Genomic DNA, 288,358 nt, shown 5'->3' on the forward strand with positions numbered 1-288,358 from the left:
CAGTGAATAGAATATCTTCTTCCCTGCTCTGATTTGAATATAAAATGGTCCTGGACAAGGTATTTTGTATGCCTAATCTATATTTAGTAGTACTGTTTTGAGAGGCTTGGGAAACTTTGAGAGGTGAAATTTAACTGGAGGAAATAGGGCATTGGAGGCATGATTTTGAAGGTTATAAAGGCCCCAACCCCCTCCTCATTCTCTGCATTCTATCCATCATAATGTGAAGAGCTTTTTTCACATGCTCACATTGCCATGATATTCCACAACAGGCCCAGAAACAAAAAGACAATTGACTGTGGACTGAACCCTGTGAACCTATAAGCCAAAATATGAACCAAAGCAAGTTTTCCTTTTCTTAAGTTATTTCCATCAGATATTTTGTCACAGCAACTACAAAACTAGTTAATATACCCTCTCAGTACCCCCCCCCCCCACACACCTTCATCTCTAGAACTTGTGAATATGATAATAAGATATTTGGCCAACATTGTTTTTGCCGGTGTAATTTAAGATCTCAAGATGAGATCACGCTGGATTATTCCAATGGGTCTTCAATTAAACATGAAATACCCTCATGGAAGACACATAGAAATGTATGGAGAAGATAAAGATGTGCAGATGGAGGGAGAGAACAGAGTTATGCAGCCACTAACCAAGGTACATTTGACACAGAAACTTGAAGAACATGATAGAATTCTTTTAGAATAAATAGAGAAAGTGTAGCCCTGCCAACACCTTGATTTGAAGTTCTGTCCTTCAGAACTTACAGTTTCTGTTGAATTAGTTTTCTGAGGTAGGATCTCACTCTACCCAGGTTGACCTGGAATTCACTATGTAGTCTCAGAGTGGCCTCGAACTCATGGCGGTCCTCCTACCTCTGTCTCCCCAGTGATGGGATTAAAGGTGTATGCCATTATGCCTGGCAAATAATAAACAATTTTTAAAAAGCAAACACAAGCTACAGATATAGCGTAATTGTTAGAATGCTTGCCTGGCATGCACAACATGCCAAGTTGAATCCCCAACAATACATATATCACAGGGGTGGTTGTGAATGCCTGCAATTCTAGACCAGAAGTTCAACATTATCCTTTGCTACATAGTGAAATCAAAGGCAGCCTGGATACATGCTGTTCTGGGTACAGCAATGTAAAAAACAATAATAAAGGGAAGTAATTATTTAGCCATGTAGTTCCAATATTGCATTCTCCTCTTAGTGGATCCTTTTAGGAATGACATTGATGAATAGGAGACTAGCCAGAAGACAGATGACCAAGATGGTGCTGGTTCTAGAAACTTTTCCATAAATCAATGAGTCAATTTGCATTGGAGATAGGGGACTTGAGATAGGAATAGCAAGATGAACATGATAGTAAATTTTGAGGTTTTAAATATGAAATGTCTCCCACAGGTTCATACATTGGGGACCTGGTTGCCAGCTAGTTAATGGGCTTTGGGGATGTGATTGGATTCTGTGGGCTCTGACTTAATTCATTGATAGATTCATTATTTGATGGTATTATTTGGAGGTGACAGAGGTTAGGAGGTAGGGCCTGATTATAATAGTTGACACTGGGGCATGACTTCGAAGGATATATCCTGCTTCCTCCTCCTTCCTCTTTTTATTCTGCTTCCTGTCTGCAATGAGGTGTGCAACTTTGTCCTACCACAAGGTCACCATTGCCCAGAAACAATGGAACTATTTGACCATGGACTGAAACCTCTAAAAATATGAGCCAAAATAAATCCTCCTTCTAAATTGTTTTTTTCAAGTATGTGTTACAGCAGTAAAGTCTAATGCACCTGGAATATATGAAAGGCTGTTTTGCCAATGATAAAATCATATTGCTTTATATTGCATTAGGAAGCAAAATTTGACCCTGTAGGAAGAAAGTTATGTGAGGAGAATATCTGACAATTCACTAATTATGGGAACTTAAATATTGGAAGTATTTGAGGAGGGAACATGTATTGGCTTCCTAAGACCAGAGACATAGTATTTGGTCTTGTCTCTATGGTTAACTGGTTATGTAACTAGACATATTTCATTTATCCTTCTACCAACTTCATTTTTATTCTGTGGAAAATTAAAGGGTTGAATTAGATCGTATGAGAAAGCATTGAATGTTTTTGCCTTTGGCTGCTTACCATTCTATGTCTTAATGAAAATGTTAAAATGATTTATAACTTCTCAGTGCTTGGTATTACTAAAGTTAGGCTTTGATTGATTTTTTGGGACAGTGTCTCATTATGTAGCACCAGCTTGCTTAGAACTTGCTATACAGCCAAGCTGTCCTCAAATTCACAATCCCTCGGTCACAGTCTTCAAACCCTGGGATTACTGGTGTGTTCCATAATGTCCAGCTATGCTAAGTGTTTCAACATGTGTGATTTCATATAAGCATCACCATGCTGCCAAATAGGTATGTGTTGTAGTTTGTCTTTAACTTGTTAGAATGCAAGTTCTTTTAAAGGTAGAGGGACTGATGGGAGAATGCTAAAGGGGTTCCCTGTCCCTGGAAAGCAACTGCCTAGGGAAGAGATTCCTCAGGTTCAGAACACAGGGATACTGCAACTGATGCACACAAGGCCACGTTTCATCCTGAGCTGGCAGCAAACTTGGTAGGTTTCTCCATGTGGTACTTGTTTTGCATACATGAAAAATGAAAGATTGAGGAGAGTTACTATGTCTGCTTCCTGGTTTTTGAGAATAGCTGAGTTCAGGCAATGTACATCAGGGCCAGATTCCCTGCATGGAGGCTGAAAGACCCTTATGTGAACCTGTGAAGGTTGAGATTTAGTTGCAATGGAGACACCTCAGGATGTTGGAGATGCCAGGTCCATGGGACATCAGCCAAGAAAACTTATAGGCTTGGGATGAATTCTACCCAAGAGAGGATATATATGTTATAGGCAACAAAGTTTGAAGGGTGGAGCTACTCTAACCTTTTGGAACCTGGCCAATTTTCTTAGGAGTCCCAGATACTGGACATGGGACAACAAAGGATTTGGTGTTTTCCCTGTATTGTTTAGGTTCAATCTTTCCTTCTTACACTCCCATTCCTTCCTTTTGGAATGGGAACATAATGTGCCATTATATGTTGAAAACATGTAATCTTTTTTTTGTTGTTCATTTTTTATTTAGTAGGTATTCCAGTTAAGAGATTGCCTTCGGAGAGTCTCAGAAGAGCTTTTAGGCTTTGAATGGTGTAGGGTATGTAAAACACAAACAAACAAAAATAGAGGACTTTTGAAGTTGGACAGAATGTATTTTGCATCCTGAAATGACCAGGAGTCTATGAGAGTCAGGCATGAAATATTATAGTTTCAGTGTAAAATGTCCCATATACACTCATGTATTTGAACAGGTGATATATACATATGGCAGGACTATCTGGGAAGGTTGTAAAAAGTTTAGCAATCAGAGCCTTGCTGGTAGAAATGGGTCTTTGGGCCTCAAGCTTCTATAGCTTGGCCTTACTTATCCATCCTCTGCTTCCTGACTCTAGCTGCAATGTGACCAGCTCAGCTTCCTGCTCCTGACACCATGCCTTCCCTACCTTGATGATGTATCCCCCTAGAATTATAAGTTCCAATATGCCATTTCCTTCCTTAAGTTGCTTATGGTCAGGTGTTAAATTTCAGCAACAAAAAGTAATGGATACAGTATGCTATCCTCATTTTACAGATTGGGACAGACAGGTTCATGGAGGCTGGGACTTATCCAATGTCATACAACCTCTACTTGACTGAATTAAAACTTGAACTCAGGCCGGGTGTGGTGGCACACGCCTTTAGTTAGTCCCCACACTCAGGAGACAGAGATCCCTCACTCTGTTGCCTATTACACATATATCCTCTCTCGGGTAGAATTCCTCCCACTTAGAAGGATCATGGTGAGTTTGAGGCCACACTGAGACTACATAGTGAATTCCATGTCAGCAGCCTGGACTAGAGTGAAACCATACCTCAAACAAACAAACAAACAAACAAACTTGAACTAAGATCCCCCTGCTTGTGGTACTCTTGTCAATACATCAAACTGACTTTTGCCATAACTGAATTTAGAAAATCATAAACTTCTTTGCAAATATTCTCCTTAGGAATAACATATCAGAAATGAACATGATGGTATATGTCTATTATCCCAGAATTGGGGAAGTGGAGGCCAGAAGATCACCATGTGGGTTATATAGCAATACCCTGTTTCTAAATGAATGAGTGAATGATTTACTACTGAATATTAACTATCTCTGTCACATTAAGAATTAAAGTATTTCTGAATTGAAATGTTTATGCTAGTGTATGCACTGGGGACTGTGATGGTTTGATTCAGTTGTCCCTCATAAGCTTATGTGTTCTGAATGCTAGGTTCCCAGCTGATGGAGATTTGGGAATTAAGGCATCCTGGAGGCAGTGTATTGTTGGGGGTGAGTTTATAGCCAGTTTCCCCTTGCCAGTGTTTGGCACACTCTCCTGTTGTTGTCTAACTTATGTTTGCCAGAGAGTGATGTCTACCCTCTGCTCATGCCATCATTTTCCTCTGCCATCATGGAGCTTCCCCTTGAGCCTATATGCCAAAATAAACCTCTTTTTCTCCATAAGTTTCTCTTGGTTGGGTGATTTCTGCCGGCAATATGAACTTGACTGCGACAGGGTCCATAAGCCTTATTTTTTTAATATTAATTTATTTTATGAGAGAGAGAGAGAGAGAGAGAGAGAAGAGCTGTAGAGGGAGAGAATGGGCACACTGGAGGATCTAGCCATTGAAAATGAAACTCCAGGCACATGCACCATCTTGTGTATCTGGCTTTATGTGGGTACTGGTGAACCAAACTGGGTCCTTAGGCTTTGCAGCCAAGCATCTCAACCACTGAGCCATCTCTCCTGATCACATAAACTTTATTTAAAAAAAAAAAATCCTCAGAAGTTCAAGTTGGAATACTGGAGTTTAATCCCCAGACTCCATATAAAAAGCCGGACGTAGTAGTGGACTTCTGTAATCCCAATATACTGATGCCAATGGAAAGATGGGAGGTAGAGACAGGAGACTTTCCCAAAAGTTTGTGGCAAGTACAGCAAAGATCATCAGAGCAAGAATTCAGAATGAAAAATCCTGCCTTAAATTAGATGGAAAGATGAAGACTGACCCATGCCTTCTGTACTCCACGTGTGCTGTGCTACACATGGATCTACACATACTATGCCCCACACATGCACGCAAACACACACACACACACAATTTCTTAAATTTTATAAGTTTTTATTGATTAGTTTTGTATTCAGCAAATACAGTCAGTTTGGTACCATTATTAGTTTCATCCGTGACCTATCCCCTCCCCTTGGCCTCTCCTTGTTGAGGTATATGGGTCATGCATTGTGGAGTTAGCCCACAGTTATGGGTAGGAGAAATGTCTGTGCATATCATGACCTAACATGTGGCTCTGACATTCTTTCAGACCCCCCCCTCTGCAAAATTTCCCTGAGCCATGTTGGGTTCATTTTTGGTCTGCTTCAGTGATGAGGTGTTGGGGCCTCTGGGTCTCTGATTTGGTAGGAGTTGATTTTTCTCTGCATACACACAAATTAAAAAAAAAAAAAAAGTTCGTTGAGCTGGGCATGATGGTGCATGCCTTTAATCCCAGGAATGACTTGGGAGGCAGAGGTAGGAGTATTGCTGTGAGTTTGAGGCCAGCCTGAGACTACATAGTAAATTCCAGGTCAGCCTGGGCTACAGTGAAACCCTACCTTGAAAAACCAAATCAAATCATAACTAAACAAAACAAAAATCTCCAGAATCTACCAAGGTACCACTTCATAAGGACCCCTTTTTTTTTTTAATCCCTGAGCAGCACTTGTCATAATTTTGGTAAAGGTCTTTATGACCATCTGTTCTCTGTCCCCCAGCCAGAAAAGCAATCCTTCTACACATAAGCTATAAACCCAGTTGGAAATACAGTACACATTTAGGAAAGGGTAGACTCCCAGCCTGCAAAGGCTGGAGTTAATGTTTGAACATACAGGGGGTTGTAACAACAATAGCCTATACAGCCTCCCTTGGTTAGACAGGCATTTGAAGAATAATTACAAATACAATTAGGGCATTACAATGAAATTCTAGACCTTCCTAGTAAGAATAATTTGTATTCACATACAGGAGCTATGAAAAGTTTTTTTTTCTTTTTAAAGTATCTTATTTTTATTTATTTGAGAAAGAGGCGGGGGGGGGAATAGATGAGCTATGAAATGCTGTTTTAAAAGTATCTTATTTTCATTTATTTGAGAGAGACAGAAATAAAGAATCAGGTAGAGTGAGAGCAAGAGACCGAATGAGTGGGCCAGGGCCTTCAGATGCTGCAAACAAACTCCAGATGTGTGTGCCACCTTGTGCATCTCGCTTATATGGTCCTGGGCAACTGAACCTAGGTCCTTTGGCTTTGAAGACAAACACCTTAACCAGGAAGCCCTTTCTCCAGCTTTTCTTAAAATGCTTTTTTTTTTTTTAAAAAAAATTGTTTTGTTTATTCTTATTTGAGAGCTACAGAGAGAGAAAGAGGCAGAGAGAGACAGAGTCAGAGAGAATGGGCGCGCCAGGGCTTCCAGCCACTGCAAATGAATTCCAGATGCGTGCGCCCCTTGTGCATCTGGTTAATGTGGGTCCTGGGGAATCAAGCCTCGAACCGGGGTCCTTAGGCTTCACAGGCAAGCGCTTACGCTAAGCCATCTCTCCAGCCCCTGAAATGCTTTTTAACAATATGTGATACCAAATGTCCTTTCAAAAGTACACAGAGACATGGCCTCCTCCCCATAACTGATGGCTAACTCCACAATGCACAACCCATATTCCACAAGGAGGGTCCCTGTGGAGGCAGGTGGTCAGGGAGGAGGCTAACAATGGTACCAACTTGATTGTATTCATTGAGTACAAAACTAAAAAAATAAAAATACACAGACTCACTGGACACTTTAAATGACAAAAAGTAATTCTTTGTCTTATTTTTTTCAATCTCATGCAAACTATAATTAAGGCACTAAATTTTATGAATTGTGTAAAACTGGTTCACAAAGCTTTCATCAGTAAGTAAAACAAATTCCATATCTCCCTTCTTACCTGTCCACACCCTTCCCATTCCCACCCTCTAATCAGTACTTTTTCTGCACTATTGTGGCCTCTTCAGGCTTATTCTGGGGCATGCCCCATTGCCAGTTAGGTCACCTCACTGGTTCTTCCACTGAACTTGGTAGGAGCTAAAAGCTCAGCCAGAGTGGGGACACATATAATCATTGCCTCTAGAAGCTTTCCATTGAAAACAGAAAAATAAATTCTATTGAGTTCGTAGGACACATTAATACTTCTATAATTTCCAATTTGTTCACTACATCTTCAGACACATCTTGAAATTCCTCAGTGTGGCACTGCCCTCCATCCCAGAGTCTGAGTGGGGTTACAAGAAAGCTGGCAAGAACTACCACTTAGTAAGACTTAGTGAGAACTGGATGTAAGGCTTTTCTGTATTTTTTTCAAGGTAGGGTCTTGCTCTAGCCCAGGCTGACCTGGTATTTACTATGTAGTCTCATGCTGATCTCAAATTCATAGTGATCCTCCTACCTCTGCCTCTTGAAAGCTGGGACTAAAGGTGTGGGCTACCATGCCTGGTGGGGAAGAAATAGAGAGGGATAGGAGAGAAAATAGGTGTGCCTGGGCCTGTAACCACTGAAAGGAAACTCCAGATGCATGCACCACTTTATGTGGGTACTAGGGAATCAAACCTGTGTCCCTAGGTTCTGCAGGCAAGTACTTTAACCACTCAGCCATCTCTCTAGCACATATTCCAAATATTTTTGCACTAGCATGGGTTCTTGTTTCAGAGGCAGCCACAAGTATGAGGGTTAAGACTGAGGTAAGACAAACTTTTTCTAATAGGATGGTATTATATATATTTAAGTAGTAAGGTCAGGGGAAGAGATTGAGTAACAGGAAGGTGGAGGGAGGACTAATCAAAATCTAAGAGGAGGGCTGGAGAGATGGCTTAGCGGTTGAGTGCTTGCCTGTGAAGCCTAAGGACCCCGGTTCGAGGCTCGGTTCCCCAGGTCCCACGTTAGCCAGATGCACAAGGGGGCGCATGCGTCTGGAGTTCGTTTGCAGTGGCTGGAAGCCCTGGCGTGCCCATTCTCTCTCTCTCCCTCTACCTGTCTTTCTCTCTGTGTCTGTCGCTCTCAAATAAATAAATAAAAAATTTAAAAAAAAATCTAAGAGGATATAAATAAATAATATGGAAATCTACTTTTTTGGACAATGGAATACTCAGGAGCCATAGATTGTTACTAGAAAATTTTTAGTGCCAGGAATGGGATACCTTCCAGTGAGTTGTTGGCCAGGGAGGTCACTGATACCCCCAAAACATTACAGGCCATTGCCAAGGCCCTTGGTTCCACCAGGAATAGATGGTAAGACCCTATTTCTGAAGATTCCACATACTTGGGCTGCAAGGCCACTGCGATATCCTGCTGGAACTGAGCTGATAACCTCCTCCATGTAGACCAGCTGACAGAAAACTGGAAGAAGACATTGTACATGCAGGTCATTGTGAGAAAGAGATAACACCAGTGAAGATACTCAACAGTGGACACTGCAAGCCTTGCATTTGGCCAGCCAGGCCAAATGAATCAACGGATGCAACAGTGGCACATCTATCATGGTGGAAACTAATTGCCCTCTAATTGTACTGGAGGCCCACTCCATGGGAGGGAATACATCCCTGATACTGAAAACTTAAAACAGGGGTAGTCATGAGCCCTAGGCGTATAACATCTGCTGCTGTCTGGCTAAATGTATATACTATGCTTATCAAACTGCCCAGTAAGCACTTCTCTTAATGTTCATACTCATATATTAATGCTATTCTCACTGTTGTTTAAAGAACCTTCTCTTTTCAGATGACAGTGACCTTGGGCTGACTCAGAAGGCATCATGGTGCTGGGAAGAAGTGACAGAGGAGTGCTCAGCACTGCAATATCTCTATCACACCTTCCAGGGCTCAATTGCGAAGAGGTGCCAGAAAGAATGTAAGAGCCAAAGGAAGGGTAGGACTCTTTACAACGTGCTCCTCCAGACACAAAATGGCCTGTATATCCATGACCTCACATTGCCTGACACTACCTACACAAGACCATCATAAAAGGAGGAAAATATCATGACATCAAAATAAGAGAGACTGATTGAGCGGGGCAGGGGATATGATGGATAATGGAGATTCAAAGGGGAAAGTAAGGGGGAAGGGCATTACCATGGGATATTGTTTACAATCATGGAAGTTGTTAATAAAAAATAAATTAAAAAGAAATACTTTTTGAGGGGTGGAGTGCATTCACCATGGCTGGCAATAGCAGCAAGTAAGCATCCCAGCCAACTATGAAGGGTTCCTGGAATGGGACTGTTAACTACTTGCCTGGGAGAGGAGCAGGCTCATAGGACTTAGTAAGAGATGTTGGGTTTGATTTGACAGCAAGTAGTCAACTTCTGTTTTAATTTTCTCTTTAGAATGTACAGTGTAACTGAGGCAGTCATTTACTTCCAATACAAGAAGCCACTTCCTTTATAGCAGACCTTATGCAATGGACAACTTTCAAGTAAAAATCTTTAACACTGAAAATAAATAAAAATTTCAGGACATCCTCATACCAAGCTTTTCCCTCAGAATTTCACATTCAGTTACTGGTCTGCCTACCTAAAGTTTAAGGACTAGTCAGCAGCATGCAGAAAGCCAGAGACCGTGGACTGGGTGAGGTCACTGAGTTACTGTGCAGTGTGGAGGTGAAGGCAAACACAACTGTAAGTGTTTCTGGGGAACACAAACAGGAAGGCAAGTGAGTCTAACTCCTTAGAACGAGAGGGTCAACAAAGGAAGCTGTGCAAGAGGTGTTGAGTAATGCCTTGAGGCAGAGCTATCAGTCAGCTACAGGGAATTTACATGAACAAAGAGGCCTCGGATCTTTAATTACCATCCACACACCTGACAACCCCATCACCTTGGTCTACAGCTTCTTTTAGGGCCAGAAGTTATGCTGTGTTCTTGCCTTTGCGGAGTATGGAAGGCTTTGCCTTGGAAGGGCTATACTGTCTCCCCTAAACACACCCTACTTTGTAATTACCCACGTTGAGATTCCCAGAATTCATGTAAAGCCATGAACAGCACGATAGTCTGCAATTCTGGAATGTGTGTGAAGCATGTGTTGTGTGGTGTTTGGTGTAGACACGTGTGTGGAGATGCATATGCACCACGAGCATGCATACAGAGGTCAGAAAAGAATGTTGGACATCCTCCTTTATTGCTCTTCCATGTTGATTTCCTTGAGAAGGGGTCTCTTACTGAACCCAGAGATATTTTTTAAACTTTTTATTGAAAACTTCCATAAATATATACAATAAGCCATGACCAAAATCCCCTCCCATGACCCCCATATTCCCTTCCAAATTCCCCCTCGACTGGAACTCTTCTTTCTACTTAGACTCTTTTCCATTTTAATGTCATTGTTATGCATGTCTTGTGTAGGTAGGTAGTGTCAAGTCACTGTGAGGTCCTTAATGTTACAGCCACTTTGTGTCTGGATCACTATACTGTTTCTGCCGTCTCTTCCACATGGTTCCTAAGCCTTGGTGGGTGTGACAGAAATATCTCACTTAATGCTGAACATTCCACTCTCTCTTCTTCTCAGCACTACACTGCTAAGTATAAAAATGTAACACAATTAACTTTAGTGGAGCAAATAGTGTCTCCAGTCAAGGACAACAGGTTTGATTTCCTCCCCAAAACTGTCTTTCACAGGGCCTTCAGTATAAACTTAAGGTAAGGAGGTAGGGGGAGGCATGTCTATGTATGCCTTTGGACTAACTTCCAAGTTATTATAGAATTGCTTCATCTCTGGCTGCTTAAGAATCAAATGATTTCAACAGTTTGAAGATACAGACCACAGAGAACATACACCACACTCCCTCTATTGGGTGGGCAGCAGCACACACATTGTAGAAATTTAATTGCATTTGTGGATGTGGCTAAATGTTTTTGTGAGCTAGGAATTAAATTTAAGACCTTGCACATTGTAAATGTATCATTGAGCTACATCATGGCTGGACCTTTCTTTACTTATGAAGTCAGAAGATATGATCTTATTCAAAATTCACAAACATCTTACCCTTCTGAAATTAGGCACTGCCATAAAATGTCAGCTGAACTCACGTAAAAGTAGTCAACTATTTGTGAATTGTATATGCTAAGAGGAAACCAGAAACCTATTTCCCATCACTAAATTATTTTTTTATCATATCAAATTTATTTTCTAACAAAGAGGCTAAAATATCAATCATATCATAACAAAGTTTATTGATTAAATCAAATGAAAATTTCAGTAATGAAAAAGGCAAGTTGCATTCATAAAAGATGGCATTCACATTCATTTTAGAAAGCAAAATAGTAGATGTAAAAAATTGCTTAAGTGAAAAATGTAATATTGCAGTTCTATTTATAAGCTGAAAAAATGATTTTGTCAACATCTGCATAAAATCTGCATTTATTTACTACATGTTATTAAAAAATTCCATCACTAAATTATGAATTTTGCAAATTCAGGCTTACATTTATATTGTTGCTGGTGTATATGTGGCAGATATGGAATGAATATTTTCAGTTTAATAGGCAACATCCTCAAACAATAGACATCCATTGATGAAATTACAAGGATATTTTGATAGATCAAAATTATTCAAATGATTGGAATATGGTCCTATTGTTACATTTCCTTCCCTCTTTTGTTTTAACAGTAGTTACACTGCAGTGCTAGGAATAGTGGGTGGCTCATTTCAAGTTACTTTATTTGCTAACCTCATGCCAGCCGTTTCTTAGACCATCGATAAAAATATCCTTCAAAAGACAAAGCTAGGCTCCTTTTGAAGATCCAAGCTGTGATAATTACACATTGCTGTCATTCTGATTTGAGGTGCACTGCACAGTGTACTGTGAAGCTGGGACATGACTCTACTCCTTATTTCGCATTCAGATTTCTCTCTGGCAGCAACATATGTCACATGCACCCACTTTTATTTCTATTATCTTAGATATGCTATGTCAACTCTTTCATAGTTCCACATTAATCAAGCCTCTCTATTTTGGCTCGATTATTTGTATTCACAGTCCCTATAGTTCTGATGTAAAACAGTAACAGTAACTATAACAATATAGCAACAACTATAATAATAACAGCAAAACAGGAAACCTTTCCTGGATTATACTTTTTAGCTCTTTGGAACAGGCAAAGAAAAGAAAGACTTTGCCATCAGCAGATCACCTCAAATACAGGATACCAGAGCACAGCAAACTTAGGTAAGCTGTGAATGACACCTAACAAAATACTCAAAAATAATACTGACAGACGAGAACAAGTTAAATTATTAAGTAATTATGGACTGGTTTCTGATGACTGAAATTATGACCTTTTGAATTCAAGAAAAATTACACCTAAATATTAACATAATATATACATATATATGAAAGAATCAAATGTGCCATACGGACTATATAAATACACTGGAATAGAATGAATCCAATACTTTCCGAAATCAAGGTACAATATAAACACTAAGTAGTACACACATGCTACAAAGACAAAAATGGAAACTAATAGAAAAATATTTCTTAAAGACCATTTTCGTCTAGCAGTCAAATATGGTTCTTTTATTAAATAAAGATATTTCACATTTTATTTTGTTTTAAGTGAACTCATTAGAAGGGTAAGACTTTCTAGTCAGGCAAATTGAGTATTTAATATGATCAATATCATGGTTTGGAATTAGACTACTCCACTCATCCAGTGAGCTTCAGGAGACAACATTCTTGTTTGCAGTCATGGCTCTTACAGACAGAACCACCTTGGGATGGATCTCTCCTCTTCCCAATTTGGCCACTTAAAAAAAGTGCAGCATATATGTACAAACACAACCTTCTTTTAAATAAACCGTTAGTAGTTTAAAATAAACTTTTCTTTTTCTTCTGCTATTTTCCACACAAAATTATGAAAGGCCAATGAATGGCCTTTAATTTGTATAATTTACCTAGCTTACCTCAGATACTAGTAAAAGAGACATTAGAAACATCTGCCTATTGCCTAACTATTTTGAGGGGCTATTAAATGACTGAAATGTTTTATTTTCAGCTCTATTAGTCTTATATCCATAAATGATGATTAAGAAAAATACAGACAAAATGACCTTTATAATATCCAGAGGGGATAGTTTGCACAGAAAGTGTTCAAAGTACTTTTTTTTGCAGGGATATTCTAACAAGGCAATTAGCCTGTGGTTGTACAGAAGATGAACTATTCTGTTTAATACATTGATATCATTTTCCTTCTGATTTTCAAGTATTCCTTTTGTTTGAAAAGCTAGTTAAAAATAATTATTTAGTAAGGAATGACAACTGTGACACAAACAGCTTATGCATTCTGCCAGGCAAAAAAGTAATACTGCATTAGCATAATCTCTTCATTCCCATTACATGACTTCTACTTCATACTACTGTATTTAAATCCATTCACAAAGTCAATGGGTTAAATGAGCACCCATTTGGTAGTTTTACATTATTTTATCTAAAGCCAGAATTCTAAGTATTCTTACTTTCAACTTTTATATTAATTCTTATTAACTTACAGCTTTTGCCATAATGGCTATTACAATTGCAAATGCTTAGCAGTCATTTGGTATTATAGTGTACATTTATTCTGAACCCTACACACAAGAATGATTTTGTTTTTGTTGCATATTGAGTATCCTGAGATGATAATTTTTGTCGTTGTTCCTTCATGCTTTTTAGCTGCAACCATGGTCAATATACTTGTAGGACAATAACATAGGCAGTTCAACATTCGGATTCTGCAAAGGTTAAAATATAGAGTTAAAAAGTTTATTTTAATAATAATATAAAACCATCTGCTTAACATTTTCAAAAATAAACCAAGTAGTAAATTCTGTTATGAGAGTAAAGCAACTATTTAAACAAAGGAGCCAAGTTTTATTCACATGCAAGAGGGGAAAGGAGCAACACAATCACCAGATTTCTAACCCCTTCTTCATTTGTCAGCTGAACAGATTCAGGATTGCTCTTTGCTTTTGGATTGCTCCAGGGTTCTCCTAATACTTTCTCCCCATGGGAGTTATCTATTACAGTCGAGGTTAAGCTTGCTATGGCTTCTTCCTGTAGGCCGGGAGCTGCTTCAAAGCAGACATTATCTTTATTGTAGTGTCTAGTACAGTTTCTGGTACATGGACACTCAGGAAACATTGAATGAATAGATAGTTTACATTTTTTTGATGTATCAATTTTGACAGAAGAATTTTGAAGACATTTAGTTTGGGAGATTACTGTAAAAATACTCCTTTACTAAAAGAAGCATGACTCCATCTCCATAATATTGAAGCTATCTTTCTTTCTGTGTGTTTGTGTGTGAGTGCACCAAAGTATATGCACATATGGAAGTCACAGGACAACAACAAATGTTGGTCCTTGCCTTCCATATTGTTTGAGGCACAGTCTCTTGTTCTCCACTGTGTAAAACAGGCCATCTGTCCTGAGAGCTTCTGAGGATTCTTCTTATGTGTCTCCCATCTCACTATAGGAGGACTGGGACTATAGATTTGTACTACAAATGTCCACTTTACACAAGTTTACAGGATCTGAACTCAGGCTCTCAAATTTTATGCAGCAAGCACTTTACCCATTGAGCCCTCTCCCCAGGCCCAATTTTCTTTTTGATAGATCATGTACTATGAGTCAACCAAATATTATATATATATTTTTTATTTACATCATATACTGGGAAGGGGAATGAAAGGAATTTCCCTAACAAATCAAATCTCTCCTCTAGTACAACCAATAAATGCTGCAATTAGGATGGGCAAGATAGACAACTGATTACTGAATATAAAAGTAGATGTTGTATGTCAAGAGAGGGGCCTACCTCTGATTTTCCACTCTAAAACTTAAACTTTTAAAATCAGAGTTGTGGAAGGCTGAGATAGGAGGGTAACTGAGTTTGAGGCCAAGTGAATTCCATGTCAGCCTGGGATAGAGCAAGACCCTCCCTCAAAAAAGGTGCTATTTTATTCAGCCTTTTGGACACTTTCCTTGCCATGATTGGACTTTTTAAATCAATTAGAAAAGCTTCCATTTCTATTCGTGTTCCCCAGTCTCCAGAACCACTATTAGGTCTTGAGGTCATAGTGACTTTAATCAAAAGAAGGTTGCTCTTTACACTGATAACATATAAAATGAGTTAGGAGTGGTCATACCAACAAAGGGAACAAATTCTGTGGCTAAATTGCTAAAGATTTTCCTTTCAGAAGAAATAAGAAATAATATAACATGCAAAACAATTCCTGGAAGAAATAACATTAAAAGTAAAATGCTTGCTTTTTGAACTTCCTCAGTTCCCTGAGATATTGTAGGAGTTGAGGCCCTGGAGAGGCCAAAAGCAGCAGCAGTTCTGCTACCCAGCACAGTTCCCAACAACAGACCAAGCTAAAGAAAGCAATCCAGGGGGATACAAAATTAACTGGAAACATTATAGCTAAAAGGTACCTTATAGTTTAGGACAAAATAATCTGGGACAAACGGTCAAGAACTTTGAAGGCTACTAAGATGTAGAATCATTATGGAGGAGAAACACATGCAGGTGTCATTAAAAAAATGTGTAAAATATGATGACTACAGCAAAACAGTCTGCTCCCAAAATAACATTGTGGATGCAGAATATGGGGAACTACAGGAGACAAAAATAAAGTTCCCAGTAGACTCAATCCACTACTTTAAATTCCATTTGTTTGCCAGAAGGTGGGAAAGTTGATAGCTGATTTAAAAAAAAAAAAAAGGCTATGAGGTAGACTAACAATTAGATTTAAAATAGGCTAAATCACAATTTTATTAATGATGATCATTAATTTCTATGTGCTATAAACTATACAGACATGCTTTCAAGTTAACATGCTCATAAGTCTTGTTCATGAATTACTCTAAATTCATGAGGATGGATAAAATATTTTTTTAAAGATATGGAGGGCAAGGGGCTTCTGCACTGGGAAATACAGAATGCACATTAAACAAGTAATTCTGAGTTCAAGAGTCCTTCCCATGGTATATCAATTCCTTACAAATCTATTCTGAGGTTAGTAATGCTATGAAATAAATTTATACAAGGCCAGAAACATGAATTATGAAGCAATTTATGTAATTTAAACTTGCATCCCCCTGAATGGCTAGGAAAGAGTTTACCTCTGAGAGTTGAAACATTTAGCTTGAATAAAACTTGACATTAAACAAGTTATGATTAGCATAGGCTAGCTCATTAACAAATATTTGGGGATCAGACATTTACAAGGACATTAAATATATACCTGCAAACACACAGACACAGCACATGAAGGTACAAACACATTTGATTATTTTCACATAGTTCTCCAAAGAACATGCAATGCTAATCTGACTTGATATTATACAGATGCAATTTTGGAATATTGATTTGCAATTTTCCAAATGATCTTTTTAAGTCAAAATTATATTTCCTGATAAGTATCAAGCATTTTCATATGGTGGCACCACCAAGGTAACTTCCCCTTATAAATTAATTATACTCTGTTAAAACAGCTCTGAAAAATGTGTAAAATTTCATTAGGTAGTTCAACAAATTTGAAATATATATTTTCCCATATTCCAAGTAATGCATCTTTATATGTTTTTGCAAAGAACAGTATAAAGTTCACCACACCAACAGCAGAGAAAATTTAGAGTGATATTTTCATTTTTTTCTTTATAATGCTGTTAATCTGTTTCTTTAAAGCCAGCCCACTTGTTGAACACTAGGTACCTGTTACAATATATTAGATTCGTCTGAGAATGTTCGTAAAAGAAGAGGTCTGACTGAAGGTCTGGCGGATAATGAGTCAGATGCCCTTCTACAGCTCAGATTTCTCTGTAATAAGTGAGGCAAAGATACTTAAAGGATTTGAATATTGGTTAACCTACCTGGTGATAAAAATATAGAAGAAAAAAATCATTTCCTATGGACTACTCTTCTGGCCAAAAAGTACACATGATTTTATTATATAGAAAATGCATAACATTCAAATGTATACACTTAAAGGCCTAAGAAAGTCTCCAACTCAAACTGGTTTTGTGGTAGAAGTAAATAGACAATAGTAGTATATGTGGCAAATTTGGATTTTTGAAATGGCACTGGTAGGTTATATGGTAAGATGAGTCAATATGTTTTGATTAGTAAGCTTTACCATCCTTTTGGTGAACACCTCTGAGAGTTGTGCCGGTGCTGTATGTCAAACAAAGAGAAATTCGTGCAAAACATTCTTGTTCTGGTGAACAGTCTAGCTCTAACACACCATAGCTATTACTGTGTATCCCAATCAATGAAACTACAAAGTTATTAATCCAAGCTTTTGTAAATTACTTCCTCTCCAGTGACACAATTTGGAAGGTGAACAAATGATTCAAAGAAAATGACAAATTAATTTAAGTATCAATAGAAGATATAAAAATGAGTCATGAAAAGTAATTTTTCATAAAGAATCAGAAAATGGTGTCAGGCAATGAGAATGCAAGCAAGTTGGTACATTAAGAAAGAAAATCACCTTATTCACTCCAAGAGAAACTGTGATTGCTGGAAGTTTGAGAAAGCATGAAGATAGTAGATGTTCCTGAGGAAGGGAGGCGTTTCGTTACCTTGTTCACAATTGCACAAAAGGTGGAAAATTGCAGTAGAAAGAGAGAAATGTAGAAACCAAAAAAAAAGGAAAGAAAAAAGTAAATATTCTTTTAGATGTAAGACATTTAAAAAGAAACCTTGAGAATTGAAGTAGAAATGACATGTTAGTTTTGAAGACGTTACTTCCTGAAGTAAAAGCATTAAAAATAGAGTCAGAATTAGGAACAGTCTGTTATATGTGCCAATGACTATTTATCCGCATCTCAATTTAAATTATTTTAGTAGGCATGTACTGACTTAACTATAGTAATTCTAACACATGTCTATTAAAATAATGTTAATCTCTAATCATGAATTCACTACTTTACATTTGTTCCAAATCTATTGGTCAGAAAGCCATATCCAACATCCATCACCCATCTTTCTTCTCCAACTGCACAAATCCATTATAAAGGGACTGAGTGCTTTTGGGCAGCTGTAGGTTAAAAATGAAAATTGACATAACGGGAAATTTTTAGTGATGCTAGATTCCTGCCAGTTGCCTCTGAACAATGTTTAAATTTCCTTCTTCTATCCTAATTTGATCAGTTTCCCTATTTTGCTTAGAGATCTCTTTAGGAAAGGTAGGTTATTTTTTTTCCCCAAGGTAAGGTACAAATTCTCAAAAATTAAAAAAAAAAAGAAATTTGAAAAAAATTAACTAAAATATCTTAGAGATATTCCCCTTTCCTTTGTGTCTGAATTTATAACATAATTTGCAGATTTGGCTTTGGTATTGCCTACACAAAACAGAAGATGTCTGATCAACTATGGGTAGGATGAGCTTAACAACTCTGGTAATCAAAAACTTTACCGTAATTTTGAGGCTAGCATGAGTTATATGGAAAGGCTCTGTCAAAAAACAAACAACAACAAAAAACCCACCCAAAACTATATTACCAATATTATCGTCTTGGTGACTTAGGAAAATAGGTTTAGGGGGGAAAAGCAGCTCAATGACATATGCATCAAGCATAGTTTAATGAGCAAACATTTAAATATAAGTACTTCTGTTTATTCATGTTTTGACATAGCTACATCTCCTGTTCACATTTTATCTTAAATGAAGAAAGTAGTGACATGTTGGCAGCATACATATGGCTAATTAATAAAGCTAAAGAAATATTTTAGTTGAGGAAAAATTTAGTTGAATTGTTTCCATCTTCTCTTTTGTGGGCAAAACCATTCAACAATATTAACATAATATAAAGCCCTTACCCACATGTTTAGTGTAGAAGCCTATCTATTGAAGGCTGCGACTATAAACACATTTTATTGTGCTCAAAAAAGTGTATCCAATAGTCAGGGATAAAAGTAATCTAAATAGCAGAAGTCTCAGAGACTAACAGATTAGTTATTAAAGCTATTTTATACAAGAAAAAAGCAAACATGAAAGCACAGAAAACAGCAGAAAGCATGAAAAAAAGAGTATCTGAAATAACAACAAAAAAAAAAAAACACCATATATAGCTAGCAATCAGTACTAGTAGGTGAGGAGAACAGGTGATAATGAACTAAAACAATATGAAATTTCCACATTCCTTTGCAGTCATCTAGAGAGCTTTGAAATCAGCTCAATCAGAAGTAGTTCAAAAAGGCCATGACATCAGGATTATATTTTTTTACAATGTTTGTATATTTAATTTAACTTTTGCTAATCTAATTTATAAACTATAGTCCTCTGAACCCATTGCTGTATAATGACACTAAGTATTACATGCAGCCCTAGTCATTGGCATTGCCAATTATTACAACCACAAGTTGTGGAGCTAAAGAGATGACTCAGAGGTAAAAGGTGCATGCTTGCAAAGCCTGCAGGCTCAGGTTCAATCCCCCAGTTCCCAAGTAAAGGTAGATGCATAAGGTTGTGTATGCATTGGGAGTTTGCAGTGGCAAGAGGCCTTGGCATGCTCATTCTCTGTTTCTCAATCTCTGTCTGCTCAAAGATCTCCATCATCTCTGTCCCGCTCCATAGTTCTTAAGAATGAGGTTTTAGGGGCTGGAGAAATAGTTTATTGGTTAAGGCGCTTGGCTGCAAAGCCAAAGGACCCAGGTTCAATTCCCCAGTACCCACGTAAAGCCAGATGCACAAAGTGGTGCATGCATCTAGAATCTGTAGTAGCTAGAGGCCCTGGTGAGCCCATTCTCTCTCTCTAATAAATAAATGAATGAAATATATATTTTTTAAAAAAGAATGAGGTTTTATCACAAAAACTGACCTCATTACTGAAAAGTAAGCTGAGAGATATGTTTGAATTATAACTCTTGTTTAAAAAAATACATATTTGAGAAGGTAGGTGTGGGAGGGGCAGGGGGATGGAGGGAGGGCGAGAGATAGAGGGAAGAAGGGAAGGAGAGGAAAAGGGAGGGAGGGAGGGAGAATGGATGGATGTTCTGCCACTGCAAATAAACTCCAGATGCATGTGCCACTTTGTGCATTTGGCTTTGCATGGGTACTGGCGAATTGAATTCAGGCTGCCATGCTTTGCAAGCAAGTGCCTTTAACCATTGAGCAATCTCTCCAGCCCCTGAACTACAACTTTTGAATTAAGTGATAAAGAGAGCTTATTTTCAAATAGTACTCTTTTTCTTTCTTTCCTTTTTTTTTTTTTTTTTTTGCTTTTTGAGGGAATGTCTCACTCTAGCTCAGGAGTCAGGTTTACATGGGTACTAGGGAATCAAATTCATAGTGGCAGGCTTTGCAGGCAAATGCCTTGTACTGCTGAGCCATCTCTCTAGTCCCTGGAACTCACTCTGCAGCCCCAGGCTGTCCTCCAACTCATGGCAATACTTCTACCTTAGCCTCTTAATTGCTGAGATTAAAGCCATGTACCACCACACCCTGCTTCAAAGAGAGTGTTATAGCATAAGCATCATGACTGAGGCAGCTGTATCAGCCTTTGTACGACAGGATTCAGGAGGTGGGGACTTGCACCTTGTTACCACAGTCACATCACTGATTTTACTATTATGTTTTAAATATGCTTACCGAAGGGTTCGAATTGAACACGACTAGAATAGGAGCTCCTTCTGAGCTAAGGCCATATTTGATTCATTCTTGAATTACTAGCACCTAACTCTCATGGGTCTTCATGCAACATATGCTAAAGTGAATAGAGTCCAAAATAAAACAGCTTCTATAATTCTTAAATACAAATAACTTAGCTTATTTGTCAAATTCCAGAGGTCTTTGCACTACTATTAGCTAACTGTGAGTACTTGTTTGTTGATGTCTACTCCTGCATCTTCTACTTTAGATAGTGACACACTTTTTACCTCATTAGACAGTCTGTCTGGCTATGAGTATGACCTCATGTAATCTTTTGCTTTTCTTTAAAAATGAGGCCATGATCTTACCAAGGAATACTGAACAAAGTAGGAACCCACTCCTGATGTCAGCCTATTAAGCATTGAGTATAAAGACTAATATATTTTAGGGAAATCAAGATATTCATTCTCCATTAGTTTTAAAAAGTTTGCCTCTGCTTTTTTCTTTTTTTTTGTTGATATGGCCTAATAGGACTCATGATGGAAACAAACGTGATCTAATATAATAATGGTAGCTTCCATGTTTCAGTTGACCTTAATTCACTCATATGCATTATTTTTCTCATGCATTTTCTCTTTCACACAGAAAAATGAAAGATTGTTGAGTGTCTGCAACTCTTTTGCCTCATTTGTAGCTCAAAATCCTATAGTCTGAAAAAAAAGTTTAGCCTTTCAGATATTGGATATAAAGAGAGATGTTCATCAGCAGGTGGTTCAACAAATGTTTACTGGTTCAGTGAAGGCAGGAATACATGAATGAATGAATGAATGACAATGATTATGGCAATTTCCTGCTTGTTCTAGCACATTAGCATGTCAAGCTACAGCAAAGACTTACATTACATTAGAATTCCTCCTATCATGGACATAATCCATGACAAATATCATATGAACCACTCTGGCAGCATTCTATGCTGCTAAGTAAAGAGTTCTAGTTTAAGAACTCCAGACTATCAATAAAATTTAGAATCTACTGTTTATATATAAAGTGCATTAAGTCTATAAACTTGTGACTTCCTAGTATCATCCCTTCATTTAATGGCCTATATGTGTACATATCAATAGACATTGTAGCTGGTATCTAATATTTAAAGCAAGTGCCTATGTAAGAATATTGGTATGATGAAGTTTGAAGATTTTGGTTTCTCAGAGTTTTGTATCATCTTTAGAGCATTAACGTGAATGTGAACCATTATTTAACATGAGCTCCATTGTCTCAAATAAGAAGTACTTCCAAAAACTGGGAGGTGGGAAAGAGCAACTTAGAGATCCCCCTTTGCAAATTCTATTATTAAAAAAATGAATTATTTCCCTTCTCTTCCTTGTCTATCCCTCTCTCTAACAGGATCTCATATAGTATAGGCTGGTCACAAAACTCACTGAAGCTGGCAGTGAACTTCTGATCCTCCTGCCTCCACTTCCAAAGTGCTGAAATTACAGATGCATATACCATCATACCCAATTCATATAGTGCTAAGGATCAAACCCAGGAGTTCATACATGGCATGTAAGTACTCTACCAACTGAGTTACACACCCCAGCCTTAAACAACTGCTTGCTGCAACAGTTTTTATTTGGTTCATGCATATTACTACTTGAGCTTGTCTTAGTAAACCTGTTATATCAATCTCTTTAAAAACAGGCTGGATGGAGGAGAGCCCCATTAGAAGGATACGAAAATGGACTAACACAGTGTTATCTATGCTAACATTATTGTGTCAAGTTCTATTCTTTAAGTCATATAAAAGTAGGGATTACAGGATAATTCTGATCATCTAGCTATACACTGATATTTTTGTAGCACTAAGGATTAAATCTATTCACATGGATGCTAGGTTAAGTTCTTTATATTGCAATTCCCATGTTATACTCCTTACCACTGAAAACTTTCCTAGTGTAAGATTTCTTGATCTTCATGTCTACATACTGTCAACCACTGGGTTCTATTAAATAGGCAAAAGGACCAGTAATATAGCAGCTTTATGGTTAAATTGCCTGCCAAATTTGATGACACACATCAGGTAGTCATAACTTAGAATTGTAGACTGCTTTCTGTTGATTAAGATCTGCCAGAAGTTGTATTTTCCAGGCAGTGCTACCCTTTTAAGAAACCTCTTAAAAAGATATCAAGATAATGTGAGAGAAAAATAATTTCTCCTCACAGGAAATACAATTTAATACTTAAAAATAAAGACACACTTATTAAACCAATATTGAATTTTTACAAGTGTGTTCAGAAGTAAAAGGATGTAAGAGAGTCCAAGGATTTCTCTTTAATTGAAATATACTGCTGGAAAGACAGGGCTAGAAGCAACACAGAGATTAAGCAGCACTATAATTAAAGGAAGGGGAAAGGTTTTAAAGAGGCAATTTGAGATTATCAACTGAAAAAGAATTGGCAAACAGACCACAGGGAAATTTCTAAAGTTAAAACTGAAATGTTGGTGTGGAAATACCTGGTATGAAAATTCTGGGCTAAATACAAAATAAAATCCTTTTTTTTCCTTTCAAAATTCCATATGGAGCACATTTGAGATGCTCCATATGGATTACTACAGGTCACACAGAACACTATTAAGGAATCTACTTACCACCTGCATTGGATAACGAAGTTTTTACTATACTTTTTATGCAGAAGAGGAAATTAAGTGATGAACCTGTAAGGAGGGGTTTAACATGCTGTAACTAATATAAATCTCTAAATAAGGTTTTTAGTTTATGGTAGATATTGAAGCCTCTTCCAAAATATTAGGTTATAATATAAACTTAGTTCTTACCCTAGCACTTCTTCTTTTTACATTCTTTATTACTATCAGAAGAATCTCAGGGAAAAGGCTGATAAATATTAGAAGAATTATAGCCAGCCATGTAGATACAGAAGACAACATTTGAGCAAATACAAAATACATTCTCTGTTGTTTCAAGAAAGGCCTGAAATAGAAAGAAAGAAAAAAGAAACATAATGGAAAACAAATCAGTCCCTGTCAAGTGAAAGAGAAGTATAATTTAAAACTTTTTTGTATTTAAAATGAATCTTCCTTAAATCCCTTAATAGAAGTAATTTCTATAGAATGTTCCAAACGTAGTAAAAAATTTACTTACCAAATGTTTAGAAAGAAAAGGAATTAGAAACAAAGGGGAAAATAAAATTCATGTGACTTTAAAACAATCAGACAATCAAATATAAAGCTGTCAGCTGGTGAATACTTATGTGCATTAGAAAATGCTAGAGCTTCACAGATACTCAAGAGAAACAAAGTTAATTTTCACTTTAATAGGCATTTTATTTTTTTTGCTGTCTTATTAAAATGAGGATGGATTTTGTCTATATTAAAAAATTTAAAAGACAGTTTAATAATGGCTCCCTCCTTAAAGATCCCAATATAAATATAAAAAAGAACTATGAAGTTTATAATTACTCACAAATGAGAGCAATCTACGATTTTCATCTGAAAACACATATTCAGTAACAGTGCATGCCAAGTAGGGTGATAGCAGATTACTGCTAATAGGACAATAACATGTAAAATCCACAAATCCAGGAGGATCCCTTAGCTGAGCTTGGATTTCATTCCAACTCATTCACAAAATCTTTAAGGGGTCAACTGAGAAACATAGTCCATCTCCCTTCTTGCTTCTGAGCTGTACAACAGAGTCTCACTAGGCTAATTCGCTGTTCTAAGCTGAGTTGAAGGATGTAGATGTTCAAGGTCAGGATGCATATTAGCCCATTGTAGGATTAGGGACTCTAGCTAGATGCAGTTACTGGTCCCATTTATTATATAACCGATCATGTATCATGTTTACTGAAGGTAAATTGGTTTCTTATGTAAATGTTTGTGTTCTGTAGCAGTTACCTCCTTCTTGCTTGGACAAACATCCAACCAAAGGCAGCTGGAAGGAAAGGGTTTATTTTAGGCCTACAGTCTTGAAGGGAGGTTTCATCATGACAGGGAAAGTATGGCACTGGTAGGATCTCATTAAATATCTGAGGGGAAGTACTCTAAGTTCTAGGATTGGAGCTGTGCTAATAAACCTCAAGGTCCATCCCCAATGACACATTTTCTCAAACAAGATTCCACCTCCCAAACACAACATGCTGGGGATTGAATATGAGGCTTAATCACTAACACATGAGGGGAACTTTAAATTTAACTACCACATGTTCACTCATAAAATACAATAAAATCAAACTTATTGCTCTAAATGAGTACTAGATTGTGGAATAAAAGTGAGCAGAACAGTGAGGTGAAGAAGCCAACAAAGCCTGAGCTAACCAAGCTTTCTAGAAAAAAGTCTCTACCATACATACAATAATTCTGCAGAAATGTACTTTAATTCTGAAAAAAAATTCCTTGAATTATTTCCCAATCAGTTATCTAAGCCACAGAAAAGATACAGCAGACAAGAGCAGCTAACAAGAGGTTGTTCCTTCACATTAAATTCACAATGTTTTCTAGGTATTATGCCCTCTAGGTAGTTTTTACTTTCATGGCATCGATGGGTCGGGTTTAGGGTTTAAAAATCATTGTCACTGTCTAAGCCATTAGTTCTAATTCAGACTAAAATTCTACATTGTTTCTAGTCACATTTTGTTGGTTGCTTTCTAAGTTTATACTCATCTAGTAGCTTCACTGGGACAGTTCTCCTTGAGGATAGAATATCAAGCAACAAAATGAAGCAAATATTTGTTCCCCCTTTATCCATAGGATATATACTAAGTTCCTCAGTGGATGCTTACAGCCATAATTGCTTCATATTCTTCCACACTGTTTCTTCCAATAATACATACTTATGATAAGCTTATTGTATAAAGTATGCAAAATAAAATATTGATAATAAAACAATTATAACAATAGGTATAATAAAGTTACAAACATCACTATTCATTAAAAGGCATTAAAAGGCAGCTCTTTATTTTATTAAATGTGTGGTGTATTTACTTGTTTCAAATTTTACCTTGGATTTGTAACATTCTAGTCATAAGAGACCTCTAGTTCATTAATATTAAAGATCTGTCATTTTATAAAATTAAAACCTTAGTACCAGACTTAGTGCACATAGGCTAGGTAAGAGGATCACTGTGATTTTAAGGCTGGCCAAGAGCTACAGATGGAGTTCCAGGACAACTTGGGGTACAGTGATATCTTGCCTTAGAAAAAATGAAAAACCTTAAGAAGTAGTTTTACATACATAATGTATGTATGTATTTGTTATTTACACAATGCTCACTCATATGAAGATTCTTACCAAATAATTCCTCCCCAGAAGAATGAGAAAAATACATAAAAGGCTAGAGAACCCCAAATCACAAAATGATTTATCCATGTCCAGAATCGAGTATCCAAGGCGAGCTGAAAAGGTACAACACAAGAAATTTCATGATGAGCACAGGTAATATGCAATAACATCTGATAACCTGTACAGATATAATACATATGGTAGAATCTAGTTTTTGCAATGCATCCAGAAGGGAATGGGACTAAAGAACAAAGGCTAGGCTTTTCAAAGGGCTAAGGTAAGAAAGCTGAGCTCTGCCTTATGGTCTCTAAATCATATAGTACAGGCTATAGATGCCCCAGTGACAGAAAATAAGTGAAGTAACACTAAAATATGGGAGGCCATAGCCCCAAATCCTGACATAGTAGTGGCCAGGGATGCAGAGGCAAAGGAGAAAACCTATCTGGCTGAGGCAGGTGTGCTGAAAAGCAGGAGAGCACAAGTGTAGCTAGAAAGGACAGGCTAGGCATTATAGAAGTTCAAACACAGAAGAGTCACTAAATATAAAGAAAACTAGCACTCTATATCTTACACCATGGGGTCAGGGATCACAGGGCTCAATAACTAGAAAGCTAATACCCATCCCATTAATAAAAAATATTCAGTTGCCTTACACTTTAATCTCTTCATGTCTATAAAAGGACTGATCATGCTATCTTTAGATTGTGGCACCTGAGGTTTTCAAATGTACTTTAAAAACAAAGCATGGGCTCATCTGCTTGCTTAAAACTTCTGGTTCACATGGGTATATAATTCATCCCACTTTAGCCACTTAATAACTATATGTCTTTGGGTGTGGGATTTCAGTTCCCTATGCTTCAATTTCTATATATCTTCTAGAGATAAAGGTAGGACTCAATTCTCAGAATGTAAACGATTAGAATGATGTCTGGCATATGGAATGTATTCATTTTAATAAATTTTAATTGTTATTACTTATTATTATGTTTCATAAAATCTTGATTTTAAAATGGAAGTTCCTTGCCTCCGCTACTGTATATAGCTGTCAGGCATCCAGGTGCCTTTCATAGTTCAAGGCAACCTTGTTTTGTAGCATCTGTTATGTGTGCCTCAAAAGACATCCACTCTCTTCTCTTTAAATGAGTACTATTTTGACATTTCCCTAGCATCATATAGGGTGGGATTTCAGGATTGGACTGCATTAACAATGTTATCAAGATCCTGTTTATGAGTGAGGAACTAATTCAGCTGATCGTAGTGCCACAGCTATTAACAGGGTGCTTGTATCTCCACATACTCATGCAAACACTACATCACATATAGTGTACACACACATGCACACACACAGTACCTAATAAAAATAAATAAATTAAAAAACAGTAGATAAGAAATGGATTTCCAACAAAGTATTATACCTGAATTTGTTAACAGTAGAAAATATTATAGGCTATATGCCAAGAAAAAAAAATCACGAACAGTATACCAATGCCAAAGTCCTTAATATCACATATTTTTAGTAAGCATTCAGTCAAATCCTTCAATAACAAACAGCAACAAAAGTAAACATCAGGGGCCAGGGAGATGGTTTGGTGGATAAAGCACTCACCACTCAAGAGTACCTGAGATTGATCCTCAGATCCCATGTAAGAAGCTGGAAGTAGTAGAAACCAGAAAGCTAGAAAGCGCCCATGAGAGAGGGAGGAAGAAGAGGGGAAGGTGTAGTAGATATGTTACACAGAGTGGCAATAATTATTGGGGGTGGAATTGACTAAGCAGGTCAGGAGAGGGGGTTTGGGAGAGGAGGTGGTGGGAGGAGAGCTAATCAAAATTAAAGATGCTGTTAATAAGGCATATGAAAAACTATTTCTTTAAAAAAATATATATAGTATTAACAACAACAACAAAAAAAGTTTGGCCAGAAGTATGCTGTGAGGATGGATAATACTGTGCCCAGAAGCCAGATACAGTTATAAGAACATTTGAGTGACACAGGCAGGATATGTTCCAATGAGATGTTGGATTAGAGAGGCCTCTGGTGCCCCTAAAACATTTACAGGCTATAGTTAAGACTCTTGTTGCCTACTAGAATAAACTGTAAGGACCTATTTGTGAAAACATCACATGCTTGAGCTACAGGACAATGGGAAAGCAAGCTGGAGCTAAACTGGAAGCTTCCTTCCAGTTGAATAGCTGTTAAGTAGCTGGAAAGTGCTATGCAACCTACTGGGGAGAGAAGTCATCAATGGTCTTAACCTGCAGTGGACCCAGAAGCAACAGGGCTGGCCAGCCAGGGCAAATATGCCACCTGGTACAATGGTAGTCTGTCTGTTTTGAGGAAACCAACTGTTCTCTGATTAGACTTGAGTCCCAATGAATCATAATCTAATCAAAAGCCTATTGCTGGGAATGTCTTAAATCCTAAGCGAGAAACTACTACTGATGTTTGGCTAAATGAATATTGTATCCTTACAAAATTGCCCTCCAAATATTTGTTTATGTAATATATTAGTGATACTCTCACTTTGGGTTAGAAAAGCTTCTTTTTTTAGATGGTAATGACTACTAGGGACACTCAAAACTCATCAAAGTGTTGCAAAGAAGTGACAGAGGACTGCTCAGCATTGAGACATCTATATCACATTCGACAAGGCTCAGGCACCACTGCCAAAGACAAGGCTCAAAGGATGTAAGAGCTTTAGGAAGGATAGGAGTGTTTTGGAATATTGCCTTATAGACAAGTAGCCGTTGTATTTATGACCTTACAGTGGGTGACACTATCTACACAAGACATGCATACTATGAGGAGGGGAAAAAAGGGATGACACAAAAATAGAAGAAGGGGGTACTGGGGAAATGGCATAGCAGTTATGGCATTTGCCCGCAAAGCCTAAGGACCCAGGTTTGATTCCCCAGGACCCACATAAGCCAGATGCACGAGGGGGCACATTTGTCTGGAGTTCCTATGCAATGGCTAGAGGCCCTGGCATGCCCATTCTCTCTTTCTCTCTCATAAAAAAATAAAATATTTAAAAAATAAAAAAATTAAAAAAATAGAAGAAGGACTAGTTGAAAAGAAGAGGGGGTTGAGTAGAAGGGGGATAGGGGAGAGGGGACAAAGCAGGTTGATGGGAGGGTTATGATCAGTGCACATGAATGGAAGTTATCCATAAAATGTTAAAAGCTAGGAGTCATTGTGGGCTTCTTTAATACTACCACTCCGACCACAAGATGGGAGGGAGAGACAGGAAAACTTCCAAGAAGCTCTTTGACAAGCCCAGCAAAATGAACAACAGTAAGAGAAAAAGAACAGAGACACTCTGCCTCAAAAGAGGTGGAATGGAAAGGACAAATCTAAAAGTCACATTCTGATCTCCATATACATGCTGTGGCAACAACACTCTCAACACATGTACACATGTACATACAAAGGAAATAAAAAATTCTAAAAGTAAAAGAAAAGATAACAGACAAAAGCCATATAAAATATATTTGAATAAATGAACATCTAACCTTCAGAGTTACAGTGAATACTAAGACTGTAAAAACAATGGTTCCAAAAGTCCAATTTCCATAAACCTGAAAAAAAATTAAGAGTTACATGTACCATGAATACACAATCCTTCATAAAAAATGAAAAGTCAAGTTTAATCCTGCATGTAACTGTGGAAAATGTTTGTATGGATTGTTTAGGAAAAACGATAGTCAATAAGATCAAGACAAAAAGCTGAATTTTCATGGCTGGTATGGGATTGGTGGTGTATATTTCCATTATTCCATGCAGCATCAAACACAGAGATCATTGGTTTAAAAAGGCAGGAAAAAAAAAGAAACTATTTCACTAGCAGCACTGTTCATCAAAACAAGTCATTTGGATGATTGATATCACTAAAGAGTTTGAAATTTTTTCCTAGATTATAACTACAGCTCTCACATAAGCACTAATTTGCAGACAAATGGAGTCACATTTTTAAAAAATGAATCTAATTCTTTGGCCGTAAATACTAGAGCTGTCAGCATGTGCACATCAAAGAAAAGCAGATACCATTTATATATCCAAATGATGGCAATGAATGGCACATATGCTTACCAAATGCTGTCAAGATCTGAATGCATAACATTAAAACAGAAAATGAGATGTAAAAGGGTTTCAAAAATGAAAACAAAATAAAGTTAACAGAAGCAAAATAAGATTCAACCAAATCATACATGGATATTATGTTTAGTTGCTGAAAGCAGTTCTTAATACTTATGTAATTTTAGCAAACCTTAAAGGATGGTGACAAATACAGCAAAATCTTAATAGTTTGGCCCTCATGAACTCAAAATGAATAGTGAATCAGAAAAAAAGATTGAGCTGATGCTTCTTTTGTACAACCTGAAATGTTGGTTGAGCCAATGAATCATGTCAATGACCACAGGCAATGTTCATCTACTTTGAAGTGAATTCTTATTAAGTAGTGCCTAGTTATATAAAATTTATGTGCCAAAATATAGAAAGGAAAGCAACAGAATCATTCATAGGCTGAAGGGACTGTTAAAATCACAACTTGAGATCTGGAGAGAAGGCTTAGTGGTTAAGGCATAGGCCTGCAAAGGCTGATGACCTGAGTTTGATTCCCCTGTGCCCATGTAAAGCCAGATGCAAGTATCTGGAGGTGATACATGCATCTGGAGTTAGTTTATAGTGGCTGAAGGCCCTGGTGCAATCATTTTATTTGTCTCTCTTCTCTCTCTGTTTGCAAATAAATAAATAAATATTTTTTTTTTTAAAGATGGCTTAGTGGTTAAGGTACTTTTTAGCAAAAACCAAAGAACCCAGGTTGGATTCTCCAGGACCAACATAAGCCAGATGCACAAGGCTTCACATCCATCTAGAGTTCATTTGCAGTGGCTGAAGGCATGCCCATTTTCTTTCTCTCCCTCTCTCCCTCTTTCTCTGTGAAATAAATAACATAAATATATATATATATATATATATATATATATATATTTTTAAAATTTTTATTAACATTTTCCATGATTATAAAATATATCCCATGGTAATTCCCTCCCTCCCCACCCCCACACTTTCCCGTTTGAAATTCCATTCTCCATCATATTACCTCCCCATTACAATCATTGTAATTACATATATACAATATCAACCTATTAAGTAGCCTCCTCCCTTCCTTTCTCCACCCTTTATGTCTCCTTTTCAACTTACTGGCCTCTGCTACTAAGTATTTTCATTCTCACGCAGAAGCCCAGTCATCTGTAGCTAGGATCCACATATGAGAGAGAACATGTGGCGCTTGGCTTTCTGGGCCTGGGTTACCTGACTTAGTATAATACTTTCCAGGTCCATCCATTTTTCTGTAAATTTCATAACTTCATTTTTCTTTACCGCTGAGTAGAACTCCATTGTATAAATGTACCACATCTTCATTATCCACTCATCTGTTGAGGGACATCTAGGCTGGTTCCATTTCCCAGCTATTATAAATTGAGCAGCAATAAACATGGTTGAGCATGTACTTCTAAGGAAATGAGATGAGTCCTTTGGATATATGCCTAGGAGCGCTATAGCTGGGTCATATGGTAGATCAATCTCTAGCTGCTTTAGGAACCTCCACACTGTTTTCCACAATGGCTGGACCAGATTGCATTCCCACCAGCAGTGCAGAAGGGTTCCTTTTTTTCCACATCCCCGCCAACATTTATGATCATTTGTTTTCATGATGGTGGCCAATCTGACAGGAGTGAGATGGAATCTCAATGTAGTTTTAATCTGCATTTCCCTGATGACTAGTGACGTAGAACATTTTTTTAGATGCTTATATGCCATTCGTATTTCTTCCTTTGAGAACTCTCTATTTAGCTCCATAGCCCATTTTTTGATTGGCTTCTTTGATTCCTTATTATTTAACTTTTTGAGTTCTTTGTATATCCTAGATATTAATCCTCTATCAGATATATAGCTGCCGAAGATTTTTTCCCATTCTGTAGGTTGCCTCTTTGCTTAAAATATATATTTTTAAAAAATCACAAATTGAATCATATCTTACAAAAGAGAAAAGTTGAGTTGGAAAGCTAATGTGATTTGTCCAAGGATAACCAAGACTTAGCAGGACATTGTGACAAATGCTACAAATATAATGTCAATTTGTACTTTCCCCAATAGTTAACTTAATTAATAATTTTAAAGATTCATACTAAACTTATTTAGTCCAAATTAGAGGATTTATTTAAAAATTATTTATATGCAAGCAGAGAGATGTGAGACAGACACACAGAGAGAATGGGCACACCAGGGCTTCTCGCTACTGCAAATGAACTCCAGATGCAGGCAATGCTTTGTGCTTCTGATTTTATGTGAGTTCTGGGGAATTCAAACCCAGGTGCTTTGGCTTTGCAAGCAAGTACCTTATATGCTGAGCCATCTATCCAGCCCTACAGAAGGTTTTGACTGTAATATCTAATTTGTTTTGACTGTAATATCTAATTTGAAAGTATTGTTCAACTTCACTAAGCTTATCACAATTGTAAGAACTACTGTTCTGAGTAAATTATTATGAACCTTAGCTTTTTGTGTCACATGATGAATAATGACTTTAAAGAGATGGCTAAGGAGATCATAGTGAAAGCAACATGCAAGGCAGTGTGTTCACTTTGCCAGTGTCTGGCTGAAAGAGACTTGCCTCCCCTGTTCTGAATCAGAAATTCTCTTCTAGAGTACAGGTAGGGCAAGTTTATCTCAATGCAGGTGCTCATTGAAACAGTCACTCAGAAGGCACCAGCAGAGCCAATGTAGCCTTTTTGGAGGACATTGTGCTCTCATTTAGAAGAGAAGGAATGAGAGAAGAGAATTCCTTTTGTGTACTTGTAGATGCAACTCTGTAAAGACACACTAACTACCATCCCTAAAGCAAAAACATTGAAAGCTATTACGAATTAGAAATGAGAGGGAATAAAATTTGCTTTAACACAGGAAAAAAAGCCTTTCTCATATCATAGCTCAGTGGTCAAAAGTCTGAAGTCCCAAGAACTCTGTCTGCCTCATAAAAACTACAGCCAAATTAAGCTTGCACTGTATTTGCAATTACTCTCTCACTAATCCAGCATACAACAAGTTATTTCTTAATTCAGAATTTCATTAAGAAACAAAACCTGTGAGAAATAAGTACTGTATCTTAAGAAAAGTTTGAACAATGATTACAGTAAGAGTATGTGTATGACAGACTGAACGCCTATGTAGGAAAAGAGAAAGAAAACCATGTCTATAAAAACAAAACAAAACAAAAAGAATGACAGGCTCTTTTTTACCTTTCCGTTTTCTTCAAGGGATGTAGTCTGAAAAAGAAAGTAAGTCCCAAAAAAGAATACTGTCCCTTCAAAGGCAGCAAGAAATGTCCAATATAAGAAGGGCCCCAACTGTAGCATAGCATTTCCTGAAATTTTCCTATTGGGAAATGAAGAAAAACAGGTTAATGAATCTCTGAAGGATGTTAAATTTGAAGATATAATGAAATAGCAAAAGAGGTATTAAGTATGACCCTCATATAATGAAGAGGGCTACCCTCATGGGCTGTGTGGTTTTTGGCAAATGACTAGACTGGCTCAAAGGTGGATTTTTATCCAATCACTTCCTGACTAAAACACTGGAGTAGACTGCCAAAACACTTCTAGAACCAGGTGTAGTGGCACATACCTTTAATCCCAGAATTGGAATGTAGAGGTAGGAGGATTGCATTAAGTCTGAGGCCAGTCTGAGGCCACCCTGAGAATACATAGTGAATTCCAGGTCAGCTTGGGTTAGAGTGAGACCCTACCAAAAAAAAAAAAAAAAAAAAAAAAAAAAAAAAAAAAAAGAAGCCACTTCTAAAATTCTTCCACTGGCAACAATGATATCATAAGCCATAGTTACTTCCATCTTTATGATAAGTTCTTATATGTTAGGAATGGATTTAAGATATATACCAATATTATAAATACATATATATTCACCTATATCCACACATACATGGTTATCCAAAAAACCATGTGAAGTAGGTATTATTATTGTTCCCATTAGCAAAGCTGTGGAATACTGTTTCTCTACCTGTAAACCTAATTGCCCAGAGTCTTTACAACACACTGATGCCTGGAAAGAAAGTATCACATGCTCTAACCCACTTGAAGAAGCTATGTAAGTTGACCACATAACTGCTAGAGTAGAATAATGGTTGCTAGAGGAAAGGTATGGAGGAGGACATTGTGAAGGCAGACAATGGGTACCAAAACACCGTTAGAGAGGAGTAGTTCTAATGAGTTATAACCCAGTAGGGTTACAGTTACAATACAATACAATAATTATTTAGACATGTCTAGGTAATTAGAGGAGAAGAGTTGGAAGGTTCTCAGCACAGAGAAATGATAATAACTAAGTAAATGGAAATGTTAATTACCTTAATTTTATCATCATTCTCTGTATACATATTTCAAACTTCAAACTATAATATTATATCCTCAAATAAGTATATATGTTAATATATAGCATATACATGCTAATTAAAATATAAATAATTATGGCTGGTTCCTATCCTATTCTGATTTAAATGGTATAAGATGTAGCCTGAGCATAAAGATATTTTTAAAGCTCCCTAGGTGACTCTAATGTATAGTAATTCACTATGTTACCAGGAAAAATAAATATATATACTACTGTACTGAATTGACTTCACACACATGTTCTCAATAATGCCACCAAGTTTTCCATTTGCTGTTCTTGAAATATTTCTTTCAATTAAGAAATTGAAAATTTCATCTTTCTTAGGTATTAGCTTTTCATTAAGGCAAACTGCATATTGAATCACTGCAATGATGCTCTGATAAATGGTAGATAGAGAGATTAAATTTTCAATGTCAAACAGTACAATCTTCTCAGTACAAGTCAGAATGTGAAATGTAATAATGCAAGCACTTCTAATGAACTAGTATTACCCAAAGAAGACAGGTTTGTATATGTATTTCTTTTGGTTTCTAATTCAAATTTCTCTTAACATGTATCAACAGGCATCTAATCACTCAAATAGCACACCTGTTGATAACACTACTGAAAATGTCACTAGGCTGTATTACCATAATTGTAATGTAAATGCAATGGATGTTTATTCAGTTGGTACTGAATATGGGCAGAGTATGAAAACACGGTAAGTACAACTTTTACCTTCTAAGATTTCTGGGTATATACAGGAATCTGAAATTTTGAGGATGCTACTTATCCTAGAAAAATGGCTGTTTCCCAGAATGTAGCACTTCACATTGACAGTAAGTCATGTTGTCAAGGCAACTAGGAACTACAGGGAAGTCACTTCCCTAAAGATCTTTGCAGGAAGTACCCGTCAACTGCTAGCCAATGTGGCTTTTCACAGTCATTGACCAGGGCAGGAGTACCATGGTACATTAAATTACAGGTCAGACTTTCTAGCTGCATTTGTGTGACTGAAGAAACCACTGGAAACTCACAATGAGAGACCCCAAGAGCAGGAATAAAAATGAATATCTGAGCAGGGTGTGGTGGCGCATATCTTTAATTTCAATACCTAGGAGGCAGAGGTAAGAGGATCACTAAGAATTTCGGGCCACCCTGAGACTACATAGTGAATTCCAGGTCAGCCTGGGCTAGAGTGAGACTCTACCTCAAAAAAAAAAAAAAAAATTAGAGCTAGAGAGATGGCTTTGCAGGTAAGGCCCTTGCCTACAAAACCAAAGGACCCAGCTTCAACTCCCCAGGACCCACGCAAGCTAAATGCACAAGGTGGCACATGCAGCTGGAGTTCCTTTGCAGTGGATAGAGGCCCTGATGTGCCCATTCTTTCTATATATGTCTCTTTATCTCACCCTCCTTTTTTTCTCTTTCTCAAATAAATAAATAAAAATATTTGTTTTTAAAAAATGAAGATCTGGAAGAAGGTAAACTATCAATATAGTTTAACCACTTCCATGTAATGCAGATGTACCAGATACAACACATGTACTGGAATTCTTTCTTTTTATCTTTAAAGTAGATGAAACAAGTTGCCCCTGGTTCTTTCCTCAAAAGAACTAGTTAACCTTTCAAATTTCTCTTCAAAATACCCAAATGTCTTGTTTCACATCAACATTTTTTCAAGATATAAAAGTCATTAAATCCCAGAGGTAAAGTCTGTGATGTGTTAACTATGCTAAAATTCAGTGGAACACTGTAGATTAGCAGGACAATAGAATGGTGCTTCATGTTTACAAAAAAGTAACAGAGTAACAGCAATCTACAAACCAATAGCAAACTGAGAGTAGTGTTTGTTTTTATAATGTTAGGAAGAAAAGCACCTCTTTGGTCTGGGGCAATAGGTATGTCATGGCTTTTTTGTATCAGATAAGATTAAGTACATCCTCTACACAAGATTGTTCAATTATTTGTGACCTGTATCTGCAGTGCAGTAACTAATCTTCTATGGAAATTCTTAGGGAATTTTGCATTCAAATAGTTTTCAGGTACGTATGTGTGTTTTCATATGTGTGAGCTCAGATGCAGGTACCATAGTGCATATGTGGAGGTCAGAGAACAATCACAGGTGTCAGTTCTCACTTTCTACCTTGTTTGAAGTAGGGTGTCCTGTTTACTGCTATATCTTCCAGGCTAGCTGGACTGTGAGTTTCCTGGCAATTGTCCTATCTTAAATACCCATCTCATGGTAGGCTCACTGGAATGACAGTTACCCAGTATAGCTTTCAGCTTTACACGAGTTCTGTGGATCTAAACTCAGGTACTCACATTTGTATGGCAAGTGCTATATCCAGAGCAATCACCCCAGCCCTTGGCACTTGTGTGTGTGTGTTTGTGTGTTATGTGTGTAATTTTTTTTAATATATATGCAGTGATTCATTCAATCCTTACCATTGAATTCAATCATTGTTAGGTAGCACTGTGACCATATTTTACTGAAGATGAAATTGAGGCACATAACAGTCAAGCAATCTACACTAGGTCACAGTTAAGAGATTAAAGCATGAATTTAATACAAGTGGCTAGCCTGTGTGTATCACATTTTCAGTATTCATGTATCTGTTGATGCACATCTGGGGTGATTCCAATTCTTAGGTATTATAAATAAAGCACTGGGATGGAGAGATAGCTCAGTAGTTAAGGCATTTGACTGCAAATCCTAACGACCCAGGTTCGATTCCTCAGTACCTATGTAAAGCCAGATGCACAAAGTGGCACATACACCTGGAAATCGCATGTAGTGGCTAGAGACCCCAGTGCACTCATATTCATTCTCTCTCTTTCTCTCCCCCTCCTTGTAAATAAATAAATAAATGTTTTAAAAATAGTGCCAATAAACATGATGTGTAAGTATCTTTGTAGGAGAGTGCAGAATCCTTAAGTTATATGTCTAGCAGTGGCATAGCTGGGTTGCATGGCAGTTCTAGTTTGATTTTTTTCATTATATATATGGCATGTTCACAGCCATGGTGGTACCATCATTAGCATTCTCCCTGTCGTCACCCTTCTATTTTAAAAAGTATTTTATTTATTTATTAGGGGGAGAGAGGCATATATAAATGTGTGTGTGTGTGTGTGTATATATATACATATATATGTACATATATATACATAAACAAATATATATTCATATGTATATATGAATACACACACACACACACACACACACACACACACGAAAGAGAGAGAGAGAGAGAGAGACAGAATGGTCACGACAGGGCCACTAGCCACTGCAAACAAACTGTAGATGCATGTACCACTTTGTGCATCTGGCTTCCATGGGGAATCAAATCTGGGTTCTTAGTTCTTTACACTAACCACTAAACCATTTCTCCAGCCCCTAGCCCCTAGTTCTTATTTTTAAGATACCTCCATATGTATTTCCATAATGGCTGTACTAGTTTGCACTCACACCAACAGTGAATAAGGGTTCCTTTTCCAGGGCCTGGGAGATTTCTCAGTGGTTAAAGGTATTTGCTTGCAAAGCCCATTAGCTGAGATTCATTTCCTCAGTACCTATGTAAGGCCAGATGCACACAGTGTTCCATGTGTCTAGAGTTCATCTGAAGTAGCAAATGAACCCAATGCACTCATATTTACTCACCCATTCATTCGTCCATTTATTCATTCTCTCTCAAATAAATAAATTAAATTAAAAAATAAGAGTTCTTCTTTCCCCACATCCTAGCCAGCATTTGTTCTCAGTTTTCTTGATCACACCATTGTGAGTGGGGTAAGGTGTTATCTCAGTGTGACTTTAATTTGCAATTCCCTGACAGCTAGGGATATTAAACATTTTTAAAGCACTTATTGGCTATTTGTGTTTCTTCTTTTGTGGACTGTGCTCTTTTTGTTAGCCCATATGATTAGAAGCTTTATTTTTTTGGTGTTTAATTTTTGCAGTTCTTTGTAAATTTTGATTATTAGCTTCCTATCTGATGTATGACTGTAAGGTTTTTTTTTCCCATTCTGTAGAATGTCTATTCATTTTACTGATGGTATCTTTTGCTGTGTAGAAACCTTTTTAATTTCATGCAGTTCCTCCCCCCAGCTATTTAACATTTTGGACTATTTCCTGTGCTATTGGAATTCTGGTCAGAAAGTTCTTGCCTATATCTTGAAGGGTGTTCCCTATTTTTTCCCTTAGCAGTTTCAGTGTTTTAAGTTTTAGATTAAGGTCTTTGATCCCCTTTGAATTGCTATTTATTTTTACAAGGTGACAGATACAGATCTAATTTTATTTTTCTGTGGGTGAATATCCAGTTTTGCCAGCAATACTTGCTGAATAGATAGGGAAATTTCATAACTCAAATAATCTGATTTAGTCAACAAACAGTTTACAAAATTAACCAACATTCCTAAGCATTTAAACCAATTGTAATGCATGGATCCTATTTGGATCCTGGTTTACACAAACATGATATATAAAAAAATCAGCCAACTGGAGAAATTTGAGTACTTACTGGCTATTTGATATTAAGCACTGGTTAAGTGATAAGTGTTATTTTCAAGTCCTTATTTTTAAGTGATACTGAAATAACTTTTACATATTTGTTTGATATTTATTTCAAAATAAATATACTATAGATTTTATGTAGTCATTAATGGAATAAATATATCATCAAATTAATAGTTTTTGCAACTGATCAGTAAGAATAGAAAGCAGCTCATTATAGAAATAACGTTCCTATAGGAAAATTTTTTAGAATACTAGAATAGACTTGGATTTTGGGGACATTACCCCAAAAGGTACAGGAAACAAAAGCAAAAATAGACAAATATTTTACATAAAAGTAAAATAGGTAAAAATAAAAAAAAATCCTTGCCAGGCATGGTGGCACACACTTTTAATCCAAGCACTCAGGAGGCAGAGATGGGAGGATCACTGTGAGTTTGAGTCCAGCCTAAGACTATACAGTGTTCCATGTCAGCCTGGGCTAGCGTGAGACCCTACCTTGAAAAAAATAATTAAAATAAGGAAAAAAAAAACTTTATGTGAAGCAAACATTTAGCAGAGTGCAAAGATTACCTACAAAATTGGAGAAAATATTTTCAAAGTGTTAATCTGACAAGTGGTTGGTATTCAGAATCTGAGGAACTCCTAAAAGTAAATAGCAAAAACCCATACAAGAATAAAACAAATAGACCTTAATAGAAAGTTTTCAAAATAAAACAATTTTATGAAAATGTGTTAAGCATTACTTATCACCACAGTGAGATTTATAATGGCTGTTATAAAAAAGACTAGAGATAACAAGTACTGGCAAAATGTGGAGGAAATGAAGTCCTTGTACACTTTTAGTTGAGCTGGAAAATATTATGGAATATATTGGAAATATATTATGGAAAAAGGACTTTTTCAAAAAAATATTAAATAGAACTACCATATGTTCTAGCAATCCCCTCCTGTGCATGTCTAGTGAAAGGAAATCAATATTGTTTACTGGCACAATTCAGAATAATCAAGGTAGGAAATAAACCAAAGTATCATCAACAAATGAATGGGCAAAGAAAATGTGATACAGCTGGGTGTGGTAGTGCACATCTTTAATTCCAGCTCTCAGGAGGCTGAGGTAGGAAGATCATTGTGAGTTGAGACCAGCCTGGGACTACATAGTGAATTTGAGGTCAGTTTGGGCTAGAATGAGACCCTACCTCGAAAAAAAAGATGGTACAGACATAGCATAGAATACTGTTCTTCTATGAAAAGACAAAAATCTTGTATTATTTATTACTGCATAGGTGTCACTGAAGATCATTCTGTTATGTGAGATAAGCCAGGCACAGAAATAGAAGTGAGTGCATGATGTCATTCATGTAGAACATAAATTAGCTGCTCTCATAGTTGAGAATAGAATGTTGCTTAGTTGGGAAGAATAGAGAAGAGGGAGGGATTGGGAGAGACTGATTATTATGCACTGTTACAGTTATCTAGAGTAGAAAGCACCACTGTGCTTTTATACAGTAAGGGACTACAAGTAGCAGTTATATACCAGAGGAAAAGAATGAAAAACGCTTTTACAAGGAAATTATGGTTAACTGAGGCAACTGGTATGCTTAAGCTAATTTGAGCATTATAAAATATATACATGTAAGAATTATGTTACCTGGTTATTATGTCTGTTTTTAATATATCAGTTAGAAACTGTTTGCTATATTTTCATGCGTATTGAAATAGTTCCTTAAAACTTTAAATGACAATAAATCATAAAGATCAGTAATTCCAACAATTATAAAAGTAAATTTTATGTAACATATTAAATACTGCATTTCCAAGCAAGAGTGCTGTTTTCTTGGTGAACCTGGTACCAGCCCAAGGGTGAAGGAGAAAAACCCAGAGAACACTCAACTCCTACCAAACCAGACATCCAGAGACAGAGGGTCCAAAGACCTCATCACTGAAGCAGACCTAAAATGAACCCAACATGGCTCAGGGAAATTTGTGGAGGGGGGGCGGAAAGAATGCCAGAGCCACACGTTTGGTCATGATACATAGAGACGTGTCCCCCTACCCTTAACTGATGGCTAACCCCACTATGTACAACCCATATTCCCCAAAGAGAGGGTCCCTGCTGAGGGGGGAAGAAAAGCAGGAGGCCAATGATGGTACCAACATGACTGTATACACTGTGTACATAACTAATAAAAAAATTTAAAAAACTGCATTTTCATTTCATTCCCCTCCCCCAAGAAAAAAAACAGAAACAAAAATAACCACTTATGGAGGCGAGATGGCTCAGTGATTAAAAGCACTTCTCCACAAGCCTGCCAGCCAAAGTTCATATTTCTAGCACCCATGTAAAGCCAGGCACAAGTGCACCTAAGGCAAAGGGAAGTGGAGTTAGGAAAGGCAAAAATAACAAGATCCCCTGTTTCAAACAAGGTGGAAGAAGAGCACCAAATCCCTGAGGTTATTCTCTGACCTCCACAAGCATGCTGTGGCATGAATGCATGCACACCCACAGAAACATACACCCAAGAGCCTCTAAAATGCACTTGGTTTCCACTACTTAGCAATGTTTACAAACTGCTGTAAAGTAACATTTTATCTTTAGTTTTATGCTTAATTTCTAAAAACACAATTAAATCATGTCAAGGAAATTGGACTAGTGTCAAGTCCTCCACTGATGGAAAACAAGATCAATTTTCAACTGACACAAAATAAATATAATGGCTTGATAAGTCATCTATTTTTTCAGCTAAACAGTTTTAGAATGAAGCTACCAAAGGGGGTAATTAATGTTCAGGGGGAGTTTACGAGAGAAAAATAGCATAACCTTATCATTTACTTCACTAAAGGTTGAAGTTAATATTCTAAACTACCAAATTATTTGTTTGTACTTTTTATTTTTGTCAGTTAAATACTTTATCTTTTCTAAGATACTAGAACACTATGGACTTAAAGGTTTATGTTGTAAAAATTAGTAGTTCTAAAATAAAACTTTTTTTCCCTGTTGACTAATTTGTTAGTAGCTGAAAATTCAGAACTGAACTATATAATAAAACCAAGCTAGCAGTTCTAAGTCCTTCCTACCAGCAGATGAAATAAAACCCACTACTTACTATGAGGGAAATGCTGGGCATTGTGGCTTATGTCTGTAATCTCAGCATTTGTGAGGCTGAGGAAGAAGGACTGCTTCATGAGTGAGGCCAGTCTGACCTACATAGTGAGTTCTAGGTGCCTGGGATACAGAGTAATACCATGTCTTGAAAGAAAGTCTCATAGGGTTTGAACCACATCTTCAACTTACATATACAATCGAGGGTCTGAGGTTAGAGCGTCGATGTTGATGTGCTGTTCCAGTAGACTATAGGCCAAAATGGGCAGGGATGTGAAGCAGATATTATACATTGTGAGATAAGCAGCATCATAGAGGGGCTGAAATGACAAACAAAATGTAAAAATATCTATGATCTATAAAATATTTATCTATAAAAATCACCAGCTAAAATCAGACAGTTTCTTTGTTTTGGTAAATATAAAAAAGAAACTAATATTTTCTGATTTTTCATATTAATGTGCCATCCCCTTCAACAGAATCTTACTCAAAATGGTTATATGCTATGAGATCTATTTCTAGAAGATACTAAGTATTAGCTTTTCAAAGATTTTTCAGTTGCTAAAAATCTAGCTATCTAGTAGTCATTTTTGCAATCAGCAAATAAGTAGAAGCCAGAAGCAAACACAGGGAGTAGTCAGTCTATGTTGCAGTTTTATTTTATTTTGTTTTTTCTAATTAATATTGTTGGCTACTATTTTAAACGTTCAAATCTTATAGTAAAGCCATGCCTAGTACCCTCTCTCTAACAGTTTCTCTAGTATGGGTTTTTATTCCTTGAAAATTAATAAATCCAATGTGGTCAACTACGAGTATGTTCCTAGTGATCTTTGGCTTGAGGGTTTTGATAATCTAGAGCTACCAAAATAAAATGTGACATACAGAAAGCATTCTATAAATATTGGATAAGTGCATAAAGATTAGAAGCTACAATACATTTGTCAAGGATTTATCAGGTATCAGAATTGTTTGTGGAAAGAAATAAGGAATTTTATAAATTTCATTCTGGTCAAAGTACTTTTTGAGTTCAGCATATCTACATAGTACTAGATATTATTACTTTCTGTTGTTTAAATAAAAGCTTCTCATATGTATTTTTCACACAGTAAATGTTTTCTGATAGAAATCATTTAAATATAACATCAATTAACACAACTAAGTACTTTAAATCAATTTAAGATATAATTATCATAATGAAGAGTGGCTTGAATAGGCTGGAAACTGAAACAGCATTAGCTTACTCACTAGTTGATTTCAGAATATTTACTGAGTACCGACTAAGTGCCAATCACTGGGGACATAGATGATTCATGACAAGGAGGCAGATTTAGGGATGTACTAGAAGCCAATGGGAAGAAATTATAATATTCTCTGACTTGCAGTAGAGAAATAGCACAAGATAAAATGCATTCAACATTCTCAATGAAATTAACATGGCTCTGCATAGAATTTGGAGGTACTTGCTGCATAATTAAAAAATGGTTTACTCAGAAAAAAATATTTTATTGAATTAAAAAGTCCAGGAAAAAAAAAGGTGCCACATCCCTTTTAATTTTCAAGTGAGAGTATTAGTCCATGGCATCAAATACAAATTTGCTTTGGAAACGACCCATTTTCACTAATGAGTAAATTAAAACAACTCAGATTGCCTGGTGTGTAATTTAGCACTGAATTTTATTTAAACAAAGGAAACATCAATCTACTTTTGTTTCACTAAGGAACTTTAGGGTTACATGAGAGATAATTGTAATTCTTAGATGCGTAATTAGAGGAGACAAAATGTCCCCAAAACAATCAGGTTTAGTTGATAATATTGTCTTCTTGTTAAACATGTTGTAAATGTTTCTTTTCATCGGAAAAACAAGAGACAAATATTATCATAGTTTTACTAAAGAAAAAAGGGTTTTTGTTTTAAGAATTTGATCCGGCCTCCATTTCTACATTTTTAACAGCCCACTTTCCAAATTCCCAAGAGCCCCTAATGTGGCGCTGGATTGAAAATGACCATTTCCAAAAAGATAAAAAAAAAAAAAAAAAAAAGAATGTTCCCACAGTAACACAAAGCCAAAGTAAAATAAAAGATTTTTCATTTCATGATACATCCTCATAGATTCTTTCTTTTTACCTGGAACAATTTTTAAATGCCTGCAGTTCATCCTCTAGACTACTTAAGTTTATGCTCAAATGTTACCTCAGGAGACATATAATTTCAGGTATCTTTTTTGTTTGTTTGTTTGTTTTTTGTTTTAAGGTAGGATCTTGCTGTAGCCCAGGCTGACCTAGAATTCCCTATGTAGTCTCAGGCTGGCCTTGAACTCATGGCAATCCTCCTAGCCTCTGCCTACTGAGTGCTGGAATTTAAAGCATGTAACACTATGCCTGGCTCTCATTTCAGGTATCTTCTCTTAAATAGTACTCTTTTTTTTTTTTTTCCTGAGACACACTATATCCTTTTATTATGCTTTATATTTTTTTCTTTCAAAGTAGATATCAATATCCAACATCATATATTTGACTATTGTCTACATATTCCCCATTAATATAACTGCAAGTTTCATAAGATACTTGATTTGATGATTGCTACATTCTCAGAATATCACTTCCTACCATAAAGTATCAAGAGAAATAAAAGGCTGCTTTTGAAATATAGAAATTCAGTCACAAATATTTGTAACAATTTGATAACCCTGCTTGGCCAAATCACTGAACTGATCATAGATTAACATTTCAGAAACATTTATCATTATATATTTCCTGTACTGACTATGCTTCAACTAAGAAGCAATATAAAATCCATTTCAGTTGTTAAAATAAGTATGTCTTCCAAGCTCACCACTAATGTTCTCTGTTAATATATAGCATCTTAACTATGGAAATATTCAGAAAGCAAAAGAAAGTAAAATATTTATAGTTGCATTCAGTTATTTAAGACTTTATCTAGAAATCATAGCTTTCTAACTAGCTTCAAAAATGACATTCCTCAATATTAGCCTGAAAATCTGAAAAGGTGTGGGATTTCACGTGATAAAAGATGTTGACATTTAGGACTACTGAGACAAATATCATACATTAATGAAAGTAAAAAATGTAAAATGTTAATGTTATCCCAACTTTAACAAGATACACTAAAAAGCATTCAGAAAAAAAGAACAAGAGAAATAGCAAAGTAAAGATCAAAACATATGCTACTATCAAAAACTATGCCAAGTTGGATTTGGTGGTACATGGCTGTAATCCTAGTAGATGGAAGGCAAAGATACTTGTTTATTATGTGCAATGTCTTAGGTTTGATCCTCAGTTCTGTAAAAGAAACAAACAGCCAAGCAAAACAAAACAAAACAGGCTAAGGAGATCAACTATGGAAGCAAAGAAGAAATCTACTTTTGACATACTTCTCTAATCCCTCTAATTTAATACCTTAAAAAGTACTATATTAATAGCAAGTGTAAATTATATTATTACACACACACACACACATACTACATATACATATACATATACATATATATATATATATATATATATATATATATATACACACACAAACCTGTTGTGAGAATCCACAGAAGAATTGGTACAAAAACTGTGGCAAAATGAAACAAAGGTTCTGAAAAGAAAAATAAGGGAAGAGTTAATATATCCACTTCATCAAGTTTTTAAACTAATATTGGAGACTATACTCTGTTATTCATAAATCCTTCTAATGTCACAATGCAATAAATATGTTCCAGAGATGTAAGAAATTTTTAAAAATGACTAATTTATATTAAGTCAATTTTGACTTAGATAGGCAAAAGAGGACCTCATTTTATGACAAGCTCTTGCTATTTTTTATTTTTATTACTTTACTTGAGGCAGAGTCTCACACTAGGCCAGATGGACCTCTAACTATATAGCCCAGGCTGGCTATAGAGTTCAGCAATCCTAATTCAGCCTCCTGGGTACTGGCTTTTATCATTATTATTTTATTATTATTATTTAAAGATTTTTGGAAAAAAAATATTTGTGAGTAAAATGGTGTGAGGTGGGCACAACATCAAGTCCTCTAGCTATCTAAATGAACACAAGATGCATGTGCCACTTTGTGCATCTGGCTTACATAGGTACTGAAGAACTGAACCTGGGCTGACAGGCTTTTCAAACAAGGCTTCTTTAACCATTGCACAATCTCACCAACCCTGTTATTTTTATTTATTTCTGAGACAGGATCTTACACTATAGCTTGGCCTTAAACTCATAGTAACCTTCCTGATTCAGTTTCCTAAATTCTGGGATTATAAGCACGAGTAATGGTTTAGCTTGTTATTCTTCCTTCATAGAAGAACTGAATTAATCTTACATGAACACTATTCCTTAAATATCAATTGCATTTGTAACACCACCATAGATTTATATAATTCCATAAACATGTGAGCACCATGGTACATGTGTGGAGGTCAGAAATTAACCTCAGTTGTCAGTCTTTGCATTCCACCTTGTTTGAGGTAAGGTCCTTTTATTGTTTGTGGCCACATATGCCAAGTTAGATGGACATGAGCTTCTGGAAATTTTCCTTTTTCTGTCTTCCATTTTGCCATAGGAACAGTAGGAACAAATGCTTCTATATCTAGTTTTATATGCATTGTGAGGATCTTAACTTAGGTTCTCACACTTATGAGGCAAGTGTTTTGCCCAGCAAGCCATCTCCTAAGGCCATATTTTATGAGTATATTTTAAAGTTAAATAATACCTACATGCAGTCAGGAAATCATTATACATTTTATTGACACTGAACAGTTATTAGCTGATGCTTCAATGCCTTTGTTACTGCTTCATCAAACAATAAGCAAATTAAACAATTTCAAAAAACACAGATGGTACTAATAATGATGTTAAGAAAAGATAAAACGTCTTTCTCTTATGAAACTCTTATCAAACACATAAAAGAATGCACACAAAAAATTCACATAACAATTGAAAACCACTTAGTGTGACTATAAAGTAGTAAGATCAATGCCTTCATACAAATCTATCAGAATTAGGATTTTCAAACAAGTGCCATCCTTCAAAGTAGGCTGTCAGTTTATTGCAGTACTTCTGTCACATAAGTGTTCACAATGTTTCTGGACATCTCTTCAGGAAGCACTTTTAAGTACCATTTTTTCCAATGGCCCTCCCCCACAAAAAGAAATAAAACCAGCTTTCTTCCTACTATCACATATTCTCACAGGATGATCATCTGCCATGTTGAAGATGTTGTAGATATATGTACTACAGGCTCTGGAGAATGTTCCTGCACAAGTATGATCTAAATAGTTTGAACTGTCCTTATAGCGTGAAAATATGTCACAGCCCTCAAAGTTATCACCTCAAAGAACAATACAGAACAGATTGCTGTTGGCAGCATTTCTAGTCTTGTTTTATTAAAAAAAAAAATGTTTTCTGAGGTTGGCAAAGGCAGTGCTCAGTGAGGATCATGGGGTATTCCCATGACACGGTAGGAAGATATCTACCTCTTTTATTAACATCAAAGTTCCACAATCACAGATTCATGATCTTACTCCATACTGAATCCTTAATGTCTAAACAGTGCTATGTGAATGGTTATACATTAAAAACCTATTTGTTGACTAATTGCACAAAGAAATTAGAGCTTGATCTGGGTCTTAAAGATGGATAAGACAACAAGAATCAAAGCAAAGCAGTTTGAATTTTAAACATATGTGGTAAGGCAAGGCATGACATACATACCTGTAATCCTATCAACCAGGAGACTGAGGCAGAAAGGTGGATAATTCAAGACCAGCCTGTGTTACACAGTGAGTCAGTCTCTCATCTCTCCCCCCCCCACTCTCTCTCTCTCTCTTTCTCTTTCTCTCTCTCTCTCTCTCTCTCTCTCTCTCTCTCACACACACACACACACACACACACACACACACACACACACACACACACACGCACGCACACACTCAATGATAAGGCAGGGTTAGATTGCCAGACTAACTTGGAAAACAGAATAATGCTTAAGACAACGGAAAGTAAGGTAGTAAATTTTCTTCATTGTACCTTCTCTAGGACCTTGTGACTCAGGTGTTCCCTCTAAGGGCTTGGTGAAGATTCAACCATTTGGTCTGTCTTTTAGGATGTAGAATTATATGGTACCATTGCTGTTTCAGTGACCTTAATCTTCTCCTGTTTCTTTCTTTCTCTCTCTCTCATCTCTCTATCTCTTTTATAATACTTATACCTTTCTTTCTCTCCCTCCCTCCCTCCCTCTCTCTCTCTCTCTCTCTCTCTCTCTCTCTCTCTCTCTCTCTCTCTCTCTCTCTCTCCTCTCTCTTTTATAATACTTATACTTTTCTTTCCTCTCTTCTTGGGCACTGACCTATAACACCTAGTACCAGCAGGTGGCTATCATCCACAATGACCTTTTGATCAGAAAGATCTACGAGGTTTCCCCAAAGAAGACAGATTTCTGTCACAATATTTTATGACCCAGCAAAAGATAGTCGTAAGACCCTAGTGCTGATGACACCATATGCTGTTGGTACATAATATGGAGTGATCTGGCTAGAATCTGGAAGAGAGTCAGTCCCCATATAGTCAGCACATCTAGTGCCAGAAGGTGCTACATGGTCTAACCTACTTGGCAGCAAACAACCAGACATGATGCTCACACAAGTCCAATAGTGGTGCACAGCCATGGTGGGAAACCAACTGCTCTTGATTTGGCTAACTGATCTGCTCAGTGGAATGGAATTCATAGCTGGAGCTGGGAAACAAGTCAGAACCATATTAAAAACTGAGCCCAGGGCTGGAGAGATGGCTTAGCGGTTAAGCGCTTGCCTGTGAAGCCTAAGGACCCTGGTTCGAGGCTCGGTTCCCCAGGTCCCACGTTAGCCAGATGCACAAGGGGGCGCACGCGTCTGGAGTTCGTTTGCAGAGGCTGGAAGCCCTGGCGCGCCCATTCTCTCTCTCTCCCTCTATCTGTCTTTCTCTCTGTGTCTGTCGCTTTCAAATAAATAAATTAAAAATATTTAAAAAAAATATTAAAAACTGAGCCCACTCTCCATTATCAAGATCCCAATTTCTCTCTAAAAAATAATGGTTATCCCGTTTATCTTGTGCTAACCTTACTCTCTGTCAGAGAATCTGCTTCTCTTTTTTCAGGTACACGCAAATCCTAAGGAGAGAACTACCCCATCATACCTCAAAAGGGCCACAGCTGATACTAAGAATAATTGGGAAACAAGCAAGGGTACTGTTTTCTTGGTGAACCTGGTACCAGCACAAGGGTGAAGGAGATCAACACAGAGAACAATCAATTCCTACCATCACTGAAGCAGGCCTAAAATGAACCCAACATGGCTCAGGGAAATTTGTGGAAGAGGGGGCAGAAAGGATCATCACAGCCACAGGCTAACCTCACAATGCATGACCCATGTTCCCCAACAAGGAGGGTTCCTGTGGAGGGAGGAGGACAGGAAGGAGGCTAACAATGGTACCAACTTGACTGTATGCACTGAGTACAAAACTAATTAAAAAAACAGACTAAATTTTATAAGGGATAACATGAAGAGTGACATAATCTAAGATACCTTAATTGGATTATGCAGGGAAGACTGAATGGAGAAACAAGACAGAAAGACCTGCTACTGAACTATTCTAATGAATGGAAAGATAAAACAATTTCAAAAACCAATGATAACAAAGGACTGTAGCATAGCCAAAAAGGGGGTTAAAATATTAGACATCTTTTTAGGACAAAAGACAGCTATGTAAGGGCTAGAGGGATGGCTTAGTGGTTAAGGCATTTGCCTGCAAAGCCAAAGGACCCAGGTTCGATTCCCCAGGACCCATATTAGCCAGATGCACAAGAAGGCACATATGTCTGGAGTTCATCTGCAGCATCTGTAGGCCCTGGTGTGCCCATTCTCTCTCTCTCTCAAATAACTAAATAAGTAGATAAATAAATAATATTAAAGAAAAACAGCTATGTAAAATGAGAAATATAAATAACAAAGATGATAATGAATGGACACAGAGGTAATAGTGACTACAAAAGGTATCTTCTACAAAAATAATACCTAATATCTGTTATTGAGAACAGGGTTATATATTAATTTCTAACACAGGTCAACATTTGCCACGTTGATTATTTTTCCTTTTTATTAATTGATTAAATTTATTTTGGGGGGTTGAGGTTGGGTCTCACTATAGCGCAGGCTGACTTGGAATTCACTATGTATTCTCAGGTTGGCCTAGAACTCACAGTGATCCTACCTCCACCTCCCGAGTGATGAGATTAAAGACATGTGCCACCATGCCCAGCAGACAGAGGGAAAAGGAGAGAAAATGGACATAGCAGGCCCATAGCTGCTGTAAGCAAATTCCAGATGTATAAGCCACTTTATGCATCTGATTAATGTGGGTACTGAGGAATTGAACTCCAGCGCTGGACTTTGCATGCAAGTGACTTAGCCATTGAGCCAACTCTTTAGCACAATTAATATTTTTTGTGGTGGTGGGTTTCAAGGTAGCATCTCACTCTGGCCCAGGCTGACCTGGAACTCACTATGCAGTCTCAGGGTGGCCTTGTACTCATAATGATCCTCTTACCTTTCCCTCCCAAGTGCTAGTATTAAAGGCATGCGCCACCATGCCTGGCTTTTAATTATTTTTAAAATATTTTATTTACTTGTTTGAAAGAGAGAGAGAAAGAAAGAGAGAGAGAGAGAGGGAGAATGGCCCTGCCAAGGTCTACAGACACATGTGCCACCATGAGTAGCTGGCTTGTGTGGGTACTAGTAATCGAAACTGGATCATTAGGCTTTGCAGGCAAGCGCCTTAACTGCTAAGTCATTTCTCTTGTCCCATCAATTAATTTTTTAACATAGGTTGTAGTATGAGCCCTCTCCCCCCCATCCTATTTCCCTGCAGGACCTCCTCAGTAGGTTATTCTTGTTCAATGTGGAGTAATTAGGACCTCTGTCTTTGGGGGGAACTGTGCATCAGGGTATTTCTAACCACAATGTGGCTCTTACAATCTTCCTACCTCTTCTTTTGCAACAGTTCCTGATCCTTGGTGAGTGTGTCATCAGTTACATTGACTTCTTGGTAGTCTATGTATTTCTGTTATAAGTTTCTATTCTATTATGTCTGTTTTGTTCTCTTAATAGGGCCTTCCTTCCATCTGGTGGCAGGAGCTTGAATTGCAGGCCAAAATCTAATAAGCAACCCAAGCTTTTTATTTTTATTTTATTTGTATCTTTATTTACTCTTGTTTTTAGTAACCCCCCGCCCCACCATGTAGGGTCACATTCTAGCCCAGACTGACCTATACTTCACCCTGTAGCCACAGACTGGCCTCAAACTCATGGCAATCCTCCTACCTCAGCCTTCTCAGTGCTGGGACTAAAGGTGTATGTTTAACCCAAGCTTTTAAAATACATCAAATTACCAGAAGCAAGATCAGTCTTCATGGTTCTCTCCTACCAGTAGGAAGTAAAAAGAAAATAACCAGTTATACAAAGTCCAATAGACCCTAAGTATGATGTACACATATTCCTGGACTTAAGTTAAAAAAAAAAGCAAAACAAAACTATCATAGAAATATTATTCTCACCTCCAAGCTATGTGTCCAAAACAAGTTGTAACATTTCTCTGAGATTTACTTTCCATATAAAATTGAGATACTGCTACAATGCAGAGAAAAATCAACTCCTACCAAATCAGAGAGCCAGAGCCTCAGAGGCCCCCAACACCTCACACTGAAGCAGACCAAAAATGAACCCAACATGGCTCAGGGAAATCTTGCGGAAGAGGGGGTGGAAAGAATGTCAGAGTTACATGTTGGGTCATGATTTTCAGAGACATTTATCATACTAATAACTGGGGGCTAACTCCACAATGCACGACCCATTTTCAATAACAAGGAGGGTCTAATGGGAGGGGGTAGATCACAGATGAGCCTAAACAATGGTACCAAACTGCCTGTATTTACTGAAAAGAAAACTAATAAATTAAATTAAAAAAAATAAATAAAAAAAAATAAAATTGAGATATTGCTACTTGCCTCACAGGAGGCTTTTTAGGATAAATAAATTTAAAAATTACATCTGTTAAACAAATACCTTACACATATTTACATATTAGGTTAATTATAATTATGTTTCTCCTTAACTTCAACATTTGGCCAGTTGTACAGGCTGACAGGATTTTAGCAAATCTGGGACCCTGGGGCCAGTGATATACAAATACAACAATATATATAACACTCAAATATATATGAAAGAAGTAGAATTCTCAGTAGATGACACCACATCAAGAGTGGCCATGGTTGTTGACACAAATGATGGGACATGGATGAGATAATAAGTAGAGAATGAAATAGAAGAGATTCAAGATGGTGGAAGATAAACAGACACACAAGGAATGAGGAGCTAGGGAAAGCCAAATATCTGCTATCAGAAAAAGTAGGTGATATTTGATGACAAAATGAAACAGGAAACTTTAAAAAAAAGAACAGAAAAAAAGAGTTTGTCCTGGAAGGATTGGCACCATCTGGCAAGCATCCTACTCCTAGTGAGAGGGAGTGACCTGAGCAACAATTAAGATAGCACATCAAGAAAATTGGCACTGTACTCTCAATAAGACATTTAAAAGAGAAAAAAGAAGGAGGGTGAGAGACTGAGGGTATGTAACTTGAATCAATTCCTCAGGAATTTTTTTAACCTAGCCGACTTATTTAGCTTCGCATAAGCTTTCATATTGTTAGATATTTATTTGTGTAATTGCTTTGCTACTATCTGGTCATCGCTATTCAAATGACCCTGTACAAGGGATAAGAAACCGTGTGGCTAATTTCTGGAATGATACCTTGGGCACTACTCCAGAATACTCTAGAATACCAATGATATCTTGTAAACATTTAGTGCACTATGAATATCAACTGAATGTCGAATCAGATATACCTGACCTAAGCTAACCAGACTCAATGAAATGTCTAAAAAACTCAACAATGTCAACTTATTTGTTTATAAATAAGTTGAAATTACCAAGGGCAAGAGAACTTATATGCTGGTGGGTGTGTCTGTTCATTCTTTCTATAAGGAAACATAAGTGGAAAACCAAGCTCCATAGTAGGTTCTAGCCTAGCCTGGAGTATATAAAAAGACCTTGACTCAAAAATGAAGGACAGGTAAGAGGGAGGAAGGGAGGGAAGGTGAGAAGAAGGATGAGAGGGAGGAAGGGAGGGAGGAAAGGAAAAAAGGAAGGAAGGAAGGAAGGAAGGAAGGAAGGAAGGAAGGAAGGAAGGAAGGAAGGAAGGAAGGAAGTTAGTTGAAGAATCCCAGCACAGGAGAAGTGAAGGCCAAGGATCAGAAGTTCAAGGTCATCCTCAGCTACACAAGATCAAGGCAAGATGAGTCTATGTGAGACCTTGTCTTATCAAACAACACACACACACACACGTATGTACTTATGTTTCTATTTAATTTTGATCTCAAGACAGTGTCAGGGTGTCAACCATCAGTGAATGATAAGGTTTATGAATGGTAGTTGACAAAACAGAAGGAAAAATGCCCTGAGAAGATCCCTGAATGATCTTCTATAATTTTGATCTTGCTTAAAAGAAACTAAAGAAAAGTATAGAGTCGGAGAAAAATCAAACTGGGAAGGTTCTAGTCCTTGAGAAAGTCCTCCATATGCCAATTTCATAAGACCTTGCTAAATCTGAATTCTTGGGAATGAAATAAAGTTTCGGCCTGGGCTGTAGTTTAATGGTAAACACTCATGAAAAAATGTTGGGACTTATTGGGACTAGATGAAGATTCAATCCTAAATTGCAATGATTCAATAGATACAATGCCACTGAGGATGACAGGGAAGACCCTGGCTACCCTATCTCATCATTCTACAATATCATTTAGTATTTTGCCTTTTTCTTTCTCTCTGTGTGCATCTATTAGTCTTCTCTCAAGATTCAACATGCCTTGTCTATTCTTAATGAAAGCTATTAAGGGCTGCTGATGATTAAGATACGTTCTGACACCATGGCACTTGTGCCTCATATCCTTAGCTCTGTTAGGACACTGGTCAATATCTCAGAGAACTGAAACAACTTAGATGGCAATAATATGCAAATACGTACAGCCATGCCATTAGAAGTCAATAAGTAATGGCTTTATCAATATATAAATTTTAACACAAGTTATTTATTAAAAATACAAAAAGATGTGACCAGCAAAGAGGAGAGACATCCAAAAATCTTCTTTCCTCAAAACTCAACTGCTGAAGCCTTGGAAAACCATTTTATAAAAGACTCCCGATGACAGTGGCTGTCATACCCTATGAGTCACACTCTAAGGAAACTCAGAGCAAGTGTCATGAGTATATGTTGAAACCTGGTCAAAGAATACCTCTAGACTATGGTGAAAAAACTTTGTATCAGAACCCTGCAGAGTAGAAACCTTGTTGGAGATACTCTGTCAGAGAACATAGAGGTTCCAAGTAGCACACCCAACATTGGGAAGGAAAGTGGTGCTAGTACTCCAACCAGTCTGCTGAAGGACTTCTCAGAGATGGGACAACCATCTGTGACCCAAGCAACAAAAGCCTTCTCAGGAGTGTGACAAACATATGGGAGTCCAGGAAAGAATGCTGAGAGAGTTGAGGCTGCAACTAGCAATCAAGCAAGACTGCATTCAGACTGTACACCCTCACCCAGTTCATGTTCTTTCACATTTAATCTTCCTTTATTTTGTACTCAGTTTCAAGTTAGCAGACCAACTGTGACCTGCTCTTCTCACCACCCCATCTCTTATTTCTCTCTTTTTTGTCTTTTCTCTATTTGGTTTTCTTTCATTTTCCTTTAGAAAAATTATGCAAAGAACATGTATTACCATGTTTTGTAGGATCTCTGCATCTCAGCTTCCTGAAACCTGATACTCTTTTAAGTTATATGCTTGATTATGATTCCTTACCCCTTTCTTTCTATTCTATCTTTATTCAAAACTGTTTCATCTCCAACACTTTGTCCCTACTTTTCCCTCCTTCTGCCTTTTCTTCCTCTACATTTTCTCTATCACTGAAAATAATCACTAATCTTACTCTACTTTTTTTCCTTTCCATTCACACCCACAGATACTAATATCTCAGGGCACACTATATTACCATTGTTACTTTACTTCCAAAAATGAAATGAGCTTAATGAGTGATTGAGGGGGAGAGAGGTTTCACAAAGGAACAGTCATGAAAGTAAAGGGGGACAGTAGTGGGATAGAAAGTTTATGCAGGGATGGGTTAAAGGATGAGCAAGAAAGGGGATAAGGAGATGATGAACTATAACTAAGACTATATGAATAAGCCAAATGGAAGCCCACTCTTGGAAAGATAACTTAAAATAGAATTTTTAAAAATGTTTTATGAAGGTTCCTCCCATGGGTAGATAAAGCATAGATTATTATTCATAAATTTCAATGTCAGGGATGAGATATTTCCAAATGAGTTGTTTGTCACAGAATAAGCTGAGTGCCCTAAAACAGTATAGGCTATTGCCATTGCTCTCACCCTTGGTTATCCATCAAAACTAGAAGGTAAGGGCTGGGGAGATGGCTTAGCAGTTAAGCGCTTGTCTGTGAAGCCTAAGGACCCCGGCTCGAGGCTCAATTCCCCAGGACCCACGTTAGCCAGATGCACAAGGGGGCACATGCGTCTAGAGTTCGTTTGCAGTAGCTGGAGGCCCTGGTACTCTGTCTCTCTATCTGCCTCTTTCTCTCTCTCTATTGCTCTCAAGTAAATTAAAAAAAAAAAATTTAAAAACCTAGAAGATAAGTCCCTATTGCTGAAGATACCTCATGTTTTGATTTCAAGACTTAGAGAAACTAAGCTGGAAGTGAGTTGGAATCCTCTTTTGCCCTGGTGGCTAGTCTTCTTTTAAAAAGAAGGTGGTGGTATGCAAGCCACTATGGAAGAAAAGTCATTACCAGTCCTATCTATCTGTGAACCCACGTGGACTCTAACCAATCTGCCAGGAAAGATATAACCATTGGTACAACACTGACGCAAATGCTATGGGAGTAACTAACTGCTTTTTCATTGGATTTGTAGCCTGTTCCACAGTAGGTAATTCGAGCTTGGTACAGTAATTGCCAAAGGTCTATGGCTAGGGACATAGGCCATAAAGGGGAACCTACTAATATGGTAATGCTAAACAGTATGCCAAATCACCTTCTAAATTAATTGCTGAGAATGAGTGACTAGTGTGTGCTCAGCCTTAAACAGGACATCTAAACCACCCCTTCCAAGGCTCAGAGAACATTATAGAACCTCACAGAAGAGAGAGCAGAAAGAATGGAAGAGGGGGAATATGGGGAGGATGACTTGGAAATGCTGTACTCTGCATATGATATGGTTGTTATACTAATAAATCCACAACAGCTGTGGTTTCTTACATAAGACTAACTCTGTCAACATCTCATCATAGAGAGGAAGTTTTCTGAAGACCCCAACACCTCCTAGAGTAGCTGAATGACAGATAATGGTTTCTGGGAGAAAAAGGAGTAAGGTTCCTCAGTGGTATAGCCAATGGGGCCCATTTCATAGTAAATAACCCCCTACTAATTGAACTCAGTGGGTTACAATAAAGGTATGAAAATAAGATGGAGATCAATAGAGAAGAAAGAGGGCACGAGTGGGAGGCAGAAAAGAGAGGATAATTGGGGGAATTAAAATTAAAACACATTTTGTACATGTATGAAAGTATTAAAACTACAAAATAAAACTTGAACAAAAAGCCTTACAGCAAGTGAAACAGGTTAGACATAAAAGTAGATATGATTCCATTACATGAAGTCTTAGAATAGGCAAAAGCAATGTGTTATATCTATATTTACATAGTCTACAGCACATATGTTACTACATATGGTATAGTAATTTAAATCAGATTAGGAATATTATTTTCTTATTGGGGTAGCAGTTACATGGATGCATAAATCTGTCAAATCACGTAACTTTACATCCCCGCCCTCTTAAAAAAAAAAAAAGCAGGGTTTCATTCTATCCCAGGATTACCTGCAACTCACTCTGTAGCCTATACTGGTATATTGGCCTCAAACTCATAGTAATCCTTCTATCTCAGCATCCAGACAGTACTGGGATTAAAGGCACATCTGTGTGAATAAGCCATATGGAAACCTACTACTTGGGAAGATAATTACATTCAGTGAAACTATACACTCTTAATGGATAAAACTTTACTGTAGAAATTTAAATTTTTATATTTCTTTTTGTTTTTTTAATTTTTATCTATTTATTTGAGAGAGAGAGACAGAGAATATGAATGGGTGCACCAGGACCTCCAGCCAGTTGAAATGAACTCCAGACGCATGCAACCCCTTGTGCATCTGGCTTACGTGGGTCCTGAAGATCGAGCCTCGAACTGTGGTCCTTAGGATTCACAGGCAAGTGGTTAACCACTAAGCCATCTCTCCAGACCCAAATTTAAATTAAAAAAAATAATTTCAAAATTAATCTCAGTTCTTATATCCAAAGCAATGTCTTATTTTTGATTCATTAAATGATCTACTTTGATGAATAACAATTTGAGTATCAAGACAGAAAAAGAAACATGAAAAAGAATAAAAAAAAAACATAGCCAAACTAAATAAATGCTAGATAAAACAGAAGTAAAGTTATGTTACAGAGACCAGCATGTTTGAACATACCTGTAATATCAGCACTCAGGAGGCTGAAGCATGAGGACCACTGTGAGTTTGAAGCCAGCCTCAGTTACAGTGAGATCCTATCAAAAAACAGTCCCCAACTAAACAGCTAAATTACACATATATGACCACATACCTTATAGAAGAAATATTGTACAAGATGTGCTATCCTCACATAGTATAGATGTCCATGAGCCAAAAGCAGTTTCTTTAAATGTTTAAACTTTGGTACAGAATAATCACTATTCCTGGCTGCTTGGCGGCCTTCTTTGCCTTTAATACCTAAAGAGAGAATATATCCAGAGAGTGCAACTTCTATATGACAACCAACCCAATTTATTTTTACATTTTAAGTTGTTTAAATATTGCAGATAATTTTTATAGCTTAGTTTATTTTTTAAGGTATAAAAGGGTCTTAACACTAATACTGAGACACAGTAAGTAATATAAATCATAACTAAGCTTAATTGGCAAATAGCTATTTGTTAACACAATAAAAACCAGTTAAGTAGAATCATCATTTCAATCATTACAAAGCAAGAAGTGTCTGGAAGGAAAAAACTCTTGTATATAATCATTTTTTAAGATATGCAGTAATTGCCGGGCGTGGTGGCGCATGCCTTTAATCCCAGCACTCGGGAGGCAGAGGTAGGAGGATCGCCATGAGTTCAAGGCCACCCTGAGACTACATAGTTAATTCCAGGTCAGCCTGGACCAGAGTGAGACCCTACCTCGAAAAACCAAAAAAAAAAAAAAAAAGATATGCAGTAATTGCTTAATTGTGTATATCACTAGATTACTCAGAGGCAACTAGGAGTCCTGAATATTTTGGTCTACAACATCAATGAGAAAATATAGAATCATTTCACTGAATGAAGCTCTGAGATGTTGTCCAAGGATTCTATTAGGTCAAGTAGCTTAGGCCAGGTGTGGCCAACCTTTGTCAGAGAAGTATGACATTGTTATCTACAAATGTGCTTGGCCACATTCACAGTTATGCTGGAGCATGTATGGACATGGCTACAGACTGGTCATGCTTGCTTTAGGCAATTTCCACATCAGATAGCCAATCAGCAGAAGTTAGAATTAAATGCTAAACAGGTCTACTTTCAAATGTAAAAATGAGGTGGCATTCTAGACTGCAATATAATAATTCCCAAGGTATTAATTCCATATGTGTTCCTAATCCACTGTCAAAGTTGGTCGTGTGTTATGCCTGATACATACTAGCACTAATAGTCTGATGCAGAATGGTGCAGGTAGCAGAAAACCTGTTGGTATAGGTCAGCATGTAAATCCAACCCTATAGCCTACAATATCCATAAGTGCCACTATGTGGAACATGAACCAGCCGGCTATTTTTTAACCTCCAACACTCAAGATTTTCAAAAGATAGCGCCACAACGTAACAAACAGAGGGAGCAATAAAATTTCATGCAAGCTGTCAAACCAAGAGCTAAGCAATCAATTGCACTTCTAGTAGGTTTAAGAAATTCACTTGGCTTGGCAAGGAAAAAAAAAAAATTGTAACTCCATTAGGAGCATGATCCTGAAATGGTTATAATCATAAGGAAGCCTTCATGAAATTAATAATGATTCCCAAAGTAAAATTCAAGATGAGCCACCAAAACACTCTTTCTAGAATAGGTCTGACATGAAAGCAATATTGGCTATACCTTACAGCTGCCATCCCATGAAATGTTTCTTACCTATGCCCACATGGGATTCCAAGATCATACTGACATCATTGGCACCATCACCTATCGACAGTGTTATTGGACTGCCTTTCAAGTTTTTCACCATCCTGACAATCTAAACATTAAAAAATGAGACAGAGAAAAGTCAAGTAAGAATGTAAGACTGGACTCACTGGGGATTATACCTCGTACATATTTAAAAATAGAGGTTTGGGCTGGAGAGATGGCTTAGCAGTGAAGATGCTTCCCTGTGAAGCCTAAGAACTCATGTTCAAATCTCCAGGTCCCACATAAGCCAGACACACAGTAATGCAATATGGTACAAGGGGGCGCATGTGTCTGGATTTGGTTTGTGGCAGCTGAAGGCCCTGGTGTGCCCATTCTCTCTCTATCTCTTTCTTTCTCACTTTCTCTCAAATAAATAAATAAATAAAAAGAAATAGAGGTTTATAAACAGAAAGGTAGTTTATGAATAGATAGGATAAAGGTCTCAAGTACTTAAATGCATAAGAACACAGGCATTCAAAATATAATACTAGCACCCAATGGATTCTAGTTTTGTAATGCATAAACCTCAAAGACCTTGCTTCATGTGCTTATTAAAGGTCATTATGCTTCCTTATATTGCCATTGCTTCACATGTCCTTTCAGATCATATGTTGAATGTGTGAAGGTGGAGGCCAAAACATGGATTTGGGATAACATGCACAGGGATAGAAGAACAAGATTAGAAAAAAAATGTAGAGCAGTGTTTTGATTACCACTTACTCTGTCCTTTCTGTTTATACTTGTCACTCCTCTAGTGATCTCCTCTAGGAGCATCCCATGGTACCTATGCTAAATTCTTGCATCTCTCTGGCTGACGAGTAAATTTTACTAACTCTTCTACCATTCAATATCAATATGTTTTGCTCTCTCCTATAGCTAAGGACATTTGAACGAGACATCTTGAATGGTGTGAAATTTGCAAAAATATGTCCAAGATAGGTGTACAAAGCCTGTTGCTATCCCATGAGTTTCTCTTGTAGATGAGAAGACAGTATTGTATAAGTCAGTACTGTGCTCAGAGGAAGAACTGAATAAAACTGTTCAAGCCTAGCATTCAAATATTTCTTCTTGAAGGCTTTCCAGTACCTTCTCCTGGCAGAGTTATTTGTAGGAAGTGTTTAGGTCAAAGTTGTCCTCCTACTGTTTTAGATAGTCATTGCTTGCTATATCAACTCTCAAAACCCTAGAGGGGTGAGGTAAAGGCAAGAGGACACATGTATATTTAAATATAGGGGACAGGATACTGGTGGAGGATTGGGGATAGGAGTACAGCACAAGAATCATTAAAAATAAATTGTATTTTAAAATGCCACAATGAATGACACCTATATCTGTATGCCATCTTACTTACCAACCCATAATCAGCTAACAAATATTTTCCAAAAATTCTGTACTCCTAATTTCTCTAATCAACTAACATAAATAAAATCGATTTTGGGGACTGGAGAAATGGTCTAGTGGTTAAGGTGCTTGCCTATAAAGTCTAAGGACCCAGGCTTGACTCCCCAGAACCCACATAAGCCAGATGCAAAAGGGAGCACATGAGTCGAGTTTGTTTGCGTTGGCTAGAGACTCAGGAATGCCCATTTTCTCTAGATAAATACATTTTCTATGACAATGGGTGACTACAAATAATCTATGCAAGTAATGTACCACAAAGCCTTTTCTTTAAAGAAAATTCTGTTAGTTTTCAATTGTACTAAATATTTTAAAAATCCAAAAAATTCAATTTCACTCAATAAGAGCCCGGCATAGTTGTATATGTCTCTAACCCTAGCACTTGGGAGGCAGAGGTAGGGATTTCTATGAGTTCAAGGCCACCCTGAAACTACACAGTGAATTATTCTAGGTAAGCCTAAGCTAGAGTGAGATCCTTCCTTGAAAAAACAACAAAAACAAAACAAAACCAATTTCACTCAATAAGAAGTGACATGAAGGTAAAATACCAGCTGTCACCAGATCCCTCCCCTCAGCTTGGTCCTCCTTAAGAACTTTATAAAAGACTGTCAGAAAGAACCTGTAAGTGAAAGAGCCAAAGACAATGTTAAAGAACCCAAGCTAAATTTGAGTTTAATGGGTTACCATACTGGTTAGCTGATTTGTACCCCCAGGAATAAAAGCTGAAACATAGAAAGCTCTAAGGAAGGCAATAAAATTATCAAGGGTGATAGCCTTTGCAAAATATACATACATTCATACATACATACATATCCTCATCAGTAAAAGTCAGGGAAAGAAAAGTATCAAGAAAATACACAATAAACTCTTTTTCTACAAGATCTATAAACTAACTTAAGAAAGGTGTAAGCGCCTTGGAGAAGCAGGTGGGAGCTGCTGCTAATTGGTTATGATAGTCTCAAAATCTGGGTGCCTACCCAGAGCCAAGTAGCACCAGCTGTTAAGTGATTTTCCTCATAAATAATAGGCCCTGCCAGTGAGAGCAGTGTCATCCACTGTTAAATGATTTTCCCCAAATACACTGGCCTTGAAAGATCAGAATAACAAGAAGCAGAAGATGGGGATCAACTGAGATTTATGGGATCTACTAGGCAATATATTACAGCCTTCCCTCCCCCACATATCAATACTAGGAACACTGAGAAGGCAGCAGACACAAAGAGCTCCACATTTATCCCTCCCCCCTCACCTCACCATGCCAAACTGAGCCAAGCCAAGTAGAGAGTTTACCAAGGAGCACCACTAAGAACATATGGGCTAGAAACTCATCCCAAAAGGTAATGGGTCTGATCTCCACTGGAGCAATCTATACATAGGTTTGAACTGGAAGTACAAATCATACCTATCATATCAGTGCAGACTGATAAGTGAACCACAGCTGGGAGGGAAAGAATTCAAACTTCCAACCAAAACAACTATATTCATCAAGGCAATCTTATTTTAATTTAATGTATATTTATTATACTTTACTTTTTTACTGTTTAAATGCTATTAATTTCTCTTTTTTAAACTATTTATTTTTGTTTTAAACTTCCACTGCTACATATATAATGGTCTTCCTTTTGTTTGTATACTGCCCAGTTAGGTTTCACGATTGTTCTGATATTTTTCCACCTATTCTATATAATGGGATCTCTCAATTACTCTTTCCACACACAATTCATATACTTTCCCTTGTATTCCGACCTCTTTTCCACTTTGCCTCCTCCTTATCCACTCCCCTTTATATTTGATAACTGTAAGATTTTATAGATTTAACAATCTCTAAAACCTAAAACAGATTCCCAATTTTCCCTTCCCAGATAAATTTAACATTTTCTTCAAAGATAATCTAGCACTAGTCCCTAAGGTTACTCACTCTACTTCCCTCCCACTTTTAATGGTCGTGATTAAAATCCAATTATATGCTATACCATCCTTGTCCATTTATCCTCCAACAGCTATTAAAGTGAAAGGGAACACAGTTATTAATCAGTCTGCATGAAATTTGCATCCTAGGAATATCCTGTAGCTGGTCACCTATGTAGTGAATATTCTATTCAAGGAAGTGATATAGAGGTTGTCACAGGCACTGTGAGGTCCTAGACTGAAGAAGTAACTTCTAAATGATACAACAAAGAACCCAGGTGATAAAAAGGAAAGAAAATCTGAGCAAGGCAAGTGTGATGGTTTGATTCTGGTGTTCCCCATAAATTTAGGTGTTAGATGCTCGGAAGGCTAGATTGCCAGCTGATGGAGATTTAGAAATTTATGCCTCCTGGAGGGAGTGCATTGTTGGGGTGAGGCTTATGGGTGTTATGAACAGTTTTCCCTCACCAGTGTTTGACATACTCTCCTGTTGTTGATATTGGGCAGGGGGTGATGTCCATCGTCTGCTCATGCCATCGTTTTCCCCTGCCATCGTGGAGCTTCCCCTTGAGCCTGTAAGCCAAGATAAACCTCTTTTTTTTCCCCCACAAGCTGCTCTTGGTTGGGTGATTTCTACAAGCAATGCAAACATGACTGCAATATCAGCAATCCCAGATGCATAGGTCTCAATGCAGTCATATAAGAAGTGTGAAAACATCAAGGCAATATAACCACTCCAAAAGTTACACATCCCATAGTGATTGCCTCTACTGGTATGAAATAGATAAACTTCCAGACAGAGAATTCAAAAGAATGATGACAAGCATGTTTAAAGAAATTAAAGAAAACAGGGCTGGAGAGATGGCTTAGCAGTTAAGTGCTTGCCTATGAAGCCTAAGGACCCCGGTTCGAGGCTCGGTTCCCCAGGTCCCACATTAGCCAGATGCACAAGGGGGCGTACGTGTCTGAAGTTCGTTTGCAGAGGCTGGAAGCCCTGGCGCGCCCATTCTCTCTCTCTCCCTCTATCTGTCTTTCTCTCTGTGTCTGTTGCTCTCAAATAAATAAATAAATAATATAAAAAAAAGAAATTAAAGAAAACAAACAAGAGAACACACATACATGGTGTGTGTGGGGGGATAAATAATTGCTGAGAGAGAAAGAGAAAAATCCTGCCTCAAGTACACAGTGAAAGGTGTGGACTGACACTCAAAAGTTGTCCTCTGACCTTCACACATGTACTGTGTTATGCACATGCCCACATGAAAACACACACACCCCTTCACACATGTACTGTGGTATGCACATGCCTACATGAAAACACACACATACACACACATAGCTTCAGTGGAATGCCTCACCTATGAATCTAGAAGAGGACAGAATGTCAGAACTTGAAGCCAAGGTGGAAGAATTAAGAGAGTCTCAAAAGGACATAGATAAATCAATAAGAAGGTGTGAATGGGACATGCAAGACATTGGGGACATGGTGGGAATATCAAATCAGAGTATCATAGGCACAAATGGAGAATTTCAGTCTAAATGCATGTAAACATTTTCAACAAAATCACAGAAGAAAATTTCCCCCAATTAGGGAAATATATGGTAATCCAGATGCATGGGGTAACTAGAATACCAAACAAACAAGACCAGAACAGAACTTCTCATCATATTACAAATCAAAGAAAGTAAATTTGAAGCAGTAAAAGAGAAGTATCTAGTCACCTATAAATGCAAGCCCATGACAATAACAAGAGTGCTAAACTAATGAATGGTAGCACTTGGGTTGTGACAATATCTAAAGACTTAAATATTCCATATGTCAAAGGTATTTTTTTTTTCGAGATAGGGTTTCACTTTAGTCCAGGCTGACCTGGAATTCACTATGTAGTCTCACAGTGGCCTCAAACTCACAGCGATCCTCCTACCTCTGCTTCCCGAGTGCTGGGATTAAAGATGTGTGCCACCACGCCCAGCTCCATATGCCATTTTTTTTTTGTAAATAAGAAAGATATTAAGTGCAAGCTATTATTGTAATTGTATATAGAATATGATATATAAATAAAATTCTGCTTGGTTTATTAAAAAATTAACAGATTTTTCAACAGAAGTTTTAAAATCCAGGAGAACATGGAATGATGTATTTCAAGCTCTGAAAGGCAACTAGAAACACAAACTACTATACTCAATGACACTAAATGTCATAAATGAAGGGAAAAGAAGGCCTTTCTATAAAAATAGCCTAAACAAATCTGTCCAGTGCTACAGAATCAACAAGAACCAAAGGAATGAATGCATTTAGTTTTCAATAACTGAATACTAATGGTCTCAATTCCCTAGTCAAAAGTCACAGATCAGCAGAATGTATTAAAAGGCAGTATCCTTCTAGTTATTACTTCTTAAAAACACCTCACCATAAAAGACAAATGTTATATGTTAGGGTAAAAGGATAGAAAATGGTATTTCAAGCATATGGGGCTAGAAAATAAGAAGGTATGTCTGTTTTATTATTTGATAAGGCAGACTTCAATCCAAGACTGAAGAGTCACAGAAGGTCACTTTATACTGATTAAATGAATAGTTCAACAAGAGTACATTAAAATTGTAAACACACACATTGAATATGTATACAATCAAGTTGATAAAAGAAACAAAATCACAAGTACAGTCACATATTAAATTCAGCACAACAGTAGTGGGCAACTTTAGTATCCCTCTCCTACCAACTAGAAGGACATCTTGGTTAAAAAAAAAAAAAATAGAATAGCATCTCACAAAGAACACTCAACTCCCACCAAACTAGAGATTCACAGACACAGAGTCTCCCAAGACCTCGTCACTGAAGTAAACCTGAAACAGACCCAACATGGCTCAGGGAAATTCACAGAAGAGGGTGTGGACAGACTGTTAAAGCCACAAGTTGGAACATTACACACAGAGACATTGCCTCTTCCCCATAACTGATGGCTACCCCCACAATACATGACCCACAATCCCCATGGGGATAACTGGCATCCCCAACAAAGAGGGTTCCTTCTGGGGGGGGGGGGCAGGGATGAGGGTAAGGATGGCATCATCATGTTCTGTGTACACACTGAGTATGTACATAAGTAATAAAGAAAAAAAAAGAGTATTATCTCCAATAAATAACATCACAGATCAACTAACCTAACAAACATCTACAGAACATTCTGTTTAAACACCACAAACACACATTATACTCAGCAATCCATGGGACTTCCTCTTAAATATATCATATATCAGAACACAAAGCAAACCTTAATATAGGGGAATTGAAATAATTCTATATAGTCTGATTACAATGGAAAAAAAACCTAAAATTCAACATGAGAAAATACAGAACATAGAATTAGAGAAATTAAATAACACATTGTTGAATTTTGAATGGATAATTAAATCAAGAAGCAAATAAACAAAAGTCCTGAAATTAAATGGTAGTGAAATCACAACATACCAAAATCAATGAAATACCATAAAACTAGTTTATTTTAAAAAGATTTTTATTTTTTTTTTCAAGCAGAGAGACAATGGGTACACTAGGGCCTCTAGCCATTGCAAATGAACTCCAGATACATGTGCCACTACATGCATCTGACTTTGTATGGGTACTGGGGAAGAAATTCTAGGTTGTTAGACTTTGCAAGCAAACACCTTAGCTGCTGAGCCATCTCTCTAGCCCAAAAAGTAGTGTCAAGAGTGAAATTTATAGCTCTAAGTTCTCACATTAAGAACTCAGAGAGGTCTCAGATGAATAACAATTACATATCTTAGGATTTTGGAAAAAAACATAAACCAGCCAAACTCAACATTAGTAGATGAAAAATCAATGATTTCAGAGCAGGAATCAATGAAATAGAAACAAACAAAAATCCAGGCTTGCTCCATGGGAGGAAGTTCATGTCTGATACTGAAAATCTAAAGATGATGGCTCTAAAGAACTTAGGTCCTAGTGGGGAGGCTACTGCTGTTTGCCTAATTGGACATATTAGGCCTACCAAACCACTTCTAAATATTTATGTTTATAAATATCAACTAGTGTTGTTCTCACATTTTGTTAGAGAAGTCTCTCTTTTTCAGTTTGTGGTGACTTCTTGGGAGACTCAAGCTCATTAAACTTCTGAGGAGAAGTTACAAATATTCAGCACTAAATGAGACAGCTCTATCATACCCTTTAATGAGAGACTATTGTAGATGTTGAAAAGAATGAAGAGTCCAAGGATGAGGAAGAGTGCTTTGAAACACTGGCTTCCAGATATGAAATGACTATTGCATTTAGGACTTCACAACTATAGTTACCTGCCTAAGACATGCATAATATAAAGGTAAAAATACTAGAAAAATACCTTGGAACAAATTTAACCAAGAAATTGAAAGTCCTCTACAATGCAAACTGTGTAACACTCAAAAGAAAAATTGAAAAGAACAGAAAGATCTCCCATTATCATGAACTACAATAATAAATATTATGAAAAGAACTACCTTTTAAAAATGTTATAAATTTATTTATGCCATTTTCAAATACAATTTATATCTGTCAATTCTTGTCCTCACCTTACCCCAACATCCCTCCCTCTATATTTACATGTCACATGTACCCTTTTGTCCTCCCCCCCCCTTCCAGCTTATCTCTTTAGAGTCACTTTTGATTACAGTACTGTCTTTATAGGTTTTATCTGCATTTTCCAACCCCCCATATATACATAGTTATAGATACTACTAAGACCTGTATGTCAGTGAGAACATGGGGTTTTGGTCTGAGTCACTTCAGTTAATACAATCCCTTTAAGATTCCTCCATTTTCTGCAAATTTCATGTCATTTTTCCATACTGCTAATAGAATCCCATTGTATACATGTATCACATTTTCACCTGTCACTGGGCATCTAGGCCATTCCCAATTCTTAGTTTTGTAAATAGAACTGCAATAAACATGGATTTTCAAGTATCTCTGTCATAGTGTGGAGTCCTCAGGGTATATTCCTAGTAGTGCTAAGCCTGGGTCATATGAGAAGTCTATTTCTTTTTGAGAAACCTCCATACTGATTTTCTTAATGGCTGTACTAGTTTGCACTCCCAGAAACAGTGGATGAGAGTTCTTCTTTCCCAGCATCCTTCCTCATCAGCACTTGTTATTTTTTTTTTTTTTATTTTTTTTTTTTTTATTTTTAAATCACAGCCATTCTGGCTAGGCTAAGAAGGCATTTCAAAGTTCTTTTGATTTATATTTCCCTGATGGCTAGAGATGTTGAACATTTTTATAAGTGCTTATTGACCATTTGTGTTTCCTCTTTTGTGAACTATCTGTTCAGTTCATTACCCATTTGGTGACAGGCAACTTATTATTATTATTATTATTTTTTGGTACTTAATGTTTGCAGTTCCTCATAAACTCTGGTTATTAGCCTCCTATTAAAAGTATATGTGGCAAAGATTTTATCCCAATCTGCAGGCAGTTTGTTCACTTTAGTGATAGTTGTTTGGCTATGGAGAAACTTTTAAATTTAATATACTCTCATTTGTTGATTAGAATCCCATTCAGAAAGTTCTTACTTAATGTTCATATCCTGGAACACATTGCCAATTTTTTACTCTAGTACTTTCAGTGTTTCTGGTTTTGGATTGAGGTCCTTGACCCATTTTGACTTTATACTTTTATAAGGGGGAGAGGCATGGATCAAATTTCATTCCTCCAAAAATGTAAATCCAGTTTTGCCAGCACAATTTGTTGAACAAGATGTCATTTTCCACTGCATTTTGGCCTATTTTTTCAAAGATTAGAAAGCTTAAATTATAGATCCTCTATTTTATAGGTCTGTTTCAGTAACAAATGGCTATCTTACCAAAGAAGTCAATGCATCAAAATACCAATCATCCTTCAAAAAATCAGAAATTACATTCAGAAAAAAAGATGTTGAATAGTAGCCGGGCATGTGGCACACCTCTTTAATCCCAGCACTCAAGAGGCAGAGATAGGAGAATCACTGTGAGTTCAAGGTCGGCATGAAACTACAGAGTGAGTTCTAGGACAGCCTGGGCTAAAGTGAGGCCTTACCTTTGAGTCCTATTCAGAACATCTTAATGTTTGTATACAAGTAAAACAAAATCAAACAACAACAAAAAAAACCCCAAGATCTTGGATAGCCAATATAATCCTAGGTTTAAAAGAAAAGCTGAATAAAATTCCATTTTCTTTTGTGAGTGTATATATGATGTGATGTGTATGGCATATGAATATGTGTAACCTATGTTCATGCTTGTGGCAGCTAGCCCACAACAGGTGTCCACCTCTATCACTCATCTGTAGGTTTCCTTGAAACGTTGTCTCTGATCCTGAAGTTGCCGTTTTTGGTCAGATTGGCTGACCACTGAGTTCCAGAGATTCTATGGTCTCTGTTCCCTAAAGAACTGGGATTACAGGCATATATGGCCATACCCAATTGTGTAAATGGGTGCTGGGGTATAAAAGTCAGGTGGTCTCAGGCCCTCCTGCTTGCATGGTAAGTCTTCTTAATACCTGTGCCATCTTCCCAGGCCCTGTATCATATTTTCATTTTCCAGGCATAAGTTGATGAATATCTAGGTTGATTTTACTCCATGGTTATAATGGAATTTTTTTCAGCTATAAAGAAGCATGAAATTATAAAATTTGCAAGAAAATATGTGAAACTGTAAATGAATATTCAAAGTGAAGTAACCTAGGCTCAGAAAGACAAAAATTACATGTTCTCTCTCAGATGTGGATACTAACTTTAATGTCTGCATATCAGGAAGGGGATGTGAGAGTGAGTATACACTATTAATTGAGATAGGAAACCATGAGAAAATAATGAGAGGTAATAAGAAAGGAGTAAGGGGGCAGAACAAAAGGAAACATAGTATGAAAGTGGAAAGGAGGATATGGTGGATGGAGGGTGGAAGCAGGCAAGAGGACAAAGGAAAGAAAGGAAACAAAATTGGTTTTAAATGCAACATAATGCAATTCTTTGTACTATAATAAAACATACATTAACTTAAAAAAACCCTGGAAGTATCATTATACATGATTTCATGGTATACTACTGAGCCAAAGTAGCAAAAAACAGCATGGTTCTGGCATAAAAACAGATATGTCAGTCAGTGGAATAGAATAGAAATTCCAGACATAAACATATGTAGCTACAGTTACCTGATTTTTTTTGTTTGTTTGTTTGTTTTGTTTTCCAAGGTAGGGTTTCACTCTAGTCCAGGCTGACCTGGAATTCGCTATGCAGTCTTAGGGTGGCCTTGAACTCACAGTGATCCTCCTACCTCTGCCTCCCTAGTGCTGGGATTAAAGGCGTGCACCAACACACCCAGCTAACTCAGTCACTTGATTTTTTTAAAATTTTTGTTTATTTATTTATTGATTTATTTATTTATTTGAGAGCAACAGACACAGAGAGAAAAGCAGATAGAGAAAGAGAGATAATGGGCACGCCAGGACCTCCATCCACTGCAAATGAACACCAGACATGTGCACCCCTTTGTGCATCTGGCTAATGTGGGTCCTAGGGAATCAAAGCTCGAACCAGGGTCCTTAGGACAGGCAAGCACTTAACCACTAAGCCATCTCTCCAGCCCGAGTCACTTGATTTTTGGCAAAAATATTAATTAGAGAAACGATGACTTGTTTCATCAATAGTGCTGGGAAAATTTAATTTCTACATGTAGAAGAATAAAGCTAGATTCTTATCTCTCATCCTGCATAAAAATCAACCGCAAATCAATCAAAGGACCTAAATGTAAGACCTTAAACTCAGAAACTTATCAGAGGAAAAAAGTAAGGATAACACTTTAAGATACAGATATCAAGATGTTTGGAACTGGGCTCAAATCACTCAAGAAATAATCAACAAATGGTACCTCATGAAATTAAAAGGCTTCTGTGTAGCAAAGAACGTTAAGTAAGTGAAGAGACAGCCTAAATATTGGGAGAAAATTTTGCCATCCATACATCTGAAAGAGGAATAATATCTAGAAGATACAAAGAACTTAAAAAATAAACATTAAAATAACCTAATCAAAAAAATGGGCTATGAAATTGAACAGAATTCTCAAAAAAAGGAGAAATACAAATGTCCAAATAAGTATTTTAAAAATTATTTAATATTCTTAGTTGTTAGGGAAGTTCAAATTAAAACTATATTAAGATTCCATTTCACCCAGTTGAAAATGGCTATCATCAAGAAAACAAATGATGGTGAGAGAAATGGCACTGTAGTTAAGGAGCTTGCTTGCAAAGCCTAGGGGCCCAGGTTTGATTCCCCAGTACCCACATTAGCAAGATGTACATTGTATCACATGCATCTGCAGATTGCTTGCATTGGCTAGAGGCTCTGGTGTGGACCCCTGCAGATAAATAAAAATATTTAAAAAAAGAAAACAAATGACAACAGGTATTAGTGTGTGGGGAAAGATGATCTCTTATTTACTGTTAATATAATACTAAAATGGTGCAGTTTTTATGGAATGAATGTGAAGGTTGCTCAAAAAGCTAAAAGTAGAAATACCATATGACCTAGCTATATTATTATTATTTTTTTGTTCATTTTTATTTATTTATTTATTTGAGAGCAACAGACATAGAGAGAAAGACAGATAGAGGGAGAGAGAGAGAATGGGCGCGCCAGGGCTTCCAGCCACTGCAAACGAACTCCAGACGCGTGTGCCCCCTTGTGCATCTGGCTAACGTGGGACCTGGGGAACCAAGCCTCGAACCGGGGTCCTTAGGCTTCACAGGCAAGCGCTTAACCGCTAAGCCATCACTCCAGCCCCTAGCTATATTATTTTTGATCATATACTCAAAAGGCTCTATACCCCACTACAGAGATACTCGCATATCCATATCCATTGCTGTTCTATTCTCAATAGCAGTGAAATGGAACCCCTTTAGATGTCCATCAACTGGTAAGTGGACAATGCAGATGTGGTACATATACACAATGGAATTTTATTCAGCTGTAAAAAAAAGTATTAAATTTTCAGGAAAGTGGATGGAACTGGAAAATACTATACTATGTATGAGACACCAGGCTCGAAAAGATAAATCGAAAAGATAAATTCCACATATTCTCTCTTCTATGAAGATCCTAGCTTTGAATTTTTAGAGTTGTGTGTTTAAGTTAGAGTGTTAGTAGAGGCCAGGAAGGTAGAAAGTGGCCATGATACAGAGGGAGGAAATGGCACTGAAGGAAGGAAAGGATAACAGAATATAAAAGTTGAGAGGTGGAATACTGGGAATGCAAAGGTTTAAGTGGTGGTAGGGTGGGATGATGAAGGAGAGAGAAAGTGGCAGGGCAGGTTAACCAAAACTAAAGATTTATAAATGAAAGAGCAATACGGAAACTTATTTCTTTGTTAGCTAATTAAAAACATACAGTTTAAAGAACGTAACCTGCATGACTAGATAAAGTTGCTCATAGAAGTCATAAGTTTCTACAGAAAAATCTTCTGGACATGACACAGCCACTGTACTTATAAACTCTCAATGGCTGTTATTACCTGCATTAGAACTGAACAAAATTGGGCCTGTCATCCTTCCGTCATTGATAGAACAAAGGCTCATGAGACTCCTGCTCTCTCTTAGGAGCTGTTGCCAGCTAATGTTTTCTGGGGGAAACTTCTGTTGTATCAAAACTTCTTCAGGAAGTACAAATATATGTAAGTTCCCTATAACCTGGTAAATAACCTCCCGCTCATGCTCATGCAAGTGAGCCTAGTTAAACTCAGTGGGTTACCAAACAAACAGATAAACAAGACATCAAAATACAAGTGGGTAAAGGTAGGAAGATGTTATTCAGTGGAAGAGGGATGAGGACAAGAGAGAGCAATGGGGAGTGAATAGAATCAAAATATATTATAAACATGTATAAAACTATCAAAATAATATAAATTTGGGCCGTAGAGATGGCTTAGCAGTTAAAGAGCTTGCCTGCTAAGCCTAAAGACCCATCCAGGGTCTTTACCCTCTCCAGGTCCCATGTAAGAAAGACGCACAAAGTGATGCAAGCATGCAAGGTCGCACATGGGCACAATGTGATGCATGTGTCTGGAGTTAGACTACAGTGGCTAGGGGCCTTGGGGTGCCAATTCTCTCCCTCTACTTCTTTCTCTCCCTTGCTGTCATGCATTAAAAAAAGGCCACTCTATTGTGCTGGCCTCAAAAAAATATATAAATTTGAAAAATAAAATACAGATTAAAAGATTAAAATTTGTTTTTATTAAAAGATAAAAAGATTGATGGACACTGACTATAAAATCATGTATGATTTAGTTAAATTTGGTTTATTTTTGATGTTCCTCATGTTTCCCATATTAAAAGCTTCTCTCCTGTAGGAGCTTTCTAGAAAAAAAATATTAAGTTTACCAAATACCTATTTTCATTAACTATAAATGCATGCAAACATTTTAATGTTCAAAAAGATGTAAGGATCAGCCACATACTTTAAGTAGCACATTATTAAGCAGTAGAGATTGTTTACAAAGCATCTTAGGTACAAGTATATTAGGTACCCAGATCAATATTACAAGATAAGATGAAGTGGTATCTGTGCAAGAAAAAATGACAGCATTGGTATCCAGGTAAAATCTATGATACAAGAGAAGGAAGAGGACACTATCTATCAGAGTAATTAGATATTTTACTGTAGAGGGGAAAAAAAAAACATCATTTAAGTCATAAAATGTTAGTGAGACTTGCATGGATCTTGAAAGAGTAGAGTATTCATGAAAAAGAATGACATGTCAAATAGCATACAGCCAGGCAAATAAGGTAGATACTCATAAAACAGGGTTGATCTTTCTAGAGCAATCAGTTTTCATATATGAATCATGGAGCCAGATCAACATGAAAGGACATCACAAAAGTGGCAGTTGTGTGCAAAAGAAACAGGTGGGAAGCAAAACGTAGACAAAAAGCCAATAGATTACCCACAGAATGGGAGAAAATATTTGCAGGTTATCCAACTGATAGAGGCCTTATCTCTAGAATTTACAAAGAACTCAAAAGTCTAAACAATAAGAAGACAAATACCCCACTCACAAAATGGGGCACAGAGTTAAACAGGCAATTCACAGAGGAAGAGATACAAATGGCAAACACACACCTAAGAAAATGTTCATCATCCCTAATCATCAGAGAAATGCAAATTAAAACAACTATGAGATTCCACCTTACCACAATAAGGATGGCCAACATCAAAAGGTCAAATGAAAATAAATGCTGGCGAGGATGTGGAGAAGCAGGGACACTCATTCACTGTTGGTGGGAATGCAGGATGGTACAACCACTTTGGAAAGCAATATGGAGACTCCTGAAAAAGCTGACTATAGAAATACCAACAGACCCGGTTATACCATTACTGGGCATATACCCTAAAACCTTCAAACCAAAAGCCAGAGAGATTTGCTCAACCATGTTTGTAGCAGCTCAATTCGTAATAGCTAAAAGCTGGAATCAACCCAGATGTCCATCATTAGAAGAATGGATAACAAAGATGTGGTATATCTACACAATGGAATTCTATACAGCAGTAAGAAAAAACAACATAAAGAAATTGGAGCAAAAATGGTTGAACCTGGAACAGATCATTCTCAGCGAACATACCCAATCACAGAAAAAAAATCAACACATAGTCTCACTTATCTGCAACACCTAAACTGAATCTGCCCAAGATGCCTTACATACCCAGCAAGCACCTCATGGACTAGACAATAAGATGGATGGGAGGGCGGGGAGGGAATCAAAGGGTGGAAAACAGTAATCCGGACCCAAACGGCAATGGTACCATAAAATTCTACTTCCTAAAAGACAGACCAAATGGCTGAACCTTCACTAGACCCTTACAGGAAACACCTGAACCACAAGACACTGGAGAGGGTAGGATCAAGACTGACCTAAATCTCCTACATCTTCCCTCCCTCCCTCTCCCCCTCTCCCCTCTATCTCTCTCCTCTCTAACTCTTGTATATTAGTTATCTTTTTCCTCAATTTCTTAGTGGACACTGACCTGAAACCCCCACTTCCAGCTTGGGCCTACCATCCACAATGAGCTTTTGATCAGAGAAACCTACAAGGTTTCCCAAAACAATGACAGACTTCTGTCAGAGTACTTGATGACCCACCAAAGGCCAGTGATAAGACCCTATTGCTGAAGACTCCATACACAGCTGACGCATAAAATGGAATGACATGGCTGGAAGCCAGGAGAGAGTCAGTCCCCAGTCAGCGTGTCTAGTGCCAGAAGGCGCTACATAGGCGACTGGGGGAAATGACCAAGATCTGTCCAAGCAACACATTGGTTAACCTAATTAGCAACAAATAACTGGATGTGATGCCCACACAAGTGCAATAGTGGTACACAGCCATGGTGAGGAATCAATTGCTCTTGATTTGGCTAACTGATCCACTCAGTGGTACTAGACCCTTAGCTGGAGCTGGGAAACCAGTCAGAACCATACCAAAACACAAGCCCACTCTACAATATCAAGCTACCATCAATCACGGGGTATAAGAGGGCCTACACCTATTAAACTGTCTATCAAAAAAGTAAGTGTTATCTCAATTTTCCAGGTGCTAACTTACTCTCCATTGGAGAATCTGCTTCTCTTTTCCAGATAGATGCAGATCCTAAGAAGAGAGCTGCCCCAACATACCTCAAAAGGGGCCCAACTGAAACTAAGGTCAACTGGCGAAATAAGCAAGGGTGATGTTTGCCTGTGAACCGGATACCAGCACAAAGGGGAAGGAGATCAACGCAGAGAAAAATCAACTCCTACCAAATCAGAGAGCCAGAGCCTCAGAGGCCCCCAACACCTCAGCACTGAAGCAGACCAAAAATGAACCCAACATGGCTCAGGGAAATCTTGCGGAAGAGGGGGCAGAAAGAATGTCAGAGTTACATGTTGGGTCAGGATTTGCAGAGACATTTATCATACTAATAACTGGGGGCTAACTCCACAATGCACGACCCATTTTCATTAACAAGGAGGGTCTAATGGGAGGGGGTAGATCACAGATGAGCCTAAATAATGGTACCAAACTGCCTGTATTCACTGAAATGAAAACTAATAAATTAAATTTTAAAAAGAAAATGAAAAAAAAGATAATAGATTTCCAAAGATGAAAAAAATTAAGTACTATGGACCATCACAGATATCAAGGGAAGAGAATTTTAAGTGCCATGTAACTGACAGTATTAACTACAGTGGAGAAATGAAGAGAATGAAGATAGCACAAGGGATCAGGTCAGGATTATCTGTAAGCAAACTAATAAGTAGAGCAACAAGAACAGAAAGAACAGAATACATGGGGAGCAAAGAATAGTGAACAGAAGCAGTAGGCATCAAGCACTCAGTATAGAGAAGCCTAGAAGGGGAGGAACTGGGTAGCGAGCTTGAGGGTAAAATTAGATATAACAGTTTTAAATTAATTTTTGAGAATATTCCTGAGTTGTTCGCAAAGAAGAAAAATACAGGGAAGAAGAAATTAATTGTGTTCAGAAGGACCCAGAATGGAACATTAATATTTACAGTTACCTGGGCTTTCTGTAATGGTGCCATCCGGCAGCAGAGCACCGCAGTACATTTCATACATATTTGTAGAAAAATGCTTTTATAGTTGTTGGAACTAGAATCTTGACTAGAATTTAGTATGAGTGACAATGTAGAGCCATCGATGATTAATCCATATTCCTGATGCTCTGTCCATGCTCTGAAAAAGATTTTTAAAATGTTGCATTTGAATTTATTACACATTTGAAATTACAATAATGATTTCTTTGTTGGTTTTGAGATAGGGTGTCACATAGCCCAGGATGACCAGGAAATATATATGGAGGTGACAATGATCTTGAATTATTGATCCTCCTGCCTTCACCTCCTAAGAGCTAGGATTATAGGTCTGCTTGGCCACATTCCACATGTACTTGATATTTTTAAAATCACATAAGATGAGGTAAGTCATCAATCCGGTTTCCTAGCCTATTCATCCAAAGAATCACCTGCTTCTTATAAGTGCACACAGTGATTTTTGGTTACATCATTTGAAACTTAAGCTGCCTATAAATTCTGAAAAGTATAAAAATAAAGCTTGCATAGTTATAGTGTATGTAAAAAATTCAAGGTGCAGTTTTGGAGTTACAGATATATTAGGCAAATAAGTATGAAATGATGCTAATTATGAGACAAATTATCAGTTAATCTGAAACTCTTTAAGGGCACAAAGAAAAGATTAAATGATTCAGAACAGACAATTTTTATATCTTTTCCAGAGTCAAAACTTACTCATAGGACATGGTTCTTCCAATATATGTTGCTTATTAAAAGGTACCATATAGTAATGACATTTATTCATTAAATAAGTATCATATTATTTTAGCATAGTGGTTCTCAATCCTCACCTTCCCACTAGAATCATTTGGATGGCTTGATCACTCCTGGGTTCCATCCCCAGACCAATTAAATCAGAAAATGCTGGTCAGGGTTTGGTTATATGTCAGTATATTTTAAAGACTTCCTAGGTTGTTCTCAGGTAGCCAGGACTAAGAGGTATTAGATGCTAGGGAAACAAATGCAATGGGAGATGGAGGCAGAAGTTCAAGGCCAGCCTCAGCTACAATAAGACTTTACCTCAAAAACAAATGATAAAAACAAACAAAAAACCAAAATAGATAAGGACAAAAAAGGATAAAGTAACAAGGCACCAAGTTGTTTTTTCTAATTGAAAGAAAACATACAACAGTAAACATTAAATCAGTAAACTTTTTGTTGCAATGATGGGAAAAAACAGCATTCATTCAACTTTTGCTAAAGAATTGAGTGTCCTTTGAGAATCATTTTAGTGAAAACGTTAGACACAACTAAGATTTCAAAGATATATATTTAGTTGTCTAATGTAATGCTATACAAAGTTAAATGTACAAAGGAATTACCTGGGTATGGTATTAAAATTCAGATTTTAATTTAGTAAATCTTGGTAATATTTGAAATTTTGAATTTTTATCAAGCTGCCCTGTAGTAAGAGATGCCATTCTATGCTGTAAACTTTTCAGTAGTGAAAGCCTAATATACCTCATCATTCCTTCATTCTACATTTCCTTGGTTATACTTTTTGCATCATAATATTTTATATTTATTCATACTTTGATTCATAACTTTTGTGAGCATATTTTATTTACTCAATAGTCATAAATAACATGTTCTCTCTTATTTATTCAGTTTACTTAAGGGGCAGATAATAATTAAGCATCTCAATAATAAAGAAATATTTATAAATACCAGCTAAAATCAGGCCATATGGTAGAACACAGATGATGGTGATGATGATTATTATTGGGGGGGGGGACTGGAAGCTCAGTAGTAGAGGGTTTGCCTAATAGCTACAAGTTCCAGGTTTGAATTCTCATCATTGTAAAAATAAATATAAAGAAATACTGCTGGGCATGGTGGCAAACGCCTTTAATCCCAGCACTCGGGAGGCAGAGGTAGGAGGATCGCCATGAGTTCGAGGCCACCCTGAGAATACAGAGTGAATTCCAGGTCAGCCTGAGCTAGAGTGAAACCCTACCTCAAAAAAAAAAAAAAAAAAAAAAGAAAAAAGAAAAAAGAAATACTGAGGGGCTAGGCATATAGCTCGGTGGTTAAAGATGCTTGCTTTCAAAGCCTTATGGCCTGGGTTTGATTCCACAATACCCATGTAAAGCTGGATAAAAAAGTGGCACATGCATCTGGAGTTCGCCTACAGTGGTAAGAGGCCCTGGAGTGCCCATTCTCTATCTCCTTTTCTCTATCTCTTGCTCTCGAGTGAATGAATGAATAAATAAATAAATATTTAAAAAAATAATTCTGGAGTAATCTCCCATTGGAGAACAGAAAATTTGGGATGACAGAAGCATTTATCAGAGACTATATACAATCCAACAAGATAATAAATAGTTAACATTCTTACAGGGGACAATAAATCCTTACAGGAAAGAATAATAATCAATTCTTTGTGAGGTTAGATAATTAAGAGTCAGATTAAAATGAGGAAGCAATACATGAAGGGACAAAATGTATGTTAGGTATACTGGGAAAGCAAGTTCATGTTACTTAGGTGTTTGGTGTGACCTGAATCTATGGTTAATGAAGAAACAGTACAGGTTTCAGGGTAAAGTTAAGATATGGACAGTGCTTTAGCTTAAAAGTCCATTTATCTGGCAGAGGAGCTTATGGTTGGAGACATGAGTTGTTAGGCCTATAACATGAAATGCTTGTGGTAATATGAATTGAAGAACAGTTAAAGCTTGAGGGTTAATGTGAGCTGAAAGGGAGCAAGGAGCAGAAGCTGGCAAAGGTGATTCTGGAACTGAAGTCAATTAACTTGGGGAAAAACTGATTAAACATGTAATCAGAAAAAGAGGGTGATCTGAGATGGTGAAGGTGAGTTGTTTTCTATAATGGTTGGCTTTTACATAAGTGCCACAGAGCTGCTGAATGGACCTGTGAATGGAAATGTTTCCTTCCAAAATGCACCTATTAAAGCCCTATCCTGGTTTTGAATGCATTTGAAAATGGAGCTTTTGAGAGGTGGCCAATTTTATATAATGTCATGATGATAGGACCTTCGTGGTAGGTTTTGTATATTTGTACCTGCCATGAACACAATTATGCTCTCAAAATTATGAAGCCCACCTACAAATGTTATTAGGACATAAAGTCTTTGGAAGTTAATTATGTTCAAATAAATTCATGAAGGTGGGGCTCACCTGTTAGGAATACAACTTCATCTGAAGAAGAGAAATCAGAGGAAAACTAATTATCAGACCCCAACCATTCTGGCTCTCTGATTTACTTTTAACCACCAGAACTATTGAGAAATAAGCCTAATGTTTAAGCCACTGTCACCCAGTCTGTGGTATCATTATGACAGCCCAAGCAAACTATGGTAAATGCACAAATATAATGTATATAGTTTGAACTGCATGTATATGTAATATCTGACTAAAGAAAACTTTCTCATACATGATTAGTAAGAACATGTATATTCTCATTGATGCCAAGTACTAGAAGAACAGCAGCTGTTTCGGTGTTTAAACGTTAGAAATGAGATCAGAGATATGACTTTGCTGTTAAAAGAATGGGCTCTGGAATTGGACAGACTTGCTCAATCCCTTACTAGCTGTATATTCTTGAAAAGTGACTTCAATCTGCTGAACCTCACTTTTCCTAACTATAAAAAGCAGAAAAACAAAATTGCTTAATAGAGTTGTTAATGAAACTTAAATGAGAATATTCATACAAAGAACCTTATACTATTTCTAGAACATGAAGTGTGCTTAAAATATAAAATACTGTCTGGGGTGGTCTCTGCAATTAGTGCAAGTACATCTGGTATAACTCAAGAAAATAAATTTGACTTGCTTTATAGCCAGTGCTAATTCCAGCAATTAATTTAGACATATTTGAGCATTAGTCAATGGAAAGAATGGAAGGTATCTATCTCTGGACATTCAAGCTTTCCTTGAGACCTTTACACACCATAAAACTTTTCTATATAGCTACTTGAATGTAGAGTAAAAAGTAGCCATGATAAAAAGTGTTTGGTTCTCTTTGGAATACTGAGACACAAAAATCTATGAGAAATGGCTCTAAGGCCTAAAAGTTCTTGGAAACTGTTATAAGGGATTAGTTTAATTACATACCTAGACCCTGAACATTGAGAAATGAAGCTATTTTTAAGTTTCCTAAACAATGAAAACAGAACTACCATGCAATCCATCAATCCCATTAGTGAGTATATATGCAAGGAAAAATGAAATCAGAATGTCACAGAAATATTGGCACTGCCATGTTCACTGCACAGTTATTCTTAGGTAGCCTAGAGATGGAACTAACCTAAGTATTCATCAACTGTTGAATATCTAAAGAAAATATAATACATATACATTTTGGAATACTATTCAGCTGAAAAGAGAAGACAATGCTCTCATTTGCAACAACATACACAGATGAAAATGGAAACAGTTACATTTTGTGAAATATAACAAGTGAGTGAAATAAGCTAGGCACAGAAAGACTTCATATGTGTAATCTCAAAACTTTGATTTTAAGGAATCCAGAATAAAGGGGTGGTTACTAGAGACTGGTTGATCAATGCTAAGTATATCAGTGTTAAGTTCCAGTTAAGACATCATAAAGACATTCTGGAGTGCTATTCCACAGTAGGGGGACTATAGATAAATATAATGTACTATAGATTTCTCAATGTTAGAAAAAAGGATTTTGGGAATTTTTATGTAAATAAATGAAAATGAGACAGAAACCTTTATCTAGGACTTAAACATTACACAATATATACGTGCATGAAAGCATCACATCAACATAATAATATGTACAGTTTTATGCTCTTATTTACCTGTTAAATATAGTTTTATTTAAAAGATAAATTGAAGGCAGTAAAGTGCTTTCCTAAAAGTCATAAGGGCCTATGTTAAATTCCTAGCACTGGCACAAAAGGAAAAAAAAATTGAATTTCTTTTTTTTTCTAAGCCTTGAGTAATGCAGTTTTTCAAGTTAAAAGAAAGGAGTGAAAGGACTAAGTAATCTCAAATGGACAACTAACCAAGTCCTCTGGGAAGGTTTTAACTTACAAAAATAAAACACTGGCAAATAGAGAATAATTAACTATAGAAAATAGAGCCTTCTGTATAAGCAGTTGTTATTTATATTTGTATTAATATGTAAATATAAGAAAAGGATTCACTTTCTTACTTTTTAAGGCTTCTGGGGCCCTTAGGAAATTCATTCAGAAGCTTTTTACGATATTCTATTAATAATTCATGTAACCTATCTTCTTTCCTTTCACTTTCTTCAATGGTTTTTGTGGTCAGTTCCAAAAGCTCAGTATTGGTTTGGAAAAGGCGACAGGCATAGCACGTGGACTTGGCTGTCTCCATCTTATCCCCAGTAAGCACCCAGACTTTCAGGCCAGCTGCATGCAGAGCTTCGATGGTTTCTGCAGCTTGATCTTGTAGCCTACAAGGAAATTTGGTTAACCTCTAAAATTTCTGACAGAAGAAAGCTAGTTAAAGAGCATTTTTGCAACACAGCAATTCTAGTATCCTGACATTTTATCACAGTTGGTTTTCTTTACATCCTTTTCTCTTTTGGAGAGTGTAATCTGTCCAAGATTTACATATTAATGTGAATTTCGGGCTGGGGAGATGGTTTGCAAAGCCTGATGGCCCAGGTTTGCTACCCCAATACCCACGAAGTGTCAGAAAGTAGTACATGAACCTGGAGTCCATTTGCAATGGTAACAGGTCCCAGAGTACCCATATACACACTCTCTTTACCTTCCTCTCTCATGTAAATAGATAAATGACTTTAAAAAAATGAAGTGAATTTCAAGTAAGTTCAATGTATCTTTGAGTTTCAGTGTACATATGTGTGGAAGTCAGAGGTCAATATTGGGTGTCTTCCTGACTTTCCACCTTATTTTTTGAAACAAATTCTTTTTTTTTTTTAAATATTTTTTTTTCATTTTTTATTTATTTATTTGAGGGTGACAGACACAGAGAGAAAGACAGATAGAGGGAGAGAGAGAGGATGGGCGCGCCAGGGCTTCCAGCCACTGCAAACGAACTCCAGACGCGTGCACCCCCTTGTGCATCTGGCTAACGTGGGACCTGGGGAACCGAGCCTCAAACTGAGGTCCTTAGGCTTCACAGGCAAGTGCTTAACCGCTAAGCCATCTCTCCAGCCCTGAAACAAATTCTTTCAATGAACTTTAGTTCACTGATTGGGCAAGGCAAGCTAGCCAGCAAGCCCCAGGGGTCCTCCTGTGACCAGCTCACCAGCACTGGAATGAAAGGTGTCCACCACATTCCCGACATTTCATTATTTGAGTGTTGTGTATCCAAAATCAGGTCCTTATACTTGAATGGTAATCATTTGCCCCAACGAGCCATATTCTCAGCCCTTCAAGATATCCCCTGATATAACTGATATACAGTGGAAGAAATGAGAATATATCTATAAGCTAAGATGTTAAAAAATGCATCAAATTTTTGTGCTTTCTCTTTAGCATATTTCATTATATGTTACATCATACCATACACATTTTAATATGATTCAAAATGAAAACAGCCAAACACATTTTCATCAGATACTGGCGGAATCAGAAAATCCTTACCCTTGAGTAATGTTTAAGAACAGGAAAGCTAGTCATCTTCAATGAAAATTTAAGAATAGGTAGGAAGGTAAAGGATAGCAGAATATGTTCTGGCCCCAGAGATAAGAAAGTCATAGAGGCAGTAAATATGAACAAAGTATGTAAAGCACGTATAAAAATGTCATGAAGAAATCCTTTAGTTTGTGTAACTGACATGATTTAATTAAAATTTTAATACCTTCAAATAGGTGAATATGTAACTTTGTCTCTTACTTGAAACTTTTAAAAAACATCTAAAATTTTTAAAATCTAAAATTATTATTATTTCAGGAATATCAAAGACAGAGTCCTACAATCACATCTGGCAGAACTCAGCCTGTATATTTAAAGTATATAACAGTAAAGTATGTAAAATACCTTATTAAAGCAGGCTAGGTTAAGCTCTTATACTGTTCCCTCTACCCTGAATTTCTTCTCTGCTCATGTCTGTCAAAATCATATTCAATCTTTCAGGCACCAGATCAAATGATGGTTCTACCATTTTCTATATATTGAAAGACTATTTCATAAAGGTTCACATAAATAAAAGGATGGCTTGGTAAAAATATTCAATGGACATTACTGATGTTGGGTTTATTCTAAATTAATGTATTTAACCTAATAACTATTCTTGGGCTGGGGTATGGCATAGTAGTACAGCATGTGTCTAGCATGCATAAGACCCTAAGTTCAAGTCCCAGTACCACATGAAAAGAGAGGGGTGAGGGGGTGGAAAGGAAAGAGAAACATTCTAACAGTTCTAAATCTGATATGTTTTCCATACTTGGCAAAATAAATGCAGCTTTATGGCCATTTAGACAACAAATCTCAGTAAGAAATTTCAGAACATGTGAGTAAATTACTAATATGAGGCAGATATTACCACAAATGAGTGGTTATGGAAATAGCAAGAGTATCATTTTCTAGTTACTTGTCTTCCACTGCAGTAGCTCCAATTAAATTCATGTTTGTCTCAATATCATCAAAAACCTTCTCCATTTTTTCTTCTCTGTCTTGTAAGGCCATTTTTGCCTCTAGTAGCTGTATATTAATTCTTTCAAAATCATCTGGAGTAATTTCTTTGAAGGCTACACAGAGTGTCCGGTACCCATCCTGGAAGCAAAGAAGGTCTATAGTTATCCCAATGATAGTGGAAAAATGTCACTTTAAAATGTATTTGCTTTACCCATAGGTCCAAGATTGAAATTCTGACACATTTAATTTTTTTTAAATGAAAAGTTTGCAACTGAAAACATAACATTCAACTAGGCTGGAAATAACAAAAAATAGCTACTAGCAGAGATTCTTGAAAAATCTTCAGCATATTAATTCTCACTACATTGTTACAGGATAATGATTTGCATTAAGAGAAAAAAAAGTAGTATAACTATATGCAAATACAAAAAAATAATACCATAAAATAAATATGTTAAAAGCCATTTAAGTATACATTTAAATAACATAAACATAGTCATCGCTAACATTTCTCCATTCATTCCTTGAGGAGAGGGGTATAAACTCACCATTGCATTACGTTCCACATGGGCTTTAGTTAACTCAATTTCATGGTTTTGCACCCTAGGAAAAACTGATGAATCTGCTCCTTTACAAAAAAGAAGTATGTCTCCTGAAGTAAAGAATCAGAGTACTTAATTTAGAATTTGAAGACTGGTATGAGATTTTTAACAAGAGAGAACTGTTCAGATGGCCCCTTTCATTCAGTCACTGTGCATTCTAAGCCTGCATTGCAATGCTCAACCAAATGGCATGAGATGTCTAGAGCTTTAGTCTGTCAGAGGGGCATTCATTACCTCATCAGACCATTATGAACACAGTACCTTCTGCACTACTGTTATATCTCCTCACCGTGAATCAGAGAAGACTAGGCTTGTGCTAAGGAGATACATCTAAATTCCTTTTAAAAATGTAGCCAGTGGGCTGGAGAGATGGCTTAGTGGTTAAGCACTTGCCTGTGAAGCCTAAGGACTCGGTTCGAGGCTCGGTTCCCCAGGTCCCACGTTAGCCAGATGCACAAGGGGGCGCACGCATCTGGAGTTCGTTTGCAGAGGCTGGCAGCCCTGGCATGCCCATTCTCTCTCTCTCCCTCTATCTGTCTTTCTCTCTGTGTCTGTCGCTCTCAAATAAATAAATAAAAAACTTTAAAAAAATGTAGCCAGTAATGGCCTAATATACATATGACATACACGCATATATCAAGAGCCAAATCAAAGCTCTAACAACTTCAATTTAGTTTGATTAAACTACTACAAATTAGTTTTTCATACACTGGTTTGATGGGTTTTACTGGAAACCTGAAAATATCTTTGGAGAATGTTTGTACAAGTGCAGCTTTAGATCATTTCATGCATAGTTGGACACTGAAGGATACTTTATCCTTATAAGGCAAAGGGGTGAGTTTAACAACAACAGCAACAGCAACAACAACAAAAAAGCATAGCTCTTATTTCATGACCTTTGTAGAGCATATATCCAGACATTTCATCAGTTCCAGTAAAACATATATATGTAGATATACACATATAGAAGTATGAGTACTTAAATTTTGAATGGTAGTCTCATTTTCTCTCATCCAAAATGTTTTTAAAATCATAAACAAATATCATGGTCATATGTTGAAGTCAATTTCATGATGTCACAGTCATGTCATAAAATATGAATACAATGGACTATACTTCCTCCAAGGATTGTGAGCATCTTCTCATTCTCTCATATTAAATAACATGGGAAACATTTTGATGCTAAAATAAGTAAAGGATATGTAAAAAATAAACCTCCTGTGCTAAAGAAACAAACATGGAAGCATATGTTTCCTTATGGGTCTGTCAGAATATGAATAGAAGGCAAAACACCATGGTGCCTCCTCAAAAACATAGGGAAGCCTGGGGAAGATAGTGCTGGTTTCTTCTCAAAGGGAAAGCTTTACTCTGTCAGAGTCCTAGGCTCTGGAATACAGCTAGAATAACCTTTTCCAGCTTAATCATCTTGATTTCAATTGCTTCCAGGGAGTTTGAAGCAGTAGATTAACTAGGAAGGTCAGAAAAAGATAATCAGCAACTTCCTATACTTCAGGCTTCTGCTGCTGGTAATTCCAGACTATTTAGTGATAATGAGCTGATGTCTTGGTAAAATTACTATATTTTAAACTTACTGGTGGTAATGAGTAACCATAGTTATTCACATACTCAGAAAATAATAGTTGAGCATTAGTTATTCACAATTGAGTCATGTGATTCATACAACTCACCCCTTTGAGCTTTTGTTTGACTAGCTGGTATAGACTTAAGACTGTTATCAAGGGTTCTCCCATTGACAATTAGAAAAACTGAAGATATATCCTCAAATAAAAACCTGAAGATATATAGGAATGCTAAGGCTTTGAGAAACTATTTAATCCTATACTACTACATAAAATGTTTCTTTCCTGAAACAGCTGATCAATAAACAATTCTTACAAATAGAAAGGGAGAAGTCAAGTTTTTAAGATGCATACCTCCTTGAGTCTTCACAATTACACTCATACGTCGGCGAACAGAATCAAAATTTAAGGTATGGAGAAGTTCATACCTTTAGGAGCAGAGAAATGAAAAAGAGTGAAACACCTAAACCACACTGAAAAAAAAACACATCAGAAAAAATTTAAAAGATATTTAAACATCTGAAACATAGCTGTCCTCATTGGATTTGGATAAAGGTTTTGTACACAAGCAGTACTTTCACTTTTCCTGGGATTTCTCTACATGTAGAGACTGCTACTACTACAGGAAAGACATATTGGGTTAAAGTATTTTTTTATCTTTTCACCAAGGAATGGAAAACAAAGAACTGGTTCACCAAGCCACTTCTGGAGGGATCTAATAAGACTCTTATTTTTGCTGTGCCTACTAGGGGTCACACAATATGCTAGGTGTTGAGGAACTGAAATAATCTTCCTCAGACTCTCCTTTCAAAAGGCTTACCATATAAGGGATACAAATGGTAATAAGATAACTACATTCCTAGTGCATCGAATTTTTAAAAAAAAATAAAGGACTTGCAACAAAGTTCAGAACACAAAATGCCATATGAATGGAGTTTTACTGGAAGAAGTTGTGCCTGAGCTGGCTTCTTTAATAACATAATCAAGAAAGAGGGCCATGGCTTTTCAAGTACATGACAACATATGATTCATGAGAGAATAAATTTGCAATGCCTGGAAAACTCTTAGATAGGAAAATTAAAGGAATGAAGCAAGAAAGGTAAGCAGGAGCTGGAAACTGAGAACTCTGGGGCTATTTCAGAAAGTTGGAATTTTACCCTAAAACTAATAGGTAGTCAGTGAAGGGTTTAAAGAGAGGAATGATATTATGAGATGACTCACACTTGTGGATAGATGGCTGAACTATCAGATGAAATGACACAGAAGAGTTAATAGAGATTAGAAAAAGTGTGGGGTAATATATTTGAAAGAATGAAGAATCTTAGATGCATAAATTTAAGATAAAAATAGTTACAGTATATCTGGGTTCTTGTTGATATGAGTGGACTAATGATTTTGGTTGGCGGAGAGGCTGTGTGCAAGATATTTATGTCACATTTTCTTTAGTGTTGCTCTAAAACTATACTCTTCTGGACTAGCTAGAATTTGGAATGACTGTGACCCTGGATCCATGGCAGTCAAACCAAAAAGCCTTCCTCTGGGCTTCTGAGCATCCCTCCTCAAGGGCTAATATTACCCAAGTGCCTCTACATGTATTATAGGTTTATGAGATAGATCTCAGGGGAGCCTATGGGCCAGAATGAAAGTGAGGTAGGATAATTACATTTCAAGTTCAGAAGAAGTAACTCAAATTAATTATAAAGCCTATTTAAATCCAGCCATTAAACTAAGGGAGTTTTGTTCCTTGAAGTTGGCAGTAATCTAGGTAAAGCTAAGACACTGCTGCATCAGGATACTTGCCTTAAAGCTCATATATGATTAACTGAGAATAGGCCAGGCATGGTGGCACATACCATTAATCCCAGAATTTGGGAGGCAGAGGTAGGAGGATTGCCGTCAGTTTAAGGCCAACCTGAGACCACATAGTGAATTCCAGGTCAGCCTGAGCTAGAGTGAGACCCTACCTCGAAAAACCAAAAATAAATTAAAGAGAGGGAGAGAGAGAGAGAGAGAGAGAGAGAGAGAGGGATGGAGGGAGAGAGGGAGGGAGGGAGGGAGGGAGGGAGGAGGAGGAGGAGGAGGAGGAGAGGGAAGGAAGGAAGGAGGGAGGGAGAGAGAGAGAGAGAGAGAGAGAGAGACCAAATTAAAGGTATGGTGAACACCCAAAAGTTGTCATTATGGACTTGGCTTGTAATCTTAAATCATTTGGGTACTGAACAGAAACTTTCAATTATGTTCCTGATTCTTCTTACAGAGTTTGTTAGAGAAATAAAATGGTATCTAAATTTCAAAGAGTTCAGGCAGGTTCATTCGAGCTATAGGACCTAAATGTAAACAAACTGGAATTTCTATTGTAAATCCTCATTTATACCATTCTATGAAAAATAGTTTTTCCTAATCCAATTGCATTTAAATAAAACTCTGGTTTGGGAGAATTTAGTCCTACATCTATAGGTTCATTAATTACCTTTGCTTTTCTGAATCTATTTAAAATCGACTTTGAGGTTAGGAATTGGAAAACATCAAAACACAGAGCTACTTACTCCTCAATTTCTTTTCTTTGGTTCTCTATTCTTATATGTCCATTCCAATTTCCTAAAAATGTGAACCCGTACCTATAAAAAACAATAAAACAGACTTGTATATCGCTAAAGAACAATTAATTCCCCCTTTCATTAGGACTACTTATCCATGTTAACACCCCTCTTCTTTCTTGTGATCTCAATTTACAAATGCATTTCTTTTGATCAGGATGAACCGATAACAGCCAGCCACAATTGTTGTAATCAAAGCACAGAAAAAATTAATTCCAGTATTGTAGTAAAACATACTATGTGACCTTTCAGGCACCTAACCACCTTGAATCTCATGGGTACACTGAACTGTCAGTTATCAATGACATCAAAAATTCTGGGAGCACTTCAGAAATAGCATATATTATAAAGAATGGCCAGTTTTATAAAATTTGCAAAATATAGTGATTTCAATTTGTGGCTGGGATGCATAAAAATAAGGGAGCAACAATGCACCACAATTTTCTTCCTAGACTTAATTATTTAGGTATGGAATTTTTAGATTAAATTTTAAATCAAGAAATTTGGCATTTTCCTAAAGAATAGGATGTACAGGATAGAGTTAATATAGGAGATGAAGAAAAATCAAAATAATTCCTATGCTTTTGTGGCTTCATCTGTACTCAGAAGTACAAGAACTGCTTACTTTTTAGCTCCTTTGACTAAAGCTATTTCATCTGGTGAGGAGGAGATATAGGTTAATTCAGCTGATTCTGTAGTTCCATCAACAGTATCATTTATTTTAATTTCTACAGTGTGACATAAGCACAAGGCACGCAGAAAGAGCTCTTCTCGGTTCTGTGCAACAGAAGCAAAAGAAAAAGTGTGTTACATTTGCTTTTAGCACTAGGTAACTAGACCACAAAAAAGGAAAAACAAAGATAGTAATGTGAGAGAATGCTATCATCTTTAGAAAACAAAGCAAGAAAAATTTATAAGTTCCCAATACTGAAATTAGTAACTAGCACCTAACAGGATTACTGGTACTTAGCTAGCATTAGTAGGCGATAATTATACAAGTTATTATAGTGACACATATATCACCAAGGCAGTGATTTCTTCATGGCCTAACATAACATTTCATGTCTAATTCACAATCTAGCAGCTGCTCAAATGCAGGGACACTTTGGTTCACTTAATGCTTGGACAGTCCTATGACTTTAATGATTTGAAGAAACATTTTTCGATGAGCTTATATTTAAAATATATGGTTCTAGGTATGTTGCTCAGTCATCAGAGTGCTTATCTAGCATGTATGGAGTCCTGGGTTTGATCCTTAGCACCATATACAACTGAGCATTATGGTACACACCTATAATTCCAGCACCTGAGTTGCAGGCAGGAAGATCAGAAGTTCAAGAGCATCCTTAGCTACATGGTAACTTGAGGCCAGTCTGGGCTACACAAGATCCTGCCACAAAATATTATGATGCTAAGCACATAGCATCAAGTGAAAGTTTTATTAAGATGTTATATCCCATAATTCTATTTGTAAGTTCCAAGTGTTTGCAAATTCTTAAAAGGGTTAGTAAAACAAGACAGGTGAAGCCTTTATTTAAAAAAAAAAAAACCTGAGCCGGGTGTGGTGGGGCAGGCCTTTAATCCCAGCACTCGGGAGGCAGAGGTAGGAGAATCACCTCGAATTCAAGGACACCCTGGGCCAGAGTGAGACCCTACCTTGAAAAACCAAAAACTATCTTCAAAAGCCTATGTTATCCATGACAACTGGCAAGAGCACCAACAGCATTTCACTGATGAACAACTAACTGCTCATGGTTACTGATCTCCTTGTACCACCATGTTATTCTATTATGCACAGAAGGAAGACTAGTCCTCACTTCAGGCTCATTTCATCAAAAATTCCAGATCCTTAAGTACCATCTGCGGAGACTATGCAGGTTTTCAACTCAGCCTCTGTGGAGCTTTCATCATTTTGGTAGTTTCTGTGTTTGGTCCCATTAATCTGCATTCCATGAGTCTCATCTGACATTTGACTTCCTGACTCATCCTGAAGACTGATCACATTTTCTCTGAGGCATCTGACAGTATCAGAGTAGAAATAGTACAATATGATCATGGCATCAAGAGCCAAGGAACTTTTAATTTTTTTGGAGTGAAGAGTACCCATCAGTAATATAGGATCTGTTATTTCATTTATCCTCCCAAATGGCTGTTGGGTTTAGATGTTACTAAGGCAGTGGGCCGGGCCATTCACCTGAAGTCTGGCCTTGTGTTTAGAGAGCCATGAAGAAGAGAATGAATATGGGGCAAGTGTAGAAACTAACCAGTAACCTGACAGATTCCTCAACCGAGTCACAGAAGTCTGCATTCCCACAGACTGGAGATTTTGTGCTGAGTAAATCCAGTTGCTAAGAAAAAAATAAAAATCCTGAGGGTTTGGTTAATAAATGTTAGACTGATACCAAAAAAAAAACCAAAAAGCCTATATTATATACCAACTGGAATATCATTCCTATGATGCAGGGGGTAATACATGCCCTATGTAGATTAACTTCTTAGGGAAAATATTAGGAAAAATGTCACCTTATCTGCTTTGTCAAAATATGTTAAAGGTCCATCAGTCTGAGACAATCCATCAACTTCCTGAGTTGCATCTTTGTATTTGTGCCCATCTATACAACATTCAATAAATTCCATGCTATTTTCAGTGAGTGTTCCAGTCTTGTCTGTAAATACATAATCCACCTAAAAACAAGGACATAAACACTGATATGCTTCTTCAGTATGATTAGGTTTTAGTTATCTATATAGCAGTCCTGTTTTCATGCACACAGAAAATTACCTCTTCCAAAACATGCTTTTATACACTGAAATAGTATCACATCTACTCTAACGGAGAAGATTAATAGGATGGAAAATGTGACTATCCTTAAAAATATTTTATTGGTTTATTTGAAAGACAGAGGGGGGCAGAGGCAGATAGAAATTTTTTAAATTTAAAAATATTTTTATTTTATATGTTTATTTGAAAGAGAGAGAGAGAATATGGGTGTGCCAGGGCCTTTAGCCACTACAAATGAACTCCAGACATATGCACCATTCTTGTGCATCTGGCTCATGTGGGTACTGGGGAACTGAACCTAGTACTTAGGCTTCACAGGCAAGTGCCTTTTACCACTAAGCCACCTCTCCAGCCCAAAACGTGACTATTTTATTAAAAAAAAAAAACAAAAAACTAGCTCCTTTTGGATTTTCTCCTTAACTTCCAGGTCTCTGCTTTGGCAAGCCCCACTCATCTGAACCCTGGGCCTCTAACTACCTCGTGGTCTCTCTGCCCCTCCTGACTTCCACAAACATGTCAGGAGATATCTGTACTTTCTTTCTCTTTCCTTCCTTCCTTTTTTTTTTTTTTTGTTTTCTTTTTCAAGGTAGGGTCTTGCTCTAGCCCAGGCTGACCTAGAATTCACTATGTAGTCTCAGGGTGGCCTTGAACTCACAGTGATCCTGCTACCTCTGCCTCCAGAGTGCTGAGACCCTTACAGACATGCACTACTATACTGGCTCTTTCCTTCTCTTAATTTAATAAAGTCTCTTTAAATCTTAAAAAATATGCTTAGTATTTATCTTTTTAAAATATTTGATTTATATTTATATTTATATTTATATTTATTCCAGAGAGAGAAAGAGGGGGAGAGAGAGAGAATGAGCATGTCAGGGCCTCCAGCCACAGTAAACAAACTGCAGACACATGTACCACGTGGGTCATGAGGAATTGAACCAGGGTCCTCTGGCTTTGTAACGAAACACCTTTATGCTAAGCTATCTCTCCAGCTCAGTATTTATCTTATAAACAAGTACATACCCACCTGTTTCTTTTTAGAAGGTAGTACATACATAATTCAATGGAAAAATTTAATAGGAACTTAATTGGGGTATAAAAAAATAAAAGCTGATGAGTATATTTTCCCCTTCAAAAATTGAAAATGCTGCATTATATCACATAATGATCATAAGAATTATTTAATATATGTGCAGACAGAAGAAAGAGAAATGTTAACACCTATCAAGTTTGAAAATCAGTAAAGGTAAGAAATATATTTTTGTAATTAACTACACAGATAGTCCTCAAAGATGTTTCCAAATTTTAAAATAAACAGTACATTATAATGAAATATTTTCATAAATAATGAAAAATTAAGCTATTAAAAAACAAACCATTTTTGAACAGTTCCATCTTATCTCATTTTTTTTCCTATTTATAATATCTTGCTTTCAGAAACCCACAATTATATCCTCCATTTTGGCAATTTATGTTTAAATAGTTTAAATGATGGACTGACAGGAATAAACACAAGCATAAGATTAATGTTTTATTATCTACAGGAGAAAAAGATGAACTCCACCAGTAGTTGCTTTCTAATTATTTTTCCAAGCTATTCACGGTAGCAGCACTGGCACAAATATAGCATTCCAGGCTTCCGTTTTTCCCGTTAGCCAGCCAAGTTTGAATTCTTTCTTTAAATTAATCCTACTGGTATTTGTGTACTGTTTAATTTTTTCCAGTTAAATGATATTATTTGGGGCTTTTTATTCCTAATCAAAATATAAACTTACATTTTTCTATATCGGTTATCCTTAATTATTTCACATTCTGTAAACCTACATTCAGATTAGTGTTAGCACTTTCAGAATCCCTTAGGCATATGCCAAAAATTCAAAAAATATGTCAAAAAATAATTCAAAGTAAAATATGTAAGTACTTTGCCTACATGGGACAGTTGGGGCAGTGAAGATCTGCAAAAACTTAATCTCACAAGTACTGGACAGTAAACCATGAACTGGAACGTGCATCAAATGCATTGGGAGGGATTATGAGAACTCAATGTGCTGAGATATATTTTTTAGCATTTTTCATTCAGTAGGTCTGAATTGGAGCTGGATAATTTCACAGTTCTACACATTCTCAGGAAGTAGTGATGCTGTTGGTTCTATAATCACACTTGTAGAACCACTACACCAGTATAAACCGTGTACTCAGGAAATAGTGAGAGTGGAACACCTGTGATTCCTATTAAACGTATTCTCACATTTAAGGACAAAGGAACAAAAGAAGCACCTGCTGCTTGGCTCTGCCTCACAAGTAGCCTCTTCCTCTTTAATGATAGGTCTAAGCTTGAAGGAAAAAAAAAAAAAAACTCCTTTATGTCAACATGTTCAAACATTTTTGGATAGGAACCTTTCAGTAGTTATGTGCTGTGAAATACATTCTTAATCTGCCTTCCTGTTTCCTAACACAGCTCCCAACACATATATAATCTCCAGATTGACAAGAATGTCTTTCTTATGATAGTATGATTACAAGTAGATGGCTGTGTGCTCACACTCAACATGAGCAGGACAAAAATATTGGTCCTCACAAGATATTCCATTGTTTTTCTGGTAAATCTGGAAAAGGGGCAAATGGTGATATTGCCATACAATACTTGCTAAATCAGGTAATACTGTATGTAACTATACTAGTTTTCCTTCATCACCAGATAACTTCAACTAATCTACTTTCCTTCCTTTTCCCCACCCTTCCTACTTTTCATTCCTTTCCTGGATGTAGCAGACATCTTCAGGTTTGCTGAGATGAACTTCCAAACCAGGCAGTTATGAAGGAAGTAATATTTACTGAAGCTTACAGATCCATAATGGCAAAAGAAGCTGGCTCTCTCTTAAAGGACGAAGCAAAGACAGAGAGAGACAGAGAGAGACACAGAGAGACACAGAGAGAGAGTGCCACACTACACCACACCACACCACACCACACCACACCACACCACACCACACCACACCACACAGCACGCTTCAAGATCTCCAGCTAGGCACACTTTGTATATCTTTAGATTGGAATTTCAAACCCACCATCACACCTATAAGATCCACCCAGTGACACCTCCTTCAGCCAGGTAGCTGCAGATATAAACTACAAACAAATAAAACACTGAATATATTGGAGGGCATCTATTCAAACTACCACACTATAAGTGATGGATCTAGCTACTCTAGAGGCTCAAGTAAGAGGATCACAAGTTCAAGACCTGTCTGGGCTACAAAGTGAGTTCAAAGCCATTGTATGCAAATTGGTGAGACCCTATTTTAAAATGCCAAAAAAATGCAAAAGGGGATGGGAATATGACTCAGGGGTAGGGTGCTTGACTAGCATATTTGAAACCCTGGGTTCATTCTCCAGAACTGAAACCAACCGACCAACCAACCCACCACATCCAAGAACAAAACAAATAGCCCTCTAAATGCTGGAAGCATGAACGATTCATATGGAAGAAACTGCAAAAATTTTGGTGGTTTTTACTATTTCCCTCTGTGCTGGTGATGGATCCCACGACCTCATGAATTCTAAGCAAATGTTCTGCCAATGACTATATGTTATTAGACCCTTTTTCACATCTAGCAGTGAATGGAGAAATAGTGGACCAGCTTTTACCACTACCTGAGTGTTAGTGAACTGAGAGGTTCCTCCTAGACTAATATTGCTGCCCATAGTCTATACAAGCATACTGGACAGACCTAGACCTTCCAATGGTGAGAAAAATTTGAATGTAAATTCAGAGAAGAATGGATAATACTTATGGGTAAAAGAATGAATAAATTAGTTATACAATGAGGAAAATCTTATATCATTTAACACATTAAAAGAAGAATCAGAACAAGACATAGTGTTTCTTGCAGCTTAATTATAAAAGAAGTCCAAAAAGATAAATCACTATGTTTTAAAAGCTGACAAGTTTAGAAGGGAACCTGCACACTTTATGGTATCACCCGAGGAGACATTTTTAATGATGGACTGGGCTAACTTAAAAACTAAATGGGATTCTAGTATTGTCCTAGTATTATTTGAAGTTGTATATCCTATCTATGGCCATACCATCCTGAACATACTAGCTATTGTCTGAAGTTGTATATCCTGTTGATGTAAGGGACAAATTTTTGGATGGGGCAAGTCACTGGAGGAATCAAAACATAATTAAAATGTTAAAATAATTTTAAAAATGGGCTGCAGAGATGGCTCAGCAAGTAAGGTGGTTGCCAGAAAAGCCAAACAACCCAGGATCAATTAACCAAGACCCACATAAGCCAAATGCACAAGGTAGCACATAATGCTGTAGATCGTTCATAGCAGCTAAAGGCCCTGGTGCTCCAATTTCCCCCTTCCTCCTTCCCTCCCTCCCTCTCTCTCTGCCTCTTTCGTTCTCTTAAATAAACAAACAAAGAATCTTTTGAAATATTTAAAAATATAAAAATTTAATGCAGTATAAAAGGACATAACTCTCTCCTTGCAAATAAATAACTTAAAAAATGGCTGGAGAGATGGCCCAGTTGTACATGCTTACAAAGCCAGACACCCTGGGTTTGATTCCCCAGCACCTATGTAAAGCATCCTATCAAATGAAATTCGTCATGCAGAGCATTGAAGCATCACCTATAATAACTTTTGTATTACAATGTTAGTTTAAGTTAGGCTAGCTAATGCTCCCTGCCTTAGACAATAAATAGTAAAAAGAAATTCTGCACAGCTCAGTAGTAGAGCACTTGCTTAACATGTATGGAATCATAGACTCAATCCTTAGTACCAATAAAAAGAAAGCAAAAACCAAAATAGAAAAGCACCCAACAAGTCATTTTTCAGAATCACAGATTACATTACATTAGAAAATAAACACACTGGAGTTAGAAACATACTTACAGTTGGCTACACTGAAATGTGAAGCATATTGGAGAATGCATGCCTTAAAATTTTTCAAACATTTAAGTTTTTGTATGGAATAAACAACTCACCTGGTAGGTGTATATTTGATTAGAAGTATACTAAGATAATGTTAATAGAGCAACTATGGTCAATAGTACACATGTAGACAATAGCTATATTTACTACCTCTTCTATCCACAACTGATTACAATGATGAATAGTATACTACCAGTTTTAAAGCAGTAACAATATCATTCGGTGAATTATAAGATGGACTTCTGTAACTTTTTTTTTAATATTTTTTGTTCATTATTTATTTATTTATTTGAGAGTGACAGACAGAGAGAAAGACAGATAGAGGGAGAGAGAGAGAATGGGCGAGCCAGGGCTTCCAGCCACTGCAAACGAACTCCAGACGCATGTGCCCCCTTGTGCATCTGGCTAACGTGGGACCTGGGGAACCAAGCCTCGAACCGGGGTCCTTAGGCTTCACAGGCAAGCGCTTAACCGCTAAGCCATCTCTCCAGCCGCTTCTGTAACTTTTTAATTTATTGTATCATAGATATGAAAGAAATTTTTACCTTTAATATATGCCTGAATTTTATTATTATTCATTAGCACCTCTCTCTCTCTCTCTCTCTGCCTTCTCTCTACAACCTTCTTTCTCATGTGTCTGCAAGACCAGCGTCTTTTGCTGCTGAAAAGTAACTTCAGAACCAGGTGCCACTTTTGGGTCTGGCTTTACATGAGTTGTGTAGAACTGAACTCAGGTCTCCTGGCTTTGTAAGCAAGCGCCTTTAAGTACTAAGCCATCTTCCCAACCTCTCAAAAAGATACCTTTATTATATTAATTTATTTTAATAAAAAATGTGTTCTAACCTGACCAAGTTCTTCATTAAGATCTGATGTGTTAACCAAGGCTCCTTCATTAATTTCTTCATCAAAAAAGTCCTTATCCCATGAGATGAAGAAGGAACCTAAGAATTTCTGCATTTCTACTGTGACATACATGGAGACAGGAATGATAAAGTTGAAGAGAACCATAAATGATAAGAAGTCAGTGAACATTTTCAAAACCTGAAATAAAAGAAAATAGTTTATGTTAATTAGAATCATGGTTTCCTCAAATAGATATAATATAAAGAAATGACTTTCTTTTTATTTCAATGCTGAAAACACTATTCTTTTTTAATTTTTTTGTTCATTTTTATTTATTTATTTGAGAGTGACAGAGAGAGAAAGAGGCAGATAGAGAGATAGAGTGAGTGAGATTGGGTGCGCCAGGGCTTCCAGCCACTGCAAATGAACTCCAGACACGTGTGCCCCCTTGTGCATCTGGCTAACATGCGTCCTGGAGAATCAAGCCTCGAACTGGGGTCCTTAGGCTTCACAGGCAAGCGCTTAACCACTAAGCCATCTCTCCAGCCCTGAAAACACTATTCTTAATATAAACTTCCTAATGACATTATATCCTACAGTCAAAATTATCATAGTATATGAGAACATTTATGAACATCCTGAATTTTACCATTTTGTTCTTTTTGTTCTCCTTTTACCTGTAGATATGAGCATGAAACCAAAATATGTATGTAAGTATTTCACAGGTTGATATTGTATTAAAATGCTAGGAGATCATACCAATCTTTATCCAATTGTTAACTGAAGAACAAAAACCAAACTAAGTATTTTTAGAAGAAAAACTTTTAACTTTATTATGGTGTATGGCCAAAATACAACAAAAATTCGGAAGTCAAAAAAAAGTATCAGAGCAGTTTCAGTAAAGGGATAACTGATCACAGAGTTTTAGAGTTAACCATTTTCATAGAAAACAAATTACCTTCAAAGTTTCCCGTTCCTTCTGAGTCTTTTGGTTATACCAAGGTTCATCATTGTGTGGGGTACTTTGCCACACATACTTTAGAGTAGTGCATACCGCAGCTTTGGTCAGTAAGATAAATAAATACACAATCAGAAATGCATTAATAGATCTGAAAAATAAGATAGTATGTGTAATTACTCAAGACATTGACAAAATATAAATTTAATAGTTCAGTTATTTAAAGCTTCTTTAGTACATGATATATAATCATCACACAAGCATTTATGTATGAATATCAGCTAGCTCAACTGTGGAAAACTGTCAAGTGACAAAAACAGAAAAGCTGGTCCTGTGCTGTTTACTGAACACTAATGTCCCCAAAGGTACAATGTTGGCAAATCAAACATGCCTTCAGTAAGTTTCCTGTAGAGTGACAGGAAGCAGACACACACATGTACATTATAACCTACTCAAACTTTATAGAATGTACAGCTTATCTCCACGTTTTCCTGAATACTAAATGATTGGCATTGAGAGTGTGGTAGTAAATGTGAAACTTGAAACTAAGCATATATTCTCTCAGTATAATCTGAAAGGGAAGCAGAACTCCGGAGAAGGCACAAATCATGCACCAAATATCTATGTCATGATATAGACAAGCCCCTGCCAGCAGTACCTAGGTCTGGCTTAAAGATCTACCAAGTACCACTTCAGTATCTACTATAACACTGTCTTCTGTTTTGTGGAACTAACTTGCATATGTCAACTACAGAACCTGAAACAACAAAATACAATCAACTGATAGTTCATTTAGACTCTGCCATTTAGTAGCTATGTAAGCTTATGCAAGTCACTTATCATCTTGGAGACAATTCTTCATCTATAGAGAGGGGCTAACATAAATTAGCTTATAGAATTATTCAGAGAACTTAATTGATTAGAGATAACATTTTCTAGAACAAACACAAGTTCTCAAAATGGTAGATTGATGCTATTTTTTGTTATGGTTATTATTTAGAATTACTAAGGAAGTAAGTATTTCAATCAATAATGACAAAAAATCATAGCATATACTAACTTTTCAACAGCAGAACGTTTCTGAGATTTTCCCTGGTAGTTCAAAGCCATTTTGGTTTCCATTCCAGTGTAAACAGCAACTCCTAAGGAATAACAAAACAAAACAAATCGTAGGGTATAAATGAACTTATCAGCCAACCCCCTACTCATTTGGTTCTGTGAAATTATAATTCTAAAAAAGTGTGACTCTGAAGTCCTCTTTTACTAACCAAATGATATATCATTTACAGTACAATTTAATTATAAGAAGTATTTACAATATTCCTGTTAGCTTATAGTCTTATACATTTCTAACACTTAAATATAGATTTAGAATAAAGGGAAATGTCTGCCATATTCACTTTTAAATATGCACTACTTATTCACAGTGCTTCACAAAACATTTTTGATACTATGTTATTAAAATTATTCACCATATATCTTCTTAGTATTTTTTAGTGTAGCTCCTTTCAGCAAGAGATTTTCAGGTCCCAATGATCTAAATAAATAAAATTAAAAAAAGACAGTTTACCCAAACCACGTATGGCATCATCAACTCTGGGGATACAGTTTGTCCTGACACACATCTATCTCCAAAGGGTTCAGAATGTATCTATTTCTACCATCTGCTTTCTCCCCATGATAAGCAGACTGATCCCTCCCTCTGAAGTGACATGAAGGTACAGCACAGATGGAAGCACAGTGCAAGAGTAGCCAGCAACATGCAGAGGTAAAGAAACACACAGAGGGATCAAAAATTCATGAGTCAGAGAGAGTAAAGCAAGAACAAGACAGAGCTTCAGGCAGTAAGAAAGAGGATCATCGATAAAAGACTGGGGAAGCAAATGTCAAGGTGTGAACGACACAATGGCATCTTTGTAGAAGCTAAAACCAACTTTTAGGGGATCACTGGGTACCCTTAATTTCTTTAATTTTTTTTGAGAGTAATTACAAGGGTCTAGTGGAAAAGTTGTGGTAATTAACTGAATGACAGAAGAAGAAAGAAAGCATCTTTTTTTTTTTTTTGGTCAAACATGTCCCATAAACTATAGCTCTGCAGAAGTATTTCCAACCTTGTCAGTCACTAATAAAGAAAGGAAAAATAGTGCACTAACAAGAACAGATTTAGGAATATTACTCAAAGGTCTGGAGTTCTACTTTGAAACCCTACATATTACTTAAATAGTTATCTTCTATTGGGACACAGAGACTCCAGCACACAGAGACCCCCAATAACACAACATTAACAATCATAAATTTACTTATTCACCTTTATGTACCTTTCCTTAAGAAAAGGCATTTGACTATTTTAGTGTGTTTAAAAGAAAATATCCCTCTTCCAAAAAGAACAGAATAAAGGAATTAACAAACTAACCTGGCAACAGCCTCAAGAGTGTTACTATAGATATTGATTCGCCCAACAAACCTGTAAAATGAACATAATAACAGCCAGGTAAAATCCAAAGATCTTTAGTATAGTAATGAATCAAATAACAAATAATGGACAAGATAAAACTCTGAATGATATCCAAAAGTCTATGGTTCCTAGGAAAAATATATTGAAACGAAGTAGACATTTTAATCTAATTTTTAAAATAACATTCTTACTCATAAGAATATAATCAAAGACTCTAAATTAACTTTCAAGTACTACTTAATATTTTTACATGCACATAACACCCTCTCTATTTTATGCATTTATAAAATAATGCAGTGTCTACTTTCTATTTATATTTTAGAAGAATGGTTTCTCATACTAAAATATAATTTTTAAAACCATTAGTTCAGTAATGCTTTCACTTGAGTATGCATACAAATCACTGGAGGGTGTTTTCAAAAAAAAAAAAAGACTTTTGGTTCAATTCTTGAAGTTCTGATTCAGGTTTCCAAGTGATACAAAGTGCTGCTGATGCCAGCCCTGTCTTTTTCACCATAGCATTAGATATACTAACATTGAAGACTTGATTATCACCATAGAAATGTCTAGCTTATGTCTTGCAGTGATATCAATACAAGTTTGACTTAATATGGTTGGAGATATGGTAACCTACATTTTTTTTTTAAAAATAGGGTAAAAATGGCTAACCACTCCTTAATAAGACTGTTATATTCATTTTGTAATTTTCAATATAAACTGTTTTCACAGATTTTTTTTTACTGTAATACATTATGAAATATCCTCATATACAACCAGTGAAGGTTTACTCATTCATTTATTATATTTACATTTATTACATATCCATCCATTACATTATCCTTATACATATGTACTGTACAGTACTGATACAAAAGATATATTAGAAAGCAAATAATGCAGATAAATCACAAGTGATTGCTATTAAAGTGGCCAAAGTATCCTGTAGCCAAATTGCAGCAGATTCAATCTGGTCTTGAGAAATTAGGGAAAGCCTTGTTTTCCTTAAAATTCTCCTTTACATTTAGGGCCACTGAAAATTCTGGGAATTTCTCTATAGATATGTAAGTATATGAGCTTTACCTATAGATTATATCTAACTCAGGCAGAATAAACTATTACTTTTCTTAGTAATCTTAGCATTAAATTTATCACCTTTGCTCACTGTGAGCATCTTGAAGACAGAGAAAGCCTTTTATGTTTGTAGACCTAGATCTTAGTATCAAGGTGAAGTGATTGAGGAATCTAAAAAATGAAGGAAGTGGGGACAATGTACTCAGAGTAGGGTATTTTCTACTGTTTGGGTTGCCTAGGAAGTAGATGCCACAGGTAACAGTGGATCAACATAAAATTAAATGGACCATATGAGGATCATAACTTACTATATATTCATCACTATCATTCTCTAATAAACCAAATTAACCAGTGTTAAAGTCAAATGCCAAATTTCAACATCTTGTAATGAAGGATAATCAGCAAAACTATAAAAAGCAGCCTAAGTATTATAAAACAGAAGGGAAATTACACCATTTTACCAGTCCTTCAACTGACCTTTTTACTGTGGACAAGAAACAGCTTATTTGCAATCCTACTCATCATGATCATTGTAAGGAAGGATAGGATGGCTGCTAATTTCATTGTCCATATGCTCTTCTGTCTTTAGTGTTAGATGACATATAAGGGTTTATTTTTGTTTTAATTAACTCTGGGTACTCGATTAGGCTAATACATGAGGGTAATGGGCTAACAAAATTGTTTTAAAAAATGATAGATATATTTACAAGTAACAAACATGGAAAAAAAAAAAAGAATCAAACACTGCCTGGGCCCACAATGATTTATCTTAGGCGGGTAGTAAAAAAGGTTGATTTGACTCATTTCCTTGCTAGAAGAAATAGCTCATAAAAAACATACATGAGAGTAGGGTGGTAAATAGTGGTTGTTCATTTGTAATATTAGTGCCAAAAAAACAGAAGTGGAGACAAACATATAACTATAAAGTCAAGCCAGGTGACTTACTTGTAGAGGTCAGGTTGAGGCTGTTCACATTCAATTGCTGCTCGCAAGCTATCAATGGATTCAGCTGTACACAATTCAGTGGTATCCCTTACTGCATAGTGTGTCTATATTAAAGCAGAAGAAAAAGCAAATATGAAAATAGTGTTTCTTTCCATAATATATAGCCAACTGATCCTGGAAATATAGTATGTTTTACTAAGAGGCTTCATAAGAATATTACAAATACTGATTCACATTTCCCACCAAATAAGATGTGTGGTACAATTTGTGAAATGTATCACAAATACCTGGAAAGGTAAGCCTGCTGCAAAGGGATTTTAAATATAAAACAGAAGAAAACTAAAAAACTAAAACTAAAACTAAAAACTCTTCTTGATACTAATAGTTAAGTATATTCTATTTGTAGCATGCATATAATTAACTTAACCCACGCCAGATAATTTAATATACTTAAGATTTTCTCTTATTTATAGAACCAAGACTTGAAAGCAATTAATAGCCCCATTACACAAATAGCTCACTCTTGAAAATTCTCGAAATGGCTACATTTAGTGGAAGGGAAGGGAGATAATGTCTTATGAGCTTCTACTTTTGGGTATTGTGCATTTGATTCATTCAAACTCAAGATAAGCTACATAGTCTTTGGGGAATATTAGGGACCTATGTGCACTATATTTAAAACTACTGCATGATTTTGAAAACAACTGTACTGTTAGCTGACTTAGCAGATCAACTTAAGCTAAAGAAAGAATACTACTTGAAAATTTTCTTCCTCTACATATTGTTTTCAGTATTAGGGAATCTTTTGATTGATTTTTCAATTTTATTATGATATTTCCTAAATTATGAATGGTTTTGAACAGTCAAGATGCCACCAATTCATTGCAATGGGCATGAAATACAGAATCTGTCATCTAACAAGTAAAACTCCTTTTCCCATACTGAATCCTAGTCTATAACCAGTCAACACAAATAGAGGAGTCCTACAAGGATATACTCAGAACTATATTATATTAGTATGGCTATTTTAAAAATACTTATTTGGTATGCATACACATGCGTGTGTGCAAATCAGAAGACAACTTTCTGGTTGGTCCTCATCTTCTTTTTGAGGTAGTATTTCATTCACTACTCCATTTGCAAGCTTCTGGGAATGTCTCATCCTCCCTTCTTACTCTAGTCACACTGGGATTATAGAACCCTGCTGCAGCTTCTAACTTTTATAAGGAGTCAGGAGATATAAACTCAGGGATTCAGAGTTGTACAGCAAGACTTTTATCCACTGAGCCATTATTTCTAGCCTTAATATTGCTCTTTAAAGACAGCATAAGAGAGGACAAATTGTTATGTCCTGTACAGCTCTGGATAATAAGCAAGAACTGACTGTGTCAGAAACTGCCAGGCAAGTTACTCCTTTTGATGAAGTTTAATTTAGCACACTTAAAATTATTCTTAGTAGTAATGCAAACATTTGCCAACCTACCAACACAGTTATACGAAAAGGCAATCCAATTAACTCCAGGATAGAACTAGGAATACTATTTCTTTAAAGAAAATATATCACTTTTAGGACAAAAGTCAATCAACTGTAAAATTACAATATGTGGTGCTATTTTTGTAGTTATACATTTTCAGCCCAGAACTACTCACTATCATTTTTAAAAGCCTAGGGTGGGTAATGTATCTCAGTGGTGAGGTTTCCTTATATGCAGAAACCCTAAATTCAACCTCAGTACAACAACAACAACAACAACAAAAACCAAACTCAAACCAACGGGTTATGTCAATATTAAACTTACATAGTACTATAAAAACTGTGGTGGCTTTTACTTAGGGCATGGTTCTCCCCTATCCAACACAACCCTATTAGAAGTTAAAAGATAATTAAGTAAAAGCTATATTCAAATACAAAATGTACCTCAATAGGAACAATGAGGTAGATTAAGTAGTGTTGGGAAATAGTAGTCTGATTAACAATTCTGAGCTCAAAATGGTTATGTCAGGTTTAATCTCTTACCTTGCAATTGGATTCCCCATCAAGACTGGCTGTAGTGACATAACAGATTCCATCAGTGGTGCAGGATGATAGAAGAATAAGATCACAGGGAAAGGTTTCATCTGCCTGCACTTCTACTACATCACCAACCTAAAATGGACAGTGTATACATATAATTTTTATTTACGAGAAAGGGAAAAGGGAGAGAGAATGGGCATACAAGGCCACTGCAATCAAACTACAGATACATGTGCTAACATGTGAATCTGGCTTAAGTGAGTACTGGGGAATTGAATCTGAGTCCTTATGCTTCACAGGTTAGCTCCTGAACTGGTAAGCATCTGTTCAGCCCAGTAGTACATAAATATAAATTTCAAACAAAAAGCATTCAGTACACCTCACTCTAAAGCTAAAACTTTAGAAACTGACATCTTCCAGCTCTAGGGCTTTCAAGGTATCTTAGCATCATAAACCACATGAAAAGAGATGAAAGAATATTAATTACTAAACATTCAGAATCTTCTGTAAGGTCACAAGGTCTTAGGATGCTGAGTTATTTTAGCACTTACCTTTACCCCTAATTAACTAGTTGAAATCAATCTGCTGATACTCCTAGCACTATTGTGTGATAAGATAATTATTATTATCATTTCATGAACGAATTAATAAAATCTACACTTTTCAAGTTAGGCACTTTACAATCACTTAGCAGTTATACTCCCACTTTGCACCACACATATTTCAACATATTTGGTATGTCATGTAATAACAGTTCTAATTGTTATGTACTTTCTTTAGGGATCAGAAAACCATAACTAATTAGAAGGATCCATTTTTCCCATAATTTTTGAATTTTTTTTTTCTACAGGTCATATTTCCAAGATTCATTTATCAGAAGAATCAACTAATATAGTAGTAAGAAACAATGTCATCACAAGTGCAAGCTGAAGAAAATTTTAAGAAATCCTGAATAATATAATAATGCAGAGAATAATTTCTAAGTTAAAGCATGATTATTTTGTGTGCTTGTATGGATCCATGTGTGTAAGTAGGTGTACATGTGGAGGCCAGAGGATGTTGCCTTCGGTCACCATCTACTTTTTGTGGGACAAGGTCTCTCATTGGCCTGGTGCTTATCAAGTAGGCTAGACTAGGTGGCCAGTGAATGCCAGGAATTTGCTTGCCTCTGCTCTGCTTCCCCAGTGCTGAGATTACAGGGAAACACTGCCACTGCCTTTTCTTTTTAATCAGGTTCTGGGGATCAAAGACAGGTCTTTAGATTAACATGACAAGTACTTTACCAACTGAGTTGCCTCTGCAGCCCCACTGTGGACTTTTAAAACCTGAGTTCTGAGCTGGAAAGATGCATAAATGGTTAAGGTGTTTGCCTGTGAAACCTAAGGACCTAGGTTCAATTCCCTAGTACCCATGTAGGCCAGATGGACGTGGTGGCACGTGCATCTGAAGCTCATTTGCAGTGGATGAGGCTCTGGTGCACCCATTCCCTTTCCAGATCTGCCTCTCTCCACCCCCTCTCACTCTCAAAATAAGGAAATAAATAAATAAAATATTTGACAAAACCCTGAGTCTATGCCCCCTTCACCTCTGCTACTAAACTATGCATAAATTTGGGTAAATGTCTTGTAGCCAAATTGAAGGATTGATGTGAACATGAAATGATAATATACATAAAAAATTAAGCATAATTATGTGGTGGGAGACAGTGAGAGTCAAAAGATTTCTGACCTTTTGGAGAATTCCCTGGTTAAAATCTACTATATCTCCAGACCTTCTCTGTTCACTCTATAAGCTGGAGATTAGCTCTTCTAGTGCATCCTTTCCAAATGGGTCTTAGGTCACAGCCCCCACCAGCCTGCTCAAGTCCCTCATGATCATCATCCACCTAATCACAGCTACCTGCAACATGGCTACCCTGGATGTGGCAGATCATGCCAAAAAATTACGCTCTCCAGTCCCCAGCTGCCCACCTGGCCTGGGTGTCTCTATGTTACGTGGCTTCTCTCCCCTCCTAGGAAGACCCAGTCTCATGTGTTCTTCATGTATTCTCCAACCTCTTGTTATGGGGGGGGTCTGCACCTGACATTAATGTTGTCATGATCTATAATCCTGAGGACTGTGTATCATATCTGTGACCCCAAGGGCTTGGTACCACAAATCAGAAAGTATGCTCAGGAGACCCCACCCATGCAGCTGGTGCTCTAGGAACATGTCTAAGGACTGGGTATTACCACAAACCTTTTGAGCCCAGCTTTGGGGATATGACCTGACCTGAGATTTTAGGGACACATGAGTGGGGGAACTGGTGTAGGAATCCAGTTTCCCAAAAGGCATGGTCATCAGACTGCTGTCATGGTCAGAATAAACCAGAGGCACCAGGCCTGGTAGAGAAATGTGGTAGTCTCCACCATTCTGATACCATTGGCTCTGGAACCCTCAATAATAAAAAGGGAAATTTTCACTCATTTTGGACTAAAGTTTCCTTTGAGACATTCTTGGATATGGGCCTGGAGTTGAGGGGAGCTGGGAAAAAAGTACTATCAGGATGTCTTTCTCACAAAAGCTTCCTGATTTCTCCTGATCATTCCACAGCAACCTGAGAGAGGCTCTGCTTGCTATGCTCATCTTCTCTGCCAATTAGTTTACGTCCTTGACTGGCCACCTTAATTTGTACCGTTGATATTTTTTGTCCCCCAGTAGAATGTAGAAACTCCGTGAGTACAGACTTTTTAAATTCCTTTCTTTTCATAGAACAGAAAGTAGCCTGGCATCTAATAGCTGCTTAATAAATATTCCTGAAAAGAAAAATACATGGAACATATCCTTCTGATGGGAGTTTATAATATTAATTGTCAATGCAATAAAACTATTGTATTTCAAACTTATGAATACTCAAAAATATTTTTTGGCAAAGATATTAGACATTCTCCAAGGGGAGCTTTCCAAAATTTTTCATGGACTGGTATACATAGAAAATAACTCTATTTCAAAAACCTGGGAAAATAATCTATAAGAGGCCTCTAAATAAGTTTATGCCCATATATTAATGCTACTCTTACATTTGTTTACAGAAGTTTCTCTTTTCAGATAGTGTTGGATGCTGGGCATGGTGGCACATGCCTTTAATCCCAGTACTTGGGAGGCAGAGGTAGGAAGATTGCCGAGAGTTCTAGGGCACGCTGAGACTACATAGTGAATTTCACGTAAGCCTGAGTTAGAGTGAGACCTTACCTCAAAAAAAAAAAAAAAAAAAAAAAAGCATACAACAGATAGTGTTGGTGACTACTGAGGAAACTCAAAACTTGTCAAAATGCTGAGAAGATGTGACAGTAGAATATCTTGCACTGAGAGACATCTCTACACCCACCAAGGTTCAGGGACCATTGCAGAAGTGGCAGAGGAAGGATGGGAGGAATGCTTTGCAATGCTGTTTACAGACACAAAGTGGCTGTTTCACACATGACCTTATAGTGGCTGATGCGACCTACATGAGACCTGTATAATATGGGGACAAAAAAAATGACATCAAAATAGAGAAGGAGAGTAGTTAGAAAGAAGGGATTCAGAAGAGGGGAAATGGGAGAGAAGACAAAAGAAGGAGGAAGATTGGGATTATGACCTGGTACATTGTGTATATGTATGGAGATGTCAACAACAAACTTTAAAAAATAAGAGATCAATCAATACCCCCCAATCACTAATGAATTATAGTCATACAAAATAATGTCATTTTACTCCATCAGAGGACAGGGCACACAAGAGAGGTGGCTGCTGATGGCAAAGGACAAGCCACATTAAGAAGAAGTCAACATCTGTTATAGAAACCTGGGTACACTGGCTATGAATTATCACCTAGCACATGGAAAATTTGTCTTTCATTTGCAGTATGATTTGGCAGATTGGCAGATTAAGATGTGGATTTTAAGATCTACTAAAGAAAAATTTTTCTTTCTTTGCCAATTTTAATTAGTAGCTTATCAACAACATTAATAATTATAATTAAACTGATTTATAAATACTATTTTATGTATTGGATGATTTCTCCCTCACTTAAATAACCACTTATGTTGCCCATGATAAAGCCAGACATAAATACTTAAATATGAGTACATGTTAAAGAAAGAAACAGTCATTAGCAATCAGAAGACAAGTCTTACTAAAAACCCTATGAAGAACATTTATTCAATATGAATTATAAAGGTCTTTGAATGTGCCATGTAAGTCAAAGCTGGAGATTTGAGCAAAGACCAGATCATAAAGGCTGGGATAGTCAAACTAAAGGATCTGACTTCCTCCTGAAGGCAAAGAAGAAAGCACAGGGAATAAAACAGCACTCACACAATCAACTTTGGAGTTCTGCTTCCATTTCATTCTAAGTGCGACAAGTAGCTAGACGTGATGGTACACATCTTTAATCTCAGAACACTGGCGGATGAGGCAGGGAAGGAGAAGTGCAAACTCAAAGCTAATCTAACCTACACAGTAAGACTTTCTTTCAAAGAAATGCTAGAACTCAAAAAATACCACAAAACTCCAAAACAAAACCTACAAGAGATCATTATCTGGCATCACAAATAAACCAATAATTATACAAGATAATATTTATGATTTAGTCCACCAGAGGGCTGAATCTGTAAGGCAGAAGAAATGATTTGTTTTACAACTAAGAGAGGACAGGAGTAAAAGTAACTATTATAAAAACGTAAGAAAACCACCAGACTTTATCAGTACTAGGTAAAGAATTTAGGTCCTCATGCATGTTAGGTAAGTGCTATACCACTAAACTATATTCCCAGAACTTTCTTTTTTAAATTACATTTTGAAACAGGACCTATTAAGTTAGCAAGCTGGTCTTGTACTTGCTCTGTCACCCAGAGGATTGAATTTATACTTCTCCAGCATTATCCTCTTGAGTAGCTGGGATTACAGGCCTGCACCATCAGAATAAGCGAGAATTAGAAAATTATTAAAGGTGTTCTTAAAGTTAAGGAGACCATACCTACTCTTCATAATCAGCTCTCTTCCACTGGCTTCCACTGGGGCTCATAAGAAAGCATGAGGGCTGGAGACAAATAAAATAACCCTCCATCAACTGGTATAGCTATCTAAAGAGTGATTAACTGCACACTTTTAATCCCAGCACTTGGGAGGCAGAGGTAGAAGAATCACCATGAGTTCCAGGCCACCCTGAGACTACCTAGTGAATCCCAGATCAGTCTGAGCTAGAGACCCTACCTCGAAAACCCCAAAAAACAACAACAACAACAAGAAAACAGTGATTAACTGTTATATAGAGAGGGGCACAAGGCATACCAGCATCCTTCCCCCATAGGAAGCCATCTATACCTAGAAGAATTCCAAGAAGCCTTTCCTAATATAGTTGGGTAAACACTACTATTACTAGAGGAGATGTAGTAAACTGATGCATGGGATGGTTGGTATAGCAAAATAATTTATACCAGGGACATGGCTGTAGTGGGAGAGAAGACTAGAATACTGAGAAAGACCCATCCTAAGGCTCAGTTGCATACAGCTTGCCTAATATTGAGATTGGTACAGGAGAACTAATAAACCATTCTGTTCCTACAAAAGCTTCACACTGAATTGCAAATAAGAAATACAAATATACTAGTGACAGAAAAGAAGTGGGATAGACAGAGGCACTCACTGTGGCTTAGAAATCAAGAATATATTAAAAACTGGATGGTAGAACAGTAACTCTGGGGAAAGAAGCAACACTATAGTACACCAGGTCACTCACAAAGCTCAAGTTAACTGCGACTATCCTTTCAAACAATTATAAGTCCAGAAGTGTGCTAAAAATATCAGTAATAAAAACAAACAAACAAAAAGTAAAGCCAGCCCAACTCCTGACTAGATTAACTCAACCCCAAATACTAAAACCTTACAGGAAAGAAAGCAGGCTCATCTCAGTACATACACACTACTGACCTCAGTATGAAGGAATTAAATCAAAAACGTGAAAACTGCCGGATATAGTGGTGCACGCCTTCAGTCCCAGCACTTGGGAGGCAGAAGTAGGAGGATTGCCATGAGTTTAAAACCAACGTGAAACTACATTGTGAATTCCAGGCCAGCCTGGGCTAGAGCGAGACCCTACCTTGAAAAACCAAAAAAAAAAAAAAACAAAAAAAAAAAAAACCGTGAAAACTTCCATCCACATAAAAATTCTGGGAAAGGAAAAAGTATGGAGATTGTAAAAGTATTAGTGGATTCAGAGATAAGAAGAAATGAATAAAGAAAAAACCACAGAAGAGGTTTAAGGTAGTGGAACTATCCTACATGATACTACATTGTTAAATATATGCTACATATTTGTTAAAACTCACAGCATAGATATCACTAAGAATGAAAGCTGATGCTTACCTAGACTTTGAAGGAAAAAAATTTGTTAAGGGAGGTTTACTAATTGTAAAATAGGGAAAGTTAATAATAGGAGAGTATGGGGGTTGAATGTAAAAATGTCCCTATAGCCTCAAGTAAGTGCATGGGATTAGGCCCTAGATGACTGTGCTTTACGAGATATGTTATTAGTGGTGGGCCTTGAGGTTTATTAGTCAAGCCACACTGGGTGTTCATAAGATTTCACTCTTGCAGTTTCCTCCTTGCCAAAGTGACAAGATGTGACACCTTAACTGTCTGCTTATATCATATTTTCCCCACTATGAAGCTTCTCTTCAAAACCTTTTTATGCAGCAATAATCCCACTCCTTCCATAAAATGTTTCTGGTTCAGTGTTTTTTTTTTTTTACAATGCAATCTTTTTTTTTTTTTTAAATTTAATTTATTAGTTTTCTTTTCAGTAAATACAGGCAGTTTGGTACCATTATTTAGGCTCATCTGTGATCTACCCCCTCCCATTAGACCCTCCTTGTTATTGAAAATGGGTCGTGCATTGTGGAGTTAGCCCCCAGTTATTAGTATGTTTGTTTTTTAACAACAAGATAACTGCTACAAGCAATACTTTGGGTTAAATTTCAGTATAAACCTAAAACTATTCTAAAATAATTTATTAATTTTTAAAAAATTTTTTGGTTTATTTTTATTTATTTATTTGAGAGCGACAAACAGAGAAAGAGGCAGAGAGAGAGAGAGAGAGAGAGAATGGGCACACCAGGGTTTCCAGCCACTGCAGACGAATTCCAGATGCGTGTGCCCCCTTGTGCACCTGGCTAACATGGGTCCTGGGGAATCAAGCCTTCAACCAGGGTTCTTAGGCTTCACAGGCAAGTGCTTAACCACTAAGCCATCTCTCCAGCCCAAATTGTTAAATTTAAAATCCTACTAGGAAACAACAGTTTGATATAGATAAGTCTAAAATATTATTTAGCAAGGGTCAATGGGTAATGCTAAATAATGATTAATTTGAATAAAAATTGAATTTCCCAAGATCTCTGAGAAAAAATATCAGCATAGAACTCTTATATATCTCAGTAGGACTATGAATAATGAAGCTACTATGGAAAACCATTTGGTATTTACAGAATTATCGTAAGATTTAACAACTCTTCACAAAGGGATATACTCCAAGGAATTGAAACTGGATATTCAAACAAAAGCTTGCACTTAGATGGTCATGACTGAAACACCCATAGCAGCCCCAAATTAGGAACAACCTAAAAAGCTAGTAGCTAGTGAATAGATAAATAAAATGAGGTATATCCAGGGCTGGAGAGAGAGCTCAATGAGTAAGAGTACTTGCCACAAAAGCATGAGGGTGTGAGACCATCTGAGTTCATTTCCCTAACATCCATGTCAACAGCTAGGCATGATCATAACTTCAGTTCTGTGGGGAGCATAGAACAGAAAATTGTTGGGTTTCCTGAAAACAGCAACCTCTGGGATCAGTGAGAAACTCAATCTCAAGGAAACACACAGATGAGCAATAGAGGAAGACACCTGATCGTCTCCTATGGTGTCCACACAGTTTTATGGGGCACATACATATCCACATACACATGCATACACCCCCCCACAAACTGTACATACTACACATATAAATATTAAACACTATAAAATATGGGATGTTCATAGAATAGAATGTTATATGATGATCAAAACGTATGAATGCTATAATATATGAATTTTAAAAACGCATAAAAGAAGTCAGACAAAAAAAGATTATGTACTTTATGACTCTGTTCAGGTGAAATAATAAGTATATGAATTCAGAGAGGCAGATAGAAGGTTGCTGTTGCCAGGGCTTTGGTGGAAGGAATAATGTGAAATGACTGTTTCATGGACATGGGGTTTTCTTTCTGCATGATGAAAACACTCTACAGATAGCAATGATGGTTTTACAACATTGTGAATGTACTAAATGATATTGACAACTTTGAAATGTACATTTTTACCACAATAAGTAGGAGTGGATTTGAAAAAATCTATTACCTTGATTTTTTCACTTTCTTTTCTCACTCGTTTTGCATTTTCAATAATGTAAACAGTACTCTTGTTGACTTCATTGTCAGCTCTGTGTCTAAGCCAGTCTTCATATCCCTGGAAGGATAAAAAATTAAAATATGATCAAGCACAGATAATGAAGTAAAGTTGCTAATAAATTTCTATACCCTCACAAATGAGAGATGTTTACAAATATTATATTTCAAATGAGAATGCTACAGACAAAATGATATACACTTTAATAGCAAGTTTCAGGCATACTTTAAAAACACAAAAAAATACTACTGAGGTAAATAGTTGTATCATGTTGAAAAGCTTCCTCCAGTCTTTGGATATAACCTATTAAAAATACAGCCATTAGAACCTTAATTAGCTTCATCTGTGAAAAACTGAATTATTCTTGTAGTTCTATACCAACGCAATTTAATACTAATTCTTTCTAGCTTTTAAATTTGTAAAAAAAGAAATTGTTTTGAATTTTTATTATATTATAGCCTACTCACTTAATGAACATTATAATCTTCTCATGCAGAAAAAAGTAAAAGCAAGATTATTTTGTCACATAATTTAAGACGTGTAGAAATAAAAACTAAAGTTCACATATAACTGAGTTAATCAGAGAAACTATAAATTAGCATTTGGTTTGTGAAATTAAAAGTCATCAGAGAAAAAGCTAAATGGCTCTTTTTCTTTTAGGTTTATCATGTGGACTATATTTAAGCCAAAAGAACTAAAGAAGTTGGATGATCTTTTGTTTGCATGTGACCTCCTTTTAGTATACCTTTGCTTTTTTTCCTTCATTTTAATTATGTTCATTCTTTTTCAAATATCAGTTTGAAAAACTCTCTTGATCATCTTTCCTTTCCTTTTTTTCTCTTCAGGTGCCAAATCCATTCCTATGCTGTCCCTCTTTATGACAGCGCTAGGCTATCACTTCATACAGTACAATCTCTGATGCTGCGGAAGAAAGGAAAGACCTAACATGAACTAGTATTGGAAATACAATGAATCAGTAAAAGCCTTTGAAAACTATACATGCTATTCTTGGAACCAGCAATTTTATGACATTAAAGAAAATAATCCTAGTAACCAAAGGGAAAGAACATTCCAAAAGTTTTTATTTAGCAATGAAACACATGATGAAATATTCTTCCAGCTCCTGGTAGGCAAGACAGAAGACTGGATAACCCCAAAAGGAAAAATAACCATTTCCAATACTGCTAGGCAAACCTTTATTTTGAAAACTTCCAAGGGGTACTTTCAAAACGTACTTTGCAAATAATCAGATAAATAAACTGTTCCAATACATAATATTGTTAACCCACCCTTTCACTAACAATTTTCAGTTTAAATATTCAATTTCATCTGTAAACATTCAAAGACTCTAGCACACAAAATCCTCAAAAAGTACTTCAAAGACATTTACATAATAGTCCATGCATTTTTATCAGCTCTGATGAGAAACAGAGATAAACATTCACTCTATCCCATACCTCTTTTAGCAGCATCAGAGATGACAACAAAATAAAAGTATGTGTTCTTTACTCTTATTACTACAAGTAACAACAACAAAATACAATATAATGCTACATTCTTAGTCAGAAACCCCATACTAGAATAATTAGTACACAAAAAAATCACATGTTTTCCAACTGAACTGTAGCTTCTATAATACTTTCTATTATGTGCAGAAACATAAAGAAAAATAGTAAATAATGATGTGCCTTATCTTAACAGGCAGTGAGGATGTAAATATAAAGTAAATACATGAAAGAAACTGCCCATAGTATGTAAATATGAAAAGGGCATTTATCAGTAAAATTAAAAAGCAGCCTGGATTGAAAGGTACATAGTGTCAATATGAAATTTACCTGCTTTATGGCTGTAACAGTTATAACAAAAAACAGTGGAAGTCCACTGGTGACTGGGCTAGTTGGTGTGTCTACTGTGACCTATGTAAAGAAATTAAATTGAAAGTAAAATTAAAATTAGCTACCAATTCATACACAATACTTATATCTTGGAAGTATTTCAAACAGAAATAGACAAAACATATTCCAATCACAGGGTGAATGATAATTTTCATGAAAGCATAAGTAATCCACACAGAAGTTAATTTAAGAAAAATTTTCATCTTTGACTATTTACTTTATTGAAATATAACCATTCATTTACCACCTAATTGTTGAACAGCATTCTGTGACCCTCTATGCTAGTATCAGCCAGCTTCTAGAGAGCTTGCTTAAACAAGATGAAGAAAATGCCCTGCCTTTATATAGATGGATACTTACAAGTAAAATAAAGCATTAAAACAAGTGTGCAGATAGTAAAGTCTAAGGGGTTATTAGGAGTTAACTAGATCAAAGTAGGATTTACAGGTACAGTAAATAATATATGCAAAGTTTCTATGCATAGGAGGGAGAATCACATGTGTAAGGAAATAATGGAAGCCAGTGGCCAGAGAGATTGTGGTGTGAGAAAGCTGGAGAGTGATGTAGGAGCCAGAAAAACCTGATCATTCTTTATCCCACAACAGGAAATCCTCAAAGGATTTTTCCAAGGAGAGGTCACATAAATAGAATTACATCTTGAAAAAAATATTCTTAATGCTTTATGGAAGATGGATCAGACAGGAACAAGAACGGAGGCAGGGAGTCTACTTGAGAGGCTACTGTTTTAATCCAGATGAAAGATGATGACTTGAATTAGGGTAGAAGCCACAGATGTGGAAAGGAGTACCAAATATATTCAGAAGGCAAAAACTAGAAGACTGGGAAAGAATGGGATATAAATATCAATTAAAGATGGCTTACAAGTGTCTGGCCAACATGCCTGGGTGGGTGCTGATATTCACTGAAATAAGAGATACAGAAAGAACTAGGTCTGAAGGAAGGGGATCATTACTTCCTTTTGACCTCACAATTCACTGAATCTTACCTCCAACTCCCAGCCAACCCAACTCCCTTGGCACGCAGAATTTTACATGTCTTTATGCTTTTATGTAAGCTCTTCCCTACTCCTGAGATGATGGCCTATCACTCTCTACCTGGGAAATCTCTTCTAATTCTTCAAAGATCAGTTCAGATACCATGTACTTTTTGAAGCCTTTCCAAGCTCCTGTTATGTAGGAAAAAATATCTTAGCTTCCACTATTATAACCTTAACATTTTGATCATGCTACCTGAATGTCCTTTTACTACATTAAATCAAGTGAATACCTGACTACATAGCAATAACATAAATTCCTTAAGAGTAGAATAGAAAAGAGTGAAATCTTGCTCTGTATTGTCCCCTAACTTGTGTTTCTTGCAACTACTGACTGCATGGCTCATAGTAGGTAGTTGGTATATTTTTGCTGAATTAATCTGAAATACACTGTTTAAAAATTAGAATGAATCTTACAAGCAGAATCCACTGTGGAGTTCATGTCTGTCTCTATGACTGACCATGAATCTAGAGAAGGTTCGTGTCAAATATTCCACCATTCACTATTGTAATGGGCTGTTTTGTATATTATATCCCAGAATGGTTTTAAGGAGCAGGCCTAAATTCAATGATAGTACCATTTATTGCAAACCTCAACACATAAACAAAAGCATTTAACATATACAAATCACAAATCATTTGGGCAATTTTATTTGAATTTTTCTACTTCATTTAAAAAGTGAGTTGAGGAGCTGGAGAGATGGCTTAGCAGTTAAGGTGCATGCCTGCGAAGCCTAAGGACCCCAGTTTGATTCTCTAGGTCCCACATGAGCCAGATGCACATGCGTCTTGAGTTTGTTTGCACTGGCTAGAGGCCCTGTTGTGCCCATTGTCATATTCTCTCTCAATGTCACTAATAAATACATAAAAATATAGTCCTAAAAATTAAAAAGTGAGATGAGGAAGGAAAAATACCTTTAAAGAATTAAAATTTTAGGGGATAACTATATAGTATGAGACAGTTTTTAATAGCTTATATAGTTAAATATGGAAAATGCAATCTAAAATGTCCAAAATTTAAATACAAAACAGCAAAAGGAACATATTTACTAGCCTTTAACATTTCAAGAGACTATGTAAATGAGGCACCGCAGAATTGGTGATAAAGACACTAAGTCCTAAGTTTTCAGTTAGGCTACAACTGGTATTCAACAAAGTAAAACTGTTAGTCTGAAATATTTTCAATTTTGATATATGACAATTCACTTAACGATTACACAATACATATTTTAGGATGAACAATGATATGAAATACATAAAAACATAAAAGTAAGAATGAGCTGGACGTGGGAGGCAGAGGTGGGAGCATCACTGTGAATTTGAGGCCACCCTGAGACTACATAGTGAATTTCACATCAGCCTGGGCTAGAGTGAAAATCCAAAAATAAATAAATAAATAAATAAAATAGAAAAAAAAAAGAAAGAAAAAAACCATAAAAGTAGAAATGACATAAAAATCTCAACTTTTTAAATGAAGTACAATTTTAGAAATCAATAAGTTCAAAGTTTAAACTATAAGTATTTCTACTTTAAAAAGATATAATAAGCCCTAGAATATCATTTAATAAATCACAGGGAAACTAAAGGTTAAAAAATAGGTTGAAGCAATCATATTTCTCAAAGTTGAACTGGTTGTTTATGAAAATCTTACCTGTACAAGGAAAATGATGAGAAAATAAAAATTTGCAATTCTTCTAAACTGTTCAAACAGATTCTTTGGGAGGAAATTCCAAAGTGTATACTATAAAGGAAGCAGAACAAAAAATATTTTTGGGGAAAATGTAATATTAGTCATTGTTATGGATCCATATAATCATATAAAGTGACAGTATATTCAACACTTTAAAATTCAAACAATACACATACTCTTAAGTACATAATTAGATTTTATTTTTTCTTTCAACAATCAGTTTTCTCTGAGAATTACAATGGCCATTTCGTCCCATACTTTCAGCTTTTCCAACCCAATCTAAAATATATTCTGTATTATACATTCTTATATCATCCTATAAACACTTTCTTGATAGCATTTATTAGTGTGAATGTTAAATATGTGCATATTTTATTCAGGTTTCTCCCTCAGTAGGCAATGTTTTCTACAGAATTGTATTGTTCAACTGTCTTCTACACTATTCCCCTACCCCTGAAACAATCTAGCACAATTCCTAGAAGTTAGACAGAAGTTACTTGGATGAATGAATGGAATTTAGATCACTGTCATACATAAAACTTTGTCTCTACTAGCATGATCTTCATGACAGCTGAGAGCGTGTATGCACAATATATACTTCTTAATTAAGCTTAAGGACATAGCCATTTAAAAATCACTGGAAGCCACACATGCATATAGTACACACACATTACATCATACACCACACAATACATACTCTACACACACACAACAATCACTGGTGGGAGAGTTCCCAGCGGAATGGTGACAAGGATGAGGGAAAAGAGGGTATCAACACATGATGTATTCATACAAAATATGTTGTTAATAACAACAATAATAAAATAAATAAAAATTTATTAGAAGTGAGATTTTCTAAAAATCTTAATAAAGACCAAGAACTAGAAAGAAATGATTCTTAAGGTAACTTTACACTTGCAAAGTCTCCATTCAGTCATCTGCATATCATGAGAGTATGCATAATAGAGTTTTAAAAAAAAACTAAGGTACAGAGCATGATGGAATTTATTACTAACCCCTCCTTTTTTTTTTTTTTTTTTTGAGGTTGGGTCTTACTGTAGCCTAGGCTGGACTCAAACTCAAAGCAATCATTACTAGCTCAGCATCCCAATTGCTGGGACTACAAGCTTACACTACCACACCTGACTTAACCTCTCTTGCTTTTTGTAAAATTTTTTTGTTCATTTTTATTTATTTATTTGAGAGTGACAGAGAGAGAAAGAGGTAGATAGATAGAGAGAGAAAGAGAGAGAGAAAGGGCGTGCCAGGGCTTCCAGCCACTGTAAACGAACTCCAGACGCGTGCGCCCCCTTGTGCATCTGGCTAACGTGGGTCCTGGAGAATGGAGCCTTGAACTGGGGTTCTTAGGCTTCACAGGCAAGCACTTAACTGCTAAGCCATCTCTCCAGCCCTAACCTCTCTTTCTTAAAAGTATTAGGGGCTCTCTCAAAGTTTATAGAATATTGGGAGAAGGAAGATAAATTGAGATAAATATCAGCTACAGTACAACCAATAACTAACTTAGAATATTCTTCTGATGTACAAAGAGTACCTGCTTCAGGAAGGATCATTCAAAAGCAAATACAAAACTAAACATAAATATGTATTATTTTAGAGAAAAAGACTTCACATTTTTCAAGATATTGACAATGTGGCTTATGATAAAACACTATAATAACTCAAACCATGAATCCAGTCACTTTGTCAACATAAGTTAAAACTAGTACTTTATAGTCCCAATTACTTAGGGTCAATTTTCTATAAAGAAAAATTAAAAAGCTATACCCCAATAATTTACTAACAATTGAACTTCTGGAGTGATGTTCTCAAACATTTTTCTAAATTGAATCAATGAGTGTTGAGGTCAGGTAAGAGTCCTCTGTAAGGGGTAACATTAACACATCTAAAGAACTTTTTGTTGTGTCTTGTCCATGTTAATCTACTACTCTTGTTTTGTGGTCCTACGGATCAAACCAGATACTGAGATACACTCCTAGCTCCATTTCTATTTTAGCTTACCAAATTAAATTTCCTTGAAAAATTTTGATATTCCCTCTATAGGAAAATATTATTGGGTATATGACCTCTTCTTTCCTTCATCAGGGCATGAGTTAAATTCCCTTACCACCAGTACCATGGTGTTTGGTATAAGAAACATGAGAATTTTTGTTTACTTGCTTGTAAATTCTGAATCAGCCCAGAACTCTAGTTCTACTGTTATGTGAGGCTGTAATCGAAGTGGGCCTTAAATTCCTACTTTCATCTCATGATTGCTTGGGTTACAGGGATGAGCTGCCATGCCCAACTACACCAAGACTTTAAAAATCAAATCATTCTGATTAGGCTTTGTTAGTTGGCCATTTACACCACTGGTTTACCAAATACACACACACACACACACACACACACACACACACAATCATATCCTTTTATATACTACAAACGTATTTTAATGGAGATCAAGTTTTTCTGCCCTAAGCTCTTGCTTAGAGAAGTGAGAAAATATGTTCTTTAGTACATAACTATGAACTTAAAAGTAAGATCCAATTTTAGAATATATTTGAGGGTCTGAGGAGATGGCTCAGATGTTAAAGGCACTTGCTTGTAAAGTCATCTGACCCAGGTTCAATTCCTCAGCACCCATTTAAAGCTGGATGCAAAGCAGAGCATTCACCTGTGATCCCAAGGTTCCACCTCAGTGATAGACGGAACCAGGTGAATCTGAAGCTCGTAGGCTAGCAATTCTGATACTTACTTGCAGGAGCAAGAGACCCTGTCTCAAAGAAGGTGGAGCACAAAAGTTTCCCTCTGATCTCCAGGTGTCCCATGGCATACATGTGCGCATGCACACACACACACACACGCACACTCACACACACAATTTAAAAAATTAAAAACAACAAAGAACATGTGTGAAGTGTTCTACCAAAAATAATAGCTTTGCAAGTACTTACAAGGTATTTTTTCATCAGTTTTATAGTGAATTAAATAATCAGTGCACAAATGTTGCCTCTAAATCTGATATGTTAAAAAGCTGTGTGTCACTATATTGGGTCATGACACGCAGAGACATTTCTCCTACCCATAACTGGGGGCTAACAATGCATGACCCATATACCTCAACAAGGAAGGACCAGGGGGAGGGGTAGGACATAGGTGAGCCTAACAATGGTTCTGACTTGACTGTATTCACTGAGTACAAAACTAATTAATAAAAAATTAAAATAAAATAAAAAAACTGACCAGATCAAAAGACTGAAAAAAAAAGCTGTCTCTAAAATTTATTACACAAATTAGCTGAAAACCAAAATCTTATAACTTTACCAAATATTTTTCTAAATTTATAAAGGAGGGAAGTTGAAATATCAACTTTAAGAGCCCATTATTTCATTGAAGGAGCTTAGAAGTGCTTGTTCAGCAAATGCATGTGGCCCTGAATTTGATTATGAGCACCAGAATGGAAAAGAAAACAAAAAGTAGCTATTTTTATCCAGGTACCTCAAGCTTCCCATTCAGCATTAAAAATTCTGATGTGGCAAATTAAATTTCAGATGTCTTATTCTATTGCTTCTGTATATCACAAGAAAAAGGAAAACACAGCCAGATATGGGCACATATTTATAGTCCCAGTATTTAGGAGGATGAGACTGCAGTATTGTTACAAAGAGGTCAATGCCAACTTGAGCTTCCTAACCAGTTTCAGGGTAGCTGAGCCAGACAACATAGCAAAACCCTGTCTTAAAAAACACAGTCAGGCATGGTGGCTAATCCCAGCACTCAGGAGGCAGAGGTAGGAGGATTACTGTGAGTTTGAGGTCAGCCTGAGACTACATAGTGAATTCCAGACCAACTTAGACTAGAGTGAGACCCTTACCTTAAAAAGAAAAAAAGATGGGGGGTTGGAACAAGTAAAATGAAGTAGTACTATTTAAAGTCCTTAATAAAGTTAGTAGCCAAATAAACTGCTAGAATAAACACTGACTTTTTTTAAACAACTAAAAGGAAAAAATGAAATAATTTTAAGATTAGTCATAAATTCTATCTTACTAGCTGTTGATTTTGCTAAATTACTGTATCCATTTTTTATTATCAATTCTCTTTGATGTAGGCATTAAATGCAATTTTGAGCACCACAGAAGTCTATTTTCATATTCATTATGAATGTCACAAAGAAATTTTTATTATTTAGATTGTGCACTGCTTTATTCTCGATAATTTCAAATACCATAAAAGAAGTCACTGAGCAAAACTGAATCAGAATATAGTAAACTTTAAAATCCATTGTCTGTGAGTTAGACAAAACTAAAAAAAAAGAGAGACATCTAATAAATTCTAGTAAAAGTTCTCTTTCTTTAAATGAGAAAAATTCTACTGTAAATCTAGACTTGAAACTTCAATCCCAGACAAAACTTAACTGTTGGCATACCTTCAAAATGAGTTGGTTATAGCTCACTGACTCTTACTACTCTGAAGGGCCTTCAAGATGAACCTCAGAATTTTAAAAGAAAATAACATGACAGTAATAAATTCCATGTAAGGGTGCAATCAATGCTCCCTTTGCTAAGGAAGGGAATTTCTACATTCTGTCCTGTTACAAAGTTCTAATGATTACCAAGTCCCTGCAGAGTACTTTAAAACAGTAACACCTCAAAGGATACTTTTTTTGTCTCAAGAAAGTATTTGCCTTACTAGGAGAAAAGGAGAACACTAATTTTATGTGTTTTGGCATGTTCCTGTAATCTTACCAAAAATGAATGCCAAATACAATGCTAAATGCTTTACAGAAATTATTCATTTTGTTCTCATTATCTCATGGGGAGAATATCATTAATATGCCTATTTTATAGACAGGAAAATGTAGGTACATGTTCACTGACTTCTACTACATATCTAGATTGAAGCTCTTTATCATTATATTTCATTCTATCATAATCCTTTATCATACTAAGATTATGGTATTAAAATTTATTCTCAGCAGAGTGTGGTAGTTCAAACCCAAAATCTTAGCACTCAGGGGGCTGTGGCAAGGGGGACTGTGAGTATAAGGCCATACTAGAAAGACCTTGTCTCAAAAACAATCAACAAAAGAAAATACTTCATTGTTTCCTGAAATTACTGTATCACTAACTCCTTGTGTATCACTTTTATTTTCTTTTTCTATTTTCTTCTCTATTTTTTTTTTTGAGGTAGGGTCTCACTTTAATCCAGGCTGACCTGGAACTCACTGTATGGTCAAAGCCCATCTCAAATACATGGTGATTCTCCTACCTCAATCTCCTGAATGCTGGGATTAAAGATGTGCACTACCACGCCTGGTGTGTCTTACTTTTATTAAAAAGCATATCAGTTACTCATCAGTTAATTAGAAAAACTATAACCATAATATTTATATAGGAAAAAAGAGGCATCTTACTCTATCAGTGTAGAAATGTATACATTTTATCCTGATTCTGTTTAGAAACACCATTAGAGATGCCTAATAAGCAATTTATTTTTAAACAAAAATATGCTATTACATTGTTTTAAATGATGGGAAAACAGAAGCTAGATAAAATATGGAAAATAATATATTAAATATAGAAAAATTGAGAATTAAATCTAACTACACATATATCACTACAAAGTAATTATGACTTTAATGAAAAGTAATATTTCCATGAGTGTATCATTTTCCAATCTTATATATAAACATTATGGAAAACAGAAATTCCCCATACAATATTATTTATTTCACTTTTGTTCAGAAAGAGAGAAAAACGAGGACAGTACTCCAATAGTAAAGTGAAAAGGGCTCTTTCTTCAGTCACTAGGCCTTATAAAGTGGTTCTACTCCTGGCTTTATCACTAAGTGCTTGCTTATCATGTTAGGAACTGGATTTCTCAGGGTTTAGTTTCTCCATCTGCAAGTTGAAGTGGATGACCTTTTATGACCTTTTTTTTTTTTTTTTTTTTTGGTTTTCTGAGGTAGGGTCTCACTGTAGCCCAGGCTGACCTGGAATTCACTATGGAGTCTCAGGGTGGCCTCGAACTCATGGCAATCCTCCTACCTCTGCCTCCCGAGTGCTGGGATTAAAGGTGTGCGCCACCACACCCGGCTTCTTATGACCTTTTAATTCTATGAGTGTATGATGCTGAGACAAAGGTCTACTATTGACTGTTCAGTTGGGTATCACAAGATAAGTCAAAATACCCAGCTGGGCACAAGTAGATAAACCTCTAACAGTATAAAATTTCTGCCACAGGGTATGAGATTAAATGAAAACTGACATTTTACCCAATATATCACAATGTTCTCAAGTCTAATAGATCTGCTTAGTAGGCTACTAAATCTCATATCTATATCTCTACCTCTATCTATCTATCTATCTATCTATCTATCTATCTATCTATCTATTTTGGGGCACAGTTATCACTCTAGTCCAGGTTGACCTGAAGCCCTGGGATGGACTGGAACTTACAAAAATTGCCCTACATCAGCCTCCCTTAGGGCTTGGTTTACAGCCATGAGCCACCATGCCCAGTTTCACATTAATCTTAAGCATAGTTTCTACTGTATCATTACCTAAAGGAGGATAAATGCATATTCGAAAATTAAAATGTTAAGGTAGGAAGATGACTCAGCAGTTAAAGGCACTGGCTTGCCTGGGTTTGATTCCCCAGAACTCATTAAAAGACATGTAAAGAGACCCTAGCTAGTGTGTGTGTGTGTGTTTGTGTGGGTGTGCACACACATGCATACATTTAAAAGAATAAATGTATTTTTAAAGACAGGGCATAATCTTGTGTTTCAGGTCTTAAACAACTACAAAAGTACAATGAACAATATGTCTGCAACATTTTACCTCAGACTTACCAGGCTGCATTTGGAAATAAGGAACATTAGCAAGGTCTGTTCCTTGCTATAAGGTGATAGCAATGAATCAACCATCTAGCATCTAGCACCTTGACTGGTCAGCTAGCAGCAAGTTAGTAAATTAATACTAGTAGAGTGAGGACTACTGTGTACTACGAATGTATCATTAGCAATTTCACAAGCAGTAGTGGTTAATTTGACCAAGGTAATACACCTTGTAAACAGTTCAGGCAAGAATTAAATGAAGGTGCTCAAAACTTCCATGACATTCTGCTGTTAGCATCACACTCTAATGAAGTAAGATCATGTATTCAAATGGTGACTTAGCTAGATCATAGGTCAAACAGTATACCCTTTTAGGATCCAGGAATTTAAGTCAAAAGCAAGATAGGGGAGGGAAGAGATACAAATGAATATTAGGCAATAAGAGCACTTTCAAAAAGAATGCAAATCATGTATAGCCTAACCCAGACTTCCAAGGGCAATTCTTGAAGATTTATACAATTAAATAATTATTACACACCCGTAAAACCTTGTAAGGGCCTAGGAAAATGCTGACAAATGTGCTACCACTTAGGAACACCCCTCCTCAATCTAATATTTACTACTTTTAGCACACATTAAGGCTTAAGGTAATATGCATAATCAACAGGCACCATGAACATTAATTGAAGGCATGTGAATGAACTTTAAGTTATCACAAGACAAAATTATGGGGTTTAAAAAAAGTAAACTTGGGGGGCGCTGGAGAGATGGCTTAGTGGTTAAGCACTTGCCTGTGAAGCCTAAGGACCCCGGTTCAAGGCTTGATTCCCCAGGACCCATGTTAGCCAGATGCACAAGGGGATGCATACATCTGGAGTTCGTTTGCAGTGGCTGGAGGCCCTGGCACGCCCATTCTCTCTCTCTCTCTGCCTCTTTCTCTCTCTGTCTGTTGCTCTCAAATAAATAAATGAACAAATGAACAAAAATTTTAAAAAAAATAATATTTTTAAAAAATTAAACTAGAGGGCTGTAGAGATGGCTTAGTGGTTAAGGTGCTTCCAGTAAAAATAAAGCATCCCAGCATACATAGAAGGCAAACGCACAAGGTGACATAGGCGTCTGGAGTTCATTTGTAGTGGCTAGAGGCACTGTTGTGCCTATTCTGTGTGTATGTCTCTTTCTCTCTCTTAAATAATAAAATAAATAAAATATTAAAAAGAGTATACATTTTACAAGTAAGCTAGACTCTTGCTGGATTTTTCTCTCTGGTCTCCCCTCTCAACTTGAACATTTGTTTTGCTCTTCTACTCTTATAACTACTCATTTTAAATAAATCTTTCATAATTTAATAAAGTAAAAGTAAACTGACTTTCAAGGAAATGATTACCATAGCTGGTACAAGATTTGTATGAGATATATAAGCATTTATGCATATATAAAACCTTAGAAGCATAAGTAAGAATATCTGACTCATTGTATGAATATTCAATTAGTTACAAAAAACTTACCTTAGATGAAACTATTCTATTATCACAAAATCTTTGTGCAATAAAAGCTTCTGTTCCTGAAATTGGATGATTGCCAACAAACACTGTGCGTGTACCAACTCGTTTCTCTTCTCCAGCACACTGACCAAGAAAAAGGACAAAAAGGTCAGCTTTTCATAACATTTCTTCACACTCTTACCAAGCTTGAAATTTTGTGTCTAACCATTCTTGTCTATAATCTGGGGAGACAGAGTAATAGTGCAAAGAGAAGACTTTTTAAGAAATCAAAAAGCTATGTATATCTTAGTTGCTGATTTAGTAAAGAGTTGCTTGAACTAACTGGTCTGAGGTCAACAGCACAATTCTAAAATAATTAAAGAATGCATCAGAAGGAGTGTAAAAAATACGTCCCAAATTATGGCTGGTTATTTTAAATTAAAGGTTTCTGGAGAGAAATAAATGCCCCAAGGAGATTTACACTGATACTCTGCTAGATATATCAAAGAAGACAGCAATTACCTTTGGTCTTTTCCTTTATTTAATCTTAACTAAATCTTTCTCTGCATGAAGAAGGACTTAACTACGAACTACACCTGAAAAGATTTGCCAGAATCTCTATCTCCTATGCAGTCACATTCAATGTTCAAAGAGAATCATTTTCTAAGCACTGGACCAATTCAATCACCAAAACTTGTTTGTTACTCCTCATATTATCACACTGTTCCTCTTCTGTTCCTTTATGAAAAAAAGAGATTAGTGGTGGAGCACAGAAAATCAACCATTAAACTCAGCACATGTAAGGTAGGCGAGCCAGGCCACATAGTCAGAATCTGTCTCAAGAAGAAGGGAGGACACTTTGTCCCAACTAGGTCGAGCAATTACAGATCTCTGATTAAAAAAATGTTATTTAGGGCTGGAGAGATGGCTTAGCGGTTAAGCGCTTGCCTGTGAAGCCTAAGGATCCCGGTTCGAGGCTCAGTTCCCCAGGACCCACGTTAGCCAGATGCACAAGGGGGCGCACACGTCTGGAGTTCGTTTGCAGAGGCTGGAAGCCCTGGTGCGCCTATTCTCTCTCTCTCCCTCTATCTGTCTTTCTCCCTGTGTCTGTCGCTCTCAAATAAATAAAAAAATGAACAAAAAAATATTTTTTTAAAAAATGTTATTTAAAGAAATGATGGTCTGGAGATATGGCTCAGTGGTTAAGTGTAGTGTATTCCTGTGCAAGTATGAGGACCTAAGGGGTGGGGGGGGTGAGACTTCCTGAGTTCAAATCTCCAGAACCCATGTAAATAGCTGGCTATGGACATATATGTCTGTAACTTCCAGTACTACCTTGGGACCTGAGACCTGGAGTTCACTAACACCAAGCTCTGGAATCAGTAAGAAACTATATCATAAGAAAAAACTAGGTGGGAAGTGATAAAGGAGGACACCAAAGTTTTGCTGCAGTAGCACATACACATGCATATACCACACACTCACACCTACACTACAATATGCCCACCCCCCGAAATGTTTATCTACTTTCCCTATGAATGAGTTTACTGACAACTCATTTCAGTAAATTTTGGGAGATTATTTTAGAGAAACAACACAGTATTTTTAGTATCAGCCATTATTGTCTCATCCAGTTTCAATGTCATTCAATATTCACCTTTATAGCAGTATTCTAAATTAGAAAAGATCAGAATGAGACTATTTTTTTATTGTTATTAAACTACGAAGGGGCTGGAGAGATGGCTTAGTAGTTAAGGTACTTTCCTGAAAGCCTAAGGACCCAGGTTCGACTCCCCAGGACCTAGGTAAGCAAGATGCACAAGATGGCACATGTGTCTAGAGGTCATATGCAATGGCTGGAGGCCCTGTCAAACCCATTCTCTCTCTCTATTTTTCTCTCTATCTCTCTCTCTCTTCCCCCCTCACTCTCAAATAAATAAAAATAAAACAGCAAAAAAACCTATTTAGTACAATCTTGTCAATTACGAAAGAGTAAAAATAAAACAGCAAAAAAACCTATTTAGTACAATCTTGTCAATTACGAAAGAGTACAAGGTACAATGCAAATTACTTCTCAATACAACATATTTTCTAATAACCATATAGGTCAGACATTCCTTTAATTGAATTAACTACTCTACAAAGAATGGATTCTTCCATGTTAATAGAGTTTTCATCTCTTAGAGCCTACTGTCCCAAAGTTCCACTTCATAAAATATAGTTCTAGTGATTTCTTATAAATTTTGTTTACACTAGACTCACTATATCTAAAAGTGCCAAGTTAAGGCTCAATTTTATCTCACACTTTAATTTTACTGAGGCTTTACTTTTAAAGCAGGGCAATATATTTTCGTATATAAACTTGAGATAGTTTCCTTGATAGCAATATATTATTATATTTGAGACTACCAAATACTTAAGTCAAAGGAAGTTGAAACAGAAACAAATATCTATTTGTATTATTCTCATCACTATTTTTAAAGATAATTCCTCAACTCAAATATTTTGAAATATACAATCACAAATATTTTTCTTCTTTTTAGTGATCTCATTAAGTGTTGAAGATGTAAATCTTCAAGATAATGTTTTAAAAAGTTACTAGAGCTTTAAGTTTTCCAAATGTCAACTATGGTTAGACATATTCCAGTCGACATTTGTATTGCATATAGATATTATTCAGAAAATTTACTTTTAAAAAGCAAAAGAATTCCCTATGTTTTGCTATTTAAATTTAAGCCTATAAAATTGGTGCAGAATCATCCAAGAAGTAACTGAAATATATTAAGAAAGAAATTCAAACTGTAAATAAAGGGCAACTCTTACAGGGTTGGTGGTTGAATTAGGTTGTTTAAAGGCTTGACTTTCATGTTGAAGGCCCTACGTTTGTACCTGAGCACCCACCAAATATTCAATAAATAAAGAATAAGTAACTTCTAGAAAGTTACTACAACATGGACTGTGGGATCCCCTGAGATTAACACAAGCTCAGTAAATATATATGCTAGGCAATAATTTACCTGTTTGCCTTCCTACACAGAGATGGGATTAGAACAACTGGTTGTCCAAGGCTGTTCATACACTAGGAGCTATGTGCAACAAATTTTCAAACACTTCTTGGCATTCAGTATATAATATCTATAACCAGAATGGGAGCTTTGATTTGGGAACTGATTATATAGATTTTGAATAGCATGCTTTAACTAAGGCATAAAAACTCAAATATGAAATATATTTCAAATTTCCATTTGAATGACAGACAATGAAGTTTTGAAGTATGAGCATATGATTCCTGTCACCTCTGAACATATTTTTAATTCATTAGGAGTCAATCCTGTACTAGACTGACTCCCATTCAAATGTCCTTAGGAACAGCAGTTTTTAAACCCGTAATATACTACTTTAAAGACACATCACTTACTACTTAAAAAAGTATACTTTGGCAGTGACTTTGGGATGACTCAGAAGGCACTATGGTGCTGATTAAAAGTGACAGAAGAGTGCTCAGGACTGAAATATCTCAATTACACCTTTCATGGCTCCAGGTCTATTGTGGAAGAGGTGGTGGAAAGAATGAAAGAGACAAAGGAAGGGTAGGACTCCTTTACAATGTGTTCCTCAAGACACAAAGTGGCCTGGACATCCATGACCTCAAAGTGCCTGACACTACCTACACAAGACCACCCTAATAGGAAGAAAAGATCATGACATCAAAATAAAAAAGAATAAAAATAAAAAAATAATAAATAAACTAAAAGAAAGTGGGGAGAGGGAAGGAATTTCCATGGGATATTGTTGACAATTATGGGAGTTGTCAATAAAAACATTAAAATTTAAAAAAAATCATCACAAAAAGTATACTTAAACTGTATGTATTAACAAAGAAACAAATTTCCTTCTCAAGATATCCACCTTCCTGAGCTAGCACTTGAAATACAGGACAGTGAGTTCTAGGTTAGTTTAGGCTACATAAAGACCCTATCTTAAGCAACTTTTAAAAAAAATCACCCTGCTATGATTTTTATTTATATTTCCATAGAATAAACTAAATATTATTTTTTTAAAAAAACAAGTAATAATTACCAAAATAACCCCTCAACAAAAATCAGATTAAAATGCTATACTTGTTCAATCATTACCATGTTTAATCCATGTCTTTGCTGGTAGTCACAAAAAAAAGAAAGGGCTGGAGGGATGTTAGCAGTTAAGGCATTTGTCTGCAAAGCCAAAGGACTCAGGTTTGATTCCCCAGGACCCACATTACCCAGATGCACAAGGGGCACAAACATCTGGAGTTCTTTTGCAGTGGCTGGAGCCCTGGTGCACCCATTCTCCCTCCCTCCCTCCCTCCTTCTCTGTCCCTCCCTCCCTCTCTCTCTCTCTCTCTCTCTCTCTCTCTCTCTCTCTCTCTCTCCGTCTTTCTCTCTGTCAAATAAATAAATAGAAATTTTAAAAAAATTAAAAAAGGAAGCTGTTAGAAAGATAATGCTTTTTGGCTGCCTCACTTGACTAAATAGGAAATAAGGAAAACCAGGGACCTCTCAACACAAAATTTCACTTAGAAAAGTAGCCGCGGGACCTGAAACACCCTTTTCATCCTCTTCCGGTGCTGGTACATGTCAATGTATCACTTTGTCACAGATCCTTAATCCTCGCTCCACATTCACTTTAAACTCATAGGGATATATGGGTCTTTTGCTTAATATTTAATTTTTCCTGAGTGCTCTTCAGGTGACAAATAAATCCAACTTGCAACCAGGTCTGAGAATTACTGCTTTATACTCACTTAAAATTTAGTGATTATTGTTAACTAACATCCTACAAAATTCTAGTAGAGCAGTCACTACCATTTTTCATTAGCTAATTTACACAATTTTCTCTTCAATGGATAAAAACACAAACCACTATGCAACAGTGGTTTCCATTCTATAACCTGAATTCAAACTCTTCAATGGAATTCATTCCACCTTTGAGACTTCATTTTGCATTTGGCTAATTACTGATTACTGATCAGCAATAATGAAAAGTAGAAACCCGGATATAATGAAGTCTTACCTGGTTTATCAGGAAATAATCATAAAGGACATTATCTTCTATAATTAAAGCACTATTTTTACTGGTCATCAACTACCTTTGGTGAATTTCTATAGCAAATAAAAGTAAGCAAAAAAAACTTGCTTATTAAAACCTGAAGCTTGGCAATAAAACTGTTTAGACCCTAGCCCTAAGCTATTTTCTTCATTTAAAACAGCATTACCAGTCTCAAAATGTAAAAATCAACTCAAAATTGAAAGAATATTATATCAAATGTTCAGACTGTAGCTGGGTATGACGTCTTATGCCAGTAATTCTAACACATGGGCGGCAGAGGCAGATAGATCTCTTGTGAGTTTGAGGCAGCCTTGTCTACCTAGCAAGCTCCAGGCTAGCCATAGCCAAGACTCTCTCTGAATAAAAAAAAAAAAAAAAAAAAGATGCCGACTTAAAAGCCACCAAATTATGACTTCACTTTTCAAAGCAGATATTAAAAAGATAGAGAATATTATAAACAAAATGCAAAACAAGCCACCAAGTTCACACTACCATTCTAGGATTTGGGGGGGCAGCAGAGGGAGAACATTACAAATGCCAGGGAAAGGTTTTATTGTATTAAGGGCCATGGTTACAATCACTACAATGTATTTAGTGGTGAATTTGCAGGAGGTTCTACGTCAACTCCATTATAACAAGCCAAGGGGAATAATCCCGATGTGAAATTTACAGTCATAACTCAAAAATGAACCTTAAAGTCGTAATTTTACAGTTTGTTTTTACCACAACTTCCTAAGTGATTAACCTCTCATTTTTCAGAGGAAATAAAGCAAAATCTGAGACAGGATATTTTTTTTTTTTTTTTGCTTTGCCACAACAAAATTTTAATTATGATCATAATTACAACAATTATTAAATGCTTTGCCACAAGAAAAGTGTATATTCCCTACACAGAATCAGGCATTACCCAATGGTAACATGCTTAACTGAACAAAAAAAATGTTATAGATATTAACAGCTATTAAGCTCCATACAAGCATCAATACATCAGCAAGCACAAAACTTAGGAAAAAGCAATGGCTATGAGAACTTAGATAAGGACAATTCTACTTGGAAATCCACAGAGTTGGAACTCCATGAATTTAATTTTACCAGGACAATCACTTCCACGTGTTCCCATTCTACCTACACAATGTCCTCACCTTAGGCACCTCAGGAATACAGAAATGTGCATGAAATTCAGCATTATTGGATAGTAAATAGTCTGTGGATCAAATTACTGTAATTTGTGATTCACAATTCTTACAATATTTTACTTAGTGATTCAGAGGCTTTTCCACTTACAGAGTAATCCAAGGCTCTCAAAGTTCCTAATGGAACTCACCAAGTCTTGTCATTTCTTTCCTTCCTCTCTTCCTTTCTCTTTCTCTCTCTCTCTCTCTCTCTCTCTCTCTCTCTCTCTCTCTCTCTCTCCATATATATATATATTTGGTTTTCTGAGGTAGTATCTCACTCTAGTCCAGGCTGACCTGGAATTCACTATATAATCTCAGGCTGGCCTCGACTCAAGGCGATTCTCCTATCTCCCCAAGTGCTGAGATTTAAGGCATGCATCACCATGCCATGCCCTGCAATGTTCCTAATTCAGAGCCTGACACAATACCCACAAACTTAGCTAGAGATGAACTGAGCAGACACATCTTTGTAAAGACTCAACATTACCATTTACTCTTGCTGCCCCTGTTTATACACTTTCTTTCATTCAAAAACACACAGCAAGACCCTCATAATAGGAGAAAAAGTTGATGACATCAAAATAAAAGAGAGACTAACAGAGAGGAGGGGATATGATGGAGAGCGGAGTTGTGAAAGGGAAAGTGGGGAAGGGAGGGAAATATCATGGTTTATTGTCTGTAAGTACAGAGGTTGTTAATATTTTTTAAAAGCACTTGAAACTTTAAAACTAAATAGGGAAGTAGTAACTTATATAAATCAGAGTGACGGAGGATAGCAATAAGCTAAGCATTCATAACTGCCCAAAGAAAGCAGACTAAATATATGCATGCAATGAAAACAATAAGAAAAAGAAAGGTCCTGGGACGCCAAAGCAAATCATGCTAACAAGAAAACGAAATAAAATGCAGGCTACAAACCTCAGAAACTGGAGGGGAAGAAGAAACCATCTGCATACTGCCATACAAGTTTGAAACGCAATGGCAGCTAAATTGCAGAGATAAGGCTGCAAATAATCAAGCAACTTGTACCAACCCCTGTGATCCTTGCAGAGTTTCCTGGGACTTGGGAAGAGAGCCAACTGTGGTTTGAGGAGGTTGTGTACTTCCACAGGAGGTGGCAACAGAAGCATTAGAAGATTTAAGGGTTGGAAGCAGTTCTCTAGTAGTCAGGCCTCCACTATTGTGCCACTTCATATCTTTTTTGTTACTCTTATTCAAAGGACTGAATTTTCCATGGTAACTTGAACTATAAGCAAGAGTTCTTTAAAATATCAGTATCTTGCATAGTATAGTACTCTCTCATCTTTGCATGGTGATTTTTTCTTAACTCTACCTACAATAAATAAACTATGGTAAAGATTGAAGCTAAATGTTCACTTTTCTTGGCTATCAAATTTGAACTTTGAGTTGTACATAGTTAAGAGGAAGAGATATAATCTAGGTATGATATGTTACCCTAAGTTTCCCCTCACCCCAAATATGCTGTAATATTTAAACATTGCAACTTCAAAAATATGTGCAAGGAAATATGTAATGCATATAAGTAGATAGTTTTTGTTCAAAGTCCCTCAGAGCTGAAGAGTCTTGTTACCACATAGAAGCCTTACAGGTAAGGCACTTTCATATGTGTGCAGTAAACAACAATATCTAACAATGTCAATCAAGACAGCCACTAGGTTTCGGGGGGTTCCTTTAACAAATATGATATAGAGGAGATAAATTGTCATCTAATATAACTTTACCAATGAGCAAAGAATTATTACAGTGTAAGAAGTGATAAGGAGTTCTTGCTAGAACAGAACAAATATTGTAAGAGATGTCTGATGTCCTGAACATGGTTTCATTTCCTATTTCAGTGATGGTCTCACTATTATAAAAGTGATATAAAATTTTCTAGAAAGGACTACCAGTTCAAATGTATGCTGAGTCTTTCCAGTAAACCCAATGAATGCATTTTCTAGGAAAATTGTTAAAAATAATACAGAAAGAAAACTACCTAGAAAAAAAATTTCAACTTGTAAATATAGTTAATTAAAGTAGCATATACAAACTAACATCAGTTTAATTTTTAATATCCTTAACAAAAAAATGTAGGCATAAAGTTTTTGGCTCAGTGGCAGTACTTGCCTAAAATGTGCAAGGTGGAGCTGGGTTCAATAAAGAGAGAGAAACAGAAAAAGGGGGGAGTGAAAGACGGTGTGTAAGGGAAGGAAAAAGGGAAGAGAAAAAAGTTTTCATTCTGAAGCATGGCTTAACTACCTAACCAAAGAAAGTAAGGGCTGTGGGCTCGGGGTTCTGACTCACAGTTGTTCAATGAAACACTTCTAGCCTTCAATTCATTCATAAGCCAACTTCTTTGCTCAATTTATTACATCTTAACTAAAAGGCTGTTCTTGAAAAAAAAATACATTGTCGGCATAATGAATGATATGAGGACATCATTTGGAGGGGACCAATGGAAAGAAAATATGACCTAAGGAAAAGTTATGAATGCCTATATTTTCTTCAAAATGAAACCTGGGGAAAAAGTGTAGTTATCACAGAGCTTCAATTTCTTTATCTTTAAAACAAGGTCACATAACCTCAAAGTGCTTACCGCAGGATTAATAAAATATCCTAAAATCACTTTTTAAAAGATTTTCAACTATTTGTCTGAACAAAGGATGAGGTTTTTGCATAGGTTAAATTGGCTAAAGGAATTTAAAAAAAAACTCCAACAACTGGGCTAATAGAGATATAACTTAGACAATGTACTCTATGTACATGGTGTTACACACCATGACTGTGTTACACTCACGGAGTCCCTGGAGGATGTTGTGATAACGTACTTCATTTGTCTTTTAGAACTGTCGATTTAATGCCTTGGCAGTAAAACTAGGAATTATTTTTTTCCTTTGTGGCAGGATTCATGGGTACTTGGGAATTGTATCAGAATTACTGATATTGTCTGTATAATTCCCTTTCACCTCCCAAGGCTTTGTATTTTAAGCTGCTGTGCACAACTGAGACTGGGTATTGTCAAAAATTTAGCAATAATCTGACTCTAATTATTCCTAAAACATGCTTAGAAAAGATTACAGAAATTAGCGAGAGTTTCAAAAGTTATAATGGATAAATTTTAATATATTGAAGCATTAGAAATAGCCCATCAAATAATTAGAATGTAATGCCTTGTAAATAAAAAAAGAAGCTTGCCTGTACTGTTAAATCTTTATTTCTTTGAGGATTGCCAATCATCCTGCCGCAATAAAGATAAGATGGCCAGAAAATATCAGAATGCAGTGAATGCTCAATTTTTCTCCAAACTTCATTAAATGGAACAAGTTAACAATGAAGTTCCTTAGAAGAGGGGGAAATATGATACTATAATACCTGGCTTCACAAAAAAATACTCACATAATAAACTACTGAAAATCAGATTAGAAGAAACCCCTTTAACTTTCTGTAAATAAGCTTTTGCTAAAATTATTTGAGACCACAGAACTTGCTGTCCAAAAAAGGTCATGTGGCATGACATACAGTATAGCATAATCTGGGTTTTACCTCATGTATCTCTGTACATCTAGGGTATACCTATGCTCCAGTCTTTCAGTATGGGAAAATGCAGCATTCACCATTGGCTATACTGGCAAAGCATTCAAAGGTATAAGATGAAATGAATGGTGTAACTGTGACAATTTCTAACCCTATATGCCAAGAATAAAAAAGGAAAACAAATACTTGGCTAAGATCACAAGAGGGTGTTTTCACTTCTCAAATTTAATTATTACATGCAAGATTCTAGAAGCTCTTGGTCCTTATCACCTTCTACTACCAACTGGTCTGTTTGTGTCCTGGAGAAGTTGTGCCAGTTGGTTTCTTTACTTGTAAAATGGATAGGGCTTGACTTAGATGGTCAGATCTAAAGCAATACAGAAGAATTGGAGCCAGATCTCTCTTTAAAACTTGAAGTGTAAATTCAAATATTACACCATTTGCCACCTACATCAGCCAAGGTACTTACTATAAAACAAAGGACAAGTAAGAGAGTAATTATTTGAATTTAATGTATAATTTACATTGGGCTGGGAGATGACTCAGCAAGTAAAGGCACTTACTTACAAAGTCTGTGGGTCTGGGTTTGATTTACCAGTACTAACATCAAGCCAGATGCACAAAATAGTGCATGTGTCTTGGAGTTTATGTGCAGTGGAAGAAGGTCCTAGCATACTGATATTCAGTAACTCATTTATGCACTCACTATCATGCATATAAATATTTTACAAGAATAATTTAAGGAAATACATATACAAATATAATCTATTCGAAGGAAATTTAGTTATAGGCTATCATGCGAAAGGAAAGAGAAATACATGAAAAATTTGAAAAATCATAAAGATCAGAAAAGGTCCATATACTAATGTCACGTGCTAATAATGTCTTTTTATTTATTTTTATTATTTATTTACTTGCTTTTATTTTTTGGTTGTCAGAGGTAGGGTCTTGCTCTAGCCCAGACTGACCTGGAATTCACTTGGTAATCTCAGGGTGGCCTGGTGATCCTCCTTACCTCTATCTCCCAAGTGCTGGGATTAAAGGTGTACACCACCATGCTTGGCAATAATGTTTCTTTTTAAAATATTTAATTACAAGGTGACTAGATTAAGCTCCTCAGGATGCTCATTTTGGCACCTAAAAGGCTTTATGGATGTCTATTTAAATTAGCACAGTCAAAATGTATTTAATGCTAAACTTTACACATGAAAAACTATTTGTCTTGTCAAATGTGCCCTGTTATTCTATAGAAATGGTTTAGCCCTGTAATAAACAGCAAAGTCTATACCCTTACACCCAAGTGTACTGCAAGTTAAAACATGTTAAGATTAACTGTAATAAGACTATTTTAAAAATGTACCACATATAATTTTATATACACATGTGGACTTTGTTATAAAATTTTAAGAAAAATTCAGAAATAAAAGTATTTGAAAGATTTCTTTTTGCTATAATGAATACAGTCAAAATGTGTGACATCTCAAAAATAAACACTATTCATCTTAAATGCCAGATAGTCCCCAAGTAAATTTTCTATAAAGCAAATATTTTACAAACTTGGAACATAGTAGTTTGAGGTTCTATTCAAGTTTATGATTGAAAACAGCAGTGACTTACTTCTAAAACACATATGGAGGTATTTAGAACAATTACAAGAATGTAAAGCCAATATTGAAAATACCTGAAAAGCTTTGAACATAAAAAATGCTTTCAGCTAAATCATGACACAGCACAGTAGGTTTCTTGATTAAGTGATTATTGCTTAGTGGAATGCAAGCAGATTAATTATGACCAATCCTCAACAATTTCCAAAAGAATTCAGTTCTTCTGATTACAGTGCATTTCACTATACTTACAATTATTTTATAAAAGGCAAGCATGTGTGTCTAATTTTCCCTACTTTTATAAATTCAAATATAACACAAAAGTTTCAAAACACGAACAGAAAGTAACTTCAACATTAATTAAAGGTTATAAAACGGCAAAACCCAATGGATTCAGACAGTCCTCAAACACTGGAAATTAAAGTGACAATGCATTTTTTCAAAAATCAATAATGGTGTTCCATTAGTGGTGGATAGGCATACAGATGATTTCAGTTGCATAGTATCTCAAAGTAACCATAAAAACACTACTTTTACTGGAGAAGTTTAAGATGTCTCGCTGATGTTCTGGCTTGGCTTCCACTCATTTACTATAGTTTCTGCCTTACACCAAAGACAAATAGTTACAAATAACCTGTTCCTATATGTTAGACATATAGCTAAAGTACAAAATGGTGGAAGATATCACATCTCCCCAGGCCCCTAAGTCATTGCAGAGTAAGCAGTGAAACAACTACTGTTCTCAAGGCAAGAGTGAAAACCAGTTCCAGGGAGATGGCGACAGACATTGTGATCATTCCAACTTTATCAAAAAAAAGAGATACAGAGGCTACAGAGAACTCAAAAATAAAACAAATCTCTAACTTGCCCACCAAGGCTCAGGGAACACTGTGGAAGAAGGGGCAGAAAGATTATAAGAACCTCAAGGTGGGTGCGATTAGCATGAGGTAACTCCCACCCACAGACAATGACTGAGGCCTTTAGGACCCCACAGTGAATATGAATACCACCACCAATGAGGCCTCACTAGAATGAGGCAAGGTATAAGAGTACAACCTTTATACAAAACATCAAGAAATTTTTTTTTTAATTGGTGGGCAATAAAAGAGAAATAGAAGCCAGGTATGTTGGTGCACACCTGTAATTCTAGCATTCAGAAGGCTGAGGCAGGAATATCAGACTGTACATTCAAAGTAGTTAGGACTAAATACAAAAATATCAAACCAAAAGAAAATTGCCTATCATGAGACTGTTCTGGTATAACACTGCATGGGGCTTCTTCATGTTTCTCATTTTAAATATCAAGACATCTCCAGATAGAAGAGTTTTCACAATGCTTTAAGCAACACATATATTCAGAATTGAGAATTTTCTTTTTTGGATTTGCAATTTGTTCTTCGGATCTCTTCAATATGTAAAAAAAATAGTTGATACAAGGAAAAGAGTAGATGTTTTCTTTTAAGAGTTAAAAGCCAGGCTGCGGAGATGTCTTAGTGGTTAAGCGCTCGCCTGTGAAGCCTATGGACCCCGGTTCGAGGCTTGATTCTCCAGGACCCACGTTAGCCAGATGCACAAGGGGGCGCACGCGTCTGGAGTTCGTTTGCAGAGGCTGGAAGCCCTGGTGTGCCCATTCTCTCTCTCCCTCTATCTGTCTTTCTCTCTGTGTCTGTTGCTCTCAAATAAATAAAAAACGAGCAAAAAAATACTAAAAAAAAAAAAAAAAGAGAAAAAAAAGAGTTAAAAGCCTTTGGTAGAAAACTATGAACTTACAGAATACTGCTTGGACATGGATTTTTATGTATGGATGTTAATGCAATTGAGTCCAGTGTCCTTTTGAGCTTTGCCATAATTTTCCATACTGGTAACAATGCTAGAGGATAAAAAAATGAAATATTCATAGCCCTAAAGAGGAAGGACTCATTCATTCTTGTTTCTCAGAGATAGTCTCTTTCCATCTAAGCCAGGTTGGTCTCAAACTCATTATACTCATGCCTCTGGCTCCCAAGTGCTGAGATTATAGATGGGTCCTATCACACAGAGCTCATTAATGTGTTTTAAAGGTTAGATTCTTTTAGGATATATAGAATAAAAAAATACAGAGAGAATTCCAAGTGTTGCTGAGGATATGAAGAATTTTGAAAGCTTGGATATTGACAGCAGGAACACAAAGTGGTCCAATTGTTGTAAATACAGTTTGAAAGTTAATAAAATAAAAAAGAAACTAACCATATGACCCAACAATTCCATTCTAAAATACAGACCCAAAAGAACTGAAAACAAATGTTGAGACAATTATCAATCTGGGCTGGAGACATGGCACTTATCTGTAAAACCTAAGGACCTAGGTTCAATTCCCCAGTACCCACATAGGCCAGATGTGTTAGGCAACACATTCATCTGCAGTTCATTTGCTGTGGTTAGAGGCCCTGACATGCCCATTCTCTCTCTCTCTCTCTCTCTCTCTCCCCTTCTTCCTCTTTCTCTCAAATGAATAAATAAAATATTTTTAAAAACTTCATCAACATTTATAGTAGCACAATTTATAATGGTCAAAATGTGGAAAAATCCAAATATTTATCAGTTGATTAACAGATAAGATATGCTGTAGCCAAAAATGGGTTATTATTCAGTCATAAAATAGAAATGAAGCACAGATATGCTACAATATACATAAACTTCAAAAACAGGCTAACTGAAGGAAGCCAGAAACAAAAGACCATATATTATATGGTACCATTCTATGAAGTATTCATAATAGGAAAATTTATTTTTTAAAAAAGGAAGTAGGTTGATGGTTACCAGGAGCTGCAGAGAGAAGAAAATGAATAAAATCTGCTTAATTAGTATGGAATTTTCTTTTTTGGTGATGAACAAAACATGAACTAGAAAGAGTTGGTGGCTACAAATGTGAATGTCATTAGAATACAGAAATCAAAGTCAGATTCAGTTTTTGTTATGTGTACTTTTACAAAATTATTACTTCTGAGATCAGGTGTGTGGAGAATTGCATATTAAGCAAGCAATTCTACAGCAGTCATCAAAAGAGTATGTCCAGTTCAATTCAGACACTATCTTGAGATAGCATCATGTCTTACAAGTTGAGAGCCCAGTCTCCAAGAAACACTTAGATGGCAGTTATAAGCTCTTGGTTCTTTTACCTGTGCTTTGGACTGACCAGCTATAAAGTAGAGTTCCCACAATCCTCTTTGGATTTAATTTGCCTGAATAGCTCAAAAACCTCAGGAAAATACATCTACTGGTTAGTTTATTATAAAAAACATTGAAAATTATATAAATGATGAAATACAGTTTGAGTGTGAGAGAAGTAATAAATAGCATTTGTGTTCTTTCAAAGCACATCATCTCAAGAACCTACATGGACTCAGCTATACAGAAACTCTTCAAATCCTGTCCTGTTTGTTTTTCATGGAAACTTTACAGCATAAAATGAGTGAAACAAAATAATTGTGTAGAAAAGTTGAACTGACTGGAGAAGAAGGGTAAAATCTGATGCTAGTAGATTGAGTGTAGAAACCAAGCAAGGCCTAAAAGTTTAGATTCTTCCCTTCTCTGTTCAGTATAAATTCTTCTAGGGTATGCACAGGATTCCTTCTAAAGCTGGGATATTACCACATATTGTCAAACAAGTTAGGCTAAAGAATTTCTTCAGTCCCACCTACAAGACAAAAAGGTGAGGGAAGAAGAGTTGATATGACATGTTTTGGTGAGAAAAAAAAAGCAAGAACCAAGGACAAAAAAATCATCATAATATCACAGTTTCACAGTTCTAAATACTAATAAGGAATTTCAGTTTTAAATGTTTAATTTTTTTTATGAATTCTACCTCAATTCTTACAAATGTATCCCTCTTGGCTAGTAGCAGGTCAAAAGGTAAAATCAAATATTTTTGAAGTAACAGGAGCTGAATTCAGGACCTATTGTGTACGAAGAACTTCCATTACTATAGTGCTAATATATAACCACCCCCAAGGTAAATTTGCTAATGTCCTTAATGCATCCATGAACCAATATTGAGCCCATACTGTGTACAAGGCACTGGAAACAGTATAATAATTTTACACAGCCCTGATCTTCAAGGAACTTAGTGTCATAGGGGAGACGAGACACTAATCAAATACAGAAATCAGATAAATTTCAACAGACAAAACACATACATAAAACAAACCCGATCTTATCAGTTCTCCAATTACTGCTTTAATTATAGTTTCAAATTGATTTTATTTTTATATATTTATATTTGAAAAAGATGGAAAGGGAAAGAGAGAGAGAGAGAGAGAGAGAGAGAGAGAGAGAATGAGAATGAGCATGAGCATGCCAGGGCCTCTAGATGCTGCTGTAAATGTACTCCACATGTATGTGCCACTTTGTACCTCTGGCTTACATGAATAGTAGGGAATTGAACCTGGATTCTTAGGCTTCTGAGGCAAGTACCTTAACTTATAAGCCATCTCTCCAACCCTCACAATGATTTTAAAGCTCTTACACTGTCTTGCAGTCTTTCACAGTCTACCAAGTCTCCTCTTGCCCTAAAAGTACTTTTCTTTTATTTTGCTACTATAGCCTATTGACCTTCTTTCCATTCCAAGTGAACCTCAGACCTCTTCCTGCCCCAGAGATTCTACTCCACTACTTCTCTCAAGATAGAAGACTCTTCCATCACTTCTTTACCTACTTGTTCAATAAAAGTTGTCTAATAAAAAAACACAATGAGTACAGCAAATTATGAAGAAAGACTCAATTCTGTTTCTCAAAAAGCCTTAAGTCCCAATCTCAATTAAAGTTTCCTCAAGCATACCTGTCAACGTTAACCAAAAGAAATAATGTGTGAATTCCTTGACTTTGCAGAAAGTACTTTACAAAACATCTTCTGATTAATTTCAGATAAACAAGGCAGTGTTTAAGAGAAGAATGCTGTAGAGTCTACTATGACCTTTTAGCTCATTAAATATAATTTAATATGATGGGTTATTGTGATGCTTATATGAGATGATTTTATTCTGATAAATGTTCAGATTCATTATTTCTAGCTGATTAAGAATGGTAACTATGGGGCTGGAGAGATGGCTTAGTGGTTAAACGCTTGCCTGTGAAGCCTAAGGACCCTGGTTCGAGGCTCGATTCCCCAGGACCCACGTTAGCCAGATGCACAAGGGGGTGCACGCGTCTGAAGTTCATTTGCAGTAGCTGGTGGCCCTGGCGTGCCCATTCTCTCTCTTGCTCTCTGCCTCCCTGCCTCTCTCTCTCTATCACTCTCAAATAAATAAATGAAACAAGAAAAAAAGAATTGTAACTATGGTTATTTCTACTTAGAGAAAGTAAGGCATTAAATCATAAATAATCTTCAATGTAATATTGTTTCTATGAAGAAAATAAAATTAGATTTCTATTATTTTGACTTATGGGAAATTTTCCACAAATGCACACTGCCATAAAGTGCAAAGCCAAGTTGTAAAACATTTTTAGAAATCATCTCCCAGAGACAGTGTACCATGTAACAGAAGGCTGAGACCAAGGCACACATGACTTAAACTCAACCAGCCATGTGGTATTCTCTTTTGAAGTCTATCTCATTTCATAATGAATCATAAATTATGGTACAGAAATATAACACAGCACTATTTCTACTGCTTTTTTGGAATCTAAAACTAAATGATTTTGTATTTACAAATAATTTTTATTTAGGCTGGAGAAATGGCTTCGTAGTTAAGGTGCTTGCCTGCACAGCCTAAAGACCCAGGTCAATTCCCCAGTACCCATGAAAGCCAGATGCATTCATCTGGAGTTTATTTGCAGTGGCAGGAGTTCCTTGCATGCCCATATTCATATCCTCTCTCTCTCTCTCCCCTCTCTCTAAAATAAATAAATAAAATTATTTAATTATTCATTTAAATATTATAATTTATTATGCAATTATTATAAAATTATTTTGTTTATTTGAGAGGGGGGCAAGAGGGAATGGGTATGCTGGGGCCTCTTGCATCTGCAAATGAACTCCAGACACACGTGCCTACCACTTTGTGTATCTGGCTTTACATGGGTACTGGAGACTGGAACCCAGGTTGCCAAGATTTTCAAGCAAGCACCTTTAACCACTGAGCAATCACCTCAGCCCCTAAATTATAAATTTGAAAGTAATATCTAATCCTAAAACTTGGGGGTAAAGATAGAAAGATAACGACTTTGAGGTTAACCTGGGCTACATTAATGAATTCCTGGCCAGTCTGGGCTACACAGTGAGAACTCGAATAAAAAAAAATAAGCCGGGCGTGGTGGCGCACGCCTTTAATCCCAGCACTCAGGAGGCAGAGGTAGGAGGATCGCCGAGAGTTCAAGGCCACCCTGAGACTACATAGTGAATTACAGGTCAGCCTGAGCCAGAGTGAGACCCTACCTTGGAAAAAAAAAAAAGGAAAAAAATTAAAATAAAATCTGAATAACATACATGATGTATTTATACGCATACTTGACATAATCAACAATAGACAAAGTCTATTAATAAAACAGTAAACAAAAATGAATGAATTCGTAAGCAACAATATGCAATTACAACTATAACTTGGACTACAGTTTCTAAGTTACACAATTAATTGAAAATGTATATACCCCACTACAAATGGAAAACAAAACCTGTCTGTTTAATTTCAATGGTTTTCATCTTCAGCTCAAAATGCTTATGAATACAAAATGTTAGTTCATTATGTATATCTCGCCCTGTGAAGATCAAACTATTGTTCTTATTTGGTCACAGCAATTACTTGCTTTTATGAAAGAACTTTCTGAAGGATGGTGTGGAATGTAAGTACAGTTTAGAATGGCTACTACAATGGCCTGGGAAGAAAGTTATGTATTCACATAAAACTCCAAATAAGAATATAAAATTCGGGCTGGAGAGATGGCTTAGTGGTTAAGCGCTTGCCTGTGAAGCCTATGGACCCTGGTTCAAGGCTTGGTTCCCCAGGTCCCACGTTAGCCAGATGCACAAGGGGGTACATGCGTCTGGAGTTCGTTTGCAGAGGCTGGAAGCACTGTTGTGCCCATTCTCTCTCTCTCCCTCTATCTGTCTTTCTCTCTGTGTCTGTCGCTCTCAAATAAATAAATAAAAAATAAAAAGAATATAAAATTCAGGTCAGGTATGGTGGCTCATACCTGTAATTCTAGGAATCAGGAGGCCAAGGCAGGAGATCACTACAAAGTTGAGGCCAGCCTGAGCTATAAATTGAGTTCTAGGCCAGTGTTGGCTACATAGTAAGGAAAGGGGTGGATAGTAAAATTCAGTATGTAAGAGCCACACAGCTTTAAGGAAGTTCCTTCTTTTAAATGAATAGTCTTAAAATAAATGAGTCAATTTCTCCCTTTCGCTTTTGCTATCCTATAATGAGACTGGTGAATCTGCGAGTGGAAAACAATTTAAACATCTAAGTTGTATATTTATTTTTTTTTAAAAAAATATTTATTTATTATTTATTTGTTTGAGACAAACGAGAAGGAAGGAGGGAGAGAAAATGGGTGTGCTAGTGCATCTAGCCACTGCAAATGAACTTCAGCCCCAAGTTGTATATTTTAAATCACACAAAATATCTGCACTAATTTCTTTGAAATATTGTTTAAGTAGATGAGGCAATACATCATGAGGTTTTAAAATGTACATACTTACATATACACATTTATTCATTCATAGAGATTCATATGCATATATTCTTTCAGATTTTGGAACTGACAACTAAATGAGCCAAGATTAAGAAAAAAAAAAATTTTAAAAAGACGTTCTTTGTCAGAGCCACACGTTGGGTCATGATACACAGACATTTCCTCCTAGCCATAACTGAGGGGTAACCCCACAATGCACGACCCATATATCCCGGGGCTAGGATGAGGGGGGAGGACAGGGAGGCTAACAATGGTAACAACTTGACTGTATTCACTGAGTACAAAACTAATTTTAAAAAATTAAAAAAGCAAAAACAAACAAATAAATAATTAAAAAAAACCAAAGAGGTGATTTTCTTAATGAACATATGTCTAGTTCTTTTAGCTAACCATGCTCCTGTTACTGAAAAAAAATGTTCTTATGGATATTTAGGCTCCCATTTATCTTGCCTGCATCTGTCCAGAGTACAGGACCAGGTTTTCAGTTCTATGACCCCTACATGTCTTCCAAGGTTACCCCTTTTTCCTGCTGCCACTCTGCAATCCAACAACTCATTCCTTTCTTTTATTTAGTCACCGTCTGTCATTCTGGAAGGCCATCAGTTGGCAAATAGGAACAAACCTGTATCAAAGTTTGATCACTCATTTCTACTTAAATTCTATCTCTCTTGAGTTAGGGCCATACCAGTTTCTACAATGGACAAGTTCACAACCCACCGGGCTAGACTAAAAATCCAAATGAGACATAAGTGAAGGAATTATATGAATACATTTACTGCCCTGCTAAGTAAACATGAAGAATAAGGAATAAGGATTGCTAAAATGCAGCAGCTGACTATGCCAGGTTTAGTTCAAAATTTCCAGGACTGGAGAGATCGCTCAGTGGTTAAGGCTTTTGCCTCCAAAGCCTAAGGATCTAAGTTTAATGCCTCAGTACCCACGTAAAGCCAGGCGCACAAGGTAGCACATTAGTTTGGAGTTCCTTTGCATTGGCTAGAGGCCCTCCTGCACCAAATCCCTTTCTGTGTCTACTTCCCTCCCTCAAATAAATAAATAAAATACTTTGGGCCAGGCATGGTGGCACAGATCTTTAATCCTAGCACTTGGGAGGCCCTGGTAGGAGGATCACCATGAGTTCAAAACCACCCTGAGGTTATACAGTGAACTGTAGGTCAGCCTAGGCTAGAGCAAAACACTGCCTCGAAAAACAAAACAAAAACAAACAACAACAACAAAAATCCATGAAATTAACGCATATCACATTTAAGCCCTGGGAAATTTAGCCTCTTATCCATAATATGATCAAATGAATTTTTAAAAATGTTTACTTTATATGTGTCATTCTTTTGTTTGGCTTTTCGAGGTAGGGTCTCACTGTGGCCCAGGCTGACCTAGAATTAACTATGTAGTCTCAGGGTGGCCTTGAACTCATGGAAATCCTCCTACTTCTGCTTCCTGAGTGCTGGGATTAAAGGTGTGCACCACCACACCCGACTTTCATACGTGTCATTCTTCAAAGCAGATTTGCCTACCATGACAGGAAAACTTTATCTTTGGCTATGTTTGGTTTCAGAGCTATTCTAAATAAACTTGACTTTCTCCAGCCATCCTAAGTGTCACTTATACTGGAAGTTACCATTAAAAAGTACTCTGTTCTTAGGCTGGGGTAATGCTCAGTGTTTAAAGGAATTTGCATGTAAAGATTGCTGACCTGAGTTCAATCCTCTCAAGAATCTATATAATAAGGCCCTATGCAAAGTGGCACATGAATCTGTGATACCAACACCTGTGTAAAAATAGGAGGTGGAGTCAGAAAAATACAAAACTCATATGGTACTACAGTGGCATTCATTTATAGAGGCCAGAGACCCTGTACAAAAGAAGACGGAAGAAGAGCAAAGCCACCTCATATCTATCCCATGACCTCCACACATGTGCTGTGGCACACACATTCCCATATATACATACATACACATACATACATGACTACCTACATACAATGTTCTGCTCTCAACAAACTGGTCTCACACTTCATTTTTTACATGAGTATCTCAGTATATTGCCAACTACTGTTCTCTTGGGCTAGAATTCCCTGTATGAATATCCTTAAAAGAAAACTTAAGGTTTAGGAAATGTCAAATTTAGCAGCCTGTGCCATCTCAAGAGACCAAGAGACCTCGTGTGACATAACAGGAAGGTCAGTCTTCTCGAGGCAAATCCAGATGGTACTGGAAAGTGTTATGGGAGCTACTGGGTGATAATGGCAATCAATAGCATGAATAAGCAGGAGACCATAGAAGCTATGTAATAAACCAACTGGACAAGAAGTACATATTTGTGCAACAGTGGTGCACAGCCTTTCTGGGTAACCAACTGCCCTCCAATTGGACATGAGGTCCACTAAATGGGAGAAAACTTAAAACTGGTAACCAAGACAGCATCCCAAGGCCAGGCAAAACACAACTTCTAGAGAGAAGCCTTCATGGTTCTCTGGAAAAGTAGTGTGGGTATCCTCATCAAAACATCTCACAAAATCAGGAATGCATAACTCTTTAATAAAAGCTGCTTTCATCCTTGTTTGGAGAACCTGTTTTATTTTACAGATGGCAGAGAATACTGGGGAGGTCCAAGATCCATCAACACAAGAATAGATAACCAACTTCTCACCATGAGCCTTCTACCTTGCCACTGAAACTGCAGAGGAAGCAGTGACATGAGTATTGTTCTCAATACTAGCCCAACAACCACCTCCAGGGAAATAGTAACAAATACTGGTGAACCAAAGTACATTTTAACAGAAATAGAGAGGCTACAGAGAACACTAAAACAAAATGCTTACACAACCACCAAGACTCAGAGATTGTTGCAGAAGAGGGAGGGAAAGATTTGAAGAACCACAGGGAGGGTAGAAATATCCTGAAGTATAGACATCTCCCATCCAGTGACTGACAGAGTTGCTAATTACTCCACAGTGAAAACTAATAACCCTACTGAGGAGGGCCCCCAGGGACATGCAAACAGGGGGAAAGGGAATATAAGATTATAATTTATGTTAAAAAATAAATATTTTAAAATTGTTTTTCAGAAGCCTACTTTAGAGTTCCTGTAACAATGGGACTGTAGGTAGTATGTAGAATTGTAAATCTATGTAGGATAGCTTCCCCCTCAAAGTGATCATAGTAAGTGAATCTTGAGCTCTGTCTTATTCTCACATACGGAACTAGAATTTGTAACATCTAAGGGTATGTTATGAGCAGATACTATGGATGTACATAGATGGAGGGTTAGATGGACAGAAGGATGAAATACTACAGATGAATAGGGCTCACTCATTTAAAAACTAAAATAATGTCCTCCAACCACCATCACCAAGTAACATTTATGGGTAAAGCAGAGGAACATACAGAAAAGTGCATGGGTTATGAAGCCAGGTGTCTGGGTTCAAATCTTCATTTTGCCACATAATCGATCTGTGATCTAGAGCATGTTCCTAAACCCCATGATGTCTCAGCTTCCTTACCATCAAATTGGATATGGTGATGTTGATGATTTATAAAATGAATGCAAACTAGTGCCTTCAGATAATAAGAACTCAGACAATGATTGTTAGTGTTATACAGCATAGCACAAGGGAAAAGTCCTTTGCTTGGCAGAAACCAGTTGCTCAAAATTCAGATTAAAACATAGCATCCATGAAAAAATATAACACTAATACAAATAAATGAAATATATCCACAGAATTATTATACTTCAAACTCTCTTGGTGGGTACAAACAAAATAAGCAAGAATATTTTTGTAACTAAAGTAACACTATTTCTGTTCTGTGGAATCAACAAAAGAATAAGCTTACAAGAGTCAATGACCATGAATATTTGTGTAAGTAAAATACCTGCCCTATTAACTTGATGACACTTTTTAATTAGCATATGAACAAAGACAGAATGGTATATTGTGACTTTACTCAAGACTTCAAATGAAACATTCAAAATGATTACAAAAATACAAGAAAAGGGCTGAAGAGATGGCTCAGCAGTTACGGCGCCTGCTGGCAAAGCCAAAGGACCCAGGTTCAATTCCACAGTACCCACATAAAGCTAGATGCACGAAGTGGTGCATGTCTCTGGAGTTTGTATACAGTGGCACTATGGCCTGGTACGCCTATTCTTTTTCTGTGTCTATCTCTCTGCTTGCAAATAAATAAATGAAAATACCTGAATCTACCCAAGATACCTTACATACCCAGCAAGCACCACATGGACTAGACAATAGGATGGATGGGGAGGGCGGGGAGAGCATCGAAGGGTGGAAAACAGTAATCTGGACCCAAACGGCAATGGTAGCATAAAATTCTACTTCCTAAAAGACAGACCAAATGGCAGAACCTTCACTAGACCCTTACAGGAAACACCTGAACCACAAGACACAGGAGAGGGTAGGATCAAGACTATCCTAAATCTTCTACATCTTCCCTCCCTCCTTCTCCCCCTCTCCCCTCTATCTCTCTCCTCTCTAACTCTTGTATATTAGTTATCTTTTTCCTCAATTTCTTAGTGGACACTGACCTGTAACCCCCACTTCCAGCTTGGGGCTACCATCCACAATGAGCTTTTGATCAGAGAAAACTACAAGGTTTCCCAAAACAATGACAGACTTCTGTCAGAGTACTTGATGACCCACCAAAGGTCAGTGGTAAGACCCTATTGCTGAAGACTCCATACGCAGCTGACACGTAAAGTGGAATGGCATGGCTGGAAGCCAGGAAAGAGTCAGTCCCCAGACAGTCAGTGTGTCTAGTGCCAGAAGGTGCTACATGGGTGACTGGGGGAAATGACCAATATCTCTCCAAGCAACTCATTGTCTAACATAATTAGCAACAAATTACGTGATGTGATTGCCCACACAAGTGCAATAGTGGCACACAGCCATGGTGGGGAACCAACTGCTCTTGATTCGGTTAACTGATCACCTCAGTGGCACAATACCCATAGCTAGAGCTGTGAAACAAGTCAGAACCATACCCAAACATAAGCCCACTCTCCAATATCAAGCTATCATCAATCATGGGGTACAAGAGGGCCTACACCTATTAAACTCTCTATAAAAAAGTAAGGGTTATTTCATTTGTCCTGTTGCTAACTTACTCTCTGTTGGAGAATCTGCTTCTCTTTTTCAGATAGATGCAGATCCTAAGGAGAGAGCTGCCCCAACATACCTCAAAAGGGGCCCGACTGAAACTAAGGACAATTGGCGAAACAAGCAAGGATGATGTTTTCCTGATGAACCGGATACCAGCACAAAGGGGAAGGAGATCAACACAGAGAAATATCAACTCCTACCAAATCAGAGAGCCAGAGCCTCAGAGGCCCCCAACACCTCAGCACTGAAGCAGACCAAAAATGAACCCAACATGGCTCAGGGAAATTTTGCAGAAGAGGGGGTGGAAAGAATGTCAGAGTCACATGTTGGGTCATGATATGCAGAGACATTTATCATACCAATAACTGTGGGCTAACTCCACAATGCACGACCCACTTACATCAACAAGGAGTGTCCAATGGGAGGGGTAGATCATGGATGAGCCTAAACAATGGTACCAAACTGCCTGTATTTGCTGAAAAGAAAACTAATAAATTAAATTAAAAATAAATAAATTAAAATTAAAATTTAAAAAAACTAAAAAGGCAAGAAAAATCAACTTTTAAAGGTTCATCAAAGGCTATAATAAATGACTCAGTTCAGGGTTGAAAATATGTGTGTGTGTGTATCTATCTATCTATCTATCTATCTATCTATCTATCTATTTATCTATTGTGGAAGGCTAGAAGGCTCTTGGTAGGCAGTAGACTAAAATAAGAAATAAATAGCATGTGCAATCAAATGTACACAGCCTGGAATATAGTATGGCTCTAGAATACCATGTAAGAAGACTGGGTGTTGAGAGTGAGAGGAAAGTATCCCCACAGGCAGGTAATAGGAAGAAACTTCAAACCCTGCCTATGTAACAGTGTAACCAAAGGAAAGGTGATCAGAGTAATAAATGGCTCTGAAGGGAGGACCAAAGGTTTAAAAATGGAAATAGCTGACCTCAAACCTTTACCTTTCCCAATAATAATTTTTAAACCAAATCAAATCAAATAACCTGAGTGCATAGGAGCATATATATATGTGCAACACACTAAAATCAAAGGCTTGTTTCTTTTTATTGAAACAAATATTTAAAGAATGTGGGATAAGCAAGGGACAGTGATAAGTTTAATTCTCTTGATAAATTAGGAAGCTTATTTCACATGAGAATTCTCTCTCTTGAGTTTTCTCATACATAAAGGTGGGAGCTAAATAAGATTGTTACTATTGATTCCATCTTCATATTAACCATAATTAACAAGTTAGAATCCTGCAGAAGGAATGTCCAAAATTGTTGAACAAAAATAAGCAGTGTGTACATAAAGAATGTCTGGTGTTGGGGCTGGAGAGATGGCTCAGTGGCGAAAGATGGTTGCTTTGTAAGGGTGCTGGCCTGGGTTCAGTTCCCTAGCAACCCATGTATATTTGGATGGGTACACATTTGCAGTGGCATGCAATCTTGCTACATGCACACACACACATGCGCGCACGCACAAAAACATATCTTTTTAAAAAAGAATGTTTAAGAAGAAATCATGACCAATCTTAAGTCCTGTTAGACATACTTGTCAGCCTCTCCCTCAGTTTCTCCAATATACCTCACCTCCCCTACACCTATATCCACCAGTTTCTTTCTATTGCTGTTGAGCCGCAGACCCAGATATCCTCAATCTCTGCCTGGGGGGACATAGATTCCAGTCACTTCAAAACTAGGTGCCAGCCAATGACTCAACATTAAGCACTGAAAAAATGCCACATCCCTAAGGAGCATGTATGATGCTCCTTCAGGTTGACTTCACTACTCCAAGGGACTAAGTTAAATCAGAAACTCCTGAAGAGCTTCTTGTTTTAGTGAAGTTAGAGAAACTTACATAGATCTTCCAGCTCATTCATTAATGCATTTATTCACAGTAAATGTTTAACACAGTTTATTTTAATATCAACAGATCTGGGAGTTTTCATTGAAAGTATGAGTATATGAATGTAGGGATACAACAGTGGGAAGAATCTGAACATATAGTTCACATATTTTAAGGAAAATTGGCGAAACAAGCAAGGGTGCTGTTTTCTTGATGAACCAGATACCAGCACAAGGGGTAAGGAGACCAACATAGAGAAAAATCAACTCCTACCAAATCAGAGAGCCAGAGCCTCAGAGGCAGCCAACACCTCATCACTGAAGCAGACCAAAAATGAACCCAACATGGCTCAGGGAAATTTTGCGGAAGAGGGGGTGGAAAGAATGTCAGAGCCACATGTTCGGTCATGATATGCAGAGACATTTATCGTACCAATAACTGTGGGAAAACTCCACAATGCATGACCCATACACCTCAACAAGGAGGGGCCAATGGGGAGGGGGTTGGTCACGGATGAGCCTAATAATGGTACCAAACTGCCTGTATTTGCTGAATACAAAACTAATTAAAAAAATAAGACACACATAAGTATTTAGTATATGTGTGTATGTATTTGTTCTCATATATGTTAATTTGAAATGAAATAAGAGGACATGCAATTGCCAAAAGAAAAAAACAAGCACCCACACAAAGAATAGGGTAGGGAGCTGGTGAGATGGCTTAGCGGTTAAGCACTTGCCTGTGAAGCCTAAGGACATGGGGTCAAGGCTCTATTCCCCAGAACCCACATTAGCCAGATGCAATGCATACGGGAGCGTATGCGTCTGGAGTTCTTTTGCAGAAGATGGAAGCCCTGGCGCGCCCATTCTCTCTCACTCTCTGCCTGCCTGCCTCTCTTTCTCTCAAATAAATAAATAAACAAAAAAATAAAAAAAAAGTTTGTGACACCTAGTAACATATGCAAATATGTTTAAAAAATAGAATGGGGTAGGGAATTTGGACAGTTATCTAAAGGAAGAAATATAAATGGCCAATAATCACCTACAGAAACTTTCACCATTCTTATTCATCAGGGAAGTAAAAATTAAAATTACTATGAGATTCCATCTTACTAAAGTCAGACTAGAAATCATCAAACATCAAATGACTTTAAGGTGAAACATTAGGTTGTTTACTTGTGACCTTTCTAATTTCTTTTTTTTTAAGTAATTTATTTATTTGAGAGTGACAGAGAGGGAGAGAGAGAGAGAGAGAGAGAGAGAGAGAGCGAGAGAGAGAGAGAGAGAGAATGAATGAATGAATGGGCGGGCTAGGTCTTCCCGCCACTGCAAACGAACTCCAGAGGCGTGTGCCCCCTTGAGCATCTGGCTAACGTGGGTCCTGACGAAGGAAGCCTTGACCCGGGGTCCTTAGGCTTCACAGGCAAGTGCTTAACCACGAAGCCATCTCTCCAGCCCTCTAATTTTTAATATAGGCACTTAAAGCTATAAATTTACCTCTTAGAACTGTCTTCATTGTGTCCCAGAGATTTTGATATGTTGTGTTTTCATTATCGTTTGACTCTATAAATTTTTTGATTTCTTTCTTGATTTCGTTAACCCATTCATCATTTAGTAGTGAAATGTTTAGTTTCCATGATTTTGTGTATGCTCTATAGCCTTTCTTGCTACTGATTTGTAGTTTAATTCCATTGTGGTCAGATAGAATGCAAGGAATTATTTCAATTTTCCTGAATTTGTTAAGACTTGTTTGGTGTCCTAATATATGGTCTATCTTAGAGAATGTTCCATGTGCTGCTGAAAAGAATGCATATTCTGCAGCCTTTGGATGAAATGTCCTGTATATATCTGTTACGTCCGTTTTTTCTATGACCTCATTTAGTCCAGATGCCTCTCTGTTTATTTTTCCCAGGATGACCTGTCAATTGATGAAGTGGGGTTTTAAAGTCACCCACCACCACTGTGTTTGATGTTATCTGTGACCTTAGTTCTAATAGTATTTTTTGATGAATTTGGCGCCCCCATGTTAGGTGCATATATGTTTAGGATTGTAATGTCCTCCTGTTGGAGTGTGACCTTAATCAATATAAAGTGACCTTCCTTATCTTTCTTGACCAACATTGGACTGAAGTCTACCTTGTCAGATATTAGGATAGCAACCCCTGCTTGTTTTCTAGGCCCATTTGCTTGAAACACCATTTTCCAACCTTTCATTCTAAGATAATGTCTACCCTTTGTAGAAAGGTGAGTTTCTTGGAGACAACAAATTGTAGGATCCTGCTTTTTAACCCAGTCTGCAAACCTTTGTCTTTTGGTTGGGGCATTGAGGCCGTTGATATTAAGAGATATTATTGAAAGGTGTGTATTTATGTTTGCCTTTTGTGTGTGTGTGTGTGTGTGTGTGTGTGTGTGTGGTTTTGGTTCCACCTTTGCTTTCTTGTGTTAACTAGTATTTGAGTATTGCTTGTTTTTTCCAGGTTCCTTATATGTGTGCTTTTCCTTTTATTCAGCATGGGGGATCCTATCACGTATTTTCTGTAGAGCTGGTTTTGTCTTCAAATACTCCTTTAACCTGCTTTTGTCCTGGAATGCCCTTATTTCTCTGTCTATTTGAATGGATAGCTTTGCAGGATAAAGTAACCTTGTTTGACAGTTGTTATCTCTCAGAACTTGGAATACATCACTCCAAGCCCTTCTGGCTTTTAAAGTTTGTGTTGAATAATCTGCGGTAATCATGATGGGCTTGCATTTATAGGTAACTTGATTTTTCTCTCTAACTGCTTTCAATATTTTTTCCTTGGTTTGTGTGTTTGGTAGTTTGCTTATAATATGACAAGGAGAGGTTCTTTCCAGGTTTTGTCTGGCTGGGGTTCTAAAGGCTTCCTGTATCTGCATTGGCACCTCTATCCCAATTTGGGGGAAATTTCTTCGATGATTTTGTTGAAGACACCTACTATGCCTTTGGAGTGGATTCTTCTCCTTCTACTATGCCCTGAATTCTTATATTTGATCTTTTCATAGTGTACCGAATATCTTGAAATTCCCACTCATACTTTTCTATAAGTTTGTCTTTCTCTTTTTTGGACTATATTAGATCTGCCTCCTGGTCTTCTAGCTTAGATATAGTGCCCTCTCCTTCATCCATTCTACTGGTGAGATTTTCTACAGCTTTTTTTTTTTTAATTTTGTTAACTGTGTTCTTCATTGCTAGTAATTCTGACTGTTTTTTCTTTATTATTTCTATTTCCTTATTTATGTCTTGTATTGCCTTCTTTATTTTATTAAACTGGTGTCCTGCATCTTCTTTGATTTCCTCTTTGTTTTCTTCTTTGATTCCTTTGATTTGTTCTTTGACTTCTTTGAACATGTTTACAATCATTCTTTTGAAATCTTTCTCAGGCATTTCCTCTAACTCATTCTCACTGAAGGTCATTTCAGATGCATTAATACTTTTAGGTGGATTTATATTGTCTTGCTTTTTAGTACTTCTTGTGTTATAATGTACATATTTTTGCATCTTGGATTAAGTTAATGCTTGGATTTTCTAGCTAGCTGGGTATTCTTAGCTGTATCAATTGATTTGATGTTATATATTTTCAGGGTAGGAGCTTAAGGTGTTATGTGTGGCTCTTAAGACTCTCAGAGTATCTACAAAGGTGTTCCTAGGGGTTGAGTTTCCCTGCTATGGGAGTATTCAAGTAGGCTGAGTAGAATAAAATACAGGTAGATTCTAAAATATAACTAAACACTGTACACATTCAATCAAAAACAGCACCAAGTATTTATGTAAGAGTAGGTATTATAACAACCAGATCCTCTAGCAACAAAGAGGTTAAGATTCCTAGTCTGTTGAGGGATCCAAGTGAGCTTGTGACCAAGTGAGACCCTTCCCTGGTAAAATCCCAGTTATCTTTCTGGATGATTTTGGTCTCAGTCAAGTTGCTGGCTGGGTAGTTAGGCTGCTGGCCTGATTTCTGGAGCTGGGCACTGGCTTTCCTATGTGGCAAACCAAGCCTGGGAACTGTGGACCTGAAAATCAGCACCCCCAGTACTGGAACCACCACTACTGCTCCTGAAGCTGCTGTTGCTGGTTCTGTTGCCACTGCTGCTAAACCTGCTGCTGCTGGGTCTGTCGCCTCTGCTGGGTCCACCACTGCTGCTGCTGCTTTAGCTACCATTGATGGATCCTCCGCTGCTGCTACTGAATCTGCTGCTGCAACTGCTGCTCGTGCCTGAGCCGCTGATGTGGCTGCTGGACTGTGCTACTGCTTGGGTTCCACTGTCGGCTCAAGTTGGCATGGCCGGGTCCTGGGACTGCTGCTCTGTTCGCTGCAGCTAGGCACAAGTGGTGGGGGAGGGGAGGGAGCCACAGCTGTTCTAGTTCTCTCACTGTTCCACGTGTTCTTCTACCTTGTGATCTGCTCCTCCATTGCTCACTGCCGCTCTCCCTTCACGTTTCTTTTTTTTTTTATATTTTTTGTTCATTATTTATTTATTTATTTGAGAGTGACAGACAGAGACAGATAGAGGGAGAGAGAGAGAGAATGGGCGCGCCAGGGCTTCCAGCCACTGCAAACAAACTGCAGACGCGTGCGCCCCCTTGTGTATCTGGCTAACGTGGGACGTGAGGAACTGAGCCTCGAACCAGGGTCCTTAGGCTTCACAGGCAAGCGCTTAACCGCTAAGCCATCTCTCCAGCCCCCTTCATGTTTCTTGAGTTGCGGAGATCTCCAGTGTGAGTGCAAGCTCCCCACACCTGGCTTTTCCTGCGGCTGGAGCCGAGCCTGGCGGCTTTCTAGTTTGCTGCCGCCTCTGCAGTCGGTGGACATGCCAGGGTCGCTTTTACCTGCCTGTGCGGGCTCTAGATCTCTTCTACTTCTCCAGTGCTGTTTCCATTTCCTATACACCTCACTTTTTAGTAAGTGTGTATTTTGCTGAGTTATTTCGGTCTTTTTCCCCCCGTAGGCTTCTTTGGTGTTGTACCTAAGCCGCCATCTTAACCAGAAGTCTCCAATCTTTTTTATTTTTGAAAATACCCAGCTCTTCATTTCATCAATTTTCTTAGTTTCCAATTCGTTAATTTCTGCTCAGATCTTGATTATTTCTTTCTGTCTGGAACTTTTGTTGTTGGAGTCACCTTCTTTTTCACATGCTTTTAGGTGCATGGTTAGGTTATTAACTTGAGATTTCTCCATCTTTTTAATGAAGGTATTATGCACAATGAATTTTCCCATTAGACTGTCTTCACTGGGTCCCATACGTTTTGGTAAGTTGTGTTTAATTATCATTCAATTCTAGAAATTTCACAATTTCCTTCTTTCACAACCCTATACTTATTTAAAAGTGTGTTGTTCAGTCTCCAAGAGCTGGTGTAATGTACCATGTGTCTCTTATTAATTTCTAGCCTTAAAGAATTGTGATCTGATATGATGCAGGAAGTTACCTCAATTTTCCTGAATTTATGGAGGCATGATTTATGGCCCAACATATGATCTATTTTGGAGAAGATTCTATGGGCTCCCGAGAAGAATGTTTGTTCTGTAGAATTGGGATAGAATGTTCTGTAGATATCCTTCAGGTCTATTTCAGGTCTAGTTTCTATAAGGTGGTGTAGCGCTCTATTATTTCCCTGTTAATTTTCTGCTTGGATGATCTGTCTATTGATGATAGTGGGGAATTGAAGATCCCAACTATGATGGTGTTGGTACTTATTTCTGTTTTTTTTCTTTTCTTTGTTTTTGTCAAGTAGGTTTTCTTTTATATACTGTGGTGTACCTGTGTTTGGCACATAGAAATTTATGATTCTTCTGTCCTCATGTTGGATTATTCCCTTGATGAGTAAGAAGTGGCCTCCTTTGTGATTCTTGATTATTTTTGGTTTGAAGTTTATTTTATCAAGATATCAATACAGCAACACCTCCTTATTTCTTATTTCCATTTGCTTAGAGTATCTTTTTCCATCCTTTCACTCTGAGGTGTCTCTCTTTAGTGGTGAGGAGAGTTTCTTGAAGACAGCAGATAGGAGGGTACATTTTCTGATCTACCCTGTTAACTTTTATCAACTGGGAGGTTTGATTTTGTCATTTCAATTTCCTATACACCTCACTTTTTACTGAAAGTGTGTATTTTGCTGAGTTTTTTCGGTCTTTTTCCCCTTTAGGCTTCTTTGGCACAAAAACAGACATGTAGATCAGTGGAACAGAATAGAGGGCCCAGATGTAAGCCCAAGTAGCTATAGCCACCTGATATTCAATAAAAATGCCAAAAATACTCATTGGAGAAAAGACAGCCTCTTCAGCAAATGGTGTTGGGAAAACTGGGTATATATCTGCAGAAGGATGAAAATAGATTCTTCTCTCTCACCATGCACAAGAATTAAGTCCAAATGGATAAAAGACCTTAACATCAGACCTAAAACTCTGAAACTGCTACAGGAAAAAGTAGAGGAAACCCTTCAACATATTGGTCTTGGCAAAGATTTTCTGAATACAACCCCAATTGCTCAGGCAATAAAACCACAGATTAATCACTGGGACCTCATGAAATTACAAAGATTTTGCACTGCAAAGGACACAGTGAAAAAAGCAAAGAGGCAACCTACAAAATGGGAAAAAATCTTCGCCAGCTATATATATGATAGAGGATTAATATCTAGGATATACAAAGAACTCAAAAAGTTAAATAATAAGGAATCAAACAAGCCAATCAAAAAATGGGCTATGGAGCTAAATAGAGCATTCTCAAAGGAAGAAATACGGATGGCATACAAGCATCTTAAAAAAAAAAATGTTCTACATCACTAGTCACCAGGGAAATGCAAATTAGAACTACATTGAGATTCCATCTCACTCCTGTCAGATTGGCTACCATCATGAAAACAAATGATCATAAATGTTGGCGGGGATGTGGAAAAAGAGGAACCCTTCTACACTGCTGGTGGGAATGTAATCTGGTCCAGCCATTGTGGAAATCAGTGTGGAGGTTCCTAAAACAGCTAAAGATTGATCTACCATATGACCCAGCTATAGCACTTCTAGGCATATATCCGAAGGAATCATCTTATTTCCTTAGAAGTACGTGCTCAACCATGTTTATTGCTGCTCAATTTATAATAGCTGGGAAATGGAACCAGCCTAGATGCCCCTCAACTGATGAGTGGATAATGAAGATGTGGCACATTTATACAATGGAGTTCTACTCAGCGGTAAAGAAAAATGAAGTTATGAAATTTGCAGAAAAATGGATGGATCTGGAAAGGCTTTTACTAAGTGAGGTAACCCAGGCCCAGAAAGCCAAGCACCACATGTTCTCCCTCATATGTGGATCCTAGCTACAGATGAATAATTGAGCTTCTGTGTGAGAAGGAAAATACTTAGTAACAGAGGCCAGTAAGTTAAAAAGGAGATATAAAGGGAAGAGAAAGGAAGGAAGGAGGGTACTTAATAGGTTGATATTGTATATATGTAAGTACAATGATTGAGATGCGGAGGTAATATGATGGAGAATGGAATTTCAAAAGGGAAAATGTGGGGGAGAGGGAGGGAATTACCATGGGATTTTTTTTATAATCATGGAAAATGTTAATAAAAATTAAAAAAAATTAATTCAAAAAAAATCAAATGACAGTAAATGCTTGGGGGTGGGGGGAGGAGCCCTAATCTTCTGTTAGTGGGAGTGCAAACTGGTACAACAACTATGGAAATTAGTATGGGGACTTTTCAAAATGTTGAAAATAGTACTACCATTAGATCCGGCTATACCCCTTTTGGGCATATACACTAGACTCTAGTATGAATGACAAAGACATGTGCTCTACCATTTTTTTTCTTTTTATTTATTTATTTATTTGGAAGAGAAAGAGAGGGAAGAAAGAGAGAATGGGCATGCCACGGCCTCCAGCCACTGTAAAAGAACTCCAGATCCATGTAGCACTTTGTGCATCTAGCTTACTTGGGCCCTGGGGAATCAAACGAGTTCCTTTGACTTTGCAGGCAAATGCCTTAACTGCTAAGCCATTTCTCCAGCCCTGCTCTTCCATTTTCATTACTGCTCTATTCACAATATCCAGGAACTGGAATCAGCCCAGATGTCCATCAACAAATGAATGATGCATGAAGATGTGGTATATATAATGGAATTCTACTCAGTGGTAAAGAAAAATAAAATAATCAAATTTTCAGGAAAATGGATGTACTTAGAAGCAATCAAGCTAAGTGAGACTCAGAAATAGGCTCAGACAGAGACTCAGAAAGACAAATACTACATGTTCTCTCTCATATGTGTTTCCTAAACTGGAGCAGCTTCAGTTAACTGCATGCCAGAATAAGTATCAAGAGTATGGAAATGGTACTAGAATGAAGCTAGGAAAAGGGGGAAACAGGAAGAGAGGGGAGGAAGAGCTACTCGAAAACAAGTACAGGATCAGCAAAAAGAAAGGGAGAAAGAAAGAAGGGACGGGAAGACCTTGGGGGTAGGTGAAGGGGGTGGGGGAAGACATAAAACTAATTGCAAAATGAATCAATTGCACAGAAACCTCTTGGATACCGTTCTACAAATCACTGCCCTTAATAAGGTGAAGAAATTATAACCCTAGGGCTGGAGAGATGGCTTAGCGGTTAAGCGCTTGCCTGTGAAGCCTAAGGACCCCGGTTCGAGGCTTGGTTCCCCAGGTCCCACGTTAGCCAGATGCACAAGGGGGCGCACGCGTCTGGAGTTCGTTTGCAGAGGCTGGAAGCCCTGGTGTGCCCATTCTCTCTCTCCATATATCGGTCTTTCTCTCTGTGTCTGTCACTCTCAAATAAATAAATAAATAATTTTTAAAAAAAGGAATTTGAAAAAAAAATTATAACCCTAAAATCATGGGCTTTTGCTGGTAAATACCTGGGCCAATTGAGCTGTCCCCCCCCACAGTGATTTGTTGGTTCCCAAAATAATAAAGGCCTTTTCCAAAATACTTTTTTACCTGCAAGAACTAAAAGGTAAGACCCTATATCACTGCCTGTGCCCACAGAAGATCAAGTGACAGTGCTGGAACTGAGCAGGAAAACAACTCCCTCCCAGCTGGCCCGCATACTGCTAGAAAGTGCTATGAGAGCTGCTGGAGAATAATGGTTGCCAACAGATTGAATAAGCCAGAGATCCTGCCAGATATGAAATCAACCATCCGAGCAAAAAGTACACACTTCTGCAATAGTAATACACAGCTGAAGCAGGTAGTCAACTGCTCACAGATAGGACATGAGAAATGCTCAGAGGAAGACAACTCATATCTGGTACTGGGAACCAGGCCAGATGTTCTGGGACAGGAAAAACCAATGAGTTCCAGAGAAATCCTCTACTGCTGTTTTTTTTTTTTTTTTTTAATTTATTAACTTCATTTCAGAGAGAGCGAGAGCAAGATAGAGAGACAGAGAGGGAGGGAGGGAGAGAATGGGCATGCCAGGGCCTTTGGTTGCTGTAAATGAACTCCAGATGCATGTGCTACCTTGTGCACCTGGCTTACATGGGTCCTGGAGAATGTAACCTGGGTCCTTTGGCTTCACAGGCAAACGCCTTAACCTCTAAGCCATTTCTCCAGCCCTCCACTGCTCTTTAACTAAGAGTGGACATAAACAACAATAATTCTCTCCAATAACTATACTTATCTCCTTTGTGTCAAACTTTTGGTTGGAGAATCTGTTCTATATCACAGATGGTAGAAAACACTGGGGGAAACCATGATACATCATTACATCAAAAAAAAAAGCTGACTATCTACCATGAAATGGGTCACTTTCATCTCATCTGCCTGAACCCAGGAGTCATTGCAGAGAAAACAGTGACATGAGTACTGCTCTCACAGCTAGTCTGAAAACCAGCTCCAGGGAGATGGTAACAGACACTGTGGTCATTCTAACCTCATCAAAACAGAGATCCAAAGGCTACTAAATCAGATCTCCACCATGCCAGCCAAGGCTCAGGGAACATAGTGGAAGAGGGCCTGTCAAAATTACAAGAGCCTCAGGGTGGGTGGAAAGAGCCTGAGGCACCAAGCCACCCCCCCTGCAAGGGACTGAGGCCTCTTGGTCCCCAAAATAAATATCAATAACCCACTGAGAAAAACCCTCAGCAGAATTAGGGCAGGAAGGAGGGGATATAAGAGTAGAACTTTTAAAAATAAACAATCAGGCCACCATCATGAAAACAAATGATCATAAATGTTGGCGGGGATGTGGAAAAAAAGGAACCCTTCTGCACTGCTGGTGGGAATGCAATCTGGTCCAGCCATTGTGGAAAACAGTGTGGAGGTTCCTAAAACAGCTAGAGATTGATTTACCATATGACCCAGCTATAGCGCTCCTAGGCATATATCCAAAGGACTCATCTCATTTCCTTAGAAGTACATGCTCAACCATGTTTATTGCTGCTCAATTTATAATAGCTGGGAAATGGAACAAGCCTAGATGTCCCTCAACAGATGAGTAGATAATGAAGATGTGGTACATTTATACAATGGAGTTCTACTCAGCGGTAAAGAAAAATGAAGTTATGAAATTTGCAGAAAAATGGATGGACCTGGAAAGTATTATACTAAGTCAGGTAACCCAGGCCCAGAAAGCCAAGCGCCACATGTTCTCTCTCATATGTGGATCCTAGCTACAGATGACTGGGCTTCTGCGTGAGAATGAAAATACTTAGTAGCAGAGGCCAGTAAGTTGAAAAAGAGACATAAAGGGTGGAGAAAGGAAGGGAGGAGGATACTTAATAGGTTGATATTGTATATATGTAATTACAATGATTGTAATGGGGAGGTAATATGATGGAGAATGGAATTTCAAACGGGAAAGTATGGGGGTGGGGAGGGAGGGAATTACCATGGGATATATTTTATAATCATGAAAAATGTTAATAAAAATTAAAAAAAAATAAAATAAAATAAACAATCAATAAAATACTAAAATAAATAAATAATGAAAAGAAAGCAGCAGTTGCTTCTTGGTTTAGGTTTTGCCCGTAAAGACAAGAGGAGGGAAAGTAGGGAGGTGTAAATACATCTTCAATCACTTGAAATTAAAGTTACCATACTTATCTAACAACACAAACCCCCCTCTCCCTTCCTCTCTTTTTTCCTCCCCCTCTCTCTCTTTGTTCTTTTTAGCTCAGACTCTCCTTGAATTCATGATCTTCCTTCCTTAACTTAACAATGCAGGAAGTTCAAGTAAGAGCCACCATGACCATCCTCATTTTCTTAATATTAGTCACTTCCAGATGATTCACTTAAAATATTAGTAGAAAGAAAAAGTAAAAAGTGGGGCTTCAGCTCTCATAATCAGCATATTTTGGAACATTATTTTCTGCTATATAAAGCATTCCAAAATATATAATGTCATTATTTAAAGTTACTAAGCATAATGGATTTTTTAACCTGATGCAGCAATATGTCCTAATGCATATGACCAGAAATATGTTCATTTTCCAAAGAATCTGCCCTCTGTTGAGTAGAAGACCTATCCCAAAATGGCTCATTTTTTCCCTATCAGAGCAGCTATGTATGTAGATGTTGCTGCATACAAATCTAGTTGCTTTATATAATGGGTCAGAAGTTGAGTTCTGAAAGCAATGGGATCAGGGGTTCAAAGTCCTTCTCAACTACACAGTGAAACTGAGGCCTGCCTCGACTACATAAGACCCTGTCTCAAAAATAAATAAATAAATAAATAAATAAATCACTCAATAAAAATAAATTTAAAAGTGAACTATTATTTCTAAACATTTTTTTCAAGGCCAGATGACTTCAAAGTTAGTGTATCAGGCAGAATGTAGACAAAGGGCTGGGGAGATAACTCAGTGGGCAAAGGGGCTGGCTTGCAGAATATAGCCAGAGAGTCTTAAACTAAGGTTTGCTATGATTCCAACTCCATGCACATGTGGTTCACCAAGAACGGAGTAGAGATGGGAACAGATTGCCTGGATAAACTTCCAGTTCTACTTTTTAAGTAGCTATGTGATTTAGACAAGTCATTTAATCTCTTCTGAGCCTCAGTTTCTTATTTATAAGTAAGGGAAACAACAGCACCTATCTCACTGAATTGTTCTACTTTAATGAGATAAAATCTGTACAATGTGCATGGCAGGGACTGAAATGTAAAAAGCACTAAATAAATCTTAGCAGCCTGGCCTGGTAGCACAGGCTAATACTGCCAGGTACTCAGGAGGTTCAGGTAAGAGGACTCTTAAGTACAACGAGTGCAGGTCCACATAGTGAATTCAAGGCCAGCCAGGGCCTTGGACTTCATGAGATCCTATCTCAAAAATAGAACAGGATGGGCATGGTGGTACACATCTTTAATCCCAGCATTTGGGAGGCAAAGGTAGGAGTATCACCATGAGTTCGAGGCTACCCTGAGACTACAAAGTGAATTCCAAGTTAGCCTGGACTAGAAAAAGACACTACCTCAAAAAAACAAAAGAACAGAACAAAACAAAACACCACAGATTTTATAACTATAATCAGATTGTATAGAGTTACAGCCTAGATCTACTTATTTTTCATCTATTATCTTAGCTTTTTAAAATTTTCTAAACTTTCCTTTCTGACCTAGTAAGTAAAAATAGACAATTATGTGAAGCATCAGTAAATAATGCACTAATAGGACTTAGTACAGTGCCTGGTACAAGTTAGCACTCAGTAGTTATAAAGGATTATCGTGGAAAGATAAAAAGGTACACAAATAGCCACAAAGGCCTGTTTTACCAATATGATTAAAATAGTTAAATATTCTATAAAGAAAAAGCAGTAAGACCAAATATTTACAGTATTCATAGGAGATTCGCAGAAAATAAAATTAATACTCTTTATATACTTTATGTGAAATTGGAATACTTAAGGAAAAGTAAGCCTTATGATATAATCAAAAATGAGATTTACTTATCAATTCCAAAAGAGGAACCCCAAAGAGTTTCAAAATGATTTACATAGATTCGTTAATTCAACATTTTTTAATATCTCCTATATATCAAGCAATATGTTGGATACAAGAAACCATGAAGAATAATAATCTGTTATATAAAATGCTATATAACAGATATGGGAGGCATAGGCATGGGAGGGATTTATTCTACTACAGAGCAGGTGAGAAATTAAACCCAACTGACATGTGAAAGTGATAGCTCTATCCCCATCTTCAGTCTGGCAGTATTCATAACAAACAAGATATGGAACCTAAGTATTCACTGAACATATGAACTGATAAAATGATGTCAGTATAGTGTAATATATTCAACTATAAAAGAAATATTGACAAGTTGTCTGAACTTAAAGGACAGAATACTAAGTGAAATAAGCTACACATAAAGAAAGGAAAATACTATATGTGATCTCTTATCTAAAATAAAGTTGAGAGCTAGAGAGATGGTTTAGTGGTGAAGTGCTTGCCTATGAAGCCTAAGGTCCTCAGTTAGAGGCTCGATTCCCCAGGACCCACATTAGCCAGATGCATAAGGGGGTGCACACATCTGGAGTTCATTTGCAGTGGCCCTGACACACCCATTCTCCCCCTCCCTCCTTCCCTCCCTCTCTCCCTCCCTCTCTCTCTCTCTCTCTCTTTCTCTCTCTCTCTCTCTCTCCCACCCTCCCTCCCTCCCTCCCTCCCTCTCCCTCTCTCTCTCTCTGCCTCTTTTTCTCTCTGTCGCTCTCACATAAATAAATAAAATTTTAAAAAATGTAAAAGAAAGTTGAACTGGTAGAAACAGAGACTAGAATGGTAGATACCAGAGAAGATGAGGATACTGAAATCCTGATCAATAGAATTCAAATTCCTTAATAAAAATCAACAAGTTTCTCCAGGTGTGGTGGCACATGTCTTTAATCCCAGAACTGGGGAGGCAGAGGTAGGAGGATCACTGTGAGTTCAAGGCCACCCTGAAACTATATAGTGAATTCCAGGTCAGCTCTGGGCTACAGCGAGACCTTACCTCGAAAAACAAACAAACAAACAAAAAAATTTCAACAAGTTTCTAACTTCTTAAGTACAGCATTGAGTGGTAAGGAATGAGTTATTTTGGTTGTGATAATCATTCATTCTCTCTCTCTCTCTCTCCCTCCCTCCCTCCCTCCTTCCCTCTCTCTCTCTCTTTCTGTCTCTGTGTATGTATAATATATCCTTTAAATACAACTTGTATTTATAAAATAAAAAATCAAAATACGTTGAAGCAAAACTTAGAAGACAGAGGCATAGCTCATTGATAGTGTATGATGCCTTGGGATCCTCAGCAACAAGAACAACAACAAAAAAAAACTAATATGGTAAAAAAAAAGAAAGAAAGAAAGAAAGAAAGAAAGAAAGAAAGAAAGAAAGAAAGAAAGAAAAGAAAAAAGACAAGAAAACTTGAAGAAATGTTAGCAACTCTAGTCTTTAGTATAGAGGCAGGCAGGTATGGCAAGAATGGCTTATTGTATAGCATTCTCTAGATAAAAAAAAAAAATAACTCCTCTAAAATTCAGGGTAATAGTTTTATGTGTGAGAGGGGAATAGAATAAGTTAACAGTAACTGGAAGGACTTCTGGAATGGCTAACAAAGTTGTACTTCTCAATACAGATGATGCTTTACAGTATACTTCAGAGTTAGACTTTTGATTGATTTTATAAATCCTTATTTCATCTTACAATAAAAAACTTTATTTTTAAAAAGCATCATCATGGCTGTGTATTGTACTCTGGGGTCAAAGAGGGAACTAGAACAAAGATGAAGAAGTTATTGCCTCTATATTCAAGAATATTAAGTAAGACCAGAAGCAGGGCAAGTAGAGTATTTGTGAGATGGGGAACTCAAAACTAATTTCAGAAACACCTTGACAGTCAACTGTCTGAAACTTCCAGAAAGGTCCCAGTGAAAATTTAAAGACCAAAGAAATAATTTCAGCTTTGGACATAAAGACTATGAAACCCTTTTGGGAATTCAAGTATTATTTTCCTCATTTCTTATTTTAATTTATGGTTTTCCCTTGCGTTAGTATACTTTTTGATTTATGTTTTCCCCTTGTCTTAGTACATATTTACATAAATAGCAATATTATATTTGCTATTAGTCACAATTCATGTTGTTGCCATCTAAGTATGAAAGAAGAAGTATGAAGAAGGAATATTCTTGATGTAATCCAGCAAGACCTGGAAAAGAAAGGAGGATGATGGTCAGAAGAGATGTGTGTAAAAACATAAAGGAGAAGTTCTAAAGAAAAAATATTATGTGTGTGAATAATGAAAAACATAGTAAATGGGATAATATACCATATGAATGATGCTACTAGGAAAGAGGATATGGCAATAAGAACTATCAGGCTTCCTGGCCTAATCAGCAAAATTCAGGGAAGCAGAATGTTCATGTGCTCATTTTCTTCTCAAATGTCTGGGTCTTTCTTAAGTTAGACAAATGAAACTTACAAAAGAACTGAAATATGAAGGAGCTACTAAATTGGAGGTGAAAGAGATGAGAAAGAAGGAAATGTATTCTGTAGTATGTTTAAACACAGCAAATCAGGCAAATTTGCTGATTAGTAGTCAAAACAAACAGCTCTCACTTAAGAGATCGTCATGAACAATTGGATATTAGATTACCTAAAGCATAGGTCATGGTCATCCAGGTCCTTAGGGTGCTATTTTGTGTTATCACAGAAAAAAAAGTGCTCAATGAATGAATGAGCAATCGATACTGATACTACTCAACTAGAAATATTAATATTTTACTTTTGGATCCTTGCTTCTATTATATAATAAAACCCAGATACCATTTATTGCATACTTTATGCTGTGTAAAAATGAAACCCTCAGTATGCATTTTCTGATTTAATCCTTATACAAAGCACATGAGACAAGTGCTGTTGTTCACCCCCACATTACAAAGAAAATAACTTTCTTCTCTTCAAATGATAAATGGGAAACAAGACATAAAAGGACACTGCATAAAAATGAGTCAAGGCCTGATCAAAAAGAGCACCTGTTTCATACATGGTCCAAATCTCTAGTTGCTGATGAGAGATTGTTTTTCAGACCTTACCTGTAGCATGTTTATCTACCATGGCAACATGTAGTAGTAGGTACTTGTTAGAGACGCTAGGATTTAGGATTATGGTCAACTATTTCTTTCCATCAAAAACATGACCAACATCTGACAAAGTCAATGAATGTCAAGATGAATGGTCCTTCAGTAATTCATACATCACAAACAGGATGGTCCAAATTGGTCAAATTATATCACAGAATTACAATTCAGTTGCATTTTAGTATTTATACTAAACACATATGGAGCCATTAGCTGTGACTTTGAAATCTCACATATGAGCCACTAGCCATTTGCTCTATGGAAATTTCTATTCTGGTAATAGTTGCTACATGAGATTTGATCTTAATCACACTTTTCTTGGCAAAAGTAAAACATCAGCTCTGCTTCCTCTTTCCGGAAATACTCAAACATTGTTTACAACAAAGTTCTCAAACATGAATTATTTTCAGCTACCAGGAAGATATTCATTTCCCCCAGTTTTGCATTATAATATGCTTTTTCCTACAATTATGACATTAGAATTAGAAATATTCATTTCATTTTTTAAAAAGACATTAAATCTTTCCTTTTTCTCAATTTTTTTTTTTTTTTTGAAGTAGAGTCTCACTCTAGATCAGGCTGACTTGGAACTCACTACGTAGTCTCAGGGTGCCCTCGAACTCACAATGATTCTCCCACCTCTGCCTCCCAAGTGCTGGGATTAAAGGCATGAGCCACCATGGCCGGCTTCAATGTATGGTTTTGCTTAAGCAGTTCACTTTGTCTCAACTGTCAACTCTATACATCTGCCTGTACTACCAAAGCATTTCTTCAACAACTATTTCCTGAGCATCTATCAGGCATTTGTTCCTATAATAGGTGTAAGGCTACAAAACAAGGATTATTCAGGAGTAGATGAGGGTTAGACTGGATTAGAGTTGCTAATACTTTCTTAGATTGTACAACAACAGAATGTCTGCCTCACCCAATCCCCTCTCCTCTTCACCAGGGGTCAAATGTGCATCCAGGACTAATGGCACTCTTTTACCATGTTCCTCACTACTCTCTTTAACAGAAGCCCCCCTCCCATAACTCCTTGCCAGTTTAATATTGAGTGTGTTTTCGAGAGGCCCCCAATTAATACAGCATTCTAGGCAAAGGACTCAGCATAAATAAACACTAAATGTTATAAAAATTTATGACAGGCCCTGAGCACTGTAAGAAAAGCATAGCCTGGGGAAGTCTTTGGAGGTATGAGCAACCAGGCAAAAGCTGAACCAAAATAGAGAATATATTCTATGTCTTAATATTAAAAAAAAAAAACTAGTATTGGGGGCTGGAGACATGGCTTAGTGGTTAAGATGTTTGCCTATGAAGCCTAGCAACCCAGGTTTGATTCCCCAGAACCCACATAGGCCAGATGCACATGGTGGTACATGCATCTGGAGTTTGTTTGCAGTGGCTGGAGACCCTGACATGCCCATTCTCTCTTTCTTTCCCTCTCTCACTCTCTCACAAAGAAGTAAATAAAATATTTTTAAAAGTAAATATCTCTCTCTACCTGCCTCTTCCCCCCCACTCAAATAAATAAAAATAAATATAATGAAAAATAAACCTAGTGTTAGCTTTATAAGAGTTTGAGGCCACCCTGAGACTACATAGTGAATTCCAGGTCAGCCTGGGCTACAGTCAGACCCTATCTTGAAAAAACAAAAAAAGAAAAAGGAAAGAAAGAACAAACTGTCAGAAGGACGTATTTTTTTTAATCATCTGTAGCATGATGAAGGATGGACTGGATGAGGCAAAAACTAGAAGTATCTCTATGTATGTTTTCATATTGCCTGCTTTCTTGTGAAGTCCTTAAGAATGGAATATATATACTCAAGTTTTAAAAAGAAATCTCTACTTCCTCATAATTAATAGAGTAATATTGAACACAAAAGAGTTCATCAAGAAGCTATACTGAATCTGTAAGGCTAGGCCTTACCTTACTGCTCAATATTTTACTTAAATGTTTAGTTACTGGTGTTTGGATTCTCTTGCTTGGACATTGAAACATTCCATTAAGCCTATAAAGGGATAATAACATGTATGAAGAGTTGGAAGAAATTACTTTCAACATTTTATCTCTTACCAACTAGTTATTTCATGAGCTCCTTGAAATATGAACAGCTTATAACTGTCACTTATCATAACTGTGGAAATAAATACAGTCATTAGATATTTAATTTCAAAATGTTTTCTAGATCAATGAAGTTAAAAGAATAAGATCTGGTTTAAGTCCCAAAGGACTTATCCAAAGGGCAAAAATCAGAATCAGATCCTATATAACAACTAAATGTCCAGTGATGATCTGTGATCTGTGATAAAACAAATCTTTAAATATTGCCTTTTCATTGCTAGGATAAAACACCCTACCAGAAGCAGCTTATGGAAGGAAAGGATTTATTTTGGCTTACAGTTTCATGGCAGTGAGAGCACGCCAAGAGCAGACAACAGTAGGGAAGAAGTAGGAAGACTGAATTGTACAGCAAGCAGGGCTAGGCAATAACACCCCAAGGTCTTATTCCAATGACACACCTTCTCCATCCAGCAAGGCTCCATTCTCAAAGGCTCCAACAGCTAGGGATTATGTATGAGGGCTAATCACGAACACTTGAGGCTATGTGGGGAAGACACTCCACATTAAAGCCATCACCCTAAGACATGTTTTTTCTCATTATTGAAAAATGATTTGGGAGATAAAGGCAGGAGGACCAAGAGCTCAAGGCCAGCCTTTGTCACAAAGTGAATTTGAGGCCAGCCTGGCCTACATTGAAACCCTGTCTGAAATTAAAAGTTAAAGGCAGAAGACCCACCCTTAACTGATATACAAAGTACAGTGAAAATTAAATGAGAAGATGTGGCCAATGTGCTTTTTAATCAGTAAAACGAATTGTAGGGTGGAGTTATAATTTAGTTAGTAGAATGTTTGCCTAAGATACATGAAGTCCTAGGTTCAATCCCCAACACGCCATAAACCGGGTATGATAGTGCACACCTGTAATCCTAGCACTCTGGAGATGGAGAAAGGAGGATCAGAAGTTCAAGGTCATCCTTAGCTACATAGGAAGTTTGAGGCCAACCTACCTAAATGAGACACTGTTTCAAAAAATGTAAAAGATTAAAATGAATTTTACAAATTGAATGTATCATTTGGAAACAAAGAAAATAAAAAACACAAAAACACAAATATCACCCCAAATCAAAAACATCCTAGATTGCTAAAAAAAAATGATGAACAAAACTTACTTATCACATTCATTGTTGTATAACCTTGTTCAAAACTGATTTGACCTCTAAGCGTAACATTTATTTAAGGGCTTCAGTGATAGAAGGAATGCATTACAAAATACTGATTATCAATTCTGATATTTAGCAACTTAAATGAATGGTGTACTATGGAAAAATTCTTCAAGTACAACTGAATTCCCTTTATTTTTTCATGTTTTTTTTTTGCAGAGACCTGTGATCCCAACCATTTGAAGCAAGAGGAACCCAAGTTCAAGGCCAGCCTGGACCAATTTGTGAGACCCTGCCTCAAAAATTTAAAAAGAAAAAAGAGGATTGAGGATGTAGCTCATTAAGAGAGTGCTTGCCTAACATCTGCAAGGCCCTAGGTTCAATCTCCAGTAGTGAAAAACAAAGTAAAAATAATATATAGCTCAATTTTAGAATACTTTCCTAGAATAAATTATTTACTACAGTTTCAGTTGTAAAGGTACCAATATGAAATCAAGTAATGACAGTAATCAATTCACAAAAGGCTGTGCATTAAGGTTGGATTTGAACCCACTATTCTCCTAAGGCTCTGGACTATGCAAGGTGATTTAAATTTCATCTTGATTCACTCTCTTAAACTCAGCCTTTCACCTGACACCTACCTCCCTTGACTTGACTGAGGAAGCATGAAAGTTTTTGGAACCTACTTGTGATTACCAAAATAATCTTACTGGAAAAAGCAATCATTATCCCCAGAAGTGGTTTGCGTCAGTTAGAAGAGAGTCTCAGAAATCATAAACAATTAGGTATGCACGATTCAGGAAATAAAATGTCATCTCCAGTTCTCTGGGTTGAGATAACCACTTTCAGACCAGTAGAAAAGCCCAGAAACACACAACAAGACTTTTTAAACTCTTCCAAATTAATTTACTCTACATATTGCTGTACTGACATTGATAAGTACAGGAAATCATCTCTATTTTTATATTAAAAAGTTAGTTCCTTAAAGCTATTTTGGCAAAAGAAATAAATTTTAAGTTTCATTTGGCAATTTTTCAAACCTAAATTATTTTCAGGAGCAAAATATACTTAATGATAGGGAAACAATGAGATAAATGGATTCCACTACTCCCTGTGTTTAACATCTACATATACTATGTGTTCCACATACTCACCTCCTCTTGCTAGGCATGGAATTTCACACCTGTAATCCAGCACTCAGGAGAAACTTCAGGGTCAGTTTAGGCTACACAGTGAGTTCCATCCAGGACAGCCTGGTGTACAATGTGAAACTGTCTAAATAAAATAAACCCAAGGCAGCTAATTTACACTGCAATTCTCTTTGTTGAAATGTGGACTGGAGAGATGAATGTGCCTTAAGTCAAGTAAATAGTGGAACCGAGATCAATACAACCCAGAAGTCAATGAAAGATATGATTGTGCGCTCTCTCTCTCTTTTTCTCTCCATCCCTTCTCCCTTTCTCACTCTCTCATTCTCAAAATTCTTGAAAAAATGTGTACAATGTTAGAAATAGACAACTCTTTTAGGCAGAGATCTGTAACTAATCAGAATTAAAAATGGTGATTTCGGGCTGGAGAGATGGCTTAGCGGTTAAGCACTTACCTGTGAAGCCTAAGGACCCCAATTCGAGGCTCGATTCCCTAGGACCCACGTAAGCCACATGCACAAGGGGGCACATGTGGCTGGAGTTCGTTAGCAATGGCTGGAGGCCCTGGCGTGCCCATTCTCTCTCTCTCTGCTTCTTTCTCTCTGTGTCTGTCACTCTCAAATATATAAATAAAAATAAACAAAAAAATAAAAAAGATAAAAATGGTGATTTCTGAATGTAAGTTAAGATTCATAGATAAGACTTTGTTCATGACAGTCTGTGTACAGTTTTCACTAATTGACATAATATGTAAAGGGAGCTCTGGTAAAATGGTGATAAATATGTAATTTAAACCAAAGTACCCTCATTTGGTATTTAGTCAAAACAGCAACTGAAGATAGTAGCTACTAACTGCCTTTACCAATTTCTTGAGTTTGCACAAGACTCAAAGAACTGCCAAGGGGCTCAGGAGATGGTTGAGTCATTAAAATTGCTGCATTTGAAAACCTGAATCCTAGCTTTGGATTCTCCAACACTGAGATGCAGCCAGATGCAAAAAGTGGCACAAGGCTCTGGTGTTCATTTGCAGTGAGCAGCAAGAGAGCATGGCACACACACACACACACACACACAATATTGTTTATAAAGAACTGCCTAATGATAAGGACTGTGTGCAAGTACTAATTCTCCTCACTTTATAAGTGTACTGACTTATAAGATCTGGAAGAAGCATTTTCATTCTGTGCAATTTCTTTTGAACAAAGTCCTTAAGAGACAGGTAGAAACTAATCTTGTCAGTAGAGGCAATAGGAAGGAAGAAGCTGAAGAGCTATGCAAAACCCCTGAAGGGACTCTCTCTATTTAGCAAGCTGTAGTGGTTTGAATGTAAATTGTCCCACCTAGGAGTGTTTGTGATTAAGCTTCTTATTTAGTCACTAGCTTCTGGAAACTTTGGGAAGTGGAGTCTTACTGGAGGAGGTATGTTACTAAAGGCATAACTTGGGGCTGATTACTCCAACACTACTTGGTGTTTAGAGCTGGCTCACTCAGAGTACTCTTTCCTTGTCACTGATATATGAAGAGGTGAGCAAGTTTTCTTCTCGTGGTATGTTTTTCTCTGCCATAATGAGACTTCCCCTCAAACTGTAAGACTGAAATAAACTCTTTCCTCCCAATAAGCTGAATATATTGGTGTATCCCAGCACTGAGAAGGTAACTGCTACAGAGGCTATTGAGTGACTGATGTATGTTGTTGTATGGATAAGATGGTTTGTATGATCTTAGATTTGAAGAGGACGATGGTAAAAAGTGATATGAGGGCTACAGAAATTGCTCAGTAGTTAAGGAGCTTGCCTGCAAAGCCAGACAACCTGGGTTCAATTCCCCAGTACCCATGTAAAGCCAGAGATACACAAAGCGGCACATGTATCTTGAGTTCATTTGCAGTGGCTAGAGGCCCTGGAGTGCCCGCTCGCATGCTCTCGTTCACTCTCTCACTCTCTGTTTTTCTCTGATAGCAAATAAATAGTGATACAGTCTTTTAACATAGCTTCCTCATGAAGGCATGTTGGATTTTGTTGAATGCCTTTTCTGTATCAATTGAGATGATCATATCATTTCTGTACCTATGTTTATTTATGTGGTATATAACCTCTATTGTTTTACATACATCGAACCAATCTTCTTGCATCACTGACATGAATTCCACTTGGTCATGATAGATAATCACAATGTGTTCCTGAATTTAGTTTTCAAGAATCTTGTTGAAGATTTCTGCATCTATGTTCATCAGGGAACAAACTGAGTCTGTACTTTTTTTTTTAATTGTGCCTTTAACCAGTTTAGGGATCAGGATAATAGAATGAATTTGAAAGTGTACCTTCCCTCTATATCATAGAATACCTTGAGAAGAGGTGGTATTAGGTTGTTCTTTAAAGCTTGATAGAATTTGGGCTGGAGAGATGGTATAGCATGTAAGGCACTTACCTGTGAAGCCTAAAGACTCATGTTCAACTCTCCAGGTCCTACATAAGACAGACACACAAAGTGATGCAAGTGCATAGGTTCACAGATACACACAAGATGTCATGTGCATCTGGAGTTCAATTACAGTGGCTGGAGACCCTAACATGCCAGTTCTCTCACTTTCACTCTCAATCTCTCTGATAAAAAAAGTTGACAGAATTCCATTATGAATTCATCTGCTGCTGCTAAGCTTGCAAAACAAGTGTCTTTAACCATTGAGATATTTGGATACACCTCGTGCTGGGCTTTTCCTTATGGGAAGATATAATTATAGCTTTAAATTCATTGTCTCTAGTGGGTTGGTTTAAGTTATTGTTATCCACTTTTAACTTTGGTAGGCTGTATGTGTTTAAAATTTGGTTCTTCTAGGTGTTTCAACTTTTTGTTTTATTTGTATTTTTTAAATTTATTATTTATTTATTTGAGAGGGACAGACAGAGAGAAAGAGCAGATAGAGAGAGGGAGAGAGAATGGGTGCAGCAGGGCCTCCAGCCACTGTAAACAAACTCCAGACGCGTGCACCCACTTGTGCACCTGGCTAATGTGGGTCCTGGGCAATCAAGCCTTGAACTGGTGTCCTTAGGCTTCACAGGCAAGTGCTTAACTGCTAAGCCATCTCTCCAGCCCTCAACTTTTTGAATGTAAGTTTTCAAAGTATACTTTGATGGTGTTTTCGATTTCATAGGGGTATATTGTCTCTAATTTTGTTCATTTGTGTCTTCTCTTTCCTTCTTTTTGTTAGTGTGGTGAAGAGTTTCTCATTTATTTTCTCAAAGAACAAACTCATTGAATTAATTCTGTGTACTCTTCTTTTAGTGTCTATTTCAATAATTTCTGTCCTAAGTTTTATCTTTTCTTTCCATCTACTGGGGTTGGGATTGACTTTTTCTATAGGCTTGGGGTAGATTGTTAGCTTGTTTATTTGAGTTATCTCTAATTTCTTGATATGAACAGACTTATAGCTATAAAGTTTCACCATAAGACTGTCTTGGCTGTATCCCAGAGCACCTGATAAGTTGTACTATCATGTTTGTTTCTAAGATTTTTTTTTTTAATTTCCCTACCTGATTTCTTCAATAACCCACTATTCACTCAAAAGCATATTTTTTAATTTATTTTTAAGATTATACTATTTGATTCCCTCTCTACTGTTATTGTTCATTCTCCAAGAATTTGTACAGTTTCTATATTCTCCCATTTTATTAATTTCTACATTTATTCCACTGTGATGTGACAGGATACAAGGAACATTTTTTTTTTAAGGTTTATATTGTGGACTATTAAGTGGTCAATTTTGGAGAATATGTCACGAGTTGCTGAAAAGAATGTGTATTCCCTATCTGTTGTATGGAATACGCAATACACAGCTGTTAGGACCTCTGACCTCCATTCAGGCTCTGTGATACATGCGCACCTGCAAACACACACATTTATACACACACACAACAAGAAGAGATACGCACACACAAAATAAGTAAAATAATGGAAGAGAGAATGTGGCCAAGTATGATGGTGCACACTTCTAATCCTAGTACTTATGAAACTAAGGCAGGAGGATGGCCAGGAGTTCAAGGCAAGTTTGGGCTACACAATAACTTCTATATCACCTTGGGCTACAGACTGAGAGACTGTCTCAAAAAAAAAAAAAAAAAACAGAGAACAATAGATTACATGCATGAGTAGGTGGATGAATCAATGGATGGATAGGTAAGAAAATCTGCCACATAGAAAGAACCAAGGAAGAAGAGTAAATCCTGTCTACCACCACTTCCCTAACCTGGAATCTACGTAAAAAGGTCTATAGCCCATAAGTATTACCCAAAGAATTAATTGTTTTTCATATTTATGGTCATATTTAGAAAAAAACTAGTTTGTGATTAGGTTATTGTTCAAGACCATGCCACTCACTTGGGAGGCAAAGGGAGGAGGATCAATGTGAGTTCAAGGCCAGGCAGAGACTAGGGTGCATTCCAGGTCAGCATGGGCTAGAGTGAGACCCTACCTCAAAAAAAAAAAATAGACCATGCTCCAAAATATATAAAAATATTTTATTGGAAAATCGGGTCTCTTATACATTTTCTTCTCATATATTTCCTTATGAACATAATGTACAATTAGGAAAACAGCTCATTTTGCTTTTTTAAATTTCCCATTCTACACCATAACCTTTGATGTTCTTAAGGGATTCAAGCAATGTTCCATCCTATGTTGCACAAAGGAAAATCTGAAGACCACTTAAATAAACTCCAAAAAGTTCGACAAAAAATTGGAAGCTGAACTAGCAAAGAAACTCATGTTTGCAGCTTACTAATATATGCCCATCAATAGGAAATAAGATCCAGGGCTGGAGAGATGGCTTAGCAGTTAAGGCGATTGTGTGCAAAGCCAAAGGACCCAGGTTTGATTACCCAGGACCCACATAAACCAAATCCACAAGGTGGCGCATGTGTCTGGAATTTGTGTGCAGAGGCTGAAGGCCCTGGCATGCTCATTCTCTTTCTCTCTCTCTTCTCTCTCTCTCTCTCTCTCTAATAAATAAATCAACACAAATAAACTTTAACAAAGACACAAAATCAAGGCTGGAGAGATGTTTTAGTGGCTAAGGTGCTTGCCTGCAAAGCCTAAGGACCCATGTTTGACTCTCCAGGTCCCACTTATGTCACATGTACAAGGTGGCACATGTGTCTTGAGTTCCATTGCAGTGGCTAGAGGTCCTGGCATACCAATTCTCTCTCACACAAATAATATAAGAAAAAAGAAAAATAAATAAAATCCAGTTAAATGTATTCAAACATAACCCTTAACCCTTTCCCACACAGCCCAACAGAAAATATTTTCTTTTTAGCTGCACAGACAGTCCTTCAAACATGATAGAAAGAAACTCCACTAGGGGTTACTCAATTTTTTTTTTGTTTATTTATTTGAGAGCAACAGACACAGAGAGAAAGACAGATAGAGGGAGAGAGAAAGAATGGGCGCACCAGGGCTTCCAGCCACTGCAAACGAACTCCAGACACGTGCGCCCCCTTGCGCATCTGGCTAACATGGGACCTGGGGAACCGAGCCTCGAACAGGGGTCCATAGGCTTCACAGGCAAGTGCTTAACCGCTAAGCCATTTCTCCAGCCCGGGGTTACTCAATTTAAATTATCTAAGACAAGTAAGAGAAGGCCTCAAGCAATACCGTCTGATTATGAGATTTTGGTACTGTGGAAAATTAGTCAACTTCATCCTACAGGCTCATCTGCTTTGTGACACATTCATTCCTCGATATTGAAAGCTTTCTAACAAATTTCAATACAATATGTGCTAGTAACGTTTTCTCCCGGTACTTTCATTTTTTTAAGTTTTTTTTGTTCATTTTTATTTATTTATTTGAGAGTGACAGAGAGAGAGAGAGAGAGAGAGGAAGAGGCAGAAAAAGAGAGAGAAGGGCACACCAGGGCTTCCAGCCACTGCAAACAAACTCCAGATGTGTGTGCCCCCTTGTGCATTTGGCTAACGTGGGTCCTGGGGAATCCAGCCTCAAACTGGGGTTCTTAGGCTTCATAGGCAAGCGCTTAACTGCTAAGCCATCTCTCCAGCCCTCTCCCAGTACTTTCTGATTTTATCTGTTACTGTGACTAGTATTTGATGGATACAAGTAAGCAGGACACTGTTTAATCCCTTTTATCTATATGACAGGAAGTCAGGTAGATTTGTTAGTTAGTTAGGGTAGCAGGGACCAAGAAAGTAAAAAACAGAAATGTCTTTGGCCTTTGATAGAGATCTGAGGAAGCTGGCTTTTCCTTATCTCTTGCCTAAAGGAGTTCCCTAGATCTGTTACTCTACAAACAACCTGAACCCCTTCTGGAAGGGAGGTCTTCTTTCCTAGAATTTAAATCTAATCCTGACATTGTGGTGGGTCAAGTTCAGCCCCTAGAACATAGCTCATGGCTAGCCTCTTCCTGACCCAGCCTCTAGTACAGACCAATCAGCTTTCCCTGGCTCACCTAATCTGCCCAGCACCATAAGTTCAAAAATACATTTACCAAGGGTGGCCAAGATCTCTTGGTGGCTCATTCATCTCTCCCAAACCTCCAGATTCTGGTAAGTCTTCCCTTCTTTCTGGCCCATCAGGTCCAGGGAGGAGGGAGGAACTGCCTTGATCCCTCACTACCCCTCCTGCCCTCCACATGGCAAGAGCTCTGTTACTTTCTCTTCTATTCTCTCTAAATCTCTCTTTCACATTTTTTCTGGGCTCACATGGACTCTAGATCATAGGGGTATATTCATTTTCTTCCCTTGGTTTTGTACTTTCTTTATTTACATGAAAGAGAAAGAGAATGGACATGCCAGGGCCTCTAACCACTGCAAACAAACTCCAGATGCATGTGCTACCTTATTCATCTGGCTTTACTTGGGTAATGGGGAAGTGAACCTGGGTCCTTTAGCTGTGTTGTTAAGTGCCTTAACTGCTAAGCTATCGCCCCAGCCCTGGTTTTGTAATTTCTTACTAAATATAATAATTCAATATATATACTTCTCAGTTTGGTTTGTCCAATTCTTAGGTTAAATACAAACAGGAACCTAGGTTTTGGGATTGAAGAACTTCCCTGGGCTCCCCACAGACCCCATATTATATACAGTCTTGTTTTTACACTATGACACACAGAGAAGAAGCTTCATTAAAAGAAATTTAAGTATTTCTTTATTCAGAATTATTTGTGAAAATTGAAGAGAAAACATGAAAAAGTCAAATAACATAAATGATAACTGAGTTAGTATAAATGATGTTGCTGTTACCTTCTCGTTGGTGCCACAAAACACCCAACCAAAAGCAGCTTGAAGGAGGAAAGGGATTATTTTGGCTTACAGATTTATGGGGAAACTCCATGGTGGTAGAACAAAATGTGGCATGAGCAGAGACTAGACATTACCTGGTCAACATGAGGTGGACAACAGCAGCAGAAGAGTATACCATTGACTAGGGCAGCTTGTTATAATACCCATAAGCCTGCCCCCCCAACAACACACCTCCTCCAGTGAGGATCCAATTCCCAAACTGCCATCAGCTACAGATCAAGTATTCAACATTCATGTGTTTATAGGGGACATCTAATTTCAAACCACTCCAAATGATTGATGTGATCTTAATTTTTTTTTTTTTTTTTTGAGGTAGGGTTTCACCTAGTCCAGGCTGACATGGAATTTACTATGTAGTCTTAGGGTAGCCTCGAACTCATGGTTATTCTAGCTCTGCCTCTCAGGTGCTGGGATTAAAGGCATGCACCACCATGCTTGGAGATTTTAATTATTTAATCATACTGATTTGTAATGAAACAGAATTTTGTTGAAAACTGTAAGTATATTCTTAAAGGCTAAACAAATACAGATTGTACACCAGCAATATTACCAACTTTTATTTACTATAAGCTATGTATAAATATGACTTGTTTCCATAATTAAGTGGATTTTGAAGGGAAAACAAACAGAATTTATCTAAATCCACATTTTCTTTAACAAAGAATAAATTCTGTTGAATGAATAAATGAATTCAAACCTTTCTCCCCAGAATAAGATAAAGGAACATTAGTACAAATCTTCTATTTTTTTTAAAGAGCAAACTGAGAAACCTTACAAATAGTTCTATATCCTAAAAGACAGACTAAATGGTTGACCTTTCATCAGATCCTTATTGGGAACACCTGAATCACAGGACCATGGCAAGGGTATGATAAAGACTAACATTAATCTTCTCCTGTTTCTCTCTTTCTCTCCCTCCTTTCCTCCCTCTTCTCTCTTTCTCTTTTACATTACATATCTTTTTCTTCCTTCTTTTTCCCTTGATGCTCGCCTGTAACTCCCAGTACCAGCATGCAATTAACATCCACAATGATCAGAGACACCTACAACGTTTCCTCAAAAAAGACAAATTTCCGTCAGAGTACTTGATGGCCAACCAAAGGTTAATGGTTAAGAACCTACTACCCAAGACACCATAAATTGTTGGTACGGAACATGAAGTGACCAAGCTGGAATCTGGAAGAGAGTCAGTCCCCAGACAGTCAGCTTATCTAGTGCCAGAAGGTACTACATGATAAACTGGGGGAAAATGACCAACATCAGTCCAAGCAACTCATGCTCTAAGCTATTCATCAGCAAACAACCTGATGTGATGCTCACACAAGTGCAATAGTGGCACATAGCCATGGTGGGTAACCAACTGCTCTTGGTTTGGCTAATGGATCCACTCAGTGGAATGAACCCATAGCTGGATCTGGGAAACAAGTCAGAACCATATCCAAAAAAACAAGCCCATTCCTCATTATCAAGCTCCCACTAATTGTGGGCTACAAGAGGGCCTACGCCTATCAAATTCTCTCTAAAATAATAATGTTTATCCCATTTATCTGGTGCTGACTTCACTCCCTGTTGTAGAATTTGCTTCTCTTTTTCAGATAGATGCAGAACCTGAAGAGATAATCAGCCCATCGCACCTTACCAGGGTCCCAGCTGAAACCATAGAGTTATTGGAGAAATGAGCAAGAGTGCTGCTTTTTTGGGGTGAACCTGGTATCAGCACAACGGTGAAGGAGATAAGACACAAAGAACACTCATCTCCTACAAACCAGAGATCCAGAGACATGGAGGCCCCCAAGACCTCATCACTGAAGTAGACCTAAAATGACTCCCTGTTGGAGAATTTGCTTCTCTTTATCAGATAGATGCAAAACCTGAAGAGATAATCAGCCCATCGCACCTTACCAGGGTCACAGCTGAAACCATAGTTATTGGAGAAATGAGGAAGAGTGCTGCTTTTTTTTTTTTTTTTTTTGTGAAACTGGTATCAGCACAATGGTGAAAGAGATAGACACAGAGAACACTCATCTCCTACCAAACCAGAGATCCAGAGACACAGAGGCTCCCAAGACCTCATCACTGAAGTAGGCCTAAAATGAACCCAATAAAGCTCAGGAAAATTCATGGAAGAGGGGGCAGAAAGACTGTTAGAGCCACATGTTGGGACATTATGCACAGAGACATTGCCTCTTCCCCATAACTGATGGCTTACCCTATAATGCATGACCCACATTCCCCAACAAGGAGGGTCCCTTTGGAGGGGGAGGACAGGAAGGAGGTTAACAATCATACAAACATGGCTGTATACACACTGTGTACATAACCAATAAAAAAAGAAAAAGAATTCTAAACTAAAAGCAAGCAAGCAAGCAAAATCTTACAATAACACCTACCAAGTGCTTACTATTTGCCAAAAACTCTTATAATTACTTTAGATCAGGGGTTTGTAACCTTAAATACAAATAAGAATCATGTAGGAGGGCTATAAAATTCCAGATGACCAGGTCTTACTGGAAACTAGTGAAATCAGAATATCTGTGTGTGGCTTCAGGACAAGCATGAGTAGTTCTTGAAATTGGTTGAAGTTAGAACTATTTTCCTGATCAGCCAATGCATTTAGTCCTTTAAACTACCCTTTCATGTGTAATACTGCCATCAGCAGCAGCAACAATAATTCACAAGCAATAAAACTGCAGCAGAAAAAAATGAAGTTTGTTTCATCAGTTTATAAGTGACAGAACTGGGAATATATATTTTTTTTCAAGGTAGGGTTTCACTCTACTCCAGGCTGACCTGGAATTCACTATGTAATCTCAGGGTGGCCCTGAACTCATAGTGATCCTCCCACCCTGCCTCCTAAGTGCTGGGATTAAAGGCATGCACCATCACGCCTGGCAGAACTGAGATTTTAATCCAGGCTCAATTAACTATTGCTATATTATTGAGACCAAAATTAACAGCCAATGAGGAACAAAATTTTTGCCAAGTGCCAAGGCTCCGATTACAAATGTTACCATAGTAGTTTTAAACAATCTTTGTTTGAAAGTAAAATTTAGAGAAAATAGTGTCTTCAAATTAATTCTCTTTTGTTAGCATTATAATACAATTTAGTTATCTAGTTTCAAATATCTTCTATTGATATATTACTATATTACTAGTTAATATCGTCTCAAACTGCATACTACATGGTTTCTATTTTTAAAACACTCAAGACCAAGTAATATTTAGGAAAATTGAAAGAAGACTCATTTTTCTAGTATTCTAAATTTTAATTTTCAAAAGCTAAACTAAGGCTGGAGAGATTGCTCAGTGGTTAAGGCTCTTGCCTGAGAAGCCTAAAGATCCAGGTTCGATTCCCCAGTACTCACATAAGCCAGATGCACCAAGTGGCACATGTTTCTGGAGTTTGTTCACAGTGGCTGAAGGCCCTGGCATGTCCAATTCACATACACACACACACTCTCTCTCTCCCTGTGTCTTTCTGTCTTTCTCTCTCTCAAATACGTAAATAAATAAACGTGCTTTGATAAAAGCTAAACTAGACAAAATGTTACTATTTGACCTGTATTAATCTACTTCCTTAAAGAATTACTTTGACTTTAGCATTTAAAGATATATATGAATTATATGAATATTAAATATTATCTATTTTGTCATTAAAAGATAAAAATAAAAAAGAGCAAACTGAGAAACCTCACAAATAGGATTTCATACAAGTGATCAAGTTAAGATCATCAGTAACAAGTCACACTAATACTATACACTAAGCTAATGATGACAATGGCCTTCCATCTCTGGTCTTCCTCTTAAGAAAAAAAACAACTCACATCTAATCATGAAATGAGATAAATTCTAATCAAGGGACAGTCTACAAAACACTTGGCCAGTAGTCCTCAAAATTATCACTGCTCTAAAACCAGGGAATATATGATAAACGGTCACCATGAACTACAGCATATGGAAACACGACAACTGAACATGATGTGGTATATTAGATAGGTTTATCAACAGAACAAAAACTATTAGGAACTAAGAAAATCTGAATAAAGTATGAAGTTTAGTTACAAATAACATATCAATATTGGTCAGGTATATACCTGTAATTTCAACAATTAGGGAAGGGTGTAGAAGCAGGACGGTTGTCACAAATTTAAGGCCAGCATGCTCTACATAGAAAACCCCAGGATAACCAGGATTACATAGGAAGACCCTGCCCCAAGAAAGAACAAAATCTTATTATTAGTTCACTGATTATGATACATGTGCCATATTACTAGACTGTTAATAACAAGGGAAATTGGATATACTATATATATTTAGAGCCCTATGTACTCATCATAAATTCCTTATAAATTTATAGCTATTCTAAAATAGGTATACCAATAAAATTGAAAAACTATTTTAAAAATGAGTATTAGCTTTTTCTACATTGCAAACACAAGCAATACATAAGACACTGGACAGAAATACTGAAAAATTAACAATGTCAACCTAAATATTCTTTAGACCCCTTTTTAGTATCTCTCTCTGATTCAGGGAATTTCCTTAGGCCTCATCAGTCACAACAAATTAAAATTTTTTTATGTCGCATAAAGATCTCTATTTCAGTCTTTTTTCTTTTTATGGTAGATAGCTTACATTCTTTGAAATATATTTAAATGTAGTTAAGCTATGCTAGTATTTTCTGTATTGAGTTAAATTATAATCCCAAACTACTATTAAAAAACTCAAGATTAAAAGTTAATTGCTTACTATTTATATGGCTTTTCTTCTGGTACAGTCTTTTCTGGGAAGGGCTTTAAGTGAACATTAGGAATCAAAGGCATGTAGAGTGCATAGAAAATGGATGGGTTTCTGGAGACAATGTTCCTATCACACTGACTCTGATTATCAGTCCATGCCCTCTCATCCTGTGATTCCTTTGAATAGGATTTTTATGAATGAATCTTTATAATACATGCCATATATTACTTGGTTTGAAACAGTCTCAAATTATGTGAAGCACTAATTTTTTGAAATCTCATGGTTCTTAAGATATCAAAACCTATAAAACACACATATATCGATGTTACACTTTTTGATCAATAGCTCTGTCACTACTATGATACATTAAGACACTAATTATAGCAAGGTGTTATGACTCATGCCTATGATCCCAGCACTTAGGAGACTAAGACAGGAAGCGTTGGAGGCAACAAGGAGAAAAACAAAACAAACAAACAAACAAAACAAGAAAAGACATTAGTCAGCAAGAGAAGCAAACCTCTTAGGATACATGTACACTGAAAAGAACAATAGAGCACAAGAGGTAATTCCTGCTTTGTACTATATACCTGGTCAAAAGCTAATAGCTAGATAGGTCATAGCTGTAGGGAACAACCTACAGCCATGTCATGATAAATGAGGATGCTGTCAAACTGCCTTCTAAATATTCATGTTTATACCCAAAGATTAGTGCTCCTCTCAGCCATGATCAGAAGTGTCTGTCTAGAGTATGAAATTTTTAATAAACAATCTCATAACTAGTCAAAAGGCAGAGAATAAGTGATTTCCTCATGTTCAGCTCTGAATGAGACAACTTATCACCCCATCCAAGGCTCAGGCAAGAGGGGGAAGAAATAATGTACTAGTTGGAGGATGGGGTAGGAGGTGCTATGGAATGCTACCTTTGGGACATGACATGGCTGTTACTCATTATCTATCCAAATATTTTCACAAAAATTTTAGCTATGGGGCTAGGGAGATGTCTCAGTAGGTAAAGGTGCTTGTTTGGAATTTTAGCTATTAGGCAAATAAATTCTAGGAACACAGATAAACAGAAATCTTGCAAGGTATGGGATAAGAATCAATGTGGACAACTATCAGACATAGGAACATTTGCAAAAAAAACACATTGTTTCCCTCCTAAATGCTTCAAAATAGTCACTTAAAATACATACTCCATTTAAAAATGATTCATCAGCAGAACATACTTCACAATTTAAATACACATTTAAACTGCCAACTACACACACCTATATCCTAATTTTAAGAGATGACAGAGTTTTTGAAAAGCATTGGAGAAGCTCTCAGCCAGAAAGATGCATGTGAAACTTCTATCTATAAAACAATCTCTTGGGCTATGCTTAGTGACTTGCTTCCAAAGAGCATGGCATGAAAAGAGGGCTAAATATACCTTAACAGTGGAGGAACCTGGCATATACCATTTTAGGCAGGAGATTATGGTCAACATTAACCTGTTAGTGATATGTACCCTTAATATGATGCTAAAAAAGAAACTATAACCACCTAAGCTTAAAAAAAATCAAAGTGCCTTTGTATAACAATTTTTTTTTTAAATTTGAAACAAACCTTCAGTTACTATAGAATCATGGACATCATTATTTTAAAGCCATTTCCTGGATTTGTATAACAAGATAAAGTCAGAAGTCAGAGAAAATGAGGATTAAAGAACGCTCAAGTTATTTTTAAAGTCATGGTTTGTGACAACCAGGTATACTGTGTTCAGTTGACATCTAAAGACATTGGTAAAATAGAATCCACAGTTGATCAGAAACAGTGTGCTTAACTCCCAATGTGTAATAGTAGGTGGGACCTTTTGGAAGTGATTATATAAATGGAGGTCTCACGAATGGGACCAGTGACCTTTTAAGAGGCCAGAGAAATAAATATGCACCCTCTGTCATATAAGAATGTCTGCAAAACAGGAAAATTGCTCTTAATGAATACCACATTTGCCAGATCCTTGATCTTGGGCTTTCCAGGCTCTAAAAATAAAAGAAGTAAATTGCTTTTATTTAAGCCAACTAACCTATGGCATTTGTATCCTGTTATGGCAACCTGAATTAAGGCAATCACTCAGTCTTTTGTTAACATTTTTATAGAAAATTGGTTCTCACTTTACAATGCATCAGCATCACCTGAAAGGTTTACTAGAACCCACATTGATAGTTCCAGAGTTTCTGGTACCATAAGTCTGAGTCAGAGGCCTGGGAATATTTCTAATGGCTCCTAAGTAGCAACCATACTACTTTTGCCTTCTGTTCCAACATTTACAAATGATGCATAGGCTGAAGAGATGGCTCAGTGGCTAAGGTGCTTGCCTACGAAGCCTAAGGTCCCAAGTTCAATTCCACAGTCCCCACATTAAGCCAGATGTACAAGGTGGCACATGCATCTGGAGTTCATGTGCAGTGGCTAGAGGGCCTGGTGTGCCCATTCTCATTCTCTCTCTTTCTCTCTCAAATAAATAAATAAATATTTTAAAAATAAACTTTTAAAAATGATGTATGATCCCAATGCAAAACTTAAATTTCAAGATGCAAATTCATGTGACTTGGGGAATTTTCTATTCTATTCTATTTATTTATTTCTTTATTTGAGAGGGGCAGAGAGATAAGGAGGGAGGAAAGGAGGGAGGAAGGGAGAGAGAGAGAGAGAGAATGGGAATGCCGGGGCCTCCAGCCACTGCAAATGAACTCCAGATGCTTGTGCCCCCTTGTGTGTCTAGCTAACGTGGGTGCTGGGGAATCGAGCCTCAAACCGGGGTCTTTAGGCTTCACAGGCAAGTGCTTAACTGCTGAACTATCTCTCCAGCCTGGGAATTTCTATTCTTTGCAAGAAATATGCTTTGGGCATTTACTCTAATACTGAGCTCTGTACTAGACATTGGCACTAGGAGTATAATAAATAAATAAAAATGCACATATCTTTTAGATCTTGCTATAGAGGAAGAAACAGAACTGGTTCTATGACTTATTTTATTTATTTTTTTAATTTTTTTATTAGTTTTCTATTCAGCAAATACAGGCAGTTTGGTACCATTATTAGGCTCATCCATGACCTACCCCTTCCCCAATAGCCCCTCCTGTTGATGTATATGGGTCATGCATTGTGGAGTTTTAGCCCACAGTTATTGGTACAATAAATGTCTCTGCATATTATGACTCAACATGTGGCTATGACATTATTTCCACCCTCTCTTCCGCAAAATTTCCCTGAGCTATGTCAGGTTAATTTTTGGTCTGCTTCAGTGATGAGGTGTTGGGGGCCTCTGAAGCTCTGGCTCTCTAATTTGTCCTGGTTCTATTACTTATTACTCATTACAATTTCAGGAAGAACTACATAAGAGAAGTACAAGGTGCTATGAGAATGTGAGAATGGCCAGTCTGATAACACATAGGGTCGGGAATGGCTTCCTTATGGAAGTGATGCTTGAGTTTAATTCTGAAGGAGCAGAAACAGGGTCCTTGGGGGCATAGCATCCCATATAGTAAGTAGGAACAGCATATAGAGTGAGAATGGAATGCAGTAGGGAAGTAGAACCACAGGAAGGTCAATGTGACTACAGTATAGAAAAGTCAAAGATGGCTGGGTGTGGTGGCACACACCTTTGATCCCAGCACTTGGGAGGCAGAGGTAGGAGGATTGCCGTGAGTTCGAGGCCACCCTGAGACACCACAGTGAATTCCAGGTCAGCCTAGGCTAGAGTGAGACCCTACCTTGAAAAAGCAAAAAAAAAAAAAAAGAAAGAAAAGAAAAGTCAAAGATGGTACATTGCATAGGCAGGCAGGGCCTACCCGACAAAGCAAGGAGCTTGAATCTTACTCAAAATGAGAAGGGTTAGCATTACATAACACATGTCTTAACAAGCATCAGCCTAATTGCTTTGCAAAGATAAATTATAAGTGGAATCTGGTAAAGTACCAGGTAAAATGTAAGGAGAAAATATTCAAGGTCAACTTCTATGCCTGTATAAAAATGGTGAGAAGTGATTAGCAGCACCTTGTACTGACTGGAACTTTTTCTCCATGGCACAGCAGGTGAAGCCAAAAATGGATTTTATTTCTGACTAGGAAAAGACTGAGCTTATAAAAATACCCAAACAGTAGGGTAACAGATCAAATGCTTCCCTTTTCCATGACTGGAAAATTCCCTTTGAGAACATTATATATTAAGCTCAAAGTTAACCTTATCGTTTCGTTTCACAACTATGGAAGCAAAAACTAACAATCATCTCATTTCAGTGTCTCTTAAGCACCTGCCTCTAGTTTTCTAATGATGTTTATTACTTTCTCTATTGTACATTCATTAGGTATCATATTTCTAAAATTTATGTTCCCAAATGAAACAAAATAGTTACATCAAATTAAGAAAACCCAAAGACAATGTACTCCAATCTAGGCAAGTTGGAGGTAGAGAAGACATTAAAGAAAACAGGCAGGTTATTTATGTTTCATTAAAAAATGAATTACCGGAGAGAGTCAGTCCCCAGACAGTCAGCGTGTCTAGTGCCAGAAGGCGCTACATAGGCGACTGGGGGAAGTGACCAAGATCTGTCCAAGCAACACATTGTTTAACCTAATTAGCAACAAATAACCGGATGTGATGCCCACACAAGTGCAATAGTGGTACACAGCCATGGTGAGGAATCAATTGCTCTTGATTTGGCTAACTGATCCACTCAGTGGTACTAGACCCTTAGCTGGAGCTGGGAAACAAGTCAGAACCATACCCAAACACAAGCCCACTCTACAATATCAAGCTACCATCAATCACGGGGTATAAGAGGGCCTACACCTATCAAACTGTCTATCAAAAAAGTAAGTGTTATCTCAATTTTCTGAGTGCTAACTTACTCTCCGTTGGAGAATCTGCTTCTCTTTTCCAGATAGATGCAGATCCTAAGAAGAGAGCTGCCCCAACATACCTCAGAAGGGGCCCAACTGAAACTAAGGACAACTGGCGAAATAAGCAAGGGTGATATTTTCCTGTGAACTGGATACCAGCACAAAGGGGAAGGAGATCAATGCAGAGAAAAATCAACTCCTACCAAATCAGAGAGCCAGAGCCTCAGAGGCCCCCAACACCTCAGCACTGAAGCAGACCAAAAATGAACCCAACATGGCTCAGGGAAATCTTGCGGAAGAGGGGGCGGAAAGAATGTCAGAGTTACATGTTGGGTCATGATTTTCAGAGACATTTATCATACTAATAACTGGGGGCTAACTCCACAATGCACGACCCATTTTCAATAATAAGGAGGGTCTATTGGGAGGGGGTAGATCACAGATGAGCCTAAATAATGGTACCAAACTGCCTGTATTTACTGAAAAGAAAACTAATAAATTAAATTAAAAAAAAAATAAATAAAATGATCAGACATTAAAAAAAAAATGAATTACCTTTAAAAGCTAATACAGAACTGCTTATATATTACATTAGAATATATTTAAGGCAGCATTCAAATACAATTAAAAGGAATAGTAAAGTGTTGGAAAATGTTACCTTCTGTAATTAGAAGGACTACTGAGTAAGAATTATATAATAAAGGATAAAGATGAAAATCTACTCACTATTTTATGTTACCATATCCTTAAAGGGCATTGACAATACCAAACTAAAATCAATTAGAGTCCACAGTAGATTCTGATTAGAAATAATTTCAATGATCAGAAAAAAATCTACATACTGTGCAACAACCTACCCCCTTAAATCAGTTGCTTTCTCATTTCTGAGACAAAGGACCTGACTGGAAGCAACTTATGGAAGGAAAATGGTTTAATTTGGCTTACAGATTCAGAAGTTACACTCCATCATGGAGGGGGAAGCATTGTGGAGGATAAGGCAGGATGAAGAAAGAAGCTGTAATCACTCAAGCAAACAAGAAACAGAAAGAACAGCAAGCAAGGCCAGACTATGACACCTATAATCAACCTACTGTGACACACTTATTCCAGAAAAGCCCCATCTTCTAAATGTTCCACAACCTTCCCAAACAATGCCATCAGTTAGGGTTTAAATATTCAAACACATGGACCTATGGAGAATGTTAAATTCAAACCTCCATACGTGTAAAACTCAAGTATGTTTCTGAACTGTAAAGTGTATAAGGATCTTGGTTATTCCTTTTTTTTTTAAGAGCTAAAGAAGGGATCTATTTTAAGAACCAAAACAGGGCAGGAGAGATGGCTTAGCAGTTAAGGTGTTTGCCTGCAAAGCCAAAGGACCCAGATTCAATTCCTCAGGACCCATGCAAGCCAAATGCACAAGATGACACATGCAGCTGAAGTTAGTTTGCAATAGCTGGAGGCCTGAAAAGCCCATTCCTCTCTCTATTTACCTTTTTGTCTCTCTCTTAAATTAAAAAAAAAATAATGAGATAAAAAATATTTTCAAGAACCAAAACAAAAAGCCCAAAATCTGGTACAGATGCCTTAGTCTGGAACCTAGCATTATAACTCATTAGTATAGCATTCGTTATTTAAAGCCTTTTTGTATTGCATGCTGTGAGAATACTGCCTTTCTCCTAACTGAATATTTTCCAGTGAGGTCTAAGATTCAGGCATGCTAAAATAATCAGCTTTTTGAAACAAAGTCTGACTTCGAACTCATGGTGTTCCTTCAACTTCAGCTTCCTGAATGCTGGATTGCAGGTGGCACCACCACACTCAGCTTTAATGATTAAATATTGCCCTAAGAAAAGCTCCGATCTGGTCATTTCTAGTTGTCCTTGTTTTATTTTCCCTCTGTCATTTATTATTAACTATCACATATTATATATCACTATAATATTACAAGATATTGCAATTATCCATCTGATGTGTCTAACTCCTTATCTACAATTTGTCCTTCCAAATATGTTCTTGCTTTCTCTCTGGACACCTTGCTTTCTAGCTAGGAACTATACTTTCTAGTCTCTCTTTCCACTAGTGAGAGTCATGTGTCTGGATTTTTGCAATGTTATTATGTTCTAAAGTGGTATGTGAAACTTCCAATTCATCTCTTAAAGCTTACTTGCCCTAGACACTATTCCTCCTTGCTGTCTCAAACCTAAAAATCAAATGTTGGAGAAGGCAGAAATGACCTACTTATACTGGTACCCTGGATGGTTTTATAGACTAAAGGCTGCCAACTTGTCCTCAGTAGCCTAAGAGACACCTAAATTTCTCAAACCATTTTCTTTTGGAGCTCTTTGTTTCTACAGTTTACTCTTTAGCCTAAAATCTTTCTCTCACACTACAATGAAAGGTAAAAAGGGAAGACTTCTGTTTTGCTCAATACTGCATCTCTAGCAAGTAGAAAAGCATAGGACACAAAGTATGAAACCGCACATTTATGTATGAATTTATTAAACAGACAATTTTGTTATCATCTTCCACATCATCAAGTCATCTTCATTACTTTAAGAAGCTGAATTTACAAAATACACATTGTACATAAGTGAGGTGGAAGGCTAAGGCAAGAGGATCCAGCCTGTCCTACATAGGGAGGCACCTCTCACAAACAAACAGATATAACTGGGCCCTAGACAGGCCTACCAAAGTTGCTATATTCCATTCAGTGCTACTCCCTTCCTCCTTCACTGAATGTGCCATTCAGCCCTACTAGCCTCCTGGCAGTTACTCTAATGTGCCTGGCTCTTATCCAACTTAAGGCCTTTGTGCAGGCTGATACCAATATCTACTCCTAACTTGCTTCGCATAACTAATGCTTCATTCTTTCAGTTGTCTGCTTAAATGTCATCTCAAAATTCTCTAACAAAAATAGAATGTATTTCTGATATTATCTTTGTATTCTCTTCAATTTATTCATAAAACTTATGAAAATGAGTGAACATAATATGTTGGTTTTTTAAAATACAAATTAGATAACAAGATATATGATGACATGAAATACTTTTGTTTTTACTCACCAACCTGCTTTGCTTATCATAATACCTGCCTGGTCAACACAGGCTAAAAAAGCAATGTTGTAGTTTAGATTTGAAATGTACCCAGGAAGTCCATGTTATAAAGGCTTAGTCTCTAGCTTGGCACTACTGGGAAGGTGGGAACCTTTAAGAAGTAGGGCCTAGTGGAAGGTAATTGAGTTGAAGAAGATTGTGGGATTTAATTCTTTTATCTCTTTTACTCCCTAGCCATGAGGATAAGAACTTTTATTCTACCATACACTCTTGTCATGATACACTGCCTTGACACAGGCATCAAAAACCATAAGGCTTGGGCTGGAGGGATAGCTTAGTGGTGAAGGCGTTTACCTGCAAAGACAAAGGACCAAAGTTCAATTCCCTAGGAACCACGTAAAGTCAGATGCACAAGACGGCGCACACGTCTGGAGTTCATTTACAGTGGCTGAAGGCCCTGGCGCGTCCATTCTCTCTCTCCCCCTTCCCTCTTTCTCTGTCAAATAAATGAACAAATAAAAACAAAAATATAAGGCCAATCAATCAATGACAGTACATGAATCTAAAACTGTAAGCCAAAATAAACTTTGTCCCTTTACAAGATGATCATTATCCTAGACACTGTTGTAGTGATCAAATTATGATAAACACCACGTATGAATAATTTAACTATAAAAAGACAATGTTTATGGTTCAGTATTTGGGGATAGGTATGAGTTACCATGTATGTACCTCTCCATAAGTATCTTCATATGTGGTTCTTTTGAAGATTTAAACTAATGTATAGCCTAATTGATTTGTTAGGGTTATTTCTTCCTTTCCATTACTAGTTTTAGTTGCTAATAAGCAGGTTGAATTTTTGTATGATTGGGTATGACTAACTAAGAACAGAATGAACAAGATGTCAAATGCAGGATCATCATGCATGATACAAAACAAATTGCTCAGCCAGGCATGGTGGTACACACCTTAAATCCCAGCACTTGGGAGGCAGAGGTAGGAGAAGCACTGTCAGTTCAAGGCCACCCTGAGACAACATAGTGAATTCCAGGTCAGCTTGGAGTACAGTAAAACCCTACCTGGAATATATATATATTGTGAAGGCATGCCAAATAGATTCTCTCAACCTCAAGCCATGGGACTGAAGTTCTGCTTTTTCAGGTCAAGGTTTAAGATCATCATTGTGCTTTGGGGTTACATAATCTGAAGTGACCCTCTAAAACTATGTGGACACCAGCAAAACCAGACATTCTAGAACAGTCTGGAGGTATATAATGACACAAACTTAATGCTGTTTAAAATAATGTTTCCTTCTGTATCTTGTCTGAGGTGGTAAATACATAAATCTCCACATGAGTTAAAAGTTCATAAAACTAAGTACATGCTACATGTGCACACACATACAAATGAATGCAAACGGGACATTTGAACATGATTGCTGGACAGTATAAATGTGTCTATCTTGGTTATGACATTATACTACAGTTTTAAACTATTACCATAGGAACTATATAAAAGGTACATAGTTCTCTGTAGTTATTCTTACAAGCATATATGCATCTATAAGCATCTCAATAAAAATCTACATTCAAGTACTATTTCAACATAGAAACTTAGGATGTTTCAGAATTCAGTTAAACGTTTTTCCTAAATAGACAAGAAGGAAGAGGCAGGAAAATGAAAGAAACAGAAGCAGTACTAAATTTGAATTTCCACAGAGGGAAAGAATACTGAAAGAACACTAATATCTGTAAACAAACTTACATATCCCAAATTTACTTCACATACAATCTGAGAGTAAAAAGTCATTATGAAGCGACTAGTTCAACATGTGCATTCACCAAGCTGTAAAACTTTCATTACAAAAAGGAATAGACTGTCTTTTTAAATGTGGCATAGGGAGAGTGCTTAAACATGATACATGAAGCACTAGTCATAAAGAAGTAGCCTGAAATTTTAGCTACATTAAAATGAGAAACTTCTGGTACTAGTACACCTGTAACCACAGCTCTGAGGAGGAGGAGACAAGAGGGTTATTCTCAGTCTGACACTTTTCAATAATAAGTCTGAATATCAATGAACTCAACTCCCCAGTAAAAAAGAAACAGGCTAACAGACTGTATCAAAACCATGATCCATCCATTGGCTGTCTCCAAGAAACCCACCTTACCATTAGAGACAGATACTACTTTAAGATGAGATGATAGACAAAGATATTTGAAGTAAATGGAAATAGTAAACAGGCAGGTGTGGCTATAATACTATCTGAACAAAAGCAAAAGTAATCAAAAAATATAAAGGGCATTTGATACACATCAAGGGATCAACTCAACAAGAGTATATTGCAATCCTAAACATACACGCAACAAACACAAGTGAACCAAATTTTATAAAGCAAAGTCTACTAGACAATAAATCAGAAATATCCCAATACAATAGCAGTGAGTGACATCAATGTCTCAATATTGTCAATAGACAGATCTAAATAGAATATGCAGAAGATAAGCCAGGCGTGGTGGCGCACGCCTTTAATCTCAGCACTAGGGAAGCAGAGCTAGGAGGATAGCCATGAGTTCGAGGCCACCCTGACAGTACAGAGTGAATTCCAGGGCCAGAGTGAGACCCTACCTTGAAAAACAAACAAACAAAATAATATACCTAAGAGAAACAATGCATGGACTTAACACCTACAGAACATTCCATCCAAATGCTACAGACTACACATTTTTCTCAACAGCTTATGAACCTTCCCAAAAATAGATCATATAGGACACAAAGCAAGTCTCAACAAATTAAGGAAAATTGAAATAACTTTTTGCATTATGTCTGAGCACAATGCAATAATGGTGGAACAAGAAATACACAAATACCTGGAGATGAAAAAACACACTACTGAACCAATGAAAGGATCAATTAAGAAAAAAAGGGGAAGCCGGTTGTGGTGCTACAGGCCTTTAATCTCAGCATTCTGGAGGCAGAGGTAGAAGGATCACCGTGAGTTCAAGGCCACCCTGAGACTCCATTGTGAATTCCAGGTCAGCCTGAGCTAGAATGAGACCCTACCAATACAGAAAGAAGAAAAGAAAAAAAAAGACTTCTGGGCAAGGTGGTGGACTCATAACCATACTAGAGCCCCAGGAGTGAATCAGGCAAGAAATGGGGGTCCACTATTAGTAGGCCTTAAAGGATCTCCTCTGGGTGGGTACAGGGGTGCATTATTTGGGAATCTATTGATTACTATTGGCTTTCAGGCACATCTAGTGCACAGCCTCAGGCTGTGGTGGGCTGATGTCTAATGCAGCCTGTTGAGTTCAGGCAGATAGGGCAATCTGGCAACTGTCCTTCCTCTACACCCCACAATTTGAGGGTAAACTAACCCACTGAGCTTATACACAGAGTGTGGGAAGTGGACCTACGTTTCCACACCAGCCCCTCTGGCCTGGGTGCCATTTGATCCCCTTGCCAACCACCCTGAGGATCCCAGTACCACTTGCAGTTCTGCAACAGGTACTGCCAGCCCCCACACACTGGATCCCCACACCTTGAGTCCCCAAAATATCAGAGCCAGGGCCCAATCTTCTGCCCCCCTGAGGACTACCAGTCCCTGCTTCACTGGCCCCTGCGGCCTGAGGGTTCTAAAGCTAGGGTCCACTCTTCTGCCCCACCCAGCCAGGCTGATCCCTGAATATACTAATGATATCTGAACCAGAGCCCACACTTCTGCCCCAGTCCCTGCCACCAGTCCTTACCCCACAGGTCCTACTGGTCCCCAGGAGATAGAGCTTATGTACCACCCTGAAACACTGACACCTGTCCCAACAATGCCAGAGCCAGGGCCCAGGCTTCCTCTCACTACATGACATCAGGACACCAGCCACTGAGCATCCCCATGGTGTCAGAGCCAGAACCCACATGTGCACCCCACTCAGCACTGCTAGTCCCTGTGGTCAGTCCCCATGTTAGATTGAGCTAGGGTGACAGCCCATGCCTCCATCCCACTCAAAGCCACCTGTCCCTGTGCCTATGGTTCCTGCTGGTCTCAAAGGTTCCAAAACCCCACCCCAGAAGCCAACCCTGTAGGTCTCCACCCAATGTGTGGGTCCCTGAGGATCGCCATGCTATCAGCCTCAATGGTGCCTCCCAGCCTCTGTCACTTCTTATAATCACAGCAAGTCATGCCAATAGTCACCTCCACATATGTAAACATACTGCCAGCCATATTGTGAGACCACCTCTAGGCCTGGTTCCTGGATGTTAAGGCCCACCTACCTCACCACATCCCACTTTCCTGCAACCACCATCCAGCTACCAGCTCTCCAGATGGAGCACAGGAATATCTGGCAACTACCTGGTAGAGGTTAGCAGTTTGTCCTCTATAACCTGAACAGCTGGGGTACACGGAGGGGTGGGGGCAAGGGCAAGTACTGCTTCTGAGCCCCATAGGGAAGGTAATGCTGAGATAGTAGATTGAAAAGATTTTGGACCTCTCTCTCTTGAAGGAGCTTGCCCACAATATTCTAGCAACAAAACAGACTCCTCCATTAGTGTCATTTGCTAAGCAAGTAATATAACACAGTTAAGTTTAATTAATTTTAGAACATAGTTATAACAAACACAAGAATCTACAGTTGATACTCAATTACTCAGATAAGTGTAAATCTAAAAAGTACAACCACTATTAAAAGGTCAGGAATGGTATTTTCTAAAATCTGTCATTATCCTCATCCAAACTAAAAACATTTCAGTTCAAATTGATGGGGAACCTGACATCTGGGTCAGAGTATAGCCAAATAAAAATTAAAGAGTTGGAGACTCTTTAATAGATAAACCACTCAATAGAAAATGCTAAAAACTGGGGCTGGAGAGATGGATCAGTGGTTAAGGTGCTTGTCTGCAAAGCCCAAGGATCCAGGTTCAATTCCTGCACCAATACAAAGCCAGATGCACAAAGTGGCATGTGCATCTGGAATTCATTTGCAGTGGCTAGAGGCCCTGGCATCCCCATATTCATTCTATCTCTCTTTCTCTCTCTGTTAAATAAACAAAAAATACTAAAATCCAAGAGGTAGTGCTGGACTGTGACACCTAAACACATTATTTGGGATTATAAAATTTAGAAAGAATTTAGACATAGATCACATAGGAGCCCTGGTATGGTGGTTGATTATAAATGTCCCCCACAGCCTTAGGTATTTTTTACTAAGATTAAGTTTCCTACTTATGTCTCCATCATGTAGAGCCCTACTGGAGGAAGTGTGTCACTGGAGGTGCATCTTGAGTCCATTCTTAATGTGTTAAGAGCCATTTTGTGCTGGCTAGTGCTGGTTGTTGTCTCTCTGCTATGGATGTATGCTGATGTGAGTCAGCTTCTTCCACAATGATGAAACTTCCCCTGGAATTAGCCTGAAATAAACCCTCTCTCCCATAAGCTGTGTGGTGGTTTGATTCAGGTGTCCCCCATAAACCTAGGTGTTCTGAATGCTAAGTTCCCAGCTGATGGATATTTGGGAATTAATGCCTCCTGGAGGGAGTATATTGTTGGGGGCGGGCTTAAGGGCTTTATAGCCAGGTTCCCCATGCCAGTGTTTGGCACACCCTCCTGTTGCTGTGGTCCACCTTCTGTTGGCCAGGGGGTGATGTCCACCCTCTGCTCATGCCATCATTTTCCCCTGCCATCGTGGAGCTTCCCCTCGAGCGTGTAAGCCAAAATAAATCTCTTTTTCCCAGAAGCTGCTCTTGGTTGGGTGATTTCTACCAGCAATGCAAACCAGACTGCAACAAGCTGCTTCTAAGAAGTCAGGTGTTTGTTCCAGCAACAAGAAGATAATTGCAACACCTTGTAAAGTCACAGATGAGTGAATTCAGGACATAGGGTAAAAGAACTGACCTAGAATTCTATACTTCTGTATTCTATTTTCTTATTTGAATTAATATTTTTAGTTGGGTGTGCACCCACATATATAGATTAGAGGACATTTTGACTATTTCTCCTCTCCTTCCACATTCTTATAAGATGTGGTCTCACATGCTTTGACACTGCTGCTTAAGAGCTTCTATATTCTCTTGACATCCACCTTCCCTTATAGTAGGCCCATTGAGATTACAGACTCATGTGCCACTTTGTATTAAGCTTTATGTGAGTATTCTCTAGAACTTGGATCAGTTAGCTTGTAAGCCAGTTCCTTTAATTATTAGCCATTTCACTATCCCCTGAATTCCATATTTCTGAGCTGCCATTCATTAAAATAATCCTGGGAAAACCATGGATCCTGTCTATTCACGTAAAAAAAGAGGTTGTACTACTAAATGGTCTGTATGGACCCTAAGGTCTTTACCAATGCTAAAACTTACCAAGCCATAAAGATCTTCATCAAATAAAGCCTTGCATTTTTACAAATGGGGTGGTTATCAAACTATTTACTTACCATTCACAGTTGGCAGACACTTAAAATTTGCTCATTTATCTTCTCATGATCCTGGGATATAAGTGTAATTTCATATATTAATTTTTCCAGGCCAAAGGGTACACAGATGTTTGACTAAGCATTATTTTGTATGTGTATATGAGGTATTACTGGATGAGATTAACATATGAATCAGTATACCAAGCAAAACAGATTGTCCTTGCCAGCTGGAGACCTGCAAAAACCTTTTTTAGAGTAAGGGCGAACTATCTGTGAGACTTCAATTGAATTGAAATAACCTAAGCTTTGAGCATACCAACTTCCAAACTGCAACTTATACCTCAGCTCGTATAGTTCTCCAGCTTCCCAACTGCAGATCTTAGGACTTGACAGAGGAAATTCTGCGAATTAATTCCTTAAAAAACATATATATGCTTTCTATGTATGTACACATTCAAATGGCTTTATTTCTATGTAGAATCCTGCCCATAAATATCAATCATTATAAATCATGTATAAGAAGCTAGTACTTTTATAGCAAAACAGTTCCTGGTTTTATCAGTACTTTCTTGTTAGTGGGACAAAACATTCAACTAAAAGCAGCTTAATTTCAGATTACACTTTCTAGCAGAAGCTAATCATGGCAGGAAAAGCCCAATGAGAGCAAATAGCCAACACCACATAAGCAAGGAAGAAGTGATGCAAGAGAGACAGACAGATAATCAGGTGTGGGCTGTAACACCTCAATACCTAATCCAAATGATTTACTTCCCTAGCAAGCCTCCACCACTTAAAACTTCCACAGCCATCCCAAAGAATGATACCAACTAGGGATTCAATGTTCAAGCACATGAGTCTATGGGGGACATTTTACATTCAACCACCACATTGGTACTTCTCTTGACTTTGCTGGTATAATAATATTAACAAGGTAATGAAGACAATTTATACCTAAAACAATTCCATACACATGCAACTTCTCAATCAAATCCTGGGTCAGTAATTCAAGGCTCTTACTAAAACTATTATTTCTATATCTCCAGCTGCCCACCACAAGATGAATCACCTGTACCACAGCTGCCAGGATCCAAGAGACACTGCTGAAGAATTGGTGCAAGGAGTACTGCTCTCACTGCTAGCCTGACATCAGTGCCAAGGAGATGGTGACAGATAATGTGGACAGTTAAAACTCATCATAACAAGAATCCAGAGGTTACAGAGAGCTCAAAAGTAAATGAGACTGCTAACAAGCCCACCACAGCTTAGGAAACATTGCAAAAGAGGAGGCAGAAAGATTCTAAGAAGCCAGGCACAGTGGTGCATGCCTTTACTCCCAGCACTCAGGAGGCTTAGGGAGAAGGATCACTGTGAGTTGGAGGCCAGTCTGATACTACATAGTGAATTCCAAGGCAGCCTGGGCTAGAGCAAGATGCTATCTTGAAAAGAAAAAAAGAAAAACTGTTAGAGCCATGGTATATACACCACTATCCTCAGACATGGTAACCACCCATCCACACAGATACTGACTGAGGCCTTCATGACCCAACAGTGAATACCAATAAGCCCACTGAGGAGGTACCTCAGTGGAATGGGGACAGAAGAAAGGGGATATAAGAGAATAACCTCCAATAATTTTTTTTTAATGGGCAAAAAAAAAAAAAAAAACCCTTCACACAGGGTCATCCTTACAGAAGAAAACTTCCTAGAGAGAAAGAAAAATGGGGAAAAAAAAGATTAAAATGAACACCATGTTTAGGACTGAGGGTATAACTTATGTGACACCCCAGGTTCAATCCTCAACACTTTCAAAAACAAGACCCCCAAAAATCTCATTTAAAATTTTGATTCAGATTAATGATCATTCTCATCTTCATATAACAAGAGCTTAAATGAGACAATATAATCATTTGTAAATACCTAACCATTGTAGTCAGCTCTTTGTCACTGTGATTAATATCAAACCAGACAGTTTATGAGAGGAAAGGATTTATTTCAGTTCACAAAGCCAGGTGAAGTTCCATCAATGGTGGAATAGGCTGGCTCCCTTTCACAGATCCACACAGAGAGAAACCACCAACAACCAGCACCACAAATGAGAACTGCCATTGCTCAAACTGCTCTCTTCACAACTTTGGGCTGGAATGAAGATCTGCCCCCAAACACATATTAGGGGTGGACCCTAGATCTGCCACCAGTGATACCTCCTCCAGAAAGCTGATGGAGATGTAAGCAGGAATGTCAACCTTAAATCTAAAGTTCCTGAGTTCCCCAAAATAACTGACTGTTGCACCCACAACACATAAACCACAAACCCTTAGAGAATATCTGCAACCCCATTGAGGAGGGTCCCCAAGGGAAGAGGATAGGCATGAGGGAAAAGAGGGTATCAACACATGATGTATCCATATGAAATATGTTGTTAATAAAAAAGTAGCTCCAAATAAAAGTACCTGAGGCTATGGGGAAATACATTCACATTCACATTCAAACCACCACACTAACACTTCTTGAAATTATAATAATAAACACAAAAATTAAAGTATTTATTTTAATAAGGTTGTTTTTAGTTGCTTAAGCAAGTATCTACAAAATAACAACTTAAAATTTTATTATAGGTACCTGAGATGACATTTCAGCAGATAGAACACTTACCATTTGTGATAGTTAAGGTGTTGTCAACTTGATCTGTTTAGTAATCCACAGGCTGCTTCTAGGAAGGATCAACTAAAGGAAGAAGTCTTTCCCCCAGGGTGAGCCCTTCCACCAGAGTGGGCAGCCCTGCTCAGAGGGGGACTTGATATAAGGAAGCTCTGAGTAAGAGTTCCCTTTCCTTCCTTCCTCCCTTCCACTTGGCTGCCAGAGCTGTTCCCTACCTTCCAGTGTGGATTGAAGACCAGTGCGGACTAAAGACCAACATCACCTGGAGACCCGCGTGGATCGAAACTCAGCAGATCCTCAGGAAGCCTCCAGGCTTCCCCGCACCATCTGCAGTGCCCGGTCGGGACTGCTGAGGCCTCTGGCCACGTGGACTGAGCAGCTACCAGGTTAGGTGATCCTCAGGCCTGCAGCTGCTATTGAACTACTGTAAGCTGATCCAATAAATCCCCTTTATAAAATAATTCATTCTAGCAGTTCTGTTCTTCTAGAGAACCCTGACTAATACACCATTCAAGTACCAGAGTTCAATTATAAGGCCCCATGTAAAAAGCCAGAAGCAATGGCAGGCTTCTTTAATCTCAGCATTCTTATGGGAGATAGCCAAAGATAGGAGAATCTCTGTTAAAACTTTCAACCAATGCAGCAAAAAGAATAGCAGCAGACTGAAAGTGAAAGGAAACCCTGCTTAAAACAAGGAGGTCTGAAAGAACGGACTGAAAAATTGTTATCTGACCTCCAAATGTGTTGTGTGGAATGGGTATGCAGCAATCAATCACACACATACACACACAAATTAAGCAAAACAGAATTTTAAAAATTGGTGTATACCTGAAATTTCAGAACATGGGAAACAGAATCATGTGGATCAGGAGTTCAAGATCATCCCCAACTTCACAGTCACTGTGAGGCCTGGGGCACATAAGACTCTTATCTTTAAAAAAATAGAAAAAAAGTTATCAAAAAGATCTACAAAATGTAACTATATTTAAGTTCCAATCACTCCATTTTATATTTACAGTGAAGTGAGTATGTTGCTCAAGAAATTCAATGTTGTAGTTTTCTAAACTCTTATTTTTTTTTTACATAATCCTGGGTAGGTTGATGTAAAAAGTAGCAATTCAAATATAACATTTACCAATGTGAAATCATAAAAATTTATTTTAGAATAATTCTTTGGTATACCATAAATATTATACTATCCATCAAAGATGAAAACAAATTTTCATACTAATGAAAGGGATGGGCTTGTTGATTTACATAAGAATTAAGTTAGGAGGATATCTGAGACTGTAGGATATACAACATCTTTAACATTTTTAAGTGGTTGATATTCTATTTTTTTTCATTTTTAATTTATTTGAGAGAAAGACACAAAGAGAGAAAGAATGGGTGCAGCAGGGCCTCTAGCCACTGCACACCAACTCCAAATGCATGTGCTACCTTGTGTATCTGGCTTATATAGGTATTGAAGAATCAAACCTGGGTCCTTAGGCTTTACAGGCAATTGCCTTAACCACTGAGCAATCTCTCCAGCCCAATAGTCTGATTTTATAAATGTTAATGCTGAAAAAAATGGTTCAATTATGCTTAAAGGCATTTCAGAGAGTGTTGGAAATACTACCCTAATCCCAACCCCAAATTCCTTTTTTACATAAATTTTAATAAACAAACATTCCAACACAGTACAATCCAAGGATACACTAACTTGATATTTATGTGCTGATGAAAACGGGTGTGAAAATACTAAGTATTTGTTTTCTGTAATTAAAGCATTATGCTTCTCTAAGCAGAAAACTTTGTAGGTGTACTAAAAACTGAATCATTTCAGTCACATCGGCATTGCATGTTGGGATGGCATGTGCTGTGAACAATACACATCACATTCATTTAGAACCCTGGTTGCAATGGACTTGCACAATGTAACATGAGCAAGTGCTAAAACAAACAAACAAAAAACAACCTTTGGATCCATTGCATTTTATTTTGACAACCCACAGTGAAGAAGCTTAAGTTTATACAAATAAGATGATCACAAATATAAAACATTCATTAACTACAGCAGAGAACATAAAATATCTAAAATTATAGTACAAAGAATTCTGAACACATAGCATGTGAGACTAAAAAGAAATGGTTTCTTCTGAAGTATGAATAAAGGTATTTTTTGTTCTTTTATTCTGATTTATTTATTTGAGAGCAACAGACAGACAGAGAGAGAAAGAGGCATACCAGGGCCTTCAGCCCCTGCAGATAAAATCCATATGCATGTGTCCCCTTGTGCATCTGGCTTACATAGTTCCTGGGGAATCGAGCCTTGAACTGGGGTCCTTAGGCTTCACAGGCAAGCACTTAACCACTAAGCCATCTTTCCAGCCCCTAAAGGTATTTTTTTAACCAAATACAATGGTGATATCTGCAGTCTAGACAATTGGTCTTTTAGTCAGTACTATATGTCTGCTATAAATGGTAACTAAGATTAAAAATATAAGTAAGAATCCTATTTAATTCCTTCAGCAAACATTTATTCAGCACATACTATATGCCAGACAATAAGGCATAAGGGATATAATTACAAGCAAAAACAGTCACAGTTCTTACTTTCATGGAGCTTACTAGTAGAGGCAAGAGAGATATTAAATAAGTTATAAAATACACAAATATAATGTCAATTACAAAAAGACTATGAGTGAAAGTGTCACAGTTATATAAGAATGTGAGAAAATAGCATTGTTGAGGAAATGATCAAGAATACCTTCTGTGGTAATTTGAAAATATGACTCTGAATAGATTCAGGTATTTTATTAAAGCTTGTCACCAGCTCCTGGCATCTAGCCCAAAGGTGATTTTGTAGGTGGATCTTATTTCCAGCATAAAAGTGTGCAGACTGCTAGAGCTCTGCCTGGGTTGCATGCTGTTTGGCTGTAAGTTTTGCTCTGCCTTTTGCTGGTGGCTGTGTGCTTGTATCTCTGCTTGTATCTGTGAAATGGTGGCAGCTCCTTGCACCATTAATGGAACATCCTTGTGTCTGTATGCTTCAAATAGATCCCTTCCCCCTATAAACTGTGTCCAGTTTGAAAGTTCTTCCCAACAGCCTAAAGCTGATTATAACACCTTCCTTGGGAAGTTATAATAAAGTTGAATTTTGAGAAATAAGTATATTTTGAACCATGGGTGTACCATGCAAGAGGATATGCAAAGGTCCCCTGGTAGATGGAACATAAAATTTGTATATATATTGAAGAAATAAAAAAAAATGAGAACAACAACAAAAAGTAAAACAATATGGAGCCTGAAAGGACCAAAAATAATAGAAACAATATGAAAAAGAATAAAGATGGGATCCCCTGCTCCAGAGGGTCCACGTGCAAAAAGGAAGCAAGACCTGAGGAGATAAACTAGCCTTCACACTTCAGCCAAGCCACAGCTGAAACCACAGAGGAATTGGGGAGACAAGAAAGAGTGCTGCTTCCATGCTGATCCTGATATCACCACCAGGGTAAAGGAGACAAACCCTGAGGATAGCAACACTTACCAAAGCAGAGATCCAGAGGTTCCTAAGAGCTCATCACTGAAGCAGACTTAAAACTAACCTACCACAGTTCAGGAAATTTTGTGGAAGAGGGAGCAGAAAAGCCACAGGATGAGACATCATGCCAAGAGGCATTCCCTACCCCCCCCCAAAAAAAAACAACTAACTGCTGCTCCCACAACACATAAAACTGAGGAGGTTCTCCAGCAGAATGGGGGCAGGGATGAAGAAAAAGAGAGTACAAACACATGATGTATCCATATAAAATATATTGTTAATAGTAATAATAAAAAGGAAAAAATAAGATTGAGGTCTCACACTTCCTGATTTCAAAACGCATTACAAAATGATATGCAATTCAAGTAATTAAATGTAATCAAAGTTATCAAAACTGTGTGATATTAATACCAAAACAAATCTTTAGAACAATCCAATAAAAAGAACCCAGAAATAAACCACATTTACAGTCAAATAAATTTCAACAAAACTATTAAAACTACTGAATGTAAGCTGGAGAAATTGTTTAGTGGCTAGGGTGCTTGCCTGCAAAGTCTAAGGACCCATGTTTCACTGCCAGATCCCACATTAGCCAGATGAACAAAGTGAGGCAAGCGCAAAATCACACATAACCACTAGGTGGCACAAGCATCTGGAGTTTGAATGCATTGGCTGAGGCCCTGGTATGCCAATTCTCTGTCTCTCTCTCTCTAAAAATAAATAACTCAAAGTAGATTAAAAACCCAAAACTGGGGCTGGAGAGATGGCTTAGCGGTTAAGCGCTCGCTTGTGAAGCCTAAGGACCCCGGTTCGAAGCTCGGTTCCCCAGGTCCCACGTTAGCCAGATGCACAAGGGGGCGCACATCTGGAGTTCGTTTGCAGAGGCTGGAAGCCCTGGCGCGCCCATTCTCTCTCTCTCTCCCTCTATCTAGCTTTCTCTCTGTCTCTGTCGCTCTCAAATAAATAAATAAAATATTTAAAAAAAAAACCCAAAACTGTAAGATTTCTAGAAAAAAAAAAAAAAAACAGTGGGGAGTAAGGGTGTAGTTCTGTAATAGGTAAAGTATCTGCTTACACTCTGAATTTCATTCCCATAGTTGGAGAGATAGGGGAAGGGGAAAATTCTGTCTTTTTTTTGAAATAGGGTCTTGCCATGTGTGGTGGTTTTATTCAGGTGTCCCCCATAAACTTAGGTGTTCTGAATTCTAGGTTCCCAACTGAAGGAGATTTGGGAATTAATGCCTCCTGGAGGGAGTGTATTGTTGGGGGCGGGCTTATGGGCTTTATAGCCAGTTTCCCCATGCCAGTGTTTGGCACACCCTCCTGTTGCTGTGTCCCACCTTATGTTGGCCAGGGGGTGATGTCCACCCTCTGCTCATGCCATTGTTTTCCCCTGCCATCGTGGAGCTTCCCCTCGAGCCTTTAAGCCAAAATAAATCTCTTTTTCCCAGAAGCTGCTCTTGGTTGTGTGATTTCTACCAGCGATGTGAACCAGACTGCAACAGTAAAGTGGTACCGAGGAGTGGGGTTGCTTCTAGACACCTGACTATGTGGCTTCAGCCTTTTGTAGCTGATTTTCAAGAGGAAAGTGGAAGGAGTTGAAACCTTGGCCTAAGAGATGCCTTGCAGTGCTGTAAGTACAGCTTAATGGACTATTCTGGTAATGCAGTAAGAACTATGGACTGTGAGGTTTGGCTTATGAGGGTCAGAAAGAGCTTTGCTTGGATTGGGCTAGCAGTTTGTGTGAGAAGCTTGCTCTTATGCCCATGTCCTGAGAAGTTCTGCAGGGTTGCTTTGCGTAGAAATAAACTGGTGTGAGCAGAGGGATATGGCACAGAAAGAAAAATCCTTGGGTGAACTGTTGCCTATTCAGCTGCAACTGAGAGATAACAACCTTTGAGACTGGGCTAGCTGACCTGCGCTGGGGCAACAAGAAGAATGTAGACTCTTTTGAAAGTGCCTGAGTGCTCAAGGAGTGTCCTGTTCTTCAAAGTCTGCTTTAATCCCCCCTGGATTAACAAACTGGCACCCTACCTGGTATCATGGAGTATAAGAAATGCTGGAAAGAGGGTCATTGAGTTTGCAACACGGTCTTGTGTTTTGGAAATGGCCATGGGCAGTGTGAAGCGGGTTTGCTGGTTGCCTGCATAGAGACCCCATGGGGCCATGAGGATGAACCGTGGCTTGCAGTGGACACCCAGTGGAGATGCAGGGATCATGAGATGGCTGCCAAGGAGCTGCTGGCCCCGATGAAGTTTTCCAGGACTGTGAGTAGCCTAGCTGGAGGGGCGGAATTGGAATGCCAAGACTTGTTGCTGGTTAGAATTATCAGACTTGAAGCTACAGTTTGATATTTGCCCTGGTTGTTTTAAATCTTGTATTGGTTGAATGTTTCTTTGCTATGCCCAATGCCATCTTTTGCAGTGTGAATATTTATTCTGTACCATTATGGGTTTTTTGAGGTTATTTTTTGGTATTATGGCTCAGTTAAAAGATCTTGGACTACGGGGATGTATGAACATCTTTGGGATTGATAAAAACTATGGGACTTTTAAAATGAGATGAATGCATTGCATTTTACATCATGTATGATTATAAGTTTATGGGGGCCAGGGGCGGAATGTGGTGGTTTGATTCAGGTGTCCCCCATAAACTTAGGTGTTCTGAATGTTAGGTTCCCAGCTGAAGGAGATTTGGGAATTAATGCCTCCTGGAGGGAGTGTATTGTTGGGGGGCGGGCTTATGGGCTTTATAGCCAGTTTCCCCATGCCAGTGTTTGGCACACCCTCCTGTTGCTGTGTCCCACCTTATGTTGGCCAGGGGGTGATGTCCACCCTCTGCTCATGCCATTGTTTTCCCCTGCCATCATGGAGCTTCCCCTCGAGTCTGTAAGCCAAATAAACCTCTTTTTCCCAGAAGCTCCTCTTGGTTGGGTGATTTCTACCAGCGATGCGAACCAGACTGCAACACCATGTAAACATAGATGGCTTGGTACTTATTATGTAGCTTCATTTGACTTTAAGCTCAGGATCTCCTGTCTCATCCTTCCAAGTACTGAGACTTTAGGCATGCATAACCACACTTGGCTCTTTTTTTTTTTTTTTTTTTTTCTTTTAAGACAAGCTTTCACCAACTAGCTCAACCTGTCCTTGAACTTACAATCAACCTGCCTCAATCTCCTAAGTGCTAGCATTACAGGCTTATACAAATATGATAGCCATAAGGGGGAAATCTTGATATTTTGATTGTTTTTGTTGATGGAGTTTCTTTAATTAAAACAAAATGGGTCTCACTATGTAATACAACCTGGCTTTAAACATGTAGCAACCCTCCTTTAGCCTCTGGAGCACTGGGAGTATTTATAGCCACGAGTCACTACACCCAGATGATAGATGGATTTGAAAACAATATCACAGTCATGACAGTAGAAGCACAGGAAACACAAAAATAGACAGACATTAAACTTTATTATTTATGTTAATCAAAGGAAATGAACAAAATAAAGGAACACTTAATGGAATGTGAAAAAATTGTAAATAATATACTTGCTAAGGGGTCATTATCCAGAATATATAAAAATATCCTGTAGCTGAGTATCAACAGCAGCCAACTTTAAAAAAAAATAGGCATTAAATAGACACTTCTGAAACAATGACATTCAACATCATTAATCATCAGGGAAATACAAATCAAAGTGACAGTAACCTAACAACTACCAAGACAGGTAGAATATAATAAAAGCAGCAGCAGCAGCAGCAACAACAACAGCAACGACAATGACAAGTATTGGTGAGGGTTACAGAAACCAGAACTCTTGATAGCAATGTAAAATAGCAATGTTGATATAGAAAACATGGAGGCTCTTCAAAAAAAAAATCAAGCACAGGAGTACCACATGATCTAGCAATCCTACTTCTGTGTATACAGCCCAAAGAATTGAAAGGAGACTCTCGAAGAAATGTCTACACACCCATAGTAACACTGTTGACAATAGCAAAGAGCTAGAAACAAAACAAATGTTCTTGCAAGGATCAATGTACAATACAGTATTATTCTACCTTTCAAAGGAAAGAAAGAAATCCTGTCATATGCCACAATATGGATGGACCTGAATAACATTATTATACTTGATAAAATATTTCAATTACAGGGCAAATGCTGCATGATTTCACTTGCATGTGGTATTGAAATTGTTGAACTCAAAAAACAGAGAACAGATTTATATGTTACAGGGGTTGAGACAAATGGGGAACTAACTGGTTTCATATATTTGGAATATATAATATGAGTATATTTGCAAATATTCAACTCTACACTTAAAGCTTTGAGGTAAATTTTATGTTATGTTTCCTTCTGCAATTAAAAACGAAAAGTAGTTGAGCTTGAAATGTTACACATGCCTATAGGCCCAACACTTGGGAGGTAAAGGCAGGAGAACGATGAGCACAAGGTCATCCTAATCTACAAAGCAAATTCAAGGCCAGCTTGAAGTAAATGAAATTCTGTCTCCAAAAGCCAAATTAAAATTAGCTGGGTATGGTTGCATACACTATAACCCTACACTCAGGAAGCAAAGATGGGAGAACTGCCACATGTTCAAGTTCAGCCTAGTATACATAGCAAGTTCCAGGACATCCAGGGCACTTAATGAGACCTTGTCTTAACAAACAAAAATGATAGACAGTCAGATGATAGAGAGAGATGGGTGGATGGGTGATGGATAATAGATCCATGTATACATAGTCCGGGGAAATAGCTCAGCACGTAACAGCACTTGCTATACAAACATGAGGACCTGAGTTCAATCACCAGCACACACATTAAAAATAAAAAGGCCAGCATGATTACAGATGCCTGTAAACCCACTGCTGTCAGAAGGGGGAGAAAGAGAATCATTGGGTTTCCCTAGTCAACCATAATGTGGAGACAAGAGGATCACTGGGGATCTTCAGTCAGCCAGTCTAACTGAAAAATGAGGTGCTCAATGTTCATTGAGCGACTCCGTCTCTGGGAAATAAGGCAGAAGCGTGACTGAGGAAAGCACCTGATACCTTCCTCTGGCCTCTACACACATACACATGGGCACATGAATATGCACATACATATGCACATACCACACACATCACACATACTATATACACACACACGAAGAAAAGAGGAAAAAAGTTATTTGAAAAGAGCTTTGGAAAGCATCTTGACAGTTCTTAAAAAACTTAAACACATAAAGTATGACTTAGCAATCCCACTTCTATAAATAAATTCATGAGAACTGAAAATATGTAAACACAAAATGTGTACAAATCAGCATCATTTATAATAGTTAGAAAGTACAACCAACCTAAATATGGGTTATCTAATGAATAACAATGTGGTATAACCACATATTGGAATATTATTCAGTCATAAAAACAAGGTACCGATACATACTACTGTGTTTATGAATCATAAAAAAAATGCTAAATGAAAGCAGTTATAAAGGAGCATAAACTCTCTAATTTTGACTTTTGAGTCTAGGTCTCACTGTACAAACCAGGCTCACCTCAAATTTGCTATGTTCCTGCCTCAGCCTCCTGAGTGCTGGGATTACACATGTGGCTACCAAGCCCAGCTGTTTGAATTCATCTATGTGAACTCTCTAGAACTGGCAAACCCACAGAGATAAGAGCACTTGTAATTGACACAGGTGGGGATGTTACAGAGCTGGGATTAGCACCTGATACACAGAAGGTTACCTTTTGAGATGGTTGAAATATATAAGAATTAGATGGCTGTGGCAGTTGCATAATATAGTAAATATATCGAAATCACTTAAAGTGTATACCCCAAAGTAGTGAATTTTGTTACATTAATTACATCTTGACATTTACAAGGAAATGAAAAGAGGATACTGTAATACCAGCAAAGTCTTTATCCAGAGAGGGCAAATTCACCAATGACTTTCAGGTATGCATTTATAAATGATCCCTCCAGTACTGTTTGGAAGATGGAGTGGAGGCATGGATGAGATTTATGGCAATGGTCCAGGTAAATGACAGTAGTACTTTGAACATGGATGGTATTGGGTATGAAAAGAAATGTGCAGATTTAAAAGCAATTTCAGACATGGCAACTAATCAGTCTGCTGACATTAAATGCCGAATATGAAAAGAAAATGTGAGTACTGAGGTTAATTGCTCCATTTCTAGCTTGTACCACTAGATTGGAGATGATGTCATTCTAGAAGGTGGAAGTCTAGATGAGCAACAAGAAGAAAGAAGAGAGTATTTGATAACTTTGACTGGAGGGGAACTTGTGGCAAAGAGGCCATCAAGGTGGACATGGTGATGCATTGATTATTTAAAGATAAAATTAATGCTCTGATAAGTCAGAATGATATTATTAGTTCTGAATACACATACATAGCCATGTCTTCTAATATTTAATAAGTGTACTAATAGAATATGCTCCTGAACAAAGGCCTGACCCTGAGCTTTAAAGTAAATGACCCCAGCATTCAAGATAGCAAATTACTATCCTAAGTTTATGTAGGAAAAGTTTCTGGAAGTGAGCACCCAACACTTACGCAGGACAACTTAAGTAACCAATCACATAATATATTAAATTGCTATTTGTTGCCACCAAAAAATATTCCATCCCAGTCCCTACCTTAGGGTTCAAAAATCAGAAGTCTAAAGACACTAGAGTTATGGGTTTCAGAAATTAATTCATGAGAAGATTTATACAGCTACAGTTTAGAGACCTAATACCAGCTGACACCCATTTTTAGTGACTCTTTTTATACATTTTGAATTTAACTACAGTAAAAAATAAGGTACTGAAAAGAAAAGTTGCCTTCCTGCTGTGTTATAGAAGAGATGTTTGTGCCCCTTCCCTCCCAAATTTATATGCTTCAGTTCTAATCCCCAATGTACCACTAGAAGGTGGAGCTTCAAAGAAAGTAATTAGGTAATGTGGATGGAGCTGTAAGGAATGGCATTAATACCCTTGTAAAACAAACAACAAATAACTTTCTTACCTCTTTCTGTCATGTGGTACAAAAAAGGTGGGTATCTGTAATGCAGAAGAGGACCCCTACCAAAACTTACCCAAGTTCTGAAAACAGAGCAAAGAATTTCTGTTATTTACAAATAATGGAGGCTGTGGAACTTTGTTAAAAGAGCCCAAACAGTTTTGTGGAGTAGAGGTTTTTGAAATAAGCCCTGATGATTCTGCCAATTTCACTTGTGTCTGTTGTGATCTCTCCTCTTTCATTTTGAATTTTGTTAATTTGGAGTCTCTCCTTTTTTTGCTTGATCAAATTGGCCAGAGGTTTGTCAATCTTGTTTAGTTTTTCAAAGAACCAGCTCTTTGTTTTGTCAATTGCCTTAATTGCTTACTTGATTTCCAATTCATTAATTTCTGCTCTGATTTTAATTATTTCTTTCCTTCTGGAGCTCTTTGGGTTGGATTTTTCTTGTTTCTCCAGTGCCTTTAGGTGGATGGTTACACTACTGATTTGGGATCTTTCTGGCTTTTTTGTGATGGCATTGTGTGCTATGAATTTTCCCCTGAGTACTGCCTTCATTGGGTCCCATAAGGTTTGGTATGATGTGTTCTCATTGTCATTCAATTCCAGGAATTTTACAATTTCATTTTTTATTTCATCCACTATCCATTTATTGTTTAAGAGTGTGCTATTCAGTTTCCAGTTGCCGTTGGGATTCTTGGTGGTTTTTTTGTTGTTCATTTCTAGGAATATAGCATTATGATCTTAATGGAGAGAGACTGGAGGAATTCCCATTGAGATCAGGAACAAGACAGGGATGTCCTCTCTCACCTCTGCTTTTCAATATAGTTCTGGAAGTCCTAGCTCAGGCAATAAGACAGGAGAAGGAAATAAAATAGATACAATTTGGAAAGGAAGAAGTTAAGTTAGCTCTATTCGCTTATGACATGATTGTATATGTAAGAGACCCGAGATACTCCATCCCAAAACTCCTGAAGGTCATTAACTCCTATAGCAAAGTAGCAGGATACAAAATCAATGCACAAAACTCGGTAGCATTTCTGTATGACAAGGATACAGAAAAAGAAATAAAGGACATAGTCCCATTTTCAATAGCAATAAAAAAAATAAAATACCTTGGAATAACATTAACCAAGGAAGTAAAAGATCTATACAATGAAAATATAAAAACTCTCAAAAAAGAAATTGAGGAGGACTTGGGAAGATGGAAAGACCTCCCATGCTCCTGGATAGGCAGAATTAACACTGTGAAGATGACAATCCTACCAAAGGCAATATATAGATTTAACACAATTCCAATTAAAATCCCTAGTGTTCTTCACAGAGATAGAAAAAAATGATCTCAAATTTCATATGGAAAAACAGAAGGCCTCGCATATCCAAACATATCCTCAGCAAAAGAAATACCTCTGGTGGTATCACCATACCTGATCTAAAGCTATACTACAAAGCCATAGTAATAAAAACAGCATGGTACTGGCATAAAAACAGGAGTATAGACCAATGGAATAGACTTGAGGACCCGGATTTTGAGTCAAGCAACTATAGCTACTTGATATTCAACAAAGGCCCGAACAATATAGGCTGGAAAAAAGATAGCATCTTCAACAAATGGTGCTGGACAAACTGGATAACCACATACAGGAAACTAAAACTTGATCCACACATTTCACCATGCACTACACTCAAATCCAAATGGATCAAAGACCTCAACATAAGACCAGAAACTCGAATTCTACTGGAAGAAAATTTAGGAAATACTTTCCATGATATAGGAATGGAAAAAGACTTCCTGAACAAAACCGCAGTGGCTCAAGTTCTTAAACAGTCACTCAACCAATGGGATCATATGAAGCTGAAGAGTTTCTTACAGACAAGCATATAATAAGCAAAGCCAATAGAATACCCACAGAATGGGAGAAAATATTTGCAGGTTATCCAACTGATAGAGGCCTAATCTCTAGAATCTACAAAGAACTCAAAAGTCTAAACAATAAGACGACAAATACTCCACTCACAAAATGGGGCACAGAGTTTAACAGTCAATTCATAGAGGAAGATATACAAATGGCAAACACACACCTAAGAAAATGTTCATCATCCCTAATCATCAGAGAAATGCAAATTAAAACAACTATGAGATTCCACCTTACCCCAGTAAGGATAGCCAACATCAAAAAAATCAAATGAAAATAAATGCTGGCGAGGATGTGGAGAAGCAGGAACAGTCATTCACTGTTGGTGGGAATGTAGGATGGTACAACCACTTTGGAAAGCAGTATGGAGACTCCTGAAAAAGCTGACTATAGAAATACCAACAGACCCAGTTATACCCTTACTGGGCATCTACCGTAAAACCTTCAAACCACAGGCCAGAGAGATTTGCTCAACCATGTTTGTAGCGGCTCAATTCATAATAGCTAAAAGCTGGAATCAACCCAGATGTCCATCATTAGAAGAATGGATAACAAACATGTGGTATATCTACACAATGGAATTCTATACAGCAGTAAGAAAAAAACGACATAAAGAAATTTGAGGAAAAATGGTTGAACCTGGAACAGATCATTCTCAGTGAACTTACCCAATCACAGAAAAAAAACTGACACATAGTCTCACTCATCTACAACACCTAACCTGAATCTACCCAAGATACCTTACATACCCAGCAAGTACCTCATGGACTAGACAATAGGATGGATGCGGCGGGTGGGGAGGGCATTGAAGGGTGGAAAACAGTAATCCGGACCCAAACGGCAATGGTACCATAAAATTCTACTTCCTAAAAGACAGACCAAATGGCTGAACCTTCACTAGACCCTTACAGGAAACACCTGAACCACAAGACACTGGAGAGGGTAGGATCAAGACTAACCTAAATCTTCTACATCTTCCCTCCCTCCCTCTAACTCTTGTATATTAGTTATGTTGTTCCTCAATTTCTTAGTGGTCACTGACCTGTAACCCCCACTTCCAGCTTGGGGCTACCATCCACAATGAGCTTTTGATCAGAGAAAACTACAAGGTTTCCCAAAACAATGACAGACTTCTGTCAGAGTACTTGATGACCCACCAAAGGTCAGTGGTAAGACCCTATTGCTGAAGACTCCATACGCAGCTGACACGTAAAGTGGAATGGCATGGCTGGAAGCCAGGAAAGAGTCAGTCCCCAGACAGTCAGTGTGTCTAGTGCCAGAAGGTGCTACATGGGTGACTGGGGGAAATGACCAATATCTCTCCAAGCAACTCATTGTCTAACATAATTAGCAACAAATTACGTGATGTGATTGCCCACACAAGTGCAATAGTGGCACACAGCCATGGTGGGGAACCAACTGCTCTTGATTCGGTTAACTGATCACCTCAGTGGCACAATACCCATAGCTAGAGCTGTGAAACAAGTCAGAACCATACCCAAACATAAGCCCACTCTCCAATATCAAGCTATCATCAATCATGGGGTACAAGAGGGCCTACACCTATTAAACTCTCTATAAAAAAGTAAGGGTTATTTCATTTGTCCTGTTGCTAACTTACTCTCTGTTGGAGAATCTGCTTCTCTTTTTCAGATAGATGCAGATCCTAAGGAGAGAGCCACCCCATCATACCTCAAAAGGGGCCTGACTTACAGTAAGGACAATTGTCGAAACAAGAAAGGGTGATGTTTTCCTAATGAACCGGATACCAGCACAAAGAGGAAGGAGACCAACACAGAGAAAAATCAACTCCTACCAAATCAGAGAGCTAAAGCCTCAGAGGCCCCCAACACCTCAGCACTGAAGCAGACCAAGAATGAACCCAACATGGCTCAGGGAAGTTTTGCAGAAGAGGGGGCAGAAAGAATGTCAGAGTCACATATTGGGTCATGATATGCAGAGACATTTATCATACCAATAACTGTGGCCTAACTCCACAATGCACAACCCATTTACATCAACAAAGAGGGTCCAATGGGAGGGGGTAGATCATGGATGAGCCTAAACAATGGTACCAAACTGCCTGTATTTGCTGAAAACTAATAAATTAAATTTAAAAAAAAAAAGCCCAGACAGATTTGTGGGTAGAACCTATACCCTCTAAATTGACTATTTTCCCTGATTTATGTGCTATAAACTTACAATAACCCTGTACCACTTCTCAAGTAATTTCCTCCTTTGCTAATGAGGTTTTCCTCCTAAAATCTCTCAACCTTCCATCTTCTGGGTCCCCAAAGGCCCAATTCACAAGTTACCTCCTCTATAAGGCTGTCTCCAGCCACCTCCTTCTAGAAAAGATGCAGTGCCACCTTCAGAATTTAATGCATATACTATACAAGTGGAATAGACAGCCAGGTATAGTGACACAGTACCTTTGAGATGGAGGCAGGAGGATCAGAATTTTGAGGCAAGCCTGGGCTACATGAAACCCTGTCTTAAAAAATACACCAGTGTTGGGAGATGGCTTAGCAGTTAAAGTTGTCTGCTTAAAAGCCTGCTGACCTCAGCTTTCCAGGACCCATGCAATGTCAGACACAAAGTGACACACAATCTGTAATCTAAATGCACCTACGGCAGTGGGAAACAGAGCCACGACAATCCCAAAGCTAGCAGGCCAAACTGAAGCATGCAGTGGCAAATAAGAGATGGTGCCTCAAAAGGTCAAAGGAAAGAACAAACATCACTAAGGTTATACTTTGACCTCCACAGATGTACAATGGCACATACATACCATACCATAAACATCATATGTACACCCAATTAAATTTTTAAAAAAGGAATAAAAAAGGACACTAATGACTTACCCATGTATGGATACTGTTCATATATGTATGTCTTCTGTCTCTTCTACAAAACTACAAGAACAGAGTCATGCCTCAAATTCTCCACAACAATTAATAAGCCATGCTTATTAAAAGAAAGCTTATAATTCATGTGAATATTTTAAGATTAGAAGCCTATGCTGGGCATAGTAGCACATGTCTATAATCCTAGCTACTTGAGAGGTTGCAACAGAAGGAATGCTTGTGGCCAGTTTGAGACCATCCTAGGCAACACAGCAATACACTGTATCTCCTTTTAAAATTTAAAAAAAGGAAAGAAATAGAGCTAAAGTAAATTAAATAATGTACTATGGGGTCCCTCAACCCATATTACTGGAAACTACATTAATTATGACACTTAAAGGATGCCCTCATTTCTCACACGAGAGGTGCAGTTTACATTATCTACTCTGCCCAGCTCCCACTTACTTGTGACAGATCCCTCCTGGATTCTATTCCCTGGTATGTAGAATTGTTAAATCTTCCAGTGTGGTATCCTTATGTATTCATTGCTGAAGTCAGGCAAGAATTGTTATTTTCCTTTAATCAGTAAAATAGGACCCCGGTTCGAGGCTCGGTTCCCCAGGTCCCACGTTAGCCAGATGCACAAGGGGGCGCACGCGTCTGGAGTTCGTTTGCAGTGGCTGGAAGCCCTGGCGCGCCCATTCTCTCTGTCTCCCTCTATCTGTCTTTCTCCCTGTGTCTGTCACTCTCAAATAAATAAATAAATAAATGAACAAAAAATATTAAAAAAAATATACAACACAATATAATGCAATATGCCTGCTATGTGGAACAGTACTACCCAAAGAATCTTAATGTTCACAGGCTATGAACAGAAGCTATCCATGTACAGAAGGAGATATGGTAAGGGCACAGATGAATGTTGGGAATGTGGACAAATTCACAGAACGAGGAGAGATTGGAGCAGCAATGAAAGTCAAAATGGGAATCCACGAACTTGGTGATGCTCCAGAGAGGAAACCAGCAAGTGTTGACGCTAAACTGGCAGAAACATCAATACTTCCTGGCTCCCCCACTGGGTGCATCAATTTACCACTGACAGGTTACTCTTCTGCTACAAGTGACAAATAGTGAATACTGTAAACAATATGAAAATGACATATAATTGGGAAACATGGCTGTGAATAGTGATGAAAAGCTGTGATTGCTAGAAGTTATCGAACTCAACTCTGTTGCTCATTATCTTAATGACACTGGAAAGTCATCTCTCTTCAATATCAATATTTCATAGCAATAATGTGTAAATTATTCTATTCTTTAAAAAGGTCTGATTGGCCAGGAATGGTGACGCATGCCTTTAATCTCAGCACTCAGGAAATAGAGGTAGGAGAATTGCTGTGAGTTTGAGGCCAGCCTGGGACTACAGAGTGAGTTTCACATCAGCCTTACTTAGTGTGAGACCCTACCTTTAAAAAAAAAAGGGGGTCTGATTATAAAGCTAGCCCTTGGCTAGTGGCTGAGGACTTGGATTTCAGGTGGGTTCCTATCACTCTCTGAGAGTAATATTGATGTGGCCAAATGTGGTGGTGTACATTTGTAATACCAGCAATCAGGAAGCTAAGGTAAGAGGACTATATCAAGTTTGAAGGCAGTTTGGCCTATGTAGTGAGTCCCAGGTCCACCAAGGCTACATAGTGAGACCATTTCAAGAAATTGTTTTAAATAGTAGTATGATGTGCTTAAACTTTTTGTATAAATTAATACTTATGCTGAATACCTATTTTCTTTCCACAGGTGTCAAATTTTAGTACAATGTAAGTACAGGGTACCTAAATGAAAGACTTCCAAATTAAAAAAAAAAAAATGGCACTGAGATGCTACCAATTTCATGACAGACAACATTTTACACAAGTTGTCACAACTTACTGAAGAAATGAAGCATGTATTGCATGACTTTTATATTGGAAACTTGTGCATGGCTTCCTCCAGACTACCCCATGCATCTTTTCTCTTTGCTGACTTTTCTTTTGTCCTTTCATCGTATTAACAGCAATGAGAACACATATACGCTAAGTCTTGATTCTTGCCAGTGAATCATGGAATCGAGAAATGGCTTTAGGATATAGTGGAGAATAATATAACAGATATATTTCCAATATCCTCATAAACTATGAATGTGAGAATTTTGTAGTCAAAGATACTTAAATACAGATAATAAACAGAGTATGACACAAAACAATTATTTTAATGTTTATATTATATGTGCTCCCAAATTATACCAGACCTAAGAACCACCAAGAGTGCTAATTAAAATACATTTTTCTCGAACCTATTATCTGAGACTTGAATGCAGTAGATCTGAGGCTAAGAAAATCTTTATTTATAATAACTATTCAAGATTTTTTATGCCAGTAGTCCAAGGATCATATTTTAAGAAACATTTTGAGAATGAGGAAATAGCTCAATTGGTAAAGTGTTTGCCTCCCAAACATGAGCACCTGAGTTCAATTCCCAGTACCCATGAAAAAAGTCAGGTGTGGTTGTATATGCTAATAATCCCAGCAGTAAGGAGGTGGAAACATGAAGATCCCTGGAGATCACCTGCTAGTCAAATTAGTGAGCTGCAGGACAATGAGAGATCCTGTCTCAAGAAGAGTTAGACAACATTCCTGAGGATCATAGCCAAAGTTGTCCTGACCTCCACACATACATACACATGTATACCTGCACACAGACGTGTTCAAACAATTGTACATGCATGCATAAATACATGTATACCACACAAATGTACATACAACACATGCAAAATAATAAAAAAAAAACACTTTGAACTGGGCCTGGGCCCAGTAGTGCAGGCTTGTAGTACAATAGTACAAGCTATTTGGGAAGCTGAGACAGGAAGATTGGAAGTTCAAGGCCAGCCTGGAAAGCTTCGGGAGACTGAGTTTTGCAATTTTTAAGAATGTAAAAAGAGACTGGAGACATTTTATTGTGCAATAGTGACCCACAGCCATGGTGGGAAACCAACTGCTCTTGATTTGGCTAACTGATCTGCTCATTGGAACAGAACCCACAACTGGAGCTGGGAAACAAGTCAGAATCATATCCAAAAATGAGCCTGCTTTCCACTATCTCTCTTTCTGTAAAAAAAAAAAAAAAAAAAAAAAAAAAAAAAAAAAAGGGTTATACCATTTACTAGTGCTAACTTTACTCTCCATTGGAGAATTTTCTTCTCTTTTTCATATAGATGCAGATCCTAAGGAGAGAATCACCCCATCATACCTCAAAAGGGCCCCAGCTGAAACAAAGAATAATTGGGGAATCAATCAAGAGTGCTGTTTTCTTGGTGAACCTGGTACCAGCACAAGAGTGAAGGAGATAGACACAGAACAATCAACCCCTGCCAAACCAGATGTCCAGAGACACATAGGCTGCCAAGACTTCATCACTGAAGCAGACCTAAAATGAACCCAACGTGACTCAGAGAAATTTGTGGGAGAGGGGGTCGGAAAGAATGTCAGAGCCACACGTTGGGTCATGATACACAGAGACATTGCCTCCTACCCATAACTGATGGCTAACAACCCCACAATGCATGACCCATATTCAACAACACGGAGGGTCCCTGCGGAGGGGGAAGGACAGGGAGGAGGCTAACAATGGTGCCAACTTGACTGTATTTACTGAATACAAAACTAATTTAAAGAGAGAGACATTGGAGAAAAAATTTCATGGCAGAGTGCTTGCCAAACATGTGTGATTGCCTAGGTTCAATCCACAGAACTGGGGGGAAAATGCTATATATATAGGCCACTACTTGCAGTGGCCAATTTCTGAAACTATCTAGTATGGCAAAGCAGAAGTTGCAGTGACCCTTTTAACAAGGTTGAAACATTATTTCACAACACAACTACTTCCAAATCCTTCACAATCTTCAGTTCATCTACCACCTACCTTTGGCCCTTTTATTTGAGACAGGGTCACATGTAGCCCAGAGACTGTCTTCTAAGTCACCATGTAGAGGAAGTTAGCTTCAAACTACTGATCCTCTGGCCTCTATCTCCCTAGTGCTATGATTACAGGTTTGCACCACCATGCTGTTTGTTCTGCCTTCTTGCTACATGTAGTTACCCAGTTGATGGTAATTGGATAAAAACAGAAGTACCTTATCTTCTCATCAGGAAATATGCTAAGTGGTATCTGGAATTCAAACAAAGGACACCTACCACAGTGAGTCAAATAATATAAAGGAGCTAGGTGTACATGTAGTAGCACACTCCTACAATCCTAGGACTTGGGAAGCTAAAGCAGGAAAGTTGAGAGTTTGAGATTAGCTTGAGGTACATAGTAAATTCCAGGCCAAGGTAGGCTACACAGTGAAGCCAGGCCAGATGAGCTACATAGTGAGACCCCTATTTCAAAAAGAAAAAAAAAAAAGAAGAAGAAGAAGAAAGTTCATGGAGACTTAACATTGTGGCTTTGGCTTTCAAAACAGACTTTTTTTTTTTTTGGATTTTTTGAGGTAGGGTCTCTCTCTAGCCCAGACTGATTCACTATGTAGTCTCAAGGTAGCCTCGAACTCATGGCAATCCTCCTACCTCTATCTCCAGAATGCTGGGATTAAAGGTGTGTGCCACCACACCCGGCTCAAAACAGATTTTCTTTATTTTTTTTGTTGTTTATTTTTATTTATTTATTTGAGAGCAACAGATGGAAAAAGAGGCAGAGAGAGAGAGAGAGAATGGGCGTGCCAGGGCCTCCAGCTACTGCAAACTCCTGATGCATGCGCCCCCTTGTGCATCTGGCTAACGTGGTTCCTGGGGAATTGAGCCTCGAACCAGGGTCCTTAGGTTTCACAGGCAAGTGCTTAACCACTAAGCCATATCTCCAGCCCTCAAAACAGATTTTTTAAAAATATATATATTTTATTTATTTATTTGAGAGAGCAAGAGATAAAGAAGCAGATAGAGACAAATGGTGCACCAGGGCCTTCAGCCACTGCACACAAACTCCAGATGCATGTACCACCTTGTGCATCTTGTAAATCCTGGGGAATTGAACCTGGCTCCTTTGACTTTGCAGGCAAGCAAGCACCTTAACCACTAAGCCATCCCTCCAGCCCTCGAAACAGATTTTATGTAGTGGTGGCAACAGAAAAAATGTGTTATCAACTGCATTAATCAAAAAGTATATGAAGCCGGGCATGTGGCGCATGCCTTTAATCCCAGCACTTAGGAAGCAGAGGTAAGAGGATCACCATGAGTTCGAGGCCACCTTGAGACTACATAATGAATTCCAGTTCAGCTTGGGCTAGAGTGAACCCCTACTACCTCAAAAAAAAAAAAGAAAGAAAGAAAGAATTTATAGTATAGTAATATCTTTTTTTTTTTTTTTTTTTTTTTTTTTTTTTTTTTTTTTTGGTTTTCCAAGGTAGGGTTTTGCTCTAGGTCAGGCTGATCTGCAATTCACTATGTAGTCTCAGGGTGGCCTTGAACTCACGACAATCCTCCTACCTCTGCCTCCCAAGTGCTGGGATTAAAGGTGTGCAGCACCATGCCCAGCTAGTAATGATAATATCTTATGCAATGCCAAGAAAGGGAAAGGGTTGAGGGTTATCTTTCTAGTGAATAGAAAAAATAGCCTCAGTATACAGAAAACGTTTTCAAATCACTTAAGTGGGCATGTAGTCATTTTTATCCTATTCAAAATAATAATGTAGTAGACTGTCTTGAAAAGTTACTACTTTCACCTCTATAACATTTTTCTTTAGTTCAGTCTAAAATCCAAACTTCTTGGTGGCTGCTTTCAGAACTAATCATTTTCCAGCAGTTACTAATGACTCAGTCAATGTTGTTAATTCAGTTCAAAACAATTCAGTAAGTACTTATTGCATATCTACTAATTACGTGATGCTGTGCTAGCAAATAAAACCATTGTCAAGAACCCTGATCTGATTTTTTCCTAGAAAACACTGATGAAGAGGACGGGATTAGGAAAGTATATCACCTCACCACTTCAAGCTAACATAAAATAGAGGAGTCTAAAAAACAAGATAGTTGGTTGAACACAGTAGACCTCACCAATCTTCACATATTCTATTAAATATAGGACAAGAAATCAATGGTGGTCTGTCATTCACAAATGCTGATTAATCTCCTAAATCTGGACATTGCTTCTAGATCAACATCATCTATAAACCACATCTTCTTTTACAATCAAGAAGTCAGCCAAACCAGCCATCCATCCATATTCTGCAGTAATTGGGAACTGTCTGCCAATGTACCAGCAAAGGGTATCCTGTGCCCACATCTGCAGTGCTAAACATTCATCTATCATTAAGCTGCAGTAATGTTAACATATGCTGTCGCTCTACTAAAATGTTTATTTTTATGATCACTGTTGATCTTCATTTATACCAGGCCAAGGTGGTAAACCTTAAGTGAATAGAAATAAACTTGAGAACAGCAACCAATTAGCCTACGGAGGCCAGAACTCTCCTCCATCAAACCAGACATCAGAAGTTCATGTTCATACAGATAATATACAGGAAAATTAAATATCTGGAAGAGAAAATGTATTTTATTTTGTAACTTCTATGTTTATCCTCTTTTTAAAATTTTTCATGTACTTATTTGCAAGGAGAGCAAAGAAAAATGTGAATGAATGAAATGGGTGCACCAGGGTTAGTGCTACTGCAAACAAACTCATGAGCCAGTTTGTGCATCTAACTTTACATGCGGATTGGGGAATCAAAACCAAGCAGTTAAGCTTTGTAAGCAAATGACTTTAACCACTGAGCCATCTCACCAGCCCTGTTTATCCTCTTGAGAGAATTGATCAACCATGATAGATAAGCAGTCTACTTTGATTTTTTTTTCCATCACACCTGTATTTGAATTTACACAACAGCTAGTTCTTAGTGTATCATACAGACAAAATAAGGTTAGTTGAGGTTTTTCCAGGAGATGTTAGCCATATAGTCCTAGCATTTTAGTATGGAACTAAGCTAATTGGGACAGCTGCATCAATATAAAAATGGCCAGATTCACCTGCCCCAATCTCACCTCTGCTAAAAGTCCATTAAATATCGCAAACTACCCAGCATATAGCCACTCAATAATACCTATTAAAAGGGTGAAATAGTGGCTAGAAGCCCTGGCGTGCCCATTTTCTCTCTCTCTACCTCTCTCCCCCTCTCTCTCTCTCTCTCTCTCTGTCACTCTCAATAAATAAAAAGGAACAACAACAAAAAAAAAAATTTTTAAAGGGTGAAATGTTAGCAACATTCACAAACAAAATCAAAACCAGGGAACCTTCACTGAAAGTATGTAGGAGACATTCTGTTTCAGGTTGCTTAATCAATAAAGCCAGACAGGCGGGGAGGGGGGTATAAAACTTGTTTTCGTCTGCATAAAGAATTTTTTCAGGCCAGACATGGTAGTACATGCCTTTAATGCCAGCACTCATCAAGCAAAGTCAGGTGGAATTTCCCAGACTTTCAGACCAGCTATGGCTACATAGCAAGACCCTTGAAGAAGTAGAGAAGGGGCAGAAAAAAACAGGAGAGGAGGAAAAAGAGGAGGAAGGAGGAGAGACTGCTTTACTTCAAGTTGCAGTGGAATACCATCTATATGCAAAGGGCAATTTGCTATGAATAGCAAAGGTGTCAAATGCAACAAACTATCTGGTAGTCAAACAGCCAGAACATAGCAGACTGTACAATCTATTAATGCTATAAAAAAGACAAATAATAAGTATGCAGAAGAAACATTCATAAAGACCAAATTTTGTGGTATATCACAAATTATATTTAGAGCAATCACCATACCTTATATATTATAGTCATGAATGTAATAACTGAAGTGTCGCAAGGGAGAAGTATTGTCAGTCTTGCTCATGATATGCCCCAAAGACCTACCACAGTGCCCAGTACATAGTAAGTACTTAGTATGTGCTGAATGAAATAATGTTACCAATACAGTAAAATGGCAGAAGCATGTAGCAAATATACTATAGTAAGTATAACTTCAAATATTAGATACATTTATTCTACTTCTTAGAAACACTGTCTAAGAAGTAAAGACACTATGAATTGTCTCTGTCCCAAGTTGCTTTCATTCTAAAACAGTCTTTCTCAATTGGTGTTCCCCTTCCAGATGCTTAGGAAACTAGTCAATATATTACAAACAATGCATGCCCTAGAGAATTAGGGCTTACCACTTGAGAAAGACTGGTCTAGGGAGCCATACAAATTTAAGGGAGGGACAGGAGAGATGGCTTAGTGTTTAACCACTCTCCTGTGAAGCCTAAGAACCCCAGTTCAAGGCTCTATTCCCCAGGACCCACATAAGCTAGATGAACAGGGTGGCACATGCATCTGGAGATCGTTTGCAGTGGCTGGAGGCCCTAGCGCGCCCATTCTCTTTCTGTCTCTCCCTCCCTTCCTCCCTCCCTCCCTCCCTCTCTCTCTCTCTCTCTCTCTCTCTCTCTCTCTCTCTCTCTCTCTCTCCCTCTCTCCCCTTCTCTCTCTCTCTCTCTCTCTCTTTGCCTCTTTCTTTCTCTCTCTCTGTTGCTCTTAAATAAATGGATAATAAAAAATTTGAAAAACAAAGTTAAGGGCAATTATAATGCAATATAAGAAGGTTGCTTTTAGGTAGGGATAAGTTCAACTATCAGACTTGTAAGTACATAACTACGTGGTAGAAGCCAAGAAGTTCAGACCTTTGTAATAGTGGTGTAAATGTAAACATGCTGCAATATATACATATTTTGCTAAGCATAACAAAATAAAATCACTATGTTTCACACTCAGTAATGCCAGGCCAAGTTTATTAGGGAAGTAAATAGAAAAATGTTTCTCTGACAATTTTACCAGAAAGCCAAAAGGTTATTTATCCTAAAAAAACAATTATCTAAATTATTTTGTCAATTGCCTTTATATATTGGTTCATTAATTCTTTTTTTTTCATTTTTAGTCTTAAATTTTCATTTTTTGATTTTAAACTTTATTTTTTAAAATTTTGTTTTTTGAGGTAGGGTCTCACTCTAGCCCAAGCTGACCTGGACGTCTCAGACTGGCCTTGAACTCAATGATTCTCCTACCTTGGCCTCCACACCTGACTTAAATTCTCATTCTTCTTGATATAGACTGATTTCTTTCCAGTCTCTCAGGGAAGACATTTTCTGAATGTTATTGCTATATGCCACATGCTTTATGGAACCAAAGCAGTTTGAGGGCTTCTACATAGACAGAAATTTATTCCAGTTTTTCACACTCACAATAACCTTTCATTATCAATGATCTAGAAATTCATTACTGTTAAGTGTCTGACAAGCTAAATTGACAGCATCCACTTGACAAAAATAGCTAATCTACTTTATCAAGAAATGTGTTATAGCCGGGCGTGGTGGCGCATGCCTTTAATCCCAGCACTTGGGAGGCAGAGGTAGAGGCCACCCTGAGACTACATAGTTAGTTCCAGGTCAGCGTGGACCAGAGTGAGACCCTACCTCAAAAAAAAAAAAATGCGTTATTAGCTTCATTAGCATGAAATAGTTTAATAAGCCAAAAAGAGAATTCATGTTAGATTGTCAATAAACCTTTAAGGCTATGGATTACAAAATCTATATAGAATTCTAAAATTCCTATACTCACTAGAAATTAATGAAACAAGATAATACAGAAGTCTATGACCCTTAAATCTCAACTAATCTGCACTTCCAATTAAACATGCCTTTTACGGAAATAAGTTAAAGATATGAAGGTACTGCTACTTGTTGTATTCATGGAGATGTGGACTGGGAAAAGGTAGTGCTCTGATTGAACTCAAGAGACTTTTGACTCTTAAATCTCTTAAGACATTACCTACATGCCTAAATCCCAAAATGCTGTCCACTAAATCTACCAATCTCTCTTTACCTCAAAATTGTCAAAAAGGGCTGGAGATATGGTTTAGCAGTTAAGGCACTTGCCTATAAAGCACAGAGACCTGGGTTCAATTCCCCAGTATCCATGTAAACCAGATACACAAGTTGGTGCATTTGTCTGGAGTTCATTTGCAGTGGCTTAAGCACCTGGCAAGCCCCTTCTCTCCCTATCTGCCTATCTCTCAAATAAATAAATATTTTTTAATAGTCAAAAGATGGGCCTTGTTGTATATGCTTGTAATCCCAGGACTAGGGAGGCTGAGGCAGGAGGATGGAAAGTTAAAGACTAGTCTAAATTACAAAACAATACCCTGTCTGTCAAAAAGAAAGAAGAGGGGGAGGGAATTAACATGGGATATTTGTTTATAATCATGGAAAATGCTAATAAAAATTAAAAAATAAATAAATAAAATAAAAAGAAAGAAGAAAGAAAGCTATCAATTGGAAACTCATATTAGCTGTTGTGGATCACTCCCATAATCCTAGAACACAGGAGGTGGAGGCAGGGGCATCAGGATTTCAAGGTCATACTCAGCTATGTGGTGAGTTTGAGGCCATCCAGAGCTACATGAGACCTTGTTTCAAAAATTCAAAACAAAAATTATAATTAATAAGATAGGGAAGGACCACAATTACTTGTGCAAAGATGTCAAGTCATGGCTGTATCTTTAAAAAGTGCAATCAATCACTGTTTCTTTTAGCTTGAAAATAAAGAGAACCTAGGGGAAAAATGACTTTTTAAAAAACAACACAACCACCACACTGATTTATAGAGATGATGATGTGACTCCTAAGATAGTCTTAACTCCCATATTAGGTTAAAAATACAAAGAAAGATCTATTTTAGTATGTACTTCTCTATTGTTCAAGTCAGCAAGTACAATCAACACTACTATAATTTAATATTCATAGCCAATTTCAGAAACATATAGGACTGCCAAAATGATGTAATTGATTTTGAAAGGAATTCATAGTCCTAGCTCTAAAAATATTAAAAGAATAACAAGGATACCACAGAATTTGGCCTACATCTACTTTGCTATGCCAGTCTGAACCTTCCAACTAAATCTTTAATTTAGTGATCTAGCCATTTAAACAGGAGTACACCTTAAAGAATCTGGGCCAGGCAAAAAATTAGAACAGCATTGGGTTTACTAATCTAAGGGATCTAGGCCCCCAAATTCAAAAGCATTTTTTATCAATTAATGTGGTCAGTCCAGTGATTTGCAATTTAATCCTTATGCTCTGGACAGAGATAGAATTCCTAAGAACCAGCTTACTGCACGGGTACAAATTCCTGGGACTTATCCTTACCATAGTCATAGTTGTGCAGGAAAATGTGAGCAGTTGAATTTCTTAGTTTAAACAATGAGGTCAAAGATCCCTTCAGTATGAGCAAGGGATTGTCTGCAGAGATCTAGGTAGAGATGCAAAGTTCCAGCAATCTGGCAACTCAGCAACTGCTGCAAATTCTACTGCATGCCCTAGCTCTGCTGGCCAGCATTGCTTAATTTCTATACTCTGATACAACGCAGATCACTCTAAGCACAAAATGAAATCAAGGGGGAGTTTAGACCAACACTTGGGTCATGCAATTCCAAATACTCAAATCTTTTAAAGAATGGGACTTTGAAATCTCTATTTGAAAGCAACAAGATCAGTTGTTTTCTAGCGTAAGTGTCCAGTGAAGGTTATCCTTTTCCTAAATTCTACAATTAACTTTCTTGTCACTTTTCACTTTTTGTCACCTCGAAACAACACTTCAAAATAACAAGAACCTATGTGAAATAGAGCTTTGAGGTACAATGGTTTTTTACACTATCAAGGTAAATAAACGTGATAAACAAATTTTAGTTACTTGCTTCAGCAAAGCATCCAGCACATGCCATTGCCTATGCATTTTAAGATACATTTATTTTCTTTGGCACCACAGATAAATAATTGGCCCCAAATTCATTGCTGAGTGAAATATTTAACAGAAATATAAGTTAGCACTACTAAGCAGGTATCCTGGATGTATGACTGTTAGCCAGGGCAAATTTACGGAAGTTTCAAATGCAGGGGGAAAAAATTAGAGCAAATTCACCTTACTTATAAAAATATGTCAATAATGTTAGAGTATCTAGCTGCATGAAAAGAACCAAACTATCAAGTTCTCTTAAATCTATCCTATGAGCAAAGGGGGAAGCACTGAACACATTTTTCCCCTAAGTACAGAGAAATCAAGAATTTGAAGATGAACCCTTCTTTTCGCATAATTGGCAGAAATAAAATCTTATTCCCGCCACCTCCTCTGGCAATCAAGGAAGTTGCTACAAACAGCAGCATATAAGTAACTGGCCCTTCCTCTGCTTTCTTAAGGTACCCTCTGAGAGTAAACAGGTTACTCAGAAAAGTCAGCAGTGGCCAAAAAGCGCATTATCCCAGGCCAAACTCCCACAGAAATGCATTTTTCTTTTCAGGGGGCTGGGAAGGGGAAACGTATCCAGAAGAGCCCAGTGGAAGCCCATGCTTTCCGCGGGCTGGATCTCCGCAGCGCCGGGGCGACTGCCCGCGCGCATGCCGGCCTCCCGCAGCCCACGGTGCCCACGGCCCTCGCTTGTGCTCAAATGCCCTCAAGGTGAGCTTCGGGCTGTCTCAAAGTTTGCCAGGCCTCTGGTCAGCAGCCGCCCAGTCGCCCGAGCCGAGCCTCGGGCGAAGCCAACCGGGTGCAGCCCCAGCGTGGAGCTCCCTCGACCCCCAATCCCAGGTCCTCTTCTGGACCACAGTGACAGATCTAGGTTTCCCTCCATGTGCTCGTGGCAGGGGAAACAAAAGAAAGCTTCCTCCCTGATCATAAAACGCCATCTTCCACTAATTGGCAAACTGAGCAACCCCCCCCCACACACACCCGGAGGTCTCCCGGCAAGTGCCGCTGCTTCCAGCTCCAGGGCGGCCCCGGGTCGGAAACAGAGTTCCGAAGAGCCCGGAGACGCTGGGCTGCACTAGTCTGGAGGGCAGGGGTGGGACAGCCCAGAGCCCCACCTGTCTCCCCACCCGGCAGCTCGCCTCAGTGAAGATGGAAAGGTAGGGAATGGGGGAGGGCTGGGACGCGTCCCACTTGTCCCCTCAGAAACTGGATGGGAGGGACCCTCGAAAGGAGCAGCCACCCACCCGGTACGCGTGGAGCCGCGGCGAGTGTACTTACCAAACGATTCAGGGTCTGACGGAACATCGCGTCCACGGCGGCCGGAGCCGGGTCGTACTGGACTGTCTGGGAAAGCGCCGTCCACAAAACACACTGCGGCGTGGGCCGGCGGCGCAAAGCGGACAGCTAGGCGGGCTGCCCGGCCGGCCACCAGCCCCGCCGCCAGCCCTCCTCGCGAGCCTCGGCGCTCCCCCGCCCGCCGCCTCCCGCGCCCCGCCCCGCCTCTTCGCAATCCGCCCCCAGTCCCCGCCCGCCAGGCCCGGGGGTGGCGGCCCCGTCGCTCCCCCTTATCTGACCCCAGCACCGCCCGCCCTCCGCTCCCGCCGCAGCCCGCCGAGAAGCGAGCCCGGCGCGCGGGGGAGGGATGGCGGAGGAGCGCTAGGCTCCTCCCGCGGGGAGCAGGGCGTCCCAGTCTCTACCCACCCCCCTCCCGAGCGGGGACCCGGCTCCCCGGTATCTGCACTCTTCCCGGCTACCCGCCGGCCTCGCCTCAGTCTCACACTACTGGTTCCTAAATGCCTGTCAGGAGCCCCAAGCCTTCCTTATCCCAGCCCTAACTCGTCCGTGGAGCCGCTACTCTCGCAGCTCTTCGTCCGCCCCGCGCTTTCCTCCCGCGCTCGCTCGGGCAGAGGAGCCCCGGCACAAGCCGCTTCCACCCCGCGAGGCCGCCGGACTCCCCGCTCCCCGGCCCCGGCCGGGCTCAGAGGAAAGTGTGTGCACTGGCGGGGTACTGTGGGGCGCGGCCGGTTACAAGATCCATTTCTTCTCAGAACCCCGAGGGTCTCCCTTCCCACGTACGCCGTTGCCCTTCCTCGGTTTGTTTAGTTTTGTTTTTTCTTTCGTCCTGCCTCCCCTTCGGAGCCCTCTTACTTCCACTTTCTCTAGGAGGTTGTAAAGTCGGGCTTTGTGTCGTTGCTGCTGCGCAGCAGGGCGGGATTTCCCTGCCTTCCCCTCCCTCTTGCCCCCCCTCCGCCTACAACTCCCGGAGCAGCCTGGGAGTTGTAGTCCAGCTGGCCTTACTTCGCTTGATCCTACGAGCTGGGAGCTCCCCCACATGCCTGTCTGGGGTTTGCCCAGAAGGGTTGCTTGAGGAAGCTGCTGAACCTTTGGGTGGAACCGGGTTTTCCTTGCAGGCTTGGTGTGGAAGTCACATACACTCATTAGATTCTTAGCTCTGGGATTTGGGGAGGATAAATTACACGAAGCCCTGAATGTTGGGAGCTTTCCCTAGAATGCAAAATGCACGTGCTGAGAAATCCTCCATGCCCTCAGTCCCTAGCGAAGAAGGACCTGCGGAAGTTTAAAAGTGGAGTCTAGAATTGCTATGAACCTGAGCATCCCTTCCCCCTCGCACCCTTCCTATCCCACCTCAGTGTTGGAGGGGGAGAGGACTGTGGCTGCTAGACTAGAACACTTGGGAAATTCTTCTCTGAACAAAGGTGGGGGGGGGAGCAGGGCGTGGTGGCACACGCCTTTAGTCCCAGCAGTTGGTAGACAGAAGTAGGTGGATCACTGCGAGTTCGAAGTCAGCCTGAGTGAGACTACAGAGTAAATTCCAGGTCAGCTTGGAATAGAATAAAATCCTACCCCGGCGGCGAGGAGGGGGGGTCGATGAAAAGAAAGGAAGAAAGAAGTGAAAGGAATTCAGGAATATTTACTTCAAACTTCAGCCTAGTTATTTTCTCACCTTCTAGACGCAGAGCCTCAGGGGCTCAGGCACCTCGCCTTTTCTATCCTAGAGTTCAAAACATCTCAACAAATCCTTACTGGGTGGGCATTTATTTTCTTAGCACTACACAAGAGAGGCTGGACACCTATTTAAGACCTCAAATATAGTTGCAGAGTACAAACATACAAAACTACAAGGTAGAATATAATGGTTGTTAATGCCAAAGGAAATATAGGGGAATGCCAATACTTCCCAAAGGGGTGTAGGAACTTTCCAAAGAAATGCATGGAAACCACAAATTTTTCTTTTAGTCAACTCCATAAACAGAGCTACTGGAGATAAAAAGAAAAAAAAAAATGGGCCTTGGAATGTGGAAAGGCTTTGAATAAGTCCAGAGGGCAAAGTCCTAGCAGAGGGCTAGGTCAGTGAGAAACTTCAGGACAAACTAAGAGAACATACTACCACTCTGTTATGCTAGATGCCCAAGATGTATGTGTAAGTACAGTCCAAATGAAAGCATATTTAGAAACAAGCTGTGAAGTTTGAAGTTGATTCTGTGATCAAGGAGTATCCCATCAACAATAAAGTGCAGATGCAGGAGGCCTAAGTTTATTCTCAACTACTTTAATTCCCTAATTATACAGCCAACCACTTCCGATTCCTTCCCTGTGACTCCTCTGATGACTCACATACAAAGCTATGGCGTCTAATGATATTTGAGATAGAAAAATTTGTATTAATCAGGTATTAAGATATTTTATGGATAAAATAAACCTAAGTTTGTGCTCTCTGCTACTTCAGAGATATATTTTTATTTATTTGTTATTTATTTGTAAGCAGAGAGAAAATGAATGAATGAATGAATGAATGAGTGAATGAATGGGCATGGCAGAGCATCTTGCTACTGTAAACAAACTCCAGACCATTACACTACTTGTACATCTGCCTTTCCATGGTTCGTAGGAATCACACCCAGGCACTCATGCTTTACAAGCAAGCTTCTTTTACCACTGAGACATCTCCCAGCCCCAAAACATTTATTTTTAAATAGAGTTCATTTCCTGGCTTTACTTTCATTGAGCACAGCAATTACCTTAATTTCATTCACTAGTCATTTACTAAACAAGTCCTATATTTTAAGCATTATTCTAGATACTAGAATGGAGGTGGGGGATAGGTTATTGCTACTCATTCTAGGCAGAAGGCTAGAATCTTTATAAAAAAAAAACAAACACCTTCCTCAAGAAAATAAACAACACAAAACTAATGTAGATATTTGGGGATGGAAATGCTTACTGCTAAGTAAGCTTTCCATACCTAGTTTTGTTAAACAAATGGAAGAAAATGTTCTCGGATGCTATATTCAAGCAAGGCAACTTAAAAAAATCATTAAACACTTGAAACTGTTCTTTGAAGTTATTTTAAGACCCCTCAAGTTAGAGTAGAATTGGTACTGATCATATTTGAATTTGTTATAATTCTACTGTCTCTTTGTCCTATTAATTCATGTCATCACACCTGTACACTTGTGTCTAAACTAGTTTGTTCCTCTGTGAAAACACAATCCAATACAAATTAAAATATGCCCAGCAAAACATGGAGTACATGCAAATGTGATTTTCCCCACGTCCCTAACTCAACCTGAAATTAGAGCAACTCTCACATACATCCTGTAGTCAGTTTTTTTAAGACAAAAAATTATTTTTGTTCTTTTCAGTGCCTCTTCGCAGTTTCCAAAGAAAACCCAGGTGTTGTAGAAAGCTGTTGTGAATGACTATGTAAAGCAGACCATCAGCCACTTTTCCATTTAGCCAATGCCATAAGCAGAGCTACAAAAACTAACTTCCTCCTGCCTAAACTTCCAGAGCCAGTGGCATATAATGCCAGCTCTTCTGAAAATCAGCTCACTGCGGCAGAAGCCCCAATCTCCAGCAGGTAGAAACTCAAGATGCAGTCCTCTATCTTCTTACCAACTTATCAAAAGACAATGTTAGCTGCCCAAGGAAGGAAGAAAACAATTCTGTTGCCCTTTTTTATGTAAGGCACTCAGGAGCCTCTGTGTTCTATTGCCACTCACTTCTCCCATTGTTCCTTCCCACCTTCGATCTACCTCAATCCTTTCAAATGCTTACCATGATGAATCCAAGAGAACAACTCCTAGCACATGAGGCAGGCCAGCTTGTGAAAGGAAGAGATCAAATTGCAGCAGGAAGTTAATAGTGAGAATGAAACACAATCACTTCCTTGTAATGCTAAAAAATATAAAAGACAGAAAGATATTGAAACTTACATCTACAACTAAATAGACACATCATCAACAAGTTGAAGAAATTCAACTGGGTCTTCTGAGCTTTCAAACACACCTTCTAAAACTGTCATTTACATGTACAAAATGTTCTGCTTTTCAAGGATGGCTTTGATGTTTAATTACAATTTTATCCATCCTTTTGGGCCTCTCCAAATCATCCTTGAAACTAAAGCCACAGAAATCTGTGGAATATAAATTAGATCAAATCATCACTCCTCTCATTCCTGGAATCCCAGAGTTGAAGGTGCTGAGCCAGAAATATTGTCTCAAATTTGAGTCCAGCCTGGTCTGCAGAGTATGACTCTGTCTCTGAAAACACACACACGCACTCACGCACACATGCACTTGTTCAGTCTTCCATTTACTCTTAGGAAAATCCAGAATCCTTATTTAACATTGTGTGCAAGGTCACATTCTCTGACTCTCACCCTCCTCTAACTTCATATAGGCAACTGTCCCTACCACTTACCAGGCTCCACCCCACTCTACACCTTTCATTCCTTGAATTCTCCAAGCTTCTCTCCTGACAGCATTTGTAAAGGCAACTATCTCTGCTGGAATATTTTCACCTAGCTTTGCTATTCATTCTTCATCTCTCAGCTCAAATGTGACTTCCTCAGATGAAATCAGACCTCTCTGTTTCTGTACTCCAAATAGCCCATATTAATTACATCCAAGGATACTGACAGATGAGATTTATAATCATAGAGAATGGCACAAGTCCAAGGGGACTGAGGATGATCTAATAGTGTTTGGTTTTCAAAGGGGGAGTAGATGTATTATAGCATGAAACAACAGGCAAAATTCTAGAATTGTCCATTAAATGAATGGGGTCAGGCTGGAGATGTAGCTCAGTGACAGAGGAGTTACCTAACATGTATGAAGCCATGGGTCCAAACCCCATTACCATGAAAAAGAAAGGAGGCAACAATCACTAGCAAGCATAGTGAATTCTCACACACCCTTCAATAGCTGGTAGAGCACTGTAGCCTGAACACTCATAGTGAATTTTCTACACCTACTAAAATATAGTGGGAAATTAGAGAAGAGGCTAGAAAAGATAAATTGTTAAAAAGACTAATTTTTGATCTCCCATAATAAGAAGTCATTCTGTTAGTATATATTCATTTAAGTATTTTATTTAAAAATAAGGACAAAGCTGAATGTGCTAGTGCATGTCTGGAGCTCTAGCACTTAGGACACTGAAGAAGGATAGCTACAAATTCAAGGACAGCCTGGGCTATATAGTGAGACCTGGTATCAAAACTATAAATAAATAAAACAAAGCCTGGCTTTGTGATGCACACAGTTAATCCCAGTACCTGGGAGGCAAAGGTAGAAGTATTTCTATAAGTCCAAGGCCAGCCTGACACTACTTAGTGAATTCCAGGTCAGCCTGAGCTAGAGGAAGACCCTACCTCAAAAATTGAAACAATAACAAAAAAACAATAAGACAAAAATGAGAAATAAGTAGGTCATGGGATATAGGTCAGTGGTATAGCCTTCACCTATTCAGAGACCCTGGATTTAATCTTCAGCTCTATAAAAATAAATTGTATTAATAAAAAGTCAAAAATTGGACTGGAGAGATGGCTTAGCGGTTAAGCGCTTGCCTGTGAAGCCTAAGGACCCTGGTTAGAGGCTTGGTTCCCCAGGTCCCACGTTAGCCAGATGCACAAGGGGGCGCACACGTCTGGAGTTCGTTTGCAGAGGCTGGAAGCCCTGGAGCGCCCATTCTCTCTCTCTCTCCCTCTATCTGTCTTTCTCTCTGTGTCTGTCGCTCTCAAATAAATAAATTAAATTAAAAAGAAAGTCAAAATTTAAATAAGGGGAATGTCAGGTATCGTGGCACACACCATTAATCCCAGCCCTTGGGAGGCAGGGGTAGTTGGATTGCTAAGAGTTCAAGGTCAGCCTGAGACTGTATAGTGAATACAAGGTGAGCCTGGGCTAGAGCAAGACCTTACCTCAGGGGAAAAAAAAAAAAAACCACAAATGTTCAAATAAATTAAGGAGATAAATAACAGAAGAAAGCTAAGTAGTATTTCCTTTAAGAACATTGTTGCAGTTCCCTTCTCACTACTGGAAGAAACATCCAATCAGAAACAATTCATGGGAGGAAAGGGCTTATTTCAGGCTTAAGGTTTCTAGGGGAAGCTTCATCATGGTGGACGAAGTTGCCTCACTTCATAATACATCCATATCAGAGAGAGAAAATCAAACAGGGTGGTTATATACTCAGTGGCAGAGCATTTGCCTAGTATGTGCAAATTCATGGGTCTATTGATAAAAGATGAAAAGAGAAAAACCTGGAGAGGACAGTATTGTACAAAATCTCAATCTTTCTCTTTGTTGCAATTACTTTCTCATTGTTTGCACAAAGCACCTAACCAAAAGCAGATGGGCAGAAAGTTTTCATTTTAGCTTACAGACTTGAGGGTGAACTTGATGATGGCAGGGGGGGAGGGGTTGGTATAAGCAGAGGCTGGACATCACCTCCTGGTCAATAACAAGTGAGAAACAGCAGCATGAAAGTGTGTCAGACATAGGTAAGAGGGAATTGGTTATCACACCCATAAGCCCACCCCCAACAGCACACCTTTCCAGTAAGGCTCCAATTCCCAAATTTCCTTTAGGCAGGATATCAAACATTCAGATCACATGAGTTTATGAGGGACACCTCATTCAAACCACCACATTCTTCAATAATACAATGCTGATAAATTTATATAAATTCTTACAGGCTGGAATAGTGGTTCAATTGGTACAATACTTGCCTTACAAGCATGAGAACTGGGTTTGGAACCCCAGCATTCATATAATGCCAGCACTGGAAAGGCAAGTTCAAAAGGATGTCTGGGGCTTGTTGGCTAACTAGTCTAGCTGAATGGGTAAACTCCAGGTTCAATGTGAGACCATTGTCTCAAAAAATAAGGTGAAAGCAATTGACACTCTTGATATCTACCTGTGGCCTCCACAACATTCATATGCACATGCATTCCCCCCACATGCATGTATACACTGAACTCACATGAATGAATACCCATTATGCACATGCGTAAAAGAAGTATTGGTTGTTATAGTTTAGATATGAAAAATATCTCAAAAGCCCTGCTGAATAATTGGTCCATCTAATAATTTAGAGGTGGTTGAAGCACGTGGCCTCTGACTTCATTGATAGATTAACCCACATATTCATAGTGTGATGGTGTTGCTAGGTGGGAGTAGAAGGTGGGCTTGTTTGGAAGAAGTAAATCACTTAGGGAGGCTCTTCATATCCACCACGAGGTGAGCTACATTGTTCTACTGCATTTTCCCCAGCCTGATGCTCTGCCTTTCATGTTTTCAGGAACATAGAAATGGAGTCTGCTGACCTGAAGCCCCTAAAATCAAGTATTAGTCAAAACAAATCCTTCTTCCTTCAGTTTCTTTTCTTAAGTATTTGGTCATAGCAACTAATTATGTGGAACTATGAATATAAACACTAGAACAGCTAAAACTATTAAGAGTGATTGTTCCAGTAATGAAGATCAGAAATAAGTAACAATGGCACATGAATCTGCTCTTTTTACAAATATTTTAATCTAATTTTTTACTATAAATATGAATTATTTCAAGAGGTATAAATTACTTTTTTAAAGTACATATAATCTTTTAAATGGATAGAAGAAAGGGAGAGCCTTATAGATAACAGAAACAACAAAGACAAAATAGTAAGTAGTCCACCTAAGGGAATGTGAGGATATGAGTCCACACTAGTGAACAGTGAAAGGCTATTTTTTTGTTTATTTATTTATTTAAGAGTGACAGCCAGAGAGAGAAAGAGGCAGAGAGAGAAAGAGAGGGAATAGGCGTGCCAGGGCCTCCCACCACTGAAAATGAACTCTAGATGCGTGTGCCCCCTTGTACATCTGGCTAACATGGGTCCTGGGGAATCGAGCCTCGAACCGGGGTCCTTAGGCTTCACAGGCAAGCACTTAACCGCTAAGCCATCTCTATAGCCCTGAAAGGCTATTTAATAGCTATCATTTACTGAATGCTTGCTATGTTACAGACATTATCTCATTTACATCCACTAATGTGATAAATGTAAGTACAACTATTTTCTTGCATTTTATTGATAATATTTATTAACTGGCTATGGGACTTGCCCAAAGTCACAGCTAGAAAGTAGCAAATCAAAAAGTAAATAGGCTCTTTCTGACTCCACCTTCAAGCTGTTAAATTTTTGAAGGTATGATTGATCAAATTTGATCACCAATATTAACTTAGAGAACAAGGGAGAGAGACAAATCTAAAATGTGAAGGGCTTACTTAGTGAAAGAATAATATTCATTCATTATTCATTTCAACAAATATTGATTACCCCCATGCAGTGTGATGGACATGAGAATTAACATGAAAGATATGATCCCTGCTCTCATAGAGCTTATATTTGTAATACATAGTAATATCAAAATGAAGAAACAGCAGTGGAGAAAATTAGGAATTCAATTTTAAATATATGGAAGTAACATTAGGATGTTCAAATAAAATGTCTAGTATTCATTTTTAAAATATGGTATTATAGCTTGGTATAAAAATGTTATAAACCTCAAAAATCTACTTATGGTCACAGAAAATAAGAATTGAAAAATATTATACCATTTAATGCTTCAGAAATTGTGCATGAGCATTAAGACTATAGTTTCAATGATAATCCAGAAAGAAGCCACAGTATAGGAGTTTATAGGTGTAAACTGCTTTTTTTTTTTCCAAAATCTGATGGTAAAAGAAATAAAAGATTGTACAACAGCTCTGAGGACCATTAAAATGAAGCAACCCTTCCAAACTAAGGGAACATATACACATTTAAAATCAGGGAAAGAAGTCAAGCATGGTGAATCATGCCTATGATCCAAACATTCAAGAGTTTGAACAAGATGATATTAAGGCTAGACTTGGCTACATAGTAAGGCCTTATCTCATAAACAATGCAAGGAGCTGGACATCATGGTGCATACCTTCAATCCCAGCACGCATGAGGCAGAGGTAGGAGCATTAGACATGAGTTCAAGGCTACCATGAGACTACATAGTGGATTCTAGGTCATCCTGGGCTATACAGTGAAACCCCACCTTCAAAAACCAAAAAACATGCAGGGATATTACTCAGTTGATAGAGTGTTTGGTTTACATGCACAAAGCTCTTGGTTCTATCCTCAAGACTATGTGCTGCTCTGGTAGCACACATCTGTAATTCTAGCACTCAGAATATTCCTTGGATACATATTGTGGTAGTTGGAATATAATTAATTTGAATGTATGGCCTCATAAGCTCAGGTATTTTATTAAAATTTAGCTTGTAACTTGGATCTCCAAATGCCTGGCTAGAGGAGGTATCACTGGTATGGGGGGGAGAGGGGTCCTGGAGCTTAGCCTTAATGTGCATTTGGGAGTGGCTGTGAATTCCAGCTCAAAGGTATGGAGGGGGAAGTTTGTGCTCTGGTAGTTAATGCTTTCTGGTGGTGCTGGCTGTCGGTCTTGTCTCTCTGCTTGGATCTATGAAAGGGACCCAGCTTCTACCACCATTCATGGTATTCCCCTAGACTCTGTAAGCCTGAAATAAATCCCTTCTTCCCATATTCTGTATCTGGTTGGATTATTCATACCAGCAATGAGGATCTGAATGCAACACAGAGCATGTTAAAAAAGAAAACCTCAGGCTGGAGAGATGGCTTAGTGGTTAAGTGCTTGCCTGTGAAGCCTAAGGACTCCAGTAAGAAGATCGATTCCCCAGGACCTACGTTAGCCAGATGCACTAGGGGCACATGCAAGTGGAGTTCATTTGCAGAATCTGGAGGCCCTGGTGCACTCTCTCTGTGTGTTTGTGTGTGTGTGTGTGTGTGTGTGTGTGTGTGTGTGTGTGTGTGTGTGTATGTGTGTGTGTCTTTGCCTCTTTCTTGCTCTGTCACTCTCAAATAAATAAAAATAAAACAACAATAACAAATTTTTTTAAAAAAAATAAAACCCAAAAGGCATAGAGGAAAGAATTCTGTAGAAAAGAGAAGGTAAGGATTTTAGAAAGAGAAAATACTTAATAAATCTGGATATGAAGTGCAGTGGAAGAGGCTGAATTGCAAGATTCAGATTTGAGAGGGGAAAAGAGATCATTCTTCCTGGAAACAAAAAAGGAGGCTGTCATGGCTGTAGAAATTGCCTAGTAGGTGAAGTTTTTGCCACTTGAGTGTGAGTATTTGGTTTGGATACCCAAAACCCATGTTATGTCAGATGCTGGGGCATGCTTCCATAATCCCAGCATTTTATAGTAAGAAGGGAGGTAAAGACAGGAGAATCTCCCAGAAGTGTGTTGGCCAGCCATCTTGGTATTCCCAGTGGTGAACAGCAAGAGACCCCTGCTTCCAATTGGGTCAAAGGTGAAGACTGAGACCTGAAGTTGTCTTCTGGCCTCTACACACATGCCATGATACACACATGCCCATATTCACACTCATGAACAAATGCACACCAACATACACACATACAATACATATCCATTCCCCCAAATAAATCACTGTCAAAGTAAAGACTAAATTGAATCATGTAATCTTAGGTGAAGAGGCTTCATGAGAATGAGCAATCTCTATTGTCTGAGCAAAGCTTAGCTTTTTATGAGAACAGGAAATTGGGAAAGGGGATGTGACTTTGAGTTTCAGATCTGAAAATTAACAAACTTTTTGGATACCTCACAGTCTGATTTGAACCACTTTCTATTGTTTGAAAAATAATCGCATATTGCACCATCCTCTAGTGTTCTGACCAATTAATTCAAATTTTATGTCACCCAGGCTAACATTGAGGTACTAAGACTCAGGCAGGATGCCATCAAAATCCATTAAAAATGGCTCTCTTCCCAGCAGTGATAGAGATGCAAACTCCCCTTAACAATCAAATTCAACCTTGAATTAATTAATATCTCTGTTGGTGTCTGTTTTATTTTTAAGTTATATAGTTCTTACTGGCTAAACTTCTAGCATTTGTAATTCCACTCAGCACTCTTCAGCAAGTATTTAGTCTACCCTATTTGTAAAAGAGTTTGCCGTTTTTATTCCATCTATTTCTTGCCACAGGATATAGCTGAAAACATACAGCAACATTCAGAAAAACATAACAAATGCCTGAAATACAGAACAAATGAAAGAGCTTCTTGAGTGTACAAACTGTAGGAAGTTATGTGTAAACCAGGGTCATTTATTTCTTATGTATCTTAGTCCATTTTTCTCATGGAAGAATATGGCACCCTGGTAAAGCTCAGGAAATGTTGACAAAGGAATGAATGAATATCTATGTGCTATTAAGTAGAGAATCCTAAACTAACTACATGTCAGTTCTGTCTGCTAACTACTTTATCCATAGACAAACCACACATGCCTGACTTTATTTTCCTCTTGTGAAAATGAGGCAGTTGACTGACTTATAAAGTTGCTTCTGACTGAAATCTTATTTTTATTGCAACAAGGTATCACTGTGTATCACAGCCTAGACTCAAACTATATAGTCCAGGATGTTTTTGAAATTGTGATCTTCTGTTTCTGTCTCCAAAGTTCTGGGGTTACAGATATTATCAATTTTAAATATATTTTTATATGTCATTTTACTTAAATTTAAGCTTTATAAGGTAAAGCTCCTTATATCCCAGGCTGACCACAAACTCTAGATTGACCTTGCACTTTTGATCCTCCTGCCTTCACCTTTTGAGTGTTAGGATTTCAGGCATGTGTCACCACAATGAGGTTGTATATGTCATTTTAAAGAAGATATTTCACTTTTCCAAGTAGAAATATTTAGGTTAAGATGAGAAGCTCATACAACAGACTGCTTTGTAGCTCAGTGATACACCTGAACAAGTGACTTGGTCAGCATACACAAGGTGCCAAGTTCTGATGACTGAAAAAAAAATCAACTATAACTACAGAAACTTGTACTCAATCCCTGGCCAATCCACTGGCTACTGCTTGGGAATCAAAGAGGGCCTACTCCTCAGTTTCAATCTACTAGGCGTACTAGACAACCAGGTAGGCTTACACACAAATTTCCCTTCCTCACTATCATTTAAGAGCACCCAGTGGTATGGTTGCAGTCATAGCCATGTGCCTACAAATAGCTTAACAATGCAAAGTTACATGTAAAGCAGGCATGTTTATTTCTTTTTTTAACTTTGTTTAATCATAAGGTACCCCACCATGAGTATGGAGGGAGAGGTCTGCTCTTTGACAAAAATCTGTGCCACTTGCTCATCAAATTAACTTAAACCTTCAGATCCTGCCCAGTCCCCATCACACATATGTACTGTTGCTGGATCCCCCCAACAGCCCTTGGGGATGGGGGGGAGGAGAAGAAGGCACAGAGTCAACGACACAGACTCCAGGAGTCAGGAGAGAAGCTGAAAGCAGACTCGTTTGTTGAGGAAAACAGACATCTCTATATATATGCCCCTTCCCTGCTTCCCATTGGTCCATTCATATACCTCTTCCCAGCTTTCCATTGGTCCTTTAGTTGTTTGGCATTGTGCTGTCCCTTTTTCATTGGCTCGTTTACTGCCAGTGGTGTCCTGGTGTTTAGGCAGGGTTTAGGTTGGCTCACAGGGTAAGTAGCAAGTAGCAGTCTATAATCTCAAGGCCTCTTCCCCCGGAGCCCTGTCTATGCTTCTCCTACAGTGTATTTTTCTACAGGATGATGTATAGAATAGTGCTGGGCATATCAGAGTTTATGGCCAGAAAAATGAACTAATGCTCAAAGAGTGATGAGAAGCTCATTATCCTCACATGGTAGAAATTTAGGCTCCATTAGAATCCATCGATAAACAAGGTGATTCTTTTCAAAACATTTCTACACAATGACAAATCTAGAACAAGAGGGGAGCTAACTCAAAAGGTGTGTATAAGAATTTCTGCCTGTTTAAGCAATAACTTTTTCTAAACCCTACCTCAAGTGTTCAGGACTTTTCTGCATTCCTCTTCTTAAGAATGGGTAATTAGGGCTGGAGAGATAGCTTAGTGGTTAAGCGCTTGCCCGTGAAGCCTGAGGACCCCGGTTCGAGGCTTGATTCCTCAGGACCCATGTTAGCCAGATGCACAAGGGGGCACACATGTCTGGAGTTCGTTTGCAGTGGCTGGAAGGCCTGGCATGCCCATTCCCCCCCACCCCTCTGCCTCTTTCTCTCTCTGATGGTCTCAGATAAATAAATAAAAATAAATAAATAATAAAAAATAAAGAATGGGTAATTAGAGCTGAAAAAGCTTTCATTTTAAAAACTTAAGGACTTCCAGAACTATTTACATGTATACAAAGATCCACAAAGAAGAAGCACTATTAAGCAACATAATGAATCTATGGGATGGATTTTTTTTTTCCCCAAGGTAGGGTCTAACTCTAGCTCAGACTGACCTAGAATTCACTATGTAGTCTCAGGGTGGCCTCAAACTCTTGACCATCCTCTTACCTCTATGGGATGGAATTTAAAGTATGAAATGAATTGGGGTGTTGTTCACTCATTCATTCATTTTTCTCCCTCCACCCTCTCTTTTGCTCAAATCACATCTAAGTGACTTCCAACTACTCTCCCTAGTGTTTTCTGTTTTGCAGTTGTGGGCAGCACAAAATTTCCTTTCTGCCCCAGTTGGCTATCCTTCAGCATTCAGTATCTTCTCCTTAGCTATCCCTATCTCACAGTACCACAAACAGTGGTTTCTGAAGATCATCCTAATGAATCCTAGCATGAGCCAAGCACATTCAACAACAAAACAAAGTATAAACCTATCAAATAAGTACTTCCATGGTACATTTCATTAAGATTCAGAGTAAAGCTGCTTCTTTCACTGTGTATTCCATATAGATTGCCCAGAATTACCCAGGCAACCAGACAGAATATTGAAAGTCAAAGACACAATGGTCTTGCCATTCTTCACAAGAAGTTAATTAGTTCTTCTCCTACAGAACACTACTAAGACTAGGATTGGTAATGTCTCAACTTCTGCTCAGCTCTAAGTCATAATTAATAATTAGGCTATTTCTCTGGTAACTGTCATTACCTGACTGCTAAGCAATCTCCTATTATTATATCTGCTGTACTTTACCATGGGGGAAGGCTTGTTTCCAATAACTCCAGGCATCCATCCACAGGAAGTTTAAGTCACTCTAATCATTTTGAGTCTCTAGCAGAACCAGACTATATCCCAAAATTGTAATTCAAATAAAATATCTTAAAAGGAATAGAAGAGCCACAAAATTGTGAAATAGAGTCCATGGTCCCCTTATGTAAATATATTCTTAGGCAACAGTTTTCTTTTTGCTCTGTTGCAATTGGAACTGTATGTTCTTTATCTGTTTTAGGGAGATGAATTTCCCTCAGTTATTTCTTAGTTCATCAGCAATTGGGTGTCCTCTAAAATATAGAACTCTTGATAACTGTCTGGATCCATCCACTTAAGTGATGATGCTTCCAGATGTTAAATGTGTTATGTTCTAATTCCTTTTACTAAAAGCTACTTAGGGAAGGAAAGTGTTAAATTCAGTTTTCCTTTCCAAGGGGATACATTCTTTCCTGACAGTGAAGTCACGGTGGCAGAAATAGTGAGCCTGCTTATCACATTGCAGTCAGGAAGCAGAAAATGAGCCAGGCTATAAAACCTCAAGGTCATCAATTACCCCAACTTCCTCCAGCAATGTTTCACCTCTTAAAGGTACCATAGCTTTCACAAAGAGAGCCACCAGCTAGGGACCAAGTGTTCAAACACAGGAATCTGTGGAGAACATTTTACATTCAAACTACAACAATGTATCTTTTTGGAGATGGAAAATATGCAAAATCACTGATATCAGGAATTTTGTGTTTAATAAAAGATCAGGTAGCTATTTCAGTTTTTAGTAGTCTCTAAAGTATCATATTGATATTGAAATTTGTTGTAAGGTTTTTTTTTTGTTTGTTTGTTTGTTTTTTTTTACTGTTTTGGTCTTTTTTTTTGGCTTTGACTGGCCTGATATATGCTATATAGGTGAAGCTGGCATTGAATTCATGGTAATCCTCTTGCCTCAACATTCAGAGTACTGGGATTATAGGAATGTACAATCACACCTGGCTATTGCTGTTATTACTTTTGTTTATTTTTCAGTACTTGATGTTTATGTTTCCTGAGAGATTCTTATTAAATAGCCTAGACTGGACTCCAATTTACAGTCTTCCTTCTCTGCATCACAAGTGGTATAATTACAGGTTTGCACCACTATGTCCAGCTAAATTTTGATTACTATTATTTAACATCTAGTAAAAAAAAAAATGTTGATATCTATTTTGGTTCCAACTATAGCTTGCCTCAGGAATATATGGTAATTTCCAAAATCAGCTTTTAAATAATAATAAACAATATTCATGATCTACAATGTACAGAGAACTTATTTTTAACCATGACGTATTTTCAATGAGCTGTGAAGATTTAAGCAAAACCCAAATGAAAAATCCAGATAGGAAGGCAGTTGATTCATGTTCATTTCTGTTGCTGATCTAAGGAACTGCATATACAAAACAAATGGATAGGAACAGGCAACTCTGAGAAAAGTGCTATGATTATATGTCATGATAAAATGTATATTTGGGGCCTTTCCGTTACCTCATATTTCATAAGGTAGTTCCGCAGTAGCCTTTGGAATTCTTACATTATGGATATTATCTGTAGTGGTTATTTTTCTCAGTATTGTAACAAAATACCCAATAAAAGCAAGGGAAGGAAGGATATATTTTGGCTCACAATTTAAGGGAAACTTCCAATATGTCATGGCAGTAGGACCTTATGTCAGCTGCTTATATTGCATCTACAATCAAGAAGCAGAGAAAGATTAATGCTCTTATTTAGTTCACTTTCTCCTTTTTATACAATCCAGGACCCCCGCCCATAAAATGGTACCATGGACATTTAGGGTGAGTGTTCCCACATCAATTAACCTTATCTAGAAACTATATCATAGGCAATCCTATTTTTTCCCCTAAACTCCTACTAGAATGGCCCATTAATACATGCTGATGGTATTTTAAGGCTTCTTTAGTCTAAATTTCCAAATAGGGCTGGGGAGATGGCTTAGCAGTTAAGGAGCTTGCCTGCAAAGCTAAAGTCCCCAGGTTTTATTTCCCAGGACCCATGTAAGCCAGATTCACAAGGTGGCTCATACTTCTGGAGTTCGTTTTCAGCAGTGGGAGGCCCTGGTGTACTCTCTATCTCTCTGTCCCTCAAATAAATAAATAAAAATGAAAGTGAAATATTTAAACTTCTAAACACTTACACATACCTCCCTCAAACCAGTTCCAAGAGCCTAAGGTTCACATGGCCAGGTTTATCACAGCAGTGATCCCACTTCTGGTACTAATTTTCTATCAGTCTCTTCCTCATTTCTGGGACAAAATGCCCACTCAGAAGAGGCTTATGGAAGGAAAGAATGGATTTTAGCTTAAAGTTACACAGGGTACATTCCATCATGGTGGAGAAAGCATGGCAGGAGCAGGAAGCCAGTGTCACATCATATCAGGAGGGGGAAGTAGAGGCAGAGAATATAGCAAGAATGGATGAGCTGTGACACCTTAAGGCTTTCCCCTAGTAACACCCTTCCTCCTGTTAGGATCCACCTTCTAAATGTTTCACAACCTTTCCAAACCACATAGCTGACTGGGGATTAAGTATTTGAACACATGAGTCTGTGGGGGACATTTACATTAAGACCACCACATACACATCTAGTGCCTTGCCTTTGCTGCTATACTGGACTAGATTTGCCATATTCAGCCAGACTGGCTGACCAGTGAGATTCAGCAATTTTCCAATCTCTACCATCGCCCACCCAGGACTAGGATTACAGGCATGCCTGTCCATGCCAAACTGTTTTATTAAACTTCAAGCAGAAGCAATTTAATCCTTAGATTTCAGGAATAGTCGAGCTTAGGACAATTTCTCTTAGATGAAGATCATTGTTTGAACATGAGGCTATGTCTTAGAGCAGAAACTTGAGAGTTTATTTATTTATTTTTAAACTATGGAAGTCTTTTGAGCTATCAGAATTGAGACATTTTTATATGGGTGTTGGATAATAAAAAGCAGGGTAAATTGCACCCTTCCAGGCCTCCATGCTTGAGTACAAGATCTTTTACTCACTAAGCCATCTCTCCAGCCCCAAAAGCTTCACTTTTGATAATTCTAATTTGTCATCTCTGGTTCTTCAGTGAAACAGCTTTACAAAAGAATTTTGTTCACATAGCAGCAATATTTTCTTTTTTCAAATAGGTATCACTTTCAGAAATGGGCTATCTTTATTGCAATAATTAAATACATATGCCATTACTCCCTTAGTACTCAATAATTAACTTTATTTTCAGTAGTTTTATCTAGACAAACATGCGTAAACTAAAAGCAAGAATTTTAATGTCATTCTTGAGTCCCAGTTTCTAGCCAGACAACTTGACATTGATGTTCTTATTTTAAACATGCCAGAAAAAGTGGAGGAAAATATATGATAAATATAGGTAACTCTCAGTAGTTTTAGGGATAAATATTACAGCCATGGATTATCATATGTCCTCATTTCTTCTTCTTTTTTGACCGTGTGTGTGTGTGTGTGTGTGTGTAATATGCACATGGGTGTGCAGATGCATGCACTATGCACACACATGCAGAGACAAGAGGAAACAGTCCAGTGTCCTCTATAACTCTTCTGCCTAATTTCCTTTAGTCAAAGTCGCTCACTGAATCTAGAACTTGCTATGTTTCAGTTAGTCTCATCAGCACTGGTGTTATAGATATACATGGCCATACCTGGCTTTTTATAAAGGTGCTAAGGATAGAACTCAGGCCCTCACCCTTACATAGCAAGCACTGTTACACATTGGTCCATATGCCCAGCTCTCCTCATTCCTCGTTTATGAATTTCCATCTATCTCATTTTAGCCATTTAAGAGCAATATTAAAAAAAGAAGACAATACCCAGATGGTTAGCCCATATAATGCTGGAAAGCCCTACATAAGCTGCTGGGGGAAAATGGCCAACAACCTAGTGTGCTATCAGGGGACATTGTTATAAAAAATAATAAAACAACCAGCTAGACAAGATGGACATGTCTGAGCAATAATGGCACCCAGCCTAGGTGAATAACAGATAGCTCTGTGATTGGCTAAGAGATCTGCTCAGTGGAAAGGAACCCATAACTGGAACTGGGAACAGAGTTAAAATCCTATGGAGACCAGGATCATGAACTCCAACTGAAAGTTCCCACTAGTCTTTAGACAAGAGAGGAAACACCCATCAAAATCTGTCTTTAACTAACCATGTTTATCCCATTGAACCCATGCTGACCTCATTCTTCATTGGACAGTATGTTTCCCTTTTTCAGAAGGCAGTGAGAACTGAGGAGATAAAACATCCCTAGCACATCAGCCAGGGCCCAGGAGAAACAACAGAGGAATTGGCAAAATGAGCAAGAGTGCTGCTTTAATGGAGAGCCTGTCAAACAGTACCAGGGTTATGGAGACAGACACTGTGGATACTCAAAACACACCAAAGCAGATATCCAGAACCTGCTGACAGCACAGCACCAAAGTAAACTTAAAATACGCCCAGCACGGCTCGGGAAATTTTGCAGAAAAGGGGACAGAAAGATTGTAAGAACCACAGAGTGGAAGTGAATATCCAAGAGGCATTGCCCCCCTCCCCCCCACCTTAACAATAACTGACTGATGCTCTCACATTTCAAAATTCACAACCCTAGGGAGAATACCAGCAATCCCACTGTGGAGGACCCCCAGCGGAATGAGAGCAGGGAAGAGAGAAATGAGGGTACCAACACATGATGTGCCCATACGAAGTTTCTACTTAATAAAAATAAATAAATAAACAAGCCAGACATGGTGTACACACCCCATGTAATCCTCACTCAGAGGCTAATGCAGAAGAATAGAAAGTTCAAGGTCAGCTTGGGCTACATAATTTACACATAATTTACACTCTTTCTTTAAAAAAATAAAATAAATGGATGGTTCAGGACTAGGAGCACAGCTCAGTGGTAGAGTACTTGCCAACCATGTGCAAAGCCCTGGATTCAATCTCCAGCTCTGCCAAAATCAATAAAGCACCTCAAGTATCATTCATTTTGCTATGAAACGATAAGGTAAGTGATGGATGGTAGTGAATATATACAAGTTTTGTTTGTTTTGTTTTGTTTTTCGAGGTAGGGTTTCATTCTAGCCCACGGTGACCTGGAATTTACTATGTAGTCTCAGGGTGGCCTCCAGTCTACAGTGATCTTCCTCACAAGTGCTGGGATTAAAGGCATGCACCATCATGCCCGGCTGTGCAAGATTTTTATTACTAAATTTTATTATTTATTTATTTAACAAAGAAAGAGGGAGAGAGAGAGAATGGGTGCACGCCACGGATTTCAGCTTCTGCAAACGAACTCCAGATGCTTGCTCCCCCTTGGGCATCTGGCTAGCGTGGATACTGGGGAATTGAACCTGGGTCCTTTGGCTTTGCAGACAAATGCCTTAACCACTAAGCAATCCCTCCAGCCCTTATTACTGAATTTTTTAATGTCCAGAGTAAGTAAATATATCATTCCTGTTTTAGTTTTAAGAAAATTATGTATAGGGCTGGAACGATGGCTTAGCGGTTAAGGTGTTTGCCTGCAAAGCCAAAGGACCTTGGTTCAATTCCCTAAGACCCAGGTAAGCCAGATGCACAAAATGGCGCATGCATGTGGAGTTCGTTTGCAGTGGCTGGAGGCCCTGGTGCGCCCACTCTGTGTGTGTGTCTGCCTCTTTCTTGCACTCTCTCAAATAAATAAATAAAATTTTAAAAATATTTAAAAATTATACTTCAGGTTGGAGATGTGGTGGCTCATCAGATAAAGGAACTTGCTTGCGAAGCCTGATGCCCAGGGTTTAATTTTCCAGTACCCACGTAAGGCCACATGCATAAAGTGGGGTGTGCTTCTGGAGTTCATTTGCAGTGACAGGAGGGCTGGCACACTCTCTCTCCCTCTCCCACTTTCTCCTTCCCTCTCCATCTCTCTCTCTCTCTCAAATAAATAAACATTTTTTTTAAATTATATTCCAGGGCTGGAGAGATGGCTTAGTGGTTATGGCACTTGCCTGCAAAGCCTAAGGTTAGATTCCCCAGTACCCAAATAAGCCAGATGCACGAAGGTGGAGTATGCATTTGGTGTTCATTTGCAGTGGCTGGAGGCCCTGGCATGCCCAACACTCTTTCTCTGTCAAATAAATAAATAAGTGAATAAAAATATTTGAATCATCAAAAAAAAAGAAAATCATGTATATATGACAGATTAAGGACAATTTAAATTTTGATGCGACACATAAGTGGATAATTGGAAAGTAAAAGTGAAATTTCTTAGATGTGTTATAATTACCACTGTTTATTTCAAAAATGGTTCATTCTATGCATCAATAAATAATTTCCAAACAAGTCAATTCTTAACTCTTGCTTTCTAAGCTAAGCTAAAATAGCACAGAAATAATTAAGAATTGTACAAGGTGGGGGATCAGCAGTAAGGAAATAGCTCAGAAGTTAAAGGCATTTGTTTGCAAAGCCTGTACTGGGTTCAATTCCTCAATACCCACATAAAGCCAGATGTAGAGTGACAAGAGGTCCTGTCATGCCTATTCATTCTCTCTATATACCTCTCTCTCATAAATAAATAGATGTATTTTTGAAAATATTTTTATTTATTTATTTGAAGGAATGACAGAGAGAAAGAGGCAGACAGTACACGAGTGGGTATGGGTGCACCAGGGTCTCCTGCCACTGCAAATGAACTCCAATGCTTGTGCCACTTTATGCATTTGGCTTTAAGTGAATACTAGGGAGTTGAACCCAGACCATCACGTTTGTAAGCAAGTGCTTTAACCACTGGGCAATGTCTCCAGCCCTGAGAAATCTAAGTTATTTCCTTAGTGCTGACCCCCTACCTTGTACAATTATTAATTATGTCTGTGCTATTTTAGCTTAGAAAATAAGAGTTAAGAATTATTAATTTGTTTTGAAATTATTTATATGTTGCTTATTTTTTAAAGAGAGTTGTGCATGGATTACAATTAGGAAGACATTTGGCTGATGTTCTCATCGAGCTTGTTTCCTACTTCTACTTCCTTTCCTGAGCAATTTCTAATTCTTAGGGATTGTCCACAATGTGGCAGGAGTTACTGACTTGTGGGAACTGATAAAGCTGAAGACTTTTGGTCTCTTATTTGACACTAGCACATCCATCTCACATCTGTCCATTCACTTCCTTGTGGCCACCGAATGCCACCGTTAACCCACCCTTGGTAAAAAGTGATCGTCCTGACTGAGTGATCGTCCTCACTACAGGAGGATGAATTTGATGTCTAAGTATCCTTCAAATCCATCATGATTCATGTACAAATTATGAAGAGATGTATTTGAAATCTCACCTTCTAACACTTTTTAAATAAATAATGGATTTTTAGAAAGGGTTGTACTGAATAAAAGGAGCAAAATAGTATCCTATACTATTTTCCTACTCAATCCTATAGCTAGGAACAATTTATAGATGAGTATAGAGAAGGTGATTCAAAAACAAAACAAAGCAAAAAGTGGACAGGCGTGGCCTGTGAGGGAGGAGTCACACTTAAAATTGGCTTCATAATGCAATTGTCCGTGAGAAATGTGAGGAAGCAATGGTAAAAAAGCCATGGCCCTGGCGCTTTCTGAGAATGCTTAAAAGTGAAGAGTGACATGATCCCACAGTGATTACTGGATACTACCACTGCAGAGGGCCCTCAGTGGAATGGGGACAGGGAAGAGGCATCAAATGAGGATAACCTGGTGGGAATATAGTTTTCTCTAAGTTCATGTATTAAAGTTCCCAATAAAAGTATTTTTTCAATGGAGAGTGGGAGAGAAGGGAGTAAAGAAGCATAGGCAGTAACGGAATGATACCCAAAGGCCAGGAGCTAGATATTTTAGACCCTGTTATCGTAAATCATTACATCTTAAGATGTTCTAAGGACTATAAATTGAGATGATATTTTTTTTAAAATGTTAGCTTAGGAAAGATTTTAGTGTTCTTCTCTCCCTCCCCTTTTTTCTTTCTTTCTCCTTCCTTCTTTGCCTAAATTCTTCTCTGACTTATGACACATACGTTTTTATTATATACCCTATTCTGCATTGATGTGTGAAGCCTCCATTAATGCTCTTAGAATTCTGCATGTTGAATGAGCTTCAAATATTCTGTAGACTCCTACTCTATAATTAAATGTGGTTTCAAAAAGGAACATGCATACTCATCCAGATAACTTGTTCTTAAGATGTCATTATCATTTGTTGTCACTGGCTGTTAGTCATTTTATTAGATATTAATATTCACAGGACCTAAAGTACTACATCTTTCTATGTTCAAATTAGAAAGACAATAGGGTTTATATTATTTGGCTTTGTCGACCAAAATAAATTTCAGCTTTTGTTATTTTCCAGACCAGCTGAGATTTGCTCCAAAATAATCATAAATATTAAGCCAGATTAGTTAACAAAACTGCAGATTCTATTTATTTATTTTATAACTTAATTATTTCAAATACAACTTGTTTGTGTTGATTCCTATCCACTCATTGCCCACAATGCCCTCCCCCCTCTATTTCCTGTTCTTCTTTCTACATGTCACATGTATTCTTTTGCCCTTCCCTCTCTCCTTTTCCAGTGATTTCTTCTTTTTTTTAGTATTTTAAGGGCTACAGAGATGACTTATTGGTGAAGGTGCTTGCCTAAAAAGCCAAAGTACCCAGATTCAATTTTCCAGAACTCACATAAGCCAGATTCACAAGGTGGCACATGAACCTGGAGTTCCTTTGCAGTGACTGGAAGCCCTGGCATGCACATTCTCTATCAACTCTCACAATAATAAAAAATACTTCAAAAACTATTTTACTTATTTATGAGAGAGAAGGAGAGAGAGAGAGAGAGAGAGAATGGGTGCACCAGAGCCTCTAGCCACTGCAAATGAACTCCAGATGCATGCACCACCTTGTGCACCTGGCTTACATGGGTACTGGGGAATTGAACCTGTGATCTTAGGCTTCACAGGGAAGCACCTTAACTGATAAGCCATCTTTCCAGCCCTGTATTCACTTTTGGTTAGTTCTGTCTCTATACTTTTTTTTTTTCAAGGTAGGGTTTCACTCTAGCTCCGGCTGACCTGGAATTCACTATGTTGTCTCAGGGTGGCCTCCAACTCATGGCGATCTTCCTATCTCTGCCTCCCAAGTGCTGGATAATTTTTTTCCACCTTTATCAACTCCCCTCCAATATTTACATACTTATAGATACTACAAGCTAAGACCTTCATATCACATAGAACATGGAGTTTTGGTCTTTTTGAGTTTGAGTAACCACTTATGTTTCTTTCCAGATCAATGCATTTTTTCCTACAAATTTTGTAATTTCATTTTTGAAAGTTTGAATTTAAAGAGCATAGTGTTAAATGCTTTCAAACACTGATCAAAATTGTATAAACAGGGCTGGAGAGATGGCTTAGCGATTAAGCACTTGCCTGTGAAGCCTATGGACCCCGGTTCGAGGCTCGGTTCCCCAGGTCCCACGTTAGCCAGTAGCACAAGGGGGCGCACGCGTCTGGAGTTCGTTTGCAGAGGCTGGAAGCCCTGGCGCGCCCATTCTCTCTCTCCCTCTATCTGTCTTTCTCTCTGTGTCTGTCTCTCTCAAATAAATAAATAAATAAAAATTAAAAAAAATTGTATAAACAATGAAAATTTAATACAGTTAAGAAAAAGGACAATTTGAGCACACACTGGATACATGTTATTTTAAAAATCTATCATTAATTTGTATGTGAAATAAAGATACTCTATGCATTTAAAGTCATCTTTTAGAGATATAAATATGTTAGGAAATGAATATGAATTGAAAAGGATTGCACATGTGATATTTCTTAAATGTGAGTAATTTGCCATTTTTGCAGGTAAGTAACTTATTTTAATCATAATCCCCTTCCATTACTTTTCATCCTCTGCCCTTAGCCATTCCCCTTTTACTGAAACAGTTAGTCCCTCTTCTATAATTAGGTCTATTGTTTTGCCCCTCCTCTATCATCCATGATAACATTGTGCTGGGCCCAATACTGTATAGGCCTTGGACAGGTAATGATAGCAACTGTGAGGTTCTGAATGCCACTGTCACTTTGTGTCAGAAGTCCAGTTTTCCAAAGCACTCCTCCCCATAGTTTGGCTCTACCAATACTTTTACAGTGGCCCCTGACTCTTGGGGGGTACAATAGAGATGTCTCATTTAGTGTTGAACACTCAACTGTCACTTCCTCTCAGCACTTTGATGAGTTTTTAGTCTCCTCAGTAATCACTGCCATTTAAAGGAGTAGTTTCTCTAATTGAAATTGAGAGCAGAACTAATATCTGGGCATAAACATAATTACTTAGAGGGAAATTTGGTGTCCATTATATATCAATTTTGCCAAACAGCAGTAGTAAGCTTTTGCCCAGGGTTTCTGACCTACCCCACAATGGGCTTTTAACTAGGTTATCAGTATCAAGCATGAATTTCCTCCTGTGGAGTGGACCTGAAATCCAATCAGAGAGCAGTTGGTTTCCTCTATAACATGCCACTATTGCACTAATGGGAACAGCTTTCTTGGCTGGCTAGTTATGTAGCTAGTAGGGTCCAGTGCTGGTTAAGACTGTTGATGAACTTTCTCCCCCAGAAGGCTGCACTTTCCAGCACTACAATAGCTAGTCATCAGGGAGTAGGCTTCCAGCTTAGTTCTAGCTTGATTTCTCGGGGTTCTGCACCTGAAACATGTGTTGCTTTTAGAAATAGGGTCTTACTATCTAGTTCTGATTGGCAACCAAGAGCATTGGTAATAACATATTATTTTGGGGGCCTCAAAGGCTTCCCTGACCAACAATTCATGAAGAGGTATTCCAGCTCTGGCACTGGGATTTTCCCATAACAACCTATGGCTTCTGGGTATAGAATTATACACCCCCATCAGGTACTTCTTCCCAGACACTGTTTTAAATTATATTTTTAATGAGCAAATAAAGAAGCATGTTTCCAAATAGCTTATTAACAGCTTTAGTTTGGTTTAGTTTTTGGCTTTTTATTTTGAGACAAGGTTTTGTCATGTAGCACAGACTGGCCAAAAATTTATGATCCTCCTATGTCAACCTCTTTAGTACTAAAATGACAGGTATGTGCCACTATGCCCATCTACTTGCTGTATTCTCTTATTTTATTTTTAAATTAAATTATTTTTGTTTTAGACAGGGTATCATGTAGCTCAGACTTGCCTCAAACACACTATGTAGCTAAGGATAATCTTGAACTATTGATCTACTTCACTCTGTAACAAGTCCCCTTGGAAGCAATAGAATCTTATCTTAACCTGTAGATGGGCTTGGCCCAGGATCTATGGTGCTGAACTCACACCATCAAACCATCAAAGCTTTTGAATCTTTTTCTCATGATTTCATGGATTATCAAAATTAATGAAGGACAAGTTTTAAAGTGGAAATTTTATACCAGAGATAAAGTAAGGTTATAGAAAAAGCTTATTGCAGAGAGGAATCAAACTTTATTATGTAGAAAAACCAGAGAAAATAAAGCAAGCAGAACTCTCATATGGGGAGCCCTAGTACAAGAGGGGATCCAAAGCCAGATTGCCACCAAGCACTCCAGATCAAGGCTTCTATGTATTGAATATGAGATTGTCCTTGACCTGTATGGAAATTGTGCAACAAGTTGGGATGAACTTTATTGGGTTAGTTTAAATGTATATAGAGGACATTGGTTGGTAGATGAGGCAGAAGAGCATAGACTCCAAGAAAGGCTGTCAGAGTGGGGGAAAAAACTGCCAAAATGTTCTAAGGAGGATGAAGGACATAAATAGAATGACAAGCTAGCCACATTTTTGAGTCAAGGCCTTTCTAGAGTTCAGCTATGAAATTCTTTTTTAAAAATATTATCATTTATGTACATGAGAGAGAGAGAAAGAAGCAGACAGTGAGTGAGAAAGAGAGCAAGAGAGAGAAAGAGAAAGAGAAAGAGAAAGAGAAAGAGAAAGAGAAAGGGCCTCTAGCCACTGTAAATGAACTCTATGCATGCACCACCTTGTGCATCTGGCTTTATGTGTGTACTGGGGAATCAAACCCAGGTCCTAAGGCTTTGAAGGTAAGTGCCTTAACCACTAATCCATCTCTCCTGCCCCAGCTCTGATATTCTTTACCAGGCCATGTAAATACCTTGCCTTTTTTGGGGTCTGTACACTTTCTAACTGCTTAAAATGAAATTATCATGGTCCTAGTCTCTATCATTCTCCCCTTCACAGAGGTAACCCCTAACTACCATAAGGGGTAAGGGGAGACTACTGCTCTGAATTCTTCCTGAAGTATGTGTGCCTCACTTGAGGAATGGAAGTCTATTTGAACCATTTGTGGTTAGCTTGTGACCTCAGAGTCCTTGGACCTTGGACACTTGACTCCAGTAGTGGTCCCCTTAGCATAAAGTACAGTACTAGGGTTGAGATCCTCTACAAATAATCGTTTCATAAGAGTTCATTGCTGCCCTTTCTAATGGGTGTTTGGGTTGAATTGCTCATAGATCCTGGATCTGAGTCTGGGTATTTTCCCTTTCTGTCTGATTCACCTCTAAATCTTGGTTATAAAAAACTGTAATGGCTGTTTTTTTTAATTATTTATTTATTTATTTGAGAGTGTCAGACAGAGAGAGAAAGACAGAGGGAGAGAGAGAGAATGGGCGCGCCAGGGCTTCCAGCCTCTGCAAACGAACTCCAGACGCGTGCGCCCCCTTGTGCATCTGGCTAACGTGGCACCTGGGGAACCGAGCCTTGAACTGGGGTCCTTAGGCTTCACAGGCAAGCGCTTAACCGCTAAGCCATCTCTCCAGCCCATGGCTGTTTGATTAGACTATCTAAAGTACTCTTGGGCCCACTACCCATTGGCTGCAATTTTTGTCTTATGTGTGGAACTGAGTTAAAAATCATTCTTTGATTACTAATCTTTCACCTGAGGAATCAGAAGTTAGATTAGTATGTTTAGTTAAAATAGTCGGAAGCCTTTAAAATATATTTTTATTTATTTATTTATTTAAGCATTTGAGAGAGAGAGAGAATGGGTGCACCAGGGCCTCCAGCCACTGCAGACAAACTACAGACATATACATCACCTTGTACATCTGGCTTACATGAGTCCTGGGAAATTGCAATCTGGTTCTTTGGCTTTGCAGGCAAATACCTTAAGTACTAAGCTATCTCTCCCGACCATCTGTAGCCTTTTAATGAATTCAGTGGGATATTCTTCTGGCTAATGACTAATGAAACTTTGAAACTATTGAGGGACTTGGATACATGTCTAAAAATGTCTATTTCTCCATTTTACTGCTTTCTCCTTTGTTTCCTCTGTTCTGTATTTTCATTTAGAGTCCACTGGGGAAGTCACTTTTGGTCCTGTGAGGAAAATAAGGGCACAAATCCTCAGGACACATACCCTCCTAGGTGTGGAGATTGAGCTTATATCAGTTTGTTTGTTCAAGGCTCTTGTTCTTGTCCCCATGACATAAAGATGTCATCTTTATATTTTATAGCTGCCTGTAGTGTGTTAGCTTTCATAGTCGCCATTAAGATCTTATGTGGGAGCAACATTATGTCTTCTCAAGTTAGTTCATATATCTGAGCTTAGTTTTGGAATGTCTCAATATATTGGTGGGGATCAACAAAGAATTTACCTGAATATGCTTTAATCTGCTTGAGGACTTATAGTAGAAATGGGACATGGACCTTGGTTGGTCCAAGTCCTCCTGTTATCTGTTAGAGGAATACATAGAGGCTGGCATTTCTTATTTTGAGATTGCAGGCTAAGTAAGTTCAAAAGGAGAATCAAAGAATAAGAGAAAATTCCTAACTCTGAGTAGGAGAGACAGAGTGGCACTAGAGTAATAGAAGACTACCTTTTAGGGTTAGCCCACTTGGCCAGAAATGACTTGTCTTTGGAATAAAGCTTGTATGTACAACCATGGTTGTAAGGCTGCAGATACCTTGTAGACATGGCAAAGACCTGAGTTCTTTTCTAATGTGAAAAAGGCTTATATATATGGGGTTTCTGACCATTTTTCATTCTTACAAACTAAGTCTAATTGTAAGATAGTATTGTAATCTATAGTTTCCTCAGCTTGATATGCCTTTTCATGTTCTAATTTGTAGATATCAGAGTATAAAATGGTTGAACATTCTTTTCTTGAAGTTCTGGGGTTCAAATGAGCCACAGGTTCTCAGGAGGCACTGTAGAGACATGCATGAAATTGTGGGCTTAGTACACATACTGAAAGACAAAGGAAGTGCTAAAATAGATGTCTTTTGTAGATTCTCCTCTTGATTATCCTTCAGGGCACACCCCAGAACCTGAATCAACTGATATATATATATATATTTCTGGCAATCATCAGTGACCAAGAAGGGAAAGCCTACCAGAGTAGCCACACATGTTGGCACCTGGTATTTTCCCTTCTTGTCATGCGACTTCCTTTGTTTTTTCCATCACCAGTTCTCCATGACTAGTCTGCAGATATTAGGATGCCTAACATAATATTTGGCCACAGAATAATTGTGATGCCTATATTTATAACAGTTAAATTTAATGAGAAATCTTTGTGTCTATTTTTCTATGATTAGAAAAGCCAGAGAAGGAACCTCTTGTATAAGGATTCTCTCCCAGACAGGGTGGTGAGAGTGAGTTCCTTTCTCTCATAACCACTTTCCAGGATCTAGTCAGAGGGACTGTTGTAAGTAAGCCATGAGGTGAGAGTTATGGGTATGGCTACAATACTGTTTAGAAAGTATGCCCTCCATTTTTACTTCCCCAGACAGAAAGCATTGGACAAATGTTGGAGTGAAGAGATCAGTGTCAAGAGGTATTAGTGTAACTTTTAATATAATTATATTAGATCAGATACAACAGGCACAGATAATTACAGGCACTGGCAAAAGCTTGTCATTAGGAGTGATATCAACATCAGAAGCTAAGTAACACCAAGGTGCAAGTTCCAATCCAATTAGTGGGCAGAAAGAGGTTAAGTCCACATAGATAAAGCATTTTCTGACCATGTAAATAATAGTTAAGTGAATGAAAACAAATCCTTAAGGTCATATTTGACCAATTACCTTGTTGTTTTTTCCCCAGCTTATTTTCCCACATTCATATAGTACCTGTTAGAGTAGTTCCAATGAGAGACTCAAAGGACCCAAAACAGAGAATGCTTTAATACATCTGATTTAGGGCCCACTAAAAGAACTTTTGTCCCTCAATGGGCCTATAGGAATACTTATAGTGCCTGTTTATGTCTCACTTGTCAGGCTCTTCCTCAGACTTCCAAGGTTTGACATGAGCAGGCACCTTGATGGCTTTTCAAATGGTCAAATTTACAGTATGAGGTCCCTACCAAGTGGGTTCTCATGAGGAGAAAACAGCAGTATTTGCTGTAATGTTTGCTGAAATCAGGACAGATTCATGTCCCATATTTGAGCAGCTATTTCTTTGTCAAGAAGTTATCACACATATAGCACTTATGTGGGCTTAGTGTTAATTCTTGGAGTGTTTCTTTGGCATATCTGATATGTTTCAGTGACCTATTTGATTGTTATTAGGCATAGTATGTCTTTTGGCTATGCTTTCCTCTTGGGTGACTGGCCAAAAATGAACTTCTTTTAATGTTAATATCATCAGAAGCTGTTAGTACTTACTCTTAGGGACATAGGAATAGGCCTTTGATTCCTTAGTTTCCTTCTTCCAGCTGGTATGTCATCTGCAGTCATGTGGCAGGGTCTTGCTGACTATGTAGTTTCTCTCAGAAACATAAGGAACATTTTCCTATCTATTGATTATCTTCCCTACAGGATGTGCCCAAGCTCTGAAGTTTCCATTGCCTCCAAAATCAAGAGGACAGGTTACTTACCAGAATAGTCCAGATCTTTGAGAGAGATTACATCATTCCTTGGATCCTGGCTGACCCTAGAGGACAAAGGCTAAAATATTGGTTGTACATTTAGCCCTCTCCAAGTCTTGTTAGTTGAACACCCAGAATGACACTTTTATTAGCCTAGTAGTTTTAGCTGTTAGGTAACATTTAGGTAAAGCTAAAACAAAAATCCAAACAGTTTAAAATGAGTCCTAATTCAGTGTCGTGAAAATTTATAAAAATGGACAGACATAAATTTAATTATTGTTAAATGTTAGTATGAGTAGATCAATATCAGTGAAATGGATTTTAATAACCTTTAATTATCATACATATACCATCTTTTTTTTTCTTTTTTTGGTTTTTCGAGGTAGGGTCTCACTCTGGTCCAAGCTGACCTGGAATTAACTCTGTAGTCTCAGGGTGGCCTTGAAGTCATGGCAATCCTACCTACCTCTGCCTCCCGAGTGCTGGGATTAAAGGTGTGCGCCACCATGCCTGGCATGCATATACTATCTTTAAGCTTCATTCTCCTCAAACCTTGTATGGTTAACATTTCTCTCATTTCTTTAGTTAATATAGTGAGATATAGTGACATAAACAAATGAATTTTCAAACATATTAGAAATAGTACTGAGTCAAAATTACATTCATGACATTATATAGTGAATTATGATTGTCTACATGTTGTTAAGCTATTAAGTTCTTGTCTGTTGTCAGTTGTGGCTTGGATTTTAAAATGTCTCAATTTTATGCATTTTTCTATGTCTCAAAAAGTCTGGGATTTACAATACAGCAAGAGATAACATAGCCTTAATTATTTTGTATAGTAAAGCATCTTGTGAGGTTTTCATTTGAAGAATAATGCTTTTCATTTGAACAAGTGAGTCTATTGAGCTTATAGCAAGTGAGAGAAATTGGACAAATGATAAACAGAAGATAAATGACAATCCATTTTACCACATTTTTATATCATTTTTAGCATTTTTATATCATGAGATAAATAACAATGATCTCTGTCACCAGATAGTTCCAAGAAATGATACATTTTAGCTGGTTTGAAGGCTCAGTGGTTGTAACTCTTGGGTTGCTTGTTCAACTTTTCTTCGCCACAGATCCAGAGGCCAGCCTGTACCAGGATAAGAGCCACAAAGAATACATGAGATACACCTGCTTGGATCTGAGATATGAGAGTGTTTACCTAGTTTTCAACAAGTTCAAGCAGCACATAGCAATTAATTAATATAATTTACATTGCAGTCAGCAAGAAAAAGCAAGAAAAAAAATACACAGAGAGCCAAAAATCTTAACACGTTAACCCTGAAAGTGTGATCTTTAACACAAAAGGTACTTTATATATATATTTTTTCAGGATGCAGCAGGTGTTTAGAATGACCCATGAACATTATTCCTGGATAAGAGCACATGGAAACACATTAAACTTAGTTCATATGTAATGTGATAGTAGTTATTTGTTTGGTTTTATGGCCCTTTCCCATTTGGTGTCTTGTTATCTACAAAGGCTTGCTCCCAAGGGGAACCTTAACTTTTGTGAGACTTGTGAGGGGAGAGAGATTGCAAGGATGTTTCCAAGTCAAATCTATAAAGTAATAGCAGTTGAGTGTGGGATCTAATGATAGGTCATAGGATTCCCTGGAGTCTCTGTCAGTGGCCTTTCTTTCCTTCAAACTCACAATCTAGCCAGTTTGTTTCTTTCCTAGGTATGCGGTAGAAAATTGGGCATATCTCCAATTGAGAAGGCTAGAGTTTGGCTGCCTGTGTCAAAAAGCAAGGTTAGATATAAGTGTGTTCAACCTATGAACATGATTCAGAGGGAAGGATTTGGTGTAAAAGAAAAGATAACTGTAGAAAATTGGGAGTAAAGACACTGGGCTGGATCAGGGGCAGCGTAGAGCCCGGTCATTTGACTAGCGGAATTGGGTGGTATCTTATAGACAGCCGCCAGGGATAAGAGCCATGGTTGAGGCTTGAGAAGTCATTCAACATATTTAGGTTCCTCAAATACATGGAGTCAATGTCTGTGGGCAAGCTAGGGGAAGAGCCAAAGGTCAGCTGGGCATTCCCTAAAGCAAGTGTCTGAATTATCTCCAGGGAGAATTCGAAAGTGAGGCATGATAACAGCAGATGGAAAGCAAAATTTGGGAACACAGAAAGCAAAATGTCCTTGAACTCTAGAGAACACATGATCCCTGAATGTAAAGTGAATGTACTCATACTCTGGAGAATACGGAGACAGAAACTTTGCTGCTACAGATGGAAAGCAAAAACAAAGGCTAGCCAAGCACCTGGCAGACATGCAGAAAATAATACAGAGATGGAACAAGAAAGAAATCAGTCTGTTCTTTATATACTCACCATTCTGATTCGTTCACAATGCACCAAAAAAAATGATATAACAGAGCCTTACTTGACTCTTAGGTGGTCTTAAGGAACTAGTTTGTCAGACTCTCAGTGATCACCAAAGCTGTACTGAGTCAATGGCACTAGGTTCTTTTGCTCAAGAGTTCAAAGAATGAATATAGACAAGAAGGATGAGTTTACAAGGAAAATCTTTATTATAAGGAAAATTAAGTTTAGAGATATAGCAGTTACTTTCTCGATGCTGGGCAGAGCACCTACCCACAAGTAGCCGGTGGAAGGAAAGGGTTTATTTCCCATGTTCATTTTGTTGTTGTTGTTGTTGTTGCTGCTGCTGCTTCGAGATAGAGTCACACTCCAGGCCAGGCTGACCTGGAATTCACTATGTATTCTCAGGGTGTCCTTGAATTCACGGTGATCCTCCTACATCTATCTCCTGAGTGCTGGGATTAAAGGCATGTGCCACCACTCCCGGTTTTCAACGTTCAGTTTTAAGGAGATGCTTCACTGTGGCAGAGAAAGCATGGAAAGAACAGAAAGCCTAGTTCACACCTCCACAGCAGTTCAAGGAAGTAGTCTAAGTACTTGGCTTGGTGCTGGGCATGGCACTGTTACCCCCAATCCCTCCCCTAGTTACATGCGTCTTCCAGCAAGGCTGTACCTCCAAAGAGCTCCACAGCTTTCTAGCATTTGTACCAGATGAGGATGAAGAATGAATCTTAATCACAAATGTATGAAGCTTTGGGATATTTCACAGTCAAACTACCACAAGAGAAAAAGCTTTTTGCAGGGAAAAGGTAAACTTTATCATACAGAAAAAAAAAAAAAAAAAACCAGAGAAAAGAAAGTAAGTAGAGCTCTCCTGTGGGGAACTCCAATACAAGAGGTGAATCCAAAGGCAGGTGGCCATCAAGCCCTTGACTTTATATACTGAGGAAGAGCCTGGCCTTGGTTTGTATGGAAATTAGGCATCAAGTCGGAATGAAATTTATTGCTTAAATGTCTACAGCAAACTTTGATTTGTTGGTGGGTGTGGGAGAAAAGCATAGCCTCACTGAGAACCTTTCAGAAGGGAAAACATCTAAAGAGAATGAAGAATCATAAAATTGAGAGAACAAAGGGAAGGTCATCTTTATGAGTCTTTAAGAATTTTTGGAGTCAGCTCTCAAATTATTTTCCAGAGCATGGAAATATCTTGTACTTTTTGGGCCTGTCCCCTAACTGGCTACATCAAAATGAGATTACTTTGCTATAAGTCTTGATCAAACACATCTCCCATGTGTTATGATTACAAGCATGTACCACGATGTCAGGATATTATTCTTTTGTGCATTTTTTGTCTTTGCACAGTATGTATGGCATTATATGTGTATATATTTTACACATATGTGTACACAGATGTGCACATGCCTATGGAAGCTGTCCTACTTTATTTTCTTGAGATGGAGTCTTTCACTGAACCTGAAGCTGACATATTTTTTTCTGTAGACTATCAGACTGGAAAAACTACCCCCTCCTTCCAGTGTTTCATTCTCTACCTTCCACCGGACTATGGTTACAGGTATGTATGGCCATGCTTAGTTTATTATGCAGGTTCTAGGGATCAAACTCAGGCCATCTCAGGACCTCATGCTTATGTGCAAATGGTCCTACATGGTAAGCCATCGCTCCAGCCCAATTTTTTTTGGGGGGGGATGGTTTTTTGCTTTTTTGAGGTGGGGCCTCACTCTAGCCCAGGCTGATCTGGAATTCACTATGGAGTCTCAGGGTGGCCTTGAAATCATGGCAATCCTCCTACCTCTGCCTCCTGAGTGCTGGGATTAAAGGCGTGCACCACCACGCCCAGCTCCAATTTCTTTTATTATATGTATCAAGTTTCAATCATGATCAGCAGCTTAAAGATTTGATCAGAACTTTTGTGTTTTGGTATTCTAACCCAGAATAAGCTGCAAGTTATTCTTTATGGTTCATCTTTTTTAAAATACATAAAAGTAGTAGAAAATCGAGCCTGCTAATTCTATGATGCTTTTTAAAATGCATAAGCTATCTCTTAAAATGTTAAAACATTTTTTTTTTGCATAAGCAGTTACATGTACCATCTGAAAGTTTTATGGTGACCTTATGGGATTAGACATGAGGGCACTACTTATACAGAGACAGACCATGTAGAAGTCAGATAAATATGAAAAGAAGACATTTTTATATACTCCCTACAAGCTAGGGTAATGGCTCAGACCGATTTAAATTCCAGTAGAAGTTTTGTTGACACTGATGGATTGGGTGATGTATTAGTTACTTTTCTCATAGCTGTGACAGGTACTTGAAAAATCAACTTAAGGTGGAAAGGTTTATTTCAGTCCACAGTTTGAGAGGATACAGTCAGCAATGGGCAGGGGAGGAATAGCAGCAGGAACATGAAGTTGGTTGGTCATATTCAGCACACATTCGGGAAGTATAAAGCCCTGAATGCTATTGTTCAGCTAGCATTCTTCCTTTTATGCAGTCCAGCACCCTAGCTCATGGGTGGCTCCGTTTAGAGTGAGCCTTACTACTTCAATTAACCTAATCTAGAAAATCTTTCACAGACATGCCCAGAAATTTGTTTTCATGGTAATTCTAAATTCCTTCAAGATGACAACTGAGATTAACCACTACAATTGGTCTGTACATAATCAAGTACTCTAGTAGCTTGAACTGAGAAGGCAATGAAAAACAATGAAAGATTGAGCATAAGCAAATGATAGATTCAAATCCCAGCCAACTAGTTGCCATGTATGATCTTGATCATTACAAGGTCTCATTTTATTCGTATAACCACCTATATAATAGGAAGCTATTGAGGTAAATACAATATGTTATGTGTAAGGAAGGTGCTTACCCAGAAAGTCTGTCTGTCCTTGCATATCTTTAAAGGATTGACTTTGGTCAACCTCTGGAAATGTGATCCTTGGAATGTGTTTATGTTAATGGTTGATGATTTTGTTTTGTGAATCTGAACCAATGTAAAATGTTACATCAGTTTATCAGAAATTCTTTGCACAAACATCATTATACATGATTTGTATCTGGTTGCCTTACTGGGATCCTCAGTTTCAGTTGCCAAGACTGGCCATGTAATATGCTGCCTATATGTGATTGGTTTTCATAAAAAGCATCAAACCCTGAGTCTTGACCATTTTCTCCATGGAACCTTATTGTGCTCGTGTTCACAAAATGTGCTGCTAAGAGAAAGAATGCCTTGTATGGCACCACATACGAAAATAATAAAAAGTCTATGGCTAAACTCTGGATTCACATACCTCCTGATGTATATCTTTCCCCTGAAACTCTTGGTTTTATATTTTTCTCCTAATAAATACTACCAATTAATATAAGCTACTATCATGTATTTGAGTCCTTTCAGTAGATAAACAAACTTGAAAGCAACATTAATACCTATTAGACATAAAAGGACAAGCACAGTGTCTGAAACATCCAATGCATGCTTGGGGCTGTGGAATTCTATCCTCTAGGCATAGCATTGCCATTGTCCTCTTGACCTATTAGCAGCTGTGACTGCACTAATGAGATCTGCACAATATTGGGCCCATTAACGCCCCATCATGGAATGGAGAAAGATCGCAAGGTCCGCCCCTCCCCAGAATGTATAGGCAGTTAACAGTTACTAGGGGAGTGGAGTTCGTGAAGCCATGCCCCTCCCTATAATTAATAAGCAGTTAACGGTTGTTCAAGGGAGTCACTCACAAGGTTCCAACCCTCTCCAAGGGCTTATAGACAGTTAACAGTTTCTAGGGGAATGGTGCTCATGAGGCCATGTCCCTCCCCAGAATTTATAGGCAGTTAACAGTTTCTCAAGGGAGGATCTCACAAGGCCCCACCCATCCCCAAGAGCATATGACAGTTAACAGTTTCTTGAGAACAGAGACATTTTCTTCAGCAACGTAGCACCCATAAGCTGCCTGTTCTATCCTATATAACTAAACTCATTAGTTCACCAAGCTATACTTACATGAAATCATTTCTTTATTTTTGTTGTTGGTGAACTGAAGAGAGAAGATGTTTGTTAATAGCTCTTCAGAGAAAGTTCACACAACAGCTGGGTACTGGTATTTAATTTTGGCATGTTAGTTGCTATCTGAGGCAAATTGGCAGTCTATCAGAATATAGGTAGGGATTCCGGACCTTGCCTGCTTTTCTTAACTATTCCCTTATAAAAAACAAGCATAAAATTTTATAAATGGACAAGTTAAAGTATGTAAGTCCCAAGATTCTCCCCTGGTCTCTTTCCAAGCCTGATGATTAGATGAAAGGTACCATGTAGGAAAAATGGGTAAATGAGTAACCTCCAATCGATACCATTTGATAGTACACAGCAATGTAAATTCTTTTACCATTGAAAAGGATAACAAAAGAGAGAAGCCTTGTCAAAATTATAACACTTATATTAATAACATTGGAGCGCCAGGTGTGTGTACTGCAGACTGGGCCCTTACTTTAGGTGGCAATCATTGAGGTAGGTAGTGTTCAAACTGGTTATTAGTAATTTCTACAACCCAGCCAGAAACAGTTATTGGAGAGCACATTAGTCTGTATGGAGAACATAGCAAAACACCATAGAGTGGCTTATAAGAAACATATTTATTTTGCATAGTTCTGAAGTTTTGGATTTCCAGATCAAAGCAGCAGCAGATGAATGTCTGATAAGGGTTCCTAGATGAAGTCTTTTTGCTCTATCTCACAGGGTGGACAGATATGAACTTCAACTCCTTGTAAGGGTACTAATCCCATTCATGAGGGATCTTCTCTTATCCCATGATTTCCACCCAAGAGCCTTACCTCCCATACCAGCCTATATAACATTAGGTCTCAACCATGTGAATTTTAAGGAAACAAGCATTTAGCCAATAACACAAAGGTACTTCCAATAAACACTAAGTACCACAGGGAAACAGAGTCTTAAGCTGTGATGTTTCCACATAAATATTAAAAAGTATGTCTGCGAATGGTGCTTAGGCATAAAACACTTATTTAGCTTATGCAAAATCCTGAATTCCATTCCCAGAACTACAAAAAATAAAATAGTTGAGGGGTGGGAGTATAGTCCTATAGTAGAATACTTGTCTAGCATTCAGGCTACCCTTAGTTTAATTCCCAGTGCTGCAAAAGTAAATAAACTCCATTGGATTGAGACTTCAACAAAGTGATTCAAGTAATTAGTTCAACTAAGTAATTCAAGGAAAGGAGGAGTTTAGGGTACTCATAATTCCTTTCTAGATTTGTATATGCATTTATTGTTTCCATTTAAGTAACCACATCTAAATAAAGCATACCAAATGAACCTTATGCTTCTAAAATGCAATGATAAACACAACAATAATTAGTTAGGCCATACATTTAATTAATATATTTGAAATTAATCACCTCTAAGTTCATAGGTCTATTTTGGACGGTGATCACATACTGATGTTCTCTTAGTGGCATAAGTGATGGTGAGCATAAACTGGTTGGGTGTAACTTTGCCCCTTCACAATTGTGTTTTATTTTTTCCTGGTGTCTTAGTTATCTGAAGTGTCTTTAGGAATGGTATCCTTGTGATTCATATCACAAAAAATGATTATCTCTTCATCACTATCACTACTGCCATCTGCCGTCATATCACCATTGCTCAGATTGTCATTGTAAACATTGTCCTTGGAGTCTGCTTCATAAAATGACCTGAAGAAACACTTCAATTTATTTGACTCATGATGGCTTTCAGTGTTTTCCTTCTTCGCATCAGAAATGTTATTGACTAAAGTATCAGAACTATTGCAAAGAAGGCATCTTTCTTTATAAGGGCAAGTTTTGGCTGATCGGGGTGTGGGTAACACAGCTGCATTACTTATATTCACTGATTTTTTCACATGATGGTATCCATGTGATTTGCCTGTTTTCTTTAGACTAGATTGTTTGGATGACACAATTTCTTTCTGTGAGAAAGGTGGAGGAGATGCTCTAGCAAAGTTGGCTGAAGATTGCAGAATAGCTAGCCAAGGTAGCATGATGGACTTATTTGGACAGGATGCTCTAACTTGACTAACTAACCTATGGGCATGGTTTATCTTCCGTAGCTTTTTAAGGCTGCGTTTCCTATATAAATTTTTGAAGTGATATGATCTATGCGATTTTTTGCGGTTTGATGAGCAGGATGTCATCTTTGGACTTGGTTGTCTAATTAACTCTTTTGAACTGTATGGTATAGATGACTTTTCTGGAATTGTGGAAATCACTATCTTTTTTGCACTGCATAATATGGTTGAACCTTCTAGACTCGGAGCCTTGATTGACTTTTCTGAATTGAGTGGCATGGGTAACTTCTCTGGACTTGAGGGCTCACATAACCACTCTGTATTTAACAGCAAGGGTTCCTTTTCTAGAGTATACTCATCTGGTATGTCATGTTGATAAGCTGATACTTTTGATACCCAGGATGCTACAGCCTCCATATTTTCTTTCTGGAGCCTGAAATGTAGAAAATTTGGAATACAAAATTTTAAAATAAAAAGTCTAATGCATATATTATGCTCACCAATCTAACCTGTAAGCACTTTACCTAATATTCATACCCATATATTAACACTACCCTCATTTTTGGTTAGAGAAGCTTCTCTTTTCACATGGCAGTGACCACTGGAAAGACCCAAAAGGCACCATAGTGCTGATAGGAAGTGACAGAGGGTTGTTCAGCACTTAAATATCTCTATCACATCCTCCAAGGCTCAGGGTACATTGCAGAAGTGGAAGAAAGAATTTAAGAGCCAAAGGAAGGGTAGGACTGCTTTCAATGCAGTCATCCAGACAGAAATCGGCATACACATCCATGATCTGACAGTGCCTAACACTACATACACAAAACCATCATAATAAGAGGAAAAGATGATGACATCAAAAATGAACGACAGCCTGATTGAGAGGGGGAGAGTATATGATGGAGAGTGGATTTGTGAAGGGGAAAAGTGGCGGGGAAGGGAATTATGGTTTATTGTCTATAAGTATGGAAGTTCTCAATAAAAATGCCAAAAAGCTAGAACCCTAGACTTCTAGTCAAAATCACGTCCACCCAATGATGCTTCAGCTCCCATGCTAATACTAGGCAAGATCTGTGGGGTGCCGGGGTCAGCGGGTCCTAACAATCTGCAAGTCCCTGAATACAAAGCCATCAACAGCTTATTCTAGTCAAACTTAAAAGGGAACAATTACTGAAGACACTACAAGGGTAAACTATAGCTTTGTCCTGAATTAAATAAGATTCTCACACTATGATGGGCAGACTATAGTGCAAAGGAACAACAGGAAACAGCAAATGGAAGGAACCCTAACAAGTTTGCCTACTCCCACAGTGGAAGTTTCTAATCAAAGCATAGAAGAAACAACAGGATCAGATCCCAAAATGAAGACACAAGATATGTGACCCTGAGCAAGAAAATAGCAGAACATGTAGAAAAATCAACAAAAGACCAACAATGTTGAGAATGCTGTCCTCACTAGATTGGACTTAATAGAAAAAAAGAAAAAACAGAAAGACTTCAAAAGAGAGTTAGTGATGTGAAGGTGAGCCAAAATACAGAAGACCTCAATAAAAAGCTGGCTAAGCTCAATGAAGACATAATAAATGCAAGAATGAATTCCAAGAAGTATTAAAAGTGTAAAAAATGTTGGAAAGCATGTGGAGAAATAGGAAGCCTCATTCACTGTTTGTGGAAATGTAAGATGGTACAACCACCATGGAAATTAATATGGAGACTCCTGATACCAGGACAAAGGTGAAGGAGACAAACACTGAGAACACTCAACACCTACCAAACCAGAAATCTAGAGACCCCCAATGAGCCCATCACTGATGTAGACTTAAAATGCACCCAACATGGCTCAGGGAATTTTGTGGAAGAGGCGCAGAAAGATTATTAGAGCCACAAGTTGGGACATTATGCACAGTGACATTGCCTCTCCCACATAACTGACTGCTGCCCCCAGAATGCATGATCCATAATCCCCTTGGGGATGACCTGCATCCCCAATGAGGAGGGTCACTTCAGAAAAGGGGCATGGATGAGGGCAAGGATGGCCCAACATGTGGTATTTACATACTAAGTTTGTCCATAACTAATAAAAATTAATTTAAAAATGCCAAAAATCTTAATACTAGCATCAGAAAATATAGGGTACTATGCCAGCTTAAATTTGTGATCATTTTTGATCTCACAGGAAAGCTAAGCGCAATCAAAATTATAGTGTGGTAAATGCTATGACTCAGGTTACAGATATGAATTCCTTAAGAGTATTTCACTGTGCCACTCACATTAGATAACTATAGCCTACATATGTGTAATGACACAAAGTTGTTTAAAATTCATTATTAAAAGAAAATGCTGGGCCTAATGGTACAGGCCTGTAATTACAGCTATGCGGGAGGATGAAAGAGGAGGATAGGCCAATGCAAGGTCTATCTAGGCTACACAGTTAGTTCAAGACCAGTCTTGAAAACAGTGAGGCCCCTGTCTCAAAATAAACAGTAAAAAATAAGGCTGGAAGTATAGTTCATTAGTAAAGCATTAACCTACCATGTATAGTTTCAAATACCCAATACCATATTAAAAAGAAAAAGAATGAGTTAGATAAGCAGAGAGAAATAGATATAGAGGAAAATCACTGGAGAGGTGGCTTAGCAGTTAAAGAGAATTGCTTACAAAGCCTGATGGCCTGAGTTTAATATAGGGAAAATCCCTTAACCTAGAAATTAAGCTTTTTATTTAAAACATCACAAACTGGTAACTTAATATACAGCTTAAAGCCACTATTTTCCTTTCATGTGTACAACATCAAGTTAACTGTATGTGTTATATTTATAAAACTTCCATAAAACTAAAAGCATAGAGAATTGAGACCACATTTAGTCAGTCCTTGGACTGAGAAACTTTTTGGGAATCAGTATATCAAGACCAGCCTAATCCCCTTATATTAAGTCAAGGGCTGAGATTTTGAGAGTAACAACAGTAACTACTTCATGATATGAAACCTGAAAGCTATAGATTATCCAAAATGTTTTATTACCTTTACAAAATAGAAAACCATCTCCTTGTCTCTCCCTTCTTCTTTCTCCCGCTTTAAAGTTTGTTCAAATACTCAAGGTCTCTTTACCTAAACTGAATTTATAATGAAAGTAGCACTCTAAGTTTCCACTGAACTCTGAATAGGAGATAGCTTTGGTTAATGCTAATTATGTATTGGAAAATATTTTAGAACTGGTATATTTTAAGTGAAAGTATCTACTGCCAAGAAATTAAAAACTATCAACAAGTCTAAAAATAACATTAAGTAATCATGAGCAAAGATGAAACTTCCACTATACACACACATGCACATATGCACATGCATGCACACACACACACACACACACACACACACTTACTCTGCATTCTTAACTTAAATGTTTGTAAAACTTACGTTTTTTTCTTTGTGATGGCATCATCAATCATACAGTTGTAATGAATTAGACAAAAACAGGTGAAGGTAAATGCTATAATCATAATACCAACTATAAAATTGAGTAGGCGTTGCCTAAAATTGTCCAACTTGGATTCCTTTGATTCAAGTTTTTTATCTCCTGCAAAGAGATTGTATCATCGGAAAATGCGTTAGGTAACCAACCAATTTCTTTCTATTTTAAATAGTGGTTTGCCACTGTATACCAAACTCAAATCTCTTTCTCAGTGATTTCTTTTAAGCTTGATAAGATTCTATGGTAATTTTCTTCCCTTGAGTATATCTCTAGCCATAGAAATCAAATATGAGAGACATTTTGGACAAATCCATATAATTATTATATTATGCCTTATGATGATTAATCTTGTCATACTCATGGGATTTAAAAAAAAAAAACATGGAAACTATTCTTTGAACATGCCTGTGAGGGATTTTCCAAATTAGGTTGATGTGGAAAGGCCCAACCAAAATGTGGGCAGTACTTTTCCATGGGTGAGGTCCTAGACTGTATAAAAAGGAGAGAGGTAGCTGTCCACAAGTCTTTATCACTCGCTTCCTGATTGCAGATGCAATATGACCAGCTGCTGTACACTCTTACTGCCATGCTTTTCCCACCATGATGGACTGTAAGCTTGAAATATAAAAGAAAATAAACTCTCTTTCTCTCTCTCTCTGTTTTTTTTTTTTTTTTTTTTTTTTTTTTTGTGTGTGTGTGTGTGTTTAAAAATAAGGTCTTGATCTGGTCCAGAATGACCTGAAATTCAATATATAGTCTCAGGGTGGATTTTTACTTGAGATCTGGGAATCAAACTTAAGTACTCACCCTTGATTGGGAAGCATTTATCCACTGACCTAACAACCACCAACCCCCAGCCCAGTACCTAGGAGTTTGTTTTTTTTTTAAACCCAGGATTATGAGTGTTAATGTGTGTGATCAGAAAGTGATTGGAACAACATATAACATTGTTTAAAAACCTACTACTTGGTCAAGTACAATGATGTGTGTCTATTTGTCTCAACTACTAAGAAGGCTAAGGAGGAAGGATCACTTGATGCCAGGAATTTGACACCAGCCTGGGCAACACAAAGCGAACCTGTCTCTGAAAACAAACAAAAACAAGCCCCTAGTATATGTTATGTGCTCTACAAGATTAAATCTCATAATGTTATACAGTTTGGTTGAGAAACTGGTGGGACAGATGAATTAAGGGGGACCATAAGTCTTTACTTATATTTGGATTCGATTTTTTCACATAAAAATACTAGGGCTGGTGAGATGGATTAGCAGTTAAGGCACTTGCCTGCAGCACCAAAGGACCTAGGTTTGATTCCCCAGTACCCACGTAAGCTATATACACAAGGTGGCACATGCGTCTGGAGTTCATTTGCAGTGGCTGGAGGCCCTGGCCTGCCCATTCTCTCTCTCTTTCCCATAAATAAATAAAATAAAAATATTTTTAAAAATACTAGGTGCACTAGAAAGTCTTGAAGTCCTACTAATAGTAATAGCAAAGTAACAAGAGGTTTCTCAACTGTAGCTAGCTGTCCTAATGTAAAACAAAATGAATTCTTAAAATAGTAGATAAGACTTAATAAATTTCAAACATAGGCACATACCTGTTGTAGAAGAGTCATTACTTTGTCTTGTATTTAGACAAGTAACTGTGCAAATGTATAGGAGTAGGACATAAATAAACTTCTTCATGTCCAGGGCTTTCCTAAATGTTTCTTCTCCTAAGGTAACTGGCTCAGCCTGTTCAAAGGGTTTATGACATCACTATTATTTCACATCACATCCTGACAACATAATGTCACCACGGAGAAGCAATAGTTTATAAGTATAAATTTTATCAAATGACTTTTAATCATTTATTTCACAGTCAAGTATTCTATGTAACTCCAAAGAAAATTAAGGTGTTGTTAATCACAGAAGTAATATTTAGAGAAGGTAGAGAAGTGAAGTAATTGTAAGAGTTGAAGAATTTATTTCTCCATATTAAACAGGGGCTATGTTGAAGATGCATTTCGGAGGTCAGGTTTTTGACAGATAATTAAGTCATAAGATTAGTGCTCTTAAAAAAAAAATAAACAGAAAGACCCTCCTTTTTACAAGAAATGCACAGAAGAAATCATCAGTCTAAAACCAGAAGAGGACTTTTTCCTGAAACCAAACAGCTGATGATAGAGAGTAAGAAACTTTCTAGGCCTTTAGAGAAGGGCCCTGAAGAGTCAACCATCTTGCTCTGTGCCCTTAACCGTTCTTTGGCAGCAGTGTTGACTTTTGTTCTTGCCTTGGAATTGTGATGTCTAAAGTGAATGTTAGAGTTAAAACTTAAGTCACGTGCATTAGAGAAGAATATTAGGCTTGAAAATGTGTATAGGCTAGCCCAGCTGACCAAATGATAGAAAGGTCGTGGCTTTGGGTAACACAACAAAACTGACCTCAGGAAGCTCTCATTTTCCCCCATGAAGTCCCCCTCAGTTGAAACTTTCAGGGTCTCTGAGTCAGTTCTTTTTCCTCACACATCAACCAAAATAAGTGCTCTGTAGACATTTAAGCTTAACCAATAAAGTCCATCCAAATGTGGGGCCCAATTAGTGTATAAGCCAAGGACAGTCATTCTCAGTAAATAAAGGTTCCTGATTCAAGATGCTTGACAGCAACCTATTCAGGCCACCTCCCTCTTACAGGGAACTTTATGCTTTTGATTTTTTTTTTTGTTTTTTAAGTATTCTATTATTTATTTATTTACTTATTAGAGAGAGTGATATGCCAGGACCTCTAGCCACTGCAAACAAACTTCAGATGCATGTGCATCTGGTTTACATGGGTTCTAGGGCATCAAACCTGGGTCCTTAGGCTTTGAAGGCAAACTCCTTAACCACTAAGCCATCTATTTTTTCTTTTTTACTTTTACTTTTATATATAATAAAGTTTTCTTCCTAATAATAAATAAAACTTATTTTCTAAACTTGCTCTTTGTAATAGTTTCTCCTTTTAAACCCATTCTTCATTGTCCATGAGAGTCATTCTTCAGGTGCCATGAGATAAAGAACCTGGGGACACTGACTCAGTGTAGATTTGATGACCATTGAGAGTTCAGCACCTTAATTCTTGAGTTAAGTTTACCTAAGAGCTGAGATAAGGACTCGTCACCCTTAAAAGGCCTGTTACACTGGCACCCTAATATTGAATTTCAAGCCTCCATTGTTATGAGATACAAATATCTGTTATTTATAAATGGCCTGTTTTTGGTATTTTTCTCATACTAATGAACTAATATAAATATTTGAACAAGAGTGAAGTAATCTGCTACCAAATACCTAAATATGTGGAAGGAGCTTCAGAAGTTGAGGGGAGATTTAGGAGGAAGAAAAGAAGGGGGTGGGAAGAGATTATAGCATTGTAAGTCTTCTCATGCCCAAGATCCAAATTACTTCAAACTCCTACCACAAACAAGTTCCAAAAGACTAAGAACTACATGATCAGGTTTATCAAAGCAATGGTCCAACTTCTTGTTGACAATTTTCTGTATCAGTTGCATTTTCATTGTTGGGACAAAATACCTGACTAGAAGAACTTAAGGAAGGAAAGAGGTTAATTTGGCTTACATTTCCAAAAGATAGAGTATAGGTAGAACAGGAAGTTAGCATCACATTTCCACATCAGCAGGGAGGAAATGGAGAAAATAATCAAGCAGGGTTACACTATAATGCCTCAAGGCCCATCCCCAGTGAAACTTCCTCCAGCAAGTCTCCACCACCTAAAGGTTCCACAACCTTCTTAAACACCACCAACAACTAGTGATTATTCAAGCACATGATTTTGGGGGAGAATATTTATATTCAAACCACCACAATGCCTATCTAAAGGTTTGTGATAAAAATGTTTCTCTTCTCTGCCATGTGGACCAGTCTAAAGCTCATAACCATAATTGTATAGGCCTTTTACTTCTCAATTTGGGATAGCATATTATTTTTTGACTTTTCGAGGTAGGATCATGTTGTAGTCCAGACTGACTTGGATTTTACAATGTAGTCTCAAACTGATCTCAAACCCACAGCAATCCTACCTCTGCCTACCAAGTGCTAGGATTAAAGCAGCAAGTTTTTTTTTTTGTTGTTGTTGTTGTTGTTTTAAGAAGCTTTAGGTCTCCTATGGGTTACAGCATTTAAGTCTTCTATGGAGGTGTGGGTCTTTCATCAGGGAATTGTCCAGGTCATTTTCACCTAATGTTTGGTGTAGTTGGAGTTAAAAATTGGTCTCTGATTACTAATTCTCTATAAATTAATTTATTAATTATCCAGCAAGGGATTACTAGTTTCCCCAGAAAGAGGATAGATTGAAATGTTTAATTTAAGTGAATCACAGCCGTTCAATGAATTTGGGAGGAGATGCTCATCTGACTAATGGGTGTTTGGAATAATTAATAAGCGTACTATGAGTTCTATGTAGCCCTTCTAGTACACATTGTAAATGCCTCCATATCCATTGTGCCTCTTTTACTTCAGTTCCTTCCTCTGCATAATCCTATTCAGAATCCAACCAGGTAATGGCTTCATATTCCATGAGCAAAATAAAAACAGAAACTTCCAAACCTCTTGCAGGTGGAGGCTGTACCCAGGCCAGTCTAATTGGCCTGCCTTCTGGGAGTAGGAAGCTGAGCTTGGGCTGATATTATTTGTGTGGGGCCGTTGTTCTTGCCTCCATGGAATAAAGATATTGCTTCTATACAGTAACTGTAGGGGATTATAATTTTCAGTTGTCACTGAGGCCTGATTTAAGAGTAAAATTATGTCTGTCCAGGTTCATTTATAGCTCTGGGACAAATTTAATATGTGTCAATATATTGGTCAGGATCATCAGAGGACTTACTGAAATCTGTTTTAATCTGTTTAAGGTCATGTAGTAGAAATAGGACATGGACCTTGGTTGATCCAGATCTACCTACTATCTATTTGAGGTAGTACAAAGAGGCCAGCACTCCATGAGGGAAGAAGGTATGCTCAGTATGCTTTAAATGAGGAGCTAAAGAAGGGAGGAAGGCTGTACATCTAGGTAGGAGAGACACAATGTCACTGGAACTATGGTCCATTCACCAAAGGAAATGTTACCCTGGAAGGAAGTTCATATTGTACAACCATGGCTTCAAGAAAGTCTGAGTCCACATTGAAGAATTGGCAATGATGGGCTGGAGAGATGGCTTAGCGGATAAGCGCTTGCCTGTGAAGCCTAAGAACCCCAGTTCGAGGCTCAATTGCCCAGGACCCATATTAGCCAGGTGTACAAGGGGGCGCACGCATCTGGAGTTCGTCTGCAGTGGCTGGAGGCCCTGGCATGCCCATTCTCTCTCTATCTGCCTCTTTCTCTCTCTGCCTGTCACTCTCAAATAAATAAATAAAAATAATAAACAAAAAATTTAAAAAACAAATTGGCAATGATGTATATTTAATTTTAATGCAAACAAAATGTTTGTACATAAGGGATTTCTATTTTCCATCTTTAGACCAGAAAAAAGCATTTGTATCAGTTACTTTCTCAATGCTGAAACAAAATACCAGACCAGAAGCAGTTTAAGGAAAGAAAGGGATTTACTTCATATTACAGTTTCTAGGATAAGCTTCATCAAGGTGGGGAGAGCATGGTAGGATCAGAAAGCCACTGTCACATAATCATGGAGAAAAAGTAGAGAGAGCAAGCAAAGCTGGGCTAGACCTCAAGGCCTTCCAACAGCGACATACATTCTTGAGCAAAACTCTACTTCCTAAAGGTAGTGCCATCAACTTGGGATTGAAACACATGAAGCTATGTGGAATGTTTTAAATCAATTCACCACATTCTACCCCTTACTCCCATAGACTCACAATCATCTCATGATGAAAGATGTCTTTAGTCCAAATTTAAAAGTCCCTATAGTCTTTATCAATCCCAATATGTTCAAAAGTTCAAAGTATAAAGTCTCATCTGGGACTCAATGAAATGTCTTCACTGTGAGCCCTATCAATTAAAAACATAAATTATATATTTCCAACATTTAATGATATAGAGTACACATTACCATTTCAAAATTTAGAAATGGGGACACAGCAAGGAAAGATTAGGCTAATGCAAAACCAAAAACCAGCAGGGCAATTACCAAAACATGTTTCTTCATGTCTGATGAAATCCTCTGGGCAGCAAAAGGCTTGTGTATCTCTGCCCCTCCAGGTGTGCTGCTTGTAGCCCCTCTCTTTGGCAGGATTCATCACAAGCCCCCACTCTTCCTGGCAAACATCTAATGGTTCTGGCATCTCCAAAATCTTCGAGTGTATGTTACAACCTATGGTTCATCTTTATAGCTTCACACAATGGCCTCACAAGGTCTTCATGCAGGTACTTTGATTTTACCTCACATTTATTTGGCTCAGTTACTCTCTGGAACTATGGCACAATCTATGACCCTCTGTTTTGCATTTTTCTTGCTTCTAAAATCAGTGTCATGTGGTGGATATTATTTTCTGCAAGGTGTTGATCAAGCCTAAATTTCACGACCAGGGAACTCTTTCAGCCTTCTTTCTTCAAGCCTTTGCCTTTAAACAGAATTTCCATTCATACCAATTTGAGTGTTCTCTGGACTGAGTCTTGATATCAGAGCATCTTTCCTATTGTCCCAACACAGAGCAGTTGGCTTATGCTTAATAGCGTTAATCTCTTTAACAATTACAATTGAATCAGCTAGTCTCTTGGCCTGGGACTTTCAATTTGCTTACATTTCTTTTTTGTGCTAAACTGCAAATGTGTTATCTTTCTACTGTGCATTTTTCTCTCTTATTGTGGAACTGAATTAGAGCAGCAAATTAATACTAAACAACAGATGCAAGGAATTCCTGTTTTAACATTTCTTCTACTAAACACATTAGACCATTTATTTTAAATCCAACTTTGAAAAGTTTTCAGGACATGGGTAGAATGAAAACAGGTTCTTTTTGCCAGAATATTGCATGAATTGCTTCTAGCCCAGTTCCCAATAAAGTCCTTTCCCCCACCCCACAAAGCCACACAAGCCAAGCTTCCACAGTCCACATTTTTCTCAGCCTTCTGATCTTTCAAATACCTACCAGCATAGCCCATAAGCTGTGTTTACAGCACTGTAAAGCTTCTATTGCCCAAAGATCAAAATGTTTTCATATTCCACCTATAAACCAGTACCAAAAGCCCAAGAACAACATGGACAAATATATCACACTAATAGCCCCACTCCTTGGTACCAATTTTCTTTAACAGTTACTTTCTCATTGACAAAATACTTGAATAGAAGTAGCTTAAGGAAGGAAAGGGGCTCATTTCAGTTTACAGTTCATAAAGGAAGTTAAATCATTGTGGGAAAAATTAGGCAGGAGCAGACTGCTGACATCATATCAACAGGGAAAAAGTAAAGAAAGCAAGTAGAGCTGGGCTATAACATTTCAAAGCTTGTTCCCACTGATATATTTCCTCTAAAAAGGCTCTACATCCTGAAAGTTGTGTTGGCCCTTTGAAGGTCCTTCTTTGTTCCAAACAAAAACCATCCTCAAGTGGCAAATAGGTTGCTTTGGAAAGATAAAATAGAGTAGGATTTTGACATCCATTCAGCCTCTCAAAAATGGAATATTGTTGGAAAGCCTTCAGGTAACACCAGGGAGTAGCTGTAGCCATAAGTGGTCAGGTGCTTTAAGACTCTCCATCAATTTTACAAGATGGACATGTCTCCACAAAATGCAACTGAGTCAGTGTAGAACCATTAGTCCCAATGTCAGAGGCAGATAGGGAATTGACCCATACCTCAGTAAGTCTGACCTCTGTCTCTTTGAAGACTGTCAGATGGCACTAATGTGGATGGGCCTTGAGGTGTTACAGCCAGACCCCATATGCATTAATTACTCTATTCACTTCTTCCCTGCTAATGTGAGGATATGACACAATCCTTGTTTCTGCCATGCCTTCTCTGCCATGATGAAACTTCCCTTTGAAACCATAAGTCAAAATAAACCCTTTCCTTCTGTAAGCTACTTCTTATGGTGTATTTTTTCCCAGAAATGAGAAAGTAACCAATATAGGAAGTACCTAGAAAATGTTGTCAATCAACAATCTTGACTAGGTTTTTAAAAATTTTTATTTATTAACTTGAGAGAGAGATAAAAATAGGCAGGTAGAGATAGAGAATGGGCATACCAGGGCCTCTAGCCACTGAAAATGAATTCCAGTATGTGTGCCCGCTTGTGCATCTGGCTTACGTGAGTCCCAGGGAGTTGAACTTGGGTCCTTTGACTTTGCAGGCAAGTGCCTTAACTGTTAAGTCATCTCTCCAGCCCTGGACTGGATTTTTTAATATACTGAAAATGATCTAGGCTTTGCTTCATACTGAAGCTTGGTACTGAGTTAGGATGGATTTTATTGGTTAGGCTTAAATATATATAAAATGTTTGGTTGTTGGGTTAGGGAAAAGAATATAGACTCAGAGTCTGTCAGTGGGAATAAATGCCCTCCGAAAAGTTGAAGGAAGAGGAAGATCCAGGAAATAATAAGAATAAAGGCAGGGCATGGTGGCACATGCCTTTAATGCCAGCACTCAGGAGACAGAGGTAGGACAATCACCATGATTTGGAGGCCATCCTGAGATTATATAGTGAATTCTAAGTCAGCCTGGGCTAGAGCAAGACCCTACCTCAACACACATAGACACACAGGCACACACACGCACACACAAATGCCTATATCCAACTCACATCTTGAGGCAGGATTTTTTGGATTTTAGTTCTAGAACTCTTTACAAGTGTATGTAGATGCATTGTCCTTTCTGGGCCTATTATATCCTAACAAGCTGCCTAAAAATGAGGTTACCTTGCTCCTAATTTTTATCAATTCTACTTATGTCATATAAACAGAGTGGTCAAATTTTGTGAGATAGCAAAATGCTGGTGGCCAGATTCCACTTGCCAGTATGGAATATGGCAAGTGGTTGTTTAATGGATATAGTATTCAGTTTGGGATGATGGAAATTTTCTACAGATGGATGTAGAGATGGTTGCATCAGTATACTTAATGCTACTGATTTATACAGTCAAAAGCACTTAAATGTTAAATTCTGTTATGTATATCTTATGATAATAAAAATTAGAGAAAATTACATAGTATCTAAAATGTTTTCTTCTAAATGATCCAGATATAGGCATTTAAATGGTGAAATACAGATGACCTTAATCACTCTACCATTCTGTTCTTATTTCCAATATAAATGACTCTAGACAGTGTGAAGTATGTCCCTTGACTTCTTTTTAGTGTGTGTGTGTGTGTGTTAACAGATTATACCCTTTATCCCCTTTCCCCTTGCCGTTTGCCCCAATTCTCTGGGGCCCTCCACAATGGAGTTATGGGATTCACTGTAGGGTCATGTAGGCCTCAGTCAGTCCCTATGGGTTAGTGGGAAGACCATGCCTCAGGGTATTCCTGTCCACTCTATGGTTCTTACAATCTTTCCGCTCCTTCATCCACATGTTCCCTAAGCCATGGCAGGCCTGTTGGCAGCCTTATTTAGTGTTGAATTCTTTGTATCCTCTGGATGTATACTTCAATATTTTTGTTGTTGTTGCTGTTTTTACAAGGTAGGGTCTTGCTCTAGACCAGGCTAACCTGGAATTCACTATGTAGTCTCAGGGTGGCCTTTAACTCATGGTGATTCTCCTACATCTGCTTCCTGAGTTCTGGGATTAAAGGAGTGTGCCACCACTGCCATCATCACCCTGGAACCTGGTTACCTTAATGTCTTTAATAGCAGCTCAATTCGTAATAGCTAAAAGCTGGAATCAACCCAGATGTCCATCATTAGAAGAATGGATAACAAAGATGTGATATATCTACACAATGGAATTCTATACAGCAGTAAGAAAAAACGACATAAAGAAATTTGAGGAAAAATGGTTGAACCTGGAACAGATCATTCTCAGTGAACTTACCCAATCACGGGAAAAAAATCGACACATAGTCTCACTCATCTGCAACACCTAACCTGAATCTGCCTAAGATGCCTTACATACCCAGCAAGCACCTCATGGACTAGACAATAAGATGGATGGGAGGGCGGGGAGGGAATCAAAGGGTGGAAAACAGTAATCCGGACCCAAACGGCAATGGTACCATAAAATTCTACTTCCTAAAAGACAGAACAAATGGCTGAACCTTCACTAGACCCTTACAGGAAACACCTGAACCACAAGACACTGGAGAGGGTAGGATCAAGACTAACGTAAATCTTCTACATCTTATCTCGCTTCCTCTTCCCCTACCCCTCTCCTCTCTAACTCTTGTATATTAGTTATGTTCTTCCTCAATTTTTTAGTGGACACTGACCTGTAACCCCCACTTCCAGTTTGGGGCTACCATCCACAATGAGCTTTTGATCAGAGAAACCTACAAGGTTTCCCAAAACAATGACAGACTTCTGTCAGAGTACTTGATGACCCACCAAAGGCCAGTGGTAAGACCCTATTGCTGAAGAATCCATACACAGCTGACGCGTAAAATGGAATGACATGGCTGGAAGCCAGGAGAGAGTCAGTCCCCAGACAGTCAGCATGTCTAGTGCCAGAAGGTGCTACATAGTCGACTGGGGGAAATGACCAAGATCTGTCCAAGCAACACATTGTTTAACCTAATTAGCAACAAATAACCGGATGTGATGCCCACACAAGTGCAATAGTGGTACACAGCCATGGTGAGGAATCAATTGCTCTTGATTTGGCTAACTGATCCACTCAGTGGTACTAGACCCTTAGCTGGAGCTGGGAAACAAGTCAGAACCATACCCAAACACAAGCCCACTATACAATATCAAGCTACCATCAATCAGGGGGTATAAGAGGGCCTACACCTATCAAACTGTCTATCAAAAAAGTAAGTGTTATCTCAATTTTCCGGGTGCTAACTTACTCTCCATTGGAGAATCTGCTTCTCTTTTCCAGATAGATGCAGATCCTAAGAAGAGAGCTGCCCCAACATACCTCAAAAGGGGCCCAACTGAAACTAAGGACAACTGGTGAAATAAGCAAGGGTGATGTTTTCCTGTGAACCGGATACCAGCACAAAGGGGAAGGAGATCAACGCAGAGAAAAATCAACTCCTACCAAATCAGAGAGCCAGAGCCTCAGAGGCCCCCAACACCTCAGCACTGAAGCAGACCAAAAATGAACCCAACATGGCTCAGGGAAATCTTGCGGAAGAGGGGGCGGAAAGAATGTCAGAGTTACATGTTGGGTCATGATTTTCAGAGACATTTATCATACTAATAACTGGGGGCTAACTCCACAATGCACAACCCATTTTCATTAACAAGGAGGGTCTAATGGGAGGGGGTAGATCACAGATGAGCCTAAATAATGGTACCAAACTGCCTGTATTCACTGAAAAGAAAACTAATAAATTAAATTAAAAAAAATAAAAAAATAAAGGTGTGTGCCACCAAAAAAAAAAAAAAAAAAAAAGTATTAGTTTGAAGCTGGGCATTTCATCAGAGTCTTGGCAAAAATGTGAGGGGTGGTATATCTTCTTGGGTCTTGTTAACATCTAAAAAGACAAAAAGATTCTTCAATGCAGAGTGAAGTCAGCTTAGGTTACATAAGATAAATTGTTATTAACTTAGGGAGATTTTGATGGATGTAGCCCTTCTTTCAGCCAAAGACTAGTGGGAGGTTATTATTGGAGAGTATGGTTTCTTTCTCCATAAGATTTTGATCTGGTTCCCAGTTCCAGACATGTGTTCTGTTCCATTGAGTGGATCTCTTAGCCAATCAGAAAGCCATTGCTTACCCACCAAGGCTGTGTGCCACCCATGATAGTGGTGTGTACTTCTTGTCAGGCTGGTTGCTTCTGAGTAGCTTAGACCCCTACTTTCCCCAGTAGCTCATGTAGTGCTTTTCAGCACTAGATGGGCAAACTGTCTGGAGACTGGCCCTCTTCTAGGCTACTGCTGGGTCTCTCCATGTTCTGTGTTGGCAGCATGCTGTGTCTTTAGCAATGCGGTTTTACATTTTACCTCAGGTGGTTAATCAAGTGCTTTGGCAGAAGCCTGTCTTGTTTTAGGGACCACTGGGTCTCTCTGATCAACAACTCAGTGCAGGTAGCACTGATTCATGGAACTGAGACTTATAGTCAGAACCATTTTTTTTTTAAGTTAGGCTTCATTACATCCTCTCCAGGGCCCTTCTTTTCATATGCTTCCTCTATACTCCTGTTGAGGGTTAGAGCTTTTAGTCTACATTCAAGGAGAAAGGTTTCCATGGTACCAGTTAATTTTGGCTTTAGTTTTGTGTTTATTTCCTTCCAACATCCCCCTGCCCTCCCACTAAACCTTTCATCACTATTCTCTGGGCCTCAACTTGCCTATAAGGTATGCCAGCATTTTAGGCTAATCCAGGATAGGAACTGAAGATGAGTGAGAACATACAGTGTTTGTCTTTCTGGATTGTGTTCACTGAGTATGATCTGTTCTAAGTCCATCCATTTTCCTGAAAATATCTTTCTTACTGCTGAGTAGAATTCTATTGTGTATATGTAGCACAATTCATTATCCATTTGTCCAATAGTGGGTACCATGGTTGATTCCATTTCTTAGGTATTATGAATTGAGCAGCTATAAACATGGTTGAGCAAATATCTCTGTACTGAGGTATGGGGCATTCAGGGTAAGTGCCCCATAAGGAATAACTGGGTCCATTGGTAGTTTTCTATTAATCATTTTTAAGGAATCTCTATATTGATTTACATAATGGTTGTACCAGTTTGCATTCCCACCAACAGTGAATGAGGTTTCTTCTTTCCCCGTATTCTCACCAACATTTGTTGTCTTTTGATTTTTTTTTTTTTGATTGTCATCCTTACTGGAGTATGGTAGAATCTCATAGTAGTTTTAATTTGCATTTCCCCGATGGTTAGGGATGGTGAACATTTTCTTATGTGTATGTTAGTCATTTTGTATTTCTTCCTCTGAGAACTCCTTATTCAGTTCTCTACCCCATTTTTTGAGTAGGTTGTTTGATTTGTTTTTATTGTTTAGGTTTTTTTTAGTTCTTTATGGATTCTTGATATTAGGCCACTGTCAAGGGTATAGGTGGTGAAAATGTTCTCCCTTCCTGTGGGTATTCTGTTCACTCTGCTTACAATATGTTTATCTGTGGAAAAGCTTTTTAACTTTCTGAGATACTATTGGTTGTTTAATGTCTTTGCATATTGGGGTATTTTTCAGGAAGTCCTTCCCCACTTATATTATGGAGAGCTTCTCCTACTTTTCATTCAAATAGTTGAAGAATTTCAGGTCTTTATTGAGGTCTTTAACCCATTTGGAAGTGATTTTTGTGTATGGTGAGATGAGTGGGTCTAGCTTTAGTTTTACACATGTGGTTACCTAGTTTTCCAGCACTATTTGTTAAAGATGCTATATTTTCTGCAGTCTATGTTATTGGCATCTTTGTAAAAGATCCAGTAGTTCTATCTACTTGACCTAAGGGCCTTCAATTCTATTCCATTCATCTGTATGACTGTTTTTATGCCAGTACCATGCTGTTTTGTACTATGGCTTTGGAGTATATCTTTAGCTAGGGTATGATTATACCTCCAGAGGTGTTTCTTTTGTTGAGAATATGTTTAGATATCTGAGGCCTTCTTCCATTGCGTATGCATTTTTAGATCACCTCTTCTAACTTTTTTAGGAATGATGCTGGAATTTTTTTATTTTTCTCAATTTTTAAATTTATTTTTATTTTTAAAAATTTTTATTAGCATTTTCCATGATTATAAAAAAAATCCCGTGTTAATTCCCTCCCTCCCCCCCACTTTCTCCTTTGAAATTCCATTCTCCATCATATTACCTCCCCATAACAATCATTGTACTTACATATATACAATATCAACCTATTAAGTATCCTCCTCCCTTCCTTTCTCGTCCTTCTATGTCTCCTTTTTAACTTACTGGTCTCTACTACTAAGTATTTTCATTCTCACGCATAAGCCCAGTCATCTGTAGCTAGGATCCACATATAAGAGAAAACAGGGCTGGAGAGATGGCTTAGCGGTTAAGCGCTTGCCTGTGAAGCCTAAGGACCCTGGTTCGAGGCTCGGTTCCCCAGGTCCCACGTTAGCCAGATGCACAAGGGGGCGCACGCGTCTGGAGTTCGTTTGCAGAGGCTGGAAGCCCTGGCGCGCCCATTCTCTCTCTCTCCCTCTATCTGACTTTCCCTGTGTGTCTGTCGCTCTCAAATAAATAAATAAAAATTTAAAAAAAAAAAAGAGAAAACATGTGGTGTTTGGCTTTCTGGGCCTGGGTTACCTCACTTAGTATAATCCTTTCCAGGTCCATCCATTTTTCTGCAAATTTCATAACTTCATTTTTCTTTACCACTGAGTAGAACTCCATTGTATAAATGTGCCACATCTTCATTATCCACTCATCAGTTGAGGGACATTTAGGCTGGTTCCATTTCCCAGCTATTATAAATTGAGCAGATGCTGGAATTTTTATTAGTATTGCATTAAACCTGTATGTAGCTTTGGGTAAAATTGGCATTTTCACAATATGATTCTACCTATCCAGGAGCATGGAAGGTCTTTCCATCTTCTTAAGTCCTCCTCAATTTCTTTCTTGAGTGCTTTTATGCTTCCATTATATAGGTCTTTCCCATAATTGGTTAGTTTGATTCCTAGGTATTTGGTTTGTTTGTGCCTATTGAAAACTTAGTAGCAGAGGCCAATAAGCTAGAAAGGAGATATAAAGGGACTAGAACTAGCTACAAATTCAGGTGCATATTCTACTTAACAATTTATATAAACTGAAGGATTTCTAAAAAAATATAGGGAATAGAAAGGGAGGAAGGGGGTCTTAATAGGATGGTATTATGTATATGTAAGTAGAAGAACAGATTAATGGTGGTGAAAAGGGCAAAGTAAGATCAGGGGAAGAGATTGAGTAAAGGAAAGGAGGAGGGAGGACTAATTAAAATCTAAGAGTATATAAATAAGTCATATGGAAACCTACATTTTTGGTCAATGGAATACTTGGGAGCCATAGATTGTTACTAGAAAATTTTAAGTGCCAGGGATGGGATACCTTTCAGTGATTTGTTGACCAGGGAGGTCCCTGATGCCCCAAAACATTATAGGCGGGCTGGAGAGATGGCTTAGCGGTTAAGCGCTTGCCTGTGAAGCCTAAGGACCCCGGTTCGAGGCTCGGTTCCCCAGGTCCCACGTTAGCCAGATGCACAAGGGGGCGCACGCGTCTGGAGTTCGTTAGCAGAGGCTGGAAGCCCTGGCACGCCCATTCTCTCTCTCTCCCTCTATCTGTCTTTCTCTCTGTGTCTGTCGCTCTCAAACAAATAAATTAAAAAAAAAAAAACATTATAGGCTATTGCTGAAGCCCTTGGTTTCCCACAAGGAATAGAGGGTAAAATCCTATTGTTGAAGACTCCACATACTGGGGCTGCAAGGCCACTGAGAAATCCTGCTGGAATTGAGCTGAAAACCTCTTCCATGTAGACCAGATGACAGGAAGCTGGGAAAAGCCATGCTGCATGCAGTTCAATGGGAAAGAGAAGAAAATCACCAGCAAAGACACTCAACAGTGGACACTGCAAGTCTTATATTTGGCTAGCCCGGTCAAATGAGCCAACTAGTGCAATAGTGGCACATCTGTTATGAAACAACCTGCCTTCTAATTTGACTGGAGGCCCACTCCATGGGAGTGAATACATCCCTGATACTGAAAATCTACAATAAGGGTAGTCATGAATTCTAGGGCTGTAACATTTGCTTCTGTCTGGCTAAATGTATATACTATGCTCATCAAACTGCCCAGTAAGCACTTCCCTTAATGTTCATATTCATATATTAATGCTACCCTCACTTTTTGTTTAGAGAGCTTCTCTTATCAGATGGCAGTGACGTTGCGATGACTCAGAAGACACCATGGTGCTGAGAAGAAGTGACAGAGGAGTGCTCAGCACTGAAATATCTCTATCACACCTTCTAAGGCTCAGGGTCTGTTGTGTAAAATGTGGCAGAAATAATGTAAGAGCCAAAGGAAGGGAAAGACTCCTTACAACGTACTCCTACAGGCATAAAATGGCCTGGATATCCATGACTTCACAGTGCCTGACACA

The 288,358-nt window shown here is 37.9% G+C and overlaps 2 protein-coding genes across 7 annotated transcripts; both read right to left on the reverse strand.

The window, feature by feature from the left end:
• Positions 1 to 11,426: 11,426 nt before the first annotated feature.
• Atp11c (ATPase phospholipid transporting 11C) lies at positions 11,427 to 231,140 on the reverse strand. Of its 6 annotated transcripts, none has more exons than XM_045140441.1 (31): positions 231,076 to 231,140; positions 230,278 to 230,370; positions 126,341 to 126,460; positions 117,956 to 118,045; positions 115,191 to 115,271; positions 113,308 to 113,415; positions 104,899 to 105,027; positions 102,882 to 102,985; positions 100,824 to 100,874; positions 99,883 to 99,947; positions 99,471 to 99,552; positions 98,411 to 98,561; positions 97,453 to 97,650; positions 91,407 to 91,568; positions 89,509 to 89,660; positions 88,833 to 88,904; positions 86,644 to 86,717; positions 84,656 to 84,759; positions 84,064 to 84,245; positions 81,692 to 81,955; positions 76,478 to 76,652; positions 59,564 to 59,666; positions 57,991 to 58,136; positions 45,701 to 45,760; positions 42,346 to 42,473; positions 33,394 to 33,529; positions 29,602 to 29,667; positions 26,101 to 26,204; positions 23,628 to 23,781; positions 16,912 to 17,016; positions 11,427 to 13,924 (listed from the first exon to the last, which is right to left on the reverse strand). In XM_045140441.1, the coding sequence occupies exons 2-30, from the start codon at positions 230,302 to 230,304 to the stop codon at positions 16,915 to 16,917; spliced, it is 3,390 nt and encodes a 1,129-aa protein (XP_044996376.1). In that variant the 5' UTR covers positions 230,305 to 230,370; positions 231,076 to 231,140; the 3' UTR covers positions 11,427 to 13,924; positions 16,912 to 16,914. The 6 variants fall into 6 exon arrangements, 5 of the variants coding, with proteins under 5 accessions (XP_044996376.1, XP_044996377.1, XP_044996380.1 ...); XR_006634607.1 differs by lacking the exon at positions 231,076 to 231,140 and adding an exon at positions 17,690 to 17,780 and having other exon boundaries at positions 13,907 to 13,924; positions 230,278 to 230,433; XM_045140442.1 differs by lacking the exons at positions 16,912 to 17,016; positions 231,076 to 231,140 and adding an exon at positions 17,690 to 17,780 and having other exon boundaries at positions 230,278 to 230,433.
• Positions 231,141 to 268,230: 37,090 nt separating this feature from the next.
• CXHXorf66 (chromosome X CXorf66 homolog) lies at positions 268,231 to 273,902 on the reverse strand. The gene is made up of 3 exons (XM_004653824.2): positions 273,815 to 273,902; positions 272,159 to 272,318; positions 268,231 to 269,176 (listed from the first exon to the last, which is right to left on the reverse strand). Exons 1-3 carry the CDS (start codon positions 273,900 to 273,902, stop codon positions 268,231 to 268,233), a joined length of 1,194 nt encoding a protein of 397 aa, XP_004653881.2.
• Between the last annotated feature and the right edge of the window lie 14,456 nt (positions 273,903 to 288,358).

Source organism: Jaculus jaculus, chromosome X (genome assembly GCF_020740685.1).
Source record: "Jaculus jaculus isolate mJacJac1 chromosome X, mJacJac1.mat.Y.cur, whole genome shotgun sequence".
In the NCBI taxonomy this organism is placed as follows: Eukaryota; Metazoa; Chordata; class Mammalia; order Rodentia; family Dipodidae; genus Jaculus; species Jaculus jaculus.

Bases quoted from the DNA above. Each gene is read 5' to 3' on its own strand.
- Atp11c (XM_045140441.1), bottom strand. From the start codon at position 230,304: ATGTTCCGTCAGACCCTGAATCGTTTG. The intron at 99,948-100,823 runs GTTAGTTTGTTA...TTATTTATTTAG, and splicing joins ACTCTTGAGGCTGTTGCCAG to ATCATTGGGACCTGAAAATC. The intron at 42,474-45,700 runs GTTTGTGTGTGT...TTGTCATTTCAG, and splicing joins TCTGTGGATTCTCACAACAG to CCCCTCTATGATGCTGCTTA.
- CXHXorf66 (XM_004653824.2), bottom strand. From the start codon at position 273,902: ATGAAGAAGTTTATTTATGTCCTACTCCTATACATTTGCACAGTTACT. The intron at 272,319-273,814 runs GTATGTGCCTAT...ATCTCTTTGCAG, and splicing joins TAATGACTCTTCTACAACAG to GAGATAAAAAACTTGAATCA. The intron at 269,177-272,158 runs GTAAGTTTTACA...TCTACATTTCAG, and splicing joins GCCATCACAAAGAAAAAAAC to GCTCCAGAAAGAAAATATGG.